General features: G+C 35.7%; 10 protein-coding genes across 11 annotated transcripts in view; 4 read left to right on the top strand and 6 right to left on the bottom strand.

The window, feature by feature from the left end:
• Positions 1 to 136,980: 136,980 nt before the first annotated feature.
• Positions 136,981 to 138,410, top strand: LOC105261623 (GATA zinc finger domain-containing protein 11). Its single transcript, XM_011292888.3, has 4 exons — positions 136,981 to 137,142; positions 137,198 to 137,322; positions 137,395 to 137,456; positions 137,624 to 138,410. Exons 1-4 carry the CDS (start codon positions 137,082 to 137,084, stop codon positions 138,309 to 138,311), a joined length of 936 nt encoding a protein of 311 aa, XP_011291190.1. The 5' UTR covers positions 136,981 to 137,081; the 3' UTR covers positions 138,312 to 138,410.
• A 396-nt stretch (positions 138,411 to 138,806) lies between these two features.
• Positions 138,807 to 139,853, top strand: LOC101890588 (uncharacterized). Its single transcript, XM_005180268.4, has 3 exons — positions 138,807 to 139,040; positions 139,123 to 139,267; positions 139,321 to 139,853. Exons 1-3 carry the CDS (start codon positions 138,905 to 138,907, stop codon positions 139,787 to 139,789), a joined length of 750 nt encoding a protein of 249 aa, XP_005180325.1. The 5' UTR covers positions 138,807 to 138,904; the 3' UTR covers positions 139,790 to 139,853.
• Positions 139,854 to 140,568: 715 nt separating this feature from the next.
• Positions 140,569 to 142,886, bottom strand: LOC101890759 (uncharacterized). Its single transcript, XM_005180269.4, has 4 exons — positions 141,689 to 142,886; positions 141,433 to 141,630; positions 141,226 to 141,371; positions 140,569 to 141,162 (listed from the first exon to the last, which is right to left on the bottom strand). The coding sequence occupies exons 1-4, from the start codon at positions 142,726 to 142,728 to the stop codon at positions 140,600 to 140,602; spliced, it is 1,947 nt and encodes a 648-aa protein (XP_005180326.1). The 5' UTR covers positions 142,729 to 142,886; the 3' UTR covers positions 140,569 to 140,599.
• Positions 142,887 to 146,143: 3,257 nt separating this feature from the next.
• On the bottom strand, positions 146,144 to 148,731 carry LOC101890932 (uncharacterized). Its single transcript, XM_020035650.2, has 5 exons — positions 147,528 to 148,731; positions 147,249 to 147,446; positions 147,034 to 147,179; positions 146,385 to 146,975; positions 146,144 to 146,297 (listed from the first exon to the last, which is right to left on the bottom strand). The coding sequence occupies exons 1-5, from the start codon at positions 148,625 to 148,627 to the stop codon at positions 146,218 to 146,220; spliced, it is 2,115 nt and encodes a 704-aa protein (XP_019891209.2). The 5' UTR covers positions 148,628 to 148,731; the 3' UTR covers positions 146,144 to 146,217.
• A 1,361-nt stretch (positions 148,732 to 150,092) lies between these two features.
• On the top strand, positions 150,093 to 151,483 carry LOC101890081 (uncharacterized). The gene is made up of 3 exons (XM_005180265.4): positions 150,093 to 150,332; positions 150,400 to 150,544; positions 150,605 to 151,483. The coding sequence occupies exons 1-3, from the start codon at positions 150,200 to 150,202 to the stop codon at positions 151,173 to 151,175; spliced, it is 849 nt and encodes a 282-aa protein (XP_005180322.1). The 5' UTR covers positions 150,093 to 150,199; the 3' UTR covers positions 151,176 to 151,483.
• Positions 151,484 to 151,892: 409 nt separating this feature from the next.
• LOC101891104 (uncharacterized) lies at positions 151,893 to 153,287 on the bottom strand. Of its 2 annotated transcripts, none has more exons than XM_059124636.1 (4): positions 152,954 to 153,287; positions 152,742 to 152,889; positions 152,615 to 152,680; positions 151,893 to 152,538 (listed from the first exon to the last, which is right to left on the bottom strand). In XM_059124636.1, the coding sequence occupies exons 1-4, from the start codon at positions 153,084 to 153,086 to the stop codon at positions 152,064 to 152,066; spliced, it is 822 nt and encodes a 273-aa protein (XP_058980619.1). In that variant the 5' UTR covers positions 153,087 to 153,287; the 3' UTR covers positions 151,893 to 152,063. The 2 variants fall into 2 exon arrangements, with proteins under 2 accessions (XP_058980619.1, XP_005180328.3); XM_005180271.4 differs by having other exon boundaries at positions 151,893 to 152,544; positions 152,954 to 153,286.
• Positions 153,288 to 154,566: 1,279 nt separating this feature from the next.
• LOC131800551 (transcription factor Adf-1-like) lies at positions 154,567 to 155,813 on the bottom strand. Its single transcript, XM_059124637.1, has 3 exons — positions 155,431 to 155,813; positions 155,215 to 155,362; positions 154,567 to 155,155 (listed from the first exon to the last, which is right to left on the bottom strand). The coding sequence occupies exons 1-3, from the start codon at positions 155,576 to 155,578 to the stop codon at positions 154,696 to 154,698; spliced, it is 756 nt and encodes a 251-aa protein (XP_058980620.1). The 5' UTR covers positions 155,579 to 155,813; the 3' UTR covers positions 154,567 to 154,695.
• A 952-nt stretch (positions 155,814 to 156,765) lies between these two features.
• LOC101890418 (RNA-binding protein 7) lies at positions 156,766 to 158,174 on the top strand. The gene has a single exon (XM_005180267.4). The coding sequence runs from the start codon at positions 156,944 to 156,946 to the stop codon at positions 157,748 to 157,750; it is 807 nt and encodes a 268-aa protein (XP_005180324.1). The 5' UTR covers positions 156,766 to 156,943; the 3' UTR covers positions 157,751 to 158,174.
• A 3,200-nt stretch (positions 158,175 to 161,374) lies between these two features.
• On the bottom strand, positions 161,375 to 257,115 carry LOC101891275 (uncharacterized). The gene is made up of 9 exons (XM_011292890.3): positions 255,028 to 257,115; positions 217,614 to 217,961; positions 207,424 to 207,998; positions 207,280 to 207,361; positions 196,353 to 196,434; positions 191,717 to 191,960; positions 188,387 to 188,760; positions 188,093 to 188,294; positions 161,375 to 163,454 (listed from the first exon to the last, which is right to left on the bottom strand). Exons 1-9 carry the CDS (start codon positions 256,969 to 256,971, stop codon positions 161,633 to 161,635), a joined length of 5,673 nt encoding a protein of 1,890 aa, XP_011291192.1. The 5' UTR covers positions 256,972 to 257,115; the 3' UTR covers positions 161,375 to 161,632.
• Positions 257,116 to 265,530: 8,415 nt separating this feature from the next.
• The window catches only part of LOC101891451 (cadherin-related tumor suppressor), a 626,314-nt gene continuing 603,486 nt past the window's right edge, over positions 265,531 to 288,358 (bottom strand). Inside the window, exons 9-10 of the mRNA XM_059124554.1 lie at positions 268,724 to 274,121; positions 265,531 to 268,656 (exon numbers count right to left, since the gene is read on the bottom strand). Coding sequence (XP_058980537.1) covers positions 265,890 to 268,656; positions 268,724 to 274,121 — 8,165 coding nt within the window. The 3' untranslated portion in view covers positions 265,531 to 265,889. The remainder of the gene's footprint in view (positions 268,657 to 268,723; positions 274,122 to 288,358) is intronic.

Genomic DNA, 288,358 nt, shown 5'->3' with positions numbered 1-288,358 from the left:
CAACCCCTTAATATTTTGCGATCAACTTTAAAACCAATATGTTTCTGACCCAAACCCCACCTCCATTTACAATTTCGTGAGAATAGGGCCATAATTGCGACCTGTAGAGTGATTACAAATTAACATTGACAGGCGGACGGACATAAATAGCTAGATCGACTCAGCTCGGCGAGATAGGAAGATCCATACATAGTGTTGTAGGGTATAAAAATACCGTCATATTTCCGAAGATTCTTTGTACCTAAAATGCACGGATTCTTAAGCCGGAATCTTGATCCGAAAAATAAAAAAATGGTAGAAGAGGGAACTTGTGTCCTCGATTCAGGTTTCTTTGTGATGTAAATTTTTAACACACATATGAAATTCGTGGTCAGTTAGAGTCTTTTTTCTATATAATGCCCCGACTATTATTTACAATATTTTTGGAAATATTCCTGAGGACATTTCAGAGTTTACACCAACTTGATATCGCAAATATTTTTGGAGTTATAATGAAAATACCAAAAATAGTCGTAATTAATAATACTTATACGCCACCCATTACCAAAAACTAAAAAGTCAATAACTCAATAACTGTTTAGAATGTGTTAATTATTTGTTTACCAAAATATTGGAGTTCGATCCACTGATAGACAGTGCTTATATAGGGGTCCACATCTTCGTATATGTATAATGGTATCACCCGATATTTAGTATTTTGGTGATTTTAGCCTGTTTTTTTCAATAATCATTTTTGGTATTGCTCAATGTTATTGATAAATAAGTCAAAATACTTATGAGATTTAATATATAAACTACATAAGAATAAGAATAAAAGTTAAAATTAATATATATATATATATATATATATATATATATATATATATATATATATATATATATATATATATATATATATGTATGTATATATATATATATATATATATATATATATATATATATATATATATATATATTGTGACACATAATTCCAAGGAAATAATTAATTTAAAAGAATGAGTGAAAAGTTACTTTGCGATGAAAATTTTCAAAACACTTATGAAATACGTAGTCAGTTAGAACATTTAATCTTGATCTACATAACACCATGACTATTATTTAGGACATTTTTGGAAATATTCTTAAGAATATTTCAGAGTTTGCAGCTACCTGATATCCCGAATAGTTGTTGAGTTATAATGAAAATACCAAAAATAGTCATAATTAATAATAATACTTATACGCCACCCATTACCGAAAACTAAAAAGTCAATAACTTAAGAACTTTTAAAGATTTCTTAATTATTACTTTGCCAAAATATTGGAGTGTGTTTCACTGGCACATATTGTTTATACAGGCCCACGTCTTCGTATATGTATAATGATACCTCCCGATTTTTAATATTCTAATGATTTTTTCCAGTAATACTTTTTGTGGGGCACAATGTTATTGATAAATAAGTCAGAATAATTATTCTGAGATTTAAACTATGAAAACTATTTAAGAAAGTTAATAAAAGTTCAAATTTACATAAACTTCGACACATAATTCCAAGGATAATCTTTAATTGGAAAATTTGAAAAAATATGGAAGATGATGGGACTTTTTCCCTCTATTTAGGTACATTTAAAAAAAGTCCCATTGTAAAACCTTCATTTTAATTTACGACCTTTTTGGAAATATTCCTTAAAATGTTTCATAGTTTACAGCTACTTGATATCCCGAATAGTTATTGAGTTATAATGAAAATACCAAAAATAGTCATAATTAATAATACTTATACGCCAACCATTACCAAAAATTAAAAAGTCAATAACTCAAGCCCTTCTTAAGATTTTTGAATTATTTTTTCTCAAACTATTGCCACTAGGAGACCTTATTTTTACGTACACAATTTTAAATAAAACAATTAAAAAATCTATGTTCGATCAGGGCGAACTTTTAATACCCTCCTCTGACAATTATATGGGGCTATACAGCCAAGTATCCGCCAGCTAAAATTATGCCTCCTACGAACTCCACATAACTAGTTTCAGATAATTTTGTTTAAATATATAGCTATATTTATAATCCTTAAAATACTGTATATCCAAACCTATCTAGACTGTTCTACGCAAAGATGTTTCCTACATACTTGAAACACAAACTGTGTTATACTTTTGGCTAAAACAACCTAAACACTTTAAATTTGGCGGTAAAGTTATATGGGACATATACCTAAATAGGCCATCTTCAATATTTAGTAAAATTGTGCCCTGAAGGTATATTAAATCTGTCATTCCAGTAATATCAACTTCGCATCTTGAATATATGATTTTGCTTAAAATAATATAACCTTCTCTTTACTACAATTCACAAGTAAGGACTAGACAATTTGCCATCTCCATAATGAAAGAAAAAACAAATGAAATTGAACTCTATCGACATAAAAAGCAACAATAACGGGCGGCAATCATTCTAACAATGAAATACATTCAAAATAAAATGTTTTATGTGACAGAATTCTTGGTGCCATAAAAAACAGCCTTTCAATTCCAATCTATAGCGAAGTTAAAACTAAGCAAAAACGACATAGGAAGCGGAAACATTAACAAAGGAAAAAAATATAAAATAAAACAAAAACAGAGCTGTGTTCTTATAGTTCGAATGAAACAGTTGCTAAAATCATGCTAAACAATGTAACAATATCCGAACTCAGACATTTCGACACTGCCAGCTAGCCCAGCCCACGTCCACCCTTTTTCTCTCTCCCTCCCTCATCGCCGATGAAGGAAAATTTATAGACAGTCATAAAAATAGTAATGGATTTTAAAAGTCCAATAGCTGCCGCCTGGCCGAGGCAAGGCGTACAAATGCCTTACAGCTGCCAATGACCAGTGAATGCAACAGCCTTCCAGCCAATAAAGGTAACAGCAGAACAAATTTAAATCATCCTTCTTTTCTTTGCTCCATGTAGCTATTGTTTGAAAGCGTGTGTATGTACGTAAGTGTATGTCGGATTTTTCTCTTGTTTTACTCTTTCGTGTATTTAAATTAAAACAGTTTAATTCGTAAGCCCCTCGAAACTGCATGAAGTTCGAAATTAAAATCTCAAAGTTGCTGTTATAACGGTAAATTTAATTACCCAACCAATTTTGAGAATTTGTGTGTGTGAGTGCGGCAGTGCTTTTTTGTACGATGTCACAGATACAGTGGTAAAGTCAGGTTCAGAGGTTACATTGGATTCTTTTCGATATAATAGACAGTAATTTGAGTTTAATGGTTCCCAATAGACTTTTTCTCTCCCGTATGAACTTTTTCTCTCATAAAATAATGACTATTTTAAAAAAGTTTCAGTCTTAGACAAACAATTTTTGTGAATATTTTTTCGTGGATTTTAAACTTCTTCAAGGATTTTTCAATGTTTCCAGGTCTATAATATAGTTTTGGATTTTAACCCGGTGGAATACTTTTGGGTTTCAAATCGTGGATATTATTTTCATAATAATTCCGAGTCTCAAATCGTGGATATTTATTAGAATACTAGCTGAACCCGTAGCGCTTCGCTACCCCTTTTGATATTATATGCATCCAAAATTTTATATACGAATATTTGTTAGTTAAAAAAAATAAAACAAATTCAAAAATTTAAAAAAACCTTATTGTTGTAATACATTAATGCGTAAACAAACAAATAGCTACTAACGCGTGAATATGCCAGAAACAGCTGACAATGAGAAATGCAGGAACATGCCAAAATTGGTCCGCTTACTCGAACGATTTGTCCTTCGGATTTATTAATTTCATAGCAAATACAAGGCGTTCAGAAAACTGCAATCTTTTGAAGTTGAGTGGCATTTCTGTTGCAATTAGAGAATTCGAGATAGCAACATTTTCTCCCGTAACAATCGTATCGTCAATTACATTGTTGTGTAGTTTTTTACTGATAGCCCAATACCATAATACCAATCTGAGTCGATCATCATATTCCAATCTAAACCGATTTCAATATAATTTGACAAAATTTACTTTTACACCAAATTCCGTCACACCTTCCATATTTCATTGAAATTGGAGGTATATACCGTGTTTGGTGCATACAATATGTGAAATCGGCCGAGAATATATATGGGAGCTATACCCAAACCTCAACCGATTTCAATATAATTTGACAAATTTATTTTCTGATCAAATCACGCCACTCATTCTAAATTTCATTAAAATAAAACATACATATCGTGTTTTGTCATCAAATAAACGAAATTGGCCGAAAATATACACGGGAACAATATCCAAATCTAATCGATTTCAATATAATTTAGCAAATTTATTTTTTGATCAAATTCCCTCACTAATTCCAAATTTCATTAAAATAGAACATACGTATCGTGTTTGGTGCATCAAATATGTAAAATCGGGAGCTATATCCAAATCTGTACCGATTTCAACATAATTTGTCAAATTTAATCACTCATGCCGAATTTTATTGAAATCGCACATAGGTGTAGTTTTTGGTGCATTAAATATTTGAAATCGGCCGAAAATATATATGGGAGCTATATCCAAATTTGAACCGATTTCAATATAATTTGACAAATATATGTTCGTTGTAAATTCCGTTAACCATTCCAAATGTCATTAAAATGAGAGATACATAGCGTGTATACAAATATATGAAATCGGTTGCAAAAATATATATGAGAGCTATATCCAAATCTGAACCGATTTCAATATAATTTGGCAATTTTATTTTTGATTCAAATACCGTTACGCATTCCAAATTTGGAGACTGTATATGTAATCGATCAATAGATATGTGCATATAAAATCTAAATTTTTGGGAGGTACCTCCGATTCTGATGCTATATCTCCAGTTCCACGTGGAATTTCAAAAAGGTAGGCTATATACATTTTTGAAATACCACGTGGAAATTCCACTTTCAGGCGATGTTGTAGCGGTTTTCGAGTCCATAAATTACAAACAAACATTTTCCTATTTTATAGATATAGAAGATTCGGGTTTTGAAATCGTCATATTTGCAAGATCTACTCAATGGGTGTAATCATGAAATTCTTACGGTTTATATTAGACCAAATTCATCATCGCCATACCCCCAAAATATACAGGATGAGATAAAAAAAACTGCAACAAAGTTTAAAGCCAAAATTTTTACATTTTTTTTTTTTTAATTTTATTGAATGAAAGCAAAAAATGTCGGAAATAGCATCAAATTTTAGAATAAGTTTAGATTTGTTCGAATTGGACACCTTTGGCACGAATTATGGCCTTTAAACGGCCAATTAAACCATCACACTCTGCCCGAATGTTGCTCTGCTGTATTTTGGCCCATTCCCGGCGAAGCGCTTGCTTGAGGTGATCGACATTTTGGTATTTTTTGGTGCCAACCTTGCTTTCCAAAATACTCCAGACACAATATTTCAACGGATTGGTATCCGGAGATTTTTGTGGCCATTGTGCGCTGGAAATGAAGCGAGGAACCTCATTTTGTATCCATTCTTGGGTGGAGCGTGCTGAGTGCTGTTAGAATGTCCAATTTCTGCGTCCAAAATTTTTGCGTGCCCAAGGCATTAATACACCCTCCAGAATATTTTTGTCCTGCTGACAATTTTGCAGTTTTTTGGTCCATTTCATATCCGATTTGTTGGATGTTAACATCAATGTAAAGGTCAGAAGTAACCTTGTCATGGCTTTGTGATTTCGACGATATTCACGGTTTAATGAAAAATTTTGAATTTTTTCAACACAAAAGATATGGTCTATTTTACCCGCTAAATATTATCTGATGACCACCCAAATTGGTAGGCTTCTTCCCCGCCCAAACTCTAGCTACATGCGAAATTCCGCGTCAATTGGTCTATAATTGCTGTATAGCTACTGCAAAATCCGACATTTTTTCAGTATTTGCTCCATTTCAACCCCTAATCATTTGGCGATCATCTCCAAAAGAAACAGGCTTCTATTCTGATCCTAACCCCACCTTCGTGCAAAATTTCGTAAGGATCGGGCCATAATTGCGACCTGTAGCGTGATTACAAATTAACATGGACAGACGGACAGACGGACATACATAGCTAGATCGACTCAGCTCGGCGAGATAGGAAGATCCATATATACTTTCCTATATGGGAAACCAATATTTCGAGGTGTTACATAAATTCTGGCCCAATCAAACTTATAATACCCCCAACACATAGTGTTGTAGGGTATAATTATCAAATGGTAAATTATTTGAATCAGGCTTTGCCCACCAATATAGATTAGTCCTGGGAGAACTTCATACCTTTGTTATTGCCGGCTACCAGGTTACTGCAACAAGGAGTTGGGCTCACAGTTGTAAGACTTAGACTTTTAAGTCCTAATATTTTTCATTGACGAACATTAAAATTCATATCCCATCCCAAACCACTGTTCCTATGCCACACCGTAATCTCTCACAATGAGTTTATGCTTGCAACAGTTTCTTTATTATTTCCTACTTATTTTGGATTTTTTATGGCTATAACGCTCTCTGTCTTCCTGGCAGCGTTTTAATTAAAAATTTAAAAAATACAAAAAAGAAATTTGTTATAATTTAATTTCTTCAATATAATGAGCAATTGTATGTGTGTGCACTAACAACTGTATATATGCATTTGAATATCTGTGTAGGTGTGTGCGTAATGCGAGCTGGTATAAGTGGCTTTCCAGGTAAATATTTGTTGGTTTTATAATACGCTCACGTAAATATTTACTTGTTAAGTGTGTGTGTGGGTATGCGTGTGTGTATGTGTGTGCGTTTCTACCACGACGCCTCTTCAAAAATGTACTTTAATTTGCCCATAAAGCATTTTCTCTTCAAATTAAACTCTCAACGAGTTGGCAAAGTTGTAAACGGAAAATGGCAACAAACCTCAAAAGGAACGAAGGAAAGCAGCAAAAGCGAGCACAGCAACGGAAAAGTGCATAAATTTAAGGAATTAAAAGGATTTAATTTTCTTTGTTAATTACCGCCACCCCGGCGATGGGAATTTCATGGAAGCCGCTAAAGTGGTCCAAGACTATAAATTAATTTATTGTCATTGAAGAGGGAAATCACTGAAACTCAACATCGTAGCCAAAGGTAATTTAGAAAATTATCTAAATAGGAAAAATCACAACTCTCGAATACATTTCAAAAGTTTGGTATTGGAGCCTTAGAACAAAAATATTTGCTATTAAACCCCCGCACATTTCCATAAAGCAATGAAAAAGTTATAAATACCATCGTTTAAAACATTGAAAGGGTTTACCCTCTTTCGAATTTCCTGCAAAGCTAACTCGTAAAATGAAAAATAATTGGAAAATTGAAATAGATTTAACGATATTGTCAAGTATTTGATTTATTACAAAGTTGTTGAGTATAAAAAGCCACTCAATATTGTGGTTAATAAAAAGTTCCGCAACTCTATGAACATTTTTTATTGAGAAAATGTATTGATCGTAAAAAAATCAACCGAAAATAGACAAAACAACAGCAAGGGGAACGAATTAATTTAATAGCACAAGAATAATTTATTTTAAAGTAGGTTGCCAGAATTAGATTGTAGAAATGGACAATAAAAATCTTGCACCAAAAAATAACATTGGTATTTCGATTGATTTGTAAAATATTGTAAAGAATTCGCTCGAATGCGTTTTAGATTAAGAGAAATGTCCCAAGTTAAGGTGTCCTATTACAAAAAAAAAAATCACTTTTATAGAAGTCTAGAAGAAAGTAATAATTAATAATGGAAGCATGTGGACATTTTTATACCCTACACCACATAGTGGTAAGGGTATTATGTCTTTGTGCATTTGTTTGTAACATGGAAAAGGGAGCGAGATAGACCTATAGTTACTTTTCACAGAATCTTCATAGAATCACTTTCTGAGTCGATTTATGCACATCAGTCGTTCGTCCGTCAGTCTGTCTGTCTATGTATTCTTGAGAACAAAATGCAGGTCATATTTATTATTCGATTAAAAGGAAATTTTGCAAACAATATATGTTTAACACCAACCCCATTGAAATTGGTGATAATCGGATTAGATTTAGATATAGCTCCCATATAACTTCAACCGATTTCGGGTTAATTAATTGTGCACAAAATGGCCAATGTAAGTCCAAGTGACTGAATTTTGGTACATCCCACCGAATTTAGTTAAAAAGCTAGTACTTCAAATTTGGTGTAAATCGGTTCAGATATAGCTATGTCTCACATTCGTAAAATCCATTGGACAACAACGATATTTGGTACCAGATATCAGATACTGCTCTGAAATTAGTGCATCAATTTTCGTTAAGATCGGATCAGATTAGGATATAGCTCCCATATATATCGTCAACCGATTTCGGTTCAATTGTGGACCAAATAGCCAATATCAGAACAAATGATCTGACCGAATTCACTCTAAAAGTAAGTACGTTAATTTGGTGAAAATCGGTTCAGATATAGCTATAGATCCCAAGTATATGTTTCATCCGATTTTGTGTTAAGTCTCAGACATTCGTAATATGCACTCGACAAGAATGATGTTTGCATCAGATATCGGATGCAGCCCAGAAATACATCTGCCAAATTTTATCAAGATTGGTTCAGATTTGGATATAGCTCCCATATATATCTTCAATCGACTTCGGGTTAATTGTGCGCCAAATGTCAAATGAGATGAAAAAACTGCAACCAACTTCAGACTGCTGTCATTTCCAAGACACTCGTCCGACAGCTGTTAAAATTATTCCAGTAACAGCTCATTATATTGTTTACAAGCGTACAAACGCATTTTGGTGAGAATTTTCCAAAAAAAAAGTTATTCGTGATGGAATTCAAGCGGGATAGTCTGATTTCTTTATATTTGACTAGAAGACCACAAACGGCTAAAGCTAGAGCACTCCAGCATTTAAATGTGAATAAATGTTTTATATCTCGTACCATCGCTCGTTACCGTGATTCTGGTAGTGTAGCCCGGCGTTAAGGCAGTGGACGGAAGAAAACAGCAATATCAGCAGAAATTGTTCGAAAAGTAAAGAAGCGACTTGATCGAAACCCGCGTCGCAGTGGCCGAAAAATAGCTCGTGAGCTGAACATATCGCAATATTCCATTCGGCAAATATTGAAAAATGAGCTCGGGGTAAACCATTGAAATTCCAAAAAGTTCAAGAACTTACACCGCAACAAAAATAAAATATACTCAAAACAGCTAAAGAGTTGCTTCGCGTGGCCGGAAGTGGTGAACTGCCGAGTTTGGTTTTCTCCGATGAGAAAACCTTCGTTTTCCAGCAGTTTGTAAACAGACAAAATGATCTTGCCAAAGTCGTCAGCAGAAAATGTGCACCATCGGTTGGCCACCATAACTCAAGCGCCGGCCATGGTGATGGTGTGGGCCGCCATAACAGAAGTTGATCGCTCTCCGCTCGTATTAATCGACCGTGGCATCAGAATAAATGCTGATTATTATCGTGAAAATATTCTGGAGGGTGAATTAAAGCCTTGGGCACATAAACATTTTGGCAGCAGACCTTGGACATTCCAACAGGACTCAGCACCATCGCACTCAGCACGCGCCACCCAAGAATGGTTACAAAATGAGGTTCCTCGCTATATTTCCAGCGCAAAATGGCCACCAATCCGTTGGACTATTGCGTCTGGAACATTTAGGAAAGCAAGGTTGGCACTAAAAAATACCAAAGTGTCGAAAATACCGCAAAGCAACATTTGGGCAGCGTGTGACGGTTTTATTGGCCGTTTGAAGACCATAATTCGTGCCAAAGGGGACCGATTCGAACAAATTTAAACGTATTCTTAAATTTGATTTGTATTTCCGAAAATTTTTTGTTCTCATTCAATAAAGTTTAAAAAAATGTAAAAACTATGGCGTTTGGCTTTGTTGTTGTTTTCAACTGAAATTACCAGAAGAAGCACTTGATCGCCACAATAAATAAAATCAGGGGATATCTTTTTATAATGCCATAAGCTTGGCCTATGTTGATATTTGTATACCATACACCATACATATTATGGACGGTATATTAAGTTCGTCACTTCATTTGTAACTCATCGAAATAATACTTTTAGACATAACGAAGTATATATATTCTTGATCTGGGTAAAATTCAAAGACGATTTAGCAAGGTCCATCCGAACGTCTGTCTATTGTAAAAACGCTACAGTCAAAACGAATTAAGTTCGAAGATGGGCTATATGAGTCCACGATATTTAGAGTTCGTATTGGAAACTACAGTCTATGACAGAAAATTGTCTATGCAGGTTCAGGTCTTTGTATAGGCCCCATATATCATTACCTCCATATATGCGGTATTTTGACGATTTTAGTTACATTATTCACCGATTTTTTCAAGTTTCGTATGTGAATATTCCAATGGCTTACGACAAAAGTTGCCTATGCAGGTCCACATCTTCGTATAGAACTTAATATAACGGCTATATTTGGTATTTTTAAGATTTTAAGAGATTTTTTTAATTTTCCAATTCGTTCTAAATGGTGGATGTTATTCAAAGTTCGGCCGGATCGAACTGCTTACTGCTTTTTTACTTGTTTTCACTGATGTAGTGCTGGGCAGTGGTTTTAAATACCAGAACACTCAGTAACATTTTGTTATTGTTGTGTTGTTTAAAAACATCAATAATCTGAACCGGAGAATTCTGAATTATAAGAAATTCTGTTGCCAAATATTGTCAATAGTTTCAAAATTCCCAAAATTGGGTCATACCGTGGGCAAAAACTTACCGGAAGAAGTGGGCCAATAGATCTGAATGCGAAAATTTTGAACTATAAGAGGGAGAAACTGGGAGTTAGAGTCCAATATTTTCCACGTTGCCTCCAAACCTGAATCTGATAGAAACATTACCACAGACCATACTTGTTCTTAATAGTTGTGTCAATCTTGTTCATAGTTCAGTACACCAGTTCCTAAACGAATGAGTGATTTCATAAATTTCGCATATTTCATATCACCGTTTGTGGTGGAGGTACTAGTAGAAGTGGTCCGGCATTTCCCATATTCACAATATATCTTTTGTTGGTACAAATATTTGAGGAGCATTATGTTTATACAAATACAATTGAAATATACAACGAAAACATCACGTGGTCGCCACTACAGAATATTTGCATTTCATTACCTCTCCATTTTCTTTCAGCTATCAATCACGTTGACAATTTAAAATCAATTGCTCATTTATTCACTGACATTGAAAACAAAAGCAAATAATTATTGAGTCGCGTCAATTTACATTTGCTTCGCAATGATGTGAAATGAACCTGAATAATTTAAGAGATTAGATAAATATAGACAACATGTCAATTAAAATGTGTTTAGTTTAATCATTGAACAAGGTCTGCAACTTTAGGAGACACAATACAACACGTAAACAGCAAGGAAGGGGAGGAGACTTTATAAGCTTTTTATATCCTCAGCCATATGGTTATAGAGGGTATATATCATTTGATACGGTCAAAATGTTGAAATAACGGTTTCAAACCCTAGGTATCTCTGGATCAAATCCGTTTCAGAACATTTGGAGTCGTTCTAGCGATGTTCGTCCGTCCGTCTATCTGTCTGGCTGGTGCGCACGATAACTCTCGAAGGGAGTATCAGATTTGGTCCAAACTAGGTACATCGTAATATTTTTGTCAAACTTTGATCGAGTTCGGAGATGGGCAATATCGGCCCACTCCTTCCGGTGCCTCCCCCACAAAAGGTCGAAATTTTGAATATTCATTAAGCTCTTAAAACACTAAATTAACATCCGATTCCATTCAGACTTGGTGCATCTCAATATTTTCATCAACACAAAATCTGCTATAAAGATGGTAGAGATCGGGCCATTTTTTCGGGTACCTCCCCACATAGGGTTCAAGATTTTAAAAACCAAAACGCTCAAGGAATTCGAAAGAAGCATCCCAAATGCATCCATCCACATCCTCAAATTTTCCAGACCCAACAAAGTATATATATTCTTGATCAGCGTAAAATTCTAAGTTGATTTAGCGATGTCCGTCTGTCTGTCTGTCTGTCTGTCTGTCCGTCTGTCTGTCTGTCCGTCTGTCTGTCCGTCTGTCTGTTGTAATCACGCTATCTTACGAATGAATTGAGATAGATGGCTAAAATTTTGCACACATGTTTATTTTTCCAGGGCCATGTAGGTCCACGTTTTCATATAGCCCCCATATAACGGTACCTCCCGATATTCGGTATTTTGATGATTTTAGCGACGTTATTCACGGGAATTGTTTCAAATTTGGTATTTGAAGTTCAAGTTTGAAGTTCACCCTAAGACAGAAAATTGTCTGTGCAGGTCCACGTCTTCATATAGCCCCCATATAACAGTACCTCCCTATATTCGGTATTTTGATGATTTTAGCGACATTATTCACCGGAATTATTTCAAAATTGGTATTTGAAGTTCGTTATGGGAACTACAGTCTGTGACAGAAAATTGTCTGTGCGGGTCCAGGTCTTCGTATAGGCCCCATATATCAGTACCTCCCTATATTCGGTATTTTGACGATTTTAGGTACAATACCCACCGAAGTTGTTTGAGATGTGGTATTTGAAGTTCGTAATAGATGCTACAGCCTGTGACAGAAAATTGTCTATGCTGGTCCAGGTCTTCGCACAGCTCCAATTTAACGGCACCTCCTTATATACGATATTTTGATGATGTTAGCTACATTATTCGCCGTTTATTTCAAGTTTCGAATTTGCTTAATGGCTTATGACAAACAATGCCTATGTATGTCCACGTCGTATAGACCCCAATATAACGGCTAAATTCGGTATTTTCAAAATTTTAACAGAATTTTTTAAGGATTTTATTTTTTAAAAATTTCCAAATTCGTTGCAAATGGTGGAGGGTATTAAAAGTTCGGCCCGGCCGAACTTACTGCTTTTTAACTTGTTTTAATTTTATTTAATGAAAGCAAAAAATGTCGGAAATAGCATCACATTTTAGAATAAGTTTAGATTTGTTCGAATTGGTCACCTTTGGCACGAATTATGGCCTTCTATCGGCCAATGAAACCGCCACACACTGCCGGAATGTTGCTCTGCGGTATTATGGCCCATTCTAGACGAAGCGCTTGCTTCAGATGATACTTTAGTATTTTTTAGTACAATCCTTTACCAAAATACTCCAGACACAATAGTCCAACGGTTTGGTATCCGGAAATTTTGGTGGCCATTGTGCGCTGCAAATAAAGCAAGGAACCTAATTTTGTAACAATTCTTGGATGGCGCGTGCTGAGTGCGGTGGTGCCGAGTCCTGTTGGAATGTCCAAGGTCTGCGGCCAAAATCTTTGCGTGCTCAAGGCTTTAATACACCTTCCAGAAAATTTTCGCGATAATATTCGGCATTTATTCTGATGCCACGGTCGATAATACGAGCAGAGAGCGGTGGTCAAGCGAAGGTGCACATTTTCAGCTGACATCTTTGACAAACTGCTGAACAACGAATGTTTACTCATCGGGAAAACCAAATTCGGCATTTTTCCACTTTCAGCCAAGTGAATCAACTCTATTTTCTTTCTTTTGCGGTGTAAGTTCTTGTACGTTTTGGAATTTCAATGGCTTTACCCCGAGCTCATTTTTCAATATTTGCCAAGTAGAATATTGCGATATATTCAGCTCACGAGCCATTTTCGGTCACTGCGACGGGTTTCGATTGAGTCACTTCTTTACTTTTCGAACCATTTCCGCTGATGTTGCTGCTTTCTTCCGTCCACTTCCTTGTATCACGGTAACGAGCGATGCTACGAGCCACAAAAAGATTTATTCACATTTAAATGCTGGAGTGCTCTAACGATAGCCAATTGTGGTTTTCAAGCCAAATATTAAGAAATCACACTGTCACGCATGAATTCCATCACGAATAATTTGTTTTATGGAAAGTTCTCACCAAAATGCTTGTGTACGCTTGTAAACAATATACTGAGCTGTCACTGGAGTATTTTTAACAGCTGTCGGACGAGTGACATAGAAATGATAGCAGTCTGAAGTTGGTTGCAGTTTTTTCATCTCACCCTGTATGTATTATTGATGTAGGGTATCATCGGCCTCGCCCGACTTTTGACCCCTCCTTTCTGGTTTAAATTTCAAAAAGTTTTAATTTTCAGACTTAATATTTTACCTATTATCAACAAACGATAAAAAATCAGGTATTCCATGTCATCCTTTCTAATACTTATTTGAATATGTATTTTGAATCTCAATAGGAGCCATTGAAATATTTCAGAAGATCATTTCCATATATTTGAAGATATTTTACAAAAAACAACAAATGCAAATATTGGCTAAATTAAAATTTAACTTTGCCTCTCGCCATGTAAGGTGCATGATATTCCAGTTAACTGCGAAAAATACAATCTCACATTTTTTCCCAATCATATATTGATCCATCTAATTCGGAATAAAACATCAAATAACTAATTTTCTTGATAAAAATCTATAATTTATATTGATGTTTGTAGAAACACATTTATCCAGGCATCGATATAAATGTACATGCACTATATGTGTCTATAGGTAACACTCGCACACACAGACATGTGCCACGAAAAACCTCTGAACTCTGCTCGCTCTGCTCGAAAATATAAAAATGATACGATAAAACCGAAAGCTAAAACGAAAAATAAATCCAACAACAACCACCAGCAGCATAATGTTCCTGTCAATTTTCCAGCTTTGTGTCAGGTTTCGTCGTCTACACCTCTGCTCCAAATGCCAACATTTGTTTTATGAGGCGTTGAATTTCTGTAATTATTGCTTGCAGATTTGACATCGTTTCACCGACTCGTAAATGTGCACGCACGCACACGCAGGTGAACATGTTATTGACATAATATTAAGATTGTACAACGATTTTGCCAGCTAGCAGGCAGGCATCCCTCCCCCAACCGCCCCTCTTCCAATTACCTGTCAAACGAATTTGAATTTTGTAAAATCTATCCAACGAATTTAGATGAGACAAATTTATTACAGAACCCAAACGAAATTAGGTAGAGAACAGTGGTGTGTGAAACAAGTTCAACTAAAAACAAGTAAAAAAGCAGTAAGTTCGGCCGGGCCGAACTTTGAATACCCTCCACCATTTGGAACGAATTAGAAAGTTTTCAAAAAAATAAAATCCAATAAAAATTCTTTTAAAATCTTTAAAATATTTAATATAGGAAGGTGCCGATATATGGGGGGATATACGATATTGTGGACCTATAAAGACATATATATGTCTGCGTGTAAAGTACTCACAAGGAACTCCGTGTGTGGATTTTCAGACAATACGATTGGAAAATGTGTCTAAAATCATCAAAATACCGAATATCGCGGGGTACCCTTATTAGAGAATTCTCTGTCGGTGGGTAAAGTGCTCACAAAGAACCCCTTGTGTACAAAGAACCCCTTGTGACCATTCCGTTGAAAAATGTGGGTAAAATCATCAAAATACCAAATATCGGGGGTACCGTTATATGGGGGCTATACGATATTGTGGACCTATATAGATAATTCTCTGCCGAGGTATAAAGTACCCACAAGGAACTCCTTGTGTGGATTTTCAGACAATTCCGTTGAAAAATGTGGGTAAAATCATCATAATACCGAATATCGGGGGTACCGTTATATGGGGGCTATACGATATTGTGGACCTATATAGATAATTCTCTGCCGAGGTATAAAGTACCCACAAGGAACTCCTTGTGTGGATTTTCAGACAATTCCGTTAAAAAATGTGGGTAAAATCACCAAAATACCGAATATCGGGGGTACCGTTATGTGGGGGCTATACGATATCGTAGACCGATATACCCCATCTTCGAAGTTGACCTGCCTGCAGACAAAAGAGAGATCTGTGCAAAATATTAGCTTCCTATCTTAATTCGTTTAGACTGCAGCGTGATTACAACAGACGGTCAGACGGACGGACAGGGCTAAATCGTCTTAGAATTTTACGCTGATCAAGAATATATATACTTTGTTGGGTCTAAAATGATTATTTCGATGAGTTACAAACGGAATGACGAACTTAATATACCCTCCATACTTTTTTTGGTGGAGGGTATAAAAATATTCATCTCAGGTTTTTGTTGGGAAAAATATTTAGACATAGCAAGTTGTAAAGAATCGCTGACTTGCTTCGCAACTTTTGACAGATAAAAGCATTGAAAATTGTGACCCTTTGTGGGTGAGATACCAGAAAGGGGTTCGCAGGTATATATCATCTTCACAGAGCAGAATTTTGAAGAGAGTTGGATGATTATTTCGCTTTCTTTGATCGTTTTGTTTTTCAAAGTCTTCAACGCTAGAAGGGAGAGGTACCAGAAGGAATGGTCCGATCACTACCATAGTTATGGTCAGATCTTGTGTTGGTACAAATATTGAGATGTACAAAGTCTGGAATGGAATCGGGTGTTAATTTCGCATTTTATGAGCTTCATGGATATTCAAAAATTTGAGCCTTTTGAGGTTCCAGAAGGACTGGACCGATATTTTCCATATTCGCAACAGATATTTTTAGCAGAAATAATGGGATGTGGAAATATAAGGAGAACCTGATGCTTATTTCGGATTTTATAAACGTTTTGGTTATTCAAAACGTTGACCCTTTGTGGGTGAGGTACCAGAAGGGATGATTCGATGTCTACCGTTTTTATAACAAATCCTGTGTTGATAGAAATATTCAGATGTGCGAAGTCTAAATGGAATCGGATGTTAATTTCGTGTGTTATGAGCTTCATAAATACTCAAAATTTCGACCTTTTGTGGGGGAAGTACCAGAGGGAGTGACCGATATATTCCATCTTAACAATAGACCTTGGGCTAATACAAATATTGGGATGTGTGAAATTTGAAGACAATCGGACTCTTACATCACATTTTATGAGAGTTGTAATTATTTAAAATTTTGGCGCTTTGTGGGGGAGGTACCAGAAGGAGTGGATATTGTTCATTTTTATTAGGATTTGCAAAGTTTGAGCAATATCGGATTATCCATTATCTTTCTGTGCAGAAAAATATATATTTTGAAAATTTCGACCTTTTGGAGTGGACGGATATTGCCCATCTCCGAACTCAATCTAAGTTTGCCAAAAATACTACGATGTCCCATGTTTGGATCAAATCGGATACTCCCTTCGAAAGTTATCATGCGCACCAGACAGACAGACGGACGAACATCGCTAGATCGACTCAAAATGTCCCATGGATTTGGTCCAAAGAGACCTTGGGTCTAAAACCGTTATTTCACTAGGCACGTTTCGACCGTATCAAATGATATATACCCTCTCTGGCCATATGGCTGAGTTTATAAAAATATTTGTTGGAGCAATAGATATACCGGACCGATTTCCACCAAATGGAGGAAATCTACCCAATTTAGGCTGTTATTACAAATATTTGGGGACAATAACCGTAAAATCGAATGAAAGCATATATCGAAGGTATATACAAATCTGAACCGATGTCGATAAAATTTGGTAAATCTGATGTTCGGCATCAAATATCATTATTGTAGAGTGTATATTACGCATGTGAGGGACTTTAGCATCAAATCGGATGAAACATATATATGGGAGCTATAGCTATAACTGAACAAATTTCCACCAAATTTGAAGTATATGTTTCTAGGCTGAATTCGGTCGGAAGTGCCACAATTCAATCCATTTGGGCTGATATTAGCCATTTAGTGTACAATAAACCTGAAATCGGTTAATGATATAAATGGGAGCTATATCCAAATCTGAACCGATCTTGATAAAATTTGGCAGAGATTAACATATTTATGGGAACTATAGCTATATCTGATTCAATGTTGACCAAATTTTGAGTACTTTTTTCTAGGAAGAATTTAGTCGGAATTGCCACAATTCACTCTATTTGAGTTAATATTAATAAATATATATGGTAGCTATATCCAAATGTAATCCGATCTCGATAAAATTTGGTATAGGTATTTCTGGGCTTTATCTGATATTTTGTACCAAATATCATTCTTTAACACCAAATAGGATGAAATATATATAGGGAACTATAGCTATATCTGAACCGATTTTCACAAAAATTTGAAGCACATGCTTGTAGGCTGATGTAGGATGTAGCAAAATTCACACCATTTGGACTGATATTAGATGGACGGACAGACGGACAGACTGACTGATATGCATAAATAGACTCAGAAAGTGATTCTATGAGGATCCTCAAAAGTAACTATGGGTCTATCTCGCTTTTTTACTCCATGTTGCAAACAAATGCACAAAGACATAATACCCTAACCACTATGTGCTGTAGGATATAAACTAATGCATAAATCTTCAGCAGCATATGGAGGCGGTTAAATACATTAAAAGTAGGTACATGTCTTCGTATATCTACAATGAAATTATTTATTGAAATACAAAAGGGTTTAAATTGTTCGTTTCTTTACTATGCCGACCGAACTTAATACCAATATCAATTCGAATTGTTTCACTTGATTTTCTAAATAGTGTCATCACACAAATCCTTGACAGCTTGCGGCATGATAACATGGAAATGCCTTTTTGCCATGAAACCACTGTAACATCCACCGAATTATCGAACATTTCAATTTGCTGCTAAAATTCCAATAGCATTGGCATTAAATATTTGATGTTAAATTTAGATTTAATGATTAGTATTGTTCATACAAACGAACACACACAACCGTACCGTACATACCTATCTCTCGATATGTAGATGTCTGCACGTAATACCTCCTAGTATGACATACTGTATGGGTACCAATTTACTTTTCTATGAAAGAACATGTGCGCGTGTGTGTGTGCATCTCTCAATGACAGTTACACAGGTTTGATGAACATTACCGTCAGCCAGTCAGTCAGCCACTCGGTTTTGGTTGTCTTTTTCATGAATGAATTATAAAATTAGTGAACGTTTTGAGATATTCTAATCAGAATGACAGTTAGGCTATAACGTGATATGTGTACGGTATTAATAAGATTCTGTGTATGTGTGTGCGAGCGTGCGTTCATGTGTGGGTGGGTGTTTATATGGAGGCCATAAAACGCAAATACGTAGACATTTTATGAATACATCAAAGTGAAGAACGTAATGATGGAATCCTCTTTCGGGCACAGTGTTTTTTCAAAAAAAAAAAAAAATAATTGTGGAAAATGAATCTGACATTTATTGAACTAGTAAAAAAGGCGTTAAGATCGCCTCGGACAGAATTATTTGAAATCTCATGTAAATAACTGTATATTTGGACTAAATCCGTCCGCCTGTCTGTCTGCTTGGCTGGTGCGTACAATGAATCTTGAAGCGAGTATCCGATTTGATCCAAACTTGGTACATCATAATATTACTGTTAAAATCGGAGATGGATACCTCCCCCACAAAAGGATCATCCAATTTTGTGCAAATTTTGTAAAATTCACTATCACGTAGGAAACTTGACAAGAGCAATCCACTACATCAAGTATCTTCCCACCATATTTTGAATAATTATAACTCCAAAAAAATACGAAATAAGCCTCATATTTAAATGTCACACGTTGTAAAACTTTTGATAACACAAGGTATGGTGGGAAGATGGTACTTCTCCCACAACGCACTTCTCCCACAACGGGCTAAAATTTTGAATAACCATGAGGCTTATAAAACGCGAAATGAGTAAATCGATTAGCCCACAAAATTAGATGCGAAATTTTCTGAAGAGGGGATATACACCACTTGATACCAGCAAACCTTTCCTTGCCAGAATAGCAGTTGAGTTTCCTTTGTTTCTTTCGGAGACCCTATCTGCATTTTACACCAAAAGTAACTATAATTTCGTGACCACAGAAATAAACTGTAGACCTTAATATTCCATAATCACTTCGCATTTTAATATGGATATGATTATTAAAAATGTTGATCCTTTGTGTGGAAGGTACAAGAATAAGTGGACCGATAGTGCTGCACATAAGCTTAGTTCGATACAAATATTTTTGCATTATTATTTTAATTTAATGGAAGGACTAATATCAATTCGCTTTCTATGGAATATGTGATGGCTTTGAAAATGTTAACAAAATTGGGGCGAGGGGTGGGTGTTATCTGCAGGTGTAGAATAACATATTACATGTTCCTGCGAGGCATATTGTTGATAACAAATATATTGCGATATGCTATGCTTGGACACTAATTTCAAATTTTATGAGTGTTATTAATATCCAAAACTGTGATTGGACCAATATGTATGTCCCACGCAGCAGTGTGGTACCTTTCTGCATTTGTTGGGAAAAGGCAAAAGGACGCAAGATAAACTCTATAGTTTATTTTGTTAAGCTACACAGAATCACATTCTGAGTCGATCTATGCTTGTCCGTCAGTCCATGTATTTTTGTAAAAGTACAGATCGCATTTATTGTCAGATTGACATGAAATGTTCCATAAATCATTTGCTTGGCCCAAAACCCCTATTACAATCTATGAGTAGCGGATAAGATTTGGATATAGCTTTCGTATCTAGTGTTGCACGATTTCATAAGTATTATGTACCGAATTCGTAATATCAAAAAAATTCTAGAATGAACGATCAAGTTCAGTGCAGTAATATGTTATGGCAATTTGGTGAATATCGGTTCAGATTTAGGTGTAGCTCCCATATATATTTTCGTCTGATTCAGATTTTATTGTGCTCCATATGTGTAATATCCAACCAAATGAAATGAATTTCTGTACACCCGATCGAGTTCTGTCCAGAAGCACGTACAAATTTGGTGAAAATTGGTTCAGATAGGTATAGCTCCAATATATATTCTTCATCCGATTTGGTATTTATGTCCAGTACTGCTGGAAAATGCTCTTTCTAACAACGATATTTGGTGTCATCTTGATGGCATCTATCAGCATAAAAACAGATTGGTTCATATTTGGATATACAGGGTGAGATAAAAACAAGTAAGCAAAGGCTACAGTCGAGCGGGGCCGACCGTTAAATACCCTACAACACTATAATAAACGATACAGTTTATATAGGCGAGATACTCGAAAGAATTCCACAAGATATTGTGATAAATAATAAAAGAAAACCATCAGGTTTCGTTCTCTAATTTTCGATTAATAGCAACTTAAACTAATTTGCTCATTTCATATTTATTGGTAGATGTTGCACTTAAATGGTCTTCCTAGATTTCCCAAAGACCTATAATCCCTCAGACGTGGCAAAAGATTAACATTTATTATTGGTTTTTGACTGAAACGCAACGAAATCAGCGTTAACGAAATAGTCAGAAGTGTGTCTTTCCTGTATTTGTGAAATCTCCAAAAAGTCACCGGAATGGACATTTTCGTATTTTGTCTACAAAAGTTGGCAAACTCCTTCACACATGGAATATTTTTGGGATGGCCATTCAAAACTTCTTGGCTTTTGCAAAGTCCGGTAACCCCCATTCAAATGTGCGTGAGGATCGGGCGATAATTACGACCTGCCGACAATTTTGCAGTTTTTTGGTCCATTTCAACCCCTAAATATATGGCGATCATCTCCAAAAAGAGTAGGCTCCTATTCTGACCCTCATCTTATCCCCATGCAAAATTTCGTAAGGATCGGGCCATAAATGCGATCTGTATATGATATCCTGATATCCTAACTACTTAGTTTTGTTAGCTGTAGAAATATTACCAAATGTTTTATTCAAAATGAAAATATGCCAAAAATATGACAAAATTGAAAAAATATGAGAAAATTTTAAAAAATCAATATTTTCATCTTCATAGAGATATTTTTATGCGATTTTTTTAGACGTTTTTTCTTTCCTGCCAAGAGGCCATTCTGAATTAATGAGAACTGTCGAAATCAGTTCAGCCATTCTCGACATATAAGAGATCTTTCAAGCATATTCTCTTTGATAGACATATATATCGCACATATTTCGCTATATATCCGATTTGTTGGATGTTAACATCAATGTAAAGGTCAGAAGTAATCTTGTCATGGCTTTGTGATTTCGCCGGCATTTAAAAAAATCGCGGTTTAATAAAAAAAATTTGAATTTTTTCAACACAAAAGATATGGTCTATTTTACCCGCTAAATATTATCCGATGACCACCCAAATTGGTAGGCTTCTTCCCCGACCTAAACTCTAGCTACATGCGAAATTCCGCGTCGATTGGTCTATAATTGCGACCTGTATAACTACTGCAAAATCCGACATTTTTTCAGTATTTGGTCCATTTCAACCCCTAAATATTATGCGATCATCTCCAAAAGAAATAGGGTTCTATTCTGACCTAAGCCCCACCTCCATTCTGAATTTCGTGAAGATCGGGCCATAATTGCGACCTGTAGAGTGATTACAAATTAACATGGACAGACGGACAGACGGACAGACGGACAGACGGACGGACGGACATACATAGCTAGATCGACTCAGCTCGGCGAGCTAGGAAGATCCATATATACTTTCCTATATGGGAAACCAATATTTCGAGGTGTTACATAAATTCTGGCCCAATCAAACTTATAATACCCCCAACACATAGTGTTGTAGGGTATAAAAACTGCAAGAAAATAAAACGCCATCATTTTTAATTTTTTTTAGATTTTAGGAAATGAAAGCAAAAAATATCGGAAATAGCATCTAATTTTAGAATATGTTTAGATTTGTTCGAATTTGTCACCTTTGGTACGAATAATGGCCTTCATACGGCCAACGAAACCGTCACACCATGCCCGAATATTGCTCTACGGTACTTTAAACCAATCCCAGCGAAGCGCTTGCTTGAGGTGATCGATACCTTGGTATTTTTAAGTGTCAAACTTGCTTTCCAAAATACTCCAGACACAATATTTCAACGGATTGGCATCCGGAGATTTCGATGGCCATTGTGCGCTGAAAATGAAGCGAGAAACCTCATTTTGTAACCATTCTTGGGTACTGAGTGCGATGGTGGTGCGTCCTGTTGGAATGTCTAAGGTCTGCAGCGAAAATGTTTACGTGCTCAAGGCTTTAATACACCCTCCAGATTACTTGCGTGATAATTTTCGGCATTTATTCTGAGGCCACGGTCGATTAATAAGCGGAGAGCGACCATCGGCTGTTATGGCGGCCCACACCATCACCATGGCCGGTACATTTCACACATTTTCAGCTGACCTCTTTGGCAAGTAAACATCGATCATTTTGTTTGTTTACAAACTGCTGGACAACGAATGTTTTCTCATCGGAGAACACCAAATTCGGCAGTTCGCCACTTTCGGCCAAGCGAAGCAACTCTTTAGCTCTTTTGAGTCTATTTTCTTTCTGTTGCGGTGTAAGTTCATGCACTTTTTGGAATTTTAATGGCTTTACCCCGAGCTCGTTTTTCAATATTTGCCGAATGGAATACTGCGATATGTTCAGCTCACAAGCCATTTTTCGGCCACTGCGACGCGGGTTTCGATCAAGTTACTTCCTTACTTCTGGAACCATTTCTGCTGATGTTGCTGTTTTCTTCCGTCCACTTCCTTGACGTCGAGCTACGCTATCAGTATCACGGTAACGAGCAATGGTACGAGACACAAAAGATTTATTTACATTTAAATGCGGGAGAGCTCTAACGATAGCCACTTGTGGGTTTCTATCCAAATATAAAGAAATCACACTATCACGCTTGATTTCCATCCCGATGAACATTTTTTTCTGGAAAATTCTCACCAAAATGCTTGTGTGCGCTTGTAAACAATATAATGAGCTGACACTTGAATAATTTTAACAGCTGTCGGACTTAGAAATGAAAGCAGTCTGAAATTGGTTGCAGTTTTTTCATCTCACCCTGTAGTATCTATAACGAACTTCAAATACGAAATTTTAAACAATTACGGTGAATAATGTGGCGGAAATCCTCAAAATACCGAATACAGTTATATGGGGGACTATACCTAACAGTAGACCTATATAGACCATTTTCAATATCAAAAGTCCTGCAGACCAAACACATATTTTAGTAAAATTATATCAACCAACTTTAGTTTAGACAGCTTCAGGACAGACAGATAGACGGATGGACAACGCAAATCGTCTTAGAATTTTATCCTGTTCTAAAATATATATTTCGAGGTGTTTCAAACGGAATGACAATCTTAATATACATCCCAAACTGGTGAGGAGCGTATAAAAAAGCACTACTATTTTTTTCGAAATTAGAAAACTACAGCACTGAATTTTTGTTAGATATCTCCGTCATGTTTTAGGCAGAAATGAACACAAACAACACTTCAGTACATCTTTTTCGAAATTGCAATTCCAACGGACACTATATCCCCAGGGAATGTTTTTTATATCCTCCACCAAAGTTTGAAAGTATATTAAGTTTGTCATTCCGTTTGTAAGACCCCGAAATATACATTTTAGACCCCACAAAGTATATATTCTTGATCAGCATAAAAGTCTATACCGATTTAGCTGTGGAAATCCCTCAAGCTTCCTAACGAAATGAAGTTAGTTGATGAAAATTTACTCAAATGTTTATTATGTCTGCAGGACGGTATTTGAAATTGGTATTTGAAGTTCATAATGGATACTACAGCCTATGACAGAAAATTGTCTCTGCAGGTCCACGTCTTCGTATAGCCCCCATATAACGGTACCAGCCGATATTCGATATTTTGATGGTTTTAGCGACATTATTTACCGGAACTATTTCAAATTTAGTATTTAAAGTTCGCTACAGCCTATGAAAGAAAATTGTCTCTGCAGGTTCACGTCTTCGTATAGCCCCCATATAACGGTACCAGCCGATATTCGGTATTTTGATGGTTTTAGCGGCATTGTTTACCAGAACTATTTTAAATGTGGTATTTAAAGTTCGTATTGAATACTACAGCATATGACAGAAAATTGTCTGTGCAGGTCCACGTCTTCGTATAGCCCCCATATAAAGGTACCCCCGGATATTAGGTATTTTGATGATTTTAGCTACATTATTTACCGGAACTATTTCACATTTGGTATTAGAATTTCATAATGAATACTACAGCCTATGACAGAAAATTGTCTGTGCATGTCCACGTTTTATAACCCCCATGGTACCTCCGGATATTCGGTATTTTGGTGATTTTTGCTATACTATAAACTGTTTTTTTTTCAAGTTTCGTAATAGTTTATGACAAAAGTTGACTATGCAGGTCCATAGGCCCTAATATACGGCAATATTCGGTATTTTTCAATTTTAACAGAATTTTTAACGGATTTAATATATATATATTTTTTGAAAATTGCCAAATTGTAGGGTAGAGGGTATTCAAAGTTCGGCCTGAGGAGGCTATCCAAAGTTACAGTTTTTTTTTTTTTTTTTTTTTTTTTGAAGACCTCATTTTTTTATGAAAATTCTGTCTTTTAGTACTTTTGAGTTCGTTTAAGTCTCTGATGCTCTTTTGAAAGTTACCCCGAAGTTTCTGGTGCTCTTTTAAAATTTACCCCGAACTTCCTTTGATAGAGGGCATACAAATTCCGTTTTCACCTATTTTCGTGCATTCCCCTTTTTAAACACTGTGCTTCGATATGCATCTGTAATTATCTCTCGTGTCAATTATTTCTCAGTATACATAAATGCGACATTATATATACGAATATATAAATAACACAGTATTCTAAGAATGAATAAAATGATGTATGTACGAGTATGTCTGAAGGTATGCGTAACGGATGTTGTGTCTATGACACAATGAGTGGTGCGTGTTTTTATTTACCTATTAATTATTAATTAAAATAATATTTTGTGTTGAAATAATTCAATATTGTCATACAATTTTGAGGTATTACGAATCCAGCATGCTCATGGCTGAATTACATGAAAATCGTCTGCGACCCTTTCCACACGCAACACGATTTTATGAGCCATAGATAATTTGTACAAAATTTGGGATGAGTTTATTTATGTTTGTCGGGACTTGTATGGGTATGGGTATGTGTGTGTGCGTTTGATGTGCCTGGGTAGGTGTGTCGTTTGAATGTATGCATGAAGCGATAAAAGGCGTTCTTAATGATTTGCGTGCAACCCAAACAAAAAAAAAACGAAACGGTACGAAATGACTGAAGTAAAATTATGAGCCACAAGACGCCGACACCGACGAAAGAAGGGTTCAAATCATTTCCATTGAAAAACGACAATCCCCAATTCACACCTTGTTTCTTTATGACTCTGATTGACAGGAAGACAACCAGCCAACGAGGCAGTCAGTCAAGCCATTGATGTGATGTGCTATGTTGTGATATGATAAATGGATTAAAATTGTCTTTGCCCTGTTCCGTTTTGATTTTATTACAATGTATTTTTAGAAGAAAAAATAATAATTTATGAAAGGGGGATTGCCGTATTTAAATATTTATTTTGACAGAAGATTTTACAGCTAATTCATAGGCAGATGACATGATTTTAGAGGGTGTTTATTTTTAGTTGTCAATATATCTATGAGAATGGGCCAATATTGTCCACTTCGTATCAGACCTAAATAAATATGATATACATTTTGCGACGTGTCAGTTTCAATGGTTTTAGCGATATTTTTACCGGAATTATTCGAAATTTCATATTTTATTATAAATTTCATATTTAAAGGTACTTAAGCCTATGAGAAAATACGCGTATGCGGGTTCACGTCTTGGTATAGCCGACATATAACTATACCTCCCGATATTCGGTATTTTGATGATTATTAACCGGAATTGTTTAAAAATGTCGTAGTTGAGGTTCGTAATGGGTACTGTAATGTATGACGAAAAAGTAACCATGTACGGTGCCTCACAATATTCCATATTTTGACGATTTTAGCGTCATTTTTTACCAGAATTGTTTCAAATTTCGAAACTTAATGCCACGTCTTCGATTTTAGCGTCATTTTTTACCAGAATTGTTTCAAATTTCGAAACTTAATGCCACGTCTTCGTACTTGATTTTTTTTTTTAATTTTTTCAATTTTCTTCAAAATGATGGAGAATATTAAAAGTTCGGCCCCGTCGAACATAGCTGCTTTTTTACTTGTCATACCTCATCTAATACATATATTGTTATGGGCAAAAGGAATAGACCGATATATACATTCTTTAAAACAAATCTTGTGTTGTTAGAATGAATGGAATCGGATGTTAGTTTAACGTTTTATGAGCTTCCTAGATATTCAAAATTTTGACCATTTGTGGCGTAGGTAGCAGAAGTAGTGGACCGATATATTCCATTTTCACAATTGACCTAGCACTGATGCAAATATTAGGATTTGCAAAGTTGGAGCATAATCGGATTATCATTCCTTGTTCTCTGCATTAAAACATTGCTTTTTTGGAAATGTTGAGCCTTTATGGAGGAGGTACCAGAAGGAGAAGACCGATATATTTCATCTTTAGACAAGAACTTGGGTTAGTAGAACTATTGTGATGTGTGTAATTCGAAGACAATAAATCTCTTATATCACATTTTGTAAGAGTTATAATTATTCAAAATTTTGACCCTTTGTGGGGGAGGTACATGATGTAGTGGCCAGATATTGTCCATTTTCGGAACCTGACCTAGAAAGTATTAGGATTTCCAAAGTTGGAGCAAAATCGGATTATCCTTCATCTTTCTGTGCAATAAAATATATTTTTTTCTTTTTGGAATATTTCGACCTTTTGAGGGGGAGGTACCAGAAGGAGTAGACCGATATTGTCCATCTCCGAACTCTATCTAATTTTGATAATAATATTACAATATACCAAGTTTGGGTCAAAGCGGATGCTCCCTTCGCGAGTTAAAGTGCGCAACAGCCAGACAGACGGAAGGACACCTCAAAATCCACTTCAAAAGTCTGGAAACGGATTTGGATCAAATAAACCTAGGGTCTAAAATCTTTTTTTTTTTTTTTTTGATGATCCATGCTTTGGCCGTATAAAATGATGTATACCCTCTCTAGCCATGTAGATGAGAATATAAACATCCATTCCGAAAATTTCGTTTCAAGATTTGAGGAATACCACAAGACCTCAAGCATTTTACTACCCTTCTCAAATGTTTTTAATGTCGACTCAACGATATAGGTTCAGAAATGTTCTTTGTAAATCTTCCCATCATATGCATAACTCCAATAAATTTTTACATTTCATTGAAATTCTATAACTCTACTTTATTTCTCAAAGCTTAGGAACTGGTCTCATCAAGTCAAATAGGTATACCCTTTCATTTCCTAAAATAAACTAGTTAATAATCTGTTATTTTTTTACACATAACTATAAAGTACAAACATCACGCCATAGACATAACACGCCTCCGACAAATCTTACGAGCACACCCAATTCCATGCAACCCTTGACTAAAGTCAAAAAATCCTTTTAACATTTGTCTTATCATAAAAATAACATAAATTACAATTCGAACAATGTCTTTTGTTTTGGAAACGACTTCGAACAAAGGCGCGAGACGGACAACATGGTGGCTTTCGTGACACAAACCAAATCATTTTCAAATGGCTGCAATTTGACATCGAGGGAGTGCTTCCTTCCAATATCATTAATTAAGATGGAGAAAAAAACACCCAATAGTAAATAATGTTCCTTGAAAAACTAAAAACGAATACTAAACATGAATATTTTAAGGATATAATATTTAATTAATTATCCCTGTTGGATGGCAACGAAATATGTATCGAAATCATGCAACTGTAAATCTATCAAGAAGGAAATTTATTAGCAAGTATTAGTAATAGCCCATTAGTGAGATTAGTTTCATATAAAAAATTATGCGGAAGGATTGTCATGTCTTGGAGATGGGAACAAATAATGCGAATACTTCGTTTTCGTTTAACCTTAAAATGTCTTTTTTAATGACTCAGTATTCCGCAAGACAACATCTTATAATGATACATATATTACATAACAACCATAAAAATAAACTAATTTTTCACAGTTCAATTAATTAAATAAAATATAATTATAACAGCCAAACTAGTTATGTTGTAATAGCTAGGAGAGTTTCAGACGCAAATCGTTTGCAGAGATTCTAAATACCCCTTCTTGAGATGGTGTTAGGACAATGCGGATGATTATATACTCTAATACAATCTTGGGAAGATTAAACGTCCTGTTTACAACAAACAATATAATAGCCTCCTTGGAGAGTCCACTAAGCTTCTGCGGTCCAAAAAGAGGACTTATATATCCCTATATAAATATTGCAACGTGCGAACTTCAAAGAGGAGAATAGTTTCCCTTCAAATGATAGTTAGGACTGGACCGACTTATAACCTAATGCAGTTATGTAAAGTTTACAGAAAAAAGATCCCAATATAAAAAAATTATAGATTTCTTTGAGAAGAATAGTAAATGTTTAAACAATAATTTCAAAGACTTTCTGATCTAACAGTGAAATTTTTTAACAAATATTCTATAGAAATCCACAATTCTTGACCAGGTAGTCCTTGGCAAAATATCCCTAAAAGTTCCTTATTTATATATAGCCGGAAAGTTCGTTAAAAATATTTTCAAAACCCCATGATACCCGCTTGGGGAAAAACCTCTGATAATTGATCAGGATTTTTAAGAATAATTGTCATGGATTTTCGTATCAAAATAAAAAAGTAGGAGTTGGTATTGCCGACAGATGTATACCCTTCACCTATATCCGTTTGTTGAAATAATTTTTTACCTGTTGATTATGATTATTTAAACTGTTGGAAAATGCTGAGATATGCGTGAGGTAGCAGATTGAGAAGAAATGTTCGACTTCATTTAATACTCCTATAAATATTGGAATGGCCAAAATTAAAAAAAATCTAAGATTAATTTCTAGTATTAATCTTTTGTGGGGAAAGTACCAGAAGGGTGTGGGCCGATTAGTTCCATATTATGAGAGATATTGGTATTGACAATTCTGACCGTTTGTGGTGTAGGCACCGGAAGGGATGGGCCAATATCTATCATTTTTACATCAAGTCTTGCGTTAGTAAAAACATTGGGATTCGTGAAGAGAATCGCATACTTATTTCGCATTTTTGTGGGGGAGGAACCACAAGCATCTTCATACTAGATCTTGTGTTGATACAAATATTGGGATGTGTGGAATTTGAGGAGAATCAGATGCTTCTTATTTCGCATTTTATGAAAGTTATAATTATTCAAAGTTTTGATCATTTGTGGGGGAAGTACATGATGAAGCTAACCGATATTGTCCTGTTTTGCACCTGACTTCGGCAACATACTTCTAAACAAAAATTGCAATTTTTAAGAAAAAATTTCATAGTCTTTTGTGCAGAGAAAAAAAAACCCAAAAAACAAGCAAAATAGTATCAGTCGGCCCAGTTTTTAGTTATGATTATTCTAACTCTTGACTCTCTATGAGGGATGTTCCGAAATAATTGGCCAATATTGTCTAATTTTTATCTGACCTAAGTCCTATACAAATATTACAACGTGCCATATTTGGACTATATCGTCTATTTCCTATACTTTACATAAGGAAATATGTGTGAGATACCAGATATGGGGACCGAAATATGGAAATATGACAGATATAAGTATTGGAAATTGTGACTCTCTGTGGTTGAGGTATCAGAACGGGTTGACAGATATTTATCATCTTCACAACAGATTTTGCGTTAGAAAACTGTTTGAATGTGTAACATTTGAAGAAAGTTTGATGTTCATTTCACGTTTTGTTTTTCAACATTTTGAACCCTTTGTGGGGGAAGTACCAGAAGGAGTTCACCTATATATCCTACTAGCTGAGCCCGGTGCGCTTCGCTACCCCTTTTGATTTTATATGCATTCAAAATTTTATTTACGAATATATGTTGGTTGAAGAAAAACCAAATTTAAAAATTAAAAAAAAATATATATTGCACTACTTTAATGCGTAAATAACCAAAACCATTAGAAAAGCAGTAACATGACATACATACACGAAGGGTTTGTCCTCCGGATTTATTTATTTCATAGCAAATACCAAGCGTGCAGTAAAATGCAATCTTTTGAAGTTGAGTGGCATTTCTATTGCAATTAGTGAATTCGAGATAGCAACATACTTCGCCGTAATAAGCGTATTTCAAATCAATTGTTGTGTTGTTTTTTAGTGTTAGCCTAAGGCGTTGTGGGTAAATGGTTCTTATTAAAATCATATCCCAATCTGATCCGGTTTAAATATAATTTAAAAAAAAAATTACGTTTACACCAAATTCCGCCACACCTTTCATATTTCATTGAAATTGGTGCTTCAAACATGTGAAATCGGGCGATAACATATATATATGGGAGCTATATCCAAATCTTAACTAATTTCCAATTAATTTGTCACATTTATTATTGTAACCAAATTCCGCCACACATTTTGAATTTCATTTGTATCGGTCATATATATCATGTTTGGTGCATAACATGTACAAAATCGGCCGAAATATATATGTTAGCTATACCCAAACCTCAACTTATTTCAATATAATTTGGCAATTTTTTTTGGTGCCAGATTTTGTCTCTCTCGCTTTGGGTGCATCAAATATGTGAAATCGGCTGAGTATATATATGGGAGCTATAATCAAATCTGAGCCTATTTGCATATAATTTGTCAAATTTATTTTTGTACCAAATTTAGCCACTCATGCCGAATTTTATTGGAATCGGAAATACGTATCGTGTTTTGTGCATTAAATATGTGAAATCGGCGGAAAATATATATGGGAGCTATATCCAAATCTGAACCGATTTTAATATAATTTCACTAATTTATTTTCTAATCAAAATCCCGTTACATATTCTAAATTTCTTTGGAATCGAACATACATATCGTGTATGGTGCATAAAATACATGAAATCGGTCGAAAATATATATGAGAGCTATATCGAAATCTGAACCGATTTTAATATAATTTGACATATGTATATTTGTTTTAATTTCCGCTACACATTCCAAATTTCATTGAAATTAAAGATACGTAGCGTGTTTGGTGCATCAAATACATGAAATCGGTCGAAAATATATATGGGAGCTATATCCAAATCTGAACCGATTTCAATTTAATTTGACAAATTCATTGTGGCTCCCAATTCCGTTACTTATTTTAAATTTCATTACAATTGGAAATACATATCGTGTTTGGTCGACCAAATATATGAAATCGGCCGAAAATGTATATGGGAGCTATATCCAAATCTGAACCGATTTCAATATAATTTGGGAAATCGATTTTTTAGATAAAATCTATCACACGTTTCAAATTTCATTGAAATTGAGGAAACATAGCGTGTTTGGTGCATCAAATGCTTTAATCGGCCGAAAATATATATGGGAGCTATATCCAAATCTGAACCGATTTCAATATAATTTGACAAATTTATTTTCGGATTAAATCCCGTCACACATTCCAAATTTCATTGGAATCGAACATTCATATTGTGTTTGAGGCATCAAATGAACGAAATCGGTCGAAAATATATATGGGAGCTATATCCAAATCTGAACCGATTACAATATAATTTGGCAAACTTATTTTTGTTCCAAATTCCGTTACGTATTCCAAATTTGGAGACTGTATCTTCAACCAATCAATAGATATGTGCATATAAAATCTAAATTTTTGGGAGGTACCTCCGATTCTGCTGCTATATTTCCAGTTCCAAGTGGAAAATCAAAAATGTATATAGCCTATGTTATTTTCAGGCGATGTTGCAGTATATATGGAAATTTTCAGGAAAATCTATTCAGCGGTTTTCGAGTCCATAAATTACAAACAAACAAACAAACAAACAAACAAACATACAAACATTTTCCTCTTTTATAGATATAGAAGAAGAAGAAGAAGAAGAAGAAGAAGAAGAAGAAGAAGAAGATTCACAGCAGATCTTGTGTTAGTAAAAATAATTACATGTGTGGAATTTAAAGAGAGCAGGATGTTTATTTCGGTTTTTATGATCGTTTTGGTTATTCAAAATTTTGACCCTTTGTGGGGGAGGTACCAGTAGGAGTGATCCGATCTCTAACATCTTTATAAGAGATATTGTGTTGATAGAAATATTGAGATTTGCCACGTCTGAATGGAATCAGATGTAAATTTAGCGTTTTTGAAGCTTCATCGATATACAAAATTTTGACTCTTTGTAGGAGAGGTACCAGAAGGAGTGGACCAATCATAAATAATGAGATGTGGGAAATATAAAGAGAACCTCATGCTTATTTCGGATTTAATAATCATTACTGTTATTCGAAACTTTGACCTTTCGTGGGGGAAGTACCAGAAGTGGTGAACCGATCTCTACCATCTTTATAAAAGATCTTGCATTGATAGAAACATTGAGATTTGCCAAGTATGAAGGGATGGTATTGCCAATGTATGCTAGAGTCTACATATTCCGATTCTGTTTTGAACTTCCACTATAGAAGACGAAAATATAAATTTATTGCCATAAAAATGTCCATTGATTTATTAAGATTAAAAATCACATAAAAAAATCCCATATTTCAGCCAGTGGAAGAATTTACGCTGATCATGTGGTACCCTACTCCCTACTCCGTAATGAACATGAATTACGGAGTAGGATCAGCGTTAACGTTACCATAAATTTGAAACTCTTTTGACTAGAACTTGTTCAGTTTCTTAATTGGAAAATCTATTAAAAAATTTATTCCAAATATTCTCTTTCTATATATTTTCAAGTTATTCAAATTTTTCAAAAATTTCCCAAAAATGTTAAAATATTTAAAAAATTTAAATATTGTATTTTATGTATGCCAAAACACGGCTTCTCGGTTCGACTTGGCTGGATTTTTTTCTAAATGACAAAGGAGCGTAGAGTAGGCAAATATAAAACTTCTTAGCCTCTTTACGGAAAAGCCAGTCAATAACTCAAACCCCTAGAAAATTTTCAATTCGATTGGTCGATAATTTTGACCTGTAGGTGACTGTTATACCAGAAAAAAATATATTTTTGGATTATTTCATCCTATTCCAGACCTAGTCCGGACAGAATGCAAAATTTCGGAAGTATCGGATAATAATACGACTTGTAAATGGTCAGACAGACACACATAGTTAGATCAATTCAGTTCGTCGGTGAAGGGTATATTGTGGCTCTATGACCAATATTTCATATAATAATATAATTGTAATACGCTTACAACTTGGTGTTGTAGGATATGAAAACAAAAGCTCCTCACCAAAATCCTTCATAATTCCTTTTATTCCCTGTTAAATTGTAGCATTTGTTTTTGTGTATTTATTTTTTTTCTTCTCTTTGGATTTCCAACAAATCTCACACACTCTCATCTTTTACCCCGCCACGTATCTGGTATTTATCAATGTTGATTGCGTTTTGGCCTTGAGCAAAATACCTCATACCTTAGCTCATCATATTTTACTGCTTCATTGAAGCTGTTGTTTGTTTCGTTTGTTTTCTTTTTATTTTTTTTTTTTTTTTTAGCTAAAGAACTTGAGTATTTATCAAATTATATAATTTCGAACAAGAGCAAAAACAAGAGAAACTACCAAGGAGGAAAAAACACAACAGAATCAAAAGCAAAATGAGCACTAACAATATTTACCATCTGGAACTTCGTTAATAATTTCAAAAGTTTTTTTTGTTTTGTTTCGTAGTGTTGCATTTGTGTATTGTTGTTGTTGTTTTCACATATTTGTTATATCACATTTGCGCAATGGTACCGTGCATCAAATAAATGAACTAGCAGAGGAATAAGATGCTTTGAATAACTGTAAACTGCCAGTAGTCCAACCTTGTCTCAATAGAAGCAACATAGCGTATGATTTATTTGAACTTTTACGTTCAAATAAATCATACGTTACTCATACGCACAAGGTGTCGCATTTTTCCCTTGATCATCTTTTAAGAAATTATTAATTTTTCTACTAATATTTTTAACCCTTGCCTTTGTATAGTCATCAATAAACTTTTTTGTGAAACACACTGTATCTCCGGTGTCATACTTAACATCAGCGTGTTGATAGGTCGTCAGTCTCTCAGCCTTTAGTGTTGCCATCATACATCATCTTAATGAGAAAACAACAACATTGGTAGCCAAAAACAATTTGAAATTGTCGTGACTTGAAGATGGCAATGAGCACGATGATGTTCTTCGCAGAAATTTGTTGTACATAAAACTACTAAAAAATATTCGTATTCATTTTCTGCGAAGTTTGCTCACCCTACAATACGCATGGCCTAGGATTTCGTAATTTTTAAGTTAAAAAGCTATTGTCCGTTTAAATATAATTTAATTTATTTAATATATATGGTAATCAAAATCGCTAACTTGCTTCGCGTGTTCTAAAAATTGAAAATTGGGATCCTAGGCAGGAGAGATACCAGAAGGGGTAGGACAATATATGTCATCTTCACACAGAACTTGTTGATAAAAAATATTGAAATATGCAGAGTTGGAAAGAAATCGGATACATATTCTACCTTTTATGAGCTTCATGGATATTAAAAAATTTTTACCATTGACCTCATACATATCATATACGCCAAATCTCGTGTTTAAAGAAGTAATAAGATGTACAAAATTTGAGAAATTCTTATTTCGCATTTTATGACCATTTTGTTATTCCATATTTTCACACCTTTTTGGGTCAGGTACCAGAAGGAGTAGGCCGATATATAGTATCTTCACCCCAGATCTAGGGATCTTGGGGTATGTGAAATTTGAAGAGGATCTGATGTTTATTTCGCATTTTATAAGAGATATAATTGTTCAAAGTATTGAAAAATGAGCTCGGGTAAAAGCCATTGAAATTCCAAAAAGTGCAAGAACTTAGTTTTCTTAGAAGAGAAAACATTCGCTGCCCAGCAGTTTGTAAACAAACAAAATTATCGTGTTTACTTGCCAAAGAGGTCAGCTGAAAATGTGCACCTTCGGTTGGCCACCAGAACTCAAGCGCCGGCGATGGTGATAGTGTGGGCCGCCATGAGAGCCGATGGTCGCTCTCCGCTCGTATTAATTGACCGTGGCATCAGAATAAATGCCAAATATTATCGCGATAATAATCTGGAGGATGTATTAAAGCCTTGGGCACGCAAACATTTTGGTCGCAAACCTTGGAAATTTCAACAGGACTCAACACCATCGCACTCAGCACGTGCCACCCAATAATGGTTCCTCGCTTCATTTCCAGCGCACAATGGCCACTAAAATCTCCGGATACCAATCCGTTGGACTATTGTGTCTGGTGCATTTAGGAAAGCAAGATTGTCACTTAAAAATACCAAAGTGTCGATCACCTCAAACAAGCGCTTCGCCAAGGGGCCAAAATACGGCAGAGATACATTCGGGCAGCGTGTGACGGTTTCATTGGCCGTTTGAAGGCCATAATTCGTGCCAAAGGTGATCAAGTCGAAGAAATCTAAACTTATTCTAAAATTTGATGCTATTTCCGATATTTTTTGCTTTATGGCTTTTGACTTTGTTGAATTTTTTTTTTGTCTCACCCTGTATCGTGAGCGATTACCGTAAAATCGGACGAAGATGTATATTTAAAATATTTAAAAATCTGAACCGATATCGATAAAATTTGGCAGAATCTGATCAGCTTTTAGGCTGAAGTACCAAATCGGTCAGAAGTGCCGAAATTCAGTCCATGATATCCGATAAAAATATATATGGGAGCTATATCCAAATCTGGACCGATCTTGATAAAATTTGAAGTATTTATTTCTGAGCTGCATCTGATATCTGGTACCAAGGATCATTCCTGTGGAATGCATATTAAGTTTGTGAGAGACTTTATACCCCAAATTGGATAAAACATATATATGGGAGATATATCTATATCTGAACCGGTTTTCACGAAATTTGAAGTACTTGTTTTTAGGATGAATTAAGTCGGAATGGCCAAAATTCAGTCCATTTGGGCTGATATTAGCCATTTGATGCACAATAAACCTGATATCGGATACAGATACATATATATGGGAGTTATACCCTACTCTGGTCCTTTGAGCTCCATAAGTTATCTGGTACCAAATATCATTCCTGTGGAGTACATATTTCGCATGTAAGGAACTTTAAACATATGGATATATATGAAAGCTATGGCTATATCTAGACTGAATTCGGTCGGATGTGCCAAAATTCAGGTTATTTGGACTGATAATGTTCATACATATGGGAGCTATATCTAAATTTAAAACGATTCTCACCAATTTCAATATGGTCGTCCCTGGTCCAGTCAAATATTGTTTACAAAATTTAATACAAATCGCATAATAAATGCGACCTGCATTTTGTTCAGAAAAATGCATGGACAGACGGACGGATCGACATGCATAAATCGACTGAGAAAGTGATTCCATGAAGATCCTCAGATATAACTATGGATATATCTCGTCTCCTTCTGCATGTTACAGGCAAATGCACAAAGACATTAGACCCTTACCACTATGTGGTGTATGGTGTATTTTGTTTGGTCTGCTATTGGTATTGAATTCGCGATGTTGTTAAAAATCTTAAACTTACATATATAAACAAATTCTCTTATATTAATGTTTGATTCTTCATATGCAAAAAACCGAGTCTCTTGGGTTTAGTAGTCGAACACGCTCACTCTGTCTCGAAATTACTGATTACTTGGCAATGAGAAAAATGTTATGTTATTTGGTATTAAAATATTGGTGGTAGTTGCCTTTACCTTTAAATGGGCTATTGGGTTCATACATATTTGAAGTCTTTTTCGGGTATGTTTGACTTTTGTACTTAGAGGGTATAAATATGTCGGTTCTTACCCAAATTGACGTATTAATTTTTTACATTTTTTTTTTTCAAAACTTATTTCCACTGGTATTTGCACTAGTACCAGTTGTTTCCTCATCATGAGTAGTTATACTCCATAATTGTGTGGGGTTGTGTACTTCTCATAGTTTATTTGTGTGTGAATACTTGACATGTGCGTGTGAGTCGTTTTTCTCTTGTCTTTTGTGACTGCATGAGGGTTCTACACACACACAAACGGAGTAGAGTTATTTCAAATATTTGTGTTTATCATTATGATTATTGTTGTTATTTTTCTTTTGGCATACTTTTCGTATTTGTTTTCTTCATCGTTGATTTCCCATCGCATATGTATGGCTATGGATTGGGGTGGGACATATATTTTGCTAGTTCCCAATATTCCTATAACCATGTGTCTTCCACCAACCCCCATTCCACCTTCATCACGCCATACGTACTTGTACGCATACCTTTTAATAATTTTGTTATGCTACCAAATTCAATGTTCTTCATCTTCTTCTTCTTGTAGTTATTGGTGTTGTTGTTTTATTTTTATTATTATTATTGACATTGCTGTTGTTGTTTAATGTTTTTCTTTGTAGTTACGCTTAACAAAAGAAAAGTTCATTTATGTAGCCTGAAGGCACAACAGCATGTACTTACGTACGTACGAGCGTACGCACATTCATGCCAGAACTGTGAAACTGGGAATTTTCTCTTTGGAATTGTTTCAACAGCAGCAGCATTTTGTCCTTGTACATATTTTTTGTCTTTTGTAGAGTAAGTCATCTTGCGAAATATGTTTTTCTTACCTTAAAATGTCAACTATAATCAAAGGAAATATTTCATGTGAGCGAGGAAAATCAAGTAAATGTTTACTTTTAAAGGACATTCCAATTTTGTTTTTATTTTTGGCTCTGATTTCAGTTTTTACATTATTTTCGAAAAATTAACGTTATAATGTACAAGACAGTAACGGAACACTCAAAATTTAAAAAAAAAAAACTAAAGCCAGAATAATATTCTTTCCCTTGGCTGATACTGAAGGTAAAATAAATTTGATATTGACTTTTAAAAAATTGAATTGTTTTCGGAAATTTTCGAGTTGGTAGTCCTTCGGATTGGGATAGGCACTTGAAGACGTGAACTGAAATTATCCACTTTTACACTTAAAGAAACCCTGATCCAAAAAAAGTGTCTGTCTGCCACGAGAGATGGTTAACCCTCAAAGGCAGCAACTGATTTTAAACTTGGCACATCGCAATATTTCTATGAAATTTACATTAGTTTCGGAGGTAGACAATGTTACTCTATTTTTTATCTGATACCTCCCCAACAAATTTTCAAGAAAACAGATAGGTCCTTTGTAGTAAGTACTAGTATATGCGTATTTGGTAGAGTTCACGTAACAAAACATTTCATATTGGACATTTATTTGAAGTAGATCATATCAACTATGAACCTTATTTGAATGAGCATAATTGCTGTACAGTACATGACTTCGATGAGAATTATATTGATTATAGCAAAGGCTTACTTGTTTTCTAGGTCGTGCGGGGCCGACCATGTGATACCCAACAACACTACAATATGTTCGAAGTCCCCTTATATCCAAATCCATTTTGGAAGATTTCGTTTTTGAAATAATGTCAAAGAGCCCCGCCCAGAGGTTACCCTCAGTTTTTTGGCCCGGATAATTTGGCAAAAGTTGTGAAAGTTGTGGTCCATTTTACAGCTAAATGTAATCCATTGGTCATCCAAAATGCTAGACTTCTTCCCTGTCCTTAACTCTCTTCCGATGCGAAATTCCGTATCGATTAGTTTCAATTGTGGTCTATAGAGCGACTACAAAATTAGAAATAAAATTAATTTTTTTTAGTCCATTTGCACCTCTAAATGTACATCTTAAAAACAATAGGCTTTAATTCTGATCCTACCCCTACCCCCATGCCACATTTCGTGAGGATCGGACGATAATTGCGACATGCATATAATACCCTCAAAATATTGTGTTGGAGGGTGTAAACATTTAGAAAATTTAAAATACAAAATTGTAAGTCAAATTGAAAAAATCGCATGCTATCAAAAATATGACAAGAATTGAAAAAATGGAACAAAAAATATTCACTTTTTTATACCCTCCACCAAAAAATGTATGGAGGGTATATTAACTTCGTCATTCCGTTTGTAACTCATCGAAATAATCATTTTAGACCCAACAAAATATATATATTCTTTATCAGCGTAAAATTCTAAGACGATTTAGCCCTGTCCGTCTGTTGTAATCACGAATTAAGATAGGAAGCTACAATTTTGCACAGATCTCTCTTTTGTCTGCAGGCAGTCAAGTTCGAAGATCGTATATATACAATATCGTATACCCCTCATATAACGGTACCCCACGGTATTCGGTATTTTGATGATTTTACCCACATTTTTCAACGGAATTGTCTGAAAATCCACACAAGGAGTTCCTTGTGGGTACTTTATACCTCGGCAGAGAATTATTTATATAGGTCCACAATATCGTATAGCCCCCATGTAACGGTACCCCCCGATATTCGGTATTTTGATGATTTTACCCACATTCTTCAACGGAATTGTCTGTAAATCCACACAAGGAGTTCGTTGTGGGTACTTTATTCCTCGGCAGAGAAATATCTATATAGGTCCACAATATCGTATACGGTATTCGGTATTTTGATGATTTTAGGCACATTTTTCAATGGAATTGTCTGAAATTCCACAAAAGGAGTCCCTTGTGGGCATTTTACCCCCTCAAAAAGAATTGTCTATATAGGTCCACGATATCGTATACCCCCCGATATTCGGTATTTTGATGATGTTAGCCACACTTTTCAATGGAATTGTCTTAAAATCCACACAAGAAGTTCCTTGTGAGTACTTCACCCCCTGAGAGAGAATTGTCTATACAGTTCCACGATATCGTATATCCCCCATATAACGGTACCCCCCGATATTCGGTATTTTTATGATTCTACCCACATTTTTCATCGGAATTGTCTGAAAATCCACACAAGGAGTTCCTTGTGGGTACTTTATACCTCGGCAAAGATATAGTATAGCCCTCATATAACGGCACCCCTGATATTCGGTATTTTGATGTTTTTAGCCATATTTTTCAACGGAATGGTCACAAGGGGTTCTTTGTACACAAGGGGTTTTTTTGTGAACACTTTACCCCCCGACAGAGAATTTTCTATATAGGTTAACGATAACGTATATCTCCCATATAACGGTACCCCGCGATATTCGGTATTTTGATGATTTTAGCCACATTTTCCAATCGTATTGTCTGAAAATCCACACACGGAGTTCTTTGTGAGCACTTTACCCCTGAAAAGGAATTGTCTATATAGGTCCACAATATCGTATATCCTCATATAACGGTACTCCCCTATATTCGGTATTTTGATGATTTTAGCCACTTTTTCCAATGGAATTATCTGAAAATCCACACAAGGGGTTCCTTGTGAATACTTTACACACAGACATAGATTTGTCTTTATAGGTCCACAATATCGTATATCCCCCATATATCGGCACCTTCCTATATTAGATATTTTAAAGATTTTAAAATAATTTTTAATAGATTTTATTTTTTTGAAATTTTTTTAATTCGTTCCAAATGGTGGAGGGTATTCAAAGTTCGGCCCGGCCGAACTTACTGCTTTTTACTTGTTATTGGTATATTTTTCCGCGATTTTCTCAGGTTTTCTGCTTTTCTGGCAAAAACCATTCCGAATTGATGGGAATTGTAAAAAATGGCCCAGCGGATCTTGATTTATAAGCAGAATAAATAAGATCAATTCTTTTACATATATTGTACCTATTTTGCTATATATCCGATTTCTTGGCTATTAGCATCATTGTAATGGTCAGAAGTGATCTTTTAATCGACCATCGGCTGTAACGGCGGTCCACACCATTGCCGGCGCTTGAGTTCTGGTGGCCAACTGAAGGTGCACATTTTCCGCTGACCTCTTTGGCAAGTAAACACGATCATATTGTTTGTTTACAAACTGCTGGACAACTAATTTTTTTCTCATCGGAGAAAACCAAATTTGGCCGTTCACCATTTTCGGCCAAGCGAAGCAACTCTTTAGCTCTTTTGAGTCTATGAAGCTCTTGAACTTTTTGCAATTTCAATGGCTTTTCCCCGAGCTCATTTTTCAATATTTGCCGAATGGAATATTGCGATATGTTCAGCTCATCGGAGAAACCCAAATTCGGCAGTTCACCACTTACGGTCAAGCGAAGCAACTCTTTAGCTTTTTTAAGTATATTTTTTTCTGTTGCGGTGTAAGTTCTTGCACTTTTTAGAATTTCCGTCCACTTCCTTGACGTCGGGCTACGCTACCAGTATCACGGTAACGAGCGATTGTACGAGAAACAAAAGATGTATTCACATTTAAATGTTGGGGTGCTCTAACGATAGCCACTTGCGGTTTTCCAGCCAAATATAAAGAAATGACACAATCACGCTTGAATTCCATTACGAATAACTTTTTTTCTGGAAAATTCTCACCAAAAGCTTTCGGACGGAAATGACAGCAGTCTGAAGTTGGTTGCAGTTTTTTCATCTCACCCTATATTTGTGATTTCAAAAAATATTCACGGTTTATTAGCAATTTTCGCATATTTTACATTAAAATTATGGTCTATTTCAACCACTAAATACTGTCCGATGACCAAACATAGTGGTAGGCTTCTGATCAGTCCTAAACTCTAGCCTCATGCTAAATTACTCGTCGATTGGTCAAAAACCGCGACCTGTGGAGCAACTGTAACATCAGGAAATTTTTTGTGTTTTTCATCCATTTCAATATGTAAATATTATGCGATCATTTCCAAAAACAATAGGCTTCTATTCTGATCCTACCCCTAGTGGTTAAATTAACATAGCTAGATCGACTCAGCTCAGCAAGATAGGGAGATCCATATATAATTTCCTATGTCTGGACCAATATTTCGAGGTGTTACAAAATTTTTAGCCCAATCAAGCTCATAATACGTCCAACACATGGTGTTTTAGGGTATAAAAAGTATATTTTAGGAACTACAAAATCCTATTTTTGGAAGGGGCGAATGACAGACCACAATATATAAACAGATGATACTTGATGGGAATAGTGTTCTCTTTTACAGAAGTTATGTATAACGGAGTATATTAGTATGCCCTCGCATAAATGTATCCATATCTTGTCGGTTTTTCTAAGTGGCTAACTAACACAGATTTTCTTATCATCAGTACTCGGACAGGATCATTATTACATAGGGATTAACCACCAGCATAACAACAACATGTGGCTTATCCCTCAACGCAATTTAAGGAAAAATCACCAACCCTCTGTTCTCTGTTTATACAACTTATCAAAGGCCAAAGTAAACCCCAGTCATAAACCAACAAATATGGTTTTTATGCATTTATCCCAAAGGAGAAACATTCTCCGCACATTTCCCCCTCTCAACCATTCTATTAATAGAAATTTCCATTTGAATTCACATCATTTGTAAAATGTTTCATGCCAGCGCATTCTGCTAACAAATATTTTTCCAAATAGCCTATGGCCGTTTGCAGCAATTCGAGGACCATTGTCAACAGAGTACCGCCATTAGGATGTACTACGACAAACAACAACAACAACAACATCAACTACTGCCAGCAATATACAGCATTAATATCATTATTATAAACATCATGATGATGATGATGATGACGATGATTTTTATTTTTATGATTATAATTTTATGCCACAAAAACATAAAGGAGCTCTCGAGGCCCGAGGCGAATTCGTAATCAGTATCGATACAGTAAATATTTATTGCAGCTTTACGACAAAGTAAAGGAAAATATGTTCGGTGGTTACACACAAGGGTGTAGTAGTGTGATTGGATGCGATTGCGATTTTTGCCACACTTCCCACCACAGCCAGCACCAGCATCACACCAGCAGTATTACAACTATGGAAAATGTTGACATTACTGATTTTTCCCCGTGGGGAAAATTTGCTACAAGATGTAAAAACAAACAACAACAACAACCACGACAACAGGAGCAGCAATGACGACGACGGCAGCAACAACAACAAAGTCAACACATCACACGAATGAAGTCAACATAAAAGAATATTCAATTCCCATTTTTGGAATAATCCAGTCATCCAGGATGGCTGATGATGTCCAATGACCGCCGATGCCATCCAACCAACCAACCATTTGGTCTCGCATTTTTACGTGTGTGTGTGTGTGTGCCTGGCTCTAGACATGGATGAAGACACCAAACACGAATGAATACCCGCCGGAACAATTTTACTGCGTATTTTTACTGCGATTATTGAAACCGTCAATGTTTGCCCATCGAGGGCGACCACATCAACATTATTTGTCGTTGTTAAATATTATGATGAGGACAAAACAAAATAAAATAATGAAACAACACGAAAATGAATCCTCAATTGCACAAAGTGTTTATTTTTAATTTGTATGCACTGCTGACCGCAGGAGCTACGATAGGTGAGGGCGACTGGTAGTCGTGGTTCGAAGGGTTTGAAGTGATTTTTATTTTTTTTAAGGGCACGGGTTGAAATTTTCATGGAGACCAATAAATCACAAATTGAAAATAGGAAAAGTCAAAAGTCGGGCGGGACCGACTGTGTGTTACCCTACATCACTATGCATATTTAGTAGAGTTCCCGTAACAAAAGAATTTATTTGAAGTAGATCATACCACCTATCGGCATTTGGCTTTAGAGCATTTCTAATTTGGTTTCAGAGGGAGTTAATATATGGGAGGCATATCCAATTCTGAATCGATTTTCAGTAAATTAGACGGAGACATTTTAATAATTTATACCAAATAACATTGCTATAGATAACATGATATCCGTGCGAGAAAGATTATATTAAAACAATATGTATCGGAGCCGAGCTCCGCTAAATGGAAACGTTCGTCCCGAAATTTACTACATTTGGGCTGATATTAGCCATTATTTGCACAATAAAGCTGAAATCGGATTAAGGATATAGGGGAGTTATATCCAAATATTAGCAGATGTCGATAAAATTTGGCAAAGGTATTTTCGAGCTCTATAAAATATCTGGTACCATATGGTACCTATCGAATGCATATTACGAATGTGAGTGACTTAAAGACCAAATTGGATGAAACATATATATGGGAGTTAAAGTTATATCTTAGCCGATTTTCACCAAATTTAATATAATCCAAATCATTTGGACTGATATCGGCCATTTGCTGCATAATGAACCCGAAATAGGTTGCAGATATATATGTGAGCTATATCCAAATCTGAACCGATCTTAATACAATTTGTCAGAGGTATTTCTGGGCTGTAACTGATATCTGTGGAGAGCATATTACGAAGGCTTTATGTATATGAGAGCTATAGTTATATTTGAACCGATTTTCAAAACATTTCTGAGCTAAATTTGATCGAATGTGCCTAAATCCATTCCATTTAAATGCATATTACGCATTTGGTGCACAATAAATTTGAAATCGGTTAAAGATATATATGGGAGCTATATCTAAATCTAAGCCGATATTCACCAAAATCTGCAGACATACTTCAGGACTGAACCTGGTCATATGTACTAAAATCCATTTAATTAGGACTGGTATTACGTATTTGGTGCGCAATACTTATAAAATCGGACGACACTATATATGTGAGCTATATCCAACTGTGATTCAATTATCACCAATTTCAATAGGGTTCGTACTTGGGCCAAACCAATGAATTTTGGAAAATTTCATCTCAATCAGATAATAAATGCGACCTGTACTTTGTTTACTAAAATACATGGACAGACGGACGTACATGCGTACATACATAAAGCAATCTAGAATGTGATTATATGAAGATCATCAAAAGGAACTGTAGGTCCATCTCGTTCCTCCTGCATGTGACAGACAAATGTACAAAAACATAATACCCTATATCATAGTGTGGTGTCGGGTATAAAAAAAATAAGTAAAAAATCAGTAAATTCGACGGGACTGAACTCTGATTAAAGTACTCGAAAGGAATTCCTTGTAGGGATTTTCAGACAATTCCATTGAAAGTGAGTATAAATTTATAAAAATACGATATATCGGGAGGTACATATAGAATATATATACTTTGTTATATCTAAAATTATTATTTCGATGGGTTAAAATCGGAATGATGAAGGAGGGTATACAAAAACTTAATTTAAAATCAGCGAAAGAGCAAATAAATCTCACAGACGCTGGCCAACGAGTCATAAAAACACCGAATATAGGTAGTTACCGTTATATTGGTTTCTATACGAAGACGTGGACCTACAAAGGCAAGTTTGTCATAGGTTATTACAATATCCAAATACGAAACTTGACCAATGGACCAAAACGTGGACAAATGTAGACAATTCTCTTTGAGAGAGCAAAGTACTCGGAAGGAACCCAAATTGTCTCAAAAATATGATTAAACATAGGACGAAGACCAAGGACAGAAATTTCCCAGATGCTCTGAACTGGTTAAGATCGGTATTGAACTGATAATGGCGATCAACAACTATTCTCAACCAGGATCAGTTCGCATCATATCACAAAGGGATTAGAAGTAACAAACGGACAAACTCACTGAGGAAATGTCCGTTTGATGTGGAAGGTTATGACCCTGTTTTCCCACGGAATTGGCTATAGTTTCATATATTGTGTTCCCACTGAAAACTTCAACTGTGTACAAAATAATCTATATCGGTTTTACCAGATTTTTGGAATTTTAAAGAATCCTCCCTATAATGCGTATATACAGGGTGAGATGAAAAACTGCAACCAACTTCAGATTGGTCTCATTTCTAAGCCACTCGTTCGACAGCTGTTAAAAGTATTCCAGTGAAAGCTCACCATATTGTTTACAAGCTTTTTAGTGAGAATTTTCCAGAAAAAATGGTTCGAAAAGTAAAGAAGCGACTTGATCGAAACCCGCGTCGCAGTGGCCGAGAAATGGCTCGTGAGCTGAACATATCGCAAATATTGAAAAATGAGATCGGGGTAAAGCCAATAAAATTCCAAAAAGTGCAAGAAATTACATCTCCGCAAAAAGAAAATAGATTCAAAAGAGTTAAAGAGTTGCTTCGTTTGGCCGAAAGTGGTGAACTGCCGAATTTGGTTTTCTCTGATAAGAAAACATTCGTTGTCCAGCAGTTTGTAAACAAACAAAATGATCATATTTACTTGCCAAAGAGGTCAGCTGAAAATGTCCACCTTCGGTTGGCCAGCAGAACTCAAGCGCCGGCCATGGTGATGGTGTGGGCCGACATAACAGCCAATGGTCGCTCTCCGCCAATATCGACCGTGGCATCATTATAAATACCGAATATTATCGCGAAAATCTTCTGGTGGGTGTAACAAAGCCTTGGGCACACAAACAATTTGGCCGCAGGCCTTGGAAATTCCAACAGGACTCAGCACCATCACACTCAGCACGCGCCACCCAAGAATAGTTACAAAATTAGGTTCCTCGCTTCATTTCCAGCGCACAGTGGCCACCAAAATCTCCAGATAGCAATCCGTTGGACTATTGTGTCTGGAGTATTTTGGAAAGCAAGGTTTTCACTAAAAAATATCAAAGTGTCGATCACCTCAAGCAAGCGCTTCGCCGGAAATAGGCCAAAATACCGCAGAGATTCGGGCAACGTGTGATGGTTTCATTGGCCGTTTGAAGGCCATAATTCGTGCCAAAAATCTAAATTTATTCTAAAATTTGATGCTATTTCCGACATTTTTTTGCTTTCATTCAATAAAATTAAAAAATATGTAAAAATTATGGCGTTTGTCTGTGTTGCATTTGTTTATCTCACCCTGTATAATGCGTTTTGCTTTTAGGTATTACTTCATTTCAGACCTCTTTTTAAGAATTTGTTATTTCGACTTTTCAAAGGATATTCAAAGTCTCAGCCTATGTATTCGACGATACTAGTCTCATACCGTTATCAGTCATCGATGTAACCAGAAATATATTTCAAATGTGACATTTTTCATATTTTCACCTTTATTTTCCTTTAAATAAAACGTCTTCTCCCCACAATATCCTTAAACAAAAAAAGTGAAAACCATAAAAGTATATGGTTCCAGAATTTGTTTATGTATTTATAACTCAATAAAAAATTGTAATTCCTTCAATATGTCAGTGTACAAAATATCCACTTCAACCTTGCGAACATAATTCAAAAATGTGTGTGTGCATAACACATCCTTGGATTATGAACATTTCAGGAATGCAAGGTTAACAGCCAGCCCCAATATCCCACCACTGCATGCGAACACACACACACAATCATTGGTAATAACGAGTGTATATACAAACAACAACAACAACATAAAAACCAACATCATACCCAAAAGTCATCATTATTGGCAAATAACAGCAGAACGGCCACAACCACAACGAAATTTTATATATATGTATATTTTTTATGCCAACCTGAAGCAGCTGAATTAACACCATCACTTGAGGTTTGAGTCTGTGGAAACCGAAAATGAGGTTTGAAAAGTTTTACTCCCAACATAATCGAAAAAAACTTTCATGTTAACCTCCATGAAAAACGGTAGACCCGAACTTTTCAGCCCGTATCGAATGGCTATCCTTAGTTTATGTTACATTCTTCGCTTCAATTAACCGAAATGTCTTCGGGGCATATTGGAAAAAAGAATATTCGAAATATGTTCATATTTTTCAGGTCTCGTGCAACAGCAGTCGGTATTCAACATGCTTGTGAGTTATGTATACCGCTGAGAATATGATTAGGAAGCTGCCAACAAAAACCGTAAATAAAAAACAAATATTGAAACTCGTATAATCGATCGACCACTACCCAACCTCGAATGGAATGTTTATGATAAAACAAGCAGAACCATAAAGTTCGATATATGGTGGTCGATGGGCGGCAATGGCAAACAGGTATGAAAGTTGTGTAAACAATGTAATTAGACTCTGAGCGAAAATTAGAGTTTGGAAAATATTTTTGTTTTTCAGATTACCTAGGCCATAAATAATTAAGTTATGGTGGCACCTGCTATTTACAGTCTACCTGTGAATATCAAATCATAACTAGAGACATTTCAAATGACCCTTGGTGTAAGGACGACAATTGGTCTAAGGACAACCCTTGGTCTAAGGACGACCCTTCAGTCTAAATATGACGACACTTCGGTCTAAATATGATGACGCTTCGGTCTAAATATGACGACCCTTGGGTCTAAATATAACGACCCTTGGGTCTAAATATGACGACCCTTCGGTCTAAATATAACGACCCATGGGTCTAAATATAACGACCCATGGGTCTAAATATGACGACCCTTCGGTCTAAATATGACGACCCTTCGGTCTAAATATGACGACCCTTCGGTCTAAATATGCCGACCCTTGGGTCTAAATATGCCGACCCTTCGGTCTAAATATGACGACCCTTGGGTCTAAATATGACGACCCTTCGGTCTAAACATGACGACCCTTCGGTCTAAATATGACGACCCTTCCATCTAAATATGACGACCCTTGGGTCTAAATATGACGACCCTTCGGTCTAAATATGACGACCCTTCGGTCTAAATATGACGACCCTTCGATCTAAATATGACGACCCTTGGGTCTAAATATGACGACCCTTGGGTCTAAATATGACGACCTTTCGGTCTAAATATGACGACCTTTCGGTCTAAATGTGACGACCCTTCGGTCTAAATATGACGACCCTTCGGTCTAAATATGACGACCCTTTGGTCTAAATATGACGACCCTTCGGTCTAAATATGACGACCCTTCGGTCTAAATATGACGACCCTTCGGTCTAAACATGACGACCCTTCGGTCTAAATATGACGACCCTTCGGTCTAATATGACGATCCTTCGGTATAAGTATGACGACCCTTCGGTCTAAATTTGACCACCCTTCTGTCTAAATATGACGACCCTTCGGTCTAAATATGACGACCCTTCGGTCTAAATATGACGACCCTTCGGTCTAAATATGACGACCCTTCGGTCTAAATATGACGACCCTTCGGTCTAAATATGACGACCCTTCGGTCTAAATATGACGACCCTTCGGTCTAATATGACGATCCTTCGGTATAAGTATGACGACCCTTCGGTCTAAATTTGACCACCCTTCTGTCTAAATATGACGACCCTTCGGTCTTAATATGACGACAACCCTTCGGTCTAAATATGACGACGACCCTTCGGTCTAAATATGACGACCCTTCGGTCTTAATATGACGACAACCCTTCGGTCTAAATATGACGACGACCCTTCGGTCTAAATATGACGACCCTTCGGTCTAAATATGACGACCCTTGGGTCTAAATATGACAACCCTTCGGTCTAAATATGACGACCCTTCGGTCTAAATATGCCGACCCTTGGGTCTAAATATGCCGACCCTTGGGTCTAAATATGCCGACCCTTGGGTCTAAATATGCCGACCCTTCGGTCTAAATATGACGACCCTTGGGTCTAAATATGTCGACCCTTCGGTCTAAATATGCCGACCCTTGGGTCTAAATATGCCGACCCTTGGGTCTAAATATGCCGACCCTTGGGTCTAAATATGCCGACCCTTGGGTCTAAATATGACGACCCTTGGGTCTAAATATGACGACCCTTGGGTCTAAATATGACGACCCTTCGGTCTAAATATGACGACCCTTCGGTCTAAATATGACGACCCTTCGATCTAAATATGACGACCCTTGGGTCTAAATATGACGACCCTTGGGTCTAAATATGACGACCTTTCGGTCTAAATATGACGACCTTTCGGTCTAAATATGACGACCTTTCGGTCTAAATGTGACGACCCTTCGGTCTAAATATGACGACCCTTCGGTCTAAATATGACAACTATTCGGTCTAAATATGACGACCCTTCAGTCTAAAGACGACGACCCTTCGATTTAAATATGACGACCCTTCGGTCTAAAGACGTCCCTTCGGTCTAAAGACGACCCTTCGATTCAAATATGACGACCCTTCGGTCTAAATATGACGACGACCCTTCGGTCTAAATATGACGACGACCCTTCGGTCTAAATATGACGACGACCCTTCGGTCTAAATATGACGACGACCCTTCGGTCTAAATATGACGACGACCCTTCGGTCTAAATATGACGACCCTTCGGTCTAAATATGACGACCCTTCGGTCTAAATATGACGACCCTTCGGTCTAAACATGACGACCCTTCGGTCTAAATATGACGACCCTTCGGTCTAATATGACGATACTTCGGTATAAGTATGACGACCCTTCGGTCTAAATTTGACCACCCTTCTGTCTAATATGACGATCCTTCGGTATAAGTATGACGACCCTTCGGTCTAAATTTGACCACCCTTCTGTCTAAATATGACGACCCTTCGGTCTTAATATGACGACCCTTCGGTCTTAATATGACGACCCTTCGATCTAAATGTGACGACCCTTCGGTCTTAATATGACGACCCTTCGATCTAAATGTGACGACCCTTCGATCTAAATATGACGACCCTTCGGTCTAAATATGACGACCCTTGGGTCTAAATATGACAACCCTTCGGTCTAAATATGACGACCCTTCGGTCTAAATATCGGTCTATAGACGACAACCTTTGGTCTAAATACGATCCTCTTCGTTATGTATGCGACATGTCGGTCTTTTGACGAAATTAATTTTTTTTATTTCACCCTTCGATAATCAGATGAACCTTTTGCTTTAATTTAATCCTTCAGGCTACAGACGACCATTTGCATTATTTTCGAGCTTCCTTCAAGCCCTTCCACCCCTTCACTCTTACATTTTACACCCTCATTCGAATCATAAATAAACTTAACATTAAACCGCAAAATTATTAAAAACAGATTTACGTTGCCCCAACATGCTCCAAGAAAAAAACGCCACCAAACGTTCGCAGCAGCATCTTGAGTGTATTTAAAGTTCACCACAACTTGCCATAATGTAAGAGGTTTCACCAAGGTCACGAATATGCCTTGTTTCCGTTGTAATCCGTTTTCGACCCTTTCTATTAACAATTTGTGACAACTTTATTTTTTAAACCAATTTTAGAGGCCAAAATTTCGAAAAAGGGATACTTCCACATAAAAATGCCATGAAAAAAGGCAAAAACAAAAGGATTTCATTTTTGTTGCCCTTTCTGAAGAAACCCCAAATAAGTGGTAAAATGCCTTCAAAATAACTGATGGAACGAATTGTCTAATGTTCTGCTGTAATCCTTTTGCTTTCAAAATTTCAGTAGCAATTTAGATTTTTGTTTTTAGGAGCAGCAAAAACTTTTATAATTTCACTTTTATTTATTCTATTGTGGTTCAGTTTGTGGTGGTGACACAGTCGTTGCAGTGGTAGTAGGGTTGTCAATGTATAAAGAAAAAAGACGGAAGACGGCTCTAATGCCAAAAGATATCTTTGAGCTCAGAGCCGTTTAATATAAAGTTGTGTTTTTTGTCTTTAGGCGACTTTTGTATTGAACGGCTACCACAGTACATTTGAATCGCAGTGTCTAAAGAGACAGACCCTTAAAATGACACATGCGTCTAGAGACCACACTTTCGATTTGAAGACGATTCTCCTCTCCAAATACGACCATTATTCCTGAGAGCGAGCCATGTGTCTATGAGCAGACCGTATAAAAACTACCCTTATATTTAAGGACGAGCCTCGTGTATACATTTTTTCTTTGGTCAAATGTATAAAAAGGACTGTATTTTTATTTATAGGTGACCCCTGTCTTGCAGGATTGCCTAATAGAATCTTGGCTGATGAGGCCCATTTCTATCTGAATAACGACCCCACCAAGCTGTGAAGCCTCTCAATCCTCAACGAGTGACTGTTTAGGGCGGTTTATGAACCGCACGGATCATTGGATTTTGCTTTTTATATATTATATTTGTCATTCCGTTTGTAACTCCTCGAAATATTCGTGATCAGCGTAAAATTCTAAGACGATTTAGCGATGTCCGTCTGTATGTCTATCTGTTGTAATCATCTTTCGAACGAACTGAGATAGAAGGTTCAAATTTTGCACACATGTAAAATACTGCCAGAAGGCAGGATAAGTTCCTAAATGGGCCAAATCGGTCCACGTTTTCGCACTGCGCGATGTTCATTATCCATTCACCCGAATTGTCTCAAATTTCGAATTCCAAGTTTGTAATGGGTACTACATCTTAAGCCTAAACATTTCGTACGTAGGTCCACGTCTTCGTATAGCCCCCATCCCAAACCCACATCCCAAAATTCGGTATTTTGATGATTTTAGAGACATCATCCACCCGAATTGTTAAATATTTTCGTATTGGAAAGGGAATGGATTTCGGCACACCTGGGTGAATTCAACCTAGTCAAATACAGCTTGAGATGAAAAAACTGCAACCAACTTCTGACTGCTGTCATTTCTAAGCCACTCCTCCGACAGCTGTTAAAATTATTCCAGTGACAGATCATTATATTGTTTAAAAGCGTACAAAAGCATTTTGGTGAGAATTTTCGCATTCCATTCAGCAAATATTGAAAAATGAGCTCGGGGTAAAGCCACTGAAATTCCAAAAATTGCAACAACTTACACCGCAACAGAAAAGAAATAGACTCTAAAGAGCTAAAGAGTTGCTTCGCTTGGCCGAAAATGGTGAACTGCCGAATTTGGCTTTCTCCGATGAGAAAACATTCAGCACGCGCCACCCAAGAATGGTTACAAAATGAGGTTCATTTCATTTTCAGCGCACACTGACCACCAAAATCTCCGGATATCAATCCGTTGGACTATTTTGTCTGGAGTATTTTGGAAAGCAAGGTTGGCACTAAAAAATATCAAAGTGTCGATCACCTCAAGCAAGCGCTTCGCCGGGCAGCGTGTGACGGTTTCATTGGCCGTTTGAAGGCCATAATTCGTGCTAAATGTGACCAATTCGAACAAATCTGAACTTATTCTAAAATTTGATGCTATTTCCGACATTTTTGTTCATTCAATGAAATTAAAAAAAAATAAAATTTATGGCGTTTGACTTTGTTGCAGTTTTTTTTATCTCACCCTTTGTACCAGATCTTGTGTTGATAAATTGGGATGTGCGAAATTTGAAAAAAATCGGGCACTTACTTCACATTTTATAAGAGTTATGAATATTCAAAATGTTGACCCTTTGTGGGGGAGCCACCTGACCTAGCTCTTATACGAGCATTATGATTTGTGAGGTTTGGCAAAATCGGATGATCGGATGATTTCTCCTTCTTTGATGTAGATATTTCCTTTGAAAATTTTGACCTTTTGTGGGAAGGTAGAGTGGACATATATTACTCATCTCTAAACTCGATATATGTTTGATAATAATGTTGCGATAAACCAAGTTTGGACTAAATCGGATACTTTCTACGAGAGTCATCGTGGGCACCAGCCAGACAGACAGCGGACGGACAACCCTAGATCGACAATGTCCGTCACGGATTTGGTCGAAAGAGACCTAGGGCCCAAACCACTATTTCGGTGAAGCACGTTTCGGCCGTATCAATTGATATACCCTTAGCCGAGCAGGATCTAGAATTGAAATTACACCTTAACGAAGCAGTCGTTTTTCTTTTGTCGTGTTTATAAGTTGTCATATGACTGAGAAGGCGAAAAAAGAAACACGACTGCTTCGTTAAGGTGTAATTTCAATTCTAGATCCTGCTCGAAGGATCAATGTAGGAAGTGTGAAAAGAAAAAACAAACTTATTCTTTGGATGTAGTTTCAATTCTGATTTTATTTCAAAAATATTTTTCTTAAGTGGGACAAAAGCTAATCTAACTTAACCTTATCGCAGCCACACTATTATTCTTATCTATTGTTAGATTAAAAAGGCTGGGTGTCCGTCCCTTCATTAAAGTGATCTAGGCTACCTACTGGCGCATCGATATCTATCCCAAAATTTTATTTTGATTTGCTATTGATTTAGCTGAAATAGGACCAAATTCTTTAAAATAGAGAAAATAAAAAGTGTGTGTGGGGGCTATACCAAAAGGGGGACTTATACTGTACTAATTTGGCAACGATTGAAAGTATCTGTTGAGAATCCAAAATATCAATTTACAATGAATTCGAAACCTTCAAAATACTGAAAAGCCAGTTAACGTTAAATGAAGGCAATAGCTAATGTGACTTTAGATTAAATATTTTTGCGAGGAGTAAATCTACCCATAGAGAACACAGCATATCAAATTACAGCTAATTTAGTTTAAATTTGGGACAGAGCCGTCCAAAATACAGAAAATCAAGGGCAACCCATATGTGGGGCCTATACCTACATGTGATTGGATATATTCCTGAAAAATATCTTAAAAGTAATATTTATGTATCTGGAAAAATTAATAACTCTATGTTACAACTTGGACAACCTTAATCTGCATAGAATTTTCAGCTGACAAAAAATAACTTCTCTCTGAGGTCCATTTTAGCGGTGTGGAGAAAATTGATACACCCTCCCTCTTATTGCTAAGGTTATAATAAACCTTACACTTGCAAACATACTTTCTGGCTGTGGATGATTTCCCCATACTCTCTCCATTCATTACATGTTACAACGCCTCTGGCCATGTCGTCATCCCTTATCGGGCAACGATTTGCAAAAAACAAAGCAAAATTCTTCATTACAACAATAATATACTCTTTCATATCTATAATTTGGTAATGTTTCGCCTGACAAGTAAAATTGTTTGCGGTTTAAACAAAAAATACGTTGTTAAATGTCCTTTGTTAAAACAAAATCTTTTGCTCGCTCCCTTAATCGAATATATTTTGAAAGTACAAAAATTTCCCCCATCCCTCCAATACAAATCTTATTTGCCTGAAGCTCATTAGCGTTGAATAAACAGACCAAACGAAAAAAATCCGCTGCACGCATTTGTATCTTCTTTTCAGTTCTTTTTTTTTTGCCTTTGTGGTTGGGCATAAATGTGAGTCCTTTTTATGTATATCAGCCCAGTATGTACTCACTGTCCGCTTAATAAGTAAAAAACCATCATATCCTTACAACGATGCCCCACAATTATAGCTTTTCCCAAAAAAAAAAAAAAAAAAACAAACGCCGAGAAATGAATAAAATCTTCGAAGGCCGGGAAAGCGAAAGGAAACGAAACAATGAAAGAATAATAACGAATATCACTGGTCAAACTAATTTGCCAAACACAAAAGAAAATCATTACAGAAAGTGAGTGGAATTTAAGATGACAGAAATGAGATTGAAAACAATGATATATTCTTTATTAAGGTCAGATAAGGTTTGTGGGTGCGGAACGTTGCCGTTGTTGTTTCACAGACTGATTTAGTTTAACTTATTGTCGTGAATATTTTTTTAGAGAATTTGTTTTTAAAACGTGATGAATCGGAAACAAGTCAAAAATCTGTAAGTTCGGCCGGGCCGAACCTTGAATACCCTCCACCATTTGGTACAAATTTGGTAATTTTCAAAAAAATAAAATCCGTTAAAAATTTAGTTAAAATCTTAAAACTACCGAATGTAGCCATATATTAGGGTCTGTACGACAACGTGGACCTGCATAGGCAACTTTTGTCACAATCTATTACAATATTCAAAAGCGAAACTTGAAAAAAAATCTGTTTATAACTAAAATCATAAAAATTCCGAATATAGGGAGGAACCGTGGGAGTTGTAAAAGCTGAACCTGCACAGACAATTTTTTGTCACAAGCTGTAGTATCCATTACGAACAATAATAAATATATAATATCGCTAAAATCATCAGAATACCGAATATCAGGAGGTACCGTTGTATGGGGGCTATACGAAGAAGCGGACCTACATGGCCCATTTTCTGTTTTATGCTGTAGTATCTATTACGAACTTCAAATACCAAATTTGAAACAATTCCAGTAAATAATGTCGCTAAAATCATCAGAATACCGAATATCGGGAGGAACCGTTATATTGGGGCTCTACGAAGAAGTGGACCTACATGGTCCATTTTCTGTTTTATGCTGTAGTATCTATTACGAACTTCAAATGCGAAATTTGAAACAATTCCGGTAAATAATGTCGCTAAAATCATCAGAATACCGAATATCGGGAGGTACCGTTATATTGGGGCTATAGGAAGAAGTGGATCTACATGGCCCATTTTCTGTTTTATGCTGTAGTATCTATTACGAACTTCAAATACCAAATTTGAATCAATTCCGGTAAATAATGTCGCTAAAATCATCAAAATACCGAATATCGGGGGTACGGTATATGGGGTCTATACGAAGAAGTGGACCTACGTGGCCCATTTTCAATACCAAAAGTCCTGCAGACATAAGACACATTTGAGTAAAATTTTATCAACCTACTTCATTTTTTTCGGAAGCTAGAGTGATTTCCACAGGCGGATAGACGGACAGACGGACAGACGGACGGACATTGATAAATAGACATAAAATTATATGCTGATCAAGAATATATATATATATACTTTGTGGGGTCTAAAATGTATATTTCGAGGTGTTACAAACAGAATGACAAACTTAATATACCCTCCATACTAAGGTGGAGGGTATAAAAATAGGGAATATAATACTATGGAGGAATACCATACTATGGAGGGTATATTAATTTTGTTAATTCGTTTGTAACACCTCGAAACACTTATGTCAGACCCAACAATATATATAAATATATATATATATATATATATATATATATATATATATATATATATATATATATATATATATATATATATATATATTATTAAAATTATATATATATATATATATATATATATATATATATATATATTCTTGATCAGCGTAAAATTGTTAGACGATTTAACCATGTCCGTCTGTCTATCTGTGTGTCTGTCTATCTGGCCGTCTGTCTGTTGTAATTACGCTATCTTTCGAACGAATTGAGATAGAAGGCTAAAATTTTCCACACATGTTTATTTTGCCAGTAGACAAATGGGCCATGTAGGTCCACATTTTCATATAGCCCCCATATAATGGTACCTCCCTATTTTCGGTATTTTGGTGATTTAAGTGACTATATTCATCGGAATTGTTTCAAATTTTGCATTTGAAGTTCGTAATGGATACTACAGCCTATGCCAGAAAATTGTCTGTGCAGGTTCACGTTTTATAACCCCCATGGTATCTTCCTATTTTCGGTATTTTGATGATTTTAGCTACATTATAAATAGATTTTTTTTAAGTTTCGCATTTGAATATTGTAATAGCTTGTAACAAAAGTTGCAGGTCCACGTCATCGTATAGACCCTAATATACAGCTATATTCGGTATTTTTAAGATTTTAACAGATTTTTAACGGTTTTTTCTTATTTATTTTTTTTTTTTTTTTTTTTTGAATATTGCCAAATTTGTACCAATGGCCCGCTGAACTTACAGCTTTTTTACTTGTTTTTTTATAAAGTGTACTGCGCCTAAAAGTCATGATCTTGCGGTCTGCTGATGAAAGTAAGTTTGGAGAAATACTCTGATCCTAAATCAATCAATATACTCCTCCGATACAGACCGCCTTTGTTTATTTTCAGGGCAGTTTTTTGGTTTAGTTTAATATACTGAGAATATGAGACGCAAGTATATAATCCCACAGCTGCACAAGATTTGTTATAGTTAGATTCATCCTCCAAGAATTCCAATATCATTACAAATATCTCTCATTCCAAAATGAAACCCGAAAATTATTCAGCTTCCTTCAATTCATTATCATTAACACCAATGCCGTTTGCAATTCTTCGCTTGCCTTCAATTTTTGTTAACAGTCATTACTGTGTGTTTTTCACTTTATTTATATTGTGTGTGTATGAGTGAGTGAGCAAGTGTATCCTCTGCCCAGCAAGCATTGAACATTTGTCTTCGTGTCCTTTTTGTTTTTCATTTTTTTTTTTATTCGCTTAAAATTGTCTTGAATTTGCAAACTATTTCAACAGATATTAATGTGTCCATTCCGTTTGTATTTATAAATGTTATAGTCAAACCCGAAAGAGAAGCAGAACACGCTGAGCAGAAGAAGTCCTGCCAATGATTGTGTGTGTGTGTGTCAGTGGGCTAAGCAAGGACTCATCTGTATAGTTGTTTCCTTTCCTTTTCTTCTTCCTCTCGCCTTCTTCTGTTTCCTTTAACAATTTAAATAAACTTTTCTTTTTATCTTAATTATCATCTTTACAAGTGACTTTACTTTAGTTCTCATTGTGTGCGTATTCTTGCAAGTGTATGTGTGTGCTTTCACAAGGAATAACTCAACTGAAAATCTAATGACAAAAGCATAACGCCATGGAAAAGAAAAGGATTTTTTTTATTTTCTTAAGGATTCATCTTTGCTTTACACTGCTTGTCTTTTGCACTTCACTTTAAAGCAAAAACAAAACGAGAGAAGCCAAAAACTTTAGAGATTAGAAAAAGTTGAGTTGTGAATTTATTTAAAGGATTATCAGAATTTATACTTGTATTTGTACATATTTAAATGGGGTTTCTCTTTCGCAAGAGGTTGGGTGAGCGGGCGTGGTAGTGGGACATTAGTTCCATTGTTCTTGGACACACAAGTCCAGTTAGTGAAAAGTTTGAAAATTAAATAGAAAAAAACATGAATTAATATTTGCTGAAGACGAATAAACCGAAAAATGACTTCTATTAAATAAGAAAAAGGGTTGTGTTTAGTCATCGAGGTCAGAGGTTACAAAGTGGAACCATATTCTTAGAAAATGGGAAAAAAGTTATATTTTCTTTTTTTCTCCTTCCAAAGTCAAACGGAAAGTTTTAACTTAATTAACAAAATATTTTACTTAGAAAAAAATTGTATTTGTTTGGTACCATATTGCAAGGAATATAATATTGTTTTTCTGAACATAATTTTCAAAGGTTTCGGAGGTTAGATTTTCCAACTTCCAGATCATCTATTGAATTGCAGAAAAGGGGAAAAAAGAGATAGAAATCAATAATGGTCCTCTAAACTGTGAGGAGAGAAATGCACGTGGCGTTGGAATTCCAATTTTCGAATTTCGAAAAAAGGAAAGTTATTCTGAATAGATTTATACTCAATTGTGCCGATTATTCGAAAAACATACTGAGATGTTCGAAAAAACATTTTTTTCTCGAAAACAAAATATTGCAACTTTCGAAATTTTTTTTCTATAGCTCTTACAAATTCTGAAAAACGATATTTCCCAAAAGTATGACAGAATTGCAATTTTCGAATTTGGAAAAAAAAAAAAACAAAACAAAACGTGTGCAAATCATCACAACTCATCAAAAAAAATTTTTTTGGAATTCAAAAATTACAAATCTGGCATACTTTTGAAAATATCGTTTCTTTCGGAAATCTTAAATTCGAAAAACTGCCTCAACATATTTTTTCAAAAAAAAAAAAAATATTGCAATTTTCGAAAAAATTTTCGATATCTCGTACAGTTTCCGAAAAAAAACGTGTGTAGATCATCAATCGAGCAGAACTCAACACAATTGTTATACCCTACACCACAAGGTGGTCAGGGTATTATGTCTTTGTGCATTTGTTTGTAACAGGCAAAAGGAAACGAGATAGACCCATAGTTCCTTTTGATGATCTGCATAGAATCATATTCTGAGTCGATTCATGCATGTCCGTCCGTTCGTCTGTCCCTGTATTTTTGTAAACAAAGTACAGTTCGCATTTATTGCCCTATCCAGATGAAATTTGCACAGATCATTTGTTTGGCCCAAGGACGAACCCTGCAACAACAATATTTGGGGAAATATATCAAATACAGCTCAGAAATATCTTTGCCAAATTTTATCGAGATCGGTTCCGATTTGGATATAGCTCCCATATATAACTTCGTCCGATTAACCTTTTATTGTGCACCAAACGTCTAATATTTGTCAAAATGGGATGGAATTTGGCACTTACGACCGAATTGAGTAGTAGAAGCTAGTGTGTCAAATTTGGTGAAGATCGGTTCAGATATAGCTATAGCTCCCATATAAACTGTTCAACCGATTTGTTATATGTTTTACGCACAGCCGTAATATGCACTCCGTAACGACGATATTCAGAGAAATATGTCAAATACAGCTCAGAAATATCTTTGCCAAATTTTATTTTTTTATATCTTTATCCGATTTTATATCTTTATCCGATTTCAATTTAATTGTGCACCAAATGGGCAATACAAGTTCGAATTTAAAAGATACAAATGCTTCTGCATATTTAGTCCTTTGAACTCTAAATTACAATTATAATCATAGCGTGTATGATTAAACTCTTCCATAAAAACTTTTAACTGTTATGCGGAGCTCTTCTAAATTAGCAAAGTAGCGTAGGGTATCATAAAGTCGGCCCACCCGACTTTAAGACTTTCTTTACTGGTTGTTTATACCCTACACCACATAGTGGTAAGGGTATTATGTCTTTGTGCATTTGTTTGTAACATGGAGAAGGAAACGAGATAGACCCATAGTTACTTTTGAGAACCTTCATAGAATCACTTTCTGAGTCGATTTATGCATGTCAGTCCGTCTGTCCGTCCGTCCGTCCGTCCGTCCGTCCGTCTGTCCATGTATTCTTGTGAACAAAATGCAGGTCGCATTTATTATCCGATTGAGATGAAATTTTCCAAACAATATTTTTTTGGCCCAAGGACGAACCCTATTGAAATTGGTGAGAATCGGATCAAATTTAGATATAGCTCCCATATATATCGTCATCCGATTTCGGGTTAAATGTGCACCAAATATTCACTATCAGTCCAAATTACCTGAATTTTGCCTTAAAGCAAATACAACAAATTTGGAGAAAATCAGTTCAGAAACAGCTATAGCTCCCATATATATCTTCATCCGATTTCGGGTTAAATGTGCACCAAATGTCCACTATCAGTCCAAATTACCTGAATTTTGGCACACCCAACCGAGTTCGGCCTAGAAGCAAGTATATCAAATTTGGAGAAAATCGGTTCAGATATAGCTATAGCTCCCATATATATCTTTCATCCGATTTGGTGTTTAAGCCTCTCACATTCGTAATATGCACTCCACAAGAATGATATTTGGTACCAGATATAAGATACAGCCCAGAAATATCTGTTTGTAATTTTATCGAAATCGGTTCAGATTTGGATATAGCTCCCATATATATCTTCATCCGATTTCGGGTTAATTGTGCACCAAATGGCCGATATAAGTCCAAATGAACTGAATTTTAGTACATCGGACCAAATTCAGCCTAGAAGCAAGTATATCAAATTTAGTGAAAATCGGTTCAGATATAGATATAGCAACCATATATATGTTTCATCCGATTTAGAGTTTTAGTCCCATACATTCGTAATATTCACTCCACAACCGTGATATTTGGTACCAGGTATTAGATGGAGCACAGGAATAGCTGTTTTAAATTTTATCGAAATCGGTTCAGATTTGGATATAGCTCTCATATATATCTTCATCCGATTTCGGGTTAAATGTGCACTAAATGGTCAATATCAGCCCAAATCACCAGTCTAGAAGCTAATACGTAAAATTTGGAGAAACCCGGTTCAGAGATAGCTATAGTTCGTAAAATGCACGATAGAATTAGATAGATTTTGATTTTGTACCAAATATCTCATAGAGCTCTGAAATGCCATGTATAAACCTTTTTACGAGAGCTCTACTAAATATGCATAGTGGTGTAGGGTATCATATAGTCGGCCCCGTCCGACTTTTGAGCTTTCCTTACTGGTTTTAAATTTGTAAATTCCTTCCGGAGGGTATTTAAAGTTCTGACTTTAATTTTGGACTTGTTAAAATCAGAGCTCAATTTTCACTTTTTTTTCTAGGAATATTTCCCATACTTTATCCTCCACATCCAACTACATTTACAGCCAAAAGGCTATGCAACCCTCTTACAATCATATTCACCTACAATAAAATATCTCTCTTTATATGTCCACTACCAGCAGCAGCAACAACAACAACATCAAATTATATTACAACAAACAAATAATCATTTTCCAGCTGTTGTTAACTTCTTTCTGCGATTGTATGAAAATAATATGATGTCATTATTGCAATTATTGATGATGATAGTCAATAACTGACACAAGCACACACCCACTCACGCACACACAGAATGCAATGCAGCGCATCGTATACGACGACACTATAGTGTCGAACTCAATTCATGTAAATCAAAATTATTGAAAATATTATTTATTAAATCTACCTGACCTGAGTTGATGCTGATCAACTCACAGCCCGCAATGTCGTCCAACATCAGGTCGCTCTCGTGTCGATTGATGGGCTGACGACCATCATCGTTAATGAATGTTTGAGTTGTGATGAGTATGCAAATATTATTATATGCCTCTGGTATTATAATTTAATTTTATTAAATTGTTGCTGGCATTCATTGCCACAGAATTTAATGCACGAAAAAACCAAGTAGGCACATACGGACACACACTCACACAAGTGTGGAAATATGAGATATTTCAGTTGAATTTATGGGAATTTTAGGGGGAAAATTTAGGTGTCAAATGCTAGGGGACTTAAAAAAAATAAAATACAAAGTCTATAAATCCTGAAATACCAGGACAAGTTAAGCACACATTCTATTGGTAATTAAGAGTTAAATATTTAGTCATACAATATTTTTATCCAAAAAATTTACAATTTTTAAAATTTGGTTAAATAAAAGAAATTTGACTTGACATTTCTGGGTTTTTGATAGATTCAACTATTTTATGATCTCAATTGATATTGAGATATTAGAGTCCACATAGAGGAGTACATCTATCTGTAATTATCCTGTAGAGTACATTTGCATTCGAGCGGATATTTTGAGCCAAAAATCTGATTGAGTTAGAAGTTTGAACTAGCCCTATACCACATATGGAAACCTAAATATATATTCATAAAACTGAATAACAGAATAAACTAGAGTCAACGCCCATAACCGCTGAAGGTAGAATCTTGAAATTTTATGCGAAAACCAGTATTGGTGTGGTAAGGCTGGTATTTAGAAATTTATACTAAAAGGGTACGGAAAGTACTTGAATAGTTGAATACTTAGTATTGACAAATAGAATGAGCAAAAATTCTGAAATTTGGAATAAGAGTCACTAATGTAATCCTGGATAGATATACCAAAGGGTTTTTGAAGTTCGAACTTTTAGGTTACGAAAAGTTCTGAAATTGTACCAAACTTCTAAAATTGGTACCAATAAAGTTGAAAACTTTAAAGATGACATGAAACTTAAGGTTGGAAGTAAGTTATAGTATGTGAAGGTGGTGTTGGAAATGTATACTAAGTGTGTGAACTGTACTAAATGGTACTACATTTTTAATAGTTTGGTTTAGGGTTAGCGGATGAAGCTAGAATTTGGAAATTTTATATTGGGGTCCCTGTTGGAGGTAGGTTTGTAATAAAAGTTGGTTTTGGAAATGAGTGCTACAAGTGCACGAAAAGTACAAAACACTACTATGTTTGGTACAATTTGGTATTGGATGATCAGATAGTGGTTGAAATCGGAAAATTTGTATTAGCGTTGCTGTTCATGTGTAGCCTGCGCTTTTGGAAATTTTTACTATAATTGTACGAAAAGTACTAAATGGTATTAAAGTATTAAATGAAGGGATAGAGATACAATTCTGAAATTTGATTGATTACTGTTGGTATCTGTGTTTGAGATTTGGCGGTAGTTTGGAAATGTGTCCTACAGTGTGAGATAAAAAACAGCATCGAAGTCTAACGCCAAAATTTTTATATATATTTTTTTTTTTTTAATTTTATTGAAAGAAAGTAATAAATGTCGGAAATAGCATCAAATTTTAGAATAAGTTTAGATTTGTTCGAATTTGTCATCTTTGGAACGAACTATGGCCTTCAAACGGCCCATGAAACCCGCTGCCCGAATGTTGCTCTGCGGCATTTTGGCCCATTTCCCGGCGAAACGCTTTCTTGAGGTGATCGACACTTTGGTATTCTTAAGTGCTAACCTTGCTTTCCAAAATACGCCATGCATAATAGGCCAACGGATTGGTATCCGGGCATTGTGGTGGCCATTGTGCGTTGGAAATGAAGCGAGGAACCTCATTTTGTAGCCATTCTTGGTAGATTACATCAATAATGGGTCCGGACGCCGAGGGCGTACAATTATATTATTTATACATTATATTATTAACTCAATGCCGTCTGGTTAGCGTGGAATGCTAGAGATAGAGTTAAAAAAAATTCCGGAGATATAATCAAACTTGGGAAACTCACTGTTTTACTCTGCAGATATTTGACTTCTTATTTCTAAAATCCATGTGGCTTTCACACATGTAGTTGATCCAACCCAACGTTTTAAAATTGTCTGACTGTATCAAAAGCTTTTGATAAATTAAGCGCCACCACAACTTTTTTTGAGTCCCCTGCTAATGTGTGTGGAAATGGTGTGTAAATCTGATCTTGTGCTATGCAATTTCCGGAATCCATGTTGATGATCAGCTACTGGAAACCCTCTCTTATGCAGGGAGAACTAATGCCTCAAGCGTTTGATACTGGCAACAAAAGTGATATCTGCCTGTATCAATCACTTTTCTGGTATCCTTGCTTGGCTTTAGAAGCGGGAACACCCCGCCCATTTTCAGGCATTTAGAACTGTCAGGGTGACCAACTACAGGTTGAGGATCAAGCGCTTTAGATAGCCTTGGGTCATCAGAAACATGTGCAACATCTTCCATCGAAAAAAGTACTGGTAACTCCTCGGCTGGGATAGACCGCACAAGGAGTAGAATCATTCTCTTAGCCAATGACAGGCTGTCACACTCGGGGTGCTCTATAAATTGCCGGTTAAAATAACTCGTGTGTCCCTTTGGATCTGTTACTTCTACGCCGATAAATGAGACAAATGTCTGTATCATCCTTTTTCCAGTGTTCGAGGGCTACTTTACCGTTGACGATAATATACTCGCCACTTTTTCCACTCATGCTCGCCATCTAAACTGTTTACTTCCAGAATTCATACCCTGTTTCTCGCATTATTATGGTTAATATGGCGAAGCTCATCTCACTCAATTATTAGTAGTGCTGCCTCTACTGTGAAATTTGGAATAATTTCATTCGACCAGCAAGTATAGCGGCTGTAGCTTTAATGATGTCCCGGAAATACATACAGGGTGAGTTAAAAAACTGCAACAAAGTTAAACGCAATCGTTTTCACATTTTTTTAAATTTTATTGAATGAAAGCAAAAAATTTTGGAAATAGCATCAAATTTTAAAATAAGTTAAACGCAATCGTTTTCACATTTTTTTAAATTTTATTGAATGAAAGCAAAAAATTTTGGAAATAGCATCAAATTTTAAAATAAGTTGTTCGAATTGGTCATCTTTGGCACGAATTATGGCCGTCAAACGGACAATAAAACCGTCACACGCTGCTCGAATGTCACTCTGCGTTATTTTGGCCCATTCAAGCGCTTGCTTGAGGTGATCGACACTTTTGGTATTTTTAGTGCCAACCTTGCTTTCCAAAATACTCCAGACACAATAGTCCAACGGATTGGTAACCGGAGATTTTGGTAAACACGATCATTTTATTTGTTTACAAACTGCTGAACAACGAATGTTTTCCCATCAAACCAAATTTCGCAGTTGTGGTGGCCAATAGAAGGTGCACATTTTCAATTGACCTCTTTAGTAAGTCGGCGATTATTTTGTTTGTTTACAAACTGCTGGACAACGAATGTTTTCTCATCGGAGAAAACCGAATTCGGCAGTTCGCAACTTTCCGCCAAGCGAAACAACCCTTTAGCTCTTTTGAATCTATTTTCTTTATGTTGCGGTATAAGTTCTTGCACTTTTCGGAATTTCAATGGTTTTACCCCGAGCTAATTTTTCAATATTTGCCGAATGAAATATTGCGATATGTTCAGCGCGCGAGCCATTTTCGTACGCTTGTAAACAATATAATGAGCTGTCACTGGAATAATTTGACAGCTGTCGGACGAGTAGCTTAGAAATGACAGCAGTATGTAGTTGTTTGCAGTTTTTTCATCTCACCACATTCATAGTGCACAGCGTGGAGCTATATGGGGTACTCTGGCAGCGTCATGCTTTTCTGGTCATTTTCCAGAACGGAATGTCATAACTCGTGATGGACATTAAAATCCCCCTACCAGAAGTGAACTGATGTTGGGGCATATAACGCGAGGCATCTCTACGTCAGCGATAAGCATCTCTACCTCGGCGGTTCCACACTTAACCGCTACTCCCATACATTATGGACTAGATTCAAGATCAGGCGAGGCCTAACTGGAAAGAGTGGTGCAATAGAAACACGAATCCTCCACGTCTGGGGCGATTCTTCCTCAATGCGTCGCATCCATTACTCACTTAGCTCACCTCCGTCTCCTAGATCGTTTTTCTGACTTATAATTGGACTATTTCCTTGATCTTACCTCGAAACCCATAACAGTTAAATCGGAGAAACGATGCATTGTATGGAACTCTGTTGCTGTTGTGGAGATTGAAGGGGGAGGCTCATACTATGACGACAACGATGGGGATGTAAAAGACAAGGATAATGGCTCACTGGGATCTACACTGGTGCAGTAAGAAGCAATGTAGTCCATATCTATAATTTAAACACAAGCAATTGCGGATGTGCACCTATTCCATACATTTCAGGAAATCATGGCCCTCGGTTGATCTCAATCCCTTTTCGAACCAAGAGAACCTGAAGTAAACATTCCGGGTAATGTTACTCCCAAATCAAAAAAAAAAAAAAAAAAAAAAAAGTAAAAAAGCAGTAAGTTCGGCCGGGCCGAACTTTGAATACCTCTCCACCATTTGGAACGAATTAGGAAATTTTCGTTCTCCACTAATAAACAAACGTTGTTTTTATAAAAACAACAATAAAGGGATAAAGCCTAAAAATTTTGCAACAACAAAATACTACGGTATCCCGAACAAACAAGCCACACTGTTCTATTAATAGACAAGGCACGGTCGACGAAGGGGTTTTTGTTGTAACAGACAAAACCAACTTACATGGTTATGCTACTTCGTTCAGGTTGAACGAAAGCATAACAAGTGGAGAAAGATGTAAATGTTTATAAGTGCGGTTGTAAGATTTAGAAGACTTTCCAAAAGAATTTTAGTTTTATTTAATTCTTTGGTTCCTCTTCTATTGAGCTTACGATCTCGTCACTTGGGTAAAAAATGTTTTTTGTCATGGAAGTTATTTTTAAAATAACTTCTGGGGAGAATATCCCAGACAAAAAACAAGGGAACTGATGAGGATTGGTGGCTCTTTCCGAAACCTAGGTATTCCCTGCCTTACCCCCTGGTAAACATTACCATCGTTCTCCACTAATAAACAAACGTTGTTTTTATAAAAACAACAATAAAGGGATAAAGCCTAAAAATTTTGCAACAACAAAATACTACGGTATCCCGAACAAACAAGCCACACTGTTCCAAAAAAAAAAAAAATAAATAAATAAAATCCATTAAAAATTCTTTTACAATCTTTAAAATATCTAATATAGGAAGGTGCCGATATGGGGGGATATACGATATTGTGGACCTATAAAGACAAATCTATGTCTGCGTGTAAAGTACTGACAAGGAACTCCTTGTGCGGATTTTCAAAATACCGAATAGCGTGAGGTATCGTTATATGGGAGCCATACGTTATCGTTAACCTATATAGAGAATTCTCTGTCGGGGGGTAAAGTGCTCACAAAGAACCCCTTCTGACCATTCCATTGAAAAATGTGGCTAAAATCATCAAAATACAGAATACCATGGGGTACCGTTATATGGGGGATATACGATATCGTGGACCCATATAGACAATTCTTTTTGAAGGAAAATGTCCACAAGGGACTCCTTTTGTGGAATTTCAGACAATTCCATTGAAAAATGTGGCTAAAATCATCAAAATACCGAATATCGGGGGTACCGTTATATGGGGGCTATACGATATCGTTTACCGATATAGCCCATCTTCGAACTTGACCTGCCTGCAGACAAAAGAGAGATCTGTGCAAAATTTTAGCTTCCTATCTTAATTCGTTTAGACTGTAGCGTGATTACAACAGACGGACGGACAGGGCTAAAACGTCTTAGAATTTTACGCTGATCAAGAATATATATACTTTGTTGGGTCTAAAATGATTATTTCGATGAGTTACAAACGGAATGACGAACTTAATATTTGACATACTAGCTTCTAGACTCAAATCGGCCGAAAGTGCCAAATTTCATTTAATTTGGGCAAATATTAGACGTTTGGTGCACAATAAAAGGTGAATCGGTCGAAGTTATATATGGGAGCTATATCCAAATCTGAACCGATCTCGATACAATTTAGCAAATGTATTTCTGAGATGTATTTGATATATTTCCCCAAATATTGTTGTTACAGAGTGCATATTAAAGCTGCGGAGGACAAAAATAACAAATCGGATGAACAATATATATGGGAGCTATAGCTATACCTGAACCGATTTCGATCAAATTTGGCATACTTATTTTCAGGTCCAATCTAATCGTACGTGCAAAATTCCATACTATTCGGACTGATATTACACGTTTGGTGCACAATAAAAGGCAAATCGGACGAAGATATATACATAGAGCTGGCTGTCGGGAGATTGGTCAAAAGTAATATAACATTTTAATCCACTTAATAATGATTTCACAGAAATTCTCATTCCGTTTATTCATTTCCATAACCTAATAAGAATATTTCATCTCACTGATTATCATCGAATTATTCTGAAATGACCCTCCAGAAATTTGCAATATTTATCAATGGTTATTCATATAAATATCATTTTATTTTTTTTTTGTTATTTATATACCAGTAGATATTTGCATATTTCAAAACTACACAAACGGACATCATACTCCACACTCACACACTCTCTCTCACAAATAAGCAAAAAATTGTAAACATCTGGCAAAGGACACTTGCATTTCAGAATTTCCTCTCGTGTTTTTTTTTCTCGATTTTTTAATGATGCCCAGCCAACGACGACAACCATTACTCGACAATATATTCAGTGGACAAACGAGAAATTTTATTTGCTTAATGATATGATGATTATTATTATAGTGATGTTATTGTTTTTGTTGTTGTACTCGTTTTTGTAGTTGTTATTTTGTAACATATTACTCGAGGCGAATTCCGTTCCGTTGATAATATTGATGAAAAATCATTTTAAAATGAATGCAATTTCTTTACGCGTCATTGCATGCGTTCCATACTGCTGCCATTGCCACTGGCCGCTGCTGCAGCTCCTCCTGCCGATATTTACTCACACAGGCCACTATTCTGGCCAATGCAAACATAAATTGTAAACATGTAAAAATATATATTACACGCGAAAAAAATAAATGTTAAATGTGTTTTTGCTGGTGCAGTTGTTTTTGTGTGAAAAAGAACTCATTTATTTTCATTAATTTGTATAACCCCTTTTCCTTCAGGGTTTGATAGATGTGATGTATATTTCTTCTGATATTACAACAAATTGAAGTATTAACCACCCCAAGATAGTGGATAATTTATATGGGTCACCAAGATCTCAAAAATGATTAAAAATTTGAGCGACTATACATATAAATAATTAAACAAGTAAGCAAAGGCTACAGTCGAGCGGGACCGACCGTTGAATACCCTACCACACTATAATAAACGATACAGTTTATATAGGCGAGATACTCGAAAGAATTCCACAAGATATTGTGACAAATAATAAGAGAAAACCATCATGTTTCGTTCTCTAATTTTCGAATAATAGCAACTTAAACTAATTTGCTCATTTCCAATTTATTGGTAGATGTTGCACGTAAATGGTCTTCCTAGATCCGGAACCAATATTTCCCAAAGACCTATAATCTCTCAGAAGTGGCAAAAGATTAACATTTATTATTGGTTTTTGACTGAAACGCATCTATATGAGATACAGACATTTGACTATATTCTTCAACGAAATCAGCGTTAACGAAATAGTCAGAAGTGTGTCTTTCCTACATTTGTGAATTCTCCAAAAAGTCACTGGAATGGACATTTTCGTATTTTGTCTACAAAAGTTGGCAAATTATTTCACACATTGAATATTTTTGAATGGCCATCCAAAACTGCTTGGCTTTTGCAATGTCCGGTAACCCTCATTCAAATGTGCGTGAGGATCGGGCGATAATTACGACCTGCTGACAATTTTGCACTTTTTGGTCCATTTCAACCCCTAAATATATGGCGATCATCTCCAAAAAGAGTAGGCTTCTATTCTGACCCTCACCTTATCCCCATGCAAAATTTCGTATCGATCGGGCCATAAATGCGCTCCATATATGATATCCTGATATCCTAACTACTTAGTTTTGTTAGCTGTAGAAATATTACCAAATGTTTAATTAAAAATGAAAATATGCCAAAAATATGACACAATTGAAAAAATATGAGAAAATGTTACAAAATCAATATTTTCATCTTTAGAGAGATATTTTTATGCGATTTTTTTAGACGTTTTTTCTTTCCTGCCAAGAGGCCATTCTGAATTAATGAGAACTGTCGAAATCAGTTCAGCCGTTCTCGACATATAAGAGATCTTTCAAGCATATCTTCTTTGATAGACATATATATCGCACATATTTTGGTATATGTCCGATTTGTTGGATGTTAACATCAATGTAAATATCAGAAGTAATCTTGTCATGACTTTGTGATTTCGCCGGGATTTAAAATATTCGCGGTTTAATGAAAAATTGAATTTTTTCAACACAAAAGATATGGTCTATTTTTCCCGCTAAATATTATCCGATGACCACCCAAATTGGTAGGCTTCTTCCCCGCCCTAAACTCTAGCTACATGCGAAATTGCGACCTGTATAGCAACTGCAAAATCCGACATTTTTTCAGTATTTGGTCCATTTCAAACCCTAAAAAATCATCTCCAAAAGAAATAGGGCCATAATTGCGACCTGTAGAGTGATTACAAATTAACATGGACAGACGGACAGACGGACGGACGGACATATATAGCTAGATCGACTCAGCTCGGCGAGCTAGGAAGATCCATATATACTTTCCTATATGGGAAACCAATATTTCGAGGTGTTACATAAATTCTGGCCCAATCAAACTTATAATACCCCCAACACATAGTGTTGTAGGGTATAAAAAGCTGTAAGTTCGGCCGGATCGAACTTTGAATACCCTCCACCATTTGGAACGAATTTGGCATTTCTCAAAAACAATAAAATACGTTAAAAATTCTGTTAAAATCTTAAAAATACCGATTGTAGCTGTTTCATTAGGGTCTATACGACGAGGTCTATACATTTGTCATGAGCCATTACAATATTCAAATGCGAAACTTAAAAAAAATCGGCGAATAATGTAGCTAAAATCATTAAAATACCGAATATCGGGAGGTACCGTTATATGGGGGCTATAACAAAACGCGGACCTACATGGTCCATTTTGAATATCCAGGAAGCTCACAAAGCGCGAAATTGACATCCGATTCCATTCAGACTTGGCACATCTCAATATTTCTATCAACACAGGTTTGTTATAAAGAAGGTAAAGATCGCACCATTTCTTCTGGTACCTCCTCCACAAAGCCAAAACGATTATAAAATCCGAAATAAGCATCCGGTTCTCTCCCTAATTCACAAATCCCATTATTTCTACTAACATAAGATCTGCTGTGGATATGGGATATATCGGTCGACTCTGTCTGGTACCTTTCCCACGAAAGGTCAAAATTTTGAATGTCCATGAAGCTCATAAAACGCAAAATCCATTCAGACTTGGTACATCTCAATATTTCCATCAACAAAAGATGTGTTATAAAAATGCTATAGATCGGACCATTTTTCTGATACCTCCGTTGGGTTCACAATTTTGAAAAAATTTTCAAATTTCACACATAAAAACATTTAAGCTTACAAGTTGTAGATGATGGATATCGGCGAACCCCTTTTGGTATCTCACCCACAAAGGGTCACCCACAATTTCCAATACTTTTATCTGCGAACTTGCGAAACAAGTCAGCGAATCTTTACAACTTGCTATATCTAAATATTTCTCTCAACTAGAAACCTGATATGACTATGCAATTTATGACTTCGCATAAAATTTGATATAACTGTTCGATTTTCTTGTAATTTTGTCATTAAATATGAAAATAGAATACTTCGGTCAAATATATCTGGAAGTAACCAATATAGTCCAAATCTGGCACGTCGCAATATTTAAGTCATATTTATTTAGATCCGATACGAAATGGACAATATTGGCCCATTCCTTCGAAACATACTTCATAGAGGGTCAACAATTTGAATAATCATAACAGAAGTCAGAATATATTTAAATAATAGCTGAGAGTATAGATCTGTCGGCAAAATCGACTTATGCTTTTTTACTTGTTTTAATAATAATTTTAGTTATAATAGACAATTTTTTGCAAAACATTTTTGAGAGACTATCCTGATGGTTGATTTTTATATATCTCATTTGAAGGACAAGTAGAATTAAAAATAGATTTTTTTGACCATCGACTTCTTTTTGAAGGACCAAGAGAGAACTGCAATAGCCAGTCTGGGTTATGGAAAATTCCAGATGAACTAGTCGATCAAAATCCCAAAGGAGTTTTAGGTTTGATTTTGCATAAATCATTATTTTTGACCCAGGAAGGAACCCTATTGAAATTGAGAGAAATCGGTCCGAATTAAGATATGGCTCCCATATATTTAGCCTTTCCGATTTCAATCTTATTATGCGACAAATGTGTATTATTATGCAAAAAGGATGGATTTTTTCCATACAGCCAAAGTCTGCTTAGAAGTCATCGTGTCGAATTTGGCGAGAATATATTCTGATATAGCTAAATAGCTCCCACATATATTTTTCATTTAATTTAATATTTAAGTCTCTTGCATCCGCCCCACAATAATGCTATTTGTGTCAGGTATTAAATACATCTTTATAATATCTCTGCCTAAGTTTGTTAATATTGTTTCAGATTTGCATGTAGTTTCCATATATATATTTATCCAATTTACCTCCAACGATTTAGAATGTGGACTTATTGGTACTTACCAACGAATTGGTATTGGAACCGCTAGGACTATTCAGGTCAAGCGTGTCGATAGTTAACTCCTGACTAGAGGTCGAGGCCTGGACTACCGTGGTATCCATGTCCAGCTGTGATGCTTATCATTGCTAAGGGAGATCTCCTACTAGGAAATTTCTTAGTCTCCTTTATATCGAAACTCTCCCCTTCTTACTGGTACTTCCCCACCCAAGAAAACACACGATCTAGAAGTTTGAAGCCCCATTGTCTTCTATAGAGAGTCGTATTCCCTCCATCCCAAGTATGTCTTTGAATGTCCACCTACATTTTCAAGTAAAATGCACTTTAGACTGTGCCTTTTCCTTCATAGCTGTATGACTGCACTCCTCAACATACTTGTTTTTCAGTACCATAGAGAACCTTTTTCACCCATATCCGGGTCCCTTCGAAATGACTACTCCATTTTTATTTTTTTGTAAATTTTACACAGAAAAGTTAATTTTTTGCCAATTGAACTGTCCTCTCAATTGATTACAAAATGCATTTCTGCGTACGTCCCTGCTCATGTCCTAAGGTTTCAAACACCCTTTCCCTTATTTTCAATACCCTCTACCTTCGACAGTTTTGTCTTTATGGAATCCACTTTAAGCAATTGCCCTGATGATCATGTCTTCGAAGTCACGTTTATGGTTTCTGATTTCCTACAAATGGTTTGAGTTATTTACGGATATCAGAGATCTTCTGCAGCCTTTTTTGTTTATTCCTTTATGTGCTTAAAATTCATCCATATTTCGCTTTTCAGAGCTTTTTGCTAATTTACAATACCCAACAATCTCCAAGGAGTCTAACTGTACAGCCTTATTAGAGGTCGTTGGTTTGCCAAATTTTTAATAATGGACATTTTTCTTCTTGGGTCACTACAAGCTTAATTTTTGTTAGTTAATATTTTTTAAAGGCCTTAATAATTCTCCCATCTCCCTTTCTCCTCACATATGTCTTTAAAAAACACTGTCCCTGTTGCATTTGATCCTTGTACTTTTACTTAATCGTTCGCAACATCTTCGCCGAAATGTCCATACCTTCGAACATAATTTCTGGCATCTTTCCCGTTGGAAATTACGCCAAAAAATTGAAATAAAAATTGAAACGATATTACCAAACAAATAAGCATATGCCGAAGAAAGTAATGTTTTTTTTTCTTTCGTTCTGAACCTTTAGTGCTATTTTTAATTATTGGAAAAGACATATATTGCGTAATAAATGTTTCATTTTAATCTTCTGTCCAATACGGACATGCATGTGCATGTGGATGCATGCACAGACATAATGTGAAATGTTCGTGCATGAAACGGATCTTTTTCAGCTGCATAAAATTGCCTTCGTGAGTCAATGAAAACAAATGTCATCAATTCATTTTTCGATTTCGATATTGTATTTCTTTTAATGGCACAGATTTTTCTTCAAGGAACGATGGCATGGAGCCATAATGACAATAAGTACATAAACGAATTTCATAAGGAGAGGAAAAAAATAATAATTTAAGATTTTTGCAAATGGGGGCAGGTGGGTAGGAAATGTATGTCGAAGAAAAATATTTTTTATTAACAAAGGAAAAAATTTAAACGAAAAATTTTACTCTACTCTGGATCAGATGACAGCTGGGGATGGTTATCTACTCTACTCTAGAGCAGATAGCAGCTGAGGGTGGCCATCTACTCTACTCTAAAGCAGATGACAGCTGAGGGTGGCCATCTACTCTACTCTAGAGCAGATGACAGCTGAGGGTGGCCATCTACTCTACTCTACAGCAGATGGCAGCTGAGGGCGGCCATCTACTCTACTCTAGAGCAGATAACAGCTGGGGATGGTTATCTACTCTACTCTAGAGCAGATGACAGCTGGAGGTGGTCATATATTCTACTCCAGAGCAGATGGCAGCTGGGGGTTGCCATCTACTCTACTCTTGAGCAGATGACAGCTGGGGGTGGCCATATACTCTACTCTAGAGCAAATGACAGCTAGGGGTGGCCATCTACTCTACTCTAGAGCAGATAACAGCTGGGGATGGTCATCTACACCACTCTAGAGCAGATGACAGCTGAGGTGGCCATCTACTCTACTCTAGAGCAGATGGCAACTGAGGTGGCCATCTACTCTACTCTAGAGCAGATGGCAACTGGGGTGGCCATCTACTATACTCTAGAGCAGCAGATGGCAACTGGGGTGGCCATCTACTCTACTCTAGAGCAGCAGATGGCAACTGGGGTGGCCATCTACTCTACTCTAGAGCAGCAGATGGCAACTGGGGGTTGCCATCTACTCTACTCTTGAGCAGATGACAGCTGGGGGTGGCCATATACTCAACTCTAGAGCAAATGACAGCTGGGGGTGGCCATATACTCTACTCTAGAGCAGATGACAGCTGGGGGTGGCCATCTACTCTACTCTGGAGCAGATGACTGCTGGGGGTGGTTATCTATACTACTCCATAGCAGATGGCAGCTGGAGGTGGTCATCTACTCTACTCTAGAGCAGCAGAAGGCAACTGGGGTGGCCATCTACTCTACTCTAGAGCAGCAGATGGCACAGGGGTGGCCATCTACTCTACTCTAGAGCAGCAGATGGCAACTGGGGTGGCCATCTACTCTACTCTAGTGCAGCAGATGGCAACTGGGGTGGCCATCTACTCTACTCTAGAGCAGCAGATGGCAACTGGGGTGGCCATCTACTCTACTCTAGAGCAGCAGATGGCAACTGGGGTGGTCATCTACTCTACTGTAGAACAGATGTCAACTGGGGTGGAGATCCTCGCTACTCCAGATCAGTGGAGTAGCTCAGCTTCACTAGTAGAGTTGCTCAGCTCTCAACTGATCTGGAGTAGAGCAGATGTCAGCTTGGGTGGCCATCTACTCTACTGTAGAGCTGATGACATCTGTTCTACTCCAGATCAGTTGAGAGCTGAGCGACTCTACTAGGGAAGCTGAGCTACTCTACTATGGAATAGATAACAACTGAGGTTCTCATCTACTGTAATCCAAAGCAGATAACATCTGAAATTATTCATCTGCTTTACTGTAGAACATATTTTCTCTCAAAAGGGTCAGAAATGGCAAACGAAGCAAAATACACCAAGAATTAATTCATCACAATTAAATGTCACTGAACATGAACTTCGATATTTACACATACATATAATATTTACTCATGCACAAATACTCGCACGCACATACACACACGAACACATCTTAAACTTGTCTTATTATTTACTCTCATTTATTGTCACTTGAAATGTCACAACAAAAGACTTTTCCTTGCAATTTGAATTATGAGCAGAGTCAAATAAATAAACATGGTGGATTCATAACAACGACATCCTGCCACAGTTTATGCAAAGAGAGAGAGAGTGTACATATGTGTGCGTGTGTCTTTTTGTATATTTACCGATTTCGAGTTGAGACAGTTTATTTCACATTGTAATTGTATTGTTTTACTAGCTGGCCCGGTCCGCGTTCCCGGCCCCTACTTTTAGTTTTTAATGCATATTTTTTAAAGCATTATAGAACACTGATCTGAATGATTTCAAAGCAGTCAAAGATAATTGGTCTTTTACACTCATTACCGTAATATAGGAATTAATTTATTTTTGTCATTAAAATTGTGCGTTGGAGAACCCATAAAGTCCATATTTTTCTTCATAGTATAATTCAATAACGATCCAAAAAAATAATATTCGTAATTTTTTCATGTTTCTGCCACAATTTGATATTTCGGAGTTTATGGCATGTAGACGTACATCCCACATCTACGTTCCAAACCAATATTCTAGTTAAAAATTCAATAGTATACCAAATTTTCTTTTCTGACCAAACCTTGGTTAGGAAAGTGGATTTGCGGGTACACTAATGTGGGAACTATACTCAAATAAATGCCTATGTGGACAATTATCTGTAAGACGATTCTCCAACCCAGAGTAGCCTAAATACAATTTTTTAGCCAAATCAATTGATGAATGTGATCAAGAGCAAGATGGGCTCCACTCCAAAAGTCAAAATATTATGAGAAGAGGTTTTTTACACCCGTAGAAACAAAGATGCCAAATAAAGGCCTGAAAAATGAAAAAAATGTCCAAAACCCCGAATATAGCTTAAATTATATGATGGTTATGCCAAAACGTGATAATTTTTTGCGAGGATTTTCTCAAATTACCAACTTTTGCTAAAATGCGTATGAGTAAAATATGGTTAAAATGTAAACTATACTTGAAAAAGGATTGTACCCTTATCCGGGGGTCATAGATCATGACCTGCAAAAGCGATTTAAGATATCTTGAAAGTTTAGGAAGTTTTTTTCTTTTTTTCCTAAATGTCCAATTCGCTCTACCATTTTGAACCCTTTATATTCGGTATTTCACTGATTGCCGTTCCAATGAATTGCATTTTGAGTTCTCATTGGGCGGATTATTGTAATATGAAAGAAATAGGTCCACATATAAGGGTTATACCAAAGCATTGTCCTATTCTTATAATTATTTGAAAAAATGTGTTGTTCTTCCTAAAATCTCAAATTACCAACATTTGAGGAATTTGAAAGGGGCTACATCATTTGAGGGACTACATCAATTTAGGCCGACCCTTTGTGTTTGGTTAAGCTATATAAAATGGACCCTAAAAACGTTTGATTCGAAACCCCTTTTTGGGATTTTTATGTACCAACCAAACAATTTTCCAAGTGTAATTTCCCGCAGTGTAATTACTGATTATAGCGCATAGTCACCGTATAACGTTACATGGGAGTTAAGGTTACTTTTAAGGTATCGGAAGAATTTCCCGAGGATATGAATCCTTTTCTTTCTAAATTTTCAATTTGCTCCACTATTTTGTATAGTTCGCATATAACAGTGCTCTTCATATTCGGTATTTCACTGGTTGCAGTCCCAATGAATTTTGCATTTTAAGTTCTCATTGGATGGATTATTTCCATATCTAGTCAATTTCCATTGAATTTTTTTTCGATTTTTCCCGATTTGAGAATTTTTGCCATGAGATCTCTTCTCCAACCCAGAGTAGCCTAAATACAATTTTTTAGCCAAATCAATTGATGAATGTGATCAAGAGCAAGATGGGCTCCACTCCAAAAGTCAAAATATTATGAGAAGAGGTTTTTTACACCCGTAGAAACAAAGATGCCAAATAAAGGCCTGAAAAATGAAAAAAAATGTCCAAAACCCCGAATATAGCTTAAATTATATGATGGTTATGCCAAAACGTGATAATTTTTTGCGAGGATTTTCTCAAATTACCAACTTTTGCTAAAATGCGTATGAGTAAAATATGGTTAAAATGTAAACTATACTTGAAAAAGGATTGTACCCTTATCCGGGGGTCATAGATCATGACCTGCAAAAGCGATTTAAGATATCTTGAAAGTTTAGGAAGTTTTTTTCTTTTTTTCCTAAATGTCCAATTCGCTCTACCATTTTGAACCCTTTATATTCGGTATTTCACTGATTGCCGTTCCAATGAATTGCATTTTGAGTTCTCATTGGGCGGATTATTGTAATATGAAAGAAATAGGTCCACATATAAGGGTTATACCAAAGCATTGTCCTATTCTTATAATTATTTGAAAAAATGTGTTGTTCTTCCTAAAATCTCAAATTACCAACATTTGAGGAATTTGAAAGGGGCTACATCATTTGAGGGACTACATCAATTTAGGCCGACCCTTTGTGTTTGGTTAAGCTATATAAAATGGACCCTAAAAACGTTTGATTCGAAACCCCTTTTTGGGATTTTTATGTACCAACCAAACAATTTTCCAAGTGTAATTTCCCGCAGTGTAATTACTGATTATAGCGCATAGTCACCGTATAACGTTACATGGGAGTTAAGGTTACTTTTAAGGTATCGGAAGAATTTCCCGAGGATATGAATCCTTTTCTTTCTAAATTTTCAATTTGCTCCACTATTTTGTATAGTTCGCATATAACAGTGCTCTTCATATTCGGTATTTCACTGGTTGCAGTCCCAATGAATTTTGCATTTTAAGTTCTCATTGGATGGATTATTTCCATATCTAGTCAATTTCCATTGAATTTTTTTTCGATTTTTCCCGATTTGAGAATTTTTGCCATGAGATCTCTTCTCCAACCCAGAGTAGCCTAAATACAATTTTTTAGCCAAATCAATTGATGAATGTGATCAAGAGCAAGATGGGCTCCACTCCAAAAGTCAAAATATTATGAGAAGAGGTTTTTTACACCCGTAGAAACAAAGATGCCAAATAAAGGCCTGAAAAATGAAAAAAATGTCCAAAACCCCGAATATAGCTTAAATTATATGATGGTTATGCCAAAACGTGATAATTTTTTGCGAGGATTTTCTCAAATTACCAACTTTTGCTAAAATGCGTATGAGTAAAATATGGTTAAAATGTAAACTATACTTGAAAAAGGATTGTACCCTTATCCGGGGGTCATAGATCATGACCTGCAAAAGCGATTTAAGATATCTTGAAAGTTTAGGAAGTTTTTTTCTTTTTTTCCTAAATGTCCAATTCGCTCTACCATTTTGAACCCTTTATATTCGGTATTTCACTGATTGCCGTTCCAATGAATTGCATTTTGAGTTCTCATTGGGCGGATTATTGTAATATGAAAGAAATAGGTCCACATATAAGGGTTATACCAAAGCATTGTCCTATTCTTATAATTATTTGAAAAAATGTGTTGTTCTTCCTAAAATCTCAAATTACCAACATTTGAGGAATTTGAAAGGGGCTACATCATTTGAGGGACTACATCAATTTAGGCCGACCCTTTGTGTTTGGTTAAGCTATATAAAATGGACCCTAAAAACGTTTGATTCGAAACCCCTTTTTGGGATTTTTATGTACCAACCAAACAATTTTCCAAGTGTAATTTCCCGCAGTGTAATTACTGATTATAGCGCATAGTCACCGTATAACGTTACATGGGAGTTAAGGTTACTTTTAAGGTATCGGAAGAATTTCCCGAGGATATGAATCCTTTTCTTTCTAAATTTTCAATTTGCTCCACTATTTTGTATAGTTCGCATATAACAGTGCTCTTCATATTCGGTATTTCACTGGTTGCAGTCCCAATGAATTTTGCATTTTAAGTTCTCATTGGATGGATTATTTCCATATCTAGTCAATTTCCATTGAATTTTTTTTCGATTTTTCCCGATTTGAGAATTTTTGCCATGAGATCTCTTTTTTCGTGTTTTTTTAGCGATTTTGAAAAAGTAATTATCTTTTAACTTTGGTCTAACTGCGTTAAGTTATTTCGATATCATCTGACTGAATTCCATGCAACCCGCCATCAATTTCAGTTCTCAAGAAATCAAGTCAATTAAATAAATTGTTTTTAATATTCGAATTAAAAAAAATATATAAAAAAACACTACAAATGTACATTAGAAAAAAGTAAGTCAAAATGGAAAAAAATCATGCAAAATAAAACATTACTATTGTACATTTCAAAAGTCAAAATTGAAATGTTAATATATCACATTTTTACGCGATTTTTTTGAATATTATCCTTTTCGGAAAACAGACAATTCCGAATTTGTACGAATCGTTAAAATCAGATCAGCGGATCTTGAGTTATAAGCGTAGTAACTAACACAACTTACATTTATATATATAGAAGATAATTAAAATGACATATTGTGAAAATATTTTCACAGAGTGTGTTTAATAAAAATATCATTGTCCTATAAAAATATTCCTGCTAGCAGCACGTGCATCCACAAACAGCCGCTCACACACACTCTCTCACAAAGATACACAACAACATATGAACAAACAGCCGGATATTCATGGAAACAAAAGTTTTACAGTTATATGCTTAAAGCTACAAAATAGGGGAGAAAAAGGTCAAACGGAAATTAAATTATCTCAACGAAATTTATAAACCAAACAGGAAGTGGAATACGACTCAGTTGGAATTCTAGGATTCGTATTGTTGAGGCTCAATGACAGCAGCATCAACAGCAGCAAGAATGGCGGCATGAAACAACATTTGTTTGCATTCGTTTAATGTTGTTTTAATTAGGCGTTTTAAAGTGGAAATAAAGTAGCACAAAAGGACTGCAGTCGGTTGAGTTCGAGCATGGCGAAACCTATATTTATTTAAAAAGAGAAGCTATGGCTTTGAAATTTTACATGAGAATCACACATCAGGAAATGTTAAGTTAAGGATAAAAACAAGTAAGAAAAGGCTATAGTCGTGCGGGGCCGACCATGTGATACCCTACAACATGTTAGAAGCCCTCTTATGTCCAACTCCATTTTTGAAGATTTTGCTTCTGAAATTATGTCACGGAGCACTGCCCAGATATTAAACTGAGCACTTTGACAAGGGACATTTGCACAATATTTACGCACTCCGTTGTGCTGTTAGTTGTTGTGGTCCATTTTACAGCTAAATATAATCCAATGGTCATCCAAAATGCTAGAATTCTTCCTTGTCCTTAACTCTCTTCTCCGAAGTGTCGGCTTCAATTGTGTGATAAGGAATTTTTTCTGTTTTTGGTTCATTTGAACCCCTAAATAATGATCCATTCTACCCGCTATCTTAAACTCTAACTTCATGCGAGATTTCGTGTTCTTTGGTTTCTATTTGTGACCTTCATAACGGCTGCAAAATCAGGAACATTTTTAATTTTTGGTCCATTTCAACCCCTAAATATATTGCGGACATTTTGAAAACAATAGGCCTAGCCCTTCTGAGCCTAACCCTACCCATTTCGTAAGGATCGGACGATAATTGTAATCTGTATTATTAATATTACAAAATATAAACTATCGGCATCTACGTAACGCTCATCAATTGACCTGTTCGTCTATTGTGATTTCGCAGGGATTAAAAATATTCGCGGTTTATTGAAAAATGTTGCTTTTATTTAACACAAATGTCATGGTCTATTTCACCCACTAAATATTACCCGATAACCATCAAAATTGGAACGCTTCTGCCCAGCCCTATGCCCTAGCGCTGTGCTAACTTCCGCTTCGATTGGTCTATAATTGCGACCCGTAGAGAAACTGCAAAATCAGGAAATTTGTCAGTTTTTGGTCCATTTCGACCCCTAAATATTATGCGATCATCTCCAAAAACAAAAGGGTTTTATTCTGGTCCTAACCCCACCTCCATTTTCAATTTCGTCAGGATTGGCCCATAATTGCGACCTGTAGAGTGATTACAAATTAACATGGACAGACGGACAGACGGACGGACATACATAGCTAGATCGACTCAGCTCGGCGAGATAGGAAGATCCATATATACTTTCCTATGTGGGAAACCAATATTTCGAGGTGTTACATAATTTTTGGCCCAATCAAACTTATAATACCCCCAACACATAGTGTTGTAGGGTATAATAAATTTGAAATTGGTGCAACAAAGGTAGGAAAATAGCTAGAAATTTGCTGGAGAAATGCTCTTTATAAAGGGCTTTGGGATTCTCGGAACTTAGTTATTTAGGAGTAGGAAAAGTACATGAAGGTGGATAATGACACATTATTGTTATTTATAGACAAGAGCTAGAATTTGAATGTATTTTCCATGAGAGCAATTTTTCTGCAATATAAAGTAAGAGGTTTGGAAATTTGTACATTACATGTGTAGAAAGAGCTGAATGTTTTGTAAAAATGTATATTTTTTTTGTTAAAAGTTATTAAATGGTACAACATTGTTACTGATCGATCGATAAAAGGTAGGACTTCAAAGTTTGTGCATGGATTTACTTTAAACTTAGGTGGAATAAGGCAGGATCTTTGGAATCTCGTTACAAATGTTACAAATCTACTAAAATCTACAAAATTGTAGAACATTGTTTTTGATCTATCAAGAGCTACAACTGTGAAATTTTCATGAGGGTGTCTCTTGGTCGAAAAGAAACAGATTTTTGAAAACTCCTTCTTTCAGGATACGAAATATACTAAATAATACAAAATGGTACGGAATTCTTTTGCTCTAATTTTAGAATTTTATGATGGAATCCAACCATTTTGTAGAGGGTCGAAATTTTTGGACACCTAAATGCCTTTGACTACGAAATGGTACAAAATTGTGGTTGAACGATAGATTTTGTTCATTTTTTTTAAAGGGTCATTTAGGTCATTAATGTGCATTTTTTAAATATATTTTTCGTTGGTCTTCTGTACTCGAAATGTGGAAATGTCTAATATATATGTTATAAATCCATTCACGCCTTAATGATGATTTTTTTTCAAGCGTGATTTTTTAAGGATCATCGAAGTTCTAAATATGCATTTATTAACCTATTTTTCAAGAACCATCTGCACCCTTAAATTTTTTATAAATTTTTCCAAGAACTTCTATCATCTAAACAAGCACTCATTTCTAAGCCACTCGTCCGTCAGCTGTTAAAATTATTCCAGTGACAGCTCATCATATTGTTTACAAGCGTACAAAAGCATTTTGGTGAGAATTGCAATATCGCAATGTTTCATTCGGCAAATATTGAAAAATGAGCTCGAAATGAGCATTGAAATTCCGAAAAGTGCAAGAACTTACACCACAATAGAAAGAAAATAGACTCAGAAGAGCCAAAGAGTTGCTTCGGCCGAAATGGTGAACTGCCGAATTTAGTTTTCTCCGATGAGAAAACATTCGTTGTGAGCAGTTTGTAAACAAACAAAATGATCGTGTGTACTTGCCAAATAGGTCAGCTGAAAATGTTCTGGAGGGTGTATTAAACCTTGGGCATGCAAATATTTGGCCGCAGACCTTGGACATTCCAATAGGACTCAGCACCAACGCACTCATTACGCGCACGGTTACAAAATGAGGTTCCTCGCTTTATTTTCAGCGCGCAATGGCCAACAAAATCCCCAGATACCAATCCGTTGGAATATTGTGTCTGGAGTATTTTGGAAAGCATGGTTGGCACTAAAAAATACCAAAGTGTCGATCACCTCAAGCAAGAGCTTCGTCGGGAATGGGCCATAATACCGCAGAACAACATTCGGGCAGCGTGTGACGGGTTCATTGGCCGTTTGAAGGCCATAATTCTTGCCAAAGATGACCAATTCGAACAAATCTAAACTTATTCTAAAATTTGATGCTATTTCCGACATGATTTGCTTTCATTTAAAAAAAATTTAAAAAAAATTTAAAAATTATGGCGCTTGGCTTTTTTGCAGTTTTTTTTTATCTCTCCCTGATATTTTGAGGTTCTTCAAATATTCTTTGAAATCTACATTTTTAGGTCTATAACTTTTACCTTTCACAACTTCCTAAACTTTTTAAAAATCCAAATCTAAAGGTCCTTCAAAACTTATTTTTAAACAAGTAGGCAAAGACTATGGTCGTTCGGGACCGACCATGTGATACCCTACAACACTACAATATGTGAGAAGCCCCCTCATGTCCAAATCCATTTTGGAAGATTTCGCTTTTTTGAAATTATGTCACGAAGCACTGCCCAGATATTACCCTTAGCATTTTGACCAGGGACATTTTCCCAATATTTATGCACTCCGTCGTTCTGTTAGTTTTCGAGGTCCCTTTTTCGGCTAAATATAATCCAATGGTCATCCAAAATGCCAGAATTCTTCCCTGTGCTTAACTATCTTCTCAGGCGTGTCGATTGGCTTCAATAGTGTGATCAGTTATTTTTTTCTGTTTATGGTTCATTTAAACCCCTAAATATTTTGCGATTACCTCCAAAAGCAAGAGGCCCCTCTGTGTCTCCAAATTTAGACTCATCTATATGATGTGCTTGTCTACGATATTTGGCTATATTCGTCAACGAAATCAGCACAAAAGAGCCAGAAGTTCGCCTTTTGTGTATTTCGGATATCGCCTGTAAGTAATGTTAGTATTTTTTCACACAAAAGTAGTGGTCTATTCTACCCGCTGTCTTAAATTCTAACTTCGTGCAAGATTTCGAGTCTTTTGGTTTCTATGTGTGGCCTTTATAACGGCTGCAAAATCAGGAACATTTTGAGCTGCTGGTCCATTTCAACCCCTAAATATATTGCGGACATCTTTGAAAACAATAGGCTTAGCCCTTCTGAGCCTAACCCTACCTTTGTCAAAAATTTCGTGAGGATCGAATGATAATTGCAATCTGTATATAAATAATAACCCCAACCTGTGTTGTAAAGTGCAAAAATATTACAAAATATACACTTCAATATTATAAGTCAAATTAAAACCAGTAAGGAAAGCTCAAAAGTCGGGCGGGGCCGACTATATGAAACCCTACACCACTATGCATATTTAGTAGAGCTCTCGTAAAAAGGTTTATACAGGGCATTTCAGAGCTCTATGAGATATTTGGTACAAAATCAAAATCTATCTAATTCTATCGTGCATTTTACGAACTATAGCTATATCTGAACCGATTTTCACCAAGTTTGATGTATTTGATTCTAGGCTGAATTCGGTCAGATTTGCCAAAACCCAGAACATTTGGGCTGATATTGGACATTTGGTGCGCAATCAACACGAAATTGGATGAAGATATATATAGGAGGTATATCCAAATCTGAACCGATATTTGTAAAACTGAAAAAGAAGATATTTCTTGGCTGCAACTGATACCAAATATTATTCTTGTATCGTACATTTTTCGAATTTGAGGGACTTAAAGTACAAATCGGATGAAAGGTATATTTAGGAGCTATAGCTGTATCCGCCCGATTTTCACTAAATTTGATGTACCAATATTAGCCATTTGCTGCACATTTAATCCGAAATCGGATGAAGATATATTTGGGAGCTATAGCTATATCTGAAACGACTTTTACTAAAATTGGTGTCCTTGCTTCTAGGCTGAATTTGGCCAGATATGCCAAAATTCATGCCATTTCGGTTGATATTGGCCATTTGTTGCACAATTAACTCGAAATCGAATGAAGATACATATGGGTGCTATATCCAAATCTGAACAGATTTTGAGAAAATTAAAAGCGACTACTTTTGGGCTTTATCTGATATATGGTACCAAATATCATTCCAGTGAAGAGTATGCTATGCTATACTATATCCAAATCTGAACAGATTTTTATAAAATCAAAATCGACTATTTTTGGGCTTTATCTGATATCTGGTACCAAATATCATTCCTGTGAAGAGTATATTACGAATGTAAGGGACTTAAAGAGCAAATCGGATGAAACATATATATGGAGCTAGAGCTATATCTGAACCGATTTTTACTAAAATGTGTGTACTTGCCTATAGGCTGGTTTCGGTCGGATTTGCCAAAATTCATGCCATTTGGGCTGATATTGGCCATTTGATGCACAATTAACACGAAATCGGATGAAGATATATATGGGAGGCATATCCAAATCGAAACAGATTTTAATAAAATTAAAATCAACTATTTTTGGGCTTTATCTGATAACTAGTACCAAATATCATTTCTGTGGAGTGCATATTACGAATGTGAGGGATTTAAAGACGAAATCGGATGAAACATATATATGGGAGCTATAGCTATATCTGAACCGATTTTTACTAAAATTGGTGTACTTGCTTCTAATCTGGTTTCGGTCGGATTTGCCAAAATTGATGCTATTACGGCCATTTGGTGGTCAATAACCCGAAATCGGATGAAGATATATATGGGAGCTATATCCAAATCTGAACCGATTTCGATAAAATTTAAAACAGCTATTCCTGTGCTCCATCTAATACCTGGTACCAAATATCACGGTTGTGGAGTGAACATTGCGAATGTAAGGGACTAAAACACTAAATCGGATGAAACATATATATGGTTGCTATATCTATATCTGAACCGATTTTCACTAAATTTGATATACTTGCTTCTAGGCTGAATTTGGTCCGATGTACTAAAATTCAGTCCATTTGGACTTATATCGGCCATTTGGTGCACAATTAACCCGAAATCGGATGAAGATATATATGGGAGCTATATCCAAATCTGAACCGATTTCGATAAAATTACAAACAGCTACTTCTGGGCTGTACCTTATATCTGGTACCAAATATCACGGTTGTGGAGTGAACATTACGAATGTAAGGGACTAAAACACTAAATCGGATGAAACATATATATGCTTGCTATATCTATATCTGAACCGATTTTCACTAAATTTAATATACTTGCTTCTAGGCTGAATTCGGTCCGATGTACTAAAATTCAGTCCATTTGGGCTTATATCGGCCATTTGGAGCACAATTAACCCGAAATCGGATGAAGATATATATGGGAGCTATATCCAAATCTGAACCGATTTTCTCCAAATTTGTAGTATTTACTTTAAGGCTAATCTCGGTCACATGTGCCAAAATTCGGGCCATTTGGGCTGATATTGGCCATTTGGTGGTCAATTAACCCGAAATCGGATGAAGATATATATGGGAGCTATATCCAAATCTGAACCGATTTTGATAAAATTTAAAACAGCTATTTCTGTGCTCCATCTAATACCTGGTACCAAATATCACGGTTGTGGAGTGCATAGTAGGAATGTGAGGGACTTAAAGATCAAATCGGATGAAAGATATATATGGGTGCTATAGCTATATCTGAACCGATTTTCTCCAAATTTGATATACTTGCTTCTAGGCCGAATTCGGTTGGGTGTGCCAAAATTCAGATAATTTGGACTGATAGTGGACATTTGGTGCACATTTAACCCGAAATCGGATGAAGATATATATGGGAGCTATATCCAAATCTGAACCGATTTCGATAAAATTTAAAACAGCTATTTCTGTGCTCCATCTAATACCTGGTACCAAATATCACGGTTGTGGAGTGCATAGTAGGAATGTGAGGGACTTAAAGATCAAATCGGATGAAAGATATATATGGGAGCTATAGCTATATCTGAACCGATTTTCTCAAAATTTGATATACTTGCTTCTAGGCCGAAGTCGGTTGGGTGTGCCAAAATTCAGGTAATTTGGACTGATAGTAGACATTTGGTGCTCATTTAACCCGAAATCGGATGAAGATATATATGGGAGCTATATCTAAATTTAATCCGATTCTCACCAATTTCAATAGGGTTCGTCCTTGGGACAAAAAAATATTGTTTGGAAAATTTCATCTCAATCGGATGATAAATGCGACCTGCATTTTGTTCACAAGAATACATGGACAGACGGACGGACGGACGGACGGACGGACGGACGGACAGACGGACGGACATGCATAAATCGACTCAGAAAGTGATTCTATGAAGGTTCTCAAAAGTAACTATGGGTCTATCTCGTTTCCTTCTCCATGTTACAAACAAATGCACAAAGACATAATACCCTTACCACTATGTGGTGTAGGGTATAAAAATCGCATGCGATAAAAAATATGAAAAAATAAACCAGTAAGGAAAGCTTAAAAGTCGGGCGGGGCCGACTATATGATACCCTACACCACTATGCATATTTAGTAGAGCTCTCGTAAAAAGGTATATACAGGGCATTTCAGAGCTCTATGAGATATTTGGTACAAAATCAAAATCTATCTAATTCTATCGTGCATTTTACGAACTATAGCTATCTCTGAACCGGGTTTCTCCAAATTTTACGTATTATCTTCTAGACTGGTGATTTGGGCTGATATTGACCATTTAGTGCACATTTAACCCGAAATCGGATGAAGATATATATGAGAGCTATATCCAAATCTGAACCGATTTCGATAAAATTTAAAACAGCTATTCCTGTGCTCCATCTAATACCCGGTACCAAATATCACGGTTGTGGAGTGAATATTGCGAATGTATGGGACTAAAACTCTAAATCGGATGAAACATATATATGGTTGCTATATCTATATCTGAACCGATTTTCACTAAATTTGATATACTTGCTTTTAGGCTGAATTTGGTGCGATGTACTAAAATTCAGTCCATTTGAACTTATATCGGCCATTTGGTGCACAATTAACCCGAAATCGGATGAAGATATATATGGGAGCTATATCCAAATCTGAACCGATTTCGATAAAATTACAAACAGCTATTTCTGGGATATATCTTATATCTGGTACCAAATATCATTCTTGTGGAGTGCATATTACGAATGTGAGAGGCTTAAACACCAAATCGGATGAAGACATATATGGGAGCTATAGCTGTTTCTGAACCGATTTTCTCCAAATTTGTTGTATTTGCTTTAAGGCTAATCTCGGTCACATGTGCCAAAATTCGTGCCATTTGGGCTGATATTGGTCATTTGGTGGTCAATTAACCCGAAATCGGATGAAGATATATATGGGAGCTATATCCAAATCTGAACCGATTTCAATAAAATTTAAAACAGCTATTTCTGTGCTCCATCTAATACCTGGTACCAAATATCACGGTTGTGGAGTGCATAGTAGGAATGTGAGGAACTTAAAGATCAAATCGGATGAAAGATATATATGGGAGCTATAGCTATATCTGAACCGATTTTCTCCAAATTTGATATACTTGCTTCTAGGCCGAACTCGGTTGGGTGTGCCAAAATTCAGGTAATTTGGACTGATAGTGGATATTTGGTGCTCATTTAACCCGAAATCGGATGAAGATATATATGGGAGCTATATCTAAATTTGATCCGATTCTTACGAATGTCAATAGGGTTCGTCCTTGGGCCAAAAAATTTTGCTTGGAAAATTTCATCTCAATCGGATAATAAATGCGACCAGCATTTTGTTCACAAAAATACATGGACAGACGGACGGACGGACGGACGGACAGAGGGACGGACATGCATAAATCGACTCAGAAAGTGATTCTATGAAGGTTCTCAAAAGTAACTATGGGTCTATCTCGTTTCCTTCTCCATGTTACAAACAAATGCACAAAGACATAATACCCTTACCACTATGTGGTGTAGGGTATAAAAAATGTCACAAAATACTACAAAATCTTTATTAACATCGTTATTGGCATCTTTTTATGCGATTTTTTTACATTTTATTCGTTTATGCCAAAAGGGCGTTCTGAATTGACAAATTTTGTCAAAATCAGTCTAGCCATTCTTGAGATAGAAGAATTCTAACTAACTAACATCCCCTTCCTTTGTATATACACATTGTATATATTTCGCTATATATATCCGATATATTTCCTATTGGCATCTACATAACGGCCAGAATTGACCTGTTCGTCTCTTTGTGATTTCGCCAGGATTAAAAATATTCGCGGTTTAATGGAAAATTTGACTTTTATTTATTAAAAATTTTATGGTCTATTTCACCCACTAAATATTACCCGATGACCGTCAAAATTGGGAGGCTTCTACCCAGCTCAAAGCTCTAGCCCCATGCTAACTTCCGCTTCGATTGGTCCATAATTGCGACCTGTAGAGCAACTGCAAAATCAGGAAATTTTTCAGTTTTTGGTCCATTTTGAACCCCTAAATATTATGCAATCATCTCCAAAAGAAATAGGGTTCTATTCTGACCCCAGCCACACCTCCATTCTAAATTTCGTGAAGATCGGACCATAATTGCGACCTGTATTGTTCATCCGATTTGTTATTTTTGTCCTCCGCAGCCGTAATATGCACTCTGTAACAACAATATTTTGGGAAATATATCAAATACAGCTCAGAAATATCTTTGCCAAATTTTATCGAGATCGGTTCCGATTTGGATATAGCTCCCATATATATCTTTATCCGATTTCAAGTTAATTGTGCACCAAATGGGTAATACAAGTCCGAATTTAAAAGATACAAATGCTTCGGCATATTCAGTCCTTTGAACTTTAAATTATAATCATAGCGTGTATGAACTTTTTAAATTGTTATGTGGAGCTCTACTAAATTAGCAAAGTGGTGAAGGGTATCATAAAGTCGGCCCCGCCCGACTTTAAGACTTTCTTTACTGGTTTATATAGTAAATCATTAAGGATTGCTTTCTGCTTGGATTTTCAAGATTCCCTTTTAAGAAGTTCAGTGCCAGGAATTATTATTAAATCATTTGATGTTTTTATTAAAACTTGAACTAAATTTAATTGAAATATTGTGACATTCGAAGTATAAATCAAATTGGATAGACCTTTAAAGACCTTGTTGTAAATCAGATTTTTTCAAAAATTTTACTTTTGAGGACAAGGTACCACAAGATGTGGCCACGAACGAAAATTTCACCTTTTAAAATTTTGCAAATTTGTGATGTTTCCTAGAAATTTTAGATGGATATATACCCTTTCCATATATTGACAAAAATATTTGGTAATCAAAGACTTGTCTTCACATATTTTGAGTGGGTGGAACTAGTATTTAAATATTGGATAATTAAGTCTTCTTTTTTCCATTCTACATATCAATATAGACTTACATAATCCAATACAATAATTATGTCTCCACCATTTATCTGTTTTCAAAATGTTCAAACTTTCCCTCTTTCTAACCCATGAAATTATTGTTCTGCCCCCAAAACATCATTGCAATTTTTACGCTAAGAAATTTGCCATAAAATGTTTATTTTTTACGAATGCGAAGCATTTGCTCGACAAACAAAATTCCATACTTATTTGCCGCCAATCCCAATGCAATCAGACTTAAGTGCATTTGAAATGGAATTATTATTCTAAAACATTTTGGCAAATTCAAGCCGTTTATGGCCAGAGAGAGAGAGAGAGAGAGAGCGAAAGAAAATGCAGAAAGTGGAAACGAAAAAGGCCCTCCTAGGCAAACCCAAAAATACTGTCAGTCATTTGACCCAAATTCGTTTGAAATGCGTTAGTTTCTCTTTTTTTCCGGCCGCTGCAGAAAAAAATTCAAATGTTTAAAGGCGCAGCAACACCAACAACAAAAACTTAAAAGAAGAACCAGCTTCCGCAATTGGGCCACAATATATATTTCAGCATTACAAATTTACATATCATATATACTTTATAGATTTTGCATAACACCAGCTAATAATGTGGAAAACTGTAAAGATTTGCAATAGTTTGTAATGGAATCGTGCTCATACCACCTCTAGCCTCTAGTCGTTTTCCAATAAGACGCTTTGCATTGGCATTCGGGGCAATTGAAAGCTAAATCGAAAATGTATGTATGGCAGGCAAAGGCATTGGTGATATTAGGGGGGGAGTTGAAAGGCGTTGATATTCAAATTATTTTCCGCATTCACATCCATTCATGGCCCGGAAAGATCATCATCATCATCGCCGTCGTCGTCTTTATGTTGAACATATGTTAACTTGAAATTTGTTATTACGTGCTGTTGTTGTTGTTGTCAATTTTGTGCCACTTTTCATGAACATTCAACACACACATACACACACACAAATCTATAAAATTTATTGCATTTTCATTGCTTGGAATCGCGTTTAGAATTGATTCCCGTTTCATGCAATGTGTGTTAGCATCACCAGCCAGCCAGCCAGCAGCATTTATCGAATCAAGAATTATATATTGCAAATGACATTGCCAAGATTTCAAATGCGAAATCGAAAGGAGGGAAGTGGGCTGCTTTTGGACTATTATGCCGAAAACTTCATGCATCACACTATTGCATGTCAAACACGATATCTAACAGATTTTTGCATTGTTGTTGTCACACATGTTGTAATGACAAATTGTAAGACATTTTTATGAATATTCGATTATGGTATATTGCTCAATGGAATGCGGAGCTATTGTTAGCGGTAGGTGGGAGGAGAGAAATGGATAGTCCTTTAAACACCCAAATTTAAGAGATTCACGATTATAGGTCTTTTATCTAGAGATACTATAAAAATCCGCAATTAGAGGTCGTTTATCCACAATAAATGGTCCTTTAAAAGATCCAATATTAGAAGTCCTTTCAGAGAACCTTTAGAAGATCCAATATTAAAAGTCCTTTCATTTATTTAGGGGTCCTTTAAAAAAATCCTTTTATTTATTTGGAGGTCCTTTAAAACTCCACTATTATGAGTCCTTCATATAATTAAAGGTCCTTTAAAAATCCACGATTTAAAGTAATTTATTTAGAGGTCCTTTAATAATCAACGTTTAGAAGTAATTTTATTAGAAGTCCTTTAAAAATCCGCGATAAGAAGTACTTTCATTTATTTACAGTCCTTGGAGCTCCTCTCATTTATTTAGAGGTCCTTTAAAAATCCACGATTAAAACAAATTTATGTAGAGGTCCTTTAAAAATCCACGATTAGAAGTCCTTTCATTCATTTGGAGGCCCTTTAAAAATCCACAATTAGAAGTCCTCTCATTTATTTAGAGGTCCTTAAAAAATCCAATCTTAGAAGTCCCTTCATTTATTTAGAGTTTCTTAAATAAATTCGCGATTAGAAGTCCTTTCATGTATTTAGAGGTACTTTTGAAAATCCACGATTAAAAGTTCTTTCATTTATTTAGAGGTCCTTTAAAAATCCACGAATAAAAGTTCTTTCATTTATTTAGAGGTCCTTCAAAAAAATCTACGATTAGAAGTCATTTATTTAGAGGTCCTTTTAAAAATCAAAGGTTAAAAGTAGTTACATTTATTTAGAGATCCTTCAAAAAACCCTCGATTAGAAGCCCTTTCATTTATTTAGAGGTCCTTTAAAAAATCCAGGAGTAAAAGTCCTTTCATTTATTTAGAGGTCCTTTAAAAAATCCGTGATTAAAAGTCCTTTCACTAACTTTCACTCATTTAGAGAGCCTTTAACTAATCCACCATTAAATCCACCATTATAAGTCCTTTCGGTTATTTAGAAGTCCTTTAAAAATCAACGATTAGAAGTCCTTTCATTTATTTAGTGGTCCTTCAAAAAATCCACTGTTAGAAGTCCGTTCAGATATCCTTTAGAAAACCCACTACTAAAAGTGCTTTCAATATTTAGAGGTCCTTTGAAAAATCCTCAATTAGAAGTCCTTTCATTTACATTGAGACCCTTTAAAAAAATCCCGATTAGAAGTCCTTTCATTTATTTAGAAGTCCTTTCACTTATTTACAGGTTATTTAAAAAATCCTTAGGCTCTTTAAAAATCCATTCATTTATTTAGATGTCCTTTAAAAAATCCACGATTAGAAGACCTTTAATGTATTTAGAGGCCCTTTCAAAAATACACCATTCAGAAGTCCTTTCATTTATTCAGATTTCGTTTGAAAAATCTATTAAAAGGACCTTTAAAAATTCACGATTAGAAGTTCTTTCACTTATTTGCTGGTTCTTTAAAAAAATCCTCGATTAGAATCCTTTCATTTATTTAGAGGTCCTTTAAAACGTCCACGAAGCTTTTTCATTTATTTAGAGGTCCTTTAAAAAAACGCGATTAGAAGTCCTTTCATTTATTTAGAGGTCCTTTAAAAAATCCATGATTAGAAGTCCTTTCATTTATTTAGAGGTTCTTTTAAATATCCACACTAGAAGTCCTCTATCTAGAGATCCTGTAAAAATCCACGATTATTGTTGTATAGGTCATTAAGAAATCTACGAGTTTAGCTGTAAATGTCTTTGAAAAATCGAAAGTTTTAACTCTATAGATCCTTTAAAAATCCATGAACATAGCTATTGTGGCCCTTGATATCCTTCAAAAAAATCCACGATCATATCCCGCAAACGTGCATATCTGTGCTGGTGGTCCTTCCCGATCCCGGGACACTTGTGGTGCTTTAAAATGTCCACGATAGCTTTAATGTCCCCGATACTATTAGCTAAATATCGATGAGCTTTTAGGGAATTATCGATAAGCTATTAACGAGATATCCATGAAGTATCGATCTATTGATGAGCCATCAATGAGCTGTCAATAAGCTATCAATTAGCTACGACGCTCATATCGATAAGATAATGACAACGTATCAACCAGTTATCGACTAGCAATTGGCAAGCTCTAGATTAATGGACGTTCTATCGATAAGATATGGGTGAGTAAGCGATATGCTATCGATAAGCCTCATACAGGCTTTCGGTATGATACCTTTTAACTATGGATTGACCAAATACGAGCTTACGATGATTCTAACATTGACAAGAGCCATCGAGGTGGCATCGACGAGTTATGGATGACCTATAGACGAGCTATTGACCACCTGTCGACCAGCTATTGCAGACCTACCAAATAATAATCGACGAACTATATATAAGCTCTCGACGTAATCTCGAGGAGCTATCGGTTATATATTTAGAGATCCTCCAAAAAACCCTCGATTAGAAGCCCTTTCATTTATTTAGAGGTCCTTTAAAAAATCCAGGAGTAAAAGACCTTTCATTTATTTAGAGGTTCTTTAAAAAATCCGTGATTAGAAGTCCTTTCACTAATTTAGAGAGCCTTTAACAAATCCACGATTAGAAGTCATATAATTCCTTACTATAAGTCCTTTCGTTTTTTCAGAGGTCCTTTAAAAAGCCACCATTATAAGTCCTTTCGGTTATTTAGAGGTCCTTTAAAAAATCAACGATTAGAAGTCTTTCATTTATTTAGTGGTCCTTCAAAAAATCCACTATTAGAAGTCCTTTCAGATATCCTTTAGAAAACCCACTACTAAAAGTGCTTTCAATATTTAGAGGTCCTTTGAAAAATCCTCAATTAGAAAACCTTTAATTTACTTTGAGACCCTTTAAAAAATTCCCGATTAGAAGTCCCTTCATTTATATAGAGGTCCTTTAAATTATTCACGATTAGAAGTCCTTTCACTTATTCAGAGGTCCTTTAAGAAATCCTGAAGCCCTTTAAAAATCCATTCATTTATTTAGATGTCCTTTAAAAAATACACTGTTAGAAAACCTTTAATGTATTTAGAGGCCCTTTCAGAAATACACCATTTAGAAGTCCTTTCATTTATTCAGATATCGTTTGAAAAATCCTCGAAGACCTTCCATTTATTAAAAGCACCTTTAAAAAATTCACGATTAGAAGTCCTTTCACTTATTTACAGGTTCTTTAAAACAAATCCTCGATTAGAATCCTTTCATTTATTTAGAGGTCCTTTAAAACGTCCACGAAGCTTATTCATTTATTTAGAGGTCCTTTAAGGTCCTTCACGATTAGAATTACTAAAATCCACGATTATATCCCGTATATCCCGTAAACGTGTATAGCTATGGTTTTGGTCCTTCCCGATCTCGGGACACTTGTGGTGCTTTAAAATGTCACGATGGCTTTAATGTCCTCGATGCTATTGGCTAAATATCTATGAGCTTTTATCGAATTATCGATAAGCTACTAACGAGGTATCCATGAAGTATCTATCTATTAATGAGCCATCGATGAGCTGTCAATAACCTATCAATTAGCTACAACGGTCATATCGATAAGATAATGACAACATATCAACCAGTTATCGACTAGCAATTGGCAAGATATAGATTAATGGACGATGTATCAATAAGATATGGATGATTAAGCGATAAGTTATCGATAGCTTTCGGTATAATACCTTTTAACTATGGATTGACCAAATATGAGCTTTCGATTATTTTAACATTGACAAGAGCCATCGACGTGGCATCGACGAGTTATGGATGACCTATAGACGAACTATTAACCACCTGTCGACCAGCTATTGCTGATCTACCAAATTATAATCGACGAACTATATATAAGCTCTCGACGTGATCTCGAGGAGCTATCGATTATGTATCTACGAACACTCTATAGGCTATCGATGAAATGTCGGCGAGCTAATGACGATAGATGAGCTGTCGCTGAACGGTGAAGGTCTTATCAATGAGACACTGGTGAGTTATGGAGGAACTATCTGCAAGCAATTGACTAGCTATCGATAAAATGTCGACGAGCTATCGATGAGATGGCGACAAGCTATAATGATCAATAGATTAAGCGCTGTCGACTAGCAATCGATGACCTATTTACGAGTAATCGGCTAACTGTCGATGAGACATTGACAAGCTATTAATGAGCTACAGATAAATATGCTACAATATAGATGAACCATGTAGCACCCATCTTTGATCTATCCACAAGCTATCGATGAGATATTGGCGATATATTCATTACTTTTCGATAAGCTACTGAAAAGCTCTATTGCATAAACCTTCTTCTAAGTAAAGGAGATGAAGCAACCGCTGAGCGATGTAAAGCCTATTAGAACGGCCATCTCAAGGATTATTAATCCTCTCAACAGCCAGTGGCTGAGGAGAAGATGGGGTCCACTGAGAAACAAACGAGGGCTTTGTAACTGACCGTCGTGTAGGAAGTATCGACACAACTCAGTTGGAGAACGACAATTGGTTCGAACACCAATGGGACGCGAAGTTTTCCATAGGTGGCCGTTTTTTTTAGAAGTTCGGATAGCTTTAACCCAAATAAAACCATCTGGCCCCTCAATGTCACCATTTCCGACATAACGCCATTACCTAACAAAGAAAGGAGCAATGTGCCATGAATTTCCTGAAAATGCATTTTTTTCCTTTAAGTTGAAGGTATGGCCTGTAGGCTCCACTAATTTATGAAACATTCACAATTACATACATTTCTGTTATCAAAGAGTCCCCTTATTGCAACATATTCTCAAAGTAACATCCTACCTCCTCTTTAGGCCGTTTGTAATTTAAACACTCTTTTTTGTACTGTTTTCAATTTTTCTCTCCAATGATTTTCCGATCTCTTTGATGGCAAAGATGCCATTGCCATTTATTCATTATCGCTACCTCGAAATAATGACTGACAGAAATAACAACAGATTTCCTTCAATGTCAAGCGAAAAAGTGAACACCGACAGAGGCCATGACCCATCCGCTGAACTAAACGCAAGCAAACAAACAAACACATTCTCATTTAAATATTCCTTATTTCGTTCATTTAAATGCACACAGACACACACACACAAAAAACAACTAGGCGCACCAAATGCAAATAACAAGGCAAATATTGAACAGCGCCATTAGCAGCCATTCGGCACAAAGAAACTGGCAAATGCATTCGAGGCATTGGAGCCTGCACATCCGTAGCCGCCGTAATCAATTTTAATCACTTTTGTAAAATACGACAAACAACGGCAACGCGCCTCGTCCACGTCCACGAGTCAAAGAAGTACACCTCACACGATAAAAGGGCCAACAATCCTGACATCAACTTTGACATCGTCATTGTGAGGCATAGGCATTTGAAGGGGTTATAAACGCTAGAGATGTGCAGCTTTAATTGGACGAAGAAAGCCATGGGTACAATTGAAGCACGATTTTAAAGAGTAGAGGGGAACTGATAGAATTAAACGATTCCTCTAAGGGAGTCTGTAAAGACTTCACTATGGGAGTCTGTAAAGACTCCACTATGGGAGTCTGAAAAGCCTCCACTATGGGTCTGTAACGACTCCACTCTAAAGGATTCTGTAACCACTCCTCTCTATAGGATTTGGTAACGACTCCTCTCTATAGGACTTGGTAACGACTACCTCTGTAGGAGTTTGTAACGACCCTTCTCTATAGGAGTTTGTAACGACTCCTCTCTATCGGAGTCGGTAACGACTCCTCTCTATCGAAGTCGGTAACGACTCCTCTCTATCGAAGTCGGTAACGACTCCTCTCTATCGGAGTCGATAACGACTCCTCTCTATAGGAGTCGATAACGACTCCTCTCTATAGGAGTCGATAACGACTCCTCTCTATAGGAGTCGATAACGACTCCTCTCTATAGGAGTCGATAACGACTCCTCTCTATAGGAGTCGATAACGACTCCTCTCTATAGGAGTCGATAACGACTCCTCTCTATAGGAGTCGATAACGACTCCTCTCTATAGGAGTCGATAACGACTCCTCTCTATAGGAGTCGATAACGACTCCTCTCTATCGAAGTCGGTAACGACTCCTCTCTATCGAAGTCGGTAACGACTCCTCTCTATCGGAGTCGGTAACGACTCCTCTCTATCGAAGTCGGTAACGACTCCTCTCTATCGAAGTCGGTAACGACTTCTCTCTAAAGGAGTCGGTAACGTCCCCTCTCGAAAGGAGTCGGTAACGTCCCCTCTCGAAAGGAGTCGGTAACGTCCCCTCTCGAAAGGTAACGATAACGTCGGTAACAACTCCTCTCTATAGGAGTCGGTAACGACTCCTCTCTATAGGAGTCGGTAACGACTCCTCTCTATAGGAGTCGGTAACGACTCCACTCTATAGGAGTCGGTAACGACTCCACTCTATCGGAGTCGGTAACGACTCCTCTCTATCGGAGTCGGTAACGACTCCTCTCTATCGGAGTCGGTAACGACTCCTCTCTATCGGAGTCGGTAACGACTCCTCTCTATAGGAGTCGGTAATGATCCCTCTCCTCTATAGGAATCTGTAACGACACCTCTGTGGGAGTCTGTTGAGACTCTTCTGTGGGAGTCTGTTAAGACTCGAGTCTGTTGAGAATCCTCTGTTGTAGTCTGTTGAGACTCCTCTGTGGGAGTCTGTTGAGACTCCTCTCTAAAGGAGTCTGTTGAAACTCCTTTGTGGCAGTCCTTTGAGACTCCTCTGTGGGAGTCTGTTGAGACTCCTCTGTGGGAGTCTGTTGAGACTCCTCTGTGGGAGTCTGTTGAGACTCCTCTGTGGGAATCTGGTGAGACTCCTCTGTGGAAGTCTGTTGAGACTCCTCTGTGGAAGTCTGTTGCGATTCCTCTGTGGGAGTCTGTTGCGACTCCTGTATGGAAGTCTGTTGAGACTCCTCTGTGGGAGTCTGTTTGAATTCATTATAGATAAGAGAATAAAATCCATGACGTCAACCCTATCCAGGTATCTATTAAGGTGTAAAGAGCTTGGATGTGCGTGTGTACTTAACTGGGTCGCTGTAAACAAAATTGCACTTTTCACATCCGTTTTCCGTTCATGTTTGCCATGCATGCCCAAGCACGCCTAGCTGCATACATTTGGTTGCATTTGTGCTGCCCAAGTTTTGTTAGTGTGTATGTCGGAGCCGTAAATTTGACGCCATAATATCTCTTATAATTCCTACCCGGCATAAACTGGACTGGAAATTTTTGTTAAGGGCTTTAGTCTATATAAAATTTGGAATTTTGAAGAAATTGGCATTCGTTTAATTTGAAAATTTTAAATTCACTTCAAATTTGTTATTAATTTTCAGATTTCTATGAATTTCGAATTTAAGGTGTTTTCCATTCGCCTCAGCCGCCTCAATTTCGCCGTCCCTTTTTTTGCGATGCAAAATACTCTCTCTCTCTCCATCCCACTTTGGCTATCAATCGCTAGCCACTCACTCAAGAAGAGTTGATTTTGATTGCCGTGATTGGCCATGTTTGCATTTTAAAATGCCCGACCACAGGCGCAAAAACCCAGATTGATTTGATTGCTTTAAAGAATGCCTACCAAGGGTGTTGTGGAAATTCAATCACCAGTCTTTTAATGGACAACAGGCAGGCAGGAGGCTCTTTACATGTGAGTGTGAAAGGCCTGGAAGTTTGTGTTGTGATTGAGGTGAGTCCCGTCCTCCCTGGGTGAGTAACTTAAAGACCAATCCATTACCAAAATGTTAACAATGGCCAGTGCGTTCCATTGAATTCAAAGTGGTTTCCATTCAATGCTGAAGTGTTGGCCATAATTGCAGGGTACACTTTTCAAAATGTAACTTTCATGTTTCGAAGGAAGAAGATGGAAGTGCAGAATGTTTGATTTGATTCATGAGGGGCGAAACACACACAAATGCAAAGGAGGTAGTTCTGATTACCATTCCAACAATAACTGTTATAAGGATTTTAATACGCATTAACAGTCGTAAATTTATCTCCCAACTCTTAATCCAACTAATCCATTCTTTTTGACATTTTTCCTAATTAGCCAACATCTTATCCTTCATACCTAATTTTCCACTCTTTGCATTCGTTACCCTTGCTAATTTGTAAAACACATTGGGAATACCTTATATCGTAACATTATCAGCATAGATAAATAATTGTCAAAATTACGAGTACAAAAATTACTAAATTACTCTTCATTGGGGATTTGCAAATTTCTTTTCTCTTGTCGGAAAAAAGTTTATTTTATGGCTGTAATCCTTTTCAGCTGCTGTTACTGCTGCAACAATGGCAGCATTACTGCAGGTAAGAAAATTCTCCATAGACAAATTACCAACTTAGTGCATATTTTATGTTCATTCTACCCCCTTTGAAATATTGCAGTTATAGCTGGTGACGTAGATTGGTAGACAGAACCAATTATGTACCACAAAAATTCTACCATAAATTATTTAATGTGGAAAATTACGTTTGCCAAAAAAATAAATTCGAAATGGAGAATGGATAGCGACTGGGGAGTTGAGCAACAAAGGGGAATTTTTAAAGAAGGATCACAGATATAACCTTGAATATTTTTAAGAATAGGGTAAGTGTATCAGTAGTCGGCACTTTTAGAATTTTTTATGTTTCAATCTTTCAACATTCTGAGTGAAATCTTTCAATTGCAGAAAAATAAAGTTGTTCAGATTCCAAATTTTGTTTAGTTTTCGAAATAATAAACAACAATTGAATTTGTTTTTATTAAATTAGCAAAATTTGCAATTTTACTAAAATAGTAGTTTTTTTGCCAGTAGTCGGCACCATTTTCCAATGTCTATTTGCCAGCAGTCGGCATATGCTATTTCAGTAAAAAAAAATATTATTTTGTATTTTTTTTTATTTCAAATAGTATAAAACAATGATGTATTACTAATTCACAGTTTAATTAACTAATTTCGTTTTTAAATAGTGTTTTATTCAATTATCATTCTAAACCAAATATAGGTAGAAAATCAAGAATAGTATGGTAACCTTCAGTAACATATGGATTTTCAATTAAAATAAAAATGAGATTAAATAAAAAAGAAAAAAGTACCTTTCTTATATTTGGAATTTGTGAATTGATCTCTTTCCTTTCTTCAAAAATACCAGCGCTATCTAAAACGTCAAAAAACCTACTTAAATTAGAAAAGTTGGTCAAAAAGCACAAATAAAAACAACTGCCGACACATTTTTTTTTTTTTTTTTTTTGTGTAGTTTTTGGATAATTCTTTAATAGTTTTCTCAAGTTTTGGTGAAATGGGTCAAAAATTATATTTTTCTAGTAATCGGCACCCCCTGCCGTCTACTGGAAGATCTGTTCTTTTCTTTTCCTAATGTCGGCATTAAATAATATAACAGAAAAATGCTTGATTCGTAAATTTTTTAAGTTATAAAATGATTTTTAGACTGTTATTTACTTTAATAAAATATTTCTGATTCCAAAAGTATTAAATTTAATTTACTTAAATCGACTATTAAGTTGACGCCACCACTAATTTTTCTTTATAAACAAGCACTCTCGCACGCGTTGGAAGATACTCACTGATGAAAACCGTTATTCTCACGTAATAAATAATCGGAGCTCATTGTTTTTTTACAGAAAGAGAGCAGAGAACATTGTTGACATTTTTTTGCAATTATTTCATTATGTGGTCAATTTTATTCATAGTTTTTTAGGTTTAAATTTCAAAACTGCCGACTACTGGGACATGCCGACCTTAGGCGCACTTACCCTATTTTCTATTATTTTTTTCTGATGGTATATTGCCGTGAATTTCTTTGAATATTTCCTGAAGAAATTTTTAATAAAATTGTCTGCAGGACTTTCTAAGCTATAATCCGTTCTATGTTCATTGTTTTTTTTGAAGGTTTCTCTAATGCATTTTTTGAGTTTCCGACAAATTTCGGTAAAATTAAAAGGCAAAATTATGAAGGAAAAGTCCAAATTTAAGTTGACAACACTGTTCATATCGGTAGGAATCATCAACTACTTTATTTTGGTCGGAAGATTTTGTTAGTAAAGTAAAGGAGTTAGAAAATCGTACTACTGGGTAAGTACTCGTAGTCTCAGGATGGGAAGGTCGGGTGTTTGCAGGATTGAGACCTGGATAAGTACTCTAAAGTAATTTAAGGTTTATGAGATGGTTCTTCAAATCTATAGGTATTTGGGAAGGGATTACGAGGAAATTGAACGCTATGGTTACCAGAGGTTTTAATAAGTACCCAAGCAGGCTATATGAATATTTAAAGCTACGATTGCGAGAGACCTTCTTAAGTACTCAAGCAGGCTATGAGGATATTGAATTGCTACAATTGCAAAAGTCCTTAATAATTACTCAGGAAGACTCCAAGGATAATAAAAGGACACACAGGTTATCGGACAACTTCCAAAATGTCTTCAGCATGTTCTACGATGCTCAAGGATTCGATTGAGGGTTGTACCACTTTCCGATGTCAAAAATGTTTCTGCTTCGCTGGTCTGGTGTTGACTCTCCCCATTCTGCCATCGTCCGCCCTTAATTTTCGCCGTCCCAAAGACCAACAGAAATGCAATCCTGGATTATATTTTTATATTTTATACAAGATTTCCTGAGTTAATAATGTGGACTTTTTGAAGAGGACTTTCGGAACCATAATCTTTAAATTTTCAGAACATTCTTTGAAGGTTTTCAGAGATTTACTTGTAGGTTTTTTGAAAAGATTTCCTGGAGGGGTTTTATAGTTTTAATCGCGGTGCCTTAAGACTGAGAGACTTTTGGAACTTTATTTGTGGAAATTGCTAAGAAACTTTTTATGGATATCCATTGATTTTTTATGGTTATCCTTCTTAGGACTTTACAGCGCGAGATGTAATAATATTATTTTTTTAAGGACTTCAGAGCTATAAACGTGGAATTTTAAAAATATTACATACAGGGTGAGATGAAGAAACTGCAACGAGCTTCAGACTGCTATCATTTCTAAACCACTCGTCCGACAGCTGCTAAAATTATTCCAGTGACAGCTCATTACATTGTTTACAAGCGTACCAAAAGCATTTTGATGAGAATTTTCAGAAAAAAGTTATTCGCGACGTCAAGGAAGTGGACGGAAAAAAACAGCAACATCAGCAGAAATGGTTCGAAAGGTAAAGAAGCGACTTGATCGAAACCCGTCTCGCAGTGGCCGAAAAATGGCTCATGAGCTGAACATATTGCAATATTCCATTCGGAAAATATTGAGAAATGAGCTCGGGGTAAAGCCATTGAAATTCCAAAAGTGCAAGAACTTACACCGCAACAGAAAGAAAATTGACTCAAAAGAGCTAAAGAGTTGCTTCGCTTGGCCGAAAGTAGTAAACTGCCGAATTTGCTTTTCTCCGATGATAAAACATTCGTTGTCCAACAGTATGTAAACAAACAAAATGATCGTGTTTACTTGCCAAAGAGTTCAGCTGGAAATGTGCACATTCGGTTGGCCACCAGAACTCAAGCGCCGGCCATGGTGATGGTGTGGGCCGCCTTAACAGCAGATGGTCGCTATCCGCTCGTATTAATCGACCATGGCATCAGAATAAATGCCGAATATTATCGCGAAAATATTCCGGAGGGTCTATTAAAGCCTTGGGCATGCAAACATTTTGACCGCAGACCTTGGACCTTCCACCAGGACTCAGCACCATCGCACTCAGCACGCGCCACCCAAGAATGGTTACAAAATGTGGCTCCTCACACAACGGCACAATGGCCACCAAAATCTCCGGATACCAATCCGTTGGACTATTTTGTCTAGAGTATTTTGGAAAGCAAGGTTGGCACTAAAAATACCAAAGTGGCGCTTCGCCTGGAATGGACCAAAATACCGTGTAACGGTTTCATTGGCCGTTTGAAGGCCATAATTCATGCCAAATGTGACCAATTCGAACAAATCTAAACATATTCTAAAATTTTATGCTATTTCCGACATATTTTGCTTTCATTCAATAAAATTTAAAAAATGTAAAAATTATGGTTTTTGACTTTGTTGCAGTTTTTTATCTCACCCTGTACCCATGTATCAATAGTTACAACAGGAGCAGGAGGATCACGAGGACATGCAACTATAGCAATGGGAAGAGCATCAACCAATCAGTATTCATTGGCCGCGTAACTAATGTTTCATCTGTCGACAATATGCCGTTAAACACATAAGGCAAATAATTCTCGTTGACTTGATTATGCCGGTACCATATAGTTTTCGGTTTGTTACGACGAGAGAGAGGCTGGTCTGTGATTTTCTAAATCATTTTTTTTTCTTTCGACTGACAGAATCGTTAGCTGGAAATATTTTTTGAACTGGCTCTCATTAAGTTGAGTAGTCGGCACATTTTTGCTCGTTCTACAACAGTTGAAGAGAATTGGAGGCAATCATAAACAGTAGTGCTGACTTAAATAATTTCATAGCCATTGTATACGACGCTAACAGCTAAACCTAAATAAAGTCTTAGTGTGCTACCGAACCCGAACGAGTTCCGATCTATCTGAGAAGGCCTGGACATATCCTCCTGAACATATCCACAGTGAGCTGTTGAACCCGAACATTCTATGTCAACTCCCGAATATATCCACGGTAAGCTCGTACCCGAAGGATTAAAAAGAGGGGTTTTTAAGAACAGTTTCTGAGAGACTTTCAGAATGTCTTTTTTTAAAGTCTTAAACGTATTTTCTAAGGGACTTTCAAAGCTATAATCTTGAATATGTGAAGAATACATTTCCATAAACTAGCAGGTTCTTTTTATACCCTCCACCATAGTATGGAGGGTATATTAAGTTTGTCACCTCCGTTTGTAACACCTCGAAATACACATTCTAGACGCCACAAAGTATATATATATTCCTGATCAGCATAAAATTCTATTTCGATTTAGCGATGTCCGTCCGTCCATCCATCTGTGGAAATCACTCTAGCTTCCGAACGAGTTGAATCAAATTGATAAAATTTTGCTCAAATGTATGTTATGTCTGCAGTACTTTTGGTATTGAAATTGGGTCATGTAGGTCCACGTTTTGGTATAGCCCCCATATAACGATACCTCTCGATATTCGGTATTTTGATGATTTTACCGACATTATTCACCGTAATTGTTTCAAATTTGATATTTGAAGTTCGTAATGGATACTACAGCCTAAGACAGAAGATTGTCTGTGTAGGTCCACGCCTTCATATAGCCCCCATATAACTACACCCCACTATGTTTGGTATTTTGATGACTTTAGCGACATTATTCGCCGGAGTAGTTTCAAATTACGTATTTAGAGTTCATAATGGAAACTACAGTCTGTGACAGAAAATTTAATATGCACGTCCAGGTCTTCGTATAGGCCCCATATGTGCAGGTCCACGTCTTCGTATAACCCCCATATAACGGTACCTCCCGATATTCGGTATTTTGATGATTTTAACGACATTATTCACCGGAATTGTTTCAAATTTGGTATTTGAAGTTCGAAATTGATACTACAGCCTAAAACGGAAAAAATGTCTGTGCAGGACCCATATAATAGTACCTCCCTATATTGATGATTTTAGCTACATTATGCACCGATTTTTTTTCAAATTTCGCATTTGAATAGTGAAATGACTTATGACAAAAGTTACCTATACAGGTCAATTTCGTCGTTTAGACCCTAATATAATGGCTACATTTGGTGTTTTTAAGATTTTAACAGAATTTTTAAAGGATTTTTTTTTTTATTTTTGAAAATTGCCAAATTCGTTCCAAATAGTGGAGGGTATTAAAAGTTCGGACCGGCCGAACTTACAGCTTTTTTACTTGTTTACTATCAAAACAATGACCCTGAATTTTTAAATTTACTTCCTAATAACCAAACTACCCTCATTTCGCCGTAGGGTATCAATCACCTCTACAATTTTTTTATTACCCTGGTGCACATTTGATTGTCAGTGAAGAGGGAACAAAAAAACCAGAATTGAAGCAAATCTGAACGAATACTTTTGCAATAATGAACAATTTTCCACTTTTCCTCCATAACACATCATGTGTAAGCTTCGTTCGTGTTGTGTAAGTGTTATTCCTTTTATGTTACTTATCAGGCAAATGTAAGAACAAATTACTAACGAAGTACAAGAAGATGAAGAACACAAAAACCCAAAACGAAAGATTGCAATGGATGGATGGTTACTCCTTCGCATAATGCAATTTCCGTTTTTAACAATTATACACCATCATTTCTTCATTGTGAACATTTTTCATGAAGGCGGTATGAGTGGTTTTTTTCCTATTCGATTCAACAAAAGGGATTTGAATAGATGGCAGAGAACACGCTCTGCTCGGTTCGGTGATTGAGAATATATACAAGGACAATCAGACTGAAGGTGATACCCTTTCAAAGCTTTATTCAGGGTAATTTCACGATAAAAATTTGGAGAGATTGGGATTCCCACAACTATTTCCGAAAATGACTTTTTATAGCGTTCCAAACAGTCGTTGAATTTATATATTCTTATTTTCTGAGATTTACTTCCCTGGAACGCCATTCTTTCCATTCTATTCCATTGCATTTAAAGAGAATATTTCATTTTTAAAACTTTCCTGTTAATTTTTTAGCATATTCTTTTTTCCCAAGGAAAAATGCTTAACCTTAGGGCGTATTTGGTACAGTTACACGTAGCAGACAGCACCTAAAGGCTACTTAGAAATTATATTATAAGGAACTATGTCGACTTAATGCGTCTGGGATGGCCAAGACAATAGTTTTGAAAGGTGCCAGAAAAGAATAAATGGAAACATATATTTGTAATACAAATGACAAAGGAAATCCTTAGGAATTGCGGGATTTCTCCAGACGAGGTTGTATAACAAGAGGGGTTTTCAAACGAACTGAGAAGCAGGAATCTTCACAAGAGGGCGGACGAAGCAGAAAGTCTTATAGGCGAGCTCTACATAGAAAAGTTAGTTAAGTCTTTCCATAGACGAGCTGGTGAAGCAGGAAGTCTATTTATAAGATCTACTGAGGAAAAGAGCCTTTTTTATAGAAGGGCAGCTGAAGCAGAGAGTCTCTTAATAGAAAAACTAATGAAGCGGACAGTCCCTATAGATAAGCTGGTGTTATAGGAAGTCTCCATAGACGAGCTTGTGCTTGTGAAATAGAGGGTCGCTATATATGAGCTGAGGAAGCGGAGAGTATCTATAGATAAGCTGACGAAGCGGAGAGTCGCTATAGAAAGGTTGGTGAAGCAGAAGTCGGTATAGCTGTTGAAGCGGAGAGTCGCTATAGACGAACTGCTGAAGTCTCCAAGTTGGTGAGCTGATGAAATCTCCATAGGCGAGCTGCTGAAGTTTCCATAGACGCGCTGGTGAAGTCTCCATAGACGAGCTCGTGAAGTCTCCATAGACGAGCTGATGAAGTCTCCATAGACGAACTAGTGAAATCTCCCCATAGACGAGCTAGTGAAATCTCCCCATAGACGAGCTAGTGAAGTCTCTCCATACACGAGCAGGTGAAGTCTCTCCATACACGAGCAGGTGAAGTCTCCATAGACGAACTGGTGAAGTCTCCATAGACGAGCTGGTGAAGTCTTCATAGACGAGCTGGTGAAGTCTTCATAGACGAGCTGGTGAAGTCTCCATACACGAGCTGGTGAAGTCTCCATACACGAGCTTGTGAAGTCTCCATAGACGAGCTTGTGAAGTCTCCATACACGAGCTTGTGAAGTCTTCATAGACGAGCTGGTGAAGTCTTCATAGACGAGCTGGTGAAGTCTTCATAGGCGAGCTGGTGAAGTCTTCATAGACGAGCTGGTGAAGTCTTCATAGACGAGCTGGTGAAGTCTTCATAGACGAGCTGGTGAAGTCTTCATAGACGAGCTGGTGAAGTCTTCATAGACGAGCTGGTGAAGTCTTCATAGACGAGCTGGTGAAGTCTTCATAGACTAGCTGGTGAAGTCTTCATAAACTAGCTGGAGAAGTCTTCATAAACTAGCTGGTGAAGTCTTCATAAACTAGCTGGTGAAGTCTTCATAGACGAGCTGGTGAAGTCTTCATAGACTAGCTGGTGAAGTCTTCATAGGCGAGCTGGTGAAGTCTCCATAGACAAGCTGGTGAAGTCTCCATAGACAAGCTGGTGAAGTCTCCATAGACGAGCTGGTGAAGTCTACATAGACGAGCTGGTGAAGTCTCCATAGACGAGCTGGTGAAGTCTCCATAGACGAGCTGGTGAAGTCTCCATAGACGAGCTGGTGAAGTCTCCATAGACGAGCTGGTGAAATCGCCATAGACGAGCTGGTGAAGTCTCCATAGACGAGCTGGTGAAGTATCCATAGAAAAGCTGGTGAAATCGCCATAGACGAGCTGGTGAAGTCTCCATAGACGAGCTGGTGAAATCGCCATAGACGAGCTGGTGAAATCGCCATAGACGAGCTGGTGAAGTCTCCATAGACGAGCTGGTGCAGTCTCTCTATAGACGAGCTAGTGCAGTCTCTCCATAGACGAGCTGGTGCAGTACGAGCTGGAGCAGTCTCTTCATACACGAGCTGATAAAGTCTCTTTATACACGAGCTGGTGCAGTCTTTTCATAGACGAGCTGGTGAAGCCTCCATCGACGAGCTGGTGAAGTCTCCATAGACGAGCTGATGTAGTCTCAATAGACGAGCTGGTGAAGTCTCCATAGACCCGCAGGTATGGTATCCATAGACGAGCTGGTGAAATCTCCATAGATGAGCTAGAGAAGTCTCCATAGACGAGCTGGTGAAGTCGCAAAATAGACGAGCTGGTGAAGTCTCCATAGACGAGCTGGTGAAGTCTCTACATAGACGAGCTGATGGAGTCTTCATAGACGAGCTGATGAAGTCTCCATAGACGATCTGCTGAAGTCTCCGTAGACGATCTGCTGATGTCTCCATAGACGAGCTGGTGAAGTCTCTCCATAGACGAGCTGGTGGTGAAGTCTCAATAGACGAGCTGGTGGTGAAGTCTCTTCATAGACGAGCTGGTGAAGTCTCTCCATAGGCGTGCTGGTTAAGTCTCTCCATAGACGAGCTGGTGAAGTCTCCCCATAGACGAGCTGATGCAGTCTCTCTATAGACGAGCTGGTGAAGTCTCACTAACTCTCTTTATAAGCGAGTTGCTGATACAGGAGGTCTGCTGAAGCATTTAACCTCCACAGACGACCTGGAACAAGGGTGCCGCTTTATACTCGAGCTTGTGAAACAGGATACGTTTTTGATTTATTGCACAGAGTAATTCAAAATATAAATTTATCATCTAGGGGGGCCTCAAGTTTTCCCTTCTCTGCCTTAGCATCTCCCATCCAACTTTGCACACAAGTATGTGTTACAAATTGTGTAAAAAGCAAGCAAGTGATGGAGCTATTTGTGGATTTCCTAACACGCATAGGTCAGCATTTTTCTTAATAGTTGTTCCTTTTTTCATGCACTTGTTTTCTTGTAGGACGGAGTACACACAAAAAGAAGGAACAAAACTTGAACGGAGAAAAAGCTGGTCAGGTTTTTTTTCGTTTCACTTCACCATGCTCTAATATGAAGTTCCTTTAGGGAGCTAAAGTAGAATCAGCAAAGAAGGCTCGGGGCTTAGATTGACGTAGTCCGGTGTATAGCAGCCAAGGGAAAAGCAAAGCAAAAAACGAATAAAAAAAACAGTAACGATAAAGAAAACTAATGCAATTTTAGTTAGTAACACTGTGAAGGCGTTTACTTATGGTGTTGAACAATACTTTCGCACAATATGAGCAAAGATAAAGTTGCAGTACTTTTTTTGGGAAACTTTTTCTACCAGGATTCCCTTAGAATAGAAGAAAAAAAAAAGAGAAACGGGCCAGAAACGGATATTGCACGAACGGCAAAATAGATATTGAACTGGGAGATGAAAGTGAGGATCAGGCCTAGGGGCCTTTATTATAATTATTGGATTCGTTGTTTGAAATATATCCGAACCCTATCCAAAAAATCATACTTATAAACATTTAAAACTTAGGGTGGTTGTTCTTACGAATAAAAATTGAAAATGGAAGAGACTTTTTTAGGTCACCCCTACTAGCCGACCTAGATACTCTGTTTATGTCGCTGTTCGTTATTTTACAGATTACGAAAGTGCCATCGTGTAGGGTTATATGTTCTCTTTATCCATAAGGCGGAAATTTATATTTATGTGTCTATAAAACACAACCGTGTAGTGCATCGAAAACATAATGTTGTGTTGATGCCCAATGAGACTTTCTTCTCCTTTTCCTTTTCTTTAATACCTTTCCACTAGCGTTTATTTGCCTGAACCCCTAATTTCTGCCGTCTAGCGACTTAAGAACTTTCTCCCTGTTGACGAGCTTGAATAGTAATTAGTGGTCGAAATTATTTGTCCATCGACTTTTACGTATATATTTGTATATACCTTCAGTCAATGTCTTACTTCCGAAGAGGCGGGCCATCTCTGTCCATTTCGTAGCTGTCAGCTCTTCAAAAAGTCTATTAGCGAAGAATGTCAGAAGCTCGAGAATAAGAAAATTCTCCCTTTTATCATTTAGTAGGTCTGATCTAAAAATCACAGTTGACATTAGATATCTGACCTCAAGATGGGATAGCAGCGTTCCTCTGAACGATACTATGGGAAGATGACGTAGAGTTAAAAACGATTGAACCCCTACTATGAAGATGTACCATGTAATCCAAAAAAAAATGGCTATTTGGCAGGTGGAAATAGAAACAGAATCATCATCTGGAAGTTTGCTAAAAACATTCCCTGGCTATACTTCTCTCTATAAACAGCTTTATTCTCCTTCTTGCTTCTAAATCTCTGTCCCTCGGAAACAGTTTAATTCTTCAGAGGTTAAACACAATTGTGACCACGAATATCCTTCGTCATTTTTGCCTACACCATGTTTTAAGCAGGTGAACCGTGATTACAACAACAGAGCAGCATCCACTCATTACCACCACTGGCGGTGATGAGCACATGTAATATTGTTGTGAGAACTAAAATTTTGGGTAAACAGTTCACGTTACTACACCGCGAATACATGGTGAAATCGGGTATAGAAGGGCGGACGATGGCAGAAGCAGCAACAGCGACCTCAGTAAGTGATGCAATTCTCAATCGAATCCTTGGACATTCTAGAAAGATTCTTGAGTATTCTGTAGATATCCCTGCATTCTTGAGTATTCTGTAGATATCCCTGCGAACTTATTCTTGAATATCCTTGTGGTCGGCTTGGGAACTTATTAAGGTGTTTCGCAACCGTAGCTTTGAATATCTTGCAATCGTATCGTGGGTCCTGCTTGAATACTTATCAAGGTCTCTGACATAAAGTCCATCCGGTAGACTTTAATAAACAAGTTCTCTTGCACCTTATCTCGTGTACCTATCCAGGTCTCGAGTCGAAGAACCAATTCCGGACCGAAGACGAGTAGGATAAGTTATACTTACCATAGAATACGTATTTTCTTTCTTTATGTCTCAAAAGAAATAACTTTCTCTGCCAACCCTTTGACTACGACGAGCTATTCCAGCCCAAGGGGAGAAACCCTGTCGTTACACAATGGAACAAAGGTCTGCGATTGAAACCGTTGCCGACTCCCGAGAAGCCTTACATGCATTTTAGACCTCACAAAGTATATCGGCATAAAATTCTATGTCGATTTAGCGATGTCCGTCCGTCTGTGGAAATCACTCTAGTTTCCGAACAACTTGAAATAGATTGATAAAATTTTACTGAAATGCATATTATGTCCCCAGGACTTTTGGTATTGAAAATGGGCCATATAGGTCCAGGTTTTGGTATAGCTCCCATAAAATGGTACCTCCCTATTTTCGGTATTTTTGTGATTTTAGCGACATATTTCACCGGAATTGTTTCAAATTTGGTATTTGAAGTTCTAATGAATACTACAGCCTAAGACAGAAAATTGTCTGTGCAGGTCCATATCTTCGTATAGCCCCCATATAACATTACATCCCGATATTCGGTATTTTGATGATTTTAGCGATATTATTCACCGGAATTGTTTCAAATTTGGTATTTGAAGTTCGAAATGGATATTACAGCCTATGACAGTAAATTGTATGTGCAGGTCCATGTCTTCGTATAGCCCCATATAACGGTACCTCCCTATTTTCGGTATTTTGGTGATTTTAGCGACATATTTCACCGGATTGTTTCAAATTTGGTATTTGAAGTTCGTAATGGATACTGCATCCTAAGGCAGAAAATTATCTGTGCAGGTCCACATTTGGGTAAAGGCCCAATATAATAGTACCTCCGTATATTGATGATTTCAGTTACATTTTTCACCGATTTTTTTTTAGTTTCGCATTTGAATATTATAATGGCATATGACAAAAGTGCCTATGCAGGTCCACGTCGTCGTATAGACCCTAATATAACGGCTACATTCGGTATTTTTAAGATTTTACCTTTTTTTTTGAAAATTGCCAAATTCGATCCAAATGGTGGAGGGTATTCAAAGTTCGCCCCGGCCGAACTAACAGCTCTTTTACTTATTTTTACATCACTATTTCTCAGAATTCCCATTAGCCATTGTTTGCTAATATACAACCCTTTTGCAGATTATTTAATTACTTTTACACATAAAAAGTTCTACAGTACACACAAAATTCCCTGGACCCAAATATATGAGCTGCACCGCTGTTGGGCAAAAAACAAAGCCATCATCTATCTCTGAAATCTAAAATAACAATCAACAAAAGGCCCCAAAAGTTATTTTCCATTTGACCGAAATTTACAATTTCTCCCAAGAAGTTTTGACCATTTTCATGTAGTGTGTTGTTATTTAAATGAATTTTCAACATCCTGTTGCAAAAAAAAGGAAGGCCATGGAATGGAATGGAAAAACCCAGCTGCAGCACACACGCCATCAACATTACCAAAAATATGCTGGCAAGGACTTGGCTAGCAAAATGTTAATGTTCTCTACCCTATTTTTATACCCTCCACCTTGGAAAGGAGGGTATATTAACTTTGTCATTCCGTTTGTAACATCCTTAAATATTCGTCTTAGACCCCATAAAGTATATATATTCATAATCAGCATAAAATTCTAAGTCGATTTAACGATGTCCGTCTGTCTGTCTGTCTGTCTGTTGAAATCACGATACAGCCCACATTATTTGACGTAGAGCTCCAAAATTTAGCAGAGCTATTTGCATTGTGTCTAGGATGGTTGGTATTGAAAATGAGATATATCGGTCCACGTTCTGGTATAGTCCCCATATAACGGTACCTCCCGATATTCGGTATTTTGATGATTTATGCCACGTTTTTTCACGGATTTGTCTTAAAATTGGTATTTGTAGGTCATAGCAGGTCCCTGAGCGTGTGGCAAAACATTGCATGTATGGGTCCAAAATTTGGTATAGCCCCCATATAACGGTACCTCCAGATATTCGGTAATTTGATGATTTTTGCAACATTATTTCACGGATTTGTCTGAAAATCGGTATTTGTGGGCCATAATGGGTCCTAGTTCGTGTGGCGAAACATTGTAATTATAGGTCCACGTTTTGGTGTAGCCCCCATATTACGATACCTCCCCATAATCGGCATTTTAATGGTTTTTGCCACATTTCTTCTAATGTTTATTTTACCCTAAGGTGGAGGGTATTAAAAGTTTGGCCCGGCCGAACTTAATGTTTTTTTACTTGTTTGTTTTGGTTCTGTTTCTTCTTTTTTTCTGGTTTGCAGTGGAGGCATTCTTTTGATGAAAAATAGAAAAAGCCTCTGAAGAGCTGCCATGGCAACGCTAAAGAACGAGAACAAGAAGTAGCAGAAGTTACTTAGCCAGATTTGACATGTTTAGATTAGGTTAGTCTTAGAATGTGTGGGTGTGTAGGTGTGTGTATGCGTAGATGTGTAAAGTGTTGTAAGCTTCTTCCGTGTGTATGTGTGTGTGTGTGTGTTTGGTGTATTATCTTTGCTTTGCATTTTAAATTTTTGATTGACATCAGATTTAAGTTAATGTAACCACTTTTGACATGACACACCCAAGACTCAGACACTGAACACATGACACGAACCACCTATCACTTCCACACTCAAACTCCTTGACACTGCATGCAGTGCACTGCACGACTTTCTGATGGAATGAAGAAGCCAGCAATGAACGTACTCACATCCTGCGGCCAACTGAACTTCTCACTCTCGGATTGGCAGCTGAAGTCAAGTTTAGATTTTGTAAGCCTATCAAGCATGCATATCAAAACATGAATATTATCACTTCATTCAGCCTCCATGCAGGCCTACAATATTAAGTATCGGTTTTTGTTATTCAAAAGCCTATCTGTCTGTCTGCCCGGCCTTCTGTTGGTTTCCTAACAAAGAAATTCTAAAAAGCTATTGTTTTTTGAATGGGCCGTATGATACTCCAACAATATCCTCCTCATTATAATGGTGAATGGAGGAGCAAAGAGTAGGGACACTTTAATGCAGTTTCATACTTGGAATTTTTGATCGATTGTTTCCCATCACGTATGATGTGAATTGAAAGCAAGGTCCTTCCTTCTTGATTATAGTTGAATAGCAAAGGGTTTGCAAGGCTAAGTACTTTTTTGGGAACAGAACGTGGGGTTTTCTTAGCATTGAACTTGATAGTGGAACGTGATTGATGGGTTTTTATGTTGGACTTTAGTCATACCATTTGGAAGGGGTTGCCACTGAAATTTGGGAATTTCTGCAAAGATATGCATACCCAAATTCAGCTCAGTTGATAGCAGATGGAACAAAAAAGAATAGAACCACCTTATTCGAACCCGAAGAGGACCAGAAGAGCAGAATCCAAAACTATGACCACAGCAGGGCTATCTTTTCTCTTTGAGATTATTGGATCTCAACCAAAATAATGGATGAATTTATGCAAGAATACGATTAACAAATAAACAAGTAAAAAAGCGGTAAGTTCGACCGGGCCGAAATTTGAATACCCTCCACCATTTGGAACGTATTTGGCAATTTTCAAAAAAAAAAATAAAATCCGTTGTAAATTCTGTTAAAATCTTAAAAATACCAAATGTAGCCATGTATGTGTTTAAACGACGACGTGGATCTGTCTTAGGCTGTAGAAACCATTCCGCAGAATAGATTCCCTAAAATCATCAAAATACCGAATATCGGGAGGTACCGTTATGTGAAGGCTATACGAAGACGTAGACCTACATGGCCCATTTTCTGTCTTATACTGTAGTATCCATTACGAACTTCGACAACTAAATTTGAAACAATTCCGGTAAATAATGTCGCTAAAATCATCCAAATACCGAATATTGGGAAATAATATACATTTGAGTAAAATTTCCACAGAAGGATAGACAGACGGACGGACATCGCTAAATCTACATCGATGCTGATCAAGAATATATATACTTTGTGGGGTCTAAAATGTATATTTCGAGGTGTTACAAATGGAATGGCTTAATATACCCTCCATACTATTGTGGAGGGTATAAAAACAAGGATTTTGGAAGTACTGAAAGAGGTCGTATTAAGTACCTGAGCAAGGACATGGACATCCATCAAAGGATACCATTGGCAATATCTTAATCACTGAAGGACGGATGTAAAGGATTTCTTCCACAAGGAGCCGAAATTTGATATTGAGATTTCTGTTGATACCTGGTTGTGGTTTTGGAAATGTGTACTATAATTGTACGAAAAGTACTAAGTTGTACTAGATTTGGTACTGGGTGAGGGGATAGGGCTGGAGTCCCAAAAATTGATTTTGAGGTTTCTGTTGGAGTTTGGTGTTTAGATCTGGTGGTGGTTTTGCAAATGCGTACTATAATTGTACGAAAAGTACTAAGTAATACGAAATTTCGTATTTCCTAGTCGAAATAACGGTTTTAGACCCTAGGTCTCTTTGAACCAGATCCGTTTCAGGGCATTTGTAGTCGATCTAGCGATGTCCGTCCGTCCGTCTGTCTGTCTGTCTGGCTGACTGGTGCTGGACTGTCCGATTTGATCCAAACATGGTACATCGTAATATTATTGTCAAACTTAGATCGATTTCGGAGATGGACAATATCGGTCCTCTCCTTCTGGTACCTCCCTCACAAAATGTCGAAATTTTTAAAAAATATATTTTCTGCACAGATAAAAAACGATAACCCGTTTTGCTGCAACTTTGCAAATCCTAATATTTGCGTCAGTGCTACGTCAGGTGCGAAAATGGACAATATCTGCCCATTCCATCAAGTACCTCCCCCAAAGGGTCAAAATTTTGAATAATTACAACTCTTATAAAATGTGATGTAAGAGTCCGGTTGTCTTCAAAATTCACACATCCCAATATTTTTATCAAGGTCTGGTGTGAAGATGGAATATATTAGTCACCACTTCTGGTACCTCCGACACAAAAGGTCGAAATTTTCAAAAAAAAAATGTTCTGCACAGAAAGAGAAACAGTAAACCGATTCGCTCCAACTTTGCAAATGCTTCAAATTTCTCACATCCAAATAATTTTATTAACCCAAGGTCTGGTGTTTATATGGAATACATCGGACCACTACTTCTGGTACCTCCCCTACAAAGTTCGAAATTCTCTTCAAAGGGTCAAAATTTTGAATATCCATAGAGGTAATAAAACGCGAAATAAACATCAGGTTCTCATTACATTTCACACATCCCATTATTTCTACAAACACAAGATCTGTTGTGAAGATAGGATACATCAGTCCACTTATTCTGGTACCTCCCCCACAAAAGCACAACATTTTGAATATCCATGAAGCTCTTAAAAGCGAAATTTAAATCCGATTCCATTCCGATTCCAACACAAGATCTCTTATAAAGATGGTAGAGATAACACCATTACTTCTGATACCTCCCCCACCTAGGGTTCAAGATTTTGAAAAACACAACGCTCAAAGAAAGTGAAATAAGCATCCAACTCCCTTCAAATGAAACCGTCACACGCTGCCCGAATTTTGCTCTGCGGTATTTTGACTCATTCCCGGCGAAGCGTTTGCTTGGGGTGATCGACACTTTGGTATTTTTTAGTGCCAACCTTGCTTTCCAAAATACTCCAGACACAATAGTCCAACGGATTGGTTTCCGGAGATTTTGGTGGCAATTTCGCGCTTTTTGAAGCGAGGAACCTCATTTTGTACCATTCTTGGGTGGCGCGTGCTGAATGCCATGGTGCTGAGTCATGTTGGTATGTCCAAGGTCGGCGGCCAAAATATTTGCGTGCCCAAGGCTTTAATACACCCTCCAGAATGTTTTCGCGATAATATTCGGCATTTATTCCGATGCCACGGTCGATTAATACGAGCGGAGAGCGACCATCGGCTATTATGGCGGCCCACACCATCACAACTTTCGGTCAAGCGAAGCAAATCTTTAGCTCTTTTGAGTCTATTTTCTTTCACTTTTTGGAATTTCAATGGCTTTATCCCGAGCTCATTTTTCAATATTTGCCGAATGGAATATTGCGATATGTTCAGCACACGAGCCGTTTTTCGGCCACTGCGACGGGGGTTTCGATCAAATCGCTTCTTTACTTTTGGAACCATTTATGCTGATGTTTCTCTTTTCTTCTGTCCATTTCCTTGATGTCGGGCTACGCTACCAGTATCACGGTAACGAGCGATGGTACGAGACACAAAAGATTTATTCACATTTAATTGCTGGAGTGCTCTATCGATAGCCACTTGTAATTTTCCAGCCAAATATAAAGAAATCACACTATCACGCTAGAATTCCATCACGAATAACTTTTTTTCTGGGAAATTCTCACCAAAATGCTTTTGTGCGCTTTTAAACAATATAATGAGCTGTCACTGGAATAATTATAACAGCTGTCGGACGAGTGGCTTAGTAATGAAAGCAGTCTGAAGTTGGTTGCAGTTTTTTCATCTCACCCTGTATATGGACCGTACAATCAATTCAAATAAAGATTTCATGCAATTTTCGGAACTGTATGTGTTTTTTTTCTTTCGATATGAAACTTGTCAGATTATGTATTTCAATTTTGTTTCCAAACATTTAAGACCTTTGATTTTTTCCTAAGAATGATAAAGGCTGATTTAAATGATTTTCAAAAACCTTGTTACATTTTTCTTGCAATAACTACTTTTTCGATTTTTAACTTTTTTACTTTCTCAGAAGCTACTGCAACAGACAAGTAATAAAGTCAACATCTTGACTCTCTCTCTCTCCACAAATATACTCATCTCATTCTCAAACAACAATGACTTTGTGGCACAACAACTCCTTGTAATGTCTGGCTCCTTAAGAGCTGAGATTACTTAGAATTTGTTATTATGAGTTGACTTAGAAATTACAATGCAGGTATTTAAACTCAAACTTTGTCACTTTTGTTGTCAGCCTTAAGGGGTCTCTAACAAACTGCATGCATCTGCATCTGCATACATTGGACGAAAAAACCCCACCCTCAACAAAAGCAGATGATAAGGACGATGATGGTGCCAACTAAAACATTGCACCACATTTGCATGTTCAACTATTTTAAAATTCTAATCTTGACAAAATCTTTTGTTTTATTTTCACTTAAAAACCAGAAAACTTTGCCATAATTGTTTTGTCCTCTTGCTTTCGGAATGTCTTACTTGTTGGGGATTTTTTTATACAAAGAAAGATAAAAATTTAAGATGTAAGAAATTTTATATGGAATTGATAAAGAAAAAATAATTTTAAATTTTAGGTAGTAGAGATTTAAATTGCCAAAAATTAAAAAAGAAGAAATCTAGGATCTCAATATGATAGTCAAAACTTATTAAAATGTTCAAAGAAGCATTCTATTTTCGAGAAACTGAAAATGTGTAGAGTACCGAATCAATATTGGTTTTATTTTTTTTTTTGGAAAAAATTTAGATCTTAAAAATTACTGGTTTTTTATTTTGATTATTCGCTTATACACGTGGTGACAATGATCCCATTATAGCCTCAACATATTGTTTAACGTGTACTTTTATTAATTTTGTTTTACTACATAACTTTGCCTTAAATTATTCGATATATTACGTGAATCAGGAAACAATTTTAAACCTGAGTCAGGAAAAAAAATTTAAACGATTAAAATCCTAAAACATCTATAGATCTTTCCGAATAAAAATTAAACTACTGAGGGATAACACCAGAATAAATGTCCCTTATCAGATGGCTAAGCTTTTGAAAAGATTCGAGACAATTAAATCTTTTTTTCAATACAAAATCTATGAGACTTTGAAAGTCACTAGAAGTTAAGGGTTTCAACAGATGAAAAAGATTCATTGAACCTTAACGACTTGAGAGTAACGATAAAAAATATAGCCGACCGCTACCCACGCAAAAGCGATGATGATTCAGGATTGGTTTCAAGTCATCTATCTCTCAAATGCATTGATTCAGACCACCACACTCGTATCTGAAGACCATCTTTCCAAAAGTGTCGCACTTCAGTAGTCTTCATTACTATGTAACCTTTAACTTCAGAATTCGATTTTTCTAATCAATTTCTTCTTCTTATATATTGATTGGACTCAAAAACAAACATATCGTAACTAAGATAACCAACAAATTTGATTAATTCCAGATGTTTTAAAGGTTTTGACCATTTTTTTATTTGAGTTTTGCCTTGTTAAGGCGAAGATCATATGTTTTATGATTTATGTGTTTTCACTGCAAATTTCAGATCATTAAACTCGTATCGAAAGAGAAAACAAACACATTTTTTATTTTTTTTTTTTTTTTTTTTGTCAACGGAATAGGTTATAATTTCGTACTTGGGTTTTTTCTTGAGTTTGTCAATTTCCAAAATATAACATCGAATTCGTATAGTCTGTATGGATTGTTCAGTCGATTTCAGGTTATAAGATGTAGTTTTGTATATGAGACTCTTATAGAATGCATTAACTCTGTCCAACAACTGCCCTACAACACTATGTGATGGGGGTATTATAAGTTTGATTGGGCCAAAACCGTTACGTAAACGCCGATAGTAAATATATCGGATATATATAGCGATATATATGTATATGCAAGGAAAGGGATGTTAGTTAGAATTCTTATACCTCAATAATGGTTGGACCGATTTTAACAAATTTTGTCAATTCAGAATCAGAAATCGCATAAAAAAAATGCCAAAAATGATGTTAATATCGATTTTGTAGTATTTTGTGATATTTTTTTCATATTTTTCATATTTTTTATTGCATGCGGTTTTTTATACCCTCCACCATACTATGGAGGGTATATTAACTTTGTCATTCCGTTTGTAACTCCTCGAAATACTCATGCCAGACCCAACAAAGTATATATATTCTTGATCAGCGTAAAATTCTAAGTCGATTTAGCGATGCCCGTCTGTCTGTCTGTCCGTCTGTCTGTCTGTCCGTCTGTCTGTCTGTCCGTCTGTCTGTCTGTTGTAATCACGCTATCTTTCGAATGAATTGAGATAGATGGCTAAAATTTTGCACACATGTTTATTTTTCCAGTAGGCAGGTTAAGTTCGTAAATGGGCCATGTAGGTTCACGTTTTCATATAGCCCCCATATAACGGTACCTCCCTATATTCGGTATTTTGATGATTTTAGCGACATTATTCACGGGAATTGTTTCAAATTTGGTATTTGAAGTTCAAAATGGATACTACACCCTAAGACAGAAAATTGTCTGTGCAGGTCCACGTCTTCGTATAGCCCCCATAAAACGGTACCTCCCGATATTTGGTATTTTGATGATTTTAGCGACATTATTCATGGGAATTGTTTCAAATTTGGTATTTGAAATTCGTAATGGAACTACAGTCTGTGACAGAAAATTGTCTGTGCGGGTCCAGGTCTTCGTATAGGCCCCATATATCAGTACATCCCTATATTCGGTATTTTGACGATTTTAGGTACAATACCCACCGAAATTGCTTGAGATGTGGTATTTGAAGTTCGTAATGGATGCTACAGCCTGTGACAGAAAATTGTCTATGCTGGTCCAGGTCTTTGCACAGCTCCAATTTAACGGCACCTCCTTATATACGATATTTTGGTGATTTTAGCTACATTATTCACCGCTTATGACAAACAATGCCTATGTATGTCCACGTCGTATAGACCCCAATATAACGGCTATATTCGGTATTTTTAAAATTTTAACAGAATTTTTTAAGGATTTTATTTTTTAAAAATTTCCAAATTCGTTGCAAATGGTGGAGGGTATTAAAAGTTCGGCACTGCCGAACTTAGTGCTTTTTAACTTGTTTATGCTGATTTCGTTGACGACTATATCCAAATATCGTAGAAAAGCAAATCATATAGATGAGTCTCAATTTGAAGGTACAGAGGGGGCTCTTGCTTTTAGAGATGATAGCAAATATTTAGGGGTTCAAATAAACCAAAAACAGAAAATTTGTCCTGATCACACAATTGAAATCAATCGACATGGAATTTTGCATGAGAATAGGACAGGGACCACATTGGGAATAGGAATTGGACCACAACAACTAAGAGCACGACGGAGTGCGTGAATATTAGGAAATGTCCCTGGTCAAAAAGCTAAGGTTAATATCTGGACAATGCTCTATGTCATAATTTAAAAAGCAAAATTTTCTAAATTGGTTTTGGACATTAGGTTCTAACATATTGTACGCACGACTATAGCCTTTGCTTACTTGTTTTATAATAAGTCAGATAGAACCGGCGCCCAATGACTCAAAATAAAAATAAAAATAAAATAAAAATAAAATTATTCTATGAGTCCTTCAACTTCCATTGCTAGTTTAACTCCTTTCCATTCCAATTCAAAATCTCATTTAATATTTATTTTTTTGGGAATGTGTTAAAGCAAAAAATACTCTCGATCAAATTCCACTATGAGTCGCCACAGAAACTAAATCTCTATTTCCATTCCATATCCAAAAAATGACTGCATCAATATTCCCAAAAAAACTACAAATATAATATTTTTAAAAAATCCACGATTCTGATGCTCCTTAAAAATTACTTATTTAAAAAATCCACGATTCTGATGGTCTTTAAAAAAATACTTTTTAAAAAAATATCCACGTTAAAGATTGTATTCTAAAAGTAGTATTGTAAAAGTATTCTTTAAAAACTCCACGTTTCTGATGGTCTTGAAAAGGTACCATTTAAAAATCTACGTTTCCAATGACCCTTGAAAAAGTACTCTTTAAAAAATCCACGTTTCTGATGGTCCTTGAAAAAGTACACATCTGATGGTCCTTGCAATGTGCTTTTTAAAAAATCGACGTTTTTTATCCTTGAAAAAAATCTTTTTAAAAAATCCATGTTCGTAATACTCCTTGAAAAAGTACTCTTCTGATGGTCCACAAAAATTTACTTAGATACGCTTCTAAAAAATTCAATCATTTAATAATTTTATTATTTATTAAATTTAATCATTTCCTAGACAATTCTAATCGATCCCCGATTGGCTACTCCAAATATTCAAACAACCCAATGATAACTGAGCACACAACAGCATCTGTTCAAATCAAAACACTAAATTTAACTACTCAGAGAAATGGGAAGAAAAAGCTAAAAAAAACTACGGTTTATGAAAGACAATATCGTAATAGTGCCAAGCTTTTTTTATTTTTCTTCCTCAAATATCAGAGCCTTTCGAATTGCCTGCCATCAGCACGGTCACTAGTTCTTTCCAATATATGTATGTCTGCAGGAGTGTACATATCTGAGTGCAGGGATACCACCGTCGTGTCACAAGCTGTCATTCGAGTACTTTGTAAACTGCCATGAACATAGTTGGCCATCGCCGTCATCGTCGTTTTTTTGGCTTGTTTTATTTGACTGAAGTAAATGTCAGTCAGTTTATTTGAGGAGTTTTTCTTTGTTGCCGGTTTTCATTTTTTCGGCATTTCTATGGAGGTTTATGTGCCCTAATGTTTTTTGTGCTGTCTATAGATGCCAAATGTCGCTTGAAACCAAAACAAAAAAGTTTGGCAGTTTTAGAAAATATCCCAACACAAACACACACACCCAGACAAAAACAATTGAAAAAAACGGCAAACAAGTTTTTCCATTTCACATTTAATATGCAAAAAAAAAACAAGGACGGGAGATCATAATTTGAATATGAAATAATTTCTTTCAGATTAAAGTTTATAATTTTTGAACTTTAACTTTTTGCACTATAGTTAAAAAAGGACACGAGGACAGAGTTCCAAACGGCTAGCCTATCTTCCTGTTTGCCTTCTAAAGTTTAGGTCCCAACAAGACGTTGTCGCAAGTGTTCAGCCAAATAGAAAAAACCATTCCATTCAAAGAGCATTAGACATTGTCCGGATAGCGAACATCATTACAAGTTTCTTTTATTGTCACTTCTATTCATCGGATGGCCCAAAGTGTTGTTATAACCCAATCAGATATGAAACATTAATCAGTGACAACGACATCAACGACTGACTGCTGATGATGCTGCCACTGCTGATGTTGCTGTTAAACATTGGTGTCAAAAGTTTAACAAGCATTTTGGAAAGTAGGAAATGATTAAGTTTGATGTTATTAAATTGTGAAAAAAAGGATAAAACTTTTAAATATAAAAAAAGTAGAAAGAGAAGTATACATTTCAGAAGCTGTCGAAAATTGGGAGATGAGGGGTAAAAATCCCTCGATAGAGTTCCAATTGGCCTCATTTCCACATTTCTAAAAAAATCCACGATTTTTGGTCTGGTGGTCCTTGAGAAAGTACTCTTTAAAAATCCACGTTTCTTGGTCTGGTGAAAGTACTCTTTAAAAATCCACGTTTCTTGGTCTGGTGAAAGTACTCTTTAAAAATCCACGTTTCTTGGTCTGGTGAAAGTACTCTTTAAAAATCCACGTTTCTTGGTCTGGTGAAAGTACTCTTTAAAAATCCACGTTTCTTGGTCTGGTGAAAGTACTCTTTAAAAATCCACGTTTCTTTGTCTGGTGGTCCTTGAAAAAGTACTCTTTAAAAATCCACGTTTCTTGGTCCGATGGTCCTTGAAAAAGTACTCTTTAAAAAATCCACGTTTCTTGGTCTGATGGTCCTTGAAAATGTACCCTTTAAAAAAATCTACGGTTCTTGGTCTGATGGTTCTTTAAAATGCACCCTTTAAAAAAATCTACGTTTCTTGGTCTGATGGTCCTTGAAAAAGTACTCTTTAAAAAAATCCACGTTTCTTCGACTGATGGTCCTTGAAAAAGTACTCTTTAAAAAATCCACATTTATGGCGGTCCTTGAAAAAGTACCTTTAAATAATGCACGTTTCTTGGTCTGATGGTCCTTGAAAAAGTACACTTTAAAATATCCACGTTAGGGTAGATCCTTAAAAAATCCACGTTAGGGATGGTCCTTGAAAAGTGACCTTAAAAAAATCCACCTTACGGATGGTCCTTGAAAAGTAATCTTTAAAAAATCCATGTTAGGGATGGTCCTTGAAAAGTGATCTATAAAAAATCCACGTTAGGGATGATCCTTGAAAAGTGATCTTTAAAAAATCCACGTTTTTTGATCTGACTAGAAAAAGTACTCTTTGAAAAAATGTTTTTTAAAGAAAAAATCAACTTTTGTCGGCCCTTGAAAAAAATATTTTTTAAAGAAAAAATCAACTTGTGTCGGCCCTTGAAAAAAATATTTTTTAAAAAAATCAACGTTTGTCGGCACTTGAAAAAAATATTTTTTAAAAAAAAATTTAAAAAATCCACGTTTGTCGGCCCTTGAAAAAAATAATTTTTAAAAAAATCCACGTTTGTCGGTACTTGAAAAAAATAATTTTTAAAAGAAAATCCACGTTTGTCGGTCCTAGAAAAATTATTTTTTTTTTAAAAAATCCACGTTTATTTTATATTTTTAAAAAAAAATCCCTGAAAAAAATACTTTTTTAAGAAAATCCACGTTTATTTTATATTTTTTAAAAAAATCCTTGAAAAAATATTTTTTAAAAAAATCCACGTTTTTTTATATTTTTTAAAAAAATCCTTGAAAAATATTTTTTTTTTAAAATCCACGTTTGTTGGACCTTAAAAAAATATTTTTTTAAAAAAATCCACGTTTGTTGGTCGTTGAAAAAATATATATTTTTTTAAAAATTCACGTAGTTGGTCCTTGAAAAAATATATTTTTAAAAAATCCACGTTTCTTGGTCCTTGAAAAAGTACTTTTTCAAAAATCCACGATCTTGATTGCCCTTGAGAAAAAATTCTTTGAACATTTAGGTTTCTTTGTCGGTTTCCTGATATATAAACTTAACATATCTCCTCTAAATACTTCTTTTGAAAATTGAAAAACTGAAACTTTTTGTTCATCCTTTATCCCAAAGGGTCCTTGCAGTGTTACCTTTACTCCATTATTCGTAGTTTCATAATGTTGCTTTTGGCAAATGCTTCTCATTTCTTTGCGAAATTATTACTAATTGCCACAATGTAAACCTGGCATTTTTTAAGCAGAATTCCAACCATCATGCTGCTGTTCCTCAGAACTCACAAAATTGTTCTTCTCTGCCACACGAATGGAAAAAATATTCCGAATTGTCCTTTGTATTGCCATGACCAAGACAAAGTTTTATTTGTTTTTAATTTTAGTTATTTTCCAGGATTTAACAAAAACGAAAAAAACTAGAAACTACTTCAACTATTACCGCCATTCACCCACCTCAGCCTTCACGTACAATAGTTTGGGTGCAGAACTATTTTGCCCCCCATAGGTGTTGTGGCTGTACGTGTGGCGGTGTTGGTGGTGGTGGACGGTAGCAACAGCAACAATGCCTCTGGTAATTTCCTCCGAAGAACAATAGCATACTTTACGTAATGAAATACCAGTACTTAAAAAATTTCTTGACCGACAAAGTCACATCAAATTCCCGCCACATTGAAGGAGCACCAGCAGCAGCAACAACAAAAACAACGAAACGAAAAACCAAAATAATCCTTTTGTAAACAAAAACTTCATAATTTTTGTGCGGTCGTGTGTCCGCATTCGAGTCGTCGAGTTGAGGTTTCACATTTTATAGAAAACAATTTTAACGGAAGTTAAGCTTTCAACAGAGTGTTGTCCTCCAACGTTTTGCGACAGCGTTTGAATGTGCTCCTCTCTGATTTTGTCACGAATGAATTCATTTAAGCAACTTTTTTAGTGGCTAGCGTTTGAAGGTTTGGTTTTTTTGGTCGTGTTGGTTTTCATTATGGCTTTTCCACGAAATTATATAAAAGTTTATTTTAACAATTTTCCACAAAAATAAAATACTTAAGCGGTCAATCTGTACATCGATGCAACACACAGACACACACACAACGAGATAATTGCAGAAGAAATGGGTATGGGAATTTTGGATGGCTTTGATCGTGGGATTTTGTGGAAATTACTTTAAACGGACGATAAAGATCCCGAGAATAGCAAAGCTGTAATCGTGAATTCTTTAATTATTATTTCAAGCTCTAAAGGGCTATAATCGTCAAGCTCTTAAAAATGATTCCCAAAGGACCAGCAGAACATGATCGTGGGTTTTTACGTTTTTTTTAAAGGATTCACAGACTATCGTAATTTTACAATGAATCGTGTTGCATACAAACAACGAATTGTATGCGAATTATGTCCCTCCACCCTAATATATGCCAAAACCAACCGAGTATATACTATAATATAATTGTACAGAAAATTTTAAAAAAACAAATTGTTATGTGAGGACAAATTCATTGAGCAGCAAATGGCAACCTAAAGTCCCGATTACACGTTATGTTAGAGTCATACGTAATGTGAATTTTTCATATTTTATATTTTACACTTTTATAGCATACTTTAAGGAGCTCATAAAAGGAGATATTAAAAAACCAGTAAAGAAAGTCTTAAAGTCGGGCGGGACCGACTTTATGATACCCTACACCACTTTGCTTATTTAGTAGAGCTACGCATAACAATTAAAAGTTGTTATGGGAGAATTCAATCATACACGCTATGATTATAATTATAATTTAAAGTTCAAAGGACTAAACATGCCGAAGCAATTGTGTCTTTTAAATTCGGACTTGTATTGCCCATTTGGTGCACAATTAATTTGAAACCGAATAAAGATATCTATGGGAGCTATATCCAAATCGGAACCGATCTCGATAAAATTTGGCAAAGATATTTCTAAGCTGTATTTGATATATTTCCCTGAATATCGTTGTTACGGAGTGCGTATTACGGCTGTGGGTAACAAATATAACAAATCGGATGAACAATATATATATCTGAACCAATCATCACCAAATTTGACATACTAGCTTCTAGACTCAATTCGGTCGTAAGTGCCAAATTTCATCCAATTTGGGCAAATATTAGACGTTTCGTGCACAATCAAAGGTAAATCGGACGAAGTTATATATGGGAGCTATATCCAAATCTGAACCGATCTCGATAAAATTTAGCAAATGTATTTCTGAGCTGTATTTGATATATTTGATTTTGATGTCATGCATATTGACCGTGTACAGGACACTTAACGATATACAAAGGAACTCCAATATTTTAAGCTCAAATGTATAGTTCCTATGTAAGCATTGACCCTGCTTTTAAGTATTTTTATACCCTACACCACATAGTGGTAAGGGTATTATGTCTTTGTGCATTTGTTTGTGACATGGAGAAGGAAACGAGTTAGACCCATAGTTACTTTTGAGAACCTTCATAGAATCACTTTCTGAGTCGATTTATGCATGTCCGTCCGTCTGTCCGTCCGTCTGTCCATGTATTCTTGTGAACAAAATGCAGGTCGCATTTATTATCCGATTGAGATGAAATTTTCCAAACAATATTTTTTTGGCCCAAGGACGAACCCTATTGAAATTGGTGGGAATCGGATCAAATTTAGATGTAGCTCCCATATATATCTTCATCCGATTTCGGGTTAATAAACCACCAAATGGCCAATATCAGCCCAAATGGCCCGAATTTTGGCACATGTGACCGAGATTAGCCTTAAAGCAAATAAAACAAATTTGGAGAAAATCAGTTCAGAAACAGCTATAGCTCCCATATATATCTTCATCCGATTTCGTGTTAAATGTGCACCAAATGTCCTCTATCAGTCCAAATTACCTGAATTTTGGCACACCCAACCGAGTTCGGCCTAGAAGCAAGTATATCAAATTTGGAGAAAATCGGTTCAGATATAGCTATAGCTCCCATGTATATCTTTCATCCGATTTGATCTTTAAGTCCCTCACATTCCTACTGTGCACTCCACAACCGTGATATTTGGTACCAGGTATTAGATGGAGCACAGAAATAACTGTTTGTAATTGTATCGAAATCGGTTCAGATTTGGATATAGCTCCCATATATATCTTCATCCGATTTCGGGTTAATTGGGCACCAAATGGCCGATATAAGTCCAAATGGACTGAATTTTAGTACATCGGACCAAATTCAGCCTAAAAGCAAGTATATCAAATTTAGTGAAAATCGGTTCAGATATAGATATAGCAACCATATATATGTTTCATCCGATTTAGTGTTTTAGTCCCATACATTCGTAATATTCACTCCACAACCGTGATATTTGGTACCAGGTATTAGATGGAGCACAGAAATAGCTGTTTTAAATTTTATCGAAATCGGTTCAGATTTGAATATAGCTCCCATATATATCTTCATCCGATTTAGGGTTAAATGTGCACTAAATGGTCAATATCAGCCCAAATCACCTGAATTTTCGTACATAAGACCGAATTCAGTCTAGAAGCTAATACGTAAAATTTGGAGAACCCCGGTTCAGAGATAGCTATAGAATTAGATAGATTTTGATGTTGTACCAAATATCTCATAGAGCTCTGAAATGCTCTGTATAAACCTTTTTACGAGAGCTCTACTAAATATGCATAGTGGTGTAGGGTATCATATAGTCGGCCCCGCCCGACTTTTGAGCTTTCCTTACTGGTTTGTTTACGTTTCAGTCACATTTTCCTTTTTATTTTGCGAAATTTTAGTTCTTGTCTAAGTTCTTAATAATTTTCAACATAGGCCCATATTTTAGAACAGCACTTATATAAAGTAACCCCACGATTTTATTATTGCGTTGGCACGATGGCGACCAAACAATATAGAAATTTTGTATTCCACTTTGTTGCATTTATTACCACTTTTCCCATTGAATTAAGTACATCAATGCTAACTATGTAAAAAATACAGAATTAAAATGGCACACAAAGAGGAATATAGAAAAATGCAACAGAAAGGCTCTGTCAGTCGAGTAGTCTACTACAACTTCTTTATACGCTTTATACACTACTTAGCCTTTTACCACTTGCCGTAATTGGCAAAAGCACACACCTAATTCTATATCCCCAAATTTTTTGAAGTCGCCAAGACAGCATTTTGCATAATTGTACATTTTCAACAAAAATTATATTCACATTCCAACAGGACTCAGCACCATCGCACTCAGCACGCACCACCCAAAAATGGTTACAGAATGAGATTCATCGCTTCATTTCCAGAGCACAATGGCCGCCAAAATCTCCGGATACCAATCCGTGTGACTATTGGTCTGGAGTATTTTGGAATGCAAGGTTGGCACTAAAAATACCAAAGTGTCGATCACCTCAATCAGCGCTTCACCGGGAATATTCCAAAAGAGCAACATTCGGGCAGCGTGTGATAGTTTCACTGGCCGTTTGAAGGCCATAATTCGTGCCAAAGGTGACCAATTCGAACAAATCTTAACTTATTCTAAAATTTGATGCTATTTCCGACATATTTTGCTTTCATTCAATAAAATTAAAAAAATAATAAAAATTATGGCGTTTGACTTTGTTGCAGTTTTTTTTATCTCACCCTGTATCTTTAATTTTGAAGAGAAGGTAATATTTAGTACACATATCCAAAACAATCTACATCTCTCATTTCTAGACAACAACAGTGATCGAAATTTAGTACCCAATACAAAGTTTAACCAGTAAGGAAAGCTCAAAAGTCGGGCGGGGCCGACTATATGATACCCTACACCACTATGCATATTTAGTAGAGCTCTCGCAAAAAGGTTTATACAGGGCATTTCAGAGCTCTATGAGATATTTGGTACAAAATCAAAATCTATCTAATTCTATCGTGCATTTTACGAACTATAGCTATCTCCGAACCGGGTTTCTCCAAATTTTACGTATTAGCTTCTAGACTGAATTCGGTCTTATGTACGAAAATTCAGGTGATTTGGGCTGATATTGACCATTTAGTGCACATTTAACCCGAAATCGGATGAAGATATATATGGGAGCTATATCCAAATCTGAACCAATTTCGATAAAATTTAAAACAGCTATTCCTGTGCTCCATCTAATACCTGCTACCAAATATCACGGTTGTGGAGTGAATATTACGAATGTATGGGACTAAAACACTAAATCGGATGAAACATATATATGGTTGCTATATCTATATCTGAACCGATTTTCACTAAATTTGATATACTTGCTTCTAGGCTGAATTTGGTCCGATGTACTAAAATTCAGTCCATTTGGACTTATATCGGCCATTTGGTGCACAATTAACCCGAAATCGGATGAAGATATATATGGGAGCTATATCCAAATCTGAACCGATTTTGATAAAATTACAAACAGCTATTTCTGGGCTGTATCTTTTATCTGGTACCAAATATCATTCTTGTAGAGTGCATATTACGAATGTGAGAGGCTTAAACACCAAATCGGATAAAACATATATATGGGAGCTATAGCTGTTTCTGAACCGATTTTCTCCAAATTTATTGTATTTGCTTTAAGGCTAATCTCGGTCACATGTGCCAAAATTCGGGCCATTTGGGCTGATATTGGCCATTTGGTGGTCAATTAACCCGAAATCGGAAGAAGATATATATGGGAGCTATATCCAAATCTGAACCGATTTCGATAAAATTTAAAACAGCTATTTCTGTGCTCCATCTAATACCTGGTACCAAATATCACGGCTGTGGAGTGCATGGTAGGAATGTGAGGGACTTAAAGATCAAATCGGATGAAAGATATATATGGGAGCTATAGCTATATCTGAACCGATTTTCTCCAAATTTGATATACTTGCTTCTAGGCCGAACTCGGTTGGGTGTGCCAAAATTCAGGTAATTTGGACTGATAGTGGTGATAAATGGTGCACATTTAACCCGAAATCGGATGAAGATATATATGGGAGCTATATCTAAATTTGATCCGATTCTCACCAATTTCAATAGGGTTCGTCCTTGGGCCAAAAACATATCAGCCCAAATGGCCCGAATTTTGGCACATGTGAGCGAGATTAGCCTTAAAGCAAATACAACAAATTTGGAGAAAATCGGTTAAGAAACAGCTATAGCTCCCATATATATGTTTCATCCGATTTGGTGTTTAAGCCTCTCAGTCCCCATACAACGGTACATTCCTTTATTCGGAATTGTTTCGAATTTCGTATTTGAAGTTCGGAATCGGTACTACAGCTTATGACAGAGAATTACTTATCCGGCACCACGTCTTCGCGTAGCACCCCTTGAACAGTATTTTTCGGCTGATTTTTTTTTTAATATTTTCAAGTTCCTTACGAATGGTGGGGGTGGTATAAACATATAGCTGTCTTTTTACTTTTTGTTTTAAGGCAACACAGTTTTGATCCATGGAAAATGCAAGATTCTCTATAGCATTGACAATAAAAATCAACCTTCCAGTCTACCATGCACCACTGTGAAGCTACAGTTATTGGAACGTATGTCCCAACCTTGTGACATTTCAAGCAGCTAAAATTGTGTCTACCATAAAACGAAGAGAAAATCTCACTATAGAAGAGGTATATCCTTTGTCTCCCAGCGTATTTCAGAAGAAATGTGAAGTTATTGTGGGTGCATGTGAGTGTTTGGAATAAAGCTTTTGGTCATCCAGATCGTGACACACATTTGTGCAGAATCCCACGCAGCAACACACTAACACACACACAACCACATTCAAACAAAACATTTTTTTACATCTATTTGCGCTCTTTGTTGACATTCGACCCGAAATTCTTGTCTAGCATTCTTTTCGTTCGTTTTTTGTTTGCTTGCTTTTTTACCCAGCTAAATTGCTGGCGAAGCTTATCTTGTACTTTAGCAAAGATGAGCATGACTTTTATCGTTGGTAGGTGTATTTGTGTGCGAATTCCCGGATATTTTTTGGGAAACCCACAATGAATGCTGTGCGAAAAGAAGAAGAAAAAAGAACATTAGTTGACATTTGGTTGCACTTTTTTGACATTATGGCAAAAGGTTTTAGCATTTTTTGTTTGTTGGTTTAAAATGAATTCTCTGAGTTCAATTTTTGGCACGAGAATTGTCAGTTGGTGTAGACAAAATCCATCAGACTTAAGAGATCATATGACGCTGAGAATTTAAGATAAGTTAATATATTCCTATAAAAGTTAGGAATTTAAGTTGTATCTCTTGCAAAATAAAGTAAGATAAGAACACGTTTGGACTTTGAAAACCACTTGACTTTAAATGTCAATATCCAAGGGATATTATTTGACGTATCCGGTATCGAATCGACATTTGAGATCGAGTGAACTTCTTAAATATAAACATACTTTACGATTTACGTACGATTTACAGTTTTAACCAGTAAGGAAAGCTCAAAAGTCGGGCGGGGCCGACTATATGATACCCTACACCACTATGCATATTTAGTAGAGCTCTCGTAAAAAGGTTAATACAGGGCATTTCAGAGCTCTATGAGATATTTGGTACAAAATCAAAATCTATATAACTCTATCGTGCATTTTACGAACTATAGCTATCTCTGAACCGGGTTTCTCCAAATTTTACGTATTAGCTTGTAGACTGGTGATTTGGGCTGATATTGACCATTTAGTGCACATTTAACCCGAAATCGGATGAAGATATATATGAGAGCTATATCCAAATCTGAACCGATTTCGATAAAATTTAAAACAGCTATTCCTGTGCTCCATCTAATACCTGGTACCAAATATCAAGGTTGTGGAGTGAATATTACGAATGTATGGGACTAAAACTCTAAATCGGATGAAACATATATATGGTTGCTATATTTATATCTGAACCGATTTTCACCAAATTTGATATACTTGCTTCTAGGCTGAATTTGGTCCGATGTACTAAAATTCAGTCCATTTGGACTTATATCAGCCATTTGGTGCACAATTAACCCGAAATCGGATGAAGATATATATGGGAGCTATATCCAAATCTGAACCGATTTCGATAAAATTACAAACAGCTATTTCTGGGCTGTATCTTATATCTGGTACCCAATATCATTCTTGTGGAGTGCATATTACGAATGTGAGAGGCTTAAACACCAAATCGGATGAAAGATATATATGGGAGCTATAGCTATATCTGAACCGATTTTCTCCAAATTTGATATACTTGCTTCTAGGCCGAACTCGGTTGGGTGTGCCAAAATTCAGGTAATTTGGACTGATAGAGGACATTTGGTGCACATTTAACACGAAATCGGATGAAGATATATATGGGAGCTATAGCTGTTTCTGAACTGATTTTCTCCAAATTTGTTTTATTTGCTTTAAGGCTAATCTCGGTCACATGTGCCAAAATTCGGGCCATTTGGGCTGATATTGGCCATTTGGTGGTTTATTAACCCGAAATCGGATGAAGATATATATGGGAGCTACATCCAATTCTGAACCGATTTCGATAAAATTTAAAACAGCTATTTCTGTGCTCCATCTAATACCTGGTACCAAATATCACGGTTGTGGAGTGCATAGTAGGAATGTGAGGGACTTAAAGATCAAATCGGATGAAAGATATATATGGGAGCTATAGCTATATCTGAACCGATTTTCTCCAAATTTGATATACTTGCTTCTAGGCCGAACTCGGTTGGGTGTGCCAAAATTTAGGTAATTTGGACTGATAGTGAACATTTGGTGCACATTTAACCCGAAATCGGATGAAGATATATATGGGAGCTATATCTAAATTTGATCCGATTCTCACCAATTTCAATAGGGTTCGTCCTTGGGACAAAAAAATATTGTTTGGAAAATTTCATCTCAATCGGATAATAAATGCGACCTGCATTTTGTTCACAAGAATACATGGACAGACGGACGGACGGACAGACGGACTGACATGCATGAATCGACTCAGAAAGTGATTCTATGAAGGTTCTCAAAAGTAACTATGGGTCTATCTCGTTTCCTTCTCCATGTTACAAACAAATGCACAAAGACATAATACCCTTACCACTATGTGGTGTAGGGTATAAAAAGGGAAACTAAGACACAAAATACCATTTTTGATGAAATTTAATGGAAAATATAACTGAAATGTAAAAAATACCTGATATCGGGGTGTAATCTTTTTTTAAGGGCTGTACAAAAATATGGATCGAATTTACACATTTTATGTCCCAAAATATTGGGATCTCCTTGAGTATGGTTAAGGTTATATTAAGGCCTTAAAAAGTTTGACCAGAGAACGAATTTGGAAATTTTCAAAAAATTAAAATCCGTTAAAAAATCTGTTAAAATCTTAAAAATACCGAATGTAGCCGTTATATTAAGTCTATACGACGAGGTGGATCTGTATAGGCAACTTTTGTCATACGCCATTACAATATTCAAATACCAAATTTAAAACCCAGTGAATAATGTCGCTAAAATCGTCAAAATGCCGAATATGGGGAAGTACTGTTATGTGAGGGCTATACAGGGTTGCCCATATTCGACGGACCCATGTTGGGTTTGGGCCCATTCCAATCGACGAGGCTTGTCCGCAGGCAACATTCCATGGTAGAAGAATATAGGTAGATGCGTCGACACAGCTGCTGGGACAATGAACTGTCAAACCAATTTTGGAATTGAAAATGTTGAATGAAAAATTATTTAAATTTGTAAAGATTGTTGAAAAACGCGAATTATAATAGCCTCCGAATGACGTAGTATAAGAAAACATATAAAGATCTACTTATAATTGAAAATACATTTAAATTTTTTTTGACATATCAATGTTCCCAAGCGTTGATGCATCTACCTGTATTCTTCTGCCATGCAACATTCTATACCAAAACGTGGACCTATATGACCCATTTTTAATACCAAAAGTCCTGCAGACATAATATACATTTTAGTAAAATTTTATCAATCTACTTCATTTCGTTCGGAAACTAGAGTGATTTCCACAGACGGACAGACGTACGGACATCGCTAAATCGACATAGAATTTTATGCTAATCAAGAATATATTTACTTTGCGCGGTCTAAAATGCCTATTTCGAGGTGTTGCAAAAGGAATGACAAACTTAATATGAAAAACCTTTTGATCTCTGTTTCTACATTCCCACATTTACAAAATTCAATTCTTTGAAAATTATTATTATTTATTTTTTTATTTATTTATTTATTTATTTTTTTTTTTTTAATTTCAAACATGGTTTTTTACAACGCATTTTATTATTATGTTCCTATTTAGACATATTTTCTATCCAACTTAGTTCTCTACTAGTAGTTCCAGGTGTCATCTAGTTTAAGTTTTGACACACGTCGAGTACCAAGTAAGTTCAATTGTTTACATTTTCTAATATAACGGTAAAAAGAATATGAAAAAGAATAAACGTCAACATTTTAGAATTACCTACAATAACTCTTTTTTGTTATGTTCTTTGTTAAACATTAACTATCTTTGTCTTCATAAAAATAAAATTATTTAAAATAAATTAAATCGCTCAATATTTGCTATGGAGTTACGAAGTTCGCGTAGTCGCAATGAGTATAAAGAACTGCAATTGACTCTAAATGGTAAGTAGAACAAATTCAAATAGGTTTTCAAAATAATTCAAGAGATTCACATTAGGAATGGGCTTCTATGAAGAGGGTATGGAGCTACAAGAAATGCGTCAAATATTAGATGCCCTAAATCAGTCGGTGACTGATGGAGAAACTCAATTTTTGGACGATGACATGGAGAGGGCAATAAGGGTAAGGTATTCAAAAATAAATAAATATTTTTTTTAATTTATGCCCCTTCATTTATTGCGAATTCATATGCAGGAAAGTGAAATGGATTTCATGCCAGCTAATAATGGTGGATTGTGGAACTCAACAATGTTGAGGTAGGAATGAAATAAATACATTAACTCAGTTATTCCCTAAAAACCCAATACCTACACGACAAAGGGCTGTTAAATGTTTCTAACAACTGTACTGCTAAAACGAATACAAATTTATTTTGTAATAGTTTGGAATTTTATTTCTCGTTTACATATTTGTCATTTTTCAGAACACAAGTCACCTCTTCTCCGTGCAGTAGCCCCGATATACCATCACAACAAATTGTTGTCCACGCGGAGGTGCATCATCCCTTAGATTGGAGTCCACAATATCCGGAAGAAGAACGTTTGCGGCGTAAACGTTTAGCCTCAGAGACTGGAAGTCACAATGAGGCAATACAACCGTTTATAAAACGTATTAATCCAACTGGATGCTCTCCCACAAAACCCAAAGAAACGAATGAACCCAACAATAACAATGAAATGGTTAACCATTTAAATGCATCTAATAATTCTTCGCATGGACATATCGAAATTGTTGGGCCCGTATCGATGAGAGGACCTTGTAATGATTCTGGTGTCATCTCACCGCATGAGGTCAGCAATGCAACGCCATCCTCTTCTCCAGAAAATAACACCAATAGTGGTAACGAATCGACAATAAATGGCTCTTCATCGTCGACTAATAACAGTCACATCGTATTGGGTCCAATATCAGCACGTCGTCCCATCAATGATTCCGGAGTAATGGTAAATAATGAACCTGAGAATCATAATGCATCGGAATCGTCTTGGAATTTTAATGATAGTTCCAATAGTGTGCGTGCATATTTTCAAAGTAATGTTTCAATGCAATTACGAAATGTTTACGCCACCGACGACGATGATGATTTGGAACATTCCGAGCCGTCAATGTAATTGGCGAATTTGTTTTAAATAATTTTATGCATACATATACATATATTTATTACAATTGTTATCGTTTATATAAAGATTGAAGTGAAATATTAAAATTTACATTCTGTTTTCTTAATTAATTTTTTTAAGATGATGATGATGATTTTAAAGCTGATGCTGGTTTACATCATATAACATCAGGATTAAATTTTTAGAGATTCAATACTTACTTACCATTATATCTTCAATACTTACCCAGAAAATTCTTTAATTTAAAAATATATCAAAATTTTTTGACGAAAAAATTATAGATACATATTTCTGAAAGTTCTAATACTAATAATAATACAAGGTATTTTTAATTTAAATAAATATATATTTTTATTTAATCTTTTATAAACATATAAACATCCATTTTTCATAATTCACACGAAACTAATCTCTTAATATAAATAACCCTTCATTTAGAGTGTTTGCATTCTCATGAGAGAGGAAATCAAAACAGCTGATTAGAAATAAACAATTCCCTTTGATGCTGTTTGGCTTGTAAACAAACAACGTTTTTCAAGAACTATAAAAAATTAAAATTCATTTATTTACAATTTTCTTCAAAAATGTTATTCGACGAAAGATTAGTTGAGCTTGTCGAGAAGAATGATATACTATACAATAGAAACAATAAATGTTACTTGAGTATTTCATTAAAGAAAAAGGTATGGGAGAATATTGCCAAACAAATGCGGGCGTCAGGTAAGCAGATTTTAGATGACTCCACATTATACCTTTCTTATATTTGGCTTATTAAACGACTAATTCAAACTATTTGCTTTAGAGGAGGACGTGGTAAAACGCTATCGTGAGCTGCGGGATCGCTATGTACGCTCCAAACGCCTGGAGATGTTAAGTGGTGAAAAACAGCCCGTTGCTCCCATTGTTCAGCGCTTGAACTTTCTGGCGCCACACATATTTAATAAAAAGTGAGTTATTTAAGAACCTTTCTACAAAATTTGACTTATTACTTTACTTACAGAAGTAACGCAAAAGTGACATGGAAGGGAGATGTCCCAGTTACAACACCTGCACTACAAAGATCACAAGAAACCTCAAAATTGCCAATGTGTGAAGAAACATCAAATAGTTTATTTGACACATCCTGTGCTTCATCAAATTCCGGTATATTTAAAAAGAACCCCAATAGAAGTAATATAAAGCAGGAACCACATTGGAATGATTTAGATGAGCTGACACAAAGTGACTGTGAAAGTGATAATGATATTTCAAACAATACTGAATCCGATGATGAAGCGTTTCATCAGGCAGTAAATACATTTAAGGACCTTTGTAAAACCCAAGAAAAATTAAACGATACGAATTGTGCTATTGACGGTTTCATCCACATGATAATGTCCATCATTGAGAATATGAGTCCGGCGAAACGCACCAAGGCTATGTTAAAAGTCATAGAAATTTTAATGAAAATAAAACAGGAAAATGATTGAAATAAGAGCAACTCTAGCAAGGAGCGAAAAAAATCACGGAATAATAGTTTGGAGAACTAGAACATTTGAAAACAAAAAAAACTTTTATTACAAAAGAGAGATAGGTGAAAAAATCATCATTGAAAGTGCAATAACAGCATTGTGTTTAAAGTCAAAGAAGTAGTCCAGAAGTAGAATGTAACTGCTTTCAAAATACGTCAATTTGGATGAAAAATTCATGATTTTTACAAAGACGTTATGTGGATATAAAGCATTCTCTTTCGTGGTTTGACATTGTCTTCTACAAAAGTCCTTGGAGATGGGTAAAACGCATTTGTTAAAATTATTTTCAGAAATGTGTGAAGCAATAGAAAATCCGCTTGCACTTATCAGAAAAATCAGATGTTGAAATGCGAAAGAAATGGAAAGACCCTTTCTTGAATAGGTGAAGTGCTTCAAAAGAAGCTGAGTAAGTAACTCTTCATTCTGAACTCATTGAACTTAATTTACCTGGGTTCGTGCGAACCATTACTGATCAATTGCATCGTTAGTGGCATAACAAAAGGGGAAGAATATATAACGTATAATATAATTTATTTCGAGACCCGTCTCGGTCATATAGAGTTATTGAAAGATTTTTCGTTAATTACAATAACTAAAGCCTCTTAAGCTTTCTTCACAGATAAGCACAGTTATATAGGAGCTAGTAAAAAAACATGGTCTAAAGCAGTCCCTTTGATTTGCAGACTTCGTTTTCTGTCTCCAAGGCCTAACTTTCCCCCTAATTAAACATAACCGTAGACTTTTATTAAAAGACATTTATTATATACATCATTCATGCCCTTCACGATAGAAATATTCCATTAATGTATTTCTCAAATCACTCGCTTCTGGACTAGATTCGCCAACATATTCCACAATAGATTCTAAATGTGAACGATATTGTATCGATTCAACGCTAACCCATGCGGTGCTTTCATCCACATTATGAGGAAGTTCAGCATTAACAGTTCCATCAGCATTATGCCATCGATCTCCACCATTTATCATTACAAAATTATACAAAACGATACATGCCATAACAATGGATTCACAGTTCAGAGGCGCCAAATCAAAGGTCGTTAGCAAAATTTTCCACATTGAACTCAACATTATAAATGTATTTTCTGTAACACTTTGCCCCTGTGATAGCCGATAATTGAAATACAATTCTTTGTCATTGGTAGTACTGCCTTCAAAGGGTCGCATCAAATTTGTTCTCAGCGGGAATGATGAATCTCCTATATAGTAATAGGGAAAATCTGTCGAAGCATCATCGCCCAATAGGCCATTTGGTGGCAAAGGTAATGTATTGTTAATAATACCTTTGGCAAACGTTGATTGATGAGATTCCACTGTAAAATAATTGGGAATATAAAACATATTTTAACCAAAATTTGTTTTAAGTTTTTTTTTACCTGTAACAGTGGCTGAGCGTATAATATGGTTCGCATCACATGCTGCCATTATAACCAAACTATTTATGTTTGTCAAATTTAATTCCTCTAATATAATTTTTCTTGGCTTCTTGAGGACAATATGTTTGCCATCAACAACACCAACGCTAAAATAAAGGAAGCCAAATGTTAAAAAAATAGAAAAAATATAAAATAGAGAATACCCACCAGTTTGGCAATTGCCTTGTGGCTTTAAATTCCTCTGCAATCTGAATGTATTCCTCAGAAGTGGGTTCCCTTAGGTAAATGGGACTGAGATTTTCATAAAGTATTTCACAAGTCTCCAACACCAAATTACGCACGGTTGTTTTGCCTAGTTTATAATGCTTTGCAATAACTTCAAAGGGTGTTCCATGGGCCAAGTATCTAGAAAAAGTAAAAAAAATAATAATGGAAAAAATTCGTCTAACTGCAAACTACTTACAAAAGCGTTATGGATAATCTCTCTTCTGGAAATACGTGCTGTGCTCGTTTACGCATTGCCTTAAACGTTAATTTTAGTAACTTTTCAAACAGATCCTTTTTCATGCGTGTCAATATCAGAAATTGTTCCTCATTATGCTTTTTCACCTCAAGAAAAACACGCCCAAAGAAACCTTCTTGATAACGATTTAGATTCTCGGGTCTAACTTTGAAAAGTCGAGTACGTGGCCTTTTCTCCTTGACCGTCTGGTCTTCGTCGTTATCATCAGTCTGGCCCCTTCTTCGGCGTCGACGCTGTCTCTTTTCAGGTTCTCGTTTTAGTAGTGTGTTATCTGGAGGGAACTCCTCGATTTCTTCTGCATTTACTTCATAGCAAATTTCAACATCATCCTGACAAAGATCATCATTAAATTCTTCAACAGATTCCAATAATACTTCATGCTCTTGGCCATCGGGGGGACATACATCGTAGTAAATCTCGTCACCATCGTCATGAATTTCTTGACACTCATATTTGGTTTCTTGCTCTTGTTCAGCGTTGTCAGTCTCCACAGCACCACCCAATACTACATGTCGTTGCTCGCCATTTACTTCAAAGGCTATGGCGTATTGATATTCTTCTTCATCTTCGACATAGGGATCAGCCACAACTTGTGGCTTTTCTTCATAGACCAATTGTCCATCTTGTAGAAACTCACCATCTTCCTCATCCGAAAGCCTTTCTGTTTCTCCCAATATTTCATTAAATTGTTCCTGTTCCTCTTGCGGATCAGTGGAATATGTTTTGTATTCTTCGTGGTTTATTTCTATAATTGGCGGCTGTGTTTGTTGGATCTTTTCGTCATGTTCCTTCTCCTTCTGAAAGTCATTTGCCAATTTAATTGCGGCATTAGTTGTTTGATGATGTTTTCTATTGACAATCTGTGTTGGGGCGGCAGCAATTGTCCTTGTTTCCTGTCGTTTTCTTTTAAGTTTTCGATACGATTTACAAAGTTTTAAAAAACTTAAAATTGCAAACAGATCTTCGACTTCGGTGTCCATTTTTTCCAAGAAGATTGTTTATTTAAGACGTTCCCAACGATAGAAGTAAGAAGACAAAAAGAAAGCCTCATAAAAAAAAAACTTAAAAACTAAAAGAAAGTAAAATCACTGAGTAAATCTGTTGTTTACGAATGTGTGTAATGCATAACAGTGAAGAATGAAACATGAGGAAAACGCACTGATTTCGCTCATTAAATGAGCCGAGGGACTAGCCTCGAAAGTGGTGTAAAAACGACTTCTTCACGTATCATGATATTGTTCCATTAACAGTGACGTAAATTGATCGACAAATGGCAAGTTTTAGGGAAATTTCTACGAAAAATATAAAAGAACGCAAAACACAAGTTATAAACGATGGTAGTCAAATAAATATTTTATTTGCATTTAACAAATTATAAGCAAACAAAAGACAAAGGTATCTGTAATAATTAAAAAAATATGCATGGACGGGGTACAATAAAAAGTAATAGGTATGTGCAGCGTCGGTAAGGCTGGAAATACATAAAGAGCATATTTGGCTGGCTTAAGTCATCGGCTGGCTTCTTCGTAAATGAACAAAGGAGTTTTAGGTTGACCTAGTTCGATTTTGGCCCTAGGCTCCTTTGTTCATTTCCGAAGAAGCCAGCCGATGACTTAAGCCAGCCAAATAAGCGCTTTATGTATTCCCAGCTTAAATGCTTCATTCAGAGACTTTTGGACTATTGTGTTCATCCTAGGAAGAATAAAATTGTTGGTGATATGAGAGAGAGGGAAGAATACTTTAGAGAAAAAAGAATAGTTATCTGGGTGGTCTGCATACACAGGAAATGATTTTAGCAAAATTATTAATGATGATGCGATCTATGGCTTAAGCTGGAAAAACATAAAGCGCTTATTTGGCTGGCTTAAGTCATCGGCTGGCTTCTTCGGAAATGAACAAAGGAGCCTAGGGCCAAAATCGAACTAGGTCAACCTAAACCTCCTTTGTTCATTTCCGAAGAAGCCAGCCGATGACTTAAGCCAGCCAGATAAGCGCTTTATGTATTTCCAGCTTTAGGCATTAGTATTTGACAGATCACGTGGGATTTCAGACATGGTGTCAAAGAGAAAGATGCTCAGTATGCTTTGACATTTCATCATGAATAGACTTACTAACGAGCAACGCTTGCAAATCATTGAATTTTATTACCAAAATCAGTGTTCGGTTCGAAATGTGTTTCGCGCTTTACGTCCGATTTATGGTCTACATAATCGACCAAGTGAGCAAACAATTAATGCGATTGTGACCAAGTTTCGCACTCAGTTTACTTTATTGGACATTAAACCAACCACACGAATGCGTACAGTGCGTACAGAAGAGAATAATGCGTCTGTTTCTGAGAGTGTTGCTGAAGACCGTGAAATGTCGATTCGTCGCCGTTCGCAGCAATTGAGTTTGTGTTATTCGACCACATGGAAGATTTTACGCAAAGATCTTAGTGTAAAACCGTATAAAATACAGCTCGTGCAAGAACTGAAGCCGAACGATCTGCCACAACGTCGAATTTTCAGTGAATGGGCCCTAGAAAAGTTGGCAGAAAATCCGCTTTTTTATCGACAAATTTTGTTCAGCGGTGAGACTTATTTCTGGTTGAATGGCTACGTAAATAAGCAAAATTGCCACATTTGGAGTGAAGAGCAACCAGAAGCCGTTCAAGAACTGCCCATGCATCCCGAAAAATGCACTGTTTGGTGTGGTTTGTACGCTGGTGGAATCATTGGACCGTATTTTTTCAAAGATGCTGTTGGACGCAACGTTACGGTGAATGGCGATCGCTATCGTTCGATGCTAACAAACTTTTTGTTGCCAAAAATGGAAGAACTGAACTTGGTTGACATGTGGTTTCAACAAGATGGCGCTACATGCCACACAGCTCGCGATTCTATGGCCATTTTGAGGGAAAACTTCGGAGAACAATTCATCTCAAGAAATGGACCGGTAAGTTGGCCACCAAGATCATGCGATTTGACGCCTTTAGACTATTTTTTGTGGGGCTACGTCAAGTCTAAAGTCTACAGAAATAAGCCAGCAACTATTCCAGCTTTGGAAGACAACATTTCCGAAGAAATTCGGGCTATTCCGGCCGAAATGCTCGAAAAAGTTGCCCAAAATTGGACTTTCCGAATGGACCACCTAAGACGCAGCCGCGGTCAACATTTAAATGAAATTATCTTCAAAAAGTAAATGTCATGGACCAATCTAACGTTTCAAATAAAGAACCGATGAGATTTTGCAAATCTTAACAAATCACTCTTTAGGTGTTCAATTTCACATAGCCTACTTGAACTTTACACAGAGTCTACAGGGTGAGATGAAAAAACTGCAACCGACTTCATACTGATGTCATTTCTAAGCCACTCTTCCGACAGCTGTTCAAATTTTTCCAGTGATGGCTCATTATATTGCTTACAAGCGTACAAAAGCATTTTTGTGAGATTTTTCCAGAAAAAATGTTTCTTTTGATGTAATGCAAGCGTGATTTCTTTATATTTAGCTGGAAAACCACAAGTGGCTATCGTTAGAGCACTCCAGAATTTAAATGTGAGTATATCTTTTACAGTGATACTGGCAGCGTAGTTCGATGTCAAGGAAATGGGCGGAAGAAAACAGCAACATCAACAGAAATGGTTCGAAAAGTAAAGAAGGAACTTGATCGGAACCCGCGTCACAGTAGCCGAAAAATGGCTCGTGAGCTGAGCATATCGCAATATACCATTCGCCAAATATTGAAAAATGAGCTTACCCCGATTGAAATTCCTAAAAGTGCAAGAACTTACACCGCAACAGAAAGAAAATAGACTCAAAAGAGCTAAACAGTTACTTCGCTTGGCCGAAAGTGGTGAACTGCCGAATTTGGTTTTCTCCGATGAGAAAACATTCGTTGTCCAGCCGTTTGTAAACAAACAAAATGATCGTGTTTATTTGCCAAAGGTCAGCTGAAAATGTGCACCTTCGGTTGGACACCAAACTCAAGCGCCGCCAAGGCCGATGGTCGCTCTAAGCTCGTATTAATCGACCGTGGCATCAGAATAATATAGCGAAAATATTTCGAGGGTTAATAAAGCCTTTGGCACGCGAACATTTTGGCCGCAGACCTTGGACATTCCAACGGGACTCATCACCATCGCACTCAGCATGCGCCGCCCAAGAATGGTTACAAAATGAGATTCCTCGCTTGCTTCTAGCGCACAATGATTACCGAAATCTCCGCATACCAATCTGTTGGACTATTTTGTCTGGAGTAGTTTGAAAAACAAGGTTGACCGGGAATAGACCAAAATACCGCAGAGCAACATTCGGACAGCGTGTGGCGGTTTCATTGGCCGTTTGAAGGCCATAATTCGTGACCAATTCGAATAAATTTAAATTTTTTTTAAAATTTGATACCATTTCCGATATTTTTGCTTTTATTCAATAAAATATAAAAAATTTAAAAATTATGGCATTTGACATTGTTGCAGTTTTTTATCTCACCCTGTACTGTAATCAGGAATATTGTTAACCCATCTTGAGGTCAGAAATCTGATACTGCAGATGTAGATGGGCATACCTTTTTAAAAGTACAAGATTAGACATTAAAATTATATTATTAACAAGTTGTTTTCTTTTATTTACATATCATTATTTATAACTTAACTTATTTCAAAAACTTCATTCGACGTTTCAACCGCCGATCCATCGTGATAGAAATAATCAGCTAATGCGGATCTTAACTCGAGGGCACTGTTAATAGAATCATTGCCAAATTTCGATATAGCTTGCATAGTAGGATGAAATTGTACATTTTCTGCATTAATCCACGCTGTATTCTCATCATAGTTGTGTGACATTTCAAGATTAATTGTACCATCCGAATTATACCATCGATTATCTTCATGTTGCATTATAAAATTATACAAAACAATGCTAGCCAATACAATAGATTCGCAATTTATGGGAGCTATATCGAATGTGGTAAGCAGCACTTTCCACATTGATGTTAGCATGTGAAAGGCATTCTCCATTACTGTATGGCCAAGTGATAACTTGTAGTTGAAGAAAATCTCTTTATCATCTAATGTTGTGGAATCAAAAGGGACCATTACATTTGATTTGATTGAAAATGTTGAATCGCCAATAAAATAGTAGGGGAAATCCTGGGATGAATTCTCGTCCAGGGGGCCATTTGGAGGTAAGGGCAATGTGTTATTCATTATTCCCTTGGTAAATGTTGATTGATGAGGTTCCACTGGAAATATAAGAAACTAATTTTAGAGAAGTTCTAAACAAGGATAATATAATTTTACCTGTAACTGTGGCCGAACGAAATACATGTTTGGCATCACATGCTGCCATTATAACCAGGCTATTAAGTGACGTTAGATTATATTGCTCCAATATTGTGCTTCTTGGTTTCTTTATGTTAATGTGTCTACCTCCGATTACTCCAACACTGTAGACATGATTTGGAAAATAAAATCTTTACAACGGAATGGGAAAAAGTCATTCGGCATTGACTTACCAATTAGGCAGTTTCCAAAGAGCATTAAAACCTTGAGCAATTTTTAAATATTCTTCCGAGGTTGGTTCTTTCAGGTACATTGATCCCAAAAACCCATTGATGACCTCACATGTTTCCAGAATGGCACAACGTATTGTTGTCTTTCCCAATTTATAGTGTTTGGCAATCACGTCCATGGGTGTACCATGAGCCAAATGTCTGTAGGATGAGAAAGGCATTTACATAATATTAGAATATCCTAGATCTTATCAGATTTTCATTAATCAAAATTCCACTTACATCAGTGTGAATGATAGTTTCTCCTCTGGGAATATATTCACCTTAAGCCGATTAAGAGATTTAAACATAATTTTCACCAGTTTATCGAATGTTGTCCTTTTCATTCGTGTTAGCAATTGGAATTGTTCTTCATTATCGGTTTTCAATTTGACAAAAACTCTTCTGAAGAAACCCTCTTGCTGGCGATTTAGATTTTCCGGATTAGCTCTACAGGTTCTTATGCGCGGTTTCTTTTCTTTGGGTTGTAATTCCTCCTCAAATTCGCCGTTTGGCCCACGTTTTCGGCGACGGCGACGGCGCCGTTTCTTTCTTGTTACATCTTGCTCAATATCCTCTTGGCAGGCTATATTTTCTTCTTGACAGCCTATATCTTCTTCTATATGATCGTTGGCATCTATTTCATAAGCAATTTCACCATGTTCATTATACACATTCTCATTTATCTCCCCGGCGCTTTCAATTATATATTCCTGTCCCTCGGAGCACAACTCGTAACGTACCTCGTTAGCTTCTTTATCACCTTGAAATTCATATTTGGCATTTGCATCGACACCAGTCTCCACAATAATATGCTCTCCGTTCACTTCATACGAAATTTCATATTGGCAATTTTGTTCCACACTATATGGACCATTGTTCTCCACCATAGTTTCTGGAAGTGTAGTTGGTTTTTGCTCTACCGTAATAGTATTTTGAACTGCTGTTGTTGCTGGTTTGTCTTCAACGGAAGACGTTAGAAATTCAGTTTCATTGTATTGAGCGACTTCCTCTGCATCACTGTGCTTATCATCGACTAGTTGTATAATTGACTCATAAAATTCCTCATCATCTTTTTGGGGAGTACTGGGAATTGCCTTTAAATCTTGTCCAGCTTTTGTTATATCTTTATTGTACGTTCGTGATTCCTGGGTTGTTGGTAGTACCGGTGATGGAACCTTGTTGGAATTTTCTTGCCGGGAAATTTTGATGTTTTGATCTTTCTTCTCAGCGCACTGTTTGAGATATATTGATTTGATCTTTTTTGCTTTGAGTCTTTTGTACATTTTATAGAGTTTCATAAAACTAAGTAAAATAAATAAATCATCGGCTCCCTCTTCCATTTTGTATGTTTTATTTATTAAAATTTAGAAACTAAATTTGCGTTTTATTTATTTTTGGTTTGTTTATATTGTTGTCGTGTAAATACGGCTTCCACCAGCCATATGCAATCACCAATTCAAAGTCGTTGGCGTATAACGTAATTATACACTTCACAATAAAAAGGAGCTATATTAATGTAAAATCAAATCAAATTGTATATAATTTGGAATGAGTCTGACAGAAGCGGGCATAGCTTCGGGACTGTATTTCTGTAGTTTTACGAAGCTGTTCTACGTCCTTATTGTACCATGGCCCATGGTAGAAAAATATAGGTAGATGCATGGTACAATGATATCAAGGTAGGGCTATGATACCATATGATTTCACTTTTTTTATTTTCTTGGCTTAATATGTCATCTTTATTTGTTTATGTATGTGTTTTCTTTTCAATAACAAAAAAATTGTTCAGAAAACATTCAAATTCGATGATTTCAAAATGTTTATTTCATCATATGCATCGACAAAATCTAGAGTTTTTATAGCGAAATAATCCTTTAGAGATATATAGAACCTGGTTTTGAAAAGAAGTGTTGACCTTTCATTCAGTTTTCGCAGTTTTCAATTATTTATTCAAAATAAATGCAACAAGTTGTTTGATTTTGTTATTGTTTTGATACTATTTCTGACATTACAAGCCAAACAGGTAGACCTCTATACTTGCAATTTTTTCAAAGTTGACCTACCTTCTCTTCATTGTACCATGGGTAGATGCATGGTACAATGAAGAGAAGGTAGGTCAACTTTGAAAAAATTGCAAGTATAGAAGTCTACCTGTTTGGCTTGTAATGTCAGAAATAGTATCAAAACCATAACAAAATCAAGCAACTTGTTGCATTTATTTTGAATAAATAATTGAAAACCGCGAAAACTGAATGAAAGGTCAACACTTCTTTTCAAAACCATGTTCTATATATCTCTAAAGGATTATTTCGCTACAAAAACTCTAGATTTTGTCGATGCATACGATGAAATAAACATTTTGAAAACATCCGAATTGAATGTTTTCTGAACAATGTTTTTGTTATCGAAAAGAAAACACATACATAAACAAATAAAGATGACATTTTAAGCCAAGAAAATAAAAAAATTGAAATCATATGGTATCATAGCCCTACCTTGATATCATTGTACCATGGGTAGATGCATCAACGTTTGAGAAGATTAATATGTAAAAATTTTCAAAATGTTTTGTCAAAAATAAGTGGAAAGGTACTTCTAAGCCGTAATTGGCACACATACACATTATGCGATTTACAGAGCAACGTCTTTTAGAAAAAAGAATTGTCATGTAAACCTTTCAAATCTGATGTAAACATACTATAACATAATCTGATGTAAACATACTATAACATCTTTGTAAGTAAAAATTCCCCTAATGAACCAAAGGAACTAATATGAACTAACCTTTTGCATCTAGATCCTCTCGTTCCATTTAATGAACAGAATTGTTTTGCTTCAAAGGTATCCTCAACCAGTTGAGATATTTTGCCTCAAATAAAAAGGGAAAACAGCCACTAAAGTATAGCTTGGAAATGTATGACGACGCAAAATTAATTGAACTATTAAAAGCCAATGATGTGCTTTACAACAGAGATCATCCCCTGGCGAAAACCGAGCATAAGAAAGTTGTTTGGGAAGAGATTGCAGAAGAGATGGGTTTACCCGGTAAGTTTAATGACAAAAAAAAACCCCAAAAGATGTTGATTTAACACAATAATTTTGACTATTACAGTTGATCGAGTCATAAAACGTTATCGTGGTCTGCGGGATCGCTTTGTTCGATATAAACGTTCGTTACTAACAAAAGGACCTGAAAATAACTACGATCATGCCACTATGGAAAAAATGGAGTTCCTAACACCATTTATATACATCAAGTAAGTAATGTGAACATAAAATTATGATCCCAGTGCTCTTACTTATCTTTATAATTACAGATCAAATGGTGGCAAAATTACCTGGGAAGACTCCGAAACCAGTTTATGTATTTCCTCAGATCCGCTCAAAATGCGAACATCGACAATGGATTATGACATATCAGATGAAGATAATTACAATGAAACAAGATCACCTAAGCGTCGTTCACGATCAAAACGTAAAAAAAGAGAAGAATCTCCATTTCATAGCCAAGATGATGAGGAATACATTCCACCTGCTAAAAATCGAAGGACAAAAGAGGAAAAAGCAAATAAAACGAAATCGATTGGTCGTCCTGCAAAGAAAACAGCAACAACAACAGATTATACAGAGCTTCATAGTGTCGCAAGATTCGATTCTTCGGATGACATTGACTATAACGAGGATTCTGATGATGCATTCTGTGATGCTGTTAAAAGTTTTGTCACACTATGCCAATCAGGCGAAAAGTTAAAAGAAAATAAAGCTTTACATGGATTTTGCCAAATGATTATAGCAACAATATCCGAAATGAGCATACCGAAACAATCCAAAGCAATGACACTAGTAACACAGGCAGTAATGGAAATGAAAATGGAAGATTTATGTTAAAAATGAATCGTAGTTATATAATACATGTAGATAATAGGAAATATGTAGATTTCTCATATTTGAATGCAGCATAAATAAAGTCGCATGTTAGGCCCGTAGTTTAGTTCGGATTGTTTTTTTTTAATTTTGTAGCACTAGAAGTTTACATTCACCCAATATGATACTTTAATTTGATAAGTAATGAAGTATTATGTCCTGACCGAAACCAAACACAAAATGTATTTTACAACAATTAGTAGGCGTGATGAATATCGACCTATGTATAGGTGAAAGTCCTACCGTACCCAATAAACATTTAATTGAAAATATTGTAACGGTGTATTTTTTTATCAATTGGAAAGGATCTCATTAAGTACATAGAAGCATCCACTCGAAATATGTATATTGTTGCAATCAGAAGAATAAAATCGACCTGTGACGAACATTTCGGGGCTGAGTTATACATATAAAAATAAAGTACATAATTTTAAAATATGAATTATTCCTATAAAATTGTCTGCATTCCTCATTAATTTTCATTCATGTCGGGTAAATATGAAAATTTATTTAAAATAATGCATGGCTAGATAATGTATATATGCAAGGGGTTTATATTATTTAAAAAAAAAAACAACATAGTACAAATAAGGACATCATATCAAATTAAATGTTTTTAATATCCTTATTACAAAGTCGAAGGAATATTATAGGAAAAACCTTGAACATGTTCACTATAAATTTAAATTATAGTTGTTTTTATTGAAAACAGTATTCATATGTGTCTAATTACTTTTAATTCAAAGCTTAATCAAGAAAAAAAGTACAGCAAAAACAATTTAATAATTTGCATCCTTCAGAATACAATATCTATTTGAGTCTATTTTATAAAAATAATGACGTTAACATTCCCTATTCTTCTGGTTCCATTTTAATTTTTAGCACAGCTTCGGTAACACACAACATCGCTTTGGTCTGTTTAGTTTCACTCATATCGGCTAGTGTAGATATGATCATTTGACGAAAACCTTGCAGGGCACCATCCTTTTGGCGTTCTTCTCTTGCCTTGCACACTCGATGAAAACTTTGAATTGCCTCACTAAACTCCTCATCAATATTTCTTAAACTCGAGTTAGTAGATTTTTTACCCGTTTGAAGTGATTTGGTTTCCGATTTTCTTTTGAGGCGATTAGATGTGCCATTATCATTGTTAATTACAATGGTAGATGCCTTTTTGTCTTCACAGGATTTTTCATGTAGGGAAATTGGAATTTCTGCAACTGTTTCTAATTCATCTTCACATTGCAATGGATCCATTGAATCTTCATCGCTATCGCTTCGTAGCGACACTTTTTGTTGGGGTGTACTACATTGGGCTCGTGTTCTCCTAGTTCTGAAAGAATAGTTGCATATTTAAGAAAGATGTGTTTGTAACTTTAATCGATTAGGTTGTTTTCACTTACGTATTATCACAGGGGGAACTTGAATCCATATCACTTGGCACCCTTACATATTGTTTTCGTCTCATTCTGCAAAGATGGCCCACAAATTATTTATAAACAAATGTATGAGTGTACATGATATACTTACTTTCTGCTAAATATGTGGGGATTAAGAAATTCCATTTTATCCATTACGGGTAGATAACATCTTGCCTCGCCGGTGCTTTCCAATAGACGCTTATAACGTGTATAACGATCTCGCAGATTGTGATAACGTCTTATAATAAGTTGGACATCTATTGCAAAGTAAAACTAAATTACATAGTCTTAAATTCTTAAGACATTTGTTCCATTTATTACCCGGTATATCTAATTCTTCGGCTATTTCGGCATAAGCCTCCTCCTTCTTATTAACATCCTTATAGTATGGATGAAATCGATTGTAGAGTACATCACGCTCTTCCACCAGCTTCATTAATTTGTCATCATCCATAACGGTTTCGAGTCAGTAGTTTATTTGAATTGGAAACGTAATGAAATGCGCCAAAATCTCTCTTTATTACCTTACAAACAACGTTACAGTAATCAAATTATTACTTTTTGTTACAGTAAAACTAAATTTGTATCTTTTGCCAGCAACCACAGACGCTTCGTGCGTTGCTTTATTTATGTATAAGTATTTGTTTGTGCCTATCAGCTGTATGTTTACGGCGTCGATACGTTTATGTCGTGACATAAGTTCAAGTAGTGGCAATGTGGCCGCTACGTACTGTTGTACGGACGTATACCGTACAGTGACGTATTAATGAACGTACCGTTTAATATATGTAATAATGGTTAACTAATCACATACAGCAACAAAGGACACAAATAGAAGCGCTATTTGCTCAAAAAGAAGAATCGTCTTCTAGGGAATCCAGGACTTCTTAAAAATATTCTTAATTAATTACCCAAGTGCAATGGATGATATCATATGTTGTTCTGTTGCAGAACCCTTCAAGTTAAAAAGTTACAAGCGAGGCCTCTCAGCCCTAATGATACCAAAAGAGTATTGCTTGGCGCTTGATGACGGCAATGTATACAAACGGATCTAAGAGGAAAGAAGTCCTCCGATCAACATCACGTTAATTTAAGATTTGCGAGCTAGTGCAAGAGATTGTAAATGACACAACAGTCCCATGGTTATATGTAGCAATCAAACGACACTCAGATCGTCCACCAAAAACCAAAAAGGCATTAATGTCCGCAAAACGGCATTACTAATGGCATGTAACTTCGTTAATTTTGTGATATTTTCATATGGGGTGTTTTTTTCTTCACATTTAATGGAACGAATTAGCTAGGAGATTCTTAGTCAACTGATGAGACTGCCAAGTAAAAAATTTGCTACTGCTTTGATCGTTTTAAAAGGGCCTATTTCAAAAGGGATGGTTGCAGGGAGCAATTGGCGACCAGATGATAGGTTCCAGGGCAGTCTGGCAATCGAACTGGCGACGATGGCAAGTAATATATAGAGCTTTACTACCAGTCACTGTAGGATCAAATCTCTAACGTAAAAACAAAAAGACCTTAGTCTACACCACTGCCGACTTTGTGAATAAAAGGAGAAGCACTTCAACTCTGCAGGTGCCATACGTGTTAAGATTTAGATGGGTTCGACACTGCATAGAAAGGTAGTTAAATAAGCTTTTAAGGAAATAAGGAAATTAGTGCAGGATAGAAACTGAACATTTTTCATTGCTAGAACATCATTTGCATCTTATAGTTATATATTGGAGGTATAGATACAATTATTTCTGAATATGAGTTATATAATTTTACATTGGAGCAAACATTGGTGCTTCTGCATTTCTATAGGCCTATGTCGCTGGAGAACATTGCCTCCAGATACATTAAGTTATTTCAACATTTTTGGTGAATAATTTTTTCCTGTCACACCTGCTTTGCGCTAAATAAAACTTGTTGAATGCCAATTAAATTGAAAACTAAATTTCATTAAATTAAATGAAATAATCAACACAATGTTCCTTATAGAATATCAAACAATCTTACTAAGTAATAATTATAAACTACGTCAATTCATTATAATGTTTATGCTTTCTTCAATCTTCTTCCTCCATTCGGATGCGCATAACCAACTCCGTAACACGCATCATTGCTTTGGTTTGTTTGCTGGCACTCATGCCGGCTATGGTCGCCATAATCATTTGACCAAAACCATGTAAGGCCTCATTTTCTTGTCTTTCTTCACGGGCCCGGCACATTTTCTTAAATGTGCCCAATGCCTCACGAAATGCTTCATCAGCCTCTGTATTATTGTTATTACTGTGGGTATTTGTTGGACTATCGCGGGTGCTAGGGCCGGCATAAGAAGTGTTGGCCTTTCGTTTGACACCAGAACTCGTTTGATTTGGTCGCTCTGGTGACGATGAATACTGCATTTCCATGTAAGCGTCCGATTCATCGGGTACTGGTGATATTGAAGAGACTATGACTTGATTCGATGATGTATTGCTCTCTTCTTTGGTTGGGCCAGTCCAGGTAACTTTTTCACCATTTGTACTGAAATTATACTGCTATGTAAGGACTTTTTCAAATAAGTTAAAATGATTTCAACTTACTTTTTAACAAATACATGTGGTGTCAGGAATTCCATTCTATCCACAATGGGTGAGCGATATTTATTTTCCGAGCCAGTTAGCATCTCAACACGTTTATAGCGTACAAATCGATCCCTTAGGACTCGATAGCGTTTAACCAAGTCATCCACTATAAATTGAAGAGAAACCAACTATTAGTGACAGTAGAATATCCAAATTTTAGTTAAAATATCTTACCCGGTGTACCCATTTCGGCTGCAATTTTATTCCACACTTTCCTCTTTCTTTCATAGCTGTGGTTGTACGGGTGTGCCTTGTTGTAAATAATATCATTGGCCTCTACCAAATCCAATAACCTATCGTCATTCATGCCGTCAAAATACATCCGACTTGTTTTTAATTTTATTTATCGTTATTATTTTTTCTTGGATTATTTCAAAGCGCCAGCAACCAAGTATCCTAGAACGTTTTTACTAACCCACCAAAGTGGTTTTGCTTTGGTACAGTTCAACAGCAAAATCCAAACAGTATATTTTGTATAGAAATTCAGAAAGACGCTACGTCTGGTCTAATTATCTACACACACACGATGCTAGTAATCGTTTCATCACCATTGAAAGAAGTTTGCTTCACGACAGATACGTAATGCAGTGCCATTGTTTGAACGAGTATGGGTACTTGTTATTCACTGTATCGTAGCGTATGGCGTGTATACAAATTGTAAATAGTGATTTTTTAGGAAAGGAAAAGTGATATTACAGTAACGAAAAGTCTTCGAAAAAGAAAAAAAAAATAATTTATAAAAATGCATGAAATCATTCCTGAATTGATAGTATGGTCAATATAATCTAATATTTGAAGATTAAATCATGCAAATGTTGATTGCGACTGCAACCCAAATTGTCTATACGCTTAGTAAAATTTTGGTATTCTCTTTTCAATATTTCGGTCGGTATCTTATACTAATAAATGATTCAATGTTGTTTTCAAATTCGTCGATTGAAGCGGGCTCGTATTTGTCTAGACGCCAATTGACTAGTCCCGAACGTGAAATATAATGTTCATATATATAAATGAATGTTCTCGTCTCTCAAAAAATTAATTTTTATGCCATGTGGGAACGTTTTGCTTTAACCACATATCATTCAAGCCAAGCTCTTGCATTTCGGGCCAGAAGAATTAGATATCATCTTAAGTTAGAGCTTACACACCATTCACATTTACGTTACTATTCTGGAGTCAGCTTCTTTGAAGAAGTACGTTGCCGCACTTCCTGTACAAAGAAATTCACTCAGGGGAATTTGAACAATTCCGTCTTTTATTACATATATCCATTGTTTCCATGGTTAAATCTACCATTCATTTATCTTAAAATGTACTGTGGCTGGATTCTTGTTCTATGAAAATATGAAATTAAATATATTTCCTTTATAAAATTTTTCATTTGACGTTTAATTCCTTAATAAAAAATTTTTCATTTCACATTTTCATAGAAAAACAACATTTGTCGAAAGGGTCGCAATGCTTCATACGTCGTATCTATGTCGACGTAATGATTACTTGACACTTTAATTACTGCTATCAAACAAAGTGAATGGTTACTTTCGTATTTTCGTCTGTTTGTTGTTAGTTTGGAAAAATTATTTTCTAATTGTTAGAAAATTTAGAAAACTAAAGAAAATTTTGCCTACACCAGCATAAAACAAGTTTTGAAGACAATCATCCGCCAACACAACAAACTTTCGATATCATGAATTGGTCCACCGATGTGCAATTACAATTAATACAACAACAGATACATCAACACCTTATGGGGTCTGGCTACAATAACATGCCCTCACCGGAACAATATCAAAAACGAGCATCTGAACCAATTGTTGTGGATGAGAGTGACGATGAAGATGATGAACAGCAAAGAACCCTATTTATTGCCAATTTGGACGATAGGGTCACAGAAGAATTACTTTATGAAGTATTTCTGCAAGCGGGTCCCATAGAAAGAGCAAGGATACCAAAAGACAACAATGGAAGGCAAAGAACCTATGGCTTCATAACATACAATTCGAAGTGTACAGCCCCCTATGCGATGCATTTGTTTCAAGGTCTTTCACTTTATCGCAAAACATTAACTATTAAATATAAGGGACGTAATATGCTGCCTCCTTTGAAAACACCGGACTTTAGTAGTAGTGGCGGCAAGAGCAGCAACAGTCGCCAGAGTTATGATAATTCATCGCTGAGGAGTGGTAATTTTTCATCATATAATGATAATACACGTATGATGGACAGCAATACCTCTCCCTCTGGTTCTTCTAGGCATCAGGAACGTTTATCCAAACATGCCTCGAATCAAATGAGACCACATTCAAACTCAAGTCCATATCAACGCAATTCATCCAATAATCATGATAAATGGCGACAAAATAATAATAATGGCAGTCATAAAAATAGCAATAATCGCTATTCGGATTCCAGCAGTAATAGTAATCATAACAACAACAACAAGAGTGGCAATAATCGTTATTCCGATCATCGTGGTGGAAAATATCGTAGATAACAGTTTGATCGTCAAATTCATACATCTATATTAGATCAGAATTTTATATTCTTGTTATATTGTTTCAAATTATATCAAGAATATAAATTAGTTTGTATAATATAAGCATCCTATCATTAAACACTATTTAACAGAACAGTCAAAGAGATTTACATTTAAAGGAGTAGATTGTCCTGTTAGAACTTGATCATCTGTTCTCCAATATTTGATCAGAATTCATTGTCTTCTTATAATGTTTAAATTCTTTTAATAATATAAATTAGTTTGTACAGTCTGTCTTAACATTCAATTACTGTTTTGCTGAAACAGTCAGAGATTTACAATATCCGCGGGAATTGCCATAACCATTTTTGACTGTACCATGTGTTGTAATATAAAAATACATTTATGCAACCTAAATTGTATAATTACAATTTAAATTTTACATATTAACGAGTTGTAATTTTCACTTTTAGTTTGTTTTTAAATTAGAATCCAGACAAAATATTGATGAATAATTTTGTATCTCACTTTCAAGTAATTATACAACTTTTAAAATTCATAGGTAGTTTCTTAATTTACAATCGATGCATGTAGCTACGCAAAGAAAAGTAAAAAATAACTTTTTGTTCTCAATAAGTTTTTTTTTCTTTTTTATGAACAATTTATGAAAACCCACACACACCATTTTTGCTGCCAAAATCATAATTTAGTTTTTTTTGTTTGTAAGACATTACATGTAAACAATCATCACACAGATTTGTACGTAATTTAATTTAAGTATTTATATATAGAAATTTATTTTTTATTAAAATCACACACACAGTTTTTGATTTATAAACAATAATATGAACATTACGATTAAGAATACACCAAAAATCGGGTTTTTATTTCGAATGGTTTACGATTTTATGTTTTTTTATACCCTACAACACTGTGTTGGGGGTATTATAAGTTTGATTGGGCCAAAAATTAGGTAACACATTGAAATATTGGTTTCCCACATAGGAAAGTACATATGGATCATCCCATGGTACAATGAAGAGAAGGTAGGTCAACTTTGAAAAAATTGCAAGTATAGAGGTCTACCTGTCTGGCTTGTAATGTCAGAATTAGTATCAAAACAATAAAAAATCAAACAACTTGTTGCATTTATTTTGAATAAATAATTGAAAACCGCGATAACTGAAAGAAAGTTGAACACTTCTTTTCAAAATCATGTACTATATATCTATAAAGGATTAATTCGCTACAAAAACTCTAGATTTTGTCGATGCATACGTTGAAATAAACATTTTAAAAACACCCGAATTGGAATGTTTGCTGAACAATTTTTTTGTTATTGAAAAGAAAACACATACATAAATAAGTATAAATACAAATAAAGATGACATATTAAGCCAAGAAAATAAAAAATTTAAATCATATGGTATCATAGCCCTACCTTGATATCATTGTACCATGGATCATCCTATCTCACTCTACAGGTCGCAATTATGGCCCGATCTTCACGAAATTTAGAATGGAGGTTGGGCTAGGGCCAGAATAGAAGCTTATTGCTTTTAGAGATGATAGCATAATATTTAGGGGTTGAATGGACCAAAAACTGAAAAATTTCCTGATTTTGTTGTTGCTCTACAGGTCGAATCGAAGCGGAAGTTAGCATGGGGCTAGAGTTTAGGGCTGGGCAGAAGCCTTCCGATTTTGATTATTTAGTGGATGAAATAGACCATAACATTTGTGTTAAATAAAAGTCAAATTTTAGATTAAACCGCGAATATTTTTAATCCCGGCGAAATCACAAATAGACGAACAGGTCAATTCTGACCGTTATGTAGATGTCGATAGTAAATGTATCGGATATATATAACGAAATAGATACAATGTATATATACAAAGGAAGGGGATGTTAGCTAGAATGCTTATGTCTCAAGAATGACTGGACCGATTTTGACCAATTTTGTCAATTTAGAATGCCCTTTTGGCATAAAGAATAAAATCTTAAAAAAATTGCATAAAAAGATGCCAATAATGATATTAATATAGATTTTGTAGTATTTCGTTACATTTTTTTTTCGCATTTTTATCGCATGCAGTATATATTTTGTAATGTTTTGTCACCTTACAACATAGGTTGGGGTTATTATATACAGATTGCAATTATCGTCCGATCCTTACGAAAATGCTCACAAGGCTAGGGTTAGGGTTAGGCCTATTGTTTTCAAAGATGTCTGCAGTATATTTAGGGGTTAAAATGGACCAACAAATAAAAATGTTTCTGATTGTGCAGCCGTTATAAAGGTCACAAATAGAAACCAAAGGACACAGAATCTCGCATGAAGTAAGAGTTTAGGACAGCGGGTAGAATGGACCACTACTTTTGTGTGAAAAAATACCAGCATTACATACAGGCGACATCCGTCCATCCGTCTGTCTGTCTGGCAGGTGCGCACAATAACTCTCGAAGGGAGAATCCGATTTGGTCCAAACTTGGCACATAGTAATATTATTATCAAACTTAGATCAAGTTCGGAGATGGGCAATATCGGTCCACTACTTCTGATACCTCCCACACAAAATGTTAACATTTTCAAAGAAGATAATTTACTGCACAGAATGAGAAAGGATAATCCGATGGTATAACAAGCGTGGTATGACAAAATTTGGTGAAAATCGGTTGAGATATGGAAATATCTCCCAAATATATGTGTCATCCGATTTGACATTTAAATTCGCCAAAGCAATGATATCAGATATATCCTTAAAGTGGTTTTGTCAAATTTGGTAGAGATCATTCTAGTTGCATTACTTCCACCAAATATACACAGAGGTATAGCGAATTACATAGTTGGCCCGCCCAACTTTTGTCCTTTTTACTGGTGATCTTTTAGTTTTTTAAAATTTCCAGGAAAGTTAACAATAACTATTAGGGCAATTTATCTGCGGAGTTGATCTGTCGCTTTTCATTCAGCTACCCTTGTAGAGACAACAACGTTGCTATAGCCATGCTGCATATTATAAATCAATGAATGAATGGGAAACAATCTTAATCATCGTACCACGACTCCGATTTGAATATTTTCTTTAACTGAATATCCCTCTGTTTACTTGAGCCTTCGTTGACGATTTCATCAAATAAACGCGGGAAAACTTTGCTATCCCTATTTGTTTGAAGGTTTTTGGCGAACACATCGAATAGAAATCTTCAAGACACCGCTAATGAATACGGGAGTGGAAATATTCAGACTTGGAGATATATTAAAGGATGCCGATAAAATTGTTCCATATTCTCTATTTTTGAAAAAGGGAGAATTATTTGAAATGTAAGTACTTTAAAATAATATTTTGAACTTCTTAATGTAACATTGTTTTAATACCTTATTTTTATGTGGACTCATGAGGAAAATTCCAATGTTCCAAGATAAACCTAGCACGGTCACAATATTGTGAAAGGACTGTACAGTAGCTCTTAACAGAGAGAACTCTGCTTTCCCAATTTGTTTGAAGATTTTAGTGAAGATATCGAATAAGTGTTTTCAAGACGCCAGTGAATTTGTACGCCTTCAGCAGACCACTTTCCACTAAGATATCATAGATCCAAATAAAACAAAAACACAAAAGTTAATGTATATTTAAAGTATTTTTTATTCGAAATAGAACAATTCAAGCTACATACATAAGTTTCTTTATTTTTTCCGTTAGAACTATTGATATTTTTTTACATTTTGTTTTCAACTAAAAACCATTAATGATTAGATTATAGAAATGAGCATGACATCGTTGAAATGTTTTCAACAGTTCTATGAACGCTATATTTGATAATAATTTCTTCATGATTTATATTTAATTATAAATTACTAAATATTATGTATATACAAATGTTTTATGTGAAGAAGATCCCCTCTAACGTATACTCTTAAGGGTCTTCTCAATATTTCGATATGTTCTGGGTGGTATTATCTCGAGTAACATGCGCTGATAGTGGCCATGTTCGGAGAGCATTCTAAATAATGTTTTGGCATAGCTGCGTGTTTCCAAACTACCCTCGAGCAAAAGATTGGCGCAAGTGATGAAAAATTTCTCACGATGATCTCGGGGCATTGTATAGATTTTGTCCAAACCCAAACGTTCAGCCAGACGATTTAGTAGTTTTGCTGTGGTCGTACGAACCAAAGCATTCTGATGCTGGGCACCTCTTGATGTTAGTATGTTAAGAATTTTTCCGGGTGATAAATTATCACACATTGCCTCCAGGGCCCGGGTAGCATCGGCTCGAATAAAGCGATTAGTATCTGCAGTACGATGTAGTAGAGCACACACCAAGTCATCGCATTCCTGTTCCAGTATTCGTGATTTAATTGTAAATAGCTCGGTGGCAGCTTGACAAGCTGCCCTGGCCACTTGTGAGCGAAGATTGCGCACTGTGCGCGACAGCTGTATGCATACCATGTGCATTTGATTATCCAGATTGTCCGGATGATAACGCATTAGGCGTACCATGTTTTTTAGGCCAACCATTATTACTTCCCAATTGCTGGAATCTAATTGATCGAAGGTCTTCATTATGGCCTCTCGTGGCTTTTCGAATCTCTGCAATGTGGGTGGATACAATTCGGCCTGTACCACCTTTATCGATTGTTTAACCGGTGAAATACGGCGATGACTCTTTAGGAAATGTGTTGTCTTGGATTTCTGCTTCAGCGGGGTATGTTGTGGTTTAATAATAGCCCCTGTAACTGGTATGATTGTAGAACCCAAACTGCTATTCAGTTGAGCACTTGATTGGGAACTTGTTTCGGTGGTGTTGTCATTGAATTCATGTTTTGAGGCAGGTCGTTCGTACAGTGACTCCATAGATTTTATCATGGAATTTCTTCTCGACAATGCCTTGATTTCTTCTATTGTTGGGGACCTAGAACGACTGGTTTGAGGCCGTGAGATACCACCGCTATTAGGTTTGCTACCAGATACAATGGCTGTGTTATTGCTCATAACTTCCGAGTCATCAGTGGTCTCTTCAATCACTGGATCTGGATTTTTATCAACTTCATCTTCATCTGCTGTATCTTCAACCACCACAAAACTGGTATTATCTTCGATATCTTCTTCAATGGCCAATGACTTGGCCGATTGGGCTCTAGACAAGAGCGGTGGAGTATCACCTATCAAAGTTTTAATACTCTCCGTTTTACTGTGTAAACTGACCAAACTACCATTGCGTTGAAGGTTTTCATTTTTATCTTCGTTTTCTTCCTCCTCAACTGCAGTCTGGGGACCATGTGTATCTACCACATCCTCTAGCTGCAAAACTTCTTCACCAGTCCGCCATTTGCCCACTGATTCACTGTTAACATCCTTATCGTCCGGTGTACCACTCACCGTGGCCTCAACTGTTGTTAGGGGTGTAGTTAGAATTGGTGTGACTTTTCCATCGATGTCTTCTTCTTCTCGCCCTTCCTTAAGACTTTGAACATCTGCTTCAGTTGTGGCTGCAGTTCTTTCGGGAGTATCATTTTTCAAACTTCGACTTCCGGTACTTGATTGAGCTGATGCAGTCGATTTCAATGAATACGAACCGGACTTAACTGAACCACTTGGAGTTTTCTGCGATAGGCGTTCGATATCATTTTGATTATTACTTTGTTGTTCCTCTTCCATCTTCTGTGGGGTGCTGTTGTTGTTTTCGTTTTCATTGTCGTCCGTGGGTGATTGGGAAGATTTGGTACTGGAATAAAGCAAAAAATGGGTAAATTTAGTAAATTTTATGAAAACCAGAACTGAAAATTATATATTCGGCCTAGAACTATTTGACGTTTAATTTTTAAGTCTTGCCTAATAAAGATGGAGATCATATGTTTTTGCTGTTATTTGTTTGCCTCTATTTCAAAACGAGATTTAGACTTGCATTCTGGATTCTTATGACCAAAAATTTTTTTGAATAATTTGACTTGCTACAGTTTCACGTAAAGGTTTTTTTTTTGAAAATAAAAAAAAAATATTTTGAAAAAAAGACCTTACGTTTTTCGGCCGAGTAAAATTTAATTACTTCTATATTTTTAAAAGTGCACATTCTAAAAACTCTTTTTATTTGTTTATTTTTAATATATTCATGATGTATGTAGATTACGTTAAAAAAATTGTTTATCCTTTATACGCTTTCGTGCAAAATTAAAACAAGTCGTTAAAATGCAATTGTTGTAAAATTCTAAAAGATATTTGTGTTGGCAGTCGTTGTTGTTTTTTTGGCATAGCTATAAATCTTATTGTCTTTATTGTAAAACAACTGATGTAAATCTACTAATGTACATGACGATGTGGGTCATTCACATTGAAATAGTGAAAATATTTTGCGTGACAAGTCCGGCTTTACTTCTTATCGTCATTGTACTCCACAGGTCATATATTTTCAATATCAACAAAACTGGAAGAAATTGTGCCTGAATTTAAAATATTGGAGTTATACCAAAAGGAAAATTTTTCTGAAGGAAATTTTAAAATCGAAATAACATTAAAGCAAGTTTTTTGTTTGAAAAATCTCAGTGTTTTTTTTTCTGAAGGAAATTTTAAAATCGAAATAACAATTAATAGCAAGTTTTTTTTGAAAAATCTCAGTGTTTTGAAAAAAAAACTTGCTATTAATTGTTATTTCGTTTTTAAAATTTCCTTCAGAAAAAATTTCGATTTCGGTTTACTTTTTGGTATAACTCAAATCACCAAATTGACCCTTTGGTGACTATGCATATGTCCTATGTTATTCAGCAGAAATCAACGAATATTTGGTTGATGTGATATAGAGACTCCAACTCCAAGACAATGTATGTCCAATCCTCAAAAACACTATTTAAAATCAGTAAGGAAAAGTCAAAAGTCGGGTGGGGCCGACTATATGATACCCTACACCACTATGCATATTTAGTAGAGCCCCCATAACAAAAGATTTATTTGAAGTAAATCATACCACTTATCAACATTTGGTTTTAGAGCAGTTATAGTTTGGTTTCAGAGGGAACTAATAATATACTCTGAATCGATTTTTTACTATATTTTTACTATACCCTCCACCATTTGCAACGAATTAGAAAATTTTCAAAAAAATAAAATCCATTAAAAATTATTTTAAAATCTTTAAAATATCTAATATAGGAAGGTGCCGATATATGGAGGGATACACGATATTGTGGACCTATAAAGACAAATCTATGTCTGGGTGTAAAGTACTCACAAGGAACTCCTTGTGTGGATTTTCAGATAATTCATTGGAAAAAGTGGGGGATATACGATATTGTGGACCTATATAGACAATTCCGTTTCAGGGGGTAAAGTGCTCATAAGGAACTCCGTGTGTGGATTTTCAGGCAATACGATTGGAAAATGTGGCTAAAATCATCAAAATACCGAATATCGAGGGTACCTTTATATGGGGGATATACGATATCGTGGACCTGTATAGACAATTCTCTCTCAGGGGGTAAAGTACTCACAAGGAACTACTTGTGTGGATTTTAAGACAATTCCATTGAAAAGAATGGCTAACATAATCAAAATACCGAATATCGGGGGGTACAGTTATATGGGGGATATACGATATCGTGGACCTATATAGACAATTCTTTTTGAGTGGGTGAAATGCAAACAAGGGACTCCTTTTGTGGAATTTCAGACAGTTCCATTGAAAAATGTGGCTAAAGTCATCAAAATACCGAATACCGTGGGGGTACCGTTATATGGGGCTATTTGATATTGTGAACCTACATAGATAATTCTCTGCCGAGGTATAAAGTACCCACAAGGAACTACTTGTGTGGATTTTAAGACAATTCCATTGAAAAATGTGGCTAACATCATCAAAATACCGAATATCGGGGGTACCGTTATATGGGGGCTATACGATATCGTGAACCGATATAGCCCATCTTCGAACTTGACCTGCCTGCAGACAAAAGAGAGATCTGTGCAAAATTTTAGCTTCCTATCTTAATTCGTTTAGACTGTAGCGTGATTACAACAGACGGACAGACGGACAGGCGGACAGACTGACGGACAGGGCTAAATCGTCTTAGAATTTTACGCTAATTAAAAATATATATACTTTGTTGGGTCTAAAATGATTATTTCGATGAGTTACAAACGGAATGACGAACTTAATATACCCTCCATACTTTTTTTGGTGGGTATAAAAAGAAAGAAAGACATATCCACTATGTGATGTAGGGTATAAATATGAATTCTGTACAAATTGAAAATAAATAAATAAAAAAATTAATACCCCTGAATGTCCTTTAAAAATAATCTTAAATAATCCTAGATTTTGATTTTAAGAAAAAATTTGAAAAATACACCATCAAAGTTTTAAGGGTTTTTTTTAAGAGGAAACAAACAATTAAATCCTTATTAGCTCTTCAATGCTTTAAAAATGCCAAAAAATCTAATATAAAATCTGTAATCCAAGAAAAAAAGAGTCCTTTGAATATAGCCAATATAGTATATACGAATATAGAATTACTCAAACATAACTCAAAGACTCCTTTAAAAATTACTATCAGAAACCTATGATTATAGATCGGAAAATCCTTTTAAAAATATATAAACAATGGATATGATACATGAAGAGGCTTAAAAATCTAGGAATATCCCTCTGATAGTCATTAAACCAGTAAGGAAAGGTGAAAAGTCGGGCGGGACCACTATGCGTATTTAGTAGAGCCCCTGTAACAAAAAAGCTTATCATGGCTTTAGTGTAGTCACAATTTGGGAACTATATCCAACTCTGAATCGATTTTAACAAATTTGACGGAGGAGCACTATAACATTTCTGTATAGTGCATGATATGACTTCGATAAGGAGGAATTTCCCCAATTGAAAAATTCGGTTGAATATGAAAAATTGTTCCAATTTGATGTCCGGTATCAAATATCGTTGTTGTGAAGGCATGTGAGGAACTTTAACACCCAATCGGATGAAACATATCTATGGCAGCTATAGCTATATCTAAACCGATTTTCAGCAAAATTTCAAGTACATTCTTCTAGGCTGAATTTCGTCGGAAGTGGCAACATTCAACCCATTTTAATATCATTTGGTGCACAATAAACCTGATATCGTAAAAAGATATATATGGAAGCTATATCCAAATCTGGACCGATCATATTAATTAGGCACTTATTTCTTAGGTGTATCTTATTTCTGGTACCAAATATCATTTTTGTAGAGTGCATATTACGAATGACAGGGACTTAAACACCACATCGGATGAAACATAAATATGGAACCTATAGCTATATCCGAATCGATTTTCACCAAATTTGATGTACTTGCGTCTAGACTGAATTTTGTTGGATATGCCCAAAATTTAGGAAATTTGGACTAATATTGCCAATTATGCACCAATAATTAACCTGAAATCGGTTGAAGATATATGTGGGAACTATATCTAAATCTGAACCGATTCGCACCAATTTAAATAGAGTTCGTCCTTGGGCCAAATAAATACTGTTTGGAAAATTTCATTTCAATCGGGTAATAAATGCGACCGGCTTTTTGTCCAGAAGAATATAAGGACAGACGGACGGTCGAACAGACGGACTGACATTAATAAATCGACTCAGAAAGCGATTCTATGAAGATCCTCAAAGTAGCGAGATAGTGCCCGCTTTTTTCTCCATGTTATAAACAAATGCACTATGTGGTGTAGGGTGTATAAATAGTCTAAATAAATCCACGATCATTATTCTGAGATCCCTCCAAACAATCTTAGAAAGTTTGAATATTGTCTGAGAGTCTTCAGAAAAAGTTTAAACCAATTCAAATTTATAATCCTGGGATCCCTATAAATCCTAGGAAAATTGGGGCCTTTATTTAATTTTTAACTTAATTATTTTCTGTCGGAAAGATTTTTACCCACAAAGAAAGCAAAATACGAATACGGTCAAAATCTTCAAATACGTCTTCCCATATTGATCGTTTTTTGCTAGTAGCGCTTCTACATAATATGAACTCAGAATGTGGTGAAATAAAATTGAAAATATTACTATAACGTAAAAATACTTAAAATCGGAGTTTACACCTTATTTGGGCATAAAAGAAAAGTTCGACTGACATGACCCACTTTTTAAGCCAATGAATGAATGCTAAAGCATTCTAAAGCTCTTTTTAAAATTTAAAGCTATATTAAATTATACAAAGTATAGCTCAAAATAAAAAGTTGATTATATTCCTTATGACACATACATTAAGCCTACAAACACTTAGTAGTATTATGGGAGATTTTGATAAAAAATAGAAACGTGTTAAACTAGCAGTCAGGGTATTATGTCTTTGTTTGTAACATGGAGAAGAAGGCGAGATAGATACATAACACCTTTTGATAATTTGCATAGAATCACATTCTGAGTCGATTTATGCATGTCCGTCAGTCCGCCCGTCTGTCTATATATTTTTGTAAACAAAGTACAGGTCACATTTATTGCCCGAACGAAATGAAATTTTGTTTGGCCCAAGGATGAACCCATTTAGGTATAGTTTCCATACATATCTTCGCCCGATTTGCCTTTTATTGTTCACCAAATGTGTACTATAGGTCCAAATAGGATGGAATTTGGCACAAACCAAATTGAGCCTACAAACAAGTACGTAAAAATTGGTAGAAATCGGTTCAGATATAAATATAACTCCCATATATTATATAACTCCCATATATACATCCGATTTTTTATTTGTGTCCTCCACAGTCGTAATATGCATCCCGTGACAACGATATTCGGGGAAATATATCGAATAGAGCATTGAAATACCTTTGCCAAATTTGATCGAGATCGGTTCAGATTTGGATATAGCTCCCATATATATCTTTACCCGATTTCAAGTCTATCGTACACCAAATGGGTAATATATGTCCGAATTCAATGGATTTTGGCACATACCAACGAATTCAGCCTAGAATTCTGCGAAGAAGTGTATCGACTTTACTGAAAACCGGGTAAGATATTGCTTTAGCTCCCATAGATATCTTTATCCGATTTCATGTTTATTGTGCTTAAAAAAATGTAATATCAGCTCAAATAGGATGGATTTTGATAAATGTCGGTTCAGACACAAATGCCTTCGTCAAATTTAGTACAATACGATAGAAGATTGCTGATTTAACGACTATAGTTGGCATGTTTTAATTCTCATAAATTTCTCAAAGAAAATTTATTTGTTGTATGTAGCTCTACTATGTATGCAAATTGGTGTAGGGTATCATAAAGTCGAACTTGCTAACTTGCTTGTTGAACTAGAACTATTATAAAAGTTTGTGTAAAATTATTATTATTATGTTATTAATATTACTTCCATGCATCAACTCGTAAAAAAGATCAAAAAGTTGGGAAATATTTTTTTTTTGGCAACATTGACGCATACAGTTTCCTGATATATAATTGAAATATAGGTTTCTACTCTATTGTAACTTATGTGAATTTTGAAATTATGCTTTGTAAGGGAAATTTGAATAAATTCACATAAAATACGGATTTAACCTTAACCGTGTATTTCCTGGCGTTTAGGTAAGGTTTACACTCTGGACGTCTATTAAGACCTGTAGTAGAATTTTATGATAAATAATTTTGCTACGAACCCGTTTCAAGTGAGTTTAGCTTTGCGACTACTCCAAAACTCAGTCTAAACAAATTCACAGTCATAACTCTGAGAGTCCTTCGAAAAAAACCCTGAAATTCCTAAAATTCTCTCTTTCACAAATTAGTCCTAACAAATTCAAGATTACAACTTTAACTGTCCTAAATCATGAATTCCAACTTAAAAACGGACTACAGTGCTTAATTGTATTACATTTATTTCCATGTGATAAAAACTATTCCATACAAATGTTCACACCTCATTTACCAATTAACATAACTTCTCCGTCTTCTTGTAATAATTTTTCTCAATTAAACTTCGAATTATTCACACAACTTACACTTCATCAATTATGTCCAATGACAAAACGGGTGTCTTTACCGCCATACCACCCTCCACCTTCCCATCCCAATCACAGTCGTATTCAATCAACGCCGTATGATTAACAGCCGCAATAGATTTCTCATTAATAATACGCTCAATATTCTCTATTGATTTTTTTCGCTTGATATGCTTGGGACCACAACAACAATAGCAATAGCAGCAACTACAACGCGACGTGTTACAATGATTCCGAAAGAATTCCTTGATATTCGTCACAAAAGCCGGTGGTGAATTGATACAATTTTCCCAGAGATAGCTTTTCATGGTGGCAAATGACCGGCTTATGGCTTGCAGTAGGCTATCAATGGCTGGCATCGACATTCTTCCGAATGGAATTTCTTATTTATGAAGTGAAAATAGTTCACTTTCGTAATGCGTTGTCTTTACACTTTTCAACATTGTTGAACATTTTTCGTTTTTTATTAGTTATTATCTTTTGGTCAGTTATTTTTATTAACGACTGTATTCCACCAAACTTTTGAATTTGTTTTTATTTTCTTTTAAAACTTCAAAAGTTATTTGTTTTGTTGTCTCATTGTTGTTGTTGCTGTTATCCCAGTGACGGCCAGTGTCCTCAATAGAGGACAAAGACATTGGATTTGTGTACATTTTAAAATATTCATGATACGTTTTGTTTGGTTGGCTGGCTGGTTAAAAAAAAAAACTTAAAGCATTTCCTTTGACTCGTTGGAAAAACAAACGTAGTGGGATAGAAATAAAATCCGCGCGATATTCAACGTTTTCATAGTCCCAGTCGGACTACTGCTGTTCGACTCAACCACGTTGGTTAACTTTTGTTTCACAACTAAACTTTGAGTGACTTTTGCTCGGACATTCATAGCTTTGTTTCAAAGGACCACTCATACCCAGTTGAGAGGTGTTAGTTAGTGACCATTATGGCACATACTGGTAGTATATGTGTGGTAGTATATGAGCCATTCCATTTATGTACATATGCCATTATAAACGGGAACTGTTATACTGTTATATACAAAGACGACTTTACCCAAGACTAAATGCTGATCTTATCAACGATAAGCTTTTTTTATGGGGAAAGTTCCCCAGAGGAGTGGACCAATATTGTCCATTTCGAATCTGAATCTTTGTCAGATATAAATATTTCAATATTTATATGAGAGATATAAATATAAAAATGTTGACCCTTTGTGGGGGACGCGTCCAAATTTAAAAGAATTGGATGCTCAATTCCCATGTTTTTGACCGTTTTGGTTATTCAAATGAAGTGGGCCGATATCTATCATATTCACACCAAATGTAAATGTGTGTGAAATGTACAAAGAATCAAATGCTTAAATAGAAGTTTATGAGAGTTTCTTATTATATTCTTATATTCTTATTTTTGGCCTGTTTGTGAATGAGGTACCAGAAAGCGTGGGCCAATATATCCCCTCTTCAATTTTTTTTTTAAATGTTGAACCCTTTTTGTTGGAGATACCAGAAGGAGTGGGCCAATGTATCCCATCTTCATATTAGATCTTTTGTTTGTTGTAAAAATGAAGAAAATGAGAGACGCGAATGACAAAGGGGTTATATTTCGTTAAAATATTGATCTTTTGTGGGGGAGGTACTTGATGGATTGGGCCGATATTGCCCATTTTCGCACCAGACCTGGTACTGATATAAATATCATGATTTGCAAAGTTTGAAGAAAATTGGATTTTTCCTTGTTCTATGAGGTAAATTATTTTCTATGGACATTTTTACTTTTTGTGGGGGACATATCCGAAGAAGTCGATTAATATAGTCAATTTACGAACTCAATCTAAGTTTGGTAATAATATTAGGATGTACCAATTTTGGACCAAACCGGATATTCTTTTCGGGAGTTATCGTGCGTACCACCAACCAGACAGATCCCAATTGTCTTGAACAGATTTGGACCATCTTTCGATAAGTCATGTTTTGGCTGTACAGAAGAGGATATTTACAGAGGAAGATTTTAGTGAAACCATTGCACAATAGACTAACATCCAATCTTTTTGTTCACAACTATTTCAACGTCTCCATGTGTAAAACCTAGAAACCTACAGTGGCCTCATTATAAAATATCAGGATTTTAGCATTTTCCCCTCATCAATACAGAATTTGGTAACATTTAGTACGAATATCCAAAATAATCTACATATCCCCATCCTAGACACCGACAATAATCCAAAATTGGTGAAATGTAGCACTTTTCGAACAATTATAGACGAAACTACCACCATATCTCAACTCCATATACAAACACGGATCTCAAGCTTCGGGATTCTAACACTATCGCTTCACTCTATACCAAATTTAGTGCTATTTAGTACTTTTCGCACATTTATTCCTAAATCATCTCCATATCTCAATTCCAAATGCCAACAGAGACCTCAATATCAAATTTGAGGATTCCAGCTCTATCCATTCACCCAATTCCGAATTTAGTACCACTTAGTTCATTTCGAAGAATTATAGTACATATTTCCCAAACCGGCTCCATATCTTAACCACAGACAACAACAGTGACATTCATATCCACTTTCAGGATTTCAGCTCTATTCTTTCACCCAACAGTAGCATTTCGTACTTTTCGTACAATTCCGAATTCAACTTCATATTTCAATGCTAGATACTAAGAGAGTATTGAGTTCTCTAAATTTGGTTGCAAGAGGGGATAGGTCTGGAATCTTCAAATGTGAATTCCAGATACCAACGGAATTCACATTTGCAACCAAATTTACTACTTTTCGTACAATTATAGTACACATTTCCGAAACCACCTCCATATGTCCAGGCTACACATGAACAGCAACCTTAATTCCAAAAATCAGATTTCAAGAATTATTTGTTCACCCAATACGAAATTGTACCAAATATAGTACTATTAAGTACTTTTCGTGCCTTTTTAGATCACATTTACAAAATCAAACCTCTACGAAATTTTAATATTCCAAATTTCCAAAACCACCTCCAAATCTTAATTTTGAGATAGAGATTAGTACTTTTTGTACAATTACAGTACACATTTCCGAAACCCACTCTATAAATTCAGGCTAAAAATGAACAGCGATCCTATTACCAAATTTCAGATTTCAAACACTATTTGTTCACCCAACACCAAAATGTATCAATTATATATATTTAGTACTTTTCGTGCCTTGTGGTACACATTTACAAAATCACCTCTTTACGGCAACTCTACCATCAAAAGGGTCCCCAATACAAAATTTCAATATTCCAGCTTCATCCGATCACACTAAACCAAATTTAGTACCAATTAGTACAGTTCGCACCCTTAATACACATATCTAAAACCAACCTCATGTATGCCAAAACTGATTTCCCAACCTTATACCAAATTTCTAGGTTTTAGCTTAGTCCGTTCATATAATACCAACTGGTAACATTAAGAAATTTAGTACATTTTTAGAACTTTTCGTAACCTTAAAGTCCAAATTTCCGAAAACCCTTTGATGCATCTATCCTGCAAACCATCAGTGACTCTCATTTCAAATGTCAGAATACTGGCTCATTTCATTTGTCTGATACAAAGTATTAAATTTTTAGTGCTTCCCGCACCCTTTTAGTACGAATTTCCAAAAACTCAGTCAACTTAGCACACGCCTATGCACCAAGAATGACTCTCGAGCGTCAATTCTCAGTCAATCAATCGGTTATTTTACTATTCTTTTTATATGTAGAGGAAGATTATTCTCTAAAAACCCCTTTAAGGAAAATTTTTTTAATGTCAACATTTTTTTGAAATCGCCCATATTTGTGGTACTCTTACTCCAGGTATTATCACCTACACCCCTTTTCCATTCATACACAACACATTTGCATAGAATGAGTCCTTTTCCGATTAAACAGACCGGCAAAGAAAATACACACACACACAAAAGCAGGACACACGTTTAGTGGTCACTGGCATTTTCAACCACTTGTGTTTGTTCGTTCGGTCTGGCATGCAATTGGCGGCTGGCAAGTGGTTAGTGGTAGAAGTGTATGAGAATGTGGTGTCTTGCTTTGGGGTGTAGTGGGGGAATTGAAAAACAAAGAAAAACACAATGACTTGGTTGGTTTTGCTTTTGAATGAAATACTATTTCAGATTTACTTTCCGTATCTTATAACAGTTAGCAATGTAGGGTATAACAGTTTGGCGATAGAGTGATTTATATAGAGAAAATGCGAAATATATTAGAAAGATATGGTTGGTGGGAGATTGTTAAGATTGCAAGTTCAGATAATACGCAAACTGTTCTGACACTAGGAACTGTATTGCGAAAATTAATCCCAATGAAAATGAAGGGAATTACAAAAAAATAGTACATTAATAAGTCATTGGGAAATAACTAAGATCTTATTTGTTCTATATTTTAATACAGCTTAAAAATTCCAAAGTAAATTAACAGAAATAACTGTCTTCCACTAGGATCCTTACATTCTCCATAAGCTTTTTTCTATTCGATCCTATCTATGGAGGTGTTGTGGTGTTCGGTGCTGCAAAATACTTTTTTTTTTGCTTTTCCTTTGCTGTTGTTTTTTCCTTCCCTTATATTTTTGTTTATCTTTGGCAAATATTTTATCAACATACTCAGATTTAACGAATAGTTAAATATGTATTTTCTTTTGAAACGATTTTACGCAGTTGCTGTCGCCTTAAACGGAAATGAAGCAAACAGAAGGCGAATGAATAACCAAAGGAGTTTGGTGGGTTTGGATTTCCTATGAATCTATGTATGCGTATGCCACTTTGTGTATGAGTTAATTCTTGAAAGTCATTTAAGGTAAAAGTAGTACAAAAAACATTTATTAACTTAATTCAGAGCAAGCCAATTAAATAGCGTTTTTTTCTTATTTTTCTAAATAGGCCAAATTGTCTCAATAAAGAGAAATTAGATTTTAGCAATGAAACTTTGGAATAATTTCCGATTTAAATTAACTGAAATTAGGAAACGTTTAAGAAATGGATTTAATGGAAAAGTAAGAAATAACTTATTTTGTCATGGCTTACAGAAGAAGACAAAAGTGGGCAACAGTCCAAAATTCCAGATTATCAAGGAATTATATTCATATCATGGAAATTTGTTTAAGGTTCACGAATATAGGAAGGTTTTGATGAAATAAACTCTCAGAGGTAGTTCAATTTACTTTCAGTTGTATAAGAAAAAAACCCAGCAAAACTACCCATCACAAATCTGCTTATCAAGCCATTATTTTTAAAAGAGTTTGTTGCACGAAATAAGCATTTATTTTCTGTCGACCTTCTGTGGCCAAAGCTTCTAATATTGTTGGGGGACTGTCGGACAATATCTTTCCGAAAAATAATATTGATTTTGTGTAGAATACTTTTCAAGGGCCAAAGCCGATAAATTTGTTGGGGGACTGTCAGACAATATCTTTCGGAAAAATATTCTTGATTTTGTGAAGGATACCTTTCAAGGACCAAAGCCGATACATTTGTTGGTGGACTGTCAGACAATATTTTTCGGAAAAATAATCTTGATTTTGTTAAGAATAATTTTCAAGGGCTTTGGTAACAAAACGCTGATTAAAAAAACTTTTTCCAGGACCCTAACAACAAAATAGTGGGACACAATCATATATAGGGGTGTCCGTTCGTCCGTATGCCTGGCTGGCTGGCTAGTGTGCACGATAACTCAAAGGGAGTATCCGCTTTCGTCCAAATTTGGTACACAGTGAAATTATTATCAAACTTATATTGATTTCGGTCTACTCTTTCTGGTACCTCTCACACCAAAGGTCAAAATTTCAAAAAATTTACCTCATAAAAAAAAGAAATAATTATTGAATTTTGTTGCATCTTTGCGGGGTTAGGTGCTAGAATGGAAAATTTTGGACGACTCTTTCTGGTACCTTCCCCATAAACGGTACATATTTAATGAAGCTAGAAACTGGAAATTTTGGGTCAATCTTGGAGCATAAGCGTGTGATTAAGCTGGGATTTTGGAAATTCGTACTAAAAAAAGTACTAATAATTTAATACTTTGTATTGAATAAAAGGGATGAAAGATTACATTCGAAATTTGGAAATATTGTCACTGAAGTGGTTTTTGGAAATTCGAACTTTAAGGATGCGTAAAGTTCTACAATGGTACTAAACTTATAATATGGTACAATTTGGAATTATGTGCAAGGATAGAGCTAAAAACTTGAAATTTGGTTGGAAGTTTATAAAGGGTTGCCTATATTCGACGGACCTTTGGGTCCTTTGTGCCCATTCCAATCGACGAGGCTTGTCCGCAAGCAACATTCTTTGCGTCAATTGAATTTTGTACGGGAACAAATGCAAATCAATGCGAATAATCCGTTGTAAAGTGGACCGAGCCATGCCAACTGCTGAGAACGGCGTTTTTGGGATGTTCTTGGGGACCTCTCAACACTGGCTCGTACGGCAGCAATATTCTCGGCCGATCGATTTGGTCGACTTTTATATGGCCTCTTCGGATTAGAAAGAGCCTTACCTTACTATTTCTCGTAAATTTCAACTATTTCAGAGCGCTCGCGTGACGTGTATTGGTTCATGGTAAAAATCTGCTTGGACTGACGCTTCAAATGCGGTATGTCATTAAGTGATGTGACATCTCTGTCAAAAGTTATGGCTTTGCCAGATGGGTCCGTCGAATATGGGCAACCCTGTATATGAAGGTGGTTTTGGAAATGTGTTCTAAATGTTACTCAATTTTGAACAGTTTGGTTTAGGGTGAACGGATGATGCTGGAATTTCGAGATTTTGTATTAGGTTTGTGATAAAGAGGTGGTTTTGGAAATGCAGTACACATTTGTGAACGAAAAGTACTAAATAGTACTATACTTGGTACAATTTGGTATTGGTTGAAAAGATAGTGCTTGAAATTCGGAAATGTGTACTTTCTTTATATTTGGCTTGAAAACCACAAGTGGCTATCGTTAGAGCACTCCAGCATTTAAATGTGAGTAAATGTTTTGTGTCTCGTAAAGTCGTTACCGAAGAACGGAAGAAAACAGCAACATCAGCAGAAATGGTTCGAAAAGTAAAGAAGCAACTTGATCGAAACTCGCATAGCAGTGGCCGAAAAATGGCTCGTGAGCTGAACATATCGCAATATTCCATTCGGCAAACATTGAAAAATGAGCTCGGGGTTAAGCCATTGAAATTCAAAAAAGTGCAAGAACTTACACCGCAACAGAAAGGAAATAGACTCAAAAGAGCTAAAGAGTTGCATTGCTTGGCCGAAAGTGGTGAACTGCCGAATTTAGTTTTCTCCGCTGAGAAAACATTCGTTGCTCATCAGTTTGTAAACAAACAAAATTATCGTGTTTTCTTGCCAAAGAGGTCAGCTGAAAATATGCACCTTCGGTTGGTCACCAGAATGGTGTGGGCCGCCAAAACAGCCGATGGTCGCTCTCCGCTCCTATTAATCGACTGTGGCATCAGAATAAAAGCCGAATATTATCGCGAGGGTGTATGTATAGGGTGAGGGTGTATTCTGGAGGGTGTATGAAAGCATTGGCAAAGTCTGGGACGTTCCAAAGGTGACCAATTCAAACAAATCTAAACTTATTCTAACATTTGATGATGAAGAATTTATAAAAAATAAATAAAAATCAACGATTGTAGCTCAAAGAGCCCTTGCAAAAGTTTTCCTCAAATATGATCAGTTGTAGCTCGAATATCATCGATTATAACTAAGAAAACCATTAAAAATAAAAATTTTCAATTGGAATTCAGAAAACTTTCGAAAAAAAATCATGGTTAAAGCTCGGAGAGCTGTTCATAGCATTCTTAGTCCTTGATAATTGATATTAAAAAATTTACTGAGCGTCCTGGAAAATTTTCTAAAGATCTGCAATTATATTTCTAAAGATCTGCAATTATATTTCTAAAGATCTGCATTGAAAATTATTCCTAAAAATACTAAACAATTCAAAAGTACAGCTCGGAGAGTTTTTAAATTAACGCAATGGACAATTCCAGCTATAAGAGTACTTGGATATATTTAGTTTCATAGCAAAGCCGAAAAATTATAATCTTATAAAACATATTACTAAAAACAATGATATAACATCGATGGTCCACAAAAATATTTCCTCAAAATATCTTAATTATAGCTCTAGAAGTCCTCCCTTTCTTTATGCTTTGTCCTCCCAAATGAAACAATTATCCCCCCAATTACCAATCAATGTCGGAAAACATCAATTAGTTTCCCTTCAATGTGTTCCACTTTTCAACAAATGGATAAATTATTTAAATCATGTCTAACGGTAGTCTTGTCTTGTTTTTTTGATTTAACCGAATTACTCCTTATTTCCAATTTAATATCGAATTGCAAAACAAAACGATTTGAACCTAAATGACCATTCGATTCCATTTATTTAAATGGTAAAAATGGCAATTATTTTTGCGGTTATACTCCCGCATTCTCACACTCAGAGTCATTTACTCACACACTCATACATTGACAGCAAGACATTATCGAGCGAGGGCAATGACAGTTAAATAACCAGTCATGGCATTTTTCATCCCATTGTAGAAAAGAAAAAACATCTGACCTATATTTTGTTGCTGTTTTTGTTTTTTTTTCTCTAAATTTGAAAGTAATTGGTTAATTATTTTGAGGGGAAAGGGAAAAAGGTTTTTGCGTGATAAAAACATATTTGTGCGTGATAAAAGGCCAGTAAAGGGTCTCTCTATTTACAGGCGGGTGTTCGGTCTATAGAAAACCAAAAGAAAATCGTTTAAAAGCCTATTAAAAGTATTCTTCTCGTAGATGACCTGTGGAAGGTCTTCTATACGCCAAAGACCTTTTGAGGGTCTTCTATTAGCCAAAGACCTTTTGAGGGTCTTCTATACGCCAAAGACCTCTTGAGGGTCTTCTATACGCCAAAGACCTTTTGAGGGTCTTCTATACGCCAAAGACCTTTTGAGGGTCTTCTATACGCCAAAGACCTTTTGAGGGGTTTTATTCGAAGAATAAAGAATTTTAATAGAGGAAGACCTGTGTTCTATTCGTAGAAAACCTTTTGAAGGTCTTCTTTTCGTAGAAGATCTTTTGAATGTCTTCTATTCTTTGAAAACCTGTTGAGGATTTTCTATTCTTAGAAAACCCGTGAAGGATCTTCATTTCGCAGAAGACATTTAGCGGGTCTTCTATTGGTAGAGTACCGGTTGAAGGTCCTTTCTTGGAGAAGATCTGTTGGTGGCTTTCTCTTAGATGAAAACCTGTGGGAAGTCTTCCATTCGTAGAAGGCCTGTTCAAGGTCTTCAATTCGTAGATGACCCGTCAATGGTCTCCCATTTGTAGGAGACTTTTTGAAGTTCGTGCTGATAGCCTTCTCTTCGTAGAAAACTGGTTAAAGGTCATCTATTCGTAGATGACCGGTGGAAGGTCATCTATTCGTAGAAGACCGGTGGAAGGTCCTCTATTCGTTTAAGACCTTTTGAAGGTATTCTCGTTGTAGAAGACCTGCTGGCGTCCTTTCATTCGTAGAAGGTCTATTGAATGTCTTCAATTCATAGAAGACATATTGAGGGTCTTCCATATAACGGTACCCCCGGTAAGGAAATTGTCTGAAATTCTACACAAGGAAGTCTTTGTGAGCACTTTACCCCCTGAAAGAGAATTGTCCATATAGGTCTACAATATCGTATAGCCCCCATATAACGGTACCCCCGATATTCGGTATTTTGATGATTTTAGCCACATTTTTCAATGGAATTGTCTAAAATTCCACACAAGAATTTATTGTAAGTACTTTACCCCCAGACATAGATTTGTCTGTATAGGTCCACAATATCGTATATTCCCCCAATATATCGGTACCTTACGATATTTGGTATTTTTAAGATTTTAACAGAATTTTTAATGGATTTTATTTTTTTAAATTTCCAAATTCGTCCCAAATGGTCGAGGGTATTCAAAGTTCGGCCCGTCCGAACTTACTGCTTTTTTGCTTGTTTTTATTTTCGAAAGAGACCCGTGGAGGCCCTCTAATTCGTAGATGACTTGTTGAAGCTCTTATCTCCATAGGTATTTGGAAGGTCTCCTATTAAATTTATGTGAGATGTATTTTATCTACAAAAATTTTCTATAATGTCCTTTTATCACCCCATTTAGTTCCTAAACATACCTCCCACCTTTCCTCCAACTTTTATTCGATTTCCAACAACATAAATTTCTTGAATTCCAATGAATAATTAAATGTCATTACTAATGCAAAAATTAACCTCGTTTTTTCCCTGAGTACAGCTACACCACAACAAAAAGCCTATGGGAAAAGCAGAGAATGAAGTAAACAACCAAAAATTAAGAAGAACGCATGTCATAAAGAAGAAATATTGTGACTTAGCACCCGGTTTGTAAGAGTGTTGTTGGTGAAATTCAAGATATCCAACTTGGTTTTCTTTTTGAGGTTATTTGAAGTTAAAGTCTATTGAGGTGGGTTCAAGTTGCTCATTGTGGTTTTTCTCAAAGGGGGAATTTTCTCTTGGGGTATTTTCTCCAAGGTGTTGCGTGTCTTTGTCAATGGTATGATGGCATGGTATGTGGTTAGCCTCCTCCTCCCCAGCCGGGGACGGTGTTGTGAACTATTTATGTCCTCACTGGGCATTTTCTTGACCACATGAAGTGGATTTTTTCCTTAGGTCTTGGCATGTCATTTAATTTATGACTGTGTAAATATTTCAACTTTCTTAGCGCCGAAGTTCGGAGTCAGTCTGGTTGATTGCCAGCCATGTTTTTTTCCTTTTTCGTTTGACTTTAATGTGAGTTTTCGTTGTAAGTGACTAAGAAATGGGATTTTATGCAAATTTTTACTTTTGTTTTATTTGGTGTTGGGAAAGGTTAGGTAGAAATTAGCTCTAGTGGGGTGCTACGTGGAAAGGGTTAATTGTTTGTTTTTTTTTTTTTTGGAATAGGATTTCAAGTGAATAAGTGTTTCAAGGTGACACTGTAAATATCATAATCAGTTTGGGATTTTTTATTAGCTTCAAAGAATAATACATCTAGCAGAAGAGAGGGTAATGAAATGTATCGTTGGTTAACGAGTTCCAAGGTAAGCTAAAAATTTATTACTAGAATGAGTCTTGAAAACAAAAATCAAAATTATATATTCGTATTATTTCCGACGGATTGGTGCATATTAAAAAGTAAATGGATAATTTTCTTTTAATAATGCATAACGACTAGACTTCAAGATCAATATAAAACAAAACATAAATTTTATAAATAATAAGAAAAAAAAACATTAAGTTCTGCCTGGCCAATTTTTTAATATGCTCCACCTTAGGGTAAAGGAAACATTATGCAACACACGTTACAAGTGGTTGTACAACTGGGAGAGGTTGTATTCGAGATTGTATTGTATATGTTGTATGAAAAATCAAAATTTTTTTATATTTGGCATGTTGTACCAACCGATAGTAACGTTAGTGGGCATGTCGCATACAATTTCATTTTGTGTTTATTTTCGAAGAGGCAACACTATTGTTTCGCACATCAAAACAACACGAAATCTAATCAAATGTGTCATTTTAATTTATAAAATGGAATTTCAAAAATTAAAACGAAACAAGTAAAAAGCTGTAAGTTCGGCCGAGTCGAACTTCGAATACCCTCCATTTGGTACAATTTTGGCAATTTTCAAAAAAATAAAATCTGTTAAAAATTCTGTTAAAATCTTAAAAATACCGAATGTAGCCGTATACGACGACGTGCACTGCAACCAGCATAGACAACTTTTGTCACAAGCTATTACAATATTCAAATGCGAAATTTGAAAAAAATCTGTTTATAATGTAGCTATAATCATCAAAATTCCGAACATAGAGGGGAACCATTGGAGTTGTAAAACGTGGACCTGCACAGACAATTTTTTGTCATAGGCTGTAGTATCCATTACGAACTTCAAATGCGAAATTTGAAAAAATTCCGGTAAATAATGTCGCTAAAATCATCAAAATACTGAATATCGGGGGGTACCGTTATATGGGGGCTATACGAAGAAGTGGACCTACATAGCCCATTTTCAATACTGTAGTATCTATGACGAACTTCAAGTATAAAATTTGAAACAATTCCGGTAAATAATGTCGGTAAAATTATCAAAATACTGAATATGGGGGGGGGGGTGTACCTTTATATGGGGGCTATTCGAAGACGTGGACCTACATGGCTCATTTTCAATACCAAAAGTCCTGCAGACATAATACACATTTGAGTAAAATTTTATCAACCTACTTCGTTTCGTTCGGAAGCTAGAGTGATTTCCACAGACGGACGGACGTTGAATTTTATGCTGATCAAGAATATATATACTTTGTAGGGTCTAAAATGTATATTTCGAGGTGTTACAGTGTTACTTAATATACCCACCATACTATGGCGGAGGGTATAAAAAAGGCTATTGAGCCAATTATAGAACATGAATTTTTTCCGGTGCCATATTAACTCAAATAAAATCTACGAAAAGTGAAGTTGTACAAAGAGGTTGTACACAAAGTTGTATCGTTTGTGACAAAAACACACAATTTGAGACCTCTCCAAGTTCATACCAACCATCCTACATACAATACAAATTGCTCTGCTTAATTTTGGAGCTCTACGTCAAGTAATGTGGGCTGTATTGAGATTTCAACAGACAGGCAGACGGACAGACGGACAGACAGACATCGTTAAATCGACTTAGAATTTTATGCTGATTATGAATATATATACTTTATGGGGTCTACGACGAATATTTAAGGATATTAATGGCACCTCCGGATGTTCAGTATGTTGATGATATTAGCCACCTTTTCCACGGATTTGTCTAAAATTTGGAATTTGTAGTTCAAAATGGGTTCTAGCTTTGGCGGCAGAACATTGAAAATTTAGGTGCACGTTTTCCTATAGCGTACATATAACTGTACCCACCGATACTCCGTATTTTGATAATCCTAGTTACATTTACCCACGAAATTGTTTCAAATTTGGTATTTAAGAAGATTTGGTAAAAGACAATCCTTGAAGTATAAAATTCTCTATGGAAGTTCCCATTTTGGTGAGTTCGTTTTATCTAACCATTTTATTTCATTTTTAAAAAGTTTAACAGTATTATCCAAATGGTTGTACTGGTATTGTAGTTTAAAGTAGAACACGTTTGAATTCAGATATTTTTATATAAATAAGTTTTCTTTACCCAAAGGTGGAGGGTACTAAAAGATCGGATTTCGGATCTACCGAATTTTTTGGAAATTTTGCAAGTTCCTTCCAAATGGTGGAGGGTATTCAAAGTTCGGCCATGTCGAGCTTACTGTTTTTATACCCTCCACCATACTATGGAGGGTACATTAATTTTGTCATTCCGTTTGTAACACCTCGAAATATTCATGTCAGACCCAATAAAGTATATATATTCTTGATCAGCGTAAAATTCTAAGACGATTTAGCCATGTCCGTCTGTCTGTCTGTGTGTCTGTCTGTCTGTTCGTCTGTCTGTCTGTTGTTATCACGCTATCTTTCGAACAAATTGAGATAGAAGGCTAAAATTTTGCACACATGTATATTTTTCCAGTAGGCAGGTTAAGTTCGTAAATGGACCATGTAGGTCCAAGCTATCATACAGCCTCCATATATCGGTACCTCCCGATATTCGGTATTTTGATGATTTTAGCGACATTATTCACCGGAATTATTTCAATTTTGGTATTTGAAGTTCGTAATAGATACTACAGCCTAAGACAGAAAATTATCTGTGCAGGTCCACGTCTTCATATAGCCCCCATATAACGGTACCCCCCGATATTCGGTATTTTGATGATTTTAGCGACATTGTTTACCGGAATCGTTTCAAATTTGGTATTTGAAGTTCGTAATGGATACTTCATCCAAAGTCAAAAAATGTGCCATGTAGGTCCACGTCTGCATATAGCCCCCATATAACGGTACCCCCAATATTCGGTATTTTAATGATTTTAGCGACATTATTTACAGGGATTGTTTCAAATTTCGCATGTGAAGTTCGTAATGGATACTTCAGCCCATGCCAGAAAATTGTCTGTGCAGGTCCACGTCTTCGTATAGCCCCCATATAACGGTACCCCCCATATTCGGTATTTTGACGATTTTAGCTACATTATAAACAGATTTTTCTTCAAGTTTCGCATTTAAATATTGTAATAATTTATGACAAAAGTTGCCTATGCAGGCCCACGTCGTCGTATAAGCATTCGGTATTTTTAAGATTTTAACAGAGTTTTTAACGTTTTTTTTTTTTTGGAAATTGCCAAACTTACAGCTGTTTTATTTGTTTTTACTAGTTCTTTTAATATGTCATCATCTGTCTTGGATCAAAATTCGAGCAACATGTAATATTCAAAAAATTATGTTGAAAATGAAAGACCGAATATAGAAAAGTACCTTTATATAGGAGCTATAGGAAAACGTGGACATGTTCTGCTACAGGTTTAATTTTTAACAACTTCAAATTATCTAATTTTTGAACATTTCCGTTGAAATGTGACTAACGAAATATCTAAAATCGGCATTTGGTATTGGATCTATTGGAAAATGTTAATATATGGGGATGATTGGGATAGCTACAATTGTTGGTATCTATTAGGCACATAAAATACCAGATCTAAAACTTTTCCGTTTAAAGATGTAGCTATATTCGTCAAAATACTTAATACCATAAGGTTATTTTATTTTCTGACATAGGAGTATTATTGAAACTGTAAAGAAAGGCTTAAAGTCGGGCGGGGCCGAATTTATGATGCCATACACCACTTTGTATATTTAGTAGAGCTCCCCATAACAAATAAACGTTTATATGGAGAATTTATGAAAAATAAATCATACCATCCATGATTGTTTTTGAATGTGTATTATAGATTTAAAGCACCTATAATTAGAAGGCGAAAAGAAAGCTTTGTATATTTTTTACTTTATAAAATACGTATTAAAAATTTTCAAAATTTCAAGGTTTTTAATTTTTTTTAAGTTTTTCTTTTTTGGAAAGGAATAATAGCTAAATGTTTTCCTCCTACACCAAAAAGTCTTAAAAACTTTCATTTTAAAGTTTACCGAGGAGGATATAAGTGAAACCATTGCACAATGGACCTATATATAATTTTTCGTATCCACATGTAAACCTTAGAAACCTCAATATGACATCAATATAAAATTTCAGAATTTAAAATTTATCCCTACAATCTATACCAAATTTAGTAACATTTAGTAGGCATATCAAAACCAATGTACATCTCCCCATCCTAGACACCAACAGTAATCCAAAATTAGTACCATTTAGTACTTTTCGAAAAATTATAATTGTCATTTGCAAAATTACCACCACTTTTAGTATACTTATTATTAGAATTTAGAAAAAAAACTCCAAAAACCCCGATTCCAAATTTCCAGCTCTATTCCCTATCCAAATTCCAAATTTAATACCATTAAGTACTTTTTAAAATCTCAACTTCACCTCACAAAATGTGACCCTAATACTAAATTTTAAATACCACTTTATACTTTTCGTACTTTTTAGTACAAGTCTTAAGATTTTATTTGTATACCCTACACCACATAGTTGTAAGGGTATTATGTCTTTGTGTATTTTTTTGTAACATAAAGATAGAGAGATAGAATCACTCAATCAATCTATACTATCCTGCACCCCCATAAGGAACCTTGATTTCGTATTTCAGAATTCTAGCTCGATTGGTTTGAACAATGCTGTAGATTCAATTTTTAGTACCTTTTAGTAGTCTTATAGTGCGAATATCCAAATTCTTGGTGCGTAAGGTGAGTTCTTAAAAAAATCCACTTGTTTTAAAATTTATTGAGTATTTTTGAATTGATGGAGTATTTTAAAAAATTCTGTAAAAAAAAACACCAAAGAGGAAGTATTGGAAAAATCTTTCTGTCAACGAATGAAAACTATTCATTACTACAAATATCGAAGATGATTTACAGAAGCATTTAAGACTTCTTCTTTGCGGTTTTGATTTAAAAATTCTGTATTGTACAAGTATTGAACAATCTGTACAAATCTATGAATTTAGGGTTGGAGGAGCATTCACGAATTCTATAAAACATCTTCGAAACTTTTGAAATTAGAAGAATATCGACTTCTGCACTTCAGGGGGTCCTCAAGAATGCCTTAAAAATCCAATGCCCCAAAAATCCTTAAAAAATATTGTAAAAAATGACGAATCCAAATCATCAGGAAGTTTTAAACAAATACACAACAACACAAGCATTCTGGCTTGAAAGAATATTCCACCATTTTGTTGTAATTCCACAAATTTTGGTTGAAAAGAGTAATTAAAAATTATTTAAAAAAATGTTCGAATTGTGGACAGTTCAAAAAATATATAAAATTCCACGAATTCGTATTTGAGGGAGTATTCAATAATTCTGTAAAAAATCAATGAATTATGAATTTTGATCTCCAAAAAAAAAAAAAAAAACATTTCTTAAGTGTTTGTTTTCTCTTTCGAGACGAGCTTAATGATCTGAAATTTGCAGTGAAAAGGAAAGCCAGATAGACACTATCACACACTCACCACTATGCGACGCGTTTCGCCGTTGGTTAAGCGGCTCATCAGGCATATTTGATGTGGATGATGGCTTACAAGGGCCGTTGTGAAGAAAATAGGACAAATTTTTAAAAACCCTTACTAATTCTGAATCTAAGGGACACTTAAGGAGAAGTATTCGATTTTTTTAAATGTTTACAAAATCTATTATTTAATACATAAAACACAGGGTCTTCAAAAATTCTGGAAAACACCAACTCTGGACTTTGGAACTTTAAAAATTTATCAATTATGGAATATAGAGGTTTTCAAACATGTTGTAAAAAAATCCAGAAATTCTGGTTTGAAGTAGTATTCCTTAGTTTTGTAAAAAATGTTCGAATTTTGATTTTTGGACAGTCTTAAAAAATTTTTGAAAAAATCAACAAACTCTTGAAAATCCATAGGTTTCCCAAACACTTTACGAATTTTGAACATTAGGGACACTTCAAAATTTCTCAAAAATTTAATATATAAGAATTCTTAACAAAGTCCACGATTTCTTTAATTTCTTTTTAAGTCTAAGAATTCTGATTAAAAAGGAATTGAAAAATTGTCATAGGAGCTCCTCAAATATACAGTCATATATTCTCTAGATCTGGACTTCAGGGAGTTTTAAAAATGGTGTAAACTACTGATTACTTCAATAATTCTGTAAAAAACATTTTGGCCTCAGAACTTGTACAATCCAACAGGACTCAGCACCATCGCACTCAGTACGCGCCAAGAATGGTTACAATGGGCCAAAATACCGCGAAACAACATTCGGGCAGCGTGTGACGGTTTCATTAGCCGGAAGGCCATAATTCGTGCCAAAGGTGACTAATTTGAACAAATCTAAACTTATTCTAAAATTTGATGGTGTTTCCGACATTTTTTGCTTTTATTTAATAAAATAAAAAAAAAAAAAAATGTAAAAATTATGGCGTTTGACTTTGTTACAGTTTTTGTATCTCACCCTGTAGAGTTATATGGGGCCTATACGAAACCATAGCCCGAAATACCTCATTTTCAATAGTAACCTAACAATTGTACCAAATTTCAAATCAATGCGTCAAATAATTTTGATTTCAGTAGACATACAGACAGATAAACGCACATAGCTAAATCAATCTATAATTTTATGCTGATAATAAATGTATGTACTTTATGAGACTCCGTCGAATATGTCGAGGTTTTACAAACAGAAAGACAAATTAGGGTATCTTTCCATGGTGGAAGGTATAAAAATCCACTTGTTCCAGACACTATAACATCCATGACGTCCAAATGGAGATGAATACTTATACTCCAATCAGCAAAAAGTTGTAGCCACTACGTTGTCTAATATTTCTCTATCGTTAGATAAATTAAGCCTCACTCAGCACCCGCCTTCCTCTTTTCTCACTAATTTGTTCCCAGTTACAGTGTCTTTGACTTGTAATTTTAAAGACTGCCTCTTTACATCATATTATATAACTAATATGCCTTTTTTGCTACTTAAGTAATTGTTCTTTTGTGGTTTCATTCCGAAGATATATCTGCCAACTCAACAAGTTAAAGTTCAACAAACTACGCCCCACAATTAAGGGGTTGCAAGAAAGAAACAAATTAAAACAATGCAAAAATTTGCAAACTTTTCTCTCCTTTCCCAACAACAATGAAATTTGCTATTCCCTGAACTTCATACTTGTGGGTTTTGACGAGCTATTAGACTTTTTAAGTATCTCAAACATACAATTCAACTCGCTGAGAAGAACGTCGGACCGACAATAATGTTTAAAACTTTGTCCATTAAAATCTAAACTTATCATTGGTTTGTTGTTGGTTACATACCTGGCGGTTAGAATTTTGTCGACATTGACGAAACGACGACCATTAGCCGCCGCTGCTGTTGCTGCTGCAGTCATTTGTTGATGTTGTTGGTGTAGGGTGGCACTAAGTTTGGAACCCATGCATATGGTATAGGTGCCATCGAGATTGTCATTGCAATTGTTGGAATCCTTGGTTTGAAGATTTTCAAGCTTTTTGAAAGTCTCTAAAAGTGGTAGGAGAGGGGAAAAGAAAGAATCGGTTAATTTACGAAAGAACTTTAAAAAGTTTTAAGGGCTTGTTTTTGCATATAAAAACCTTGATTTCCACAATTGTTAGTGTTGTTGTTGTTGCTGCTGCTACCGTTGTTGTTAAAGTTGTTGTTCTTTTGCTGGTTATTGTGATGATTAAAATGTTGTGCTCGATTAATATTATTGTTGATATAATAATAGGGCGGGGATTGTTGTTGCTGCTGTTGTTGTTGATGAGGATGCATTGGGAAATTGTTGTGCTGCGATTTTCTTCTCGTCGCCGTCTGATAGTGATGGCCATTTAAATTATAATTCACTTTGGGATAGGTGGCATTCATGTTGTATTGTTGCTGCTGCAAATGAGCATATGCTCCCATTCCGGGGTAATATGTGGGCGGCTTATGTACACGATATGTACCATTCATGTCCATAGCGGGGAATCTGTAAGGATAAGATTTTTTATTAATTTTAATTCAAATAATACATTCTAAATGTATTCTCTATGTAGAAGTTCTTGAGAGTATTCTGTCTATCTTGGATATTATGAAGGGAATACCATACCTTTTGGTAGAAGTGCTTCTTAAGGCATTGCAAAAGAAACCTCAAAAGTTTTATCTTTAGATATGATTTAGAAATTCCTTAAGAAATAAGGAAATCGTTAAATCGTTTCAAAAATAAGGAAACCAATATTTCCAAAAATTATATACAAATCTACAAATTCTGTCCATAGGGGAGTTTTTCTTCTGATAGTCTACAAAATTTCTTCAAAAGAATAGAGGATATTGTCTTCAGGGAGTTATGAAAATTATCGCTACAAACTCCACAAATTTTGCGTATGATGGGTCTTCCAAAAATCTTTGAAAAAATTTGGGCTCCCAGATATCATAAAACAATTTTTTTGAAAAGCTTAAACAAATCCACAAATTAGGAACCTCCAAAATTCTTTAAAAAACCCACAAATCTGAACCCTAAGGTTTCTTAAAAAATCTGTAAAAAATCCACGAATTCTTAACGTTTAGTCTTAAAAAGTCCTTTTTTAAACAATTTTTTAAAAATATTCACAAATTTTGGACCTTAGGGTATCTTAGAAAATTCTTTAAAAATCAACAAATTCTGGATTTTAGGGTATCTTAAATAGTTCTTTAAAAATCCACAAATTTTGGATATTAGGGTATCTTAAAAATTTCGTAAAAAAATCCACGAATATGTGACTTAACAATTTAAAAAATCCACAAATTCTGGACATTTTGGTTCCTTAAAAAATTCTTTAAAAAACTCTACGAATCCTAGACCTTAAGGTTTCTTAAAAAGCTCTTTAAAAAATGCACGAATTTTGGATCTTAGGGTGCCTTAAGAAATTCTTTAAAAATTCACAAATTCTGGACCCTAGGGAGTAAAAAAAATATTTAAAAAATCTACGAATTCTGGACATTAGGGAGTCTTAAGAAATTCTTTAAAAATCCACGAATTCTGAATCTTAAGGCTCCTAATATTTTTTTTAAAGAATCCACGAATTCTGAACTTTAGGGAGCCTTAAAATGTTCTTTAAAAAGTCTACGAATTCCGGAATTCCTAGGGAGTTTTAAAAATATATTTAAAATATCTACAAATTCTAGACCTTAGGGAGTCTTATGAAATTCTTTCAAAAATCCATGAATTCTAAACTTCAGGGGACTTTAAAAATTCTTAAAAATATACTAATTCTGAACTTCAGGGGACTTTAGAAACTCGTTAAAAATCCACGAATTCTGAACTTCAAGGAAACTTTAAAAATTCTTCAAAAATCCACGAATTCTGAACTTCAGAAAACTTTAAAAATTCTTAGAAAAACCCACGCATTCTAAACATCAGGGAGACTTTAAAAATTCTTTCAAAAATGCACGAATTCTGAACTCTAGGTAGACTTTAAAAATTCTTTAGAAAATCCACGAATTCTGGATTTTGTGAAATCCTCATTAAAAAATTCACGGAATCTGAACTTTATAAAGTCTTCAGAAATTCTTTAAAGTCGTAATTAATTCTTAAAAAATTCAAGAATTCTAAACTTTAGGGAATCTTTAAAAATCCTACAAAAAATATCATAAAATATTGGACTTTAAATAATGTTGGAATATAAATTAAATTTGGATTCAATTCTATAAAATTCCACAAATTTGGGTTTTGGAAGGACTTCTTTTGAAAATCCACGAATTTGGGGTAGTAAAGATTCTTCATTTTTTTTATTGTAAATCCACAAATGTGGGGTTAGGAAAAGTCTCTAAAAATCCTTAAAAAATCTAGGGTATATTCATCAAAATTAGTCTTTCTAAGAGTCTCCAATTTGTTTTCTTTTTTAAATCCATGGAATTTTGGTCTCCAGAGAGTATTCAAAAATTGTCCTTAAACCATGAATTTGGGGCTTCACAAATTCTTCAAAGAATCGATGAAACTCTCGATGAAGACTCAGTGAAGAGTCTGAAAATTTTTTAAAAAATTTTCAATTTTAAGGTTACAGATTCCCCGTTTCTTTAAATCCACGAATTTTTATCTGTTGAGAGTTTCATAAATGCATGAATTAGTGTTCCAAGGCCGCGTTTAAAACTACTTTAACAAATTCCCCAATTTGCTGCGCGACGTCTTCAAAAAGTCGTTAAAAATTCACGAAATCGAATTTCCGATTTTTTTAAATATTCAGTTAATTTCTTTAAAATTCGTTAATTTTGACTTGTCTAAGTTTTAAAAAATACTTAATAAATCCACCAATAATGCACTTCAGAAATTCTCATCATATCCATGTGCCTTGGCTTCAGTCTTAACAAGTTGATTAAAACTCCTCCATCCATAGAAGACCTTTAAAATTTCTGCTGCTTGTAGAAGATCTTCTAAATGAGTCTCTTTCTGAAAGTCCTGTGTCTTTAGAGTCCTTTGAAAGTCTTGTTTCTTCTTAATTTTTACGATTTCCAAACGATTTCCTGTATTTTGCCTAAAAATTATATTCTTCAGCTTCTGACATAGGTCATGTTACTCGATCTACCAAGGCTAAATATAAATTTATTTATTGATTTTTTTATTATTTATGTATTTACTTATTTATATATGTTTATTAAATAATTTATTTATTTAATTTAATTACTTATTCATTCATTTTTGAAATATTTTTCTCTTAGAGTTCAAAACTGGCTCAAAAAAACTACATTCTAAAATTCTAAATTAGTCAATAAAATTAAAAAGTCAACCCCTAAAAATGCCCCTTTAACATTTTAAGTATCCTCCACCCCCGCCACATTCCTTCATTTCAAATCTCCACTTGTCTTTCCGTGGAAAATCTAATTGCATTATCATTTCATTCCGACACGAGTTTATTATCATTCATCTCGGCTTTGGCTAGTACGCCATAAATGTTTGTGACAGGTCTTACCTTGAATTTATGGTTTGTCTGGTAAATCGACCACTTATACCATCGCTGCCACCGGCAACAGTTGCACCAACGCCACCGCCACCACCTATGCCTCCGCCACCACCACCTCCCTTACCCGGCACATCGTTACTCACAACACTACCACCACTACTCGTATAGTTGCTATCGGAACTTCTTCCATCGACAGAAGAATCCGAGCAGGAGTTGGGTATAATGCGTCGTGTGGTGTAGACAGGATAGTCGACTGAAAGGAAAATTGATTTGATTTACTTTGATTAGAATTGATTGATGTATCAATAATCAATGGTAGATAATTAAAATGAGAAGATGGCACACACACACACACAGGAAAGTGCCTAGGGAAACAATTGTGGTTAATTAAAAATAAATAGTTTTCAGGGTCATATAAATACGTGAGTAAGGATTGCAAACTTGTGCGTATAAAAACAGGGAAATATAAAATAAGAAATTGAAACCGGAATATGAGGAGCGCAGACATGTGCAACACGAAAAATAATTACTGGAGCACTATGAAGCTGATTATGAAACAAAGCTAAACATAGACGGCAATATAGGAGGCAATTTTCACCCTCTTCCTAATTTTTTTGAAAATTTGCGATTACGATTTCTTGATATCCTCGAATTAATGGTATATTGTCTTCGGCAGCATTACTGATAGCAATACGAGGATTATTTTGATTTTGAAATTGTAACTCTCAATGGAGTCACTAAAGGGGTCTTTGGGTTCTTTTTCAAATAAATTAAATAATTCTACAAATCGTATCGGTCGTACAATACATCAAACATTGAAATCTTACCTATATGTCAGGAATTCAATAAATTCATAAAAATGTACAGGGGGGTCAGGTGAGTGATAGGCCTTCTTATTTGGGAATGTTTTAAAAAATCTACGAATTTTGAACCTCAGAAAGACATCATTAATTCTTTAAAAATTAATGAGTTCTGGATTTCAGGGAGACTTTAAAAATCCAAAAAAAAAAAAAAAAAAAGAATATCATAAACTATTGGACTTTAAATATTTTTGGAAAATCAATTAAATATAGATTCAATTCTTTAAAATTCCACAAATTTGGATTTTGGAGGGTCTATAAAGATTATTTAAAACATTCAAGAATTTGCGTATGTGTAGAGCCTTCAATAAATCTACAAAAATCTCCAATTTTGGGGCAACAGAAAGTCTCCATTTCTTTCAACATTCACGAATTCTGGTCTGCTTAAGGAAGTTTTAAAGAATGCTTAATAGGAAACTAGGCTTCAGAAATTCTCAGCCGTGTAATGGGCCTTAGTTTGGGGAAATTCCTACTAAAAGTGTACGAAGAGTACTAAAATGTACTAAAAATTGAATATTTTGTATGGGATTAACGGACTGGGTTAGAATTGAAATTTGAAATAAGGGTCACTGATGGAGTGTAAGGTAGATGTACCAAAAGCTTTTTGGAGATTCGAACAATAAGGTTACGAAAAGTACTAAACAAAACTGGTACAAAACTTCTAAAATGGTACCATTTGGTATAATGTGAATAGTCAGAGCAAAAAATTGAAATTCGGTATGAGAATCAAGGTTGGAAAGTAAGTATAATATACGAAGATGGTTATGGAAATGTGTACTAAGTGTGCGAACTGTACTAAATGGTGCACAAACAGTGCACGAAAAGGACTAAATAGGACTAAACAGATAAAGCTTGATATTTGAAATTTGGTATTGGGGTCGCTATTCGTGCGTAACCTGGACTGTATGTACTATAATTGAACGAATAGCATCGAATGGTACTTTATTTGGTATTGGGCGAATGGATAGGTATACAGTTCTGAAATTTGATGTTATCAATGTTTGAGTTTTGGCGTGGTTTTGGAAATGTGTACTATAATTGTACGAAAATAACGTAGTGGTACTAAATTGGTTGTGTGAAGGAATAAAGCTAAACTCCTCAAATTTGATATTGAGGCCTCTGTTAGCATCGGGAATTGAGATATGGGGGTAGTTTTGGAAATGTGTACTCTAATTATTGGAAAAAATACTGCTGGAAAATACTTCTGTCAAATGTTATCAAGATCGGTTCAGATTTTTATATAGATTCGATACACATCTTCATCCGATTTTACGTTTCATATATGTAATATCAGCCCAAATTGAAGAGATTTTTTCATATTCAACCGAATTTTACTATTTGGTGGAGCTCGATCCGGTATATCTATTGTTCCAATAAATATTTTTAATGTAAAATTCATCGAAGTCATATTATGCACTATATAGGGTGAGATGAAAAAACTGCAACCGACTTCAGACTGCTGTCATTTCTAAGCCACTCGTCCGACAGCTGTTAAAATTGTTCCAGTGACAGCTCATTATATTGTTTAAAAGCGTACAAAAGCATTTTGGTGAGAATTTTCCACAAAAAAAGTTATTCGTGATGGAATTCAAGCGTGATAGTGTGATTTCTTTATATTTGGCTGGAAAATCACAAGTGGCTATCGATGGAGCACTCCAGCATTTAAATGTGAATACATTTTTGTGTCTCGTACCATCGCTCGTTACCGTGATACTAATAGCGTAGCCGCAGAAATGCAGCAGAAATGATTCGAAAAGTAAAGAAGCGACTTGATCGAAACCCGCGTCGCAGTGGCCGAAAAATGGCTCGTGAGCTGAACATATCGCAATATTCCATTCGGCAAAATATTGAAAAATGAGCTCGGGGTACAGCCATTGAAATTCCAAAAAGTGCAAGAAGGAAAATAGACTCAAAAGAGCTAAAGAGCTAAAGAGCATGGCCGAGAGTGGTGAATTGCCGAATTTGGTTTTCTCCGATGAAAAAACATTCGTTGAATGCTGTCCAGCAGTTTGTCAAAAAACAAAATGATCGTGTTAACTTGCCAAAGAAGTCAGTTGAAAATGTGCACCTTTGGTAGGCCAACATAACTCAAGCGCCAGCCATGGTGATGGTGTGGGCCGCCATAACAGCCGATTGTCGCTCTCCGCTTCGTATTAATAGACCGTGGCATCAGAATAGATGCCGAATATTATCGCGAACATATTCTGGAGGGTGTATTAAAGCCTTGGGCAAGCAAACATTTTGGCCGCAGACCTTGGACATTCCAACAGGACTCAGCACCATCGCACTCAGCACGCAGCACCCAAGAATGGTTACAAAATGAGGTTACTGGCTTCATTTCCAGTGCACAATGGCCACCAAAATCTCGGATACCAATCCGCTGGACTGTTGTGTCTGGAGTATTTTGAAGAGCAATGTTGGCACTAAAAAATACTGAAGTGTCGATCAGCTCAAGCAAGCGCTTCGCCGGGAATGGGCCAAAATACCGCAGAGCAACTTTCGGGCAGCGTATGACGGTTTCATTAGCCGTTTGAAGGCCATAATTCCTGGCAGAGTTGACCAATTCGATTAAATCTAAACTTATTCTAAAATTGATGCTATTTGAATAAAATATAAAAAAATGTAAAAATTATGGCGTTTGACTTTGTTGCAGTTTTTTTATCTCACCCTGTATTCTTGATCAGCGTTAAATTCTAAGGTGATTTAGCTCTATCACGATAGAAAAGCGTTAAGATAGAAAGCTAAAATTTTGCACAGATAAGTCCTTGGTCTAAAGGCAGGTCAAGAGCAAGGAGGGGCTGCATCTGTTCACAATATCGTATAGGACCTATATAACGGTAGTTCCTTCTGAGTACTTTACTCCTTGGAAGAGTATTTTGATGATTTTAGCGACATTATTCACCGGAATTGTTTCAAATTTGGTATTTGAAGTTCGAATGGATACTGTGCAGATCTACGTCTTCGTGTAGCCCCCATATAACGGTATGGGTATTTTGATCATTTTAGCGACATTATTAACCGGAATTGTTTCAAATTTGCCTATGACAGAAAATTGTCTGTGCAGGTCCGCGTTTTGCTTTATCCTCCATATAATGGTACCCTCCTATATTCGGAATTTTGATAATTTTAGCAACATTATTAACCAGAATTGTTTCAACTTTGCCTATGACAGAAAAAAGTCAGTGCAGGTCCACGTTTTGGTATATCCTGCATTTTAAGAACTTGTTTATTTCTGATATTTGTTATTGATTTTTCTTCTCCTTTGTACAATCTTTGTCCCAGAAAAAAATGAGGGTTATCATTTCCCTTTATCTCTCTCACATCTTTAAAATTGGTTGCCTTCTTATTGTCAATAGCTCAGATTTATTAAAATTTTAAGGGTGTAGAATGTTAAATTCTTGAACTTTGACCCTAGTAGCAAGTTTCTTGTTTTTTATTCGCTTATCAGAAATTTAAATTAACTGTCACTCAGTTGTTGGTGGCTTTAAATTGACAATCAATAATTGACGTGAAATCAAGATTGGGAAAAATTTAAAATTCTCTCCTCCTGACCCACCCCATTACATTGATTGCTATTACTCACATACATACATACGAATGTTATGGAATGTTATCGTTTTTAAGGTTCATGGCATTGGTTGTTAGGTCAACAAGGAAAGCAGACAAACAACAACAAATAAAAAAAAAAAAAACATAAATAAACAAACAAACCAATAAACATCGATGCAAATTAAGAATTTGGAAGATATCGCCAAAAAATCATAAAACATAAATATTCTACTTACCATTCGATTTCTTTGAGGATAAACCATAATTGTATGGATTTGAGGCGAAAACATGATGGAAATTATAACCGGTATTGTCGTCCTGCAAAAGAAAATTTCACATTTTATTATTTCAAAATTTCATGAAATGGTAGAAAAATTATTTTAATTTTTATTATTTTTTTTACCCATTTAAAATAGTTGGCCGGAACTAAATTGTACAGAGGATAATTGTTGTAGATTTCTAACATTTTACGTTTATTGGTAAAATATTGATCGGTTAGAAATGGTAAAACCATTAGTGTGTTTGTTGTCGTTTGCTTTTGCTACCGGCCGGGCTAGTTTTCTCAGCCTATACTAAAAAAACAACAAATTTTTTTAATACACTTAACCGAAAATCTGTATCTACACCGGTTTGTTTTAAATTTTTCCGTCGTCCTTTACCCAAACAAAGCTGAAAGAAAACTGTTGGCTGCATTTGCATGTCGGCAGTGCTTTTACCCCCAAATGCCCGGGAAAAATAATGATAATTTAGGAAACACAGTCAGTCAGCCAGCCAGCCAGCCATCCAACCAACCCCTTTGGCGCTTTGTTAGCTGGTGGCTCTTTGTAGTTGTTTTCAACTATCCTATAAGTGCATATTGGTGATTTCCCACAACAACAAAAATCAATTATGGTATGGAAAAAGGGAAAAATCGAACATAGGCTGTATCGAAGGACTTTTATATTTTAATGATTTTTAATTTTATTTTTTTTTTTGAGAAATGGCAAATAACCCTTAGAGAACAAAGTGTCGGTATTTCAAATTAATGATATCCAAAAATATTTTTCAAATTTTTTAACAGAATGTTTCAAGTTCTAAAAAAACGAAATCAGTCAAAAACCAGTAAGGGAAAATTAAAAGTCGGGCGTCGCCGACTATATGATACCCTGCACCAATATCCGTATTTAGTAGATCTCAGTTAACAAAAAAAAATATTGGCAATTTATGCGAAGTAGATCATTACCAACTATGATCCAAATAAAATTGCTGCATAGTGCTTGATATGACTTCGATAAGGGTTATATTAAACAAGTAAAAAAAAACATTATGTTCGGCCGGGCCAAACTTTTAATACCCTACACCTTAGGCTAAAGGGAGGTACCGTTATATGGGGACTATACCAGAACGTGGACCGATATATCTCATTTTCAATACCAACCATCCTAGACAAAATGTAAAGTACTCTGCTAAATTTTGAGCTCTACGTCAAATAATGTGGGCTGTATCGTGATTTCAACAGACAGACGGACATCGTTAAATTGACTTAGAATTTTATGCTGACTATGAATATATATACTTTATGGGGTCTACGACGAATATTTAAGGATGTTACAAACGGAATGACAAAGTTACTATACCCTCCATTCCAAGGTGGAGGGTATAAAAATATTTACAGGGTTGCCCATATTCGACGGACCCATCTGGCAACGCCATAACTTTTGACAGAGATGTCACATCGCTTAATGACATACCGCCTTTGAAGCGTCAGACCAAGCAGATTTTTACCATGAACCAATACACGCCACGCGAGCGCTCTGAAATAGTTGAAATTTACATTCAACAGAAGAAGTCAATTGTGAAAACTCAACGTGCTTTCAAAACATTAAAAAATGTGAGAAGTGCGCCTTCTAAGAACACCATTAAGCGTTTATATGAACAATTTTCGACTGGTAAGGCTCTTTCTAATCCGAAGAGGCCATATAAAAGACGACTAAGGCGATCGGCCGAGAATATCGCTGCCGTACGAGCCAGTGTTGAGAGGTCCCCAAGAACATCCCAAAAATGCCGTTCTCAGCAGTTGGGCATGGCTCGGTCCACTTTACAACGGATTCAATTGGCGCAAAGAATGTTGCCTGCGGACAAGCCTCGTCGATTGGAATGGGCCCAAAGGTCCGTCGAATATGGGTAACCCTGTATTGGAGCAATAGATGTACCGGACCGAGTTTCACCAAATGGTAAAATTCGTTTGAATATGAATAAATATATTTAATTTGGGCTGATATCATATATAGGGTGAGCAGAAACCATAAAATCGGATGAAGATGTATATCGAAGCTATATAAAAATTTGAACCGAGCAGTATCTGATGTCCAGATCAAATATCATTGTTGTGGATTGCATATTACGCCATTAAAATTCCAAAAAGTGCGAAAAATTGCACCGCAACAGAAAGAAAATAGACTCAAAAGAGCTAAAGAGTTGCTTCGCTTGGCCGAGAGTGGTGAACTGCTGAATTTGGTTTGTAAGCAAACAAAATAATCGTGTTTACTTGCCAAAGAGGTCAGCTGAAAATGTGCACCTTCGGTTGGCCACCAAAACTCAAGCGCTGGTCATGGTGATGGTGTGGGCCACCATAACAGCCGATGGTCGCTTTCCGTTTGTATTAATCGACCGTGGCATTAGAATAAATACCGAATTTTATCGCGAAAATATTCTGGAGGGTATATTAAAGCCTTGCGCACGCAAATATTTTGGGCGCAGACCTTGGACATTCCAACAGGACTCAGCACCATCGCAGTCAGCACGCGCCAACCAAGAATGGTTACAAAATGAGGTTCCACGCTTCATTTCCAGCAAACAATGGCCACCAAAATCTCCGGATACCAATCCGTTGGACTATTGTGTCTGGAGTATTTTGAAAAGCAAAGTTGGCACTAAAAAATACCAAAGTGTCGATCACCTCAAGCATGCGCTTCGCTGGGAATGGGCCAAAATACCACAGAGCAACATTTGGGCAGCGTGTGACGGTTTTATTGGCCGTTTGAAGGCCATTATTCGTACCAAGGGTGACCAATTCGAACAAATCTAAACTTATTCTAAAATTTGATGCTGTTTCCGACATTTTTTACTTTCATTCAATAAAATTTAAAAAAAGAAAATCTAAAAATTATGGCGTTTGGCTTTGTTGCAGTTTTTTTATCTCACCCTGTATATGAGAGCTATAGCTAAATCTGAACCGATTTTGACTAAATTTGAAGTACTTGTTTCTAGGATGAATACAGTCGGAATTTTCAAGATTCAGTCAATTTGGGCTGATATAAGCGGTTTGGTGCACAATAAACCTGAATATACATATGGGAACTATATCTAATCTGATCCGATCTCGATAAAATTTGGCATAGGCATTTTTGAGCTCCATAAATTATCTGGTACTAAATATCATTCTTGTGGAGTGTATATTACGCGTGTATGGGACTTAAACCCCCAGATCGAAGGAAACATATATATTGGAGATATAACTATATCTGAAACGATTTTCTTTAAAATTGACGTACTTTCTTTTAGACTGAATTCGGTCGGATGTGCAAAAATTCATGACATTTGGACTGATACTGGTCCTTTGGGGCACAATTAACCCGTAATCGGTTGAAAATATAAATGGGATCTAAATTTGAACTGATTCTCATTAATTCCAAAAGGGTTCCTCCTTGGGCAAACAAATATTGTGTGGAAAATTTCATCTCTATTGAATAATAAAAGCGACCTTCATTTTCTTCACAAATTACATGGACAGACGAACGGGCGGACTGACAGGCAAAAATCGAATCAGAAAGTGATTTTATGAAGTTCCTCAAGAGTAACTATGGGTCTATCTCGTTTCCTTCTCCATGTTACCAAACAAATGCTCAAACACATAATTCCCTTACCACTAGGTGGTGTAGGGTATATAAATTCTCAAAATTACCAAAATTCTATTAAGACTTTTTTCAAATAAAACTTTTGAAGTTTAAGAAGTTTTCTAAATATGATTTTTCCTTCTGAATTTAAATTCCCACAAATATATGTTTATATCAATACGATCATACGACCTAATATATTCTATTGTTTACATGTAAATCCAAACAACAGAAGGTGTGACAATTTCCACACCTAAACACATTCATTTGAACAGAGAACTTAAAACAATTGGTCATTACCCTTAGTCGAAGTCCTTCGTTTTTAAAATAAACTATTTCCTTGTGTTGTCGCATACCCTACACAACAAACGATGAGGCGGAATCGACATTACTTATTTTTTAGGATGGGTTCATTAGGTTTTATTTAATATTAATACCAAGGTTATAACCAATAAATCCTTTGTGGGTGAGGTACCAGAATGTGTTCGCAGAAATATATCATTTTCACAACAGATCTTTTGTTAGCAAAAATGTTTGTATGTGTGAAATTTGAAGATAGTTGAATACTTATTTCACTTTCATTGAGCGTTTTGTCTTTTAAAATATGGAACCCTATGTGGGGGAGATACCAAAAGAAATAGTCCGATCTCTACCATATTTATAACAGATCTTATGTAGATGGAAATATTGAGATGTACCAAGTCTGAATGGAATAGGAATGTTAATTTCGCGTTTTATTAGCTTCACGGTTATTCAAAATTGTGACCCTTTTTGGTGTACGTACCCGATGTATCCCATCTTCACCCCCGACCTTGGGTTAATAAAAGTATTGTGATATGTGTAATTTGAAGACAATTGGAATCCTACATCACATTTTATAAGAGCTATAATTATTCAAAATGCTGGCCCTTTGTAAGGGAGGTATTTGATGGAGTGAACCGATATTTTCCGTTTTCTCACCAGACCTAGCACTGATGCAAATATTTGGATTTGCAAAGCCATATCGATTCTGAGGTATTTGATGGAGTGGACCGATATTTTCCGTTTTCTCAACTGGCCTAGCACTGAAGCAAATATTTGGATTTGCAAAGCCATATTGATTTTCTGGTGATCATCCCACTTTATGGGGGATACACATGTTGGAGTGGACCGATAATCTTTATGCAAAGTTTGAGCAAAATCGGAAGGTCCTTTCTTCTTCTATACCGTTAATTATTTTTATGAAAATTTTAACCTTTTGTGGGGCAGGTACCAGAAGGATTTTCCCCATCTCCGAACTCGATTTAAGTGTGACAATAATATAACGATGTACCAAGTTTGGATCAAACCGAATACTCTCTTTGAAGGTTATTGTGAGCACTAGCCAAGTAGCCCACCCCTAGATCGACCCCAAATGTCCTGATACGGATTTGGTCCAAAGAGACCTAGGGTCTAAAACCGTTAATTCGATGAGACACGTTTTGGTCGTATCAAATGATATATACCCTATGTAGCCACATTCTGAGTCGAGTTATACATTTCTATCCGTCCGTCTGTCCATGTATACTTGTAAGGGAAATACAGGTCGCATTTATGGGTTTATATATAGATACATATATATTTTTCATCCGATTTGCCCTCTATTACAAGGATATTCGGTATACGATATTAGATACAGCCTACAAACACCCATGCCAAATGTTGAGGAAATCGGTTCAGAGTAGGATGTAGCTCCCAATATATCTTCGTTCAATTTAAATTGTATTGTGCACCAAATGTGTAATATTAGTCAAAATAGGATAAAATTTGACACACCGACCGTGCTCAACCTAGAAGTAACTTTATGAAATTTGGTGAAAATCAGTTTAGATAAAGCTATAGCTACCATTTTTATATTTGCCATCCAATTAAATATTTAAGTCGATAGATAGAAGATATTTGGTGTAAGATATCTGTTGCAGCTCAGAAATACCTCTGCCAAAATTCGTCGCTATCGGTTTCGATTTGGATATAGATCCGTTACATATCTTCACCCGATTCGACGTTTTTTGAGCACCAAATGTGTAATATCAACCAAAAATGAATGCCACATCCAATTTTTATTAATTTCCTCTCAACGTCATTCTAAAACAATGATATCTTGTATGCTAGTTCACATACATTATTTAAATTCCTCCGCCAAAGTAAGTGGAGGTCGATTAAGATATAGCTTCCATTTGTTGCTTCTATTCGATGTTAAATTTAAACCGCTATCAAGCCGTAACTCGCAGTCAATAACGATCATGGGTTATATTATGTACTTTACATAAATTCTAGTTTTATTTAATTCTTTGGTTCCTCTTCTATTGAGCTTACGATCTCGTCACTTGGGTAAAAAATGTTTTTTGTCATAGAAGTTATTTTTAAAATAACTTCTGGGGAGAATATCCCAGACAAAAACCAAGGGAACTGATGAGGATTGGTGGCTCTTTCCGAAACCTAGGTGTTCCCTGCCTTACCCCCTGGTAAACATTACCATCGTTCTCCACTAATAAACAAACGTTGTTTTTATAAAAACAGAAAAATAAATTTTCTAAAAATTGTGCTCGCCTATGCTCATTAGAAAATTCTAAGAGATATCGAAAAGAATGAACACAAACCAGAAACGATTCAGTCCAAAGTTCATTTTTTCGAATTTCTAAAATTGAAATCTTCTCAGATTAAAAAAAAAACAGTAAGGAAAGGTTAAAAATCGGGCGGGGCCGACTAAAATTCGTTTGAATATGAAACATTTTTTCAATTTAGGCTAATACTACATATGTGGTGAGTAATAACCGTACTATAGGATGAAGATGTATATTAAAGGCAGAGGTATGGCAGAGGTATTTTCGAGCAGTATCTGATGCTCTGTATCAAATTTCATTGTTCCGCATCTGAGTGACTGTGACACTAAATAGGATGAAACCGATTTGGAACAAAATTTTGAACACATGCTTTTGGGTTGAATTCCTTCGGAATTGCCAAAATTGTTGATATTGTCCATTTGGTGCACAATAAACTTGATATAGGATAAAGATATATATGGGAGCCATATCCAAATCTGAATTGATCTTGAAAAAAAAAATTGGGCACATATTTCTGAGCTGTATCTGATGTCTGGTACCAAAGATTATTGTTGTGGAGGGCATCTTACGCATGTGCGGGTCTTTAATACCAAGTCGGATAAAACATATATATGACAGCTATAGCTAAATCTGAACCGATTTACACCAAATTTGAAGTACTGGTTTCTAGGATGAATTCAGTCAGAATTGCCAAGACTCAGTCAATTTGGGCTGATATTAGTCATTTGGTGCACAATAAACATGATATCAGATAAACATGTGTTTGGGAGCTATATCCAAATAAGATTCGATCATGATATAACTTGACAGAGGTATTTTGTAACTCCATATGTTGTTTGGTACCAAATATCATTCTTGATGTGTAGATATTATGAGTGTGAAAGATTTTAAGCCCCAGATTTAATTTTCTTCAAATTTGAAGCACTTGCTTCTAGACTGAATTCTGCCAGATGTGTCAAAATTCTGGTCATTTGGACTGATATTGGCCCGTTGGTGCACAATTACCCCGAAATCGGTTAAAGATATATACAGGAGGTATATCTAAATTTGAACCGATTCTCATCAATTCCAAAAGGGTTCCTCCTTGGGCAAGCAAATATTGTTTGGAAAATTGCATCTCAGTCAGATAATAAATGCGACCTGGATTTTGTTCACAAAAATACATGGACGGACTGACATGCATAAATCGACTCAAAAAGTGATTCTATGAAGATCCTCAAAAGTAACTATGGGTCTACCTCGCTACCTTCTCCATGTTACAAACAAATGCACAAAGACATAATAACCTTACTACTTTGTGGTGTAGGGTATAAAAATTATGAAACTCAAAGTTTCAAAAATTGCAATGTTCTTGTATTGCTCCGGAACCGGTACAAAAAACCCTATCATATGATTACTTGTAAGGTATTTTCATAAGCTTTCAAATGGAACCAATTTTGTACATATCACTTTTGTAGAACCGGATGAAGCTCGGATTTTTATCCTAATTTTCGTGTCGCATAACATGGACTTCCCCCACATAAAAATTACTTTTCCATAATTAGGTTAAAAATACCTATCCCATAATGGGATTTATGTTCGCAAACTTTTTGGACATAATTCCTACAGGGTGAGATGAAAAAACTGCAACCAATTTCAGACTGCTGTCATTTCTAAGCAACTCGTCCCACAGCTATTAAAATTATTACAGTGACAGCTCATTATATTGTTTACAAGCGTAGAAAAGCATTTTGGTGAGTTTCCAGAAAAAAAGTTATTCGTGATGGCATTCTAGCGTGATAGTGTGATTTCTTTATATTTGACTGGAAAACCACAAGTGGAGCACTCCAGCATTTAAATGTGAATAAATCTTTTGTGTCTCGTACCATCGCTCGTTACCGTGATACTGGTAGCGTAACCCGACGTCAAGAAAGTGGAAATGAAATGGTTCGAAAAGTAAAGAAGCGACTTTATCGAAACCCGCATCGCAGTGGCCGAAAAATGGCTCCTGAGCTGAACATATCGAAATATTCCATTCGGCAAATATTGAAAATGAGCTCACGGTAAAGCCATTGAAATTTCAAAAAGTGCAAAAGCTTACATCGCAACAGAAAGAAAATAGACTCAAAAGAGCTAAAGAGTTGCTTCGCTTGGCCGAAAGTGGTGAACTGCCGAATCTGGTTTTCTCCGATGAGAAACATTCGCTGTCCAGCGGTTTGTCAACAAAGAAAATGACAAAGAGGTCAGCTGAAAATGTGCACCTTCTGTTGGCCACCAGAAGTTAAGCGCCGGCCATGGTGATGGTGAAGGCCGCCACATCATCCGCTCGTATTAATCGACCTTGACATCAGAATAAATGAAGACTATTTTCGCGAAAACGTTCTGGAGGGTGTTTAAAGCCTTGGGCATGCAAACTCAGCACGAGCCACCCAAGAATGGTTACAAAATGAGGTTATTAGCTTCATTTTCAGCGCACAATGGCCACAGAAACCCACGGATACCAATCCATTGGTCTATTGTCTCTGGAGTATTTGGGAAAGCAAGGTTGGCACTAAAAAATACCAAAGTGTCGATCACCTCAAGCAAGCGCTTCGCCGGGAATGGGCCAAAATACCGCAGAGCAACATTCGGACAGCATGTGACGGCTTCAATGGCCGTTTGAAGGCCATAATTCGTGCCAAAAGTGACCAATTCGAACAAATCTAAACTTATTCTAAAATTTTATGCTATTTCCGACATTTTTTGCTTTCATTCAAAAAAATTAAAAAAAAAGAATGTAAAAATTATGGCGTTGGAGTTTTTTTTTGCAGTTTTTTTATCTCACCCTGTAAATGCGACCACAAAAATTCATGGACAAACCAACTGACATGCATGAATCGACTCAGAAAGTACAAAAATACCAATTTTCCCATTTTGTACATATCACTTTTGTAGAATCGGATGAAATCCGGATTTTTATCCAAACTTCCAGGTTGAATAACTGGGTATTTCCCCTATGGAAAAACTACTTCGCCGTAAGCAAGTTAAAAATGCCTTTGTCCACAACTTGCTGGGGACTACGCAGATTTTTTTTTTTTTTGACATAATACCCATTCCATTATGGTGTTAAGGCCGTAAAACGGTCATAACTTTATAATTGTAATGGGAATTATGTCCGTGGGGATTATGACACGGCACCGCCGCATGCACCCACATTAAATGAATTTTTGCGAAGTTCAAATACCTACTGAGAACCCAAAATTCTCAAATTACTGATATTTTTGTTGGAAGTTGGGCAAATGCCTGCAAAACACCGAAAATTTTATCAAAATATACAAAGTTTTCAGTACCGACCATTCTAGGAGAAATGTCTATGTATGTTCAAAATTTCTATTTGTAGCTCTATTTTTATACCCTCTTCCATAGCATTGTAACACGTCGAAATATACATACATATATTCACAAAGTATATATATTGTTGATCAGCATACAATTCTATGTCGATTTAGTGGCGTCCGTCTGTGTGTCAAATCATTCTACTTCCGAACGAAATGAAGTTGGTTGATAAAATTTTACTGAAATGTGTATTATGTTTGCAGGACTTTTTGGTATTGAAAATGGGTGATGTAGGTTTACGTTTTGGTAAAGCCCCCATATATATACCTCCTATTTTCGATATTTTGGTGATTTAACCGACATTTTTATTCACCGGAAATGTTTCAAATTTGGTATTTGAAGTTCGTAATGCGTACTACAGCTTATGACAGAAAATTGTCTATGCAGGTCCACATCTTCGTATGGCCTTCATATAACGGTACCTCCAGATATTCGGTATTTTGATGACTTTAGCGTCATTATTTACCGGAATTGTTTCAAATTTGGTATTTGAAGTTCGTAACGGATGCTACAGCCTATGACAGAAAATTGTCTGTGCAGGTCCACGTCTTCATATAGCCCCCAAATAACGGTACTCCCCGATATTCGGTATTTTGATGATTTTAGCGACACTCTTCACCGGAATTGTTTCAAATTGGGTGTTTGAAGTTCGTAATGGATACTACAGCCTATGACAGAAAATTGTCTGTGCAGGTCCACGTTATCGTGTAGTCTAATATAACGGTACTTCCCTATATTCGAAATTTTTATGATTTTGGCTGCATTATTCACCGAACATTTTTATTCAAGTTTCGGATTTGAACATTGTAATGATTCATGACAAAAGTTGCCTATGCCGGTTTACGCCATCGTATAGACTCTTATATAATGGCTACATTCGGCATTTTTAAGATTTTAACAGAACGTTTAACGGATTTTATTCTTTTGAAAATTGCCAAAGTCGTTTTAAAAGGTGGAGGGTATTCAAAGATTGGTCCGGTAGAACTTTCAGCTTTTTTACTTGTTTTATTACAACTAGCTCTGTTCTGGCACTAAAAAACTAAAAATATATATTTCCCACATAGATATTATTTGACTCGCGTGTATTGCTAGGCGCCGTTTTCTCAAATATCCGGTTATCTGAAACCCCGATTACCTACCAAACCCACATACCTAAAACGAAGTGCTATCAGTCAATTGTTTACACTACCACTACATGTTAATTATAATAATTTGTAATGACGTTTCAACAATACCAAGACGGATATTGACAGTCAAGGTCATTGCCGTATATGTTCGACGTTCATTAAGTGTTTAGTTTCCTTTGTGAAAGGAAACTCGCAGACACATTGCACACACACATACATACGTACATTTTCAAAAATCTTGGAATGTATGGAGATTTCCGAGGGTTTGCGAAACGATTGTCGATAGAGGGGATCATCACTATTGGATCTAGAATGGAAATTCAATCAGAGTTAGAGATGTATTTTATTTAAAAACTTTCCAATACTTACCCAGTTTTGAGGCAGCGAAAACTTTGCTGGGTACTGACACGAGTACGGTGGGCCCTTCTCTTTAGGGAAGAAGGTGACACTGAACCAATACCCGCCGTTATCCAATCTATATCTGGACCCTGTTGGCCATTGCCCTCCGTTGCGGCGTTGGCGTTTACATTATCACTGGCTTTTGTGGTACGAAAGTCCTCCAGCGCCGAACTGCTCTCATTTGCCACACTATCACTGATATTAGCCGCCGCCAGCTGTGTGGGCGGCACATGCAATGAATACTGCACCGAACCATCACTGCCCACCAACGGCAATTGTTTGCGTGACAAACGGGCCTTAACGGCTGCCACTAATGCTGCACCATCATCACGTGAACTGGCAATTTGTTGCACCACATCGAGCACCTCACGGGCGGAGGAAATCTGACCCAGCACTGCCAGCACATCGAGAGCTGCTTGGCGTACACGTCGCTTGCGATTTAATGCGGCGTATGTCGCATTAGTGACACATGTTGCCGTATCGAAACAGGTACTGGGAAAGGTCATGAGTGCGTATATGACCATTTGCAGGGCATGTTCACGAAACTGTAAACAGAAGCAGAAGCAGAAAAGTTATGAAGAGACTAAAGAGGTAAGTATGAGAACAAAAAATATGAAAACAAACAAATTAGCATAAAGTCATAAATTGACAGAGACAGCGAACTGGTTAACTGGGTATGAGTGTGTGTATGTGTGTGAGTGTTTTGATTTTGTTGTAACAAAGTGTAATTTATTTACAGATTGTAAGGAAAATAATTGTAATTAATTGCCATAGGTCAAATGGAGAACGGGGAAGGATAGCCAAGACGAGAGTAGTACAATAACTGACTGACTAAGAATCAACGCCCAGACAACACGACTAAAACTAGACTCTTGAAATATTGTACGGGATGTGTCGGAGTGTGATAAGGCTGGGTTTTTGGAAATCCCTACTAAAAGGGTACCAAAATGTACTAAAAATGTAATACTTTGTATTAGATAAATGGAAAGACCTAGAATTGATGAAATTTGGGACGTGATTCACTGATGGAGTGCAGGATAGATGCACCAAAGTTTTTTTTTTGGAAATCCGAACTTTAAGGTTACGAAAAGTTGTAAATCGTACTAAACTCATAAAATGGTATATTATGTGAACGGATAGAGCTAAAAACTTGAAATTTGATACGAGGATCAAAGTTGGCAAGTAAATTCAATATATGAAGTCGGTTTTGAACAAGTGTACTAAGTGTGTGCGAACTGTACTAAATGGTACTTTATTTGGAATAGTATGGTTTAGGATGAAAGGATTAAGCTGGAATTTTGAAATTTTGTATTGGAGACCCTGTAGGTGGTAGATTTACGATAAAGAGATGATTTTGGAAGTATACACTCAAGTGCACGAAAAGAACTAAATAGTACTATATTTGGTACAATATGGCTGTGGGTGAAGATAGTGCTTGAAATCTGAAATTTGGTATTAGGTCGCTCATCATGTGTGGCTTGTACATATGGAGGAGGTTTCAGAAATGTGTATCGTAATTGTACGAAAAGTACTAAATGATACTATATTTGGTATTGGGTGAAGGAATAGAGATAAAATCTGAAATAAGGTATTAGGGTCACTGTTCATGTGTAGGCTAAACATATAAAGGTGGTTTAGGAAATGAGCCTTATATTTGTACGAAAAGTACTAAATGGTACTAAATTTGGTATTGGGTGGAGAGATAGAGCTGGAATCTCGAAATTTGATATTGAGGTCTTTGATTGGTATCTGGGATTGAGATATGAAGGTGGTTTTTGAAATGTGTACTTTAATTGTCCGAAAAATACTAAATGGTACTAAATTTGGTATTGGGTGAACAGATAAAGATAAAATTCTGACATTTAATATTTAGGTTACTGATGGTATGTATGTTTGAGATTTGGCGGTGATTTGAAAATTCGTTCTATGTTTGTTCGAAAAGTACTAAATGATACTAAATTGTGTACTGGGTAAAGGAATATAGTTGAAATCCTGAAATTTGGTATAGAAGTAACTATTGGTATCTGAGGTTAAGATATGGGGGTGGTTTTGGAAATATGCGCTATAATTATACGAAAAGTTCTAAATAGTACTAATTTTCGTATTGGGTGACGGAATATTTAAATTTTGAAATATGATATAGATGTTACTGTTAATGTCTTAAAATGCTGAGATTTTATGCAGGTGTCACTCTTGGCAGCGGTTAAGTAAAAAAAGGTAATCCTGGAAATGTGTACAATAATTGTTCGAAAAGTACTATCTGGTACTAAATTTGGTGAAGGGATAAATCTGGAATCCCAACATTTTATATTGAGGTCTCGTTGGTATCTGTGATTGAGATATGGAGGAGATTTTTGAAATGTGTACTACAATTGTTCGAAAAGTACCAAGTAGTACTAAATTGACTATTGAGGGAACAAATAGAGCTTAAATCTTTTGTATTGGGTGAAAGAATAGATTTGGAATCCTGAAATTTGAGGTCTCTGTGGAATTGAAGATATAGTGGTGGTTTTGCAAATGCGTACTATAATTGTTCGAAAAGTACTAAATTTACTAATTTTTTGATCACGTTTGGTGTCTACTATAGACAGATGTAGACTGTGTTGGATATACGTACTATATGTTACTAAATTTGGTAGCTGAAATTTGATATTGAGGTCACCGATGGTTGCTAGGGGATTACATGTGGATACGTTGAAATAGTTTTGGTCGGAAAAAATGTATGTGGGTCTATGGTTTTACTAGTATCCTTCTTGGTAAATTTCAAAATTAATTACTTTGAAGACTCTTTGGTGTAGGAGATAAGAAAAAATTGTTCGACAAAATTTGGAAAAATTTTGTGTGTGTTTTTTGATATCCAGGTGAAATAAATATTTCTTTAGTTTGTAGACTTATGGAGAAATTCTATGGAGAATATTTTTGTCTTTCACGTCTTCATTTTTAGGAGAAGTTTGCTTGCATTCACATTAAGTACGGCATTGGCGTTTTTATACCCTACACCACATAGTGGTAAGGGTATTATGTCTTTGTGCATTTGTTTGTAACAGTCAAAAGGAAACGATATAGACCCATAGTTACTTTTGAGGATCTCCATAGAATCACTTTCTGAGTCCGTCTGTCCGTCCGTCCGTATTCTTGTGAATAAAATGCAGGTCGCATTTATTATCCGATCGAGATGAAATTTTGCACAAATCATTTGTTTGACGCAAGGACGAATATTGAAATTGGAGATAATCGGTAAAAATTTAGATATAGCTTCCATATATATCTTCGTCCGATTTGCCTTTTATTGTGCACCAAACGTGTCATATCAGCCCGAATAGTATGGAATGCACATACAACCAAATTAGGCCTGAAAATACATATACGAAATTTGATCGAAATCGGTTCAGATATAGCTATAGCTCTCATATATATTGTTCATCCGATTTGTTATTTTTGTCCTCGGCAGCCGTAATATGCACTCCGTAACAACAATATTTGGAGAAATATATCAAATACAACTCAGAAATACATTTGCTATATTTTATCGAGATCGGTTCAGATTTGGATATAGCTCCCATATATAACTTCGTCCGATTTACCTTCTATTGTGCACCAAACGTCTAGTATTTGTCCAAATGGGATAGAATTCGGCATATACGACAGAATTGAGTCTAGAAGGTAGTAAGCCAAATTTGGTGAAGATCGATTCAGATATAGCTATAGCTCCCATATATATTGTTCATCCGATTTGTTATATTGTTACCCACAGCAGTAATATGCACTTCGTAACAACGGTATTCAGGAAAATATATTAAATACAGCTCAGAAATGTCTTTGCCAAATTTTATAGAGATCGGTTCAGATTTCGGCATAGCTCCCATATATATCTTTATCTGATTTCAAATTAATTTTGCACCAAATGGGCAATACAAGTCCGAATTTAAAAGATACAAATGCTTCGGTATATTTAGCCTTTTAAACTTTAAATTATAATTATAATCATAGCTCTACTAAATTAGCAAAGTGGTGTAGGGTATCATAAAGTCGGCCCCGACCGACTTTAGGACTTTCTTTACTGGTTAATATATACGAATTACTGCGGTTTAGGTGAAATTTAGACGTTTTATGTCTTCTAGGACCTATAGTAGAATATGACAAATAGTTTTTTAGAATATTTTGGTTTGTTGTGGTACCGTTTAAAGGAACATTTTAACCATCTTCCACCATAATAATTTTCGTATTTTCTTAGTCCGAAAATTATCAAATAAATGTTGAAGAGGGGGAGCATCTTCCCTTTATTTAGGATAATTTTCGATGTAAACTTTAAAAACGCCGATACACGTGACTTCTATTAGCTCTACTTTCATAATCTGCTAGATTTTCCCTGCAATTATTGAAAAAAATTGAAATTTCCTTAGATTAAAAAATGTGTTTTTGAAACATTTTAGTCTCGTTGGCTTAAACTTGAATCGAGAATTTTTAAAATAGTATAATCTTTGTATAATATCTTGAATCGTCGATTTTTCCTGAATCGTCGATTATTCTTTAATATTGTATCAAGCACTTCCAACGCTATCCTTCCCTCTCACATTTGTCCATTGACCACCGTTTGTTCATAGATTTTTCACAAATATTAATATTCACTGTTGTGTGTCTGTGTGTGTAGTGACGACGACGGAAGTCTAGCGACATGCAAATGAAATGCATTGAGCACAAGGTGCCCAGTTCATTTGAAACCATCAAACATCATGCAAATCGACGAATGTGACGAATACAGGAGAACAATCAACCACATACTGTCACTGCTGACCACCAGTGATAGAAGTGAATCCAAATCAAAGAACCACCAACAACAACAAAAATTAGCATGAAATTAATGTCCAAATCAAATAAATGCACAGGCCGCTGCACCCAGCACTTAGTAAATGCTAGTCTTGCAGAGGTAGTATTATGAAATTTGCAAAAGAGTTATCGGTGATTTGGCATATTGGAGGAATTTTGCACAAGAAATGCACAACAATGTCTTTTGCATATAGAGAACCTTCGAAGGGTCTTCTGTCTATGTCAGACCTGTAGTAGGCGTTCCTTCTATAGAATATCTATAAATTGCCTTTTCCATGTGGAAATCTGTAAAAAGTTCTTCTTCAGACAGAGCTTTTAAAAGACCTCTCAAAACGACCTTCACACCTTAGTAGGGTATTAGTAAAACCATTGCACAATGGATCCACATCCAATTTTTCGGTCCAAAACAAATTTTAGAATTTCGGCTGTATCTCTTCAACCAATACCCAATTTAGTAAAATCTAGTACTTTTCGTATAATTTTAGTATTCGTTTGCATAACCGTTCCTTTTCTCAATCCTAGACACCTAAAGTTATCGCAATATACAATTTCACGGTTCCAGTTCTATCCATTCGCCCAATACAAAATTAAGTAGGAATTAGTAATTTTCGAACAATTATAGGACGTTTCTTCAAAACACTCTCCATATCTCAATCTCAGAAACCAAGAGTGACCTTAACATAAAAGTTCCGAATTTCAGCTCTGTAATTTCCGTTTTACGAAATTTAGTACAATTATTGTACGAATATCCAAAACTAGCTCCTTCTTTCAACCACAGACACCAATAGTGACATTCATTTCAAATTTCAGATTTCAAGCACTATCTGTTAACCCAATACCAAATTTTACCAAATATATTAGTAAGCAATACTTTCATTTCCAAAACCACATCCATATCTCAACCACAAATACCAAGAGAGACTTCAATATCAAATATAGGAATTTTATCTCTATCCCTTCACCCAATACCAAATTTAGTACATTTTAGTACTTTTCGTACAATCATAGTACGCATATCAAAACCAACAACAGATACCAACTGAGACTTCTACATCTAATTTGAGGATTTCAGCCCTATCCCGCATTTCCAAACCCACCTCCAAATCTCAAATACAGAAGACATCAGTAATCTAAATAACAAATTTCAGAATTTTTTCTCTATCCCTTCACCCCATACTAAATATTGGACCCTTTTGTACTTTTCGTACAATAATAGTACACATTTCCGGAATCACCTCCATATGTTTAGGCTACGCATGAACAGATATACTAATATCAAATTTCACATTTCAAGGACTATCTGCTCATCCGTTCATCCTAAACCGAACTGTTCCAAATTTAGCACAACTCGTAAAACTGACCCTTCTGACCTTCTTCTCTTTCGTCTGGGCGTTGATTCTCGGTCAGTTAGTCATTTATTTCACTAATTTTTTATATGTATTGAGATCGTCGGACAAAGAAAGGCCTTCGTGGGAAGAAAATCTATTATAGAATCTAGGTCTATAAAATCTTTCTAAGAGGTCTTCAATCTTTTGAAAGTTTCAAAAGATCCTTGACGGTCTTTGGAAGTCTATAAAATAAGTCTGAAAAATTTCTCGTGTACAGAAGTCCTTCTAAAAGTCTTTTTTTGTGTATTTTGTCTTTGGCAGGGCTTTTTATAGCCTTCTCTCAATAAAATATCTGTCAAAGGTCTTCTCTTTTTTAAATATTTTTAAAAGCTTTAACTGTCTCTAGAAAGAGGTCTTCGTCTATAGAAAACATCTAAATGACAAAGCGTCTATAGCATACATTATTGAGGTCTTTTGCTGTTAGGAGACCCATCTAAGAGATCTTCGACAAAGGAAGTCCTCTAATAAGCATTCAGTCTATCGAAGACTCCTAAATGGCCTTGGAGGAAAGCAGGTCTATTATAGCACCTAGGCCAATAAAAGATTTGTAGAAGCTCCTCCATTTTTAGACATTTTTTTTAAAAACTCTTGGATTTATGAAAAACCTTTGACAGGTCTACAGCCTTTAGAGGACCTCTTTAGGGCTTTCAGACTATAGAATACCTCTAAAATGTTTCAGGACTATAGAAAGGCCTTAATGGGGTCTTTTGTCTATGGGATGAAAAGGGAAAGATTTCGAAAATCTTTATAGAACCTCGGTCTATGGATATTTCTTAGGGGTTGCCTATCTTTAGAAAATGTCAAAAGACCTTCGAATTTTGGAAGACCTTTGAAAGGCCTGCCGTCAATAATGGACTCATGTAAGACTTTCAGCATTTAAAAAGTTTTCGGGTCTAAATAAGACCTACTAAAGGTTTAAGACATCTGAAGTCCTTGTGAGATCTCAGATAGGAAGAGAAGATCTTCGGAAGACCTCCAATATAAAGAGGACCCTTAGGGAGCTTGAAATCCCATATATAGAAGTTTTTTCAAGGACCTTCTGTCTGCCAAAGAACACTCAAATGTCTTTTGTCCTTGGACGGCTATTTAAGCTATGGGAGTGAACCTAATACCGAAATTTTTATATTCCACACTCAATTCCGAATTTAGTACTATTCTATACTATATAGCACGCCATTCCAAAAACTTTCCATTGCCTAACCCAAAATTCATTAGTTCAGTTTTATTATGTATGATATTTAGTACAATTTAGTACTTTTCGTACAGTTTATAGTATGAATTTCCAAGTTCACCTCCGATTCGCACTTACAGTGATGCATAAGCCAATATTTACAATACTAGCTCTTTTCCTACACTCTATACCAAATTTTGAACCATTTAGTGCTTTTCGGACACTTGATGTACGTATTTTCTCTTTCTATACTAAATTCCAACATTCGACTTTAATCCGTTCACCATATTGTATGAAATTTAGTGTCAGTTAGTACTGTTCTTATATCTATTACACATTTTCAAAACCAACCCTAACATCAATCCTGCTTAGTAATCTAGATTCTAAAGGTGCCGAATTAGGGTCATTTTAGTACATTTAATCTTGCTGTTCGAAATTCCAAAAGAAACTTTCGTCCCATCTTTCCTATACAGCATCAACGATTCTTATTCCGAATTTCAGATCTCCAGCTCTTCTCCAACTACCAAATTTAATACAATTTAGCACTTTTCTGACCTTTTTAGTACATATTTACATAATCACCTTCCTTATTTAACCCCACCTCACAAAAAGTAACTGTAACAAAAAATTTCCGATTCTTAAGTCTATCCCTCCCTCATATACCAAATTTAGTACCATTTACCACTTTTCGTACTTTTATACCCTCCACCAAAAAAGGTATGGAGGGTATATTAAGTTCGTCATTCCGTTTGTAACTCATCGAAATAATCATTTTAGACCCAACAAAGTATATATATTCTTGATCAGCGTAAAATTCTAAGACGATTTAGCCCTGTCCGTCCGTCTGTCCGTCTGTTGTAATCACGCTACAGTCTAAACGAATTAAGATAGGAAGCTAAAATTTTGCACAGATCTCTCTTTTGTCTGCAGGCAGGTCAAGTTCGAAGATGGGCTATATCGGTCCACGATATCGTATAGCCCCCATATAACGGTACCCCCGATATTCGGTATTTTGATGATTTTAGCCACATTTTTCAACGGAATTGTCTGAAAATCCACACAAGGAGTTCCTTGTAGGTACTTTATACCTCGGCAGAGAATTATCTATATAGGTCTACGATATCGTATAGCCCCATATAACTGTACCTCCCGATATTCGGTATTTTGATGATTTTACCCACATCTTTCAACGGAATTGTCTGAAAATCCACACAAGGAGTTCCTTGTGGGTACTTTATACCTCGGCAGAGAATTATCTATATAGATCCACGATATCGTATAGCCCCCATATAATGGTACCCCCGATATTTGGTATTTTGATTATTTTATCCACATTTTTCAATGAAATAATTTGAAATTCCACAAAAGGAGTCCCTTGTGGGCATTTTACCCCCTCAAAAAGAATTGTCTATATAGGTCCACGATATCGTATATCCCCCATATAACTGTACCCCCCGATATTCGGTATTTTGATGATGTTAGCCACATTTTCAATGGAATTGTCTTAAAATCCACACAAGTAGTTCCTTGTGAGTACTTTACCCCCTGATAGAGAATTGTCTATGCAGGTCCACGATATCGTATAACCCCCATATAACGGTACCCCCCGATATTCGGTATTTTAATGATTTTACCCACATTTTTCAACGGAATTGTCTGAAAATCCACACAAGGAGTTCCTTGTGGGTACTTTATATCTCGGCACAGAATTATCTATATAGGTTAACGATATCGCATAGCCCCCATATAACGGTACCCCCGTTATTCGGTATTTTGATGATTTTAGCTATATATTCCAATGGTATTCTCTGATCAATCCACACAAGGATTTTTTGTGAGCACTTTAACCCCTGAAAGGTATTTGTCTATATAGGTCCACAATATCGTATATCCCCCATATAACGGTAACCCCAATATTCGGGGTTTTGATGATTTTAGCCACATTTCCCAATGGAATTATCTGAAAATCCACACAAGGAGTTCCTTGTGAGTACTTCGTGAGTACTTTAACCAGACATAGATTTGTCTATATAGGTCCACAATATCGAATATCCCCCATATATCGGCACCTTCCGATATTAGGTATTTTAAAGATTTTAACAGAATTTTCAATGGATTTTATTTTTTTGAATATTTTCTAATTCGTTCCAAATGGTGGAGGGTATTCAAAGTTCGGCCCGGCCGAACTTACTGCTTTTTTACTTGTTTAAATACATATTTCTAAAACCATGTTCAAAACAAAACCCTACACACTAACAGTGACTTTTCAACAACATTTCACAATTCCTGCTCCATTCATTCAATCAAACCCAAATGTAGTACTATTTGGTACAGTTCTGGCACAGTTCAGTACATGTGTAGTTGGGGTTCCCAAAAACAGATAGATAAATCTATCCTACACCCCATCTTCTTTTTAAATATCAGAATTCTAGCTCTATCCATTTGCCTTATAGATTGGTTTATGTTTTTCCCTTCTGATTGTGGCTGTATATTTCAAAGCACTTCCGTTTATAGACAAACTCTAAAATGTCCTCTCTCTGCGCTTTTATAGCTTGCAAAATGTTTTTTGGTCCCAAAAATAAATTGTTTGACAAACTTGGCAACCCTTTACCTATGCAGTTTTTATAGTCCTTCCCTTTTCCTCAGAATTTTCTTTTTGTGTCTCTTTTTCATAAAGACAAACCGAACAAAAACCACATCAACTACCAATGAAGAACAAACAAAACAAAAAACAAATCAAAAAGAGAACAAAACCCGACAAATTGAGAACTTACCCTTGAGCTTTTGGCATGCAGAAAGTCCTGTGATATCAATTTCAAAATAATAGCCGACGGTGGCAGGCGTTGCATTAGGGCCTTACACACCCGATTGGCACCGGCACCACCCTGCCGACACAGGCCACTCATAATTTGCATTGTTCGGTCTTCCAAATTGTCCAGGGGCAGGCGTGTTATCAAATTAATTAATAGTTTTCGTTTTTCTTCGGCCACATCGGCCTTACACTCGGAAGAGAGTAGGGTACGCAGCAAGGAGTCCAAACAGGGTTGGACACGTGCTAAATTGTCGGAGGATCGTAGAGATTGTTCCAATTGTATGACACCCTGTAGGCGATGGCGCCAGTTCTGTGGAGGTGGGGAGAGAAGAGGATGGAAGAAAGAAAAACAAAAGTTAGTGGGTGCAAATTACAACAACAACAAACTGTGTTATTAAATTATGATTACAAATCATGTCCTGTTTAATGGTTTTAGTATATTTCCTTCCCTGAACGGGTTAGGCCATCAAATAAATGTTATCTCTTTAGTGAGTGTGTGTGAGTGTTTTTTTTTTTCGAAACATGCAAATTTCTCATCATCGTTATCACAAGAGCCATTAGCACGCTCCTTAAAAACCTTGAGCAAGCTATTTGCAGTTTGGATATAAATTTCAAATCTATCACCCTCCCTCAACAAACAATTTGTTGAGCATGGAGCAATGGAATTTAAATGACCTTTCTGATGGTATTCACTGCAGACAAATTTCCAGAATTATCTTTTACATATTTTTCGTTTAACTATTTTGAAGTTGCTGTGGGTCTGTGTTGGTGTCTGTGCGTGTTCAAGTGTCATTTATATATGTAGGCTTGCTAAGCAGGTCCGCAAAAAGGCAAATTTTTAAGGGCCTTCATGTGATCATTTTTATACCATTCACCATGGAAAGAAAGGGGTTATATAATTATACCCTACAACACTATCTATTGGGGGTATTATAAGTTTGATTGGGCCAAAAATTATGTAACACCTCGAAATATTGGTTTCCCACAGCCGAGCTGAGTCGATCTAGCTATGTATGTCCGTCCGTCCGTCTGTCCATGTTAATTTGTAATTACTCTACAGGTCGTAATTATGGCCCGATCTTCACGAAATTTAGAATGAAGGTGGGGCTAGGGTCTCTCTTTTGGAGATGATCGCATAATATTTAGGGGTTGAAATGGACCAAAAACTGAAAAAATCCCTGATTTTGCAGTTACTCTACAGGTCGCAAATATTGACCAATCAAAGCTGAAGTTAGCATGGGGCTAGAGCTTAGGGCTGGGCAGAAGCATTCAAATTTTGATGGATGGATGGTAATATTTAGTGGGTCAAATAGGCCATAACATTTTTGTTAAATAAAAGTCAAATTTTCCATTAAACCGCTAATATTTTTAATCCCGGCGAAATCACAAATAGACGAACAGGTCAATTCTTACCGTTACGTAGATTCTGATAGTAAATATATCGGATATATATAGCGAAATATATACAATGTGTATATACAAAGGAAGGGGATGTTAGCTAGAATGCTTATATCCCATATTTTTTATCGCATGCGATTTTTTCAATTTGACTTATAATATTTGGTAATATTTTTTCACCTTACAACACAGGTTGGGGATATTATATAAGTATTGCAAATATCGCCCGATCCTCACGAAAATGTTCACAAGGGTAGGGTTGGGCTCAGAAATGCTAGGCCTATTGTTTTCAAAGATGTCCGCAATATATTAATATATTGCCATGGACCAACAACTAAAATTTTTCCTGATTTTGCAGCCTTTATAAAGGTCACAAATAGAAACCAAAGGACATGAAATCTCGCATAAAGTTAGAGTTTAGGACAGCGGGTACAATGGACCACTAATTTTGTGTGAAAAAATACCAGCATTACTTACAGGCGATATCCGAAATACACAAAAGGCGAATTTCTGGCTTTTTTATGCTGATTTCGTTGACGAATATAGCCAAATATCGTAGACAAGCAAATCATATTGACGAGTCTAAATTTGGAGATACAGAGCGGCTTCTTGCTTTTGGAGATGATTGCAAAATATTTAGGGGTTCAAATTAACCAAAAACAGAAATATTTTTCCGATGACACAATTGAAACCAATCGACACGCTTGTGAAGAGAGATAAGGACAGGGAAGAATTCTAGCATTTTGGATGACCATTGGATTATATTTATCTGTAAAATGGACTACAACAACGAACAGCTCGTCGGAGTGCATAAATGTTGGGCAAATGTCCATAGTCCTAATTTCAAAAGCGAAATCTTCCAATATGGATTTGGATATAAGGGGGCTTCTAACATATTGTGGTGTTGTAGGGTATAACATAGTCGGCCCCGCACGACTATAGCCTTTTCTTAATTGCTTTTTTTAATTCCGTTTCTAATACCTCTAAGTATTGGTCTTAGACCCCATAAAATATATTCATGATCAGCGTAAAATTCTAAGTCAATTTAACGATGTTCGACTGTTCGTCTGTGGAAATCACTCTAGCATTAGTTTGCAGATGTGTGTTGGTATTGAAAATGCGCTATATAGGTTTACATTTTATTTTTGCCCCGAATCTGCTGTCAATTCACAGCATGTTTCCCATTATGAAAGAAACGCCCTTCCATAGAACCGTCAATATAGGTTTAAGTTTTCGTATAGTCCTAATGGATATTTCATCCTATTACAGAAAATTGCTCTTACAGGTTCACGTCTTCGTATGCCCCCATATAACGGTAGATCCCTATAATCAATATTTAGATGACTACAGGGTGAGATAAAAAATCTGCAACAAAGCCAACGCCATGATTTTTCCCTTTTTTTAATTTTATTGAATGAAAGCAAAAAATGTCGGGAATAGCATAAAATTTTAGAATAAGTTTAGATCTGTTCCAATTGATCACCTTTGGCACGAATTATGGCCTTCAAACGGCCAATGAAACCGTCACACGCTGCCCGGATGTTGCTCTGCGGTATTTCGGGCCATTCCCGGCGAGGTGATCGAAACTTTGGTATTTTTTTAGTGCCAACCTTGCTTTCCAAAATACTCCAGATACAAAAGTCCAACGAATTGGTATCCGGAGATTTTGGTGGCCATTGTGCGCTGGAAATGAAGCGAGGAACCTCATTTTGTAACCAGCTTGGGTGGCGCGTGCTGAGTGCGATGGTCCTACTGGTATGTCCAAGGTCTGCGGCAAAAATGTTTGCGTGCTCAAGGCTTTAAAACACCCTCTAGAATATTTTCGTGATAATATTCGGCATTTATTCTGATGCCAGGGTCGATTAATACGAATGGAGAGCGACCATCGGGTGTTATGGGGACCCACACTATCACCATGGCCGGTGCTTGAGTTCTGGTGGCCAACCGAAGGTGCACATTTTCAGCTGAGCTCTTTGAAAAGTAAACACGATAATTTTGTTTGTCTACAACTGCTGGAAAACTAATGTTTTTTCATCACTTTCGGCCAAGCTACTCTTAAGCTCTTTTGAGTCTATTTTCTTTCTTTTGCGGTGTAAGTTCTTGCACTTTTTGGAATTTCAATGGCTCAATGGCTCATTTTTTAATATTTGCCGAATGGAATATTGCAATGTGTTCAGCTCACGAGCCATTTTTCGGCCACTAGGACGTGGGTTTCGATCAAGTCGATTTTTTACTTTTCGAAACATTTCTGCTGATGTTGCTGTTTTCTTCCGTCAACTTCCTTGACGTCGGGCTACGCTACCAGTATCACGGTAACGAACGATGGTACGGGACATAAAATATTTATTCACATTTAAATGCTGGAGTGCTCTAACGATAGTCACTTGTTGTTTTCCAGCCAAATATAAAGAAATCACACTATGACGATTGAATTACATCACGAATAACTTTTTTTCTGGAAAATTCTCACCAAAATGCTTTTGTACGCTTGTGAACAATATAATGAGCTGTCACTAGAATAATTTTAAGAGCTGTCGGACGAATGACAGCAGTCTGAAGTTGATTGCAGTTTTTTCATCTCACCCGTATGCGTAGCCTTGACGTGTGGAGGTGGTTTTTGAAAAGTGCCCTATAATTGTACGAAAAGAACTAAATGGTTCTATATTTGGTATTGGGTAAGGGATGGAGTTAAAATTCTGAAATGCCATATTTTGATTACTAATGGTGTCTGTGGTTGAGATGTGGCTTTGATTGTACGGAAATTACTAAAATGCACTCAATTGGGTATTGAGTGAGAGGATACATTTTTCTTTGTCTTGTACCCCAAGACCGACCTTCACAAAACGTTTAAAAGTTGTAGGTCTTTTTCATCCTTTAACAAAAATGTTATATTTTTTGTAATCTTTAGTAATTTCTGTGGTACCAGAAAAAATTAAAAACACGTTATCTATACTCAATTTAAAGGAAAAACAAAGTTCTTCCCATAATGTTCCAAAATCCCGAGTTTACTCACTTCTCTGCAAGAATGGTAATCATCATGAAAACCATTAAAGTTATAGCTCTTACTAATTCCCTATATTCAAGTCCCATTATTTTCAAATTTTTAGTTATTTTTCCAGAAACCAGTCAGAGCACAATCCACTTCTCCAACTGCCGTGCAGCATTATGTAATTATTTGGACTTTTGGTACATAAAGTATAAATTTTCAAAAATTCCACTTTAACTAACTTTCCCATACTAGATTCGTAATTCAAAAACAAAGTGGTACCATTTTGCAGTCGTTTCGAAAATCGTCGAACTTCAATAAATAAAATAGAAAACAGTGATTCTCCAAAGGCCTTCCATTTGTTGGCCTTGCAAAATACCACCCTGTACTATTTTCTCCCTTTCACGCCATTTACATTGATTCCACATTACTTAATTCAGCTAGTCTATTTAAATAGTTTTTTTTACTTAATTTCCACTTAATGTATTAATGGTCAAACTTAATTGAGTTTTAGTGTTTGTTTTCCACTTTGTTTCGTTTGATTTCAAAATGAGTTGCCTCTGACAAGACTGTGGAGGTCACTTTAATTTTAGTAATTAGTTGTTGTCTGTTTTCAAAAGTTACAAACTTTAATTGGACGTGAGGTCAAGCATGAAAATAAGTGTGCCTGGTTATGGTTGACTGGAATAAATTTTTTTGGGAAAGCAATTAAAAACTAAGGAAGTAGAACATGGATCCTTCATATATTTTGCTAAGGATAAATATAAATCGAATGTCTGCTATTGTTAAAAACTCTTTCAACTGCATTTTAGAATTGGAGATATTTAAAAACTACTATCCACAGAATTGGGTCCCTTTAGTGCTTATCAATGATGGAATTGATTTTAAATAATCATAATGGAAAATAATACTTTATTGAATCCATCTATAGAACATGCGACGTTCAGTGGTCTTCTATAGAGTGAACGGCTGTTTAGGAAGCCTTCCAAAGAAGGTTATTCGTAGAAAAGTATACTTTTTTTAGTTGTCTACGGAATAGAAGACAATGTTTGGGGTCTTCCAATGAATATTATATCATTTGAAAAAAAAACTCTATGCAGAACAGGCGATTTTTCGTGATTCTTTTTTACCCTCTACCATACTGTAGAGGACTTTGTCATTCCGTTTTCAACTCCTCGAAATGCTCATGTTAGACCCAACGAAGTACATATAATCTTAATCAGCGTCTGTCTGTATCAATCACGCTATCTTTGGAATGAATTGAGACAGAAGGCTAAAATTTTGCACACATGTGTATCTTGCTAGTTGGCAGGTTATGTTCGTATAGCCGGTTCCTCTCAAAATTTGTTATTTTGATATTAGCCAATTTTTTTAAAGGAATTATGTAAAATTTCGTATTTAAAGTTAGTAATGGATACTACATCCTGTGACAAAAAATCGTGTATGCAGGTTCACGTCTTTGTATAGCCCCCATAAAACGATACCTCCGGATATTCGGTATTTTGATGAATAATAGCAACATTATTCACCGAAATTATTTCAAATTCCGTATTTGAAGTTCGTAATTTGTACCAAAACCTGCCTAAACAGCTCCACGTCTTCGTATAGGCCTCAGGTAATGATACTTCCCGTTATTGGGTATTTTCATGATATTAAATACATTATTCACCGGAATTGTTTCAAATTTCGTATTTGTTCAGTTCGGTACCTCACAAAACCTATGACAAAAAGTTACTTATGAAGGACCACGACCCACATAACGGTTTTCATTTGAGGGGAATTTTTCGACGGTTTTTTAAATTTTTAATTTTCTTCCAAATGGAGGAGGGAATTAAATGTTCGTCCCGGATAAACTTAATGTTTTTACCACTTTGTTGAACGAAATGTTTTTACGAGGTCTTCTCTGGTGTAGAACACCCCTTTCGTAAATATTTTATGGTTGAGAAGACCTTTGGGAGGTCTACTAGAATATATGCTATAGAATAAAATACTTAGGTGGAGTTTCTAAGGAGGTGATTCTAATACTGACTACCGTCCTTTCCCTATACACTATAAACAATTTAGTACCATTAAGAACTTTTAGTCTAGCTTTGAACGCTTAATTTCAACCGCATCCACCAACAGTGACCCAAATACTAAAATTTTAATTTTCCAGCTCCATTCGTTCACTCTGAAACAAATTAATTCCAAATTTTTCCAAATTTTAGGGTAAGTCAAAACTGTACCAAATTTAGTGAATTTTAGTAATTTTTTTACGTTTATCATTCGACCAAAAAAAAACTTTGGGTCGTGCATTTTACACACTACCAAAGACCCACATCCCAAAGTTCAGACTTTCAGCTCGATCCCTTCCCGAAATACCAAGCTTAATACCGCTTATTACTTTTTTAGTACATATTATCTTCATATTTTAACCCTATACCCTAACAGTGACCCTTATACCAATTTTCAGTATTATTCAGTATCTTTTTCCTTTTTTGTAAATGTTTTTAAAATCACCTTTAAACCCTAAATCAACATTTCAAAATTCCAGCTCCATGCGTATGGAGGTTATATTAAGATTGTAACACCTCGAAATATACATTTTAGATCCTACAAAGAACATATATTTTGGATAAGCATACAATTCTATGTCGATTTAGTACAGTCAGCCTTTTTGTCTGTCGGTCCGTCCGTGGTTAACACTCATATTTTACTTAGGTGTATTTCAGATCCATGGGACCTTTGGTATGCAATATGAATCATATATGGGCACGTTTTGTTTAGCTTCCAAATAACTAAATCGACTAATGTAACTGAAATGTCCTCATATTACGGTATCTCCCAATAATCTGTACTTTGATGATTTATGTTACATTTTTCAAAAGAATCAGTCAAACTTGGTGTTTGGAGTGCAAGTCTTCTCTGGTAGATATATGGCTATGATTGTCCACATTTTCGACTAGTCCCATATTTCTTTAACACCTCATTTGTATATATCCCCAGACATATGACTAGAGAGGGTATATATCATTTGATATGGTCAAAACGTGCCTAGTTGAAATAACGGTTTTAGATCCTAGGTTTCTTTGGACCAAATCCGTTTCAGGACATTTGGAATCGATTTAGCGATGTCCGTCCGTCCATCCGTCTGTCTGGCTGGTGCGCACGATAACTCTCGTAGGGAGTATCCGATTCGGTCCAAACTTGGTACATCGTAATTTTTTTTGTCAAACTTAGACCGAGTTCGGAGATGGATAATATAGTCCACTCCTTCTGGTACCTCCCCCACAAAAGATCGAGATTTAAAAAAAAAAAAACATTTTCTACACGGAAAGAGAAATGATAAGCCGATTTTGCTCCAACTTTGCAAATCCAAATATTTGCGTCAGTGCTAGGTCAAGTGTGAAAATGGACAATATCGGTCCACTCTATCAAGTACCTTCCCCACAAAGGGTCAAAATTTTGAGTAATTACAACTATTATAAAATGTGATGAAAGAGTCCGATTGTCTTCAAATTTCACACATAACAATATTTTTATCGACCCAAGATCTGTTGTTAAGATGGAATATATCGGCCCACTCTTCTGGTACCTCCCCCACAAAAGGTAGAAATTTTAAAAATTCATTAAGCTCATAAAACGCGAAATAAACATCCGATTCCATTTAGACTTAAGCACATCTAAGTATTTCTATCAACACAGGATCTGTTATAAAGGCGGTAGAGACAGGATCATCCTTCTGTTACCTACTCCACAAAGGGTCAAAGTTTTGAATAACCAAAACGTTTATAAAATCGGAAATAAGTCTCAGGTTCTCTTTATGAAATATAAATCCCATTTATATTCCATTATTTCTACCAACACAAGATCTTTTGTGAAGATGTGATATATCGGTCCTCTCGTTCTGGTACCTCCCCCACAATGGGTCAAAATTTTGAATATTCATGGAGCTCATAAAACGCGAAATTAACATCCGATTCTATTCAGATTTGCGCTCTCTCAATATTTCCATCAACAGAAGATCTCTTATAAAGATGGTAGAGATCAGACCATTTCTTCTGGTACCTCCCCCCATAGGTTTCAAGATTTTGATTAACCAAACACTCAAAGTAAGCCAAATAAGCATTTAAACTCTCTTCAAATTTCACACATACCAACATTTTTGCTACCAAAAAATAGTTGCGAATCCCATCTGGTACCTCACCCTCAAAGTGTCAGAATTTTCAATATCTGTCATAACTTACGAAACAATTCAGCGATTCTTCACAATTTGCTACATTATTATTTTATCATATTTTATATTCTTCGTATCCAAAAGCTTGATATTTTATCGCATTTTAAAATCGAAGTATTTATTTTAAATTTTCAGCCGTCCCACCTTAGAAACAGTCATAGATCATAAGGTAGCCCAATTATCTAATCTCCAAGCACCGATACGAGTTCCCGAACATCTACACAACTTGTACACAACCTGAATACCTGTGAGTCTAGCTTTCTTATCAGAGTTCTCGATTATCTGCAAATCAGAAAGTTATTATCGTGATCCTCGACGACCGTTAATTAGAAATTCTGAGTATTCTTCGATCATCTGTATCCCAAAAATCGTTATCTCCGGCGACCATTAAATTAACTATGTACTTTTACATATCAAGGCTGGGGTAGTGGAGTAGGGTATCTCATAGCTCTCGTGAAATTATACTAATTTTTATTCCCATACCATTTGGCTGCAGAGGGTAAATATCATTTGATACGGCCAAAAAGTGCCTCATCGAAGTAAAGGTTTTAGATCCTAGGTCAAAATTTCAATTATATTTATAGAATGAGAAATAAGAGTCCGATTGTTCTCCAATTTCACGCATCGCAATTTTTTATTAACACAAGATCGGTTGGGAAGGTGGAATAAAACGAACCAATACATCTGTGAGGCTATACATCTGTTGGCAAACTCCACTGAAAATTTTTAGTTACTTACTTTTGAGGATCTTCATAGAATAACTTTCTGAGTCGATTTATGCATGTCAATCCGCCTGTCTGTCCGTCCGTCTCATTCAAATATTCAAATAAATTCTTTTGTTACGGGAGCTCTACTCAACATGGTGTAGGGTATCATATAGTCGATCCGCCCGACTTTTGACTTTTCCTTACAGGTTGTCTCTATTTCTTACACATTTTTGTTTTCCTCTTTCCCCAATAAAAAATTCTCTTACCTTTCAATTATCCGAAAATAATATTTTTTTACGTGACTTCATCAATTCCAACAGTTTAAATATATTTTAACTTCATTAACCCACTAAAAGAGAATCTAAAAAATAACTCTCCAACTTCTTCTCAAATGGCCGTTACACAAAACATTTACGAACTAGGGCACATGGAACGTATGAGTGATAATATTTCATTACAAATAAATCATACGTTTTGAATTTCGTATTTCCGTTCTACATTTGAAGCACCAAAAAAAAGAACTCCCGTTTGACAAACTCCCATATCAAATCACAAATAACAAAAACTAACTCTAACCGTTTGACAAACTCGATGATGGAATTGTCGTAAAATTGTCGTATGCGTGAACGTAAAATATCCATATCCAGGTCACAGATTAGTTTTTCTTCTTCTTCCCATTTTTTTGTTTGCTTTATGTTTGTTGATTCCCTTAATTACTCTTACCATCGCATCGCATCATCATACCAAGTTATGATTCGTCCCACTACCACTCCGAAATTGTACCGAATTGTACACATTTGTAAGTGTCTTCAACATTTGGTACTTAAATTTTGATTTGTTACCATTATTTGATTGCCACCACAAATCTCTGCTTCTTCGAGATTTGTTGTTGTTATTATTCGTGGTGGTTTAATTTACTGAAAATGACCACAAAGTCCCAAACGAATAAAATAATATTTCTTTAACTGACCAGGACTCCGAACAAACAATGCACGCGATATGAAACCGTCTGATGATGTTTGGTGTGGTTGGTGTATTATTTGTGTTGCTGTTGTTGTTGCTCTGGTTATCAGCAAGTATTGCTGTATTTATGAGAATAACCTGTCGGTTTATGGCATTAGAAATGTGGGTCATCTACAAAAACGAACAAAGAAACCAAAAAAGAAACGAGGAACTCAAACCGCACAAATAAATGGGTTACAGGGGTTGAGCGGAGATGGAAAACATTAACCAAATTATTGCACGTCGTGACGTTCTACAGCATTTCGGGATATTTTTGTGGATGAGTTACAGTGATTTTCAAGGGATTATGATTTTACTTCACTATAAACTATGATAGGAAATAATGAAAATACTCTGTCTGAATGTGAAGTTATGTACAGATTATGAAGTTTTATTTAGTATTAGGGACTATGTATGTACGAGTGTACCTAAAATCGGGAAGTCTAACAAATATTCAAAAGTGACCACAACTCCTTTAAATTTACCCTCAGCCATATGGCCTAGTCGAAATAACGATTTTAGATCCTAGGTATCTTTAGGCCAAATCCGTTTCAGGACATTTGGAGTCGATTTAGCGATGTCCGTCCGTCTGCTGGTCTGGCTGGCTGGTGCACACGATAACTCCAGAAGGGAGTCTCTCATAGTAATATTTTTGTCAAACTTAGATCGAGCTCGAAGATGGACAATATCGGTCCACTCCTTCTGGTACCTGCCCCACAAAAGGTCGAAATTTTCAAAAAAAAAAAAAAAAATATATCGAAAGAGCAACAATAATCCGATTTTGCTGTAACTCTGCAAATCCAAATATTTGCGCCATTTCTATGTCAGCTGCAAAAATGGACAATATCGATCCACTCCATCAAGTACCACCCCCTCAAAGGATCAAAATTTTAAATAATTACAATTCTTATAAAATGTGATGTAAGAGTCCGATTGCCTTAAAATTTCACACATCCAAATAATTTTATTAACCCAAGGTTAATATGGAATATATCGGCCCGCTCCTTCTGGTACCTCCCCCACAAAAGATGATTTAGCCATGTCCGTCTGTCTGTGTGTCTGTCTGTCTGTCTGTTGTAACCACGCTATCTTTCGAACAAATTGAGATAGAAGGCTAAAATTTTGCACACATGTTTATTTTTTCAGTAGGCAGATTAAGTTCGTAAATGGACCTCTAGGTCCACGTTTTCATATAGCCCCCGATATTCGACATTTTGATGATTTTTGCGACATTATTCACCAGGATTGTTTCAAATTTGGCATTTGAAGTTCGAAATGAATTATACAGCCTGAGACAGAAAATTGTCTGAGCAGGTCCACGTCTTCGTATAACCCCCATATAACGGCACCTCTCGATATTCGGTATTTTGATGATTTTAGCTACATTATTCATCGGAATTGTTTAAAATTTGGCATTTGAAGTTCAAAATGGATACTACAGCCTAAGGCAGAAAACTGTATATGCAGGCCCACGTCTTCGTATAACCCCCATATAACTGTACCTCCCAATATTCTGTATTTTGATGACTTCATTATTCACCGTAGTAGTTTCAAATTACGTATTTAGAGTTCGTAATGGAAACTACTGTCTGTGACAGAAAATTGTTTATGCAGGTCCAGGTCTTCGTATAGGCCCCAAATATCAGTACCTCCCTATATTCGGTATTTGGACGATTTTAGGTACAATACTCACCGAAATTGTTTGGGATGACGTATTTGAAGTTGGTAATGGAAGCTACAGCCGGTGACGGAAAATTGTCTATGCAGGTCCAGGTCTTCGTATAGCTCCGATATAACGGTACCTCCCTATGTACGGTATATGTACGTTTATTTCAAGTTTCAAATTTTGAATATGGCTTGTGACAAACAATGCCTATGTAGGTGCACGTCGTACAGACCGTTATATATTCGGTATTTTTAAGATGTTAAGAGAATTTTTGGCGAATGCTGCCCTTTTGAAAATTTCCAAATTCGTTCAGTGGTGGAAGGTATACAAAGTTCGGCCCGGCCGAACTTACTGCTTTTTTACTTGTTATATTTCACACACCCTATAATTAACACAAGAAGATGGGATATGTCAGTACCTCCCCAAATGGGGTCACATTTTTGAACATCCATGAAGCTCATAAAAAAAAACGAAATTAATATCCAATTCCATTCTAGACTTGGTATATCTCAATATTTCCAGCAACACAATATCTGTTTCTTCTGTTACCTGCTCCACATAGGGTTTAAAATTTTGAAAAACAACACGCTCGTAAAGTGTCACAATTTTCAATACTTTAATCTGTCATAACTTGCGGAACAAATCAGAGATTCTTTACAATATGCTATGTCTAACTATATCTTTCTTTACCAGAAACCTGAGATTAGTATGGAATATAAAATTTCGTATAAAATCGGACATAAATATAAGATTTTTTGTAAAAATTCTCATTCTAAATCATCTAATACCAATATTTTTTATCGGTATTAGATGAAGTATTAAAATGGAATATTTCGGTCGATTATGTGTGGTACCTCACCGACATTTTAATATTTTCTAAAAATTATTGTAATTATATGCCATGTAAAGTGAAGTAAGTTACCAATAAAGTCCAAACCTGGCACGTCCCAATATTAATATCACATATTCTTCTAGGTCCGCTAGGAAATGCACAAAATTGGTCCATTCCTTCGGAACCAACTCAATAGAGGCTCAACAGTTTGAATAATCAGAACAGAAATCAAAATATATTTAAATAATCGAACATTAGCTGAGGTTATAGATTTGTCGGCAAAACTGACTGATACTTTTTAACATGTTTTATATAGAATCTGGCTTGAATATAGCCCTATCCTTGACAAAACTTTGAAGAGTTCTCAGAATATTGAAAAATGTTTCTTAACACGATTCTAGACATTGGATGTCGATCTATCTATTTCCCCAGAATAAAACATAGCTTTACAGTGAAATGTGTGTAAGGGCCCAGATATAATGAACCGATTTATTTCACTTCGTTTATAGTAATAAAATTTTGAAGAAAAACAATTTTTTTTTTCAATTCAAATCATAGTTTAGCTTTCAAGACTATATGCCAACAGTGATCTTCATATCGAATTTTGTGGTATTTTTTCACTTTTCGTACGTTCATAGTACGAATTTACAGAATCACCTCCATCTCTCAACTACATACACCCACAGTGACATCCATATCAAATTTCGGGATTTCAGCTCTATCCGTTCACCCAACAACAAATTGATATTAAATGTCAGGATTTCAGCTCTTTAATTTCGCCCATTGCAAATTTTGGTACCATTAAAGACAATTATAGTACGCATTTCCAAAAGAACCTCCGTATCTTAACCACAGACACCAACAGTGACATCCATATTAAATTTCAGGATTTAAGCTCTATTCCTTCACCCAATACTAAATTTAGTACTATTTAGTACTTTTCGTACAATTATAGTACACATTTCCAGAACCTTCATATCTCGATTCCAGATACCAAAAATGACCTCAATAGTTTAGTACCCCCTTCCAAAACTACCTCTTTATCACAAAGCAACCGCCAATAGGGACCCCAATATAAAATTTCAAAATTCCAGCTTTATCCGTTCACCCTAAACCAAACAGTTCCAAATGTAGTTCCATTTAGTACACTTCGCATACCGTATATCAAAAGTACTTCCCAACTTTGATCCTCATACAATATTTTAAGTTTTTAACTCTATCCGTTCACATAACACCAAATGGTGCCATTTTAGAACTTTTCGTAACCTAGCCGTAACACAGGTGCGTAGGCGCCAAAACTAGAACTCGTGGAAGATTTTTGGATTCACAAATCAGTTGCATGGCCCAAGAACAAACCCAATTAAAATTGTTGATAATCGGCTCAAATTTAAATATAGCTCCTACATATATCTTCGTCCTATTTAAATTTTATTGTACGCCATATGTGTACAATTTGTCCAAATAGGTGGGATTATGGTTCATATTACCGAATTCTGCCCAGAAACAAGTATATAAAATTCGGTGAAAATCGGTTTAGATATAGCTAAAAAATCCCATATATGTGTTTTATACGACTTAATATTTAAGTCCCACATAGCCGTACTATGCCCTCCACAAAAACAATATTTGGTACTCGATATCAGGTACAGCTCAGAAATAGCTCTGTCAAATTTTAACGAAACCATACAATACAACATACAAACCATCGTAGTTGTTATATTCACATCATTCCTCTAAAAAACCTTTAGTTGTTATGGGTAGCTCTACTAAATATACATATTGGGGTAGGGTATTATAGTAGAGTTATGCCTTCTGATTAATAATCACCTAAATAAATCCCTACTCAATAGTACAAAATCTACATTTTTCATGTTCTCCCTCCACTCTGGTTGTGATTAAGTTGTTGATTTTTCAACGATATCTGGTTGGCTATAAAGCAAAAATAAATCCATACTTTGATTTATTTCGGCTCTCATTTAAATAGATTTTTGCTCCGTGCTTCCATTTAGCCATTTGCGGCAAAGACATCCTTTGCAATTTTATATTTAAAGGAATAAAACCACTGTGCCTGCGAAAGCAATTCAATCTCTCAACAGACGCTTTGTAATGCTTTTTTTGGGAATACCAACACACACACACACACACACATCAAAGGCACATTAGCATGTGTGTTGTGTATGACGTGCGGTCATTGTAACTGCCGGAAATTACGTTGAAAAGAGAACAGCTGTCCACCAGAAGCAACAAAATAATAACACTGAAGACCCCCCACCCCGCTCAAAAAATGCTACAGGGACACACTATTGTATACTAGGTTAGGAGACGCTGTATATATTTTATGGCAGATTTTTGGTTTATTTGTGAAGACATGCTCCAGTCCACAGCTATTTTGTTGTACTTTGCTTTTGGTAGTGCTGTTGTTGTTTTTGTACTATTTGAATTATGTTTTATTTGATATATTCTCAAGAGTATTTTTAGTTTGTGATTTTTATTATGTCCCCATGCAAAAGTAGGTTAAATTAAAGCCATAAAGCAATTAAGAGTGTTTAGGAGTGTTTCGTTTCTCAGCTAAAAAGAAGAAGAGTTTTAGTGGAGTAATTATAAATATATGTGTATATGTATGTAGTTGCTGCAATTTGTGAGTTTTTTTTTTTTTGTTGTCATCCACATCTTGTTCTATGCAAATTTAACGCAGGAAGTGACATTTTTGTTGACATCAAATTTTATTAAATATCTTGTTTTGTCATAAAAATTATTTTCTGTTTCTGGCGTTGTAAAGGATAATTTTAAAGATATATGTGGTAATAATTAATATGGGATCGAAGCTGGAAATTATATAACGTGAACATAGTCATATTTATAACGCAGAGGTGGTGGGTACAGTAAAACGCAAATCTATATAGACAATATTCTTCTACAGGGTTCAAATATTATTAAATCGAAATACCAATTTTTAACAGTTCCTTTCGAAAATATTTCTGAAATAAAAATACACTACAAAATTCTACAAAATTTTACTCTTTAATGTATATTCCTTCCAAGGATAGCAGAAGACTTCCAATTTGGATGGTTATCGGGTAATATTAAGTGGGTAAAATAGACATTTGTATTAAATAAAAGTCAAAATTTCTAATAAACCGCGAATATTTTAAATCCCGGCGAAATCACAAATAGACGAAAATGCCGATTCTGACCGTTACGCAGATACCGATAGTAAATATATGGGACATATACAGGGTGAGATGAAAAAATTGAACCAACTTCAGACTGCTGTCATTTCTAAGCCACTCGTCTGACAGCTGTTAAAATTATTCCAGTGACAATTATATTGTTTACAAGCATTTTTGTGAGAATTTTCCGGAAAATAGTTATTCGCGATGGAATTCAAGCGTGATAGTGTGACTTCTTTATATTTGGCTGGAAAACCACAAGTGGCTATCGTTAGAGCAGCCCAGCATTTAAATGTGAAAAAATCTTTTGTGTCAAGGAAGTGGACGGAAGAAAACAGCAACATCAGCAGAAATGGTTCGAAAAGTAAAGAAGCGACATGATCGAATCTCGCGTCGCAGTGGCCGAAAAATGCCTGGTGAGCTGAACATATCGCAATATTCCATACCGGAATTGTTTAAATTTTCGTATTTTAAGCTCGTGATGGGTACTACAACCTATGATTTAAAATTGTCTATGCAGGTCCACGTCTTCATATAGCCCACATTTAACGGCGCCTCTCCTTATTTGGTATTTTGATGATACTAGCGACATTATTAACCGGAATTGTTTCAAATTTCGCATTTAAAATTCGTAGTGGGTACTACAGCCTTAGACAAAAAAAAAAAAAAAAAAAAACAAGTAAGCAAAGGCTATAGTCGTGCGGGGCCGACTATATTATACCCTACAACGCTACAATATGTAAGAAGCCTCCCTATATCCAAATCCATATTGGAAGATTCCGCTTTTGAAATTAGTATTTTGACTAGGGACATTTGCCCAATATTTATAAACTCCGTCGGGCTGTTAGTTGTCCTGGTCCATTTTACAGCTAAATAAAATCCAATGGACATCCAAAATGATACAATTCTTCCCTGTCCTTAACTCTCTTCACAGGCTCGTCGATTGGCTTCAATTGTGTGATCGGAAAAAAATTTCTGTGTTTGGTTAATTTGAACCCCTAAATATTTTGCAATCATCTCCAAAAGCAAGAAGTCCTCTGATATGATTTGTTTGTCTACGATATTTGGCTATATTCGTCAACGAAATCAGCATAAAAAAGTCAGAAGTTCGCCTTTTGTGTATTTCGGATATCGCCTGTACGTAATGCTGGTATTTATTCCCACAAAATTAGTGATCCATTCTACCCGCTGTCCTAAACTCTAACTTTATGCTAGATTTCGTGTCCTTTGGTTTCTATTTGTGACCTTTATAACGGCTGCAAAATCAAGAAAATTTTTAGTTGTTGGTCCATTTTAACCCCTAATATATTGCGGACATCTTTGAAAACAATAGGCCTAGCCCTTCTGAGCACAACTCTACTCTTGTGAAAATGTTCGTGAGGATCGGACAATATTTGCAATACTTATATAATATCCCCAACCTGTGTTGTAAGGTGAAAAAATATTACAAAATATTATAAGTCAAATTGAAAGAATCCCATGCGATAAAAAATATGAAAAAAATAAAAAAATGTCAAAAAATACTACAAAATCTATATTAACAGCATTATTGGCATATTTTTCTGCGATTTTTTTAGATTTTATATACTTATACGGTCAGGATTGACCTGTTCGTCTATTTGTGATTTCGTCGGGATTAGGAATATTCGCGATTTAATGGAAAATTTGATTTTATTTAACACAAATGTCATGACCCTTTTCACCCACTAAATACCCGATGACCATCAAAATTGGAAGGCTTCTGCCCAGCCCTAAGCTCTAGAACCATGCTAACTTCCGCTTCGATTGGTCTAAAATTGTGACCTGTAGAGCAGCTACAAAATCAGGAATTTTTTCATTCTTGGGTCCATTTCCACCCCTACATATTATGCGATCATCTCCAAAAGCAATAGAGTTCTATTCTGGCCCTATCCCCACCTTCATTCTAAATTTCGTGAAGATCGGGCCATAATTGTGACCTGTAGAGTGATTACAAATTGACATGGACAGACGGACGGGCATAGCTAGATCGACTCAGCTCGGCGAGATAGGAAGATCCATATATACTTTCCTATGTGGGAAATCTATATTTCGAGGTGTTACATAATTTTTGATCCAATCAAACTTATAATACCCACAACACATAGTGTTGTAGGGTATAATTAAGTACTAAAAATAATACTGTCAATTTAATACATATCCAGTCCGAGTCAAAATCTTCTTTTACATTTTAAAACATAAAATATTGCAATAAATATTTTTTAAAAAGCTCAAAGTTTATTGACCACTAACAGTTTTCCCAAATATTATTTCAGGAATTTACACTTGTATCTGTTTCTAAGCCAACTCAATTTGTAAAATAAACTTTTTGTTAAAAAGAACGAAAATTCCTTGGGGAACATAACTCAAATGGACAGACAACGATACAAGCAAAGTACTTCAAACAAAGTTGAAATCAAAAGCAACAATTATCATGTAATAAATTTGATGAACGAACTAACAAACAAACACAACCAAAATTATCAACAACGACAATAGAAATATTCCCAAAGGAGTTTTTGCTGTCACTATACTAGAACATTCCCTGGATTACGAAACAAATATGTGAACAGCTATGTTATGGGGAATTTCTGAAATGTCCAAGAAAAAAGGGAGAACATTGAAAAAAAAAATTAAATGAAGTAATGAAATGGGTAGAATATAAATACATTCTAATTAAAATAAAAACAAGTAAAAAGCTGTAAGTTCGACCGGGCCGAACTTTGAATACCCTCCACCATTTGGTACAAATTTGGCAATTTTCAAAAAAAAAAAAAAAAACAAAATCCATTAAGCACTTTTGTCATAAAAAAATCTGTTTATAATGTAGCTAAAATCATCAAAATACCGAATATAGGGAGGTACCATGGGGGTTATAAACGTGGACCTGCATAGACAATTTTCTGGCATAGGCTGTAGTATCCATTACGAACTTCAAATACAAAATTTGAAATAATTCCTGTAAATAATGTTGATAAATTATCAAAATACCGAATAATGGGGGGTGGGGGAGGCACCGTTATATGAGGGCTATACGAAGACGTGGATCTACATGGCCCATTTTCTGTCTTAGGCTGTAGTATCCATTACGAAATTTAAATACCAATTTTGAAACTATTCCGGTAAATAATGTCGCTAAAATCATAAAAATACCGAATATCAGGAGGTAGCGTTATATGGGGCTATACGAAGACGTGGACCTGCATAGGCAATTTTCTGTTATAGGCTGTAGTATCCATTACGAACTTCAAATACAAAATTTGAAATAGTTTCGGTAAATAATGTCGCTAAAATCATCAAAATACCGAATATCGGGGGATACCGTTATAAGGGGGCTATACGAAGACGTGGACCTGCACAGACAATTTTCTGTCATAGGCTGTAGTTCCCATTACGAACTTCAAATACAACATTTGAAATAGTTCCGGTAAATAATGTCGCTAAAATCAAAATACCGAATATCGGGAGGTACCGTTATATGGGGGCTATACGAAGACGTGGACCTGCACAGACATTTTTCTGTCATAGGCTGTAGTATTCATTACGAACTTCAAATACAAAATTTGAAATAGTTCCGGTAAATTATGTCGCTAAAATCATCAAAATTCCGAATATGGGGGGGAGGTGCGTTATATGGGGGGCTGTAGTATCCATTACGAAATTTAAATACATAAATTGTGGCAGAAACGTTAAACATACCGAAAATCTGTAGGTACCGTTATATGAGGGCTACACCTAAACGTGAACCAATATAGCCCATTTGAAATACCAATTAGAATACATATTGCTTTTGAAAACATTTGTGTCAGATTTCAATAGACACACAATCGGAAATTGAATATACCCTTCACAGTTTGATGGAGAGTATAAAACATATCTGTGTTTTAAGGGAACGAAATATGACAACTCTAATTTTTATAATGTTTATACCCTACGCCACATGGTGGTCAGGGTATTATGTCTTTGTACATTTGTTTGTAATAGGCAAAAGGGAAGGATATAGACCTTTTTGATGATCTGCATAGAGTCGATTTATGCACGTCCGTCCGTCTGTCCGTGTATTTTTGTGAATAAATAAACACAGAATTTTTCACAAGGCATTTGTTTGACCCCAGGATGAACCCTATTGAAATTGGAGATAATCGGTCAAAATTTAGATATAGCTCCTACATATATCTTCGACCAATTTGCCTTTTATTGTGCACCAAACGTGTAATATCAGTCCAAACAGTTTGGTATTTTGCATATACGACCAATTTAAGCCTGGATTTGATCGAAATCGGTTCAGATATAGCTATAGATCCCACATATATTGTTCATCCGATTTGTCCTCCACAGCCGTATTATGTACAACGATATTTGACGAAATATATCAAATACAGCATATACGACCAATTTAAGCCTGGATTTGATAGAAATTGGTTCAGATATAGCTATAGATCCCACATATATTGTTCATCCGATTTAATATTTTTGTCCTCCGCAGCCGTAGTATGCTGTCTGTAACAACGATATTTGAGGAAATATATCAAATACAGCACAGAAATACCTTTCCCAAATGTTATCGAAATCGGTTCAGACTTGAATATAGCTCCCATTATATCCTCGTCCGATTTGCCTTTTACTGTGCACCAAACGCGTAATATTAGCCCAAATGGTATGGAATTTGGCACTTATGTCCAAATGGAGCCTAGAAACAGGTATATCAAATTCGATGAAAATCGGTTCAGATATAGCTAAAGCTCCCACATATATTGTTCATCCGATTTGTTATATTTTTAATATGTTATATGAATGGTGTAGGGTGAAGTAAAATCGGCCCGCCCGAATTTTAGCCTTTCTTTACTGTTTTTAGTCCTGTCCGTCCGTCTGTTGTAATCACGTTATAAACAAAACGAATAAATATAGGAAGCTAGAATTTTGCACAAATCAGTATTTTGTGTGCAGGCAGGTCAAGTTCGAAGATGGGCTATATCGGTTCACGATATAATAAGCCCCCATATAACGGTACCCCCGATATTCGGAATTTTGATGATTGTAGCCAATTTTTTCAATGCAATTGTCTGAAAATCCACATAAGCAGTTTCTTCTGAGTACTTACTTCTTGGAAGAGCCTTGTCTATATAGGTCCACGATATTATATAGATCCCATATTACGGTACTCCGATATTCGGTGTTTTGGTGATTGTAGCTAAAATTTTCAATGCAATTGTCTAGAAATCCACACAAGGAGTTCTTTCTAAGGGCTTTACATCCTGGAAGGGAATTGCCTGTACAGGTCCACGATATCGCATAGCCACCATACAACCGTACCCCCCGGATATTCGGTATATTGATGATTTTAGGTACATTAATCAGTTGTTGCTTCAAATTTCGTATTTAGAGTTCGTAATGGGTACTACAGTCTATGGCAGAAAAATGTCTATGCAGGTCCAGGTCTTCGTATAAGCCGAAATAATATAATATTCACCGAAATTGTTTGAAATTGCCGTATTTCGTATTTGAAGTTGCTAATAGGTACTACAGCCCGTGACATGAAATTTTCTATGCAGGTACAGGCTTCCCTATATTCCATATTTTGATGATTTTAGCGACATTTATAACCGGAATCGTTTCGGATTTCGTATTTGACGTTCCTATTAGGTACTACAGCCCGTGATAGAAAATTGTTTATGCAGGTCCCGATCTTCCTATAGCCCCCATATATCGGTACCTCCATATATACGGGATTTTGATGATTTTAGCTACGTTATTCACCGGTTTATTTTCAAGTTTCGAATATTGTAAGGCTTATGCCAAAAGTTGCATATGCAGGTCCACATCTTCAAAGCATTTTCAGAACGATGATGTTAAATTTTATTTTTTTTAGAAAATTCTAAAAATTGTGAAAATATTTATGTATTTTGAATTCTGTTAAAATCTTCAAAATTCCGAATTATATATATTGTATTGGTTTTGAAGATTTAACTGAATTTTTAACGGATTTTATTTTTTTTAATTTCCAAGTTTGTCTGAAATGGTGGAGGGTATTGTAAGTTCGACCCGCCCAACTTACTGGTTTTTTACTTGCTATTATTTATCAATTATTCTCCATTATCTATTATTCTCAAATCCACGATTATATATCTGATATTCCTTATAAAAATAATTTTTAAAAATTATCTTAAAAAGAGCAGGAACATTGTTCAAAATGTTGGAAATTTAACGATTACATATTGGAGCTTCCTTAACAATTTTTTGTGAAAAAAATTTATGTGTAGCTATTATACTTTTAATAAGACCACAATGTTATATAAATATTTTCAAAACTTTTAGAATTTAAAAAAAGCATCTTCGCTCTTATAATGTTTTAAAAAATTTTTGAAAATTCCGTAATTCTCAAATAATGTTAAAACTTCTATTTTAACCTGGCCAACCATGATCTTAACAATTATTGTTTAAAATGCAATTTCGCCTGCTGTTGAATAACATACTTCGAACATACTTCTGATTTCATGTTATGCTTACAACAACAACAACACATCTACAGCTGCTGAAAACAACAACAGCATGTGTTTCTTTATTTTTATAATTTAACACTAAAGTTCAACACGTTTGTGTTTTTATCTAGTCTGCCGATAAGCGCCACAACCAAAATAATAACAACAACAATAAATTACGGCTACAACGAAGCCAAAACTTTGTCTATATTTGAATAATTATAATTATTCATGACGCGCCATTCGTTGTCTGTGAGAGAGCTAAAGCTAAAATATAATATTGGGGTGTTTCAACCCCAGATTCATTTAATTCGAATATTTTTGCTGCCCTGATATTTTTGCGTGTATTTATGAATATGGAATATATTAAAGCATTTATACCGTTATCTGATCAAATATCGCTTTACAAGAACTAAAAATACAATACGCTATAGTAATTACAATAACAACAACAAGTTAGCCATGTCGATATTATTGAATTGTACCGGCATTTTTAATGTTATTCATGAACATCGCTATGACCTACTTACAGCGTTGGTTAACATTGTGCGTTACAAAATGCGCACAGTGACCGGGTGCGTTCTTATGACGATTGGGAGATTTGAATCAAATATTAAAAAAAATAAAATTATCCATGATTGCTCCCATACGAGTATTAATAACAAATATTTTTTTTTTTAAATCAACAACGCTCCTTGCGGCTCTCAAAAATTGTCGTAAAATTTTACAAAAATATTTGGGACAACTCTAGTTTAGTAAAAACTCAATGTTTTTTTTTTAAATTTTTTTCCAGAGGTAGGTATTTGTACCTTGATTCTGGGAAAGTGTTTTTTCTTTGTGGATGGATGCATTCTAAATCTCACCATCCTAGACACCAACACTAAACCAAACTTAGTAACATTTAGTAATTTTTGTAAAATCGCCACCAGATTTCAACGCTAGACACTAACGGAGATTTTGGGATTCCTGATCTATACATTCACATGATATCAAATTTCGTACTTTTCCACACGTACATTTCCAGACCACCGCCAAATTTCAAATACATGTACCAACAGCAATCTAAATATCAAATTTCAGAATTTTATCTTTTTTATACATTCACTCAATACCAAGTTCTGCACATTTCGTACAATTACAGTACACATTTCCAAATCACCGCCAAATCTCAAATACAGATACCATCACTCATTTAAATATCAAATTTCAGAATTTTATCTCTTCACTCAATACCAATTCGTACAATTGTAGTACACATTTCCGAAACCATCTCCATATGCTCGGGCTGAATTTAAGCACTATGTGTTCACCCAATATCAAATTGTACCATAAATAGTACTATTTCGTACTTTTCTTACACTTGTAGTACACATTTCCAAAATCACCCCTATGCATCAACCCCAATTCCACGAATAAAATTTCATATCAAATTTCTAGATTTGATCATTATCCATTCTCATAATTCCTAATGGTACCAACTTCACCCCTTTAGTTTGTCTATCCTACGAAACATTAACGACTCTCACTTCAAATTTCCTGCTCTTTTTACTCCTCAAATACCAATGTTAATACTTTTTATTACTTTTCATAGTTTCATAATTTCATTATAACCTGATTCTCCGCCATGCATCAACCAAACCGCACAAATGGTGATCCTAATGCCAAATTTTAGACTTCCAACTCATTTCCGTACACAGATACCAAATTTAGTACTATTTAATAATTTTTGGCACGTATTTCCAAAATCACCACTACATCTCAATCCTACACACTAAAAGCGATTCGAACGCCAATATTCGGTTGTTTCTTATTATTGCCAAATTTTGATTGTTGCAACATTTTTCAACTAAATTGTCTGAAAATCCACACAAAAAGTTTCTTCTGATTACTTTAGTATTGTCTGTATAGGTCCACGATATCGTATATCCACCACATAACGGTACCTTCCTATATTCGCTATTTCTATGATTTTAGATACATTTTTAATGGAGTTGTCTAAAAATCCGTACTAGAAGTTCTATACCCCCTGGAAGAGAAATATCCATATACAAGGTGAGATAAAAAACAACAACAAAGTCAAACGGCATAATTTTTACTTTTTTTTTAAATTTTTTTCAATGAAAGCAAAAAATTTTGGAATATATTTAGATTTCTTCGAATTGGTCACCTTTGGCCTTCAAACGGCCAATGAAACCGTCACACGCTGCCCGAATGTTGCTCTGCTGTATTTTGGCCCATTCCCGGCGGAGAGCTTGCTTGAGGTGATCAACACTTTGGTGTTTTTTAGTGCCAACCTTGCTTTCCAAAATACTCAAGACACAATAGTCTAACGGATTGGTATCCGGAAATTTTGGTGGGCATTTTTCGCTGGAAATGAAGCGAGGAACTTCATTTTGCAACCATTCTTGGGTGGAATGTTCAAGGTCTTCGGTCAAAATGTTTGTATGTCAAGGCTTTAAAACACCCTCCAGAATATTTTCACCATAATATTCGGCATTTATTCTAATGCCATGGTCAATTAATACGAGCGGAGAGCGGTTGGCTGTCGGCTGTTATGGCGGCTCTTGAGTTCCGGTGGCCAACCGTGCACATTTTCGGCTGACCTCTTTGGCAAGTAAACACGATCATTTTGTTTGTTTACAAAATGCTGGACAACGGAGAAAACCAAAATCGGCAGTTCACAACTTTCAGTTTCAAATTTCGTATTTAGAGTTCGTAATGGGAACTACAGTCTATGACAGAAAATTGTGTATGCAGGTCCAGGTCTTCGTATAGTGCCTCCCTTCATTCGGTATTTTGTCAATTTTATGTACAATATTCACCGAAATTGTTTGAAACTTCGTATTTGAAGTTACTAATAGGTACTACATGTCCACGTCTTCGATATTTTTAAAATTTTAACAGAATTTTTAAAAGATTTTTTTTTTTTTTTGAAAATTTGCAAATTCGTTCCAAATGGTGGGAGGTATTCAAAGTTCGGCCCGGCCAAATTTACTGTTTCTTTATTTGTCAATATTCTAATTTTACGAATTTTTAATAAATCGCAAACGACATTAGTGACAAACATCTCATCGAAAAAGAAAGTTTGGCGTTATAACCTAAAGAAAATTCCTTGCGAGGATTGTTTACGACCTCTGGAAACACAAAATGTCAATTAATTAAATGTAAAAAAAATCAAAACATGTAACGAATTTGAAACATTTTCGTATGACGTATTAAATTATACCCAAACCGCTGAAAAATGTGGTCAAATCCTAAATCTAAAATTGGGCGGTACCACAATTTGGCGTTGGTTAATATCATGGAACAGTGTAGTCAAACCCAAAAAAAAAAAAAAAAAAAAAAAAAACATAAAATCGGACGGTACTGTTGTATGATGTGATATTTACACATTTTGATACAAAGCCCCTTTTCAAAAACATATACAGTACACCTTCAAACTCGGTACACCTTCAAACTTCCTAGGTAAAAAATAATTATTTTGTATTATATTATTTAATTAATATTATTAAATAATATTCAGTATTATTTAATTATAATTATATTCTTAAATATATTTTACGGTAATAATTATTTGTCTTGATACTGTAACAGAAAATTGTAAGTTACACATGTTAGTAACTAGTACACTTACCATTTACAATGAAAGTAATATAGCATTTTTTATAATTATTGAGTAAGGGTTACATTGGGGCTGATATTCTCTTTCTCTCCCTATTTACTTGTGTTACTCTACTATCACGAAGTTATATTTTTCTGAATACATTATGACTGTAGTAATATTACAATTTTAACCAGCCCATTACCCTTTTTTACGTTATTTAAAGCATTCATGCTGGGCCATATTATTAGTGGGATTGTGCTAAACTTCCCATAGGAAACGTTCAGTCTGATATACTTATTCCCAAAGATTTCATTTATGTGCGTGTTGGTAAAATGGTGATTGTGGCTAGGGTTGTTATTTGTCACCCGGATTTCTTGGCACCAAAGTAAAGTTTTGTATTTGATTGTTTTTTTTTTCCTTTCATATCTGAATAAATACATCGTCACTAAATTGACCCACATTTAAAAAATTTTGTAAATATGATTGAACTGAAAACATTCAAATTTTTTAATTGAAATTTAAGTGGGTCAAAGTCAAAGAAATATTTTAGAAGTAAAATACTTGGCTAGAATATGCGGTTATTCGAATAAGGACAATATTAGATTTTATAAAGAAGAGCAGTAATCAATCAACTATTTGTATAAATAGACTCCGTATTTGAAAACGATTAAAAAATCAGTAAGTTCGGTCGGACCGAACTTTAAATGGAAAGAATTTGTACATTTTCACAAAAATAAAATCCGTTAAAAATTCTGTTAAAGTCTTAAAAAGCGAATATAGCCTTATATTGGGGTCTAAACGCAGACGTGGATCTGCATAGGAAACTTTTATCATATTTAAATTTAAAAATCGTCAAAATACACATAGAGAGGCACCGATATATGAGGGCTATTCGAAGACCTGAACCTGCATAGAAAATTTTCTGTCACAGGCTGAAGTACCGATTAGGAACTTCAAATACGAAATTTGAGACAATTCCGGTGAATATTATCCTGAAATTATCGAAATACCGAATATGGGGTGATACCGTCGTATGGGGGCTATACGAAGACGTGGACCTGCACAAACAATTTTCTGTCTAAGGCTGTAGAATTCATTAGGAACTTCAAATACGAAATTTGAAACAATTCCGGTGAATAATATCGCTAAAATCATCAAGGTACCGAATATCGTGAGGTACCGTTATATGGGGGCTATACATAGACGTGGACCTGCACAGACAATTTTCTGTCTAAGGCTGTAGAATTCATTACGAACTTCAAATACCAAATTAGAAACAATTCCGGTAAATAATATCGCTAAAATCATCAAGGTGCCGAATATCGTGAGGTACCGTTATATGGGGGCTATACATAGACGTGGACCTGCACAGACAATTTTCTGTCTAAGGCTGTAGAATTCATTACGAACTTCAAATACGAAATTTGAAACAATTCCGGTGAATAATATCGCTAAAATCATCAAGGTGCCGAAAATCGTGAGGTACCGTTATATGGGGGCTATACATAGACGTGGACCTGCACAGACAATTTTCTGTCTAAGGCTGTAGAATTCATTACGAACTTCAAATACCAAATTAGAAACAATTCCGGTAAATAATATCGCTAAAATCATCAAGGTACCGAATATCGTGAGGTACCGTGATATGGGGGCTATACATAGACGTGGACCTGCACAGACAATTTTCTGTCTAAGGCTGTAGAATTCATTACGAACTTCAAATACCAAATTTGAAACAATTCCGGTAAATAATATCGCTAAAATCATCAAGGTGCCGAAAATCGTGAGGTACCGTTGTATGGGGGCTATATATAGACGTGGTCCTGCACAGACAATTTTCTGTCTAAGGCTGTAGAATTCATTACGAACTTCAAATACGAAATTTGAAACAATTCCGGTGAATAATATCGCTAAAATCATCAAAATACCGAATATAGGGAGGTACCGTTATATGAGGGCTATACGAAGACGTGGACCTGCACAGACAATTTTCTGTCAAAATTGACCAATTCATATCTGACCTAAGATTGATAAGAATATTAAAACTTGCCAGATTTGGACTATATCGACTATGAGATATTTGTAATTTTTTGGAAAATATGGAAATATGCCTGTGGTGCCAGATATAGTGGACCGAAATATTCCATTTTCATACTTCATCTAACACAGTAAAAGTATTGGTAAATGCAAAATTTGAAGGAAATCGAATATTTTTATCCAATTTTATGAGAAATCATAAATTTCGACAAATTACATATTCATATCCGATTTCTGGTTAAGAGAAATATTAAGATATAGCAAGTTGTAAAAAACACCGAATTGTTTCGCCAGTTATTACGCATTTTTTGAGCATTTTGTTTTTCAAAATCTTGAACCCTATGTTGGGGAGGTATCAGAAAAAAGTTTCCGACATCTACCATCTTTATAACAGATCTGGTGTTGATGGAAATATTGAGATGAACCAAGTCTGAATGGAAACGGATGTTAATTTTGCTTTTTATGAGCGTAATGGATATTCAAAATTTTGACCCTTGGTGAAAGATGTACCACAAAGAGTGGATCGGTATATTCCTTTCTCACAGCAGATCTTGTTTTAGTAGAAATAATAGGATGTATGAAATAAGAGGAAAACCAGATGTTTATTTCGGATTTTATAAACGTTTTGACCCTTTATGGGGGAGGTACCAGAAGAAATGGTCCGGTCTCTACCATTTTTATAATAGATCTTGTGTTGATGGAAATATTTAGATGTATAAAGTCTGAATGGAATCGAATGTTAATTTTTCGTTTAATGAGCTTAATGGGTATTACAAATTTTGACTCTTTTTGGGGGAGGTATCGCAAGGAGTGGACCTGTATACTCCATCTTCGCACCATACCATGGGTCAATAAAAACATTGTGATGTGTGTAACTTGAAGACAATCGGATTCTTACATCACATTTTTTTAAGAGTTATAATTAATCAAAATGTTGACCCCTTGTGGAGGAGGTACTTGATGAAGTGGACCGACATTTTCCATTTTCGCACCTGACCTAGCACTGATGCAAATATTACGATTTGCAAAGTTGGATTTAAATTGATTTAACCTTCCTCATTTTTTGTCGTAAAATATTTTTTTGTTGAAAATTTTGACCTTTTGAGGGGTGTTATCAGAAGGAGTGGACCGATATTGCCCATCTCCGAGCTCGAACTAAGTTAGATGATAATATTACGATGTACCAAATTTGGACCAAATCGGATACTCCCTTCGAAGTGATCTTGCACACCAGCTAACAGCAGACAGATGAACGGATGGACGGACGGACATCGCTAGATCGACTCGAAATGTCCTGAAAGGGATTTGGTCCAAAGAGACCTAGGCTCTAAAACCGTTATTTCGATGATGCACGTTTTAGCCGTAGCCATATGGCTGAGGGTATAAATATTTTTGTCCTTGGCATCGTCCTCCCAAAATAATGATTTGTAGGAGAATTTAGCTTAACCTCATATGAAGTACGGCCTTAACCCTAAAATGTATTTTTACATATTTGAATTTCAGGCGTATATATTCTGGGAACTATATTGGAAATTTATGACAAATAATTTTGTAGAATATTTTGACTTGCTACGATCCCGATTAAAGTGAGCTTTTAGCCTGATTTCTCACAAAAAAGACCAAAAAGACCCCAACGACCCAAGAGTCAAGTTTGAGGGATAAAAGTGCTGAACCAAATAATTCTTGTATTGTTTTCAGTAATATTGTCAAACATACAATGTTCCAAGGAATCGTAATCCGAAAATTTCAAAAAATTTGGAAGAGAGGTGAACTTTAATTTGCGATGTAAAATTTTAGAATGCCGAAGTTCATGTCTTTTATCTACTTTCATAATCTACTCTATATTTCCTGTAATTACCAAAACATTGAATTTTTGAACTTGAAATTTTAAGATTTTGCTCTTTTTAATTTTTGAAAAAAAAATAGAATTTTTCCCAGTTATTTTGCAGCAATTTCTTATTTTTATACCCTACAACACTATGTGTTGGGGGTATTATAAGTTTGATTGGGCCAAAAATTATATAACACCTCGAAATATTGGTTTCCCACATAGTATATATGGATCTTCCTATCTCGCCGAGCTGAGTCGATCTAGCTATGTATGTCCGTCCGTCCGTCTGTGCGTCTGTCCATGTTAATTTGTAATCACGCTACAGGTCGCAATTATGGCCCGATCCTAACGAAATATTGCACGAAGGTCGGAATAGAAGCCTATTTCTTTTGGAGATGATCGCCAAAGGTTTAGGGGTTGAAATGGACCAAATACTGAAAAAATGTCCGATTTTGCAGTAGCTATACTGGTCGCAATTATAGACCAATCGAATTTCGCATGTAGCTGGAGTTTAGGGCGGGGAAGAAGCCTACCAATTTGGGTGGTCATCGGATAATATTTAGCGGGTAAAATGGTCTATTTTTTGTTGTTGTTGTTCTTTCTTTTGCGTTGAAAAAAATCAAAATTTTTCATTAAACCGCGAATATTTTAAATCCCGGCGAAATCACAAAGCCATGACAAGGTTACTTCTGACCTTTACATTGATGTTAACATCCAACAAATCGGAAATATAGCAAAATATGTGCGATATATATGTCTATCAAAGAAGATACGCTTGAAAGATCTCTTATATGTCGAGAACGGCTGAACTGATTTCGACAGTTCTCATTAATTCAGAATGGCCTCTTGGCAGGAAAGAAACAACGTCTAAAAAATCGCATAAAAATATCTCTCTAAAGATGAAAATATTGATTTTGTAAAATTTTCTCATAATTTTTCAATTTTGTCACATTTTTGGCATATTTTCATTTTGAATTAAACATTTGGTAATATTTCTACAGCTTACAAAACTAAGTAGTTAGGATATCAGGATATCATATACAGATCGCATTTATGGCTTGATCCTAATGAAATTTTGCATGGGGATCAGATGATGGTCAGAATAGAAGCCTACTCTTTTTGGAGATGATCACCATATATTTAGGGGTTGAAATGGACTAACAAAACTGCAACATTGTCAGCAGGTCGTAATTATCGCCCGATCCTCACGCACATTTGAATATGGGTTACCGGACATTGCAAAAGCCATGCAGTTTTGGATGGCCATCCAAAAATATTCAATGTGTGAAATAGTTTGCCAGTATTTGTAGACAAAATACGAAAATGTCCATTCCAGTGACTTTTTGGAGAATTCACAAATGCAGAAAAGACGCACTTCTGACTATTTCGTTAACGCTGATTTCGTTGAAGAATATAGTCAAATGTCTGTATCTCATATAGATGCGTTTCAGTCAAAAACCAATAATAAATGTTAATCTTTTGCCACTTCTGAGAGATTATAGGTCTTTGGGAAATATTGGTTCCAGATCTAGAAAGGCCATTTACGTGCAACATCTACCAATAAATTGGAAATGAGCAAATTAGTTTAAGTTGCTATTATTCGAAAATTAGAGAACGAAGCCTGATTGTTTTCTTTTATTATTTGTTACAATATCTTGTGGAATTCTTTCGAGTATCTCGCCTATATAAACTGTATCGTTTATTATAGTGTTGTAGGGTATTCAACGGTCGGCTCCGCTCGACTGTAGCCTTTGCTTACTTGTTTTTTAAATAATTTGTGGTTTAATGAACCTTTATACCAAACATTTTAAATAAATATGTTACAGAAGTTTAATTTATGAGTTTAACTTTTCATAGCACTTTTGAAATAAATTAAAAAAATCAGGATCAGGCTTTAACTGAAAAACATATGTTAATTTTTAACCGATTTTTTTCTTTTTTCCAATTGAAAAATTTTATTAAATCCATATTTTCTTCAAAAACGATGTATGTTCCACTTTATGTGACCCCAATTGTTTTAGACGACATTATCGCTGTCATCATGCAAATATGACGGCTACACGCATTTAATTTCTTTACGATTTGAACTTTGGTAAAATTTTGGCAATTTGTAAATACGGGTCAAGCGACGGATATCCCCGACCCCTTTGCCCATTCACTCGATAACGCAAGAGTGTTGAGCAGGTCACCTCAATATCGAGTGGGACACATGAAAATGAAAAAAAAAAAGAAAAACATTTAATTACGCACAATTTATTTTAATGTTTCTCATTGCATTCTGGTCACACTGAGCTGTTGCAGAACAAAAAGGGAATTGGGTTAATTCCATTACAACATGAAAATTATTAACACAAATATTATTTAGACTGTGATATAAACGTTACAAATGTTAATCTCCTTTTTCTTCAAGTTGTTCCCATTTCTTGTGTGACGGGTTGGAGAGTGAGAAGGGTGGAGGGCATTTTTATGGTAATTGTAACCTAAATTTCACGATTTGATTTCCTTTCTTAAAGTTTCCTGTAACTTTCAGCTTAAATTTTTGACGCCTCCTTTTTTCAATTGAATATTAGCTGTGATGGCTGTCAGCTGTTCTCCCCGTTCTGAGGAAATACTCAATTGTGTTATTGGCATTTAACTTTATTTGATTGTTCATATTGAAACTTTTAGGTAATTCCGTCGATGCAATAAAAATAATTTGCAAACACGCAAAAGCAAATCGGCAACACAGACAACGAACCAATAACGGCGAAGATAAGGAGATAATTCGACAAATGAGCAATAAACTAGTCATTATATTGTGAAGAAATATTGTTTTGTTGTAATGTATACTGTCATGAAATACACATACTTGTAACGGGAGGATTATAGGCTCTGCTATCGCAAATATTTAATATGTAATATATTGTAATACATATTATTTCCGAATGTAAATAAAATGTACTTAACAATATTTAAAGTAATTACACTGTACGACAAATTTGAAATTTTCAATAATTTCAGGGAAAATCCAGCGGATTATAAAAGTAGAGCTAGAAATAAATGACACGTGTATCCGCGTTTTAAAACTTTTAATCGCAAAGTAATATAATATAGTGAGAAAAATTCTCACACTTCTAAATTTTTTTGAATTTTCAGATTAAGATTTTATGGAATTCGTTGTTTCGCTGTTTTTAGGTATATAAAGTGTTTTCGGAAATATTGCTGAAAAAAACCAGATTATTTTGTTAAAAAATGTAACCCTAAAGTGGTTTTTAGTCTTTTTTTTTTTCAAAATATTGTTCAAATCTCCCTCTAAACGGAATTGTAGTAAGTCAAAATAATCTACAAAGTTATTTGTCATAAAATTCTACTAAAGGTCCTAGAGATATTGTTTAGCGTACAAGAGCATTTCGGTGAGAATTTTCCAAAAAAAAAATGTTATTCGTGATGGGATTCAAGCATGATAGAGTGATTTTTCTACCCTCCACCTTGGAAAGGAGGGTATATTAACTTTGTCATTCCGTTTGTAATATCCTTAAATTTTCGTCGTAGACCCCATAAAGTATATATATTCATAATCAGCATAAAATTCTAAGTCGATTTAACGATGTCCGTCTGTTTGTCCGTCTGTCTGTTCGTCTGTCTGTCTGTTGAAATCACGATACAGTCCACATTATTTGACGTAGAGCGCCAAAATTTAGCAGAGCAATTGGTATTGTGTCTAGGATGGTTGGTATTGAAAATGAGATATATCGGTCCACGTTATGGTATAGTCCCCATATAACGGTACCTCCCGATATTCGGTATTTTGATAATTTATGCCACATTTTTTCACGGATTTGTCTGAAAATTGGTATTTGTAGATCATAACGGGTCCCTGTAAATGTGGCAAAACATTGCATGTATAGGTCCACGTTTTGGTATAGCCCGCATATAATGGTACCTCCCGATATTCGATATTTTGATTATTTTTGCCACATTTTTTAACGGATTTGTCTAAAAATTGGTATTTGTTGGTCATAATGGGTTCCAGCTCCGGTGGCGCAACATTGCATGTATGGATCCATGATTTGGTATAGCCCCCATATAACGGTACCTCCCGATATTCGGTAATTTGATGATTTTTGCCACATTTTTCACGTATTTGTCTGAAAATTGGTATTTGTAGGTCATAATGGGTTCTAGCTCCGGTGGCGAAACATTGCATGTATGGGTCCATGATTTGGTATAGCCCCCACATAACGATACCTCCCGATATTCGGTATTTTGATGGTTTTTGCCACATTTTTTCACTGATTTGTCTAAAAATTGGTATTTGTGGGTCATGATGGGTCCTAGTTCGTGTGGCGAAACATTGTAATTATAGATCCACGTTTTGGTGTAGCCCCCATATAACGGTACCTCCCGATATTCGGCATTTTAATGGTTTTTGCCACATTTCTTCTAATGTTTCTTTTACCCTAAGGTGGAGGGTATTAAAAGTTTGGCCCGGCCGAACTTAATGTTTTTTACTTGTTTTTTTTTTTTTCAAAATATTGCTCAAATCTCCCTCTAAACGGAATTGTAGTAAGTCAAAATAATATACAAAGTTATTTGTTATAAAATTCTACTAAAGGTCTGATTTTTATACGCTCCAAAGTTGGGAAGGAGGGTATATTAACTTTGTCATTCCGTTTGTAACATCCTTAAATATTCGTCGTAGACCCCATATTCATAATCAGCATAAAATTCTAAGTCGATTTAACGATGTCCGTCTGTCTGTCTGTCTGTCTGTCTGTCCGTCTGTCTGTTGAAATCACGATACAGCCCACATTATTTGACGTAGAGCGCCAAAATTTAGCAGAGCAATTGGTATTGTGTCTAGGATGGTTAGTATTGAAAATGAGATATATCGGTCCACATTCTGTTATAGTCCCCATATAACGGTACCTCCCGATATTCGGTATTTTGATAATTTATGCCACATTTTTCACGGATTTGTCTGAAAATTGGTATTTGTAGGTCATAACGGGTCCCTGTACATGTGGCAAAACATTGCATGTATAGGTCCACGTTTTGGTATAGCCCGCATATAATGGTACCTCCCGATATTCGATATTTTGATTATTTTTGCCACATTTTTTTTTAACGGATTTGTCTAAAAATTGGTATTTGTTGGTCATAATGGGTTCCAGCTCCGGTGGCGAAACATTGCATGTATGGATCCATGATTTGGTATAGCCCCCATATAACGGTACCTCCCGATATTCGGTAATTTGATGATTTTTGCCACATCTTTTTCACGTATTTGTCTGAAAATTGGTATTTGTAGGTCATAATGGGTTCTAGCTCCGTTGGCGAAACCTTGCATGTGTAGGTTCACGATTTGGTATAGGCCCTATATAACGGTACCTCCCGATATTCGGCATTTTAATGGTTGTTGCCACTTTTCTTCTAATGTTTCCTTTACCCTAAGGTGGAGGGTATTGAACGTTTGGCCCGGCCGAACTTAATGTTTTTTTAATTGTTTTATATTTGGCTGCAAAACCACCAGTGACTATCGTTAGAGCGTAGCCCGACGTCAAGGGAGTGGACAAAAAAAAAGAGTAACATCAGCATAAATGGTTCGATAAGTAAATAAGCGACTTGATCGAAACTCGCCTCGCAGTGCTCGAAAAATGGTTCGTGAGCTGAACATGTCGCATTATTCCATTCGGCAAATATTGAAAAATGAGCATTGAAATTCCAAAAAGTGCAAGGACTTACACCGCAAGAGAAAGAAAATAGACTCAAAAGAGCTCAAAATTTGCTTCGCTTGGCCGAAAGTGGTGAACTGGCGAATTCGGTTTTCTCCGATGAGAAAACATTCGTTGTCCAGCAGTTTGTAAACAAACAAAATTGTCGTGTTTACTTTGCAAACTTCAACTCAAGTTCCGGTCATGGTGATGGTGTGGGCCGCCATAACAGCCGATGGTCGCTCTTCCCTCGTATTAATCGACCGTGGTATCAGAATAAATGACGAATATTATGGCGAAAATATTCTGGAGTGTGCATTAAAGCATTTGGCCGCAGACCTTGGACATTCCAACAGGACTCAGGACTCAAGAATGATTACAAAATGAGGTTCCTCGCTTCATTTCTAGCGCACAATGGCCACCAAAATCTCCCGGATACCAATCCGTTGGACTATTGTGTCTGGAGTATTTTTGAAAGCAAGGTTGACACTAAACATACAAAAGTGTCGATCACCTCAAGTAAGCGCTTCGCGGGGAATTGGCCGAAATACCGCAGATTAACATTCGGACAGCGTGTGACGGTTTCATTGGCCGTTTGAAGGCCATAATTCGTGCCAAAGGTGACTAATGCGAACAAGTCTAAACTAAGTTTTAAATTCGATGTTATTTCCGACATTTTTTGCTTTCATTGAATAAAAATTAAAAAAAAATGTAAAAATTATGGCGATGGATTTAATTGCAGTTATTTTTTATCTCGCCCTGTATCTATCCTGTACTCTGATTGTAACCTTATTTCCAATTTTCAGGATACCAGCTCTATTCTCTCACCCCAATCCAAATTGTATCTAATTTAGTACCATTTAGTACAATATGTACTTAATATTTTTATAACTAACTACATGATACAGTAAAATAGAAATCTTTTTCCCAAATTTTAGGATTCGAATTCTATTGGTTCTCCCAAAATTTAAATTGTACCAAATTTAGGGTCATTTAGTACACATAAGTACGAATATCCCAAACTCCCTTTATTTCTCAGTTCTAGAATGGAATGGTAATGTTATTTCTAAATTTCAGAATTCGAAATCTATTGGTTCTACCAAAATTTAAATTGTACCAAATTTAGTACCATTTAGTACACATGAGTACGAATTTCCAAAACTACCTATTTTCCTTAGTCCTAGAATGCAATAGTAATCTTATTTCTAAACTTTAGAATTCCAGCTTCATCGGTTCACACAAATTGAAATTGTACCAAATTTAGTACCATTTAGTACTTTTCGTGCACATAAGTAAAAATTTCAAAATATTCCTCCATATCCCAATCTTACACTCCGCCAAATTTCAGAATTCCAGCTCCATCCGTTTCTCCAAATTCAAATTGTACTAAATAGGTACTTTTTGGTATACATGAGTACACACTTCCAAAACCACCTCCTTACTTCGACTCCACTCCTCAATCTTGATTTCCATTCCAAATTTTTAGCTCTAACCGTTCACATGCTACGAAATGGTACCAAATGTAGTACATTTTAGTACTTTTCGTGCAAATATAGTGCGATTTAAAAAAAAAAAACATCATCCATCATATGCTCCGTAATTCTAAATTTAAGAATTCTAGCTCTACAGCTTCCTTAAATACAAAGGGTACCATATTTAGTACCTTTTAATAATTTTCATATTTAATACATTTAACACTTTTTTCCCTGATTTCAAAACATTTATGAAATTACTTACCCCTGATCTTAGCTGCAGTATAGTTGTTTCATCCACAATTCCCAGCTCCTCCCATGAACGCGGTGGTGGTGGCTGCGTCACTATCCCGGCGGGTGTTTGATTTTGTGTCGGCAATTTATGTCTCGTTATCCATTCATGTTTATCCTCATCTTCCCCAATTGGCGATGGGGTATTTGCCTCCTCAGCCTTTAAACTGGCACGTCGTGCTGTGAGGGCGCGATTTGGCGAAGGATCCCTTTGTAGATTGTGCATAACCTCAATGGCTTTGTGGGCGGTACGAGGACTAATGATGCTGTCCACTGGACTTATACTCAGCCTTTTGAAAGACGATTTGGGAGATGTGGGAGATTTACCGGGGGATTTTTGTGGTGACTTTGGTGATGGACTGTAGGATGAGGAGGCTGGTGAGGAGGTTTTGGCTGATGATGGTCGTATTTTCTCTGGTGTTGTGGGAGTGGATTTCGAATACCCTTGTTGCTGCTGTTGGCTGAGGGGTTTGGTATTGTCATTTGGTATGTCCAATGTTAAAATGGTGGTTTTACTTGAGTCCACATCGGAGGAGGGTGGGGAGTGTAAAATAAATGGTGGTTGAAGTTGATTGTCTGTAACTCGGGTTGTGCCACCACCAATTGCCATGGAGGATGCTGGGTGTTGCTGATTGGTTGCAGAATTGGCATCACTATCCGGCGTGCGCATTTTCACCACTTCACCCCCAAATGTTACCCTTTTGGGTGTGCGCGATGGAGTGGATGGTGTAACAAGAGTATAATAAGAATTCCTTCCCTGACCATCCTCTGTATCATCGGAATCACTCAACAATTTAACCAATGACGCTGAAGAGGCATCATGCAGACTTTTTGCACTGGCCAAACGACCACACACCACCTCATCTTCCAGACTATTCGGAAAAGTTTCACTGCGAGATTTATGGCAAACTTCCGCTGCTGGTTCAACCAAACAGACGTCATCATCTTTGGCTTCCAAAATACGCATTGTCAGGGTATCGTCATTAATTTTTATTTCGGTTTCCATAATAACCTTGGCTGGACAGGCTAGTAGAGGTTCAGCGCTGCCCACTGCCTCCTCGACCACAACCTGGACTTCATCATTTTCATGGTTTTGGGGATGCCAACAATTGGCCAGCCTAGAGGGTTTGGAATTGGCCATAAGGCGCCAGGTGTTGATGTTGTCTTGCGTTGAGGCCAGGAACTTCGACTGGGAACCTGCTGAGGATAATGACTCCTCCTGTTCATTTAGGCCATAGACATTGCAAAGCAAATCAAATTCCCGAAAGGCTCCATGGGACATGTAGCTAACAAATTCCGCTTCTCCCAGTAGTTCACGCATTTTCCTCAAAACCTTCAGGGTGATTTCCTGATGTGTCACCTGACCCATTTTCTGTATCAACATGTCAATGGTGGTGCGAATAATGAAATGCCTTTTCGGGGTGTGCAGAGTCGACTGAACCAAAGCTGGTAGGGATAGCATAACACCACATGTTAGGCGTCCACCAAATGGTTCATTGGTGATCTTTTGATTGAGCCCTATATCCAGGATTTGCAGTATGACCACCTCGGGTATGGCAGTTTCGGAGAGATACACACGCAGACAGTCGAGGGCACCCTTCCTCACGGTAGGGGCCTGATGTCCCAGGTTCTCCACCAATTGTCCTATCAGCGGTTGCATAAAAGGATCTGCCTTGGCTTTCATGACCACCAAAACATCAACGAAGACGCGTAGGGCATGTTGTCGTACCTGCCATTCGGGATCTTTGAGACGTTCCAAAAACTCGGCAAACATGAGGCGGGGACATGTTGAGTCTGGCAGCTTTCTTGTCCTTAAAATATGTTCCCACAAAGGAGTCAATTGTATGCTGGACGAAGATGATGATGATGATGACGATGTGGCTGCCCGGTTTTGATGGACAGCTGAAGAAGTACGCATTATTGTTGTTGTTTTTGTTGTCGAGTAATTGACCGGAATATCCTTACAAGGCAACTATGTAATGGCCTTCCAACCACCTTAGTCACGTAAAATTCCACGTTTTAACAAAAGCCACGACTCACAGACATACAAACACACACACATTCATATATATTAATTTCAATTGCCGATGTTGTTTTTGCGTTTGTTGTTGTTACTACTGCTACTCGAAATAACACTATTTTTAATTGTTTCCTTAAACTTCAACCTTATTTCAACCCGTACGTATGGCCTTTAACCCGGCTTTGCGTGGCATGGCACACACACACACACACAAACAGGAATAAATTCTCCTATAGACATTGATTATTTTTATCCAAACGTAGTTGCCCTCAGCAGTAGCAGCAGCCGCATTATAATTTTCAATTCCGACACAATAATAAATGACTTTCTATTTTTAAGTAGAACTCTTTTTAAAATATTTTTATTTTGGATATCACTTGCTTTGTTTTTTTTTCTTTCTTGGAAAAATATTTTTTTTATTTCTTTTGTTGTTGTTTTTCAATTTTTTTCCTCTTCAGGCCAACACTGGCAGGACAATTCCGTATCCTTCGCGTAACGTTCACTTCAACACTCACCATATGACTGCCTCGTTTACCGTTATCCACTTGGCTATTTGTATAAAAATATAAATAATAAGTGTGAGTAATTTGAGAGCACAAAACTGACCCATACAATGTTGAGAGAGTCTTGTTTTTGGAGAGTGGTCGCGTTGCCAACATTCTGTTCATGCGACATGTTGCATTCATATGACAGGATTCAGGCTGGCAAAAGGTTATTGGGGTAATATATATTTAAATATATATTTTTTTGGGGAATCTCAGAAATAAACTAGAATAGCACCAAAAAAATCGTCACACCATGACTCGGAGACTTGATCCATGGAGTCATTTTCCTTTTTTTGATATCTTACCTAGACGGAGTTTTGTTAAGAAGATTACGAATACGAAACGTACTACTAGGGTACCAAATAATGCACCTCCTTGATTGTAATGTTAAAAAGGGCTAGAACCTTGACTTTTTGTATAATGGATTAAATAAAGCGCCATAGTACCTTTTATGCTACAGGGCCGCGAATTATACTTTTGGAACTGTTAATATACATACCTATATATAAAAATCAAATGTCGTTCTGTGGCAAATCCGTCGGTTGGGAACGACTGGACCGATTGGATACCTTGTTCTTCAAATGTTGTCACGTTTATGGTTTTTAGGAAAGAAAAATTAACCACGCCTACATTTGCCACGATCGATTAATACGAGCAGAGAGCGACCATCGGCTGTTATGGCCGCAAACACCATCAACATGGCCTGAGCTCGAGTTCTGGTGGCCAACCGAGGGAGGACATTTTCAGCTGACCTGTGTGGCAAGTAAACACGATCATTTTGTTTGTTTACAAACTGTTGGACAACGAATGTTTTCTCATCAGTTCACCACTTTCGGCTAAGCAAAGCAACTCTTAAGCTCTTATGAGTCTATTTTCTTTCTGTTGCGGTGTAAGTTCTTGCTCTTTTTGGAATTTCAATGGCTTTACCCCGAGCTCATTTTTCTATATATGCCTCATGGAATATTGCGATTTGTTCAGCTCATGAGCCATTTTTCGGCAACTGCTACTCGGGTTTCGATCAAGTCGCTTCTTTATTTTTCGAACCATTTCTGCTGATTTTGCTGTTTTCTTCAGTTCACTTCCTTGACGTCGGGCTACGCCACCAGTATCACGGTAACGAGCGATGGTATGAGACACAAAAGATTTGTTCACATTTAAATGCTGGAGTGCTTTATCGATAGCCAATTGTGGTGTTCCAGCCAAATATAAAGAAATCACACTATCACGCTTGAATTCCATCACGAATAACTTTTTTTCTGGAAAATTCTGACCAAAATTCTTTTGTACGCTTGTAACCAGTACCTCAAGATCAGCGTAATTCTAAGAAGATTTAGCAATGTCCGCATTTCCGCCTGTGTGTCTGTTGTAATCGCGTTAACATTCGAACGAATTGAGATAGAAGACTAAAACCTATTGCTTATATAGGTCCGCGTCTCCGTATAGCCCCCGCATAAAGGTCATCATTTAAAGGGTATTTTTCGGAATTAGCTGCCTTTTTTCTTGTTTTTTTTTTTTTTTTTTTTTTGAAATTTTGCACGCCCCTTTTCCTTTTTACTTGTTAACATATATCCTTGTGATTTTTTTAACACTTGTGATTTTTTTTAATCAAATGCTCTGAAGCTTTTTGTGACCTTTGTCAATGACTATGACTGTTGCAACATTTAAAACCTGCAATCAATTAAATTTAACGTGCGTGTTTTCATTTTTGACGTTTATGTATTTTTTCATGTTGGAACTGACAAATATAAACTTTGGCTAAATTTTGAGTACTTTTGTTTTTTTGAGAATTTTTACAAATTCAACAAAGAAAAATTTGCTACATTTCTTTGACACGTTAAAAAAGTTTTAGGAAGTTCAGTAAATGCAAAGAAATTTTAATGCCGAATCATGAATGTGTGTGTGTGCGTGTATGTGTTTAAAATTATTATTATAATTATTAAAATGAAAATTAATACTTCTTATTTATTCCCATTTTTATTGCTATTTAAACATTTCCATTTGTAATATTTGTAGAAGAATTCACACCATTACTAACCAGTAAAAAAAAGTCAAAAGTCGGGGGCGCCGGTTATATGATTACCTACACCACTATGCACATACTGTAGAGCTACCCGTTACAACTTTTGACTATCCAACTATGTACCTTATATTAAATAAGTGAAAAACGCAGTAAGTTCGGCGAATTTTGAATAGCCTCCACCAATTGGAAGGAATTTCGATTATTTAAAAAAAACTCTTCGCATAAAATTTTCAACTTTCGGAGAAGGGCCCATCATGGTCTTGACATTCATTCATCAAATGATTTGGCTAAAAAATTGTATTTAGGCTAACCCAAGCCCTCTTTCCCAACTAATGTGTGGTCAGAAAAAAAGTGTATTCTATTGAATTTGTAAATCCCAATAGAACATTGGTTGGGAACGTAAATTTGGGATGTACGTCTATCTGAAATAAACTCCGAAATGTCAAACTGGCACTCATTCAGTCCGAAATTGTTGCAGAAACATGAAAAAATTGCGAATATTAGTAAATAACCTATTATAGATGTTCTATATCATATTGGTTTTTAACCCTTAATTTAAAGCCTATGGCTGAATAATAAGATCAGTGAAGGAAGTAACCAATATAGTACAAACCTTGGTACGTCACAATATTTATATCATATACATGGTGAGATGAAAAAACTGCAACCAACTTCAGACTGCTGCCATTTCTAAGCCACTCCTCCGACAGCTGTTAAAATTATTCCATTGACAGCTCATTATATTGTTTCCAAGCGTACAAAAGCATTTTGGTGAGAATTTTCCAGAAAAAAAATTATTTGTGATGGAATTCAAGCGTGATCTTTATATTTATCTTTTCTTTATATTTGGCTGGCTATCGTTAGAGCACTCCAACATTTAGATGTGAATAAATCTTTTGTGTCTCGTACCATCGCTCGTTACCGTGATACTGGTAGCGTACCCCAACATCAAGGAAGTGGAAGGAAGAAAACAGCAACATCAGCAGAAATGATTCGAAAAATAAAGAAGCGACTTGATCGAAACCGCAGTGGCCGAAAAATAGCTCATGAGCTGAACATATCGCAATATTCCATTCGGCAAATATTGAAAAATGAGCTCGGGGTAAAGCCATTGAAATTCCAAAAAGTGTAAGAACCTACACCGCAACAGAAAGAAAATAGACTCAAAAGAGCTAAGGAGTTGGCCGAAAGTGGTGAACTGTCGAATTTGGTTTTCTCCGATGAGAAAAGATTCATTGTCCAGCAGTTTGTAAACAAACAAAATGATCGTGTTTACTTGCCAAAGAGGTCAGCTGAAAATGTGCACCTTCGGTTGGCCACTAGAACTCAAGCGCCGGCCATGGTGATGGTGTTGGCCGCTATAACAGCCGATGGTCGGTATGGTGGTATTTGTCAGAATAAATGCCGAATATTATCTCGAAAATATTCTGGAGTATGTATTAAAGCCACCACCTTTTTGCCGTAGACCTTGTGCATTTCAACAGGACTCAGCACCAAGCGCTTCGCCGGGAATAGGCCAAAATACACGAGCAGCATGTGACGATTTCATTGGCCGTTTGAAGGCCACAATTCGTGCCAAAGATGACTAATTCGAACAAATCTAAACTTATTCTATACATCTGTTGACAAAACCGACTGATATTTTTAACTTGTTTATATATCCTTTGATCGAAATAAAAACACAAAAAATATTTTGTTTTATATTCTTTACAAAATTCTTTATTTATTCTACTATTAGAAAAATTTTATATATATATAATTTTTCACAATTCGGTCGATTTCTTTAATAATATCTATAAAATCTATTACAAAACTAAAAACAAATTGTTTGCTAAAGAAAATTTCATTGTTTGCATTTCCTTTTTTGTTCGCTAGCTTATAAAATAAATTTAAGATTATTAAACAGAAAGGTGATAGATAATACAACAACGATGCTGGAAATTAAAAAATAAGAAGAGAAAATTTACAAAATTTTGAATATATAAAAAATTGATTGAAAATTCATTTAAAGCTTTATAAATTATATGGTAAATTTTTATAATTTAAATACATTTGTTTTAATATAGATTTTTTTATATAAAACTAATTTAAAATTATGTTATGTGTAAATTATATATTTATATGTAAATCTTATGGCAAGATTTTTTTTAAATTTAATTTTTTATTTATTTTTTAATTGTTGTTAATGTTAGACATCAAACTAGGGAATATAAGAAGAAGTAAATTCTTATAAAATATGTTTTTTTTATTTTTTACAAAAAATGTTATTAAAATTTGTCTGTTTTTTTATATAGCACACAAAATATTTAATTATTTTAGTATTAAAATTAAAATTCTTAAATAATGTGTTGTAATTGTAATACATTATTATAGTTCATGATGGGCCGCAAGTTCCAAGTTTTCTTCATTTGTTTTATTTTATAAAAATGGCATAGAAATGTTATAAATGTGTGAGTGTGTGATTTTAAAAATTCAATTAAAATTTGTTTTGGAACCTTATAGCCCACAATATTGTTATAAATAATAAAATAATATTATTATGAATAATAATAAAAAAATAATATTATTATAAATAATAATTATAAGAAATGCTTTTAAGCACAAACCTTAAATGTTGGTTAAATAAAATTGTATGTCTGTATGTATGTCAGGCTTATGTTTGGCTTGTTGCTATGGTTATTACTTACAAGTCTGTTGCATACATTCATGTTATATTAAAAGAATACATATATTTCATAGGTAGGTGGTAGTTATTGCTATATATAGGTTAGGACACAAACCTTGATACAAGGTGATTCACTTATATTCAAATTTTATTTAAATCTAAATTTAACTGTCTTAAAATATATTTTTGAAAAACGAAAAATTACACTTGACTTACTCGACTAAATGACTTAAATTTTATTAAAAATATATATTTTTTACTAACTAATTAGATGTAGGTATATAATTTGTTATATGTTCAGTTCATGATTCATGAGTGGTTTGTTTTCGTTTTTTTTTTTCTTTTAATGTTTTTTTTTCTTGTAAAATGTATTTTGCAAGGCACTTTTCATAGTTCACATATGGAAGACTTATTAATTCAAACGAAAAGTGTGTGTGTGTGTTTGTAAAAAATGCATGTGTATGAGTATTATTTTTAATGAAATGTTAATGGCATTTGAAGTTCAGACCCTAAATGTTGTCGAGTTTTCCTTTACATGTAAACATGGCATTAGAAATGTTCGTGGAAATGAAAATCTAATTTATAAATTTTCAAAAGATATTAAAAATATAAAATTTTTTAAATGTTACTATTGTTACAAAATTCTAATCCTAATCTAATTTATATTAATTTTACATAAAAACAATTAACACAGCATTTTCTTGTTTGCTATCCTATGTTTTCTTAAAATTAGATATCAATTTTTTGTTTCTTGTTCCTGTTGTTAAGCATTTGTCGTTTATCTGGTGTAAGTTGTATATTTTTCATGAGGTTACAGTCAGAGAGGAGCTGAATGGGAATGTAACTTATGCTGGATAATTTTGAATATATTTAAAATTATCTGTGATATGTTTATGATTTCTTTGTGATATATGGATAATTTAGAAACATTATCCGGATAATTTTCATGAATTTTCCACAATATCTGGGTAATTTAGATGTCATATCCAAGTTATCCGGATAATTAGGATGCTTTGACCGCATTATTTTGAAACTTGAGATTGAAATGCATTATTCAAGTTATCCGCGTTTTCGGATAACTTAGTTGCAGCAACAACGTTATCCGGATAAATAAGATGGATGCGATTTTTTTGGATAAATTAGATGTATCATCTACGATATCTGGATAAATCAGATACATTTTCCGCGTTATCCGGATAAAACAAACTCGTTATCCTTGTTTTCTGGATAAATTAGATGCATCACCCAAGTTATCCGGATCATTCATTCTGCGTTTTCCAGATACCTTAGATGCATTATCAATGTTATCCGGATAAATCAGATACATTTTCCGCGTTATCCGGATAAAACAAACTCGTTATCCTTGTTTTCTGGATAAATTAGATGCATCACCCAAGTTATACGGATCATTCATTCTGCGTTTTCCAGGTACCTTAGATGCATTATCAATGTTATCCGGATAAATTAGATATCTTATCAACGTTATCCGGATAAATCAGATGCATTTTCCGGGTTATCCGGATAAATCAAATGCGTTATCCTTATTTTCTGGATAAATTAGATGCATCATCCACGTTATCCGGATCATTCAGATGCTTTATCCGGGTTTTATGGATAAATTAAATGCATCATCCACGATATACGGATAAATCCAATGCGTTATCCGCATTATCCGAAAAAATCAGATGCGTTATCCGTGTTTTCCGAATAAATAGGATGTATTATTCATGTTATCCGAAAAATATGAACACGATATCCGCGATTTCCGGATTATATAAGTGCACCAAACACTTATCCGTATAATTCAAATACGTTATCCGCGTTTTCTGGATAAATAATATGCCTTATCCACATTATCTGGATAATTTACGTACATTATCCGATATTTCCGAATAAAATAGATTCATCATCCACATTTTCAGAATAATATAAAAATGCGTTATCCAAGTCTTTCGGATAACTAAGATGCATTATACACATTATCCGAAAAACTCAGATACGTTGACCATGTTATCCGCACAGTTTAGATATAACACATCTAAATTATGAGTTTTCAGAAAACAGTGATGCATATTTTTTCGGAAAAAATGGACCCATCAACCACGTTATCCAGATAATTGAGATGTCTTATCCGCATTTACTGGATAAATAAGATGTAGTATTCATTTTATACGGATAATTCAGATACATTATCCGAGTCAGCCGGACAACTAAGATTCATTATCCACATTATTCGGATAATTCAGATGCATTGTCCACGTCTTCGGAATAACTAGGATTTTTTGTCCATGTTATCCGAATGCTTTGTATCCATTATCCGTGTTATCCAGACAGTTTTGCATAAATTATCCAGACAATTTAGGGAAATTATTTACGTTATCCGTACATTTTAAATAATTTGTTTCGCTTCGTTCTGACAACTTACATATATTATCTACATTATCGGGAGGATTCTTAGCATTATCCAATTTATCCGAATAATTCAAGTACATTATCTTGATTTCCAAGTCATATAGATAACTGAGGCATATCATTTACGTTACTCGAAAAATGTATCCGTTATCCAAATATTCCAAGTTTTCAGAAAAAATCTTGTAATTTATCCAAGTTGTACTGATAATTCGAATACCTTATCTATGTTATACTTGTATAACATACATACATTATACAAGTTATCAGGATAGGTTAGATAAGCTCATATTATCCGGTCCGTGGATAAGATAGATACATATTCTACGTTATCTGGATAGGTTAGATAAATTATCCAATATGTCCAGATAAGTTAGATAAATTATCCACTTTGTCAGGATAAATTAGTTAAATACCCACGTTGTATGGATTGATGCATTATCTGCTTTATCTGAATGGTTGAGATAATTATATATCTGAAAAGGATAGATATTTGTTCTACTTATCTGAACATGTTTGATACTTGTTCTATATTATAACATTAGGTTAGATACAGCTTCGAAGTTATCCTAAAAAATTGCCTACATTATCCGGATAGGTTATATAACTTATCCACCTTATCTAAATGAGTAAGAAACAATTTCTAGGTTATCTGCATTGGAAAGATACTTCATCCACATTATCTGAATAAGTTAGATACTTATTTACATTACCTTGATAATTTAGATGCTTTATCCACCTTAACCTAAAAAAGTTATTGAAGACCAATAGCTATATCCACATTAGTTTTATTATCCGAATAAAGAAGATTGAATCGGATAGCTGGAACAAATTTATAAAATCACTGTTAATTGTCTAGATATATTGGATAACGTAGATACTGTAGCTGTATTATTTGGAAAATGTGGCTAAAGTTAATTCCTTTATTGCATTACCCACTTTGGCTCTCACGCCCTCTTCTATGTTCCAACAAACTCTCTTATGACTTATCTCATTAATTTTTACAGCAATTACTTTATGACTCTTTAAATCACTCAAATCAATCTTTAGTTCTCTCTCTCTCTCTCTCTCTCTCTCTTTTGCTCCCTTTAACTTAAAATACCTCAAATCATACACAATCAATCTCTCTTTCGTTCTCTCTCTCCCTCTCGCTCTCTCACAAATGTCTCTATCTCCATCATACATATTCCTCCGACTGTTTCTGCTGTTGTTGCTGTTGCATTCTCAACGATCCCGTTGGCCTCTGGTCTCCCCTCACCGAGTCTGGCATTTCGGCTATGTCCTTGAATACTCCCACAATGCTTTGGATATTTGGTCCCCAATTCACCAGATATTCCCAACCAATGGGTGGTGGTGCTGATGGTGAAGCGGCACTGTTCGCCTGACGGTAAAGGGCTCCCATATGCGTTGACATATCATCATCGCTGGCAACTAGAGTACTGAGTGAACCACGAAAGGAAGAATCGAAGCCATCGAATGAATGTGGTGGCATAGGAGGCGGTTTGGCCACGCTGGGACCACGGCTGCCATCTCCACTCATGGCGCGACTGACAGGATTCCTTTCATCGGATATGCTTTTACTGGTCGAATATTTGGCATCGCCATTGATGCTATTGTTGTCATACTCTATTTCGGAGCAGGTAAAGCTGTCATTGCCACTCTCATCGGTGGACGTTGAGCTGTGGGCATCCACATCGGTACTGTGTAGGCCACCGCCCAGCGATAGGTGATGGGCACCCACAGTACCACGGGGAGCTTCACTGCTCGAGGAGACAGCATCAAGGGTGGAAACTAGACTGGAGGTCCTAGGCCTTCCATTGAGGCGTTCAATTTCCTCGGCTGTGAGGCCCATAGAGGTTTGGGCTGTGGTTTGTGCTGATACCACAGGCTTTTGGCGACTGGCACTTGAACTTTGTCCCGATAGCTGGGACATCACAGGACTGTTGAGGCTCCTCTCACTATTGCTGTGCAGGGCATCTTTGCCCACTCCTCCCGAACTGGAGGTGGTGGCCAGAAGGGCACTTTGCAGAGGTTTCCCAGATATATCGTGGAGCGTTAAAATTCTTGGCTGTTGTGAGCTTAGCTCTGAGCTGGGTGACAGCCTTGCCAGGGGGGTACTTTGATGTTGCCTGGGTGTACTTGAGGGTGGTGGTGGCTGAGCAGCCTGTGGTGGAACTCCTCTGGGTGCAAATGGACCACCCACACCATGTCTGGGTGAGTGGCGATGTTGTTGTTGCTGGGCCGCCGATTGATGTTTGTGATGGGTATAACTGGCCACAGGGGCGGGAGTGGCTTTGTATTTACGCACCCCACCTGCCTCGCGATAGCCTTTATAGTGATAAACAATGTCAATGTCCGAGGGAGCTATGGAACTGGCATTTTCCAAATCGTAATGTTCCAAATATTCCGAATTCATGTCCACGGACCCGACATGATCATGGGGATGATGGGTTTGACTAGGTGGCGGTATGGGAGGATGATGTTCATCGCGCATGGGACTTTTACTCACCACCTCTCTTTCAATGATGTCGGGGCGCTGAGGTCGTTGCTGCTGATGATCTCCGGGATTGATTTCACGTTCTTTGAATTTTTTGGAAATCAACTCCGGACCCACCATGTGGTGACCGGGAACGCCACGTATTAGATCGCCGCCATCATTGTGATAACCCACCTGGGCTTCGGAATGCATGCCACGCGATAGGACATGGTCGGCTTGATTTTGTGAGCCACCTGAACCACCCAGCATGGTGGCCGGGGAGTTGTGTTTTATTTTGAAACCCGGCACTCCGCAACTGAGACTGCCGATTTTCTCCTGCTTTCCACGGAACCTGTAAATGATGTATGAACCCAAAATGGCCACAACCAAGATGACAAAGAACACAATGACCAAGGTTACACCAATGCTAATGGGATCGGCCACCTGGGCCGCACCAATGCCCATAACACCCACACAGCCATGGGACACCTTGCCATGAACATGGACATCACCGAAGACACTGCCAGTGCCATTGAAGGGTTGAATTTCATTGTTGATGGTGAAATTGGCCAAACATCCCTCATAGCTGGTGGCCATGTGATCCGCCTGGAGATATTCTTTCCTTGCACCACCCACAGAGAGAACCGTCAGATAGGGATCCAAATAATCATGGACGCCAGCGTAGTCCAATTCCTCTCCGGCCCGCGAGCCATCAATTATGAAACGTAGAATCCTATTACTCGTATGCAAAGTGAGGTTATGCCATTTGCCATCGTTGAGTTTGTTGCTATTGTTAATGGTTATATTGACCACGGAATCTTGATTGGAGTAGTATGATATTTTTCCATTCAGCAATTCCAAGGAGGTATACTGATTATTAGTGGCAGCGAAAAGAATGAGGCCATTCTCCTTAAAGGTACGGAACATAAGACTGAGACTCTTGGGCGTCTCACTGACTTGGGCCAAGGCTGTAAAATTGTTGCGTTCAATGGTGAATCTCCGTTGCCTAGTGACGTCATACGACCATATGCTATTGCCAGCATAGAGATTATCCAGTAATTGCATGCGTCGATGTTTTTCGGAAATTTGAAACTCCACAAAGCCACCATCTGCCAAACTGATGGGTTCCAGGGCGTTTTGACAATTGGGCGCCATTAGCTCTGCACCACATTCACACATCGCCGCATCCCATCTATCCACACAAGTACCAAGGAAACCACACATGGAGGTTGCCGGATCACTGTAAGGCCCGACGGAACATAGGCCACCCTGTAAATTGTGTTTACAGCTGGAGGAAATACCTCGCTGCTTTAGGGGTTGACTGAGGTTGAGAGCCCGACCATTAATGGAGACGCTATGGACACATCCCACCAAGTCATCGCTGTGTATCTGACCGGGACGTTCTAGCACTGGGTCGGCAGATATCAAGCCTCCCAGCAGCAAAGGTTGTTTGTTGAAGTTTAGGGTCCTGCAAAAAATGAGAGGGAAATTAAATTAATTTTTACTGAATTTTATCGGCATTTGGAAAAACTTACCCAATTGGTCCCACATCATCGGCATAGCATGTGGAATCTCCGAGCCGACACTCATCACAGCTGTCTCCGTTCTCCGTGCACTTGGCCACACTCAGCGACATGACTCGACCATTTCGCGTGGCCGTTACCTTATGCCAATTGCCATCCGCCAAATTCAAATGGGTATTGCCACCCACCACCACCGTTGTGATGGCTGTCCTTACACCTCCAAACGAAAAGAAGGCCTTCCCACGCACCACTTCAATAGCCACAAAATCGGATCTGCCACCCGACTGTATGCCATAGTTATACATCAGCAAAGCATCCGGTTTGGTGGTGGCAAAAACAATCGAGATGTCATTGGTGGCCGCATCCAGCGAGGGGAATGTCATGTAGGAGAGATCACCAAAACCATAGGTAGTACGTTCACAATGCCTGCCATAACGTCCCTCAGGACAGTTGCATTTGTAGCCCGGCTTAAGGGCCACACACACGCCTCCATAATGGCAGGGGTTGGGACGACAGGAATCGGTGGCATGTTCACATTGATTACCACGATATCCAGGGCGGCAGAGGCAAAAGAAGGACGAGCCATCAGGACTGGAACGACATGAGCCACCATTGCCACATGGATTGCCGGAGCAGACATCTCCCCGCTCCTGTTGGCAATAGCGACCCTCACGATTCACTGGACACACACATTGGAAATCAAATCCCAAACGTCGACATTGCGAATTGCCATGGCAGGGATTGGGTGAGCAAGGATCCTGACGTTTGTCACATTGTTGACCCATAAAACCATCTGGACATTTGCACACAAAATCATGGGTAACCAAGGGACCGCTGAAGATCAACGACTCACTGTCCACTATGTTCAAAGAGTGTACATCATGCAGACGCCTCTCTGAGGTACATAGGCCACCATTATCACAGGCCTTGGCCATGGAACAGGGATCGAAACCAATCACCACCGACGACGAGGAGGTGGTTTGCATTAGCCTCTGCAGAACTTCACGTTTCTTGGCCAAACGTTCGACAACATAGTGCGGCAGACGATAACCTTGGTTGGACATTTTCAGGGCCACCAAAACTTCCAGATCTGTGGAGTTCATGCTGCTGGTGGTGTTGTGGACACTGTAGACCATCAAATCATCCGAGGAGTCTATAGCCGACTTCAAAGTCTCCACAAATTGCCGATAGTGTGTGGCCAGGAAATTCTCTGCAGTCATGTTGCGTACCAGTATGGTTATGGAATTGGCAATGGTACTGTTGTCGAAACTTTGGAAACCCACCGTGACCGTGGACACCACATCACCATGTTTGCCATCGTTGCCGGATACGGAATAGGAGTAACCATTATTAACCGAGGTCTGATAAGTTGTGTGCAAATCGCAGGCTTGCGGTATGGTCAGCAGACCCATTGGACTTGACTGGCTGTTGGGTATGATGCGGCAACGATAATTGCCACTAATGTCCGGATCATTGGGATGGACATCGGCAATCTTGCCCACCGGCATATCGTCATTGAAAACGTTGAGTATGACATGCACCGTGCGTGATGACGAGGGGCTGTCATTTTGATCCAACACTCGTATCTGCAACTTATGTTGGGCCTTTTGCTTAGGCTGGCCATTATCTTCTACCTCAATGATGGCCTCAAGTTCGGGGGTTTGTTCGCGATCAAAACTACGTGTGGATTTCACCAGACCCGAATGTTTGTCGACGGTGATGAAAGATTTGTGCTTGCCTCCAATCAATTGATAGGTGAAGGGTCCACCATTGGGCGGCAGATCGGGATCAGTGGCGGAGAGGGTCATAATACTACTTCCAGCTGGTTCATTTTCTTGGATATAGCCAACTAGACCCTCTGGCGGGAAGGTTGGACCATTATCATTAACATCGAGAAGTTCAACCCTCACCAATGTGGTTCCAGTCTGAGCCGGCAGTCCCGTATCAATGGCTCCCACCACCAAATTGTATTCCGGAATCTGCTCACGATCCAAATGTCGGGCCGTCTCAATTTCACCCGACTGGGGATCAACTTTAAAGGTCTGATTTATATTTCCTCCAATAATGGAGTAGCTAAACTGATTGTTCTGCGGTCGCACATCCTTGTCCACGGCCTTGACGGTGGTCACCTTGGTGCCCACATTGACAGCCTCTGATATCTTCGCGGTGTAGAGAGATTTCAAGAATTCCGGTGGATCATTGCCATCTTGAATGGAGATAATAACCTGGGCCTCATCTGTATCATTGCCCCGTATGCTGCCATAATTTTTGGCCAATACCGTGAGTACCGCACGACTTTGGGTCTCCCGATCCAGGTGACGTGAGACATAAATGAATCCAGTGTTGGGATTGATGGCAAAACCCTTATCGTTGCTGGAACCAACCAGAAGATAATAGACATTTCCATCTTCTCCGGCATCTTTATCGGTGGCCTGTATGGAGCCCACGGCTGTGCCCATCTCGGCCGATTCGGAGACATCGAAATGAAATACAGGCTGTATAAATTGAGGATAGAACTCATTCACACCACGTATATGCACCAGGATACGACACATGCTGTGCATTGGAGAGTCCGGATTGGCGGCCATAATTTCGAGGGTGTATTCCCGCCTTTCCTCATAGTCAAAACTCACCGAGGAGGTTATGACACCCGTTGAAGGGTTGATGGCAAAGTAGTTTTTTCCCGAACCTCCATTGATGGAATAACGAATAATGGCATTCTTGGGAGAATCTCTATCCTTGGCCTGGGCCTTGAAGACAAACGACTGGGGTGGTCGGTTTTCCGATATAAAAGCATGGTATTCTCTTTGATTGAACAACGGTGGGTTGTCATTGATATCCGTTAGTATGACCGTCAGCTGGGCAATGGCTGTCTTGGGTTTGAAACCCAAGTCCTGCACTGAAATATTCAAATGATATTCTTGGATGGAATCATAGTCCAAGGGTTCCAGGATAATGACAGCTCCACTTTCAGGATCTACTTTGAATTCGGAACGTTCATTGCCTCCAGCAATGGCATAACGTAACATGCCATTGGGTCCCTCATCTCGATCGGAGGCAGTGACAGTTAAGATTGTGGAACCAATTGGTTCATTTTCTGGCACAATAACCTGATAGCTAAGGGCGGTGAATTCCGGAGCAAAATGATTTTCGCCGGTGACAATTATCTGTACCTGAGCCTCATCACTTTTCGAGGGCACCCCATGATCGGCTGCCTTTATGGTTAGCGAGAAATGTGTATTGGGCGCCACTTCCAGTGACTTGGCCAGCGAAATCCAACCATCATGTTGTCCAATGCTAAAGTACTCCGTGCCATTACCCGAGGTAAATGAGTAGTGGATCTCGGCATTGACTCCAGTATCCAGGGAATCATGAGCTTGAACCCTTACCACTCGTTGTCCAACCCGGGCATGCTCGGGAACCGGGGAGAGATAAAGATCCTTTTCAAACTTCGGTGGATGATTGTTGGCATCTACGATGTTTATGTTGACCATGCATTCCGAGTAGAGAGGTGGTTTGCCATTATCAGTGGCCAATACAGTCAGGGTATAGGTGTTTTCCGGTGAGGCCTCATATTGGGAATGTTTGTATTTTATCGACTTTTTGCTAAATATCTCTCCCGTGGCCGGGTCGATGGTAAAAACATCCGAGGGTTGTTGCAGCGAATAGGAAATCACCGAATTTGGACCATGTTTATCCCTATCGTTGGCCACCACCTGGCCCACAAAGGCCACAGACCTCTGAAGCTCCGGGAAATTGAAACTATAAAATGTGTGATCAAATTCTGGGGCATTATCATTTTGATCCTGTATTGTTATGGTTATGGGAGTATCCGAACGCCAGGCCCCATCCGAGGCTGTTATTTTCAAAATATATTCATCCTGCTCCTCGCGATCAATATGCCCTGCCACTGTGATATTGCCGCTCAACGAATCCAAATGGAATTTTTCTCCCGGATTTTCGGTCAAAGTATACAAGGCATTGGCATTGATGCCCTGATCCAGATCCATGGAGGTGACTTGTATAACAAAGCTACCAATCTCAGCATTTTCGGTGACATTTACGGAAAACAGCCGCGTGAATTTTGGAGGATTATCGTTTTTATCCAAAAGATTTATGATCACCGTGGCGGAGCCCGTCAACTGGGGCATGCCTTGATCCACCGCCACCACGGAGAGTTCATAACGGCTAATCTCCTCACGATCCAAACGCATGGTTGTGTAAATCTCTCCCGAGTCTGCATCAATTTCAAAGGTACCCTCAAAGTCATCCAACAGGCGATAGCTCACTTCACCATTAACGCCCGAATCCCGATCATGGGCCTTCAATCTAACAATGGTCTGTGGCGGAGATTCTTCTTCCATAATTTCCGTGTTGTATATTAACTTCTCCATCACGGGAGCATTGTCATTGGCATCGGTGACATTGATGGTCAGCAGCATTACACTCCTCAAGGGTATGCGATCCGAATCCAAGGCCTCCAGCCAAATTTCATATTGCGAGGCCAGCTCATAATCCAAACCATCTTTGCCAATGGTTACCACACCACTCGAGGCATCAATGCGAACCGCCTCCCCCAAATTTCCCCCGGCAATGGAATAGCGTATACTTCCCGCCGCTCCCTTTTTGGGGGAACTTCCCATTATTGTGGTTATCCTCTTGCCTGGCTCTATGTCTTCTGACAACATAAACTGGGTATTGGCCATGTAATTAAAGGTGGGAAAAGATGCAGCCGGCTTCAGTGATATCATTAACTCTGCCTGTGAAGATTTCGATGGCACACCCTGATCATAGGCATGAATGGTCAAAGAGTATTGGCGATTTAAATCTGAACCCAACGACTTTTGGCTTTTTATAACTCCCGTCTTGGCATTGATTTGGAAATACTGCACATCCTTGCCACTGATGTTGTACATGACCAGGGAATTCAAACCCTCATCAGCATCCCTGGCCCAGGCCCCGAAAACAAACTCATTGAGTCCCGTTTTATCGGGAATATTCACATGAAACTGATTCGCCTCAAATCGTGGCATATTATCATTTACATCGCTGACGGTTATGGTCAAATTGACGGCGGTGGCTCTTGGCTCTGTGGCCGAACTGTCCTGGGCCATGAGGGTTAGGAAATACACAGCTGTCTCCTCGCGATCTAACACACTGGCCGTGGTTATTTCTCCTGTCTCGGAATTGCAATGGAATCTTTCCAATTTCTCTCCTAGGAGGGTAAAACGTATTTTCGCATTGAGTCCTGCATCCTTGTCGAAGGCATGGGGCTGTAGAACTTTTGTCCCTATCGCTAAGTTTTCTTGTATGGTGGCATAATATGACTGCCGCTCAAATTCCGGACTATGATCGTTGACATCTTGCACGATGACTTGTACCACACCCGTCCCCGTGAGAGGTGGAGAACCTGGAAAGGATAAGAAGAAATGGGTTGTGATTTGGAAAAAATATTAAGAATTTGTTGAGTTCGAAATATAGCAAAAATAATTATAGAAAAAATCCGGCAGATTATGAAAGTAGAGCTAAAAATAGAAGACTCCTGTATCGGAGTTTTGAAAATTTACAACGCAAACTAAGCTAAATAGAGGGGGAGAGTTCCACCTTTTCAACATCCTTTTGAAAATTTCGAATTAAGTTTCCTTGGAATCTGTGTTCTTTAGGTATATAGTGTCTTCAGAAATATTATAGATAACAATACAAGAAATATTTTGGTAAACAATTTTAACCCTCTAGCGAGTCAGCAAAGGGGTCTTTTTGGTCCTTTTTTTCAAAATGTGATTAAAAATTGCTTTAAACAGCAATTCTTTTCAAAATATGGCTTGAAACTCCCTTTATACGGAACCCTAGTTAGACAAATTATTCTACAAAATTATTTGTCACACAGTTCTTCTATAGGTCCTAGAAGACGTCAATTGTCTAAATCTTACCTAAACGCCAGGAATTCATATTTATTAAAAATAGATTTTAGGGTTAACGCGTTACCTTGTGCAAGTTAATGCAAAATACTCCTATAATACATCATTTTAGGAGAACGATGTCAAAGAGAAAAATATTTTTCATCAAATCTCACTAAGGGTCTCTAAAGAAAAAATCGCGAAAAAATATTCCTCAATTTTTTGATAACATTTTTCTCTGGCTTTTTTCGAGTTGATGCATGAAAGTGACATAAAATTTCGTTTTAGGCAAAATGTCATAAAAAGAAGAAATATTCTACACAAAATTTCACTATAAATTTCAGAATAAATCATATATCTACATTAAATGGTCTTTACGAAAAATGCATTCGGAATTAATAAAGTATCAGTGAAAATAATGTTTTTGTGGTTTTTCACTGCTAATTCAACTACTTCCCAATCTAAGTCAAAATCTCTCTTTTAATGCTGCAGTTTTTGAAGAAAGTGTCAAAGGAAGATTTTTTTGAGATCAACTTTAATTGTGAGTCTCAATGTAAATCACAACAGAAAACAAGTAAGAAAGCGGTAAGTTCGACGGGGGCGAATTTTTAATATCCTCCACCATTTGGAATGAATTTGACAATTTTTTAAAAAATAAAATCAGTTAAAAATTATTATAAAATCTTGAAAATACCAAATATAGACAATCTATTAGGGTCTATACGACAAAGTAGAGCTGCATAGCAACTTTTGCACAGACATTTTTCTGTCTTAGGCTGTAGTATCCATTACGAACTCCAAATATCAAATTTGAAATAATTCCGGTGAATAATGTCGCTAAAATCTTCAAAATACCCAATATCGGGTGGTACCGTTATATGGGGGCTATACGAAGGCGTGGACCTGCACAGACAATTTTCTGTCTTAGGCTGTAATATCCATTACGAACTTCAAATACCAAATTTGAAACATTTCCCGTGAATAATGTCGCTAAAATCATTAAGATATCGAATATTGGGAGGAACTGTTATATGGATGCTATATGAAGGCGAGGACCTGCACAGAAATTTTCTGTCGTGGGCTATAGTATCCATTACGAACTTGAAATACCAAATTTGAAACATTTCCTGTAAATAATGTCGCTTAAATCACCAAAATACCGAAAATAGGGAGGTAGCATTATATGGGGGTTACACCAAATCGTGGACCAATATGGCCGATTTTCAATACCAAAAGTCCTGCAGACATAGTATACATTTGAGTTAAATTTTATCAACCTACTTCATTTCGTTCGGAAGATAGAGTGATTTCCACAGGCGGACAGACGGGCGGACATAGCTAAATCGAAAATATAATTTTATACTGGTCAAGAATATATACACTTTGTGGGATCTAAAATGTAAATTTCGAGGTGTTACAAACGGAATGACAAACTTAATATACCCTCCATACTATGGTGGAGTCAATGCCTCCTTTAAATATCAAGAAAATATTTACATCTATTTTGGCCAAAAACGCGAAAATATTTCTTTATTTTTTTTTTATCAATTTTTGTAACATAAAATTTTACTTTAGGTAAAATGTCTCAAAAGAAGAAATATTCTATAGAAAAATTCACTATAAATCTCAGAGTAACCCATATAGCTGGTCGTAGTGATTTTTAAAAAAATTACATTCGATTTTATATATTAAAAGTGAAAATTATGGTTTTACGTTTTTTGTTGCCAAGTTAGTTATGTACTATACAACAAATATCACCAATCTAAGTGAGTTGTTCCATTATTTAAATTTTAGTTTAATTGAATAATATTTGAAAAGTTGAATTTTATTCTTATTGATGACCATGAAAAAAATATCACCAATCTAAGTGTGTTTTCTAAAGTTTTGAATTTTGGTTTAATTGAATTAATATAAAAAATTGAAAAATTGTCATAGAAGTGTTTGTTTTTCGACATAGAAACATATACTTTTTATAATTTATAGAAATTTTTAAGTTATAACCAATAATATCGAATCTATCGAAAATATCGATAAGGACAACCATCAATATTTACAGTAGATTCCCGAAAATTATTGTCAATATAAGTCTATATTTCCGAGGGAACCAATCATCAATCTGACTCTATATTTCCGAACTAACTCTGTATTTCTGATAATTATGAATTTTCCTTCAGCAAAATATTCTGCAAACAAAATAAACCTAAATTTGACTCCATTCCTTAAAACAATTGTTTTGCATTCCCTTTGACTTTGTTCTGTTTGCTGACAATATTTGCATGAACCAAAATATGGTCAATATCTGAGATTATATTAAAATGACATGAACAGCAACAGCAATGAACTTTTAACGAAAAATCATTTCTTTCACATACAATTTTAACAAGCTCAAACGGTAGAAGCAGCTACAACAACATGAGTTTGCAAATAACTTCACTGCAGCACACAGATTGTGCAAGAATAAAAACAAGAAATGGCAAGGACATATTAACAAGAAATTATGGGGAAGAGAGAAAGAGAGAGAGAGAGACACTCAGATGCAACTACAAAAGGTAGATTGAGTTAAGAATGTCATTTGTAACACGGAAGGAATATGAATAAAAACTTACCATAGTCTATTTCTGGATGGTCATACAGACAAACAACATTCTATGTATATAGGACCTCACACTGGTCTATTGGCCTTTGAAAATTTATCATAGGGCGTTTATACTTAGAATACCCTTTGAAGCCATATTTTAAGTAGAAAATCCCTTAAGGCCCAGAATTTGAAAAGTTTTTAATAAAAAATATTAATAAATAATAATAATAATAAAGATAATAATAATAATAATAATAATAATAATAATAATATAATAATATAATAATAATATAATAATAATATAATAATAATAATAATAATATATAATAATATATAATAATAATAGTACTAATAATAATAATAATAATATATAATAATAATAATAATAATAATATAATAATAATAATAATAATAATACTAATAATAATAATAATAATAATAATATAATAATAATATAATAAATAATAATAATAATAATAATAATAATATATACTAATAATAATAATAATAATAATAATAATAATAATAATAATAATAATAATAATAATAATAATATAATAATAATAATAATAATAATAATAATAATAATAATAATAATATATACTAATAAATAATAATAATATATAATAATAATAATAATAATAATAATAAATAATACTAATAATAATAATAATAATAATAATATAATAATAATAATAATAATATAATAATAATAATAATAATAATAATATAATAATAATAATAATAATATAATAAATAATAATAATAATAATAATAATAATAATAATAATAATAATAATAATAATAATAATAATAATAATAATAATAATAATAATAATAATAATAATAATAATAATAATAATAATAATAATAATAATAATAATAATAATAATAATAATAATAATAATAATAATAATAATAATAATATAATAATAATAATAATAATAATAATAATAATAATAATAATATAATAATAATAATAATAATATAATAATAATAATAATAATAATAATAATAATAATAATAATAATAATAATAATAATATATAATAATAATAATAATAATAATATAATAATAATAATAATAATAATAATAATAATAATAATAATATAATAATAATAATAATAATAATAATAATAATACTAATAATAATAATAATAATAATAATAATAATAATATAATAATAATAATAATAATAATAATAATAATAATAATAATAATAATAATATAATAGTAATAATAATAATAATAATAATAATAATAATAATAATAATAATAATATAATAATAATAATATAATAATAATAATAATAATAATATAATAATAATAATAATATAATAAAATAATAATAATAATAATAATACATAATAAATATAATAATAATATAATAATAATAAATAATAATAATAATAATATATAATAAAATAATAATAATAATAATAATAATAATAATAATATATAATAATAATAATAATAATAATAATAATAATAATAATAATAATATAATAATAATAATAATAATAAAATAATAATAATAATAATAATAATAATATAATAATAATAATAATAATAATAATAATAATAATATAATAATAATAATAATAATATATAATAATAATAATAATAATAATAATATAATAATAATAATAATAATAATAAATAAATAAATAAAATACTAAATCGATGTTCCATTGTAGAGACCCCGTAACAAAAGAATTTATTTGAGGTAGATCATACCACCTATCAACATTTGGCTTTAGAACATTTATAGTTTGGTTTCAGAATGCCTCACACATCCAATTCTGAATCGATTTTCGCTAAATTTGACGGAGACGTTTTCATCTTATATACCAAATAACATTGCTATAGAGTGCATAATATCAAGGATTATATAAAAAATATATATCGGAGCCGTGTTCTACAAAACGGAAACGTGCATCCCAATATTCACTATACTCCGGCACTTGCTTCTATACTGAATTCTTTCGGATATACTAAAATTCAGGACTTTTTGAAAGACACTGGCTGTTTGGTGCACAATTAACCCGAAATCGGTTTAATATATATATGGGACCTATATCCAAATCTTAAAAGATCTTGATAAAATTTGGCAGATATATTTCTGGGCTGTATCTGATCTATGATACCAAACATCATTCTTGAGGGGTGTATATTACGAATGTGGGGGACTTTAACAACAAATAGGATGAAACATATATATGGGAGCTATAGTTATATCTGAACCGATTTAATATACTTGCTTCTAGACTGAATTCGGTCGAATATGCTAAAATTCACGTCAGTTGGACTGACATTGACTATTTTGTGCAAAACTAACCAAAAACTTGTGAGGGACTTTTAACCCAAAATCGGATGAAACATATATATGGGAGCTATATCTATATCCAAACCGATTTTCTCCAAATTTAATGTACTTGCTTCTAGACTAAATTTGGTGGGATGTACAAAAATGCAGGTCATTTGCAATGTTATTGGCCATTTGGTGCACAGTTAGCCCGAAATCGGTTAAATATACATAGGGTGAGATGAAAAAACAGCGGAAGGAACCAGCACCATCAGCAGAAATGGTTCGAAGAGTAAAGAAAAAATGGGCCATGAGATGAACATATCGCAATAATCCATTCGGCAAATATTGAAAAATTGGCTCGGGGTAAAGCCATTGAAATTCCAAAAAGTGCAAGAACTTAGACCGCAACAGAAAGAAAATCGACTCAAAAGAGCTAAAGAGTTGTTTCGCTTGGCCGAAAGTGGTGAACTGCCGAATTTGGTTTTCTCCGATAAGAAAACATTCGTTGTCCAGCTACTTGCCAAAGAGGTCAGCTGAAAATGTGCACCTTCGGTTGGCCAGCAGAACTCAAGCGCTGGCCATGGTGACTGTTTGGGCCGCCGTAAAAGCCGATGATCGTTGTCCCCTCGTATTAATCGACCGTCGCATCAGAATAAATGCCAAATATTATCGCAAAAATATTCTGGAGGGTGTATTAAAGCCTTGGTCACGCAAACATTTTGGCCGCAGACCCTGGACTTTCCAACAGGACTCAGCACGCACCACCCAAGAATGATTGAGGTTCCTCGCTTAATTTCCAGCACACAATGACCACCGGATACCAATCCGTTGGACTATTGTGTCCGGAGTATTTTAGAAAGCAAGTGTCGATCACCTCAAGCAAGCGCTGCACCGGGAATGGGCCAAAATACCGCATATTAACATTCGGGCAGCGTGTGACGGTTTCATTGGCCGTTTGAAGGCCATAATTCGTGCCAAAGATGACCAATTCGAACAAATCTAAACTTATTCTAAAATTTGATGCTATTTATGACATTTTTTGCTTTTATTCAATAAAATTTAAAAATTATGGCATTTGACTTTGTTGCAGTTTTTTATCTAACCCTGTATATCTTCGGAATTTCTATATATATTTCCTCCTTCTTATATTTTCCTCCCTGAAAGTTTTAAAGTAGCTCACAAAATATTCGACCATCGAAAATTCTCTTCAAAACTATGCGTGAGTTGAGGAGCACATCCATGCTATTATTGTTGTTGTTATTGGTTGATGATGACAATACAGTGCTGCAGCAGAATCAGTAAAATTGTGATTTAAAATATGTGCAAAGTATTCAGGCGACCATGTAATATTACATTGTAAAGTCTCCAAGCCACTGGAAGCAATGATGCGTATGAGCTAGCTAGACACTCTTTGTACTCATAGCCAATTCGGTTTTGGTTTTTCAATATTATCAATAGATTCGAATCTAAAACCAAAAGATGAAGAACTACTCTATAATAGTGTTGGCCAGTACATTTCTCATCGGCTCATTCGCCGTGGAGTTAAAGCCACAACAAACAACCATACTAAGCTGGCATTGAATACTTCTGGATAAGTGCGATATGTAGAACAATAGTTTTCATTTTTTTTTTCTTTTTTTTCACATTCTTCTTCGTCTCCGTTTTACGAGTTGTGTTGCGTTCTAATTTAATGAACACAAATTGAAATATAACCATAAAAGGTCATACCAAAAACTTAGCCACACACATCGCTGTGGGATGGCCAGGGTAAGCAGCGATGATGATAACATATATATATATATATGTATGAATGTTTGAAAAGGATCATCACACATCCATGTTGTTAAGCAGCAAAGTAAATTCTATGCGATCTGACAGCAGTAGCAACAATTTAAAAAACAGATTTTTGCCAAGAAGCCTTCTTGGCTGAACTGAACTGATTGTTCTTATTGTTGTGTTCTAGTTTTCCGTTTCTTTTCTGTGCGAACAATAAATTGCAAATATTTTGCATATGAGGAAAAATCCTCGCTACTGTTTTGTTACAATACCTCTAATTAACTCTCGAAGTTCGTGTGGCTGCTGGTGGTGGCCACCATGAATTGTTGGAGTTTCATGCCATAACAATGGCATTCGTATAATGCCTGTTGTAACATTGTTGAATTGGGTTTAAGTGTTGAAAATGTTTTTTTTTTTTTCTAGAATTTGTGGGTGAAAATAAGTAGGAAATATTTCTCAGGATTTCTTGATGCTTCAAGGCAAAATGTGTGTGATTTGTATTCATTGTTTGGCTTACAGTGAAGATGATTTATCTCTATTGGCAAAAATACAAAAGACTTAAGACACAAGCACCATGTTTTTCAATGAAATGCAGATTGAAGATAGAATATTTGAGATCCGTTGAAGGGGTTTGGAACAAAGGGCACTTCTTAGATAGAACACCTCAATGAGCACCTTTCTATTACTCAAAGGCGTGTCTAATCTTACTGCATCGTAAAGTGTTTCATAAATCGATTTCACTGGCAAAGACTCTTATATTACCGATTAGGAAAATACGTATTGGCCTGAATAGTAAGAAAAAAATTGAAAATTTGGCACCAAAAGTTTAAATGCATATATGGAACAAGAACCTACCCCAATTATTTCTCTACAAGGTTACTGCACATTTAGATAGTGGACATATTTTATTTAAACCGATTTGTATATTATTTAAACTAGCAAGTGTCCACTACTTCGTCAGCAAAAAATACACCTTTAAATTTTAGATTCATTTCAACCGTTCGTTCTAGGACTTTTTAGTACTCAAAAGGCATACTTTTGTTCAGTTTTGCAACATTTTTTAATCAAAATTTTATAAAACATACTAAATTTTCAGGTTTTTTAAGTATTTATAAATTATTCAAGTTTTTTCTTTTTCGGAAAGAATAATAGGAACATTTTTACCTTTTACATTAAAAAGTCTTTAAAATTTTTCATTTGGAAGTTTACCGAGGAGGATTTTAGCATTGCACGATGGAGCAAAGTCCATTGTTTCTCTCCAAAATTTTTAAAACGTCTCCATATGTAAACTCTAGAAACCGATAATGACATTGTTATCAAATTTCAGAATTTCAGTTTAACTTCACCTAGTACCAAATGTAGTATCACTTAGTACACATATCCAAATCAATCAATATCTGTACATCCTAGATACCAACAGTAATACACAATTAGTAGCATTTAGTACTTTTCGAACAACTATATTGTACGCATTTCCAAACCCAACACTACATCTCAAAGCCATTACCAACATAGACCTTCTAGACCTATCTATTTTCGGAATCTCAGCTCTATACATCCATTCAATACCAAGTTTTGTAACAATTAGTAACTTTCACCTCCATATCTCAATTCTAGGTGCCAATAGATACGTCAGTGTTTAATTAGAGGATTCCAGTCCTATCCCATCACAATTTAGTACCATTCAGGACAATTATAGTACATTTCCAGAACCACCTCCATATCTCAATTTCGAATATAAAGCCTTTTGTTTCAAACTTTATACCTTCATCCTATACCAAATTTAGTGCTATTTAGTACTTTTCGTACAATTATAGTACACATTTTCAAATGTATCTTCATATCTCAATCCGAGATACCAATAGAGACTTGAATATTCAATTTCGAGATTCTAGATCTATTTCTTCACACAATGTTCAATTTTGTACCACCTAGTACTTTTCGAACAATTTCCAGAACCACCTCCATATCTCAATTTCGAATACCTCAATATAAAGTCTTTTGATTCTTTTCTTTTCTTTTCTTTTCTTTTCTTTTCTTTATACCTTCATCCTATACCAAATTTAGTGCTATTTAGTACTTTTCGTACAATTATAGTACACATTTTCAAAACTATCTCCATATCTCAATCTGAGATACCAACAGAGACCTCAATATCCAATTTCGGGTTTCTAGATCTATTTCTTCTCTCAATGTCCAATTTAGTACTTTTCGAACAATTACGCATTGGCCAAACTATCTCCATATCTTAACAACGTACACCAACAGTGACATCTATATCAAATTTCAGTACTTAAGCCCAAATCACATTTCCGAAACCACCCCCATATATCAACTCCAGATTCCAACAGAGAGACAGAGAAGTTTTGGAATTCCAGCTGCATTTTTTCATCCAATATCTAATATAGTACTTTTCAAACAATTATAGTACACATTTTCCAAAACCACCTCCATATCTTATCCACAGATACCACTTAAATCAAGATTTCAGCTCTATTTCTTCACTCAATACCAAATTTTGTACTATTTAGTACTTTTCGTACATTTATAGTACACATTTCCAAAACTACCTCCATATCTCAATTCTAGGTACCAAAAGAGAACTCAATGTCAAATTTGAGGATTCCAGCTTTGTCTCTTAACCCAATACGAAATATAGTACCATTCAGCACATTTCGAACGATTTTCAAAACCACCTCCATATCTTAACCGAAAATTTAGTACTTTTTTTACAAATATAGGTCGCATTTTCAAACAACCTCCAAATCTTAAACACATACAGGGTGAGATAAAAAACTACAACAAATTCAGATGCCATAATTTTTACATTTTTTTTTAATTTTATTGAATGAAAGCAAAAAATGTCGGAAATAGCATCAACATTTAGAATAAGTTTAGATTTGTTCGAATTGGTAACCTTTGGCGCGAATTATTGCCTTCAAACGGCCAATGAAACCGTCACTCGCTGCCCGAATGTTGCTCTGTATCAGTATAGTTAGTAATATTTTTGAACTTTTCATAACCTTAAAGTTCGATTTTCTTTGGAACATGTATCCTACACTCCCTCCGTGACTCTTATTCCAAATTTCAGATTTGTAGCTCATTCCAATTCAAAGTTGTAAATTTTGAGTACATTTTAGTACTTTTCGTTTTCTTTTAGTATGAATTTCCAAATTTTGGAAATTTTTAGTACTTTTCGTTCAATTATAGTTAACATTTCCGAAACCATCTCCTTATTTTTTGGAGACTTTAATACCAAATTACATTTTTCTCACAAAATCCTTTCATTCAATACCAAATTGTACCAAATATAGAACCAGTAAAGAAAGTCTTAAAGGCGGGCGGGGCCGACTTTATGATACCCTACACCACTTTGCTAATTTAGTAGAGCTCCGCATAACAATTAAAAGTTCTTATGGGAGAATTCAATCATACACGATATGATTATAATTATAATTTAAATTTCAAAGGACTAAATATGCTGACTTGTATTGCCCATTTGGTGCACAATTAATTTGAAACCGATCTCTATAAAATTTGGCAAAGATATTTCTGAGCTGTATTTGATATATTTCCCTTAATGTCGTTGTTACGGACTGCGTATTACGGCTGTGGGTAAAAATATAAGAAATCGGATGAACAATATATATGGGAGTTATAGCTATGTCTGAACCGATCTTCGCAAAATTTGACATACTAGCTTCTAGTATGCTGCTAGTAGCTTCTTCATCCCATTTGGGCAAATATTAGACGTTTGGTACACAATCAAAGGTAAATCGGACGAAGTTATATATGGGAGCTATATCCAAATCTGAACCGATAAAATTTAGCAAATGTATTTCTGAGCTGTATTTGATATATTTCCCCAAATATTGTTGTTACAGAGCGCATATTACGGCTGCGGAGGACTAAAATAACAAATCGTATGAACAATATATATGGGAGCTATATCTAAATTTTGAACGATTATCTCCAATTTCAATAGGGTTCGTCCTTGGGCCAAACAAACGATTTGTGTAAAATTTCATCTGAATAGGGTAATAATGTTACCCTATCAAAAATACATGGGCAGACGGACGGACGGACATGTATAAATCGACTCAGAATGTGATTCTATGCAGATCGTCAAAAGGAACTATGGGTCTATCTCGTTTCCTTTTGCCTGTTACAAACAAATGCACAAAGACATAATACCCTGACCACCTTGTGGTGTAGGGTATAACTATTTAGTACTTTACGTGCAGTTGTAGTACCCATTTCCAAAACCACTTCTTTATATATATCCCAATACAGAATTTCAACATTTCAGCTTCATCCTTCACCTTAATTCCGTTTAGGACAGTTCGTTACTTTCCAGTCTTGTTTGTTACACCAAGTTTCAAGTTTTCAGCTCTATCTGTTCACATAATACCAAATGATACCATTTTAGAAGTTGAGTACTATTTTAGTACTTTTCGTTCGTTCAAATTTCGAATAAGGCTCGCATTTCCAAAAACCCCTTGGCACATGTATCCTTCAATCAATCTAATTCTCATTTCAGATTTTTTGCTTATTTTGTTTGTCCAATGCAAAGCATATAATTTTCAGTACATTTTAGTACTTTTCGTACTTTTTTAGTACGAATTTCCAATAACCCTTAATTCAGCCGATTCGTCTGGTCATTGATTCTCCTTCAGTCAGCCAATTATTTCTCTTCTCTGTTATATATAGATTTTCTTCGTGGTCAGGGGTTTACCAAGTTCATCCCGGTTACATTTTTCCTTTTTCCCTTTAACACTTTTATCCCATCCTCGTCTTTCCCCTATATTCTCCATTGTGCCATCATAAAACAATCATAATGCCAAACAAAATTATTTTTTGCCAATGGCTAAGCATTTAGATCTATGCAAATAATGCAGTTGCTGCATTTGCTTGCTTTTCACATTTCTTGAACAGAAATATGAACGTTGAGAGAAAAACAACTAAGAAAAATATTCAAGACAACCAAAACAAGGTTCATGGGAGTGATATTGAAATATGGCCATATACTGGTTAATTCATCCCCGGGCATGAATATCAGGTTTATATAGAATTTCCATAAATAACAAAAAATGGTAAGCTCAAAAAAGAAAATTCATAAACACATAATTTGTTTTTGGTGTGGCCGAAGGAGTAGTATTCACGAAATTATATATTCATCGGGGTTGGTTTTTTGTAACTCAAGGATGTGCTGGAAACCGTTAGGAGTAATGGAAGAATAAATAACAATTTTAGTAAAAAAAACATAAACAAAAACTTTTCATTCTCTGGTAAAAACAGCTTCTGTCACATCATTATTTGTTGCTGTTCTTATCACTTTTTGTTGTTTTTGTTTCTTCTGTTTTAATTTATGATACACACATGTCAAGTTTCTTTTATTTTCTGCTTGTCCAAGCCTCATGCTGCTGATGATGATGACAAAGTCCAGCCCACCATCCAACAACTCATAACTTTACTAACCGTATCACTCACACACACACTGAAAGAGATTTCCCCTCATTTGTTAATTACACAAAGAAGCCCAACCCAATTGCTCAGAGTCTGGGTAACAACAGGTGAAAATAATTTTAGTCAAGTTTGTTTTTTTTTTGTTCTTATGGTGTTGCTACTTTTTATGGCCATGGAAGACTTAAAACATAAGGAGAACGGGAAAAAAAAGAAACTGTTACTCTCTAAAATACATTCACTCTGCTGTGTTTACAACGCACACACACATACACACGTTTACATACACCATTTTATTCTTCAAGGCTTATCAGCTTGTTAAAAGAAAACTTCTGATGTGAAATTTTGTTTTTTTTTTCATAGCTAAATTACAGTAGTCGGTCAATGAATTATAATATTGTTTTTTATATATTATGTTACCATCTGCAAGAAGCCTTCAAATATAGAATAGCTTGTTCCAATTTTTGTCAACATTTGACCTGGGACTAAGATGAAAATGGCACTTCCAGAGCAGAAATCGAAATTTTTATAAAAGACTGTGTGTTTTAATATTTTGGAAATTAAAAAAAAACATATTTTTTTTTAAAAATATTTTTAAGATGATAGACTTTTAAAGATATTTTAAAGTCACATTCCCGGTTAAAAAACGTGGTTTTTAGAAAATAGTTTCAAGGACTTCCTGACTTAGAATTGTGATACGAAATATTTTATTTGACTTTCTGGCCAAAAATCAGGTTTTTTCTAAACTTTCTTTTAATGTCTCCCTGACATTGGATTTTTAAGGACTTCATCACCTTGAATTGTGGATTTTGTAAAACGTTCAAGGAATTTGTCAAAACATTTTCAGGCACTCATGCCCAAGGATTGTGCTGTAAAACTATTTTCAAATGTCTCATGACGAACAATTGTGGATTTTCAAAAATATGTTTAAGGACTTCAAAGAACTTCCAAGGTCAAGTATCGTGAGCTTTTAATCCATATTTTCAAAAGACATCTTTTGGAAAGGAATCAAGGATTTTCAGGGGAGCTCTTGTCAGGGTTAAAGTTAAAAATATCAAGGACGTTATTGCCAAGGATCGTGAATTTACAGACGATCTGGTCAAGATTTATATATTTTCAAAAATATTTTTTTGTGAAGATCCGTGGATATTTTTTTGACAAGTATTTCCTGTCTAGGAATCATCGCTTTTAAAATATTTTACTCAAGAATTGTGAATTAAATTAAAAAAAAAACAATTTTAAGAACTAGGTCAATAAGCAGAGAAATTGACACATCTTATGTTTTTAAATACCACTTGGAACGAATTCGGCAATTAAAAAAAAAAAAAAAATAAAAAATAATAATAATAAATAAATAAATAAATAACATCAGTTAAAAATTCTGTTAAACTCTTAAAAATACCGAATGTAGCCGTTATATTTGTGTCTATACGACGACGTGGACCTGCATAGACAACTTTTGTCATAAGCCATTAAAAATTGAAATGCGAAACTTGAAAAAAAAAATCGGTAAATAATGTAGCTAAAATCATCAAAATACCGAATATAAGGAGGTGCCATTATATGTGGCGGCTATACCAAAACGTGAACCAGCACAGACAATTTTCTGTCATAGGCTGTAGTAT

The sequence above is a fragment of the Musca domestica genome, unplaced genomic scaffold (genome assembly GCF_030504385.1).
Source record: "Musca domestica strain aabys unplaced genomic scaffold, Musca_domestica.polishedcontigs.V.1.1 3, whole genome shotgun sequence".
NCBI lineage: Eukaryota > Metazoa > Arthropoda > Insecta > Diptera > Muscidae > Musca > Musca domestica.
This window is presented reverse-complemented; position numbering and strand designations above follow the sequence as displayed.

What these genes read in the sequence shown, in the direction of transcription:
- LOC101890418 (XM_005180267.4), top strand. Translation starts at nt 156,944, where the DNA reads ATGAATTGGTCCACCGATGTGCAATTACAATTAATACAACAACAGATA.
- LOC101890081 (XM_005180265.4), top strand. Translation starts at nt 150,200, where the DNA reads ATGTATGACGACGCAAAATTAATTGAACTATTAAAAGCCAATGATGTG. An exon ending in AGAAGAGATGGGTTTACCCG is followed by an intron (nt 150,333 to 150,399) that starts GTAAGTTTAATG and finishes TGACTATTACAG; the next exon opens with TTGATCGAGTCATAAAACGT. An exon ending in ACACCATTTATATACATCAA is followed by an intron (nt 150,545 to 150,604) that starts GTAAGTAATGTG and finishes TTATAATTACAG; the next exon opens with ATCAAATGGTGGCAAAATTA.
- LOC105261623 (XM_011292888.3), top strand. Translation starts at nt 137,082, where the DNA reads ATGGAGTTACGAAGTTCGCGTAGTCGCAATGAGTATAAAGAACTGCAA. An exon ending in ACTGCAATTGACTCTAAATG is followed by an intron (nt 137,143 to 137,197) that starts GTAAGTAGAACA and finishes GATTCACATTAG; the next exon opens with GAATGGGCTTCTATGAAGAG. An exon ending in TGGAACTCAACAATGTTGAG is followed by an intron (nt 137,457 to 137,623) that starts GTAGGAATGAAA and finishes GTCATTTTTCAG; the next exon opens with AACACAAGTCACCTCTTCTC.
- LOC101890932 (XM_020035650.2), bottom strand. Translation starts at nt 148,627, where the DNA reads ATGGAAGAGGGAGCCGATGATTTATTTATTTTACTTAGTTTTATGAAA. An exon ending in TCGTTCGGCCACAGTTACAG is followed by an intron (nt 146,976 to 147,033) that starts GTAAAATTATAT and finishes TTATATTTCCAG; the next exon opens with TGGAACCTCATCAATCAACA. An exon ending in GAATGAAGTTTTTGAAATAA is followed by an intron (nt 146,298 to 146,384) that starts GTTAAGTTATAA and finishes ACTTTTAAAAAG; the next exon opens with GTATGCCCATCTACATCTGC.
- LOC101891104 (XM_005180271.4), bottom strand. Translation starts at nt 153,086, where the DNA reads ATGGATGATGACAAATTAATGAAGCTGGTGGAAGAGCGTGATGTACTC. An exon ending in CCCCACATATTTAGCAGAAA is followed by an intron (nt 152,681 to 152,741) that starts GTAAGTATATCA and finishes CCATCTTTGCAG; the next exon opens with AATGAGACGAAAACAATATG. An exon ending in AGTTCCCCCTGTGATAATAC is followed by an intron (nt 152,545 to 152,614) that starts GTAAGTGAAAAC and finishes CTATTCTTTCAG; the next exon opens with AACTAGGAGAACACGAGCCC.
- LOC101890759 (XM_005180269.4), bottom strand. Translation starts at nt 142,728, where the DNA reads ATGGACACCGAAGTCGAAGATCTGTTTGCAATTTTAAGTTTTTTAAAA. An exon ending in AGATTATCCATAACGCTTTT is followed by an intron (nt 141,631 to 141,688) that starts GTAAGTAGTTTG and finishes TACTTTTTCTAG; the next exon opens with ATACTTGGCCCATGGAACAC. An exon ending in ACGCTCAGCCACTGTTACAG is followed by an intron (nt 141,163 to 141,225) that starts GTAAAAAAAAAC and finishes ATTATTTTACAG; the next exon opens with TGGAATCTCATCAATCAACG.
- LOC101891275 (XM_011292890.3), bottom strand. Translation starts at nt 256,971, where the DNA reads ATGCGTACTTCTTCAGCTGTCCATCAAAACCGGGCAGCCACATCGTCA. An exon ending in ATCCTCAAAGAAATCGAATG is followed by an intron (nt 191,961 to 196,352) that starts GTAAGTAGAATA and finishes TTTTCCTTTCAG; the next exon opens with TCGACTATCCTGTCTACACC. An exon ending in TAACAATTGTGGAAATCAAG is followed by an intron (nt 188,295 to 188,386) that starts GTTTTTATATGC and finishes TACCACTTTTAG; the next exon opens with AGACTTTCAAAAAGCTTGAA.
- LOC131800551 (XM_059124637.1), bottom strand. Translation starts at nt 155,578, where the DNA reads ATGTATTTTGACGGCATGAATGACGATAGGTTATTGGATTTGGTAGAG. An exon ending in AGCCGAAATGGGTACACCGG is followed by an intron (nt 155,363 to 155,430) that starts GTAAGATATTTT and finishes TTCAATTTATAG; the next exon opens with TGGATGACTTGGTTAAACGC. An exon ending in CCACATGTATTTGTTAAAAA is followed by an intron (nt 155,156 to 155,214) that starts GTAAGTTGAAAT and finishes GTATAATTTCAG; the next exon opens with TACAAATGGTGAAAAAGTTA.
- LOC101890588 (XM_005180268.4), top strand. Translation starts at nt 138,905, where the DNA reads ATGTTATTCGACGAAAGATTAGTTGAGCTTGTCGAGAAGAATGATATA. An exon ending in CAAACAAATGCGGGCGTCAG is followed by an intron (nt 139,041 to 139,122) that starts GTAAGCAGATTT and finishes TATTTGCTTTAG; the next exon opens with AGGAGGACGTGGTAAAACGC. An exon ending in CCACACATATTTAATAAAAA is followed by an intron (nt 139,268 to 139,320) that starts GTGAGTTATTTA and finishes CTTTACTTACAG; the next exon opens with AAGTAACGCAAAAGTGACAT.